At 34.6% G+C, this 288,358-nt stretch overlaps 1 protein-coding gene and 1 pseudogene across 1 annotated transcript; one reads left to right on the plus strand and one right to left on the minus strand.

The window, feature by feature from the left end:
• Positions 1-42,595: 42,595 nt before the first annotated feature.
• LOC127202392 (60S ribosomal protein L23-like) lies at positions 42,596-42,985 on the plus strand (annotated as a pseudogene).
• A 38,258-nt stretch (positions 42,986-81,243) lies between these two features.
• On the minus strand, positions 81,244-83,430 carry LOC127202305 (histamine N-methyltransferase-like). The gene is made up of 2 exons (XM_051161015.1): positions 82,943-83,430; positions 81,244-81,391 (listed from the first exon to the last, which is right to left on the minus strand). Exons 1-2 carry the CDS (start codon positions 83,428-83,430, stop codon positions 81,244-81,246), a joined length of 636 nt encoding a protein of 211 aa, XP_051016972.1.
• Between the last annotated feature and the right edge of the window lie 204,928 nt (positions 83,431-288,358).

Genomic DNA, 288,358 nt, shown 5'->3' on the forward strand with positions numbered 1-288,358 from the left:
TGAGCTAGACAGCTGAATTGAACCTACCAGTCAGATTTCAAAGAGAACTAGAAAGTGTGAGCTTATTCATCAGGAAGAATCTGAGACAACAGTTGCAGCAGGCAAATAAAAGTTACTTCCACATTTTTATTTAAGTTTTACAACTCAAAGCAAAAGATGAAAAATTCATAATTCCAACATTTCTAATGTTAACTGCTGTAACAGAGTGAAGATCAGACCCACTTCCTAAGTTTAGTTAACCTAAGGAAGTCATAGGGTTAATCTCCTCATCTTCAGTGGCTCCTAACATCATAGGTCTGTAGAAAACATGATGAGGAAGTAAATTCATCTCTTTGAGAGTATTTCTCAGGACTGATGTACATGAAGGAGCAAGTGTATCTGCTTTGATGGATGATTTGGACGTATGTGTGTGAAAGCAGAATGCTGGTCAATAAATAAAACTAATGATTTCCACATAGGCATCAGAAAATCAATACAAAAACCACAGAAATGAGATTTCGAGATGCTGAAATATTCAAGAAAAATTTGCATTCACTATAGCTGATTACATGAATTACTAAAAAGAAAGAAAGAAAGAAATATAGAGCTTAGTCAATAGGTTATAGGCTTCTTCCATGTTTTTTTTTTCTAAATTATCATTTCTTTTTATTTGCTGAAAGAAATGCTTAGTCAACAAATCCCCACATGAGTGCCCAATGTATCACAGTGGAAAAAATAAGGAAACCCACTGACATTTTTGATTAAGAAATCATCTTTTAAGGGTAAACCCAAAAAGAGTATTTTTCTGCCCCTTATAGCACCGTAACCTAATTCCTATTCTTAATCACAGAATCAAAGCTAAGTACTTGACCAATCTAACACTCATTTCAAGTCATCCTATTTTCTGACAAAAGGTCAGCTATTTTGACATCCATTGATTATTCATATCCAGACTTGCATGTTCTATATTTGCTTCTGGGCATTTCTTGTTCTTCATAGTTTATGCTATATGTTACACTAGACAGTATTAGTCCTTGAATATGCTATCAGGATCAAGTAATAAATTAAGACATATAAAATGGATGCTGCATTTTCCTTTAAGCATCAGCAATATGTGATTGCTTAAAGAGTTGCAAAATAAAATTTGTTTTGTATGACTATGTATTTTTGGGTTTAACTCCTATCTTCTTTAACTTTTTGATAACTAGAAGTACAATCACTGTAATTTTTTTGTCTCAGTAAGAAGCATTGCAATTGCAAATCTAATGATATATTAAATTAAACTTGAACAAGTTGAAGAACAAACTTTTGCTTGTCTTTGTACCAAGATGGAAATTCTTCTAGCTCTAAAGTATGTCTTCTGAATAACAGCACACACAGTTCTCATGGGAATGCAATTCTACCTCATAATAATTAATTTTCTTTCTGCCTTGAGGATTGCTCCTGGAAAATTGAGGGCAGAATGGGGCGAAGAAAGAAAAATGTTCTGCATTTTTTCACTATAAATTAAACTTCTGATTTTTGGCCAAAAGGGGGCAGGCATTTCCATGACAAAAGAGGAGATCTGCATGGGTTTAGGAATACAAATAGTTAAGAGATAAGAAAAGGCTATTACCTGCTGTAGGATACTATTTATATATAGAAAACTCCTGGGTTGTTCTGATAAGAAAGGTACAGGCACACTTCCTGGCCAGATCATGGACAGTCTATGTTTGTTCTGTGTTTTACTCTCATTCATTTGTAGGTGATAGCTAGCAGTGAGGCCACACTCAGTTACACACCATTGTTCTTCAGGCAAGGAGGAGGTTAAGTCCCTAATTGAACTTCTTTCTGAAATGAAAGAAATTTTTATACAGAAGTAGCAATTTGCCAAGTAAAAACTGATGTAGTAATCACTGTAGGATTCATCTCAGGGTTAAATGTATAAATCTTATGACTTTCTCCTTACAATACCCATGTGCTGCCTCTTTAAATAAGATCATGTGTGTTAAAGAAAAAACTTGTTTTTCTTTAGATAACACAGTTATTCCACTTTCAAAGCCACCTAAGGAAATACTAAGAATACACTTTAACTGTTACTTTCTCATTCTCTGTGCATATTTCAATAACCAAAATCGCTTACACATGCTTATGTTGTTCATAACAATACTGAGGCTCTGTCTCAAAGTACAGGCAACATGATCTGTTTTTCAGGAATGCTGTATACCTGCAGGTTTATTTCCTGGAGGCATCAAAGCATATTGCTTCTTCTGTCCACTTTGAAATCTTTCATAAAATTTGAAACTTCATATTTTGTACACGCTGTTTTAATCGTCCCCTTTGTTGATATAAATGATTGTACATTTTATTCCTTCATACAACATTTAGGTAGAAATTTTAGTTGTAAAGTGTAAGTAGAGGGCCAAGTTGTGTGTATGTATGTGTGTATTTGAAGATTCGTTTATCAATAAAAGAATTATGACTTCTCTGTTTGAAAACCATGTAAAGAAGCCTCTTATGAGCTTAAATTTGTTCATTATAGGTGAGTCATTTTTATTATTTTCATGTATTAGATAAACACTGTTTTATTTTAGACAGTATAAATTATATCACCATAGCAAACAAATGAGGATTTGTTTCTTCTGATTCTTTTCAAACATTTTATGTTTCAAACACAGTCATATAAAAGACACAGATACAAATTTTTAATACAATTTTTCTACAGGTCCTCTGATGGCATAGTGACACAAAGTAAATAAACGAACACATGCAAACAGTATTACCTTAATTTTACTTTTTTTTCTGAATAGAATATAGCAGAAATCATTTATGAATTGGTTTATCAGCCTATAAACTTTATAAAGGTTTAAAGAAAATTACTAGATAAATTTAGTACTAGATATTTTAAACTCATGTCTTTGCAGCCACAGAAAATGACATCTACCTTCTCAAGCTTTAGTGTGTATATGAGAAGCTGTCAATCATGTTGCAAGATGTTTCATATCTCAGTGTGTCTGTCAAGAAGTCTTATTCAAGATATATTGGAGTTATTCTTGGTAAATGACTGAACTGAATCCCTTTTGAAATCTCAGAAGTAATTACTAAGGCCAACAATGCATGTAGAAATTTGGAATGAAAAAGTAAATCTGGAAACACATTGTCAAGCCCCAAACCACTTAAAAGTAGAAAAATTACTTTTTCATAGTAATTTTAATATTTATCTTTAGGGAGAAAAGAAAATTGTTTCTTCTCTTATTCTTTAAAAGAAGCATTTCACTTAGATCATATATGAAAGACTGTTCCAAATGACTTTCTGACATTAACAAAAACATTCATCCTGTCTCCCATTCAAAAAGTTAAATTCTTAAAAAAAAAAAAAAAAACCCACCAAGTTCTCTCCTGAATGTTCCACAGTGACACTGACTACTTTTGAATTCTAAAGATGATAGCTAAATTAGAATTCTTCTTCATTCCTATCTTTCTTAATTGAGCCTCAGTATTTATGTTCACTTTTAAACATAGGAATAGACACTATTTAGGCATGGAAAAGTGTTTGTAAATAACAGAAACCACTACTTACCAATTAATTAAAGTGGTCTTGGGTTGCTTGTCTTTTTGTTTGGGAGACTGGTTTAACGATGCTTTGTCTCAAGAACAGAGTACAAAGTGTCTTGGAACACTGTCTCCAAAGTTCTGACATTACAGTCTTGACACGTACTAAACCTGATCTCTCAGTTTCCTTCAAATTTCTAAAATCTAATTTTCAAAATCACATTATGGTAGAAAATTTATTAGTTTCAGTATAGCTGAGGTATATATAAAATCATTATATAAAAATAAGTCTTTATAAACTTTTAAAATCTCAATTTTCCATTTCCTTTTTATTGATTTATAGAAAGCATACTTATGCAATGATTTTACCTCTCCCAATTCAGTATCTTATTTTAAACTTTATTCCATGTGTAAAGAACATGAAAAAATACTAGAAGATACAGCCCTATAGTGATGTTTTTAGGTTTTATTTCCACTTGATTTCCTCAGTTAATCAAAGGTATATTTATTTTCAAACAACTTTATCGAGATACATTATTAAAGCTAAGTTTAATATATGTGGAACAGTTAAAGTGGAAGATATTGATACATGTTAATATATAGATTTTGGTGAAGTTGCTTAAAATCTTTGATGAAAGCTGCAAAGATGGCTCATTGTGTAAAATGCCTGGTGACCTTAGTTTGATAGCTGAGAATGCACGGTAGAAGGAGAAAAGAGACTGCAAGTTTTCCTCTGCTGGTTATAGGTGCAATGTAGTTTGTAAACTCTCCAAATAGAAAGAGAAATACACAAATGTTTACAATTTTTAATTCTCTGATAGTACTTTTTCACTTCAAATACATTTTATAAATAATACCTCTCTTATAATGTTTAAAAGTGCTTGCCACTCCAGATGATCTGTAATTTTGTGTAGTTATCACAAGTTAATTCTATTCAGGCACATATCCATTTTAATATACACAGTACATTAAACACAGACCGGGTCTTAAAATCATTATCATTGTTGCCTTGCATCACAAGTCTCAGATTCTTCAAGGCGTTATCTACCAACTTCCGTTCATTCTGTATTAATCTCAGCCTAGAAGTTATTTGTATTATTTTATTATTGTAATACAACAAGTCACCTACAGTGTGGAAAATATTTGTTAATAGGTTTTTAAGTAAGAGTTTGGATATGACTCCAAAGAGCACTCAGCTTAGAAATTAACATGGTTGAAATTAAGGTGTCAGGCAGGCTACATTGTCATGGGTCATCTTGGATAAGAAGAGATCAGTTTGTTTGCTTGTTTGTTTTTCAGATAAGTAGTTTTTAGTTACTGAGGTCTAGGATTTCCCAGCTGGTAACAGCTGAGGGTCACTTTCAGCTCTGAAAGCAATCAACAGTACTCTCCATGTTACCTCTTCCAAAACTGCAGCTTAGAGCAACAAAGCTAGGGAAAATCTTGAAGAAAAGCTCAAACTCACTTACAAGATTTTGAGACTAGTTTGTGTCAACACACACAAAAAAATCCTTCCATCTCTATCTTGTAATGTTGTAGAACCAGAGCAGCAATTGTCCGTTATGGTCAAAGATAGGCCCATAGTAGGCATGAATATGCTGTACAGAACACAAGCAAACACCAGGGATATTGTGAAAATGTTTATAACTTTGCCGATCACAAAATGTGATGGTACTTTGATTACATTTTATGACATATAGACTATTAAGATGATAGTTAATACTAAGAAGATAAAATGAAGAATGAATTGATATGCTACCCACGGATAGGAGTTCTAAGTCTACAGATATTGAAATTTACAACCTTGATTTTTATGAAACCTACAAATCTTTTTTACCAGATTACAAGAAAATACTGATATATCAACTTATGTCGAATATCGATTGTATTGTTGTTAGTGCCTGATGCCACAAGGCAAGACAAATTATAATTTGAGATGTGAGTAATGAATGCATCACAATAGATATGACATAGAAAAGGAAACAAAGTCTCAGTACTTTGAGGTCCTAAATCAGAAACACATGCAGACAGACAAAGACAGACAAATATGCCAGCAGTTATGACACAGTCTTTGAAAGTTCATACTAAGAAGTGAAAATTCCACGTTGTATGCTTTTTTTCAGTCATTGCGTTTTTGAATCTTCAATCCTGATGGGTTTCTTCTTCTTGCTTCTATAGCTCAAGATGGAAAATGAGTGTCTGCAACTGTAATTTGCAAGAAATAGTCCATTCTCTGATGGACCCTTATTACTTATTAAATGTTTAATAGGCTGCAAGACTCACTCCAGGCTCTGTTTCATTCCCCTTGGTATGTATAGTATTACTTGTCAGGGGAAGAATATTAGCAGTTCTTGGAGAGTTTTATAAATAGGATTAGGAAAAACTTCAAGAGAGTTATTTTATTCCATTTAGCTTAATGCTGAGTTGAATTTCAAGCATAATAACCTCAATGGGGAATATTACTGAAGTTAAGTGGAAAATAGAAGGAGGAAAAATCCTTACCTGTATATAGAAAAAATAAAGCAGCCAAGGAAACCTTTCTCTCCAGTGATCTACACAAATCTTCAGTGTGTAAGAATAGAGAAAGGTCACTGGGCTCAACAAGCAACCCCCTGTCGTGTGCCTCATCAAGGTTTGCCTGTTGTGTCTCTACACACTCCTCTTTTCTCTTTGTCTAATACATATTGACTTCCTTATTTCATGTTTGCTGTGATATTTTGAAGCAGCAGTGGCAAACCTGAAGATTTTTCTTTCAGTGCAAAACAAAGAGTTATTTCTCTGAAGGTCTCTGACATGTCAATTCGCATTGTTATTTAGAAGAGGAGGTACTTCTGTAAGTTAAGGTGATCTAGTTCTGTGTGGAAATTCTTTCTTATAAAACCATTACACAGAACTTATACAGATTGAGACATGAGAAAGTTTTTTTTTGTTCTGAAATATTCAAATCAGTGGTGTGTGTGTGTGTGTGTGTGTGTGTGTGTGTGTGTGTGTGTGTGTAGATATGAACATGTGTATTCACAAAAACCTAATCCCAATTGCAGTGCAAAACTGCTCGGAGTGCATGGGAAGGGACCAAATCTATATTAGTCAGACTTCATTGTTGTTTTGACTAAATACCTGGAAAACAACTAAACATAAGAGGATTTATTGTAGCTTATTCTTTCAAATGTTTTCCTCCAGTGTGACAGAGAAACCAGCTCACCTTGAGGCAGCCAGGGACTATAGGAAACAATGGCAGGCAGTTACAGTGTAAGTGGTGAGACTGAAGACAAGCCCTCCCTGACCTACTTCCTGCAGCAGTACCATCATGCTATGAATTCAACCTGGGGCTAATTCATTCCTACGTCAGAATCCTCAGGATTCAAATAGTTCCTCAAGTGCAATGTCCTTACACTTGGGCCCTCAAGGAATGAGTCTATGACACATTTTATATTTAAACATTAGCAGCTATGTGTAATATCAGTAAGATTCATTTCTATCTGGAAAGTCTTCTCAGTCCTTTCCACACCCTTAAGAAATGCCCTGGGAGTTAATATTCTTGTTTTGTTTTTCTGGGAAACACAAGTATTATATTCATGTATTTAACATCACAGTTCTTAGCTCCCTGTGTTCCTCATTATTTCTTCAATTATGTATTGATTTAATAGTAGTTCACCTCTTTTTATAGAAAGTACTTTAAAAAATAATTGATCTAATAAGAATAGTATTTTGTCTTTAAGTATTGCTTCTAACACAAAAAGCTATTTGGAGAGAAATCTCACTTTCCATTATTGAGCCTAAAGTCAGAACATTAGTGCTTCTTTTGATTTTTACTAACTTTTGTCAAAACAAATCCTTTTGTGACTAACTTCTTAAAAAGCCCAGGCACTTAAAAGGATTTTTAAGTGACCCATCACAGAAATAGATATCCCCTCCTAGTACTTCCCCTGTCTGATTTTGCTGTAAAAATAGCTATATCTCCAGTTATGTTTGTGAACTCAGTGATATTTTTCTCCTCACTAGATTTCAAACTAAGAGTATGCATATGTATTCATTTAATCTTAGGACTGCAGGCTCAGATGACCAACAAATGAACAGCACATATCATTCAATTTTACTTTCTGAAGAAAAAAAGATAGATAAACATGAAGTAATCTGAAATAAGTACCTTCTATGCACTTTAGGGTTTAATCATTGCTGTTTAATTATCCTATTTTAATGAAGGACATTAGGAACTTGAGCTTCTTATTTGAATCAAATGTCTCCTTGCATATCTCAGCACAGCCTCTATACTGCCTGTGTGTGATTGACAGGCCACAGTGCAGAACAACGATGTGCACATGCTAGCATTGTATGTTAAAATGGGATAAGAATATATGCTGTGCTTATTAGTTTTTGTCAACCTCATATAAGCTAGAGTCAAATAAGAGGAGAGACCTCAATTGTGAAAATGCTTCCATTCTCTTAACTGTAAGCAGTTCTGTGGGTCATTTTCAAAATCTCTACTCTATACCAGAGGACCTAGCCCACAGGAGGCATTACAACCCATGGGCAGGTGGTCATGAGTGGTATGAGAAGGCAGGAAAGTTAGACAAACAAGGCATGATAAACAAGCCAGAAAAGAGCACTCCATCATGGTCTTTGTGTCAGTCCCTGTCTCCAGGTTCCTGTATGTCATAAATTCCTGCCAAGATTTCAGCAGGGGCTAAGTACATCCTCTCCCAAGGAGGCCAGGCAAGGCAGGCCTACTAAGGTAAAGGATTCCAAAGGCAGGTAACAGAGTCAGAGAATCCACATGATGACCCAGTCATATATCTACTACAACTCTATAGGGGGACTACGTCCAGGCCATGGACACTCTTCAGAAACGTAAGATGAAATAAAACTTTTGTTCTTTGGATCGCTTTTATTTAGATGTTTTTATCAGAGAAACTGAAGTCCTCTCTCTCTCTCTTTCTATATGTGTGTGTGTGTGTGTGTGTGTGTGTGTGTGTGTGTGTGTGTGTGCGTACGCATGTGTGTATTTATACATGCTTCCTTCAACAAAAATTTTCACATTAAAGGTGTCTGGCATATCATTTTTTATAATGTTAGATGAATTGTCTTTTGTTCTGCATATGATTATATATAGTTTTGGCTATGACCTATTTGATAAGGAGACATTAAAATTATGTATGAAATTAAATGTTGTCAGTGAAATGTGTGTGTGCACATGTATAATCATCATTCACTATCAGCTGTTTATCTAATAATAATACACAATGAAGTATTACATAAATACCATAAATTACCTTAGAAAGGTATATAATATGTAATGTTTTATTCACTTTCAATGATGTGTTACTACAATTAATGTGTAGTTCAAAATACATTTATAATATAAGGTTTATAAAAGTAATAACATGCAAAATTTAGAAAGTGAAAGCCTTACTTATATATCCTACTACTTGCTTGCTTTCACTTTTCTCAGAGGCAGTTGCTATTAAAAACTATTTTCTGAGCTGGAAAGATGGGTCAGTGGTTACTCCCAGTTCCTGCTCTTTCAGGGGTCCAGGGTTTCATTTCCTGCTCCAGTTTTAGGCAGTTCACAACTGCCTATAACTCTAATTCCGTGGGAATCAATCCTTTCTTATGGCCTCTGCAGACACTGCATACACATGATATGTGCTCACACAGACCAGACATATACACATGAAGGAAAATAAAAAGACCAAGTCTTTAACAAGCTACTGTCAAAAGCATCATCTTGGTTCATATGTGCATCAGTAAATAAAAGTTTGACAGAACTGAAGAAGGTCATAGGTTAAATGAAGAAGGTCATTTAAAAGTGGCAGGCTTAGTTTTTCTTCGCTTCCTACCCCTTATACCTATTGGTGGTGGTTTAAATAAGAACGTCTACCATAGGTCCTCAGGTTTGAATACTTGTTCACCAGGGATTCACTGTACTTGCAAAGATTAGGAAGTGTGGCCTTGTTAGAAGATGTTTTCCACTGGGGCTGGACTTTGAGGTTTATATAGCCCAAGCCAGGCCAAGTGGCTTTCTGTCTCTTCCTGCTGCCTGTGAATTCTGATGTAAAAAGGTTTTCCTACTCTCTGGCACCCTGTCTGCCTGTGTGTTGCCATGCTCACCACCATGATGACAATGGAGCTAGAAGTTTAAACCTGTAAGGAAGCCTTGAATAAATCCTTCCTTTTATAAATGTTGCCATGGTCATGTTGTCTCTTCACAAAAATAGGATACTGAATACTTTGAAATTCTAATTCTAAGGTTAGATATTCCAAATTGCTTCAAATATCTAAAATATTTTAATAAAATTTAATAAAACATAAAATATAAAGAAATCAAAGGCTAAGAGAAGATGTCTTTTCAGAAATACTTGAAGGAATTAATGTTTTGATTGAAAGAGGCTATTAAGTGTCAACTAGTTCAAAGGTGAGAGAAATCCCACAGCAATACATAATTCAGAGTCTCTGCTTTAGATAAAAGCCATTAAATCTTTCTTTAAAATACATTTGACTAAAAGATAACTGAAAATTCTGAAAGACAATTGAATCGTATTTATAGTCAAAGTTCTGAGTGATAATATTTTTACATCCAATATTCTCTACTCAAGTAAGTCAGCTAAGGAGAGTTGCTTATGAACAAAAGGAATCCAGGGTCTAAACTTTGCTAACCTGCACCGTGCTTCCCTCTTCTTATGTAGCAGACATTATTGGGAGCTAGTATGATCACTGCACCTTGCATTTCTGTTGGTTCCCATACTGTGGGCATAGGTGTGCCTTGTGGTCCTTTGTAGTCCTTCTTGTAGTATGTAAAGCAAGACAGTCTCGTGAAGATCTTTCCTATTGGTTAATGTCAACTTTCCTCTTTCTTGTGAAACACAGAATTTCTATTCATTCACTACTTAAAGTTTCAAAACATTGTCACATGTTGACCTAATCAGTTTCTTCTGCAGTTCAGTGTTATTCAGTGGGAGTAGAGATGCTGTACATCAGCTGCAGATTAATCTCGTTTGTGCTACCTGTGTATGAAATGAACTGTTCAAAACACACTTGAATGCATTGTTGTTTAACTGGAAAATGTATGAGGGTGACAAGACCTAGCAACCATACAGAGCGAGCCACCAAACTGCTTATTCAGTGGGCTGCTTTCCCACTGAAAAGTTGTAGATGTTTACATTCTCAATCCCATTTAAAGGGATCTATGCTATTTTTTTCTTCTTTTCAAATTTGGTCTTCAATCTCAAAATGAAACTTCCCTTCTTTAGTGATTTTTCCCAATTCCGTACGTGAAAATAACAGGGCTAGTGTGTGTACATTAATAGATTCTCTGCGTCCTTTGATTTATGTTTCTGCACAAAATAGAAGTTTTCTTTGATTCTTACATCACCTAGCAAAAACTTCACGCATGTTTACCGGATACAACTGTGTTTCTTAGCTGCCCATAGCTGTCAGGAAGTTGTGAATTGAGTATTGAAACTGAATTTAGCTCTCCCAGGGCTTTTGATTAGAGGCTGGCAAGGGAACCTGCGCTAGCTAAGGGTGTTAAGTAAACTAGTTGTACACCTTGTAACACTACCAAATTAAATCTAAGGACACAGGGAAAAGATAATTTCAAACACATAAACACATCAGGAAAAATTTAGGATCTTCAAAAAAAATCCACTATTAGATGAAGAAATTACTTAAAATGTGTTTGTACACAATTTCACAAAAATGTTAAAAATCATGAAACTATGAGATTAAAGAAAGAAGGAATAAAACAACAATAACAAATATTGTTTGGATGCAAAATGACCTTAATAAGGCCTTGTATGTGTTGTAGCCCCAGGTTCCTAAGTAGTGCTGCCGTGTCAGGACTTTATCCAATATTTAAGGAAAGGGCATAGCTGGATGGAACTTAGAATAGTGGGTCTTGAGAGGTTTACTGCTTGCCATCAGTTCATTATCTTTCTTACATTTATGTTCCAGTAAGATAAGAACAGGTAAGAAGGGCCTGCATCTCATTCTAATAGGCAAAGAGTTGACTGTGGGCATGCCTTGATAACCTACATAGGCTGTAATTCCTCTGAACTAAAATAAAGAGAAACTCTTCTTTAACTTGCATCTTGTCAGATATTGGTCACAATACTGAGAGAAATTAACAATGCATTAGTAATTGTTAAGAGTACTAAAAATTAATGCATCTTTATGAAGAATATTTGGTAAGGTGTATTCCATTATACTTCAAGGAAATCTATAATGTTATGCTGAATTGACTCTCATAGTATAAGTCAGATGAAAAAGAAATCTAAATGTGTCACAGTAAAAAAGCTATTTTAAAAAAGCAACTTAGCAATGTGAAAAATATAGTATAATTTTCAGTAATTCTGAGATACTTATATATTTTATTTTGTTTGCCTTTTGAGTTCAATGATAGAATTTTAACTTGACATTAAAAGATAGATAAGCACAATACTGTGTATATTTTGTACTCCTTTTTACTGGATTCTACCAGACTTAATTATAATTTAATAATTAAATAATATAAATTTGAAAATTATGAACAAAGAGATTACTTCACTTAAATTAGAAAAACAGTTGGAAGAATGAGTATATTTCAGTGCATACTGTTAATAATTAAATAATCATTGATACATGTATGGATGTGTATATATATATGATATATATATATATATATATATATATATATATATATATATATATATATATATATATGCCAAGATTAAAGCTTAAACTATTGAATACAAACAAAAATTAGATGTTTAATAAAATCAAAATTAAGTATGAGGGATTCTCTAAGCTCAAAGTAGGGGATGCACTGATGAGTCATTAATTAAGATTACTTGTTACACAATCATGAAGACCAGAATTCAGATACCAGTAACCATGTAACAAGCTGGGTGTCACACAAACACCCAATGTCCAGTTACAGGAGATCCAACATAATGTCCTCTTTTGGCCTTCGCACCAGTTCACACATACACATGTGCACTTGCCTCAGACACAGGTACACATGCATGCACATAAGCAAGTAAAAACAAATCATTAAAAAAGATGAATATGTTCTTAGTACTTAATATTTTATGGAAAATATAATATCATTTATCACCCAGCTTTTAGCATCATTGATCTAAAAATAAGCTAAACATTTTCCCTGATAATTTATTATTTTCTTTAGTTTTATAGCTTAGACTGCTTAGTTTATTAACTCTAAGATAGAAGCAAAAATGTAATTATTTTATAATAAAAATGCTGAAAATTGAGCTACAATTCATTTTATTACTATAAGTTAGAACTTTATTTTTGTATCTTTAAAGAAGTGTCAGATATGTGTGTGAGAGAAAAAGAGATTATTAAAGACCACAATAGAGACCTTAAAATAAGTGACCTACATTGTTTTAGGTTTTTCTTACATTTTCATATGCAAATTCTGAGTCAGTGTGCCTATCAATGTTTTAATGTCAGTACTTATTTTTCAAAAATTTTTTATTGAGCCAGAATGGTAATTAAACTTAATTTTTCAAATACTCCTTGGTAGCAATTCCTTCTAAAATCTAGCTGGTTCTATAGGCTCATAAGAGGCTTCATTTATAGAACGAGGATCTGCCTAAGGAGGGTATTTACAGAAGAGGCAGAACTTGTACTCCTTTCTCTGGTGGTTCTCAAATAGTTTGTAGATGAAATTGTTAACATAACACTAGCATTATTCTTCCACAAATCGTATGGCTCTTACGCACAAGCTATGCTGTATTTGTAATACTTAAGTGCTGTCATCTAGATGGAATTTCAGTATACTATCAATCACAGATGCATCTGGATTTCAAAAAGTGTTAAACTGTGAGAAACAAACATGTAACTTTTATGGATGAGATTTCATATTTGACCTATTGCAGAGCTTTTCTGCTGCTGAGTGGCATGGTCATCACTGACTGCTCAGGCAGCTAATGTTCACTAAATGCATTGTTTCTGACCCTTCCTGTCAACAAATAAATCAGCTGCAATGACTTTTCAATGAATATTAACTTGTTTTTACTCTGTCTCACAGAATGCATATAGTACAAATTATAATTTCCTGGTGCCCTTTATAGCCCTGATCATGAGCAAAGGAGAACATAAACAATGTGGTTATAGATGTATAAAAAGGTAGTGAATGGTGTTAGAAATTGGATAAAATTAATCCTAAAGCCTCAGGATAAAGGGTAGGCACAGCTGTTGCAGAACAAATTATGTTCTGGGCTACACACCACAATATTGTAAGGCTTATAAGTATCTACTTAGTATAAAACAAAAAACAAAATCAGATTTTAACCATTTACAGAAAGGCTAATGCTTTAGATGATTTCTGTTTAATAGAACTAAAAATATAAACAGCATGTATGTGTTTGTCTAATGAGAAGTAAAAAAAAAAACTGATTTTGATATTATATCTAAAACTCAATATTAAGAGTGTTTTAACCAAGAGTCAGCATTCTAAGTTATAAGACTAAAGTAAGCAGTCTAAGTTATAAGACTAAAGAAAATAATAAATTACCAGGGAAAATGTTTAGCTTATTTTTAGATCAATTATGCTAAAAGCTGGGTGATAAATGATGAAATAGTTTTTGTATTTTGAGACAGCATCTTCAAAGTCGAGTATATCCTAATTATAATAGCATAACTCAGTTTATACTGGAGCTCATTTGCCAAATATGGTTGGCAATTATGATGCTTATTAGGGGAACTCCTGGTAAAGTTATTTCCAAGGTGTTCTTGAGTGGTTTGGAGAAACTCTTTCTCTTTCAGTTTTGAAATAACAAAAAAAAAAAAAAATTGAAAGCATATTGGAGAATAGAGAAATAGAAGGAACCAGAGGATTGTGGAACCCTACAAGAAGCCCATCAAGGCTGTCAACTCTGGACCCAGGCATCCTGTATAAACTACTGTACCAAGCAATGACAATGCACACAGTAAACCTAGACCCCCTAATCAGATCTATCCAATGCACAGCACATTCTCCACAGTTGTGTGGAGAGTGGGGACTGACTCTGACATAAACTCTGGTGTCCCCTATTTGACCACTTCCCCTTTGTGGGTAGGACTGGTGACCCTCAGAGGGAGTGTAAGCAGGATACCGAGATGAGACCTGATAAGCTGTGATCATATCCTGGGAGAGGAGGTCCACTCCTGTCACAAGCCTAGGGAAGGAGAATAAGGTGAAAGAGAGAGTAAAGGGAGGGGGAAAGGGAAGATACAAGTGAGGGGATGACAATTGAGATGTAATCTGAAAAAATTATTTTTTAAAAAGATAGAAAGAATATTGTCCTGGTATTAGGTTTGCTAACTTTTCAAACACCAGGGTCCGCAACAGATGCTATATTCCTAAATGAATACTTAGCCTCAAGGGTGAGAAAATATGCAATCTTCTGTTTTTCAAGATAAAAGAAAATTATAAGATTCATTCACAATTACACTGGTAGGAAAGGCCTCTACTCTAGCAGGAATGTGCTATTTGCATCAAACAGTACCTTTCCTCCCCAGGCTCTATGTTCAGGTATGATTGTGAATGATCATAATCTCTCTCTCTGCCTCTCTCTCTCATCTGTCTCTGACTGTCTTTTGTATGTATGTATGTGTGTATGTATGTATGTATGTATATGTGTGTTATATGCTTGCCTTTTTCTCTACTATTTTCCCTCTTAAACTCTCTTTCCATGACCATCCACAATTTTTACATAATACTTGCTTACTTTCTTATATTATTTTATACCTTTTATTTGACTTCCCTCTTTGCTGTACCTAAGACTGTTGTGTTTCTCCTGTCCATCTTCATCCCTCATGATAAGAAGTGATGCTTTTCCCCCTGACAGGAATGGGTCCAGGCACACGCTCCTACAGCAACTGCACACTTGGTTTCTGCTGCCTTCCCCTGTGTGTATGCAGAGCACCAGCTACTTGCCATGGTTTTCATGGGTTTAATACTTGATTATAATTTATACTCTGCATAATTTCATAAATTTCATTTGACTATCTTTCACTAGAGTGCCTTTGACATTCTGAGAAATGCTCATCAAGCTTTTTTTTGTGGGGCATGACACTCACAAATCTTTATTATGGCTGTATGCTTGGAATGAAAGATGAAAGTGTTGTTGTCTAAAGAATTTTGATATTGTAGTTAGTGATAGATCATGGGTTCTATAAATTGGCATTTTTGAGATGTATAAAAAGAATCCAAACAATAAATTTATGCTGTTAATTCATAATCTATTACTTATACAAGTAAAATAGAATATAATATTTTGTTAGAAAGTACTGGTAAAGAACACATGGTAAGGAAAAAACATTGTCAAAAGGCCTTCATATTTTTTCCTATGGAAGGTATTTAAGAATATATTCTAAAAGAAAAAAAAAGGCTAACAGGTCTTAAGAGAAAAATATTATTATTCCATAACATATCACACACAAAATTCCATATGCTAAATTTAATGAATTTTAAAATGTTTCATTATATATATATGTATATATAATATGTGTGTGTAGGTACGTATGAGTGGTTTCTACAGGTAGGTATATGCACATATGTTTGAGCAATCACAAAATTTAGAGGAGAGGATGCCTAGGGCTGGATTTACAGGAAGTTGTAGGACATCTGAATTGTGTTCTGAGAACCAAACATGGGTTATCCACAAGATGAGTATGGTATGCGCTCCTAACCGACAAGCCTTCTCTTCAGTCACAATTTATTTAATTTTTAATGTTGAATACTAGTGTCATCAACAAACTAATTCAGTTTACTCCCTCTTCACAGAGAGAAAACAAGCAAGTAGCTGAGCCAGGGTTTAGTTTCTTCAGATTTATTAGGTGTGGGAAGCTGAAGATATCGCCCTCGCTAAGATGGCGCCTGGCAACCTGCCAGGCAGGATGACTTGCAATTCTGCTCCTGGTAAACAAGTCCTTATTTGGGTTGTGGGCCGTGCTTTGCTCTGACGTATGCATCCCGCCTTATCGGGAACCAATTGGAGCTACCGACGTAAGGGCTGCTGATTGGTTGAGGCAGAGGATATAAAGGGATGCGGAGGTGTTGGGGGAGGAGAAGCAAGCGAGCAGGAGAAGAAGAAGCTTGCTGAAAAGGTTCCTGAATAAACTGCCTGGAGAAGAACGTTCGGGTCGCGTCCTTATTTTCCGCTGGTCGGAAGGGACGCGACAAGTGGTGGCCCGTATGGGGACTGACTGCTTGTCATTTACGAGCGCTCAGAACTCCTGGTGGTCAGGGCAGTCGACTGGTAAGTTCCCTGTAAGGGAGGGACAAGATAAGTTCTCAGATACAGAAACTATAAGGTTCCCTGGTAAGCAAGGGACGAATAAAGTTCTTGGATGCAGAGACTATAAGGTTCTGGTTAGGACTATAAAGACTCGGTAAGAGCAATAAGGTTCCCGGTAGAGGACGAAGTGAAACAGAAAGTAAAATGGGAAATTTACCATTCAGCCCTATGTTTATCGCAAATAAGGACTTTTTTACCAGGAGCAGAATTGCAAGTCATCCTGCCTGGCAGGTTGCCAGGCGCCATCTTAGCGAGGGCGATAGCTTCAGCTTCCCACAATTAGGCTCATCAACAACAATAAAAAAAAAAAAACAAGGAGCTATGGCATCAATAATGTTTTCTCTATTAGCTATAAACTATTTTCATAAAAATTAGTTTCAAATTTACAGTAAAATTATATCCAAAGATTATTTTTTAGGCAAGGTCAAATTTGTCTGCAATGAAGACTAGGTTGACCAACCATCATTCTTGAACCAAGGTGAAGAACTTAATAAGTTTTACATTTATAATATATAATAAAACTCTTTAGGATTGTTTCATCAAGAAAAACAATATCAAGTTATATATGATCCTTCTTTACCCCTTTCATCACACCTCCCCTCTCCTAGGGTGAAGACTGTCCATGTGAGGAGTAGTTATATAACATCTGGAGTCATTTCATCTCTCGAGAAATAACAGACAACTGAAGGAAAGGCATTTCCATCACGGACAAATTTGCATCAAAGGCTCATATTGGTCTGCATCAACATTAGAGGTAAGTATGTGTTTTTCTTGTATATCAGTGATACTCTAGAAATTATCTGAAAAACTCAGTTCACATCCTAACCAGCATAATTGGACCGGATTTATTATGTAACTCTCTATCAGTTACCTGGTAACACACTTTCTTACATGTCCTCTGACTTATGTTTAGGTATTAGCAGAAGTATTTGCTGAAGAAAAGAGAAAGGAGAAGGTTGAATTGTATTTTCTCAAGAACCCTTTCCAAGAACTTAATCTCCTGGCCATAAGACTGCACACTGTTATTGCAGTGTACTTGAGTTTAACCCCCTGCACCTGTTAAGGAAATCACCACTGCTTGTCAGTCCAGGTCCAGGGTTTCTGACATCCTTTACTGCCCCAGGAGGACATCAAACTACACTCCCACACTCTCACACACATAAAATAAAACTAAAATGTCTTGGGTAAAGTTCTTCATTTCCAATGTCCTTTATTGGCTTATAAACCAAAGTGTGTATATATAATGTGCACACACCGACATAAGACAAACCAGGGCTAGAGGAAGCAATTTGTCACAAGTAGTATGTTGCTTATTCGAGATTTGTAGATGGCAATACTTGGAGGCCTAAAATTTTATTTTGAAAATCCCTTGTTGGAAAATATGCCTTAACATAATTTATCCCAATGGATTGAGATAATAACTGAGAGAAGTCTTAGTCTGCAGAAGTGTCTGAGGGAAATAATATAGTATGTTCTATTAAAACATAAAGGCTCTGGATTTTTACACCACTAAGCAGTACTAGAAATACAGTTAAATCAATGTTCCAGCTCACAGACTTTTCTCACTAGTCTCTGAAATATTGTGGGAGTGCGAAGAGAGTCTCATTATACTTAAAACTGTTTCCAGTTTTTACCCTAGACAAACTGTATGCATAGAGTCAAATGGTACTCAGTTTGAAATAAGTTGACACTGCATATATTAAGCTAAAGGAAAGGCACTGTGAGTATACCCAATCTGATTTAGCATGCAATATTTATCTGTGGGAGAGAGAAACACAATTCAATTCAGATTGATTCATGCCCCCAGTTTCTGTGCACAGAATCCCACAGGAGGTCATCTGCTATCATTTTATTCCTATTTGGTATGCTTGACAATATCAGGTAGTAATAGTGTAAAACCCATGATCCTGACCAACAGGCGCACCCGCTCCTTCCCGTGTAGCTGGTGTGCTCAGCTGAAGGCTATGCTTTTTCTCACATTTGACTTTGTGGCTGTGAAATTACTGTAATTGTTTCTTTTTCTTTTAAAGCTTTTTATATTTTCACTACCTAGGAAGCCATTTCACACTGCGTTTGTTTCTCTCTCAGAATGAGCATCATTTAGTGTGTGGGGCTTATGTTAGTTGTGTTCATTTACCCAGTTTTACTAGTTGCCTTGACTCAGCCCAGAGATAACGCAGGGCTGTTTTTGTCTTTCATTTCTTGTTTCTCTAGACCTTTTGTTCGATCAACCAAATATAATTTCTATATCTTCGCTCATACAATTTACTAAATGTCATAAAAAAATCATATTTACTTGAGAGTATCCTACAATATGAGCAGCAACTTGAGATAAGTTCTATCTTTGAATATACTTAACTAGAGTATTTCCTGAGGTATTATTCCCTTATAAAATTCTATGAATCTTCTCCTGTGACACACTGCCATTATTTTTGTTCACATATATTAGTCATACAATGCTGTTTCATTATTATGATATTTCCACATATGTGTCTAATATATTCTTATCATATTTATTCCTCCCAAGGACTTCTTTCCTTCTACAAGACATTTGCTTTTCTCTTTCTTTCTTTCGTTCTTTCTTTCTTTCTTTCATTCTTTCTTTTTTTTCTGTGTTAGTGACTCATTGACTCACCTATGTAATAGGACTGTTTGTAGTAGTGCTGGAGTGAGATCATTTATAGTGACGAGGGTATCTTACCACTGTTTACCCTGGTCTAGAAATTCATCTCAATCCCTCAGTAACCATTAACTGCTTATAGATCTTAAGGCAGTTTTGATCTCCCACTCTCCCTAGCTACCATTTTTAATAGTTATTCTCTGTCATTAAACATTTTATAGCTATGTTTTAATAATTTTAATTTTCATGTACATAAATTATGTATTGCAAAGGCTTAATTGTTATAAGTTTAGTCGATAGTTCTATATGGAAAAGACATTTTAACACCGTTATCTTGAAAACTTATAGCTATTCTAGTAACACGGCGTTACACAAGGGAGTGTGAATTCCTCATGGTTGCACAGCAAGTGTCCTTACGCAGTGCACCATCTCTCTAGCCCTAATTCTCTTCTTGATCTTTAAGTTCCCACACAGTCACAGAAATATGGACAGCATATTTATCCATATTTCTCTTTATTTACCTTACGTCCCTTTTTTGACTTGCATAGAGTCAATGAAAACAAAACAGTTGTTACTTTCGTAGGATCAGCCATCACCAATTGTGTTTATGCTTATGAAATTATCCACCACAAAGAACATTTGAAGTAAAGATGTATAGATGCATAGGTATACTGTGAGACACACAACAGCATCTAAGATGTGATTTTATTTTTATCCTTTTGTTTTTTCATTTTAGGTGGAAGTTACATGATCAGGGGACAAACACAAAAGGATGAGGGGATGAGTGGGATTAGGGTGCATGCTATGAAATTCACAAAGAATCAATAAAAAGTGTCAAAAATTAAAATCAAGTAAACAACAAATATAACAGCAGAAGTTAACAAGTGAAATAATCAACAACTCCCAAGTTGGGCATATAAATCCCAAGCAAATGAAGTGATAGATATTAAAACAACACTTGTAATAAATTCCAGATATATTATAACTATAAACATTCCAACACCATTTTTCAAGCCCCCTTTACCTGCCTTTATTTGAAACTGTATGTTAAATGAATAATTTCCTAGAAATATACAATATTGAAATGAATGAAAGCAAGAGATTATCAAGCTTCAGGTTAGCCCGTATATTCATAATAGGGACCTAAGCTAAAACAATGACTCAAGAGTACTATAAAATATTAATGAATGAAAATAAAATTCTACAGTTAAAAACAGAACGAGACATAAAATGAACCAATAAGCAAAAGAAGAAAAACTGTCCTTAAGACCTAATATATTTATAGTGCAATTTCTCTAAAGTGCGAAACATATGTTTGTAACGTTGTGTAATGCAATGATCTCAAAAGATATGGTTTCCAAATAGAATGTACTAGAAGTACTAAATTTAGTAAAAGAACAAAACAAAATTTAATTTTTATCAGAAGTTTTGTAAAAAAAATGCATAGATCAATAGTAGATTAAAAGAGCAAATAGTTATTCACTCACAGTGCATTTCATGGATTTTAATTTTTGGCATTGGGCTCCAGACTTCTTTGTCAAACCCAAGAAGAGGGTGTGTGTGTGTGTGTGTGTGTGTGTGTGTGTGTGTGTGTGTGTGTGTGCGCATGCATGTGCACACGTATGTGTGTATAATACAAATTAATATTTTAGTATTGTGTATAGAAAGTAACACTTCTATTACATTTTTAATAACAGTTAACTGACCACCTCTTGGTTTAATATTGACAGAATTCTGAAACCCTCATATTAGGTAAACAAAAATTTAATGTTTAACTATCAGGTGAGATGGAAGATTTTATATACCACACAGTCAAAAGTGCCCTTAAGGGGCTGGAGAGATGAGTGAGAGGTTAAGAGCACTGACTGCTCTTCCTGAGGTCCTGAGTTCAATTCTCACCAACCAGATGGTGGCTCTCAACCATCTATAGTAAGATCCGATGCCCTCTTCTGGTCTGCACGTTTACATACAGGCAGAGCACTGTATACCTAATAGTAAGTAAATAAATATTTGGGGCTGGAGAGATGGCTCAGAGGTTAAGAGCACTGGCTGCTCTGCCAAAGGTCCCTAGTTCAATACCCAGCAACCACATGGTGGCTCACAACCATCTCCAATGAGATGTGGTACCTTCTTATGGCGTGCAGGTGTACATGCACTTTATACATATTAAATATCTTTAAAAAAGAAAAAAAAAAGAAAATGCCTTTAGGGCTGAGAAATTGTTCTGGCAGATGGTTAGTGTATTTGTTCTGCAAGAATGATGGCCTGAATTGGAATGCCACCAGCCCTATGTAAAAATCTAAATGTGATTGCATATGTTGTATGCAACCTATCCTTAGGAGAGCAAGTTGTATGGATCCCAGAGCTCATTGGAGATCCAGTCTAACACAAACTTATACTTCCAATTTAGTGAGAAGTCTTATTTCAAGTTAATATGACATAGGGAAATGAGGGAAAGCTGCTGACATCCACTTGAGCCTCTTCATGTATGGGAAAAGATGCAGGTAACCACAACAGCCTTTACATTCCTACACCATACATGCCATTTACACTCTGAGCACACATACTAATTTTATTAACATTTAAAATTAATAATAATTATAAAATTTTATTAATAAGTAACGTAAGCTTCAGACCGGCTTCTTTATAGTAGAAAAATAGATTTCAGCAAATATGGGGAAGATTAAACAGCTATGTATTTTACAATGTGACGTCTAGGCCTTGTGGAGGCTGCTACAATTTCTGAGTCCATCCAAATGTGTGGTTATCTTGCTGTGTTGAGAAGCTTTTTTCTTTCTTGATGTGTTACTTAAGAGATGGCTTCCCAGTGCTGAAATGAGAAGTAGACATAACCACACACAGCACACACACATGCATACATACCCACATACATTCACACACACATACATACACACAAACACCACACACACACATGCATACACACATGCATACACATACACATGCGTACACACATCTACACACACAAACACACACATACACACAGGTCATACCTTATGGCTTCTGGTGTTTCTATGGGATTCTTTTGTGTGTGAGCACATGGCGCTCTGTCTATATGTGTTTCTTATGCTTTGGCTTTTTTATTCTGCTTGCTTTTTCCCTATTGTGATTTGTTTATTTTTTGTTTTATCTAATCTTATTTTATTAATATTCTTTAGATACCTGTTTGTTTGTTTTTTTTAAGAGAAACAGAAAGGGAGTGGATTGTGATGGCAAGTGAGGTGGGGAGGATATCAGAGGATTTAAAGTAGTGGAAACCATAGTCAAAATATATTATATGAAAAAAAATCTATTTTCAGTAAGAAAAAAATAGAAAAAAAAAACAATTTCATGGTGTGGGTTTTAGTAAAATCAAGGCTTTAGATTTAATTATTCTTCTGACATATTCTTATAAACAGTTTTACAATTTTGTGATGAAACATTTATTCTTATAATATATGAGAAATACATATAATATTCCAAATTAGAAATAATCTAAATTAATGCTAACAATCAATGAACAAGTGAGGAATACTAATAATTTGTTTAATAATTTGAAAGAAATTCTTACATGTATGCTATTTTAACAAGTTTACATATAGTAATAACACTAGAAAAATTGTGACCAATGCAAACTTGATTTTTAGAATTATTATTTCATAAAAATGTAATATAAATACATTTGTATTATGAATACTTGTGTGGATATCAATTTAGGCATTCTAATGAACATAGGTAAAATTATAATTCAAACAAAAATTGTTTTTAAAATAGATATTGGGAAAAATTCATTTCATATGATTTAAATGAGGATATAGCCACTCTCTTGTCAATTATTAATTTTTCTCCTGAAATATGTGATAAGTGTTAAATATTTCCTTTATAATGACTTAAACTGCTTTGGCTTAAATTTTGTAGTATAACAAATTGGCTTAATAGTCTTTTACAGAGTAGTTACTGGAATTGAATAAGGATATACCAAATATAGGCTCTATAACATTTTAAATGTTTCTTTCTTTTTTTTTTTTGAGTCTTTTTCTTAAAAAAAAAAAAGTCCTCCTCACAATAGTAATAGTATTTTCTTCACGCTATTTCTGTTGTTTTGGCCTTTGCCAACCTGGTTAGTTTAGCCAAATCAACCTGAAAAGTGCTACTCATAAAAAGTCTCACTTCTCAAGCTCTCAAACAGATTTAAATATGGAAATTCTGGTACTTAATGTTCTCCTGGTAAGGTTGCTTAGCTACCACTCCACCCTGCAGATCATACTATGGTTTAGGTGTGAAGTTAACTGTTGCAAGACTTTTCAGAACACAAGTCAACATTCAAAGGGATGAAATAAAACACACCTGCAAAAGCCATTTGGCAGCGTTTGGTCAGGTTACATGCAGTTAACTGCTTTAAGATACTGGTTTTCTTCCCTTCTTTATATGATGGTGTCTAAAACAATATTTATGCATATGTTTTGATCCAGTGACTGATTTATATATTTTTTGTTTGTTTGATTATAAAATTAATCCTCCCTGGCAAAAATCAGTGAACGTAGAAGAATTGGTTTCATTTAAAATAGCCTATATTAACTGACTTAAATATATAAATACGTTAAGGAGATTTTACAGCAGAATTGCTTGTGTTTAAAGAGCAGTGGTTTGGAAACACAGCACAGATGTGCTGTCTCTGCACGTGTACTTTCCGTTGCAGCACATAGTCTTTGTCTTGTTACATCTCAGGCTTCACCAATATTACTAACAAACGTTCTGATCAGAAAAGACAACGTCTCATCGGAAGTCCCCCTATAGCTCTAAATAATGTCCTGCATTATTGTTCTTCTTTTGTGCATTGTCTATAATTTTCAACTCGTCATAAAAATTTCCATCAGTCTTTTTCAAAAACTAAATGAGCCGTATCCTCATCTGCTTTCCACATGCCTGTAAAATAACGAGCCAGATACAGTATAGTATCAGTTTTGCCAGGCTTAAAATATGTTTTTTAATATTAATATACATTCCTATTAAGTGTTCCACTTATTTGCATTACTTGAAAGACAAATTATTGGAAAATTTATATAATCTCTGTATTCTAGTCCTTCTATATATAAAACTAATAAAATCTTATTCGAATTATAGATTTAAGCAATTATGCTTACTGATGTGTTCAGATTTGCCTGATGTCATAAAGAGAGCTTTGATTCATATTTCTTTATCAGGTAAGAAGAGTGGTATAATTGACACCTACTGAGAAGCATTAGTAATATTTTTGTAAAAAGTTATATTATTCATAGACTTTTATTTTATATAGTTACATAGATTCTGATGCTTTTTTTTTCTTTCCTCTGGAGGAGCTGTCTCCCTGGGTCACAGGGGAAGGAGATGCCCTCAGTCCTGATGTGACTTGATAAGGTGGAGTGGGTGAGTGGGTGGTCCCCCTTCTCTGGGGAATACGGGAGAGGGCATAGGGGAAACAGATGGGGGAGGATGGGACAGGGGAAAGAGAGAGGGAGCAATGGCCAGGATATAAAGTGAATAATTAATACAAAAAATGTAAAAGTAAAATAAATAAATAAATCCAAGTTTTAAACCATGGTTTTGTTTGTTTATTTGTTTAGTCATTTTGTTAGTGAATACTGCCCATTCCCAGGGAAAATATTTTCTCAGGTTGGCTGTAATCTGAGCATAATAACTGAAACTAGTCCAAAGTCTTGATGATATTGCTTTGTTACCTTAAAAATGAAGTGAAAATTATCACTGGTGGCACATCACAATATTCAGAACAGTCAAGCGGTCTCTAAGGAAAGAATAAAGCTGAATAACTTGATATGCTGAAAAGTAGAAATGAATGATGGGTGTAGAAACCAAGCGTTCTGATCCTGGAGTTCAAATAGAAACTGTTTTAAATACTCCCTTTAGTGCTCCTGAACATAAAAAACCCAAAACATCTAAGGTATTCATGGTGTGAAGAATACATTTTGAAATCATGAATGTGTTTTTCATAAAAATTATTTCTTTGAGAATTATCAGTTCAATGAAGAAGGCAGAAAGGTGATCACAGGATTTTGAAGTGCTGAAGGCTTCTCTGTAAATCCTCTTGTTGACCTCCGGTACTCTTGTTCTGCTGAGTGTGCTCAAGGCAGGTCTTTCTGTCACTGCCTGAAAGGAAGCATTGATTGTCTCCCAACCATTCAGTAAGGCACAACCTGGCAGATTAACAAGGATGTTGATGGCTGCATAGGGAGTTGAACAGAATGCTTCAGAGCCGCCTAAAACTCAGAAGTAAAGTTATCGCTGGCATTAAAGACACCTGTGGAAATAGAGAATAATTTATTGGTGAAAGCAAAAGTGGGTAGAAAAAACAAAGCTGCCAATGAGAAGAGATAAAGAAAAGAAAAATGACTGTTTCTTGAATAAACAACTAACATTTGGGTAAAGGGGGAGGTGGAAAGAACAAAAGTGTGATGACAGATGGAGCTGCCTAACAAAAGTGCAAGACTACATTACAGAACCACACTTAGAATTCAAAAAAGGGTTATAAGGGTCTATAGCACAGACTGGAATACCTTTCAAACTCTAGAAAGTGAAATATTGTGGGGAATAATTATTTCACTGGATCAGATAATTAGGCAATTAAGACAATTAAAATTTGAGATATATCAGAACTATAAAGTGTGTCTGCCAAATTTTAACTATCCAAGCTATTATTTGGCTATTAAAATATTATCATTGCTTTCAAAATTAACAATTTTTGTCTGCTGATTGAATCTGTGGCATTCTCTTACCAGGGAAAAGGAATATTTGGTGTTTATATAAGGTATAGTATAAAGTCAAAGAAAAATAACAGATTTATATAGGGCACATACAATGAAAATGAAGAGAGAACAATGCAAATAAAATTACATGAGTTAATGACAGTTAGTTTAGTAAATACAAATTCTTCCAGAGACATATATTCTAATATTTTCTTAAAAACATACAGAAACTTAAGCATTCATATATGGTGGTACACAATTTTGTAATTCTAAATGTCTCAGTGATTGTATTAACTACAACAATCTAAGGCTAAATGATTTCTAGAAATAAGAAAATAAAAATTTAATGTAAGATTGGTTATAAAATTTCTAAAAGTTAGGAATTATTTTACATTTTTAGATTCTCTGTAATTTAGAATCATTAAGGATTTTCCAATACTATATTTTTTGGACCATAAGACACACTTATTAGGGTGTGCCTTATGTTCTGATTGCTGTCCATCGGGCAGCAACAAAGAGGTCACTTACTGCTCTCTTCAGTGTGCCAGCCATGGAATGCCAAGCAGGGTGTGTCTGCAGAAACAGAAAGAAGCATGGGCCTTATTGTTGAAATCCCTTCTCAAACAGAGCTTGGTATCTGCACCCCTGCAGATTTAATGGGAGATCAATGGTGATTATGGGCTGGCAGACAAATCCATAGTAGAATATGTGGCACTAAATGGAAGGTTGACTATGGACTCAAGCAAAGAAAATTCCTAACAGAGTTTCTAAGGGGAACACAGAAACTAGGTTAAGTTGAGACAAAATCTGTTTTAAGAATTGTGTCTTCAACTTCATACACAATTCTGGCCAATATTTGAAAACCAGAGGTGGCTTGATCCAATAACTGAGGGTTTGTAGTTAACACTGAACTTGTAAGTTGATTTTGATACTTTTAGTGGTCATGTATACTTAAAGACTATTCAGAAAAATAATGATATAATTCTCTTATGAAGTAATCATAAAATGTTGCAAACATCCAGAAATTAAATTTAAACATTCAATATACATATAAAACTTAAAGAAATTGAGAGATTCCAAATAATCTTAATGTTATAATTTACAAAGAGATGAGATTTTCATGAATTAAGTTATACTACTTTTGTCACTATTGAACACATACAGAATAAATTGAACAACTTTGTATTTTGTCAAATATCATCATATTATTAATTCATACAACCTTATGTAACCTTGTGGTAAGTCCATATCTAAAGAGCATTCTGTTTTTCCCAAACAGTACAGTTCTCTTTCTTATCACCAGATTGGTCTTATAGTTTGTTATGGTTTAACTAAACGCCAAACCCAGTGTTTTGGCCTACAAGAAACAGAGCATCATATATATATATATATATATTTGCAGAATCTAAGTAGTCCTAGTTCAAGATGACGGCCAATGAAGTCCCATGATGCTATTGTTTTTCTTTCTTAGTGCTTACATGATTGATTTTAACATCTGGCCTTTGAAAGCATATAGATTTTGAACCACAGGAAAGGGAGTACATAAGACAATCTGAATTTTAGTAACTATAGGTTCTACTGCTCATAATGCTCCTTGTTTAATAAAACTGTAAGGAATTCTGTGATTGTGAAAAGGATTTAAAACTAATTTAGAGTTTCTGTTTAATTATCCTAGCTGATGGGGCTGGAGAGATGGCTGAGAGGGTAAGAGCACTGTCAGCTCTTCCAAAGGTCCTGAGTCAATTCCCAGCAACCACATGGTGGTTCACAGCCATCTATAATGAGTTCTGGCCTGCAGGTGTATATCATAAAAAAAAAAACATTGTATATATAATAAATAAATGAATCTTTAAAAAAAAATTATCCTAGCTGATGTCATTATTGCCATCATTTTGCTGGCTCCTTCTAAATAGAATATCATTATAAAAAATGTAAAAATTTCTTCATTTTCCTCTTTGATATTTTCCCATCACACTTTTGATATTATTGAATAAAGGAAGACAAAATTTGAATACATGTCATTATTAGTAATTTAGTGGTATACATAAAATCAGTGTCACTATAGAGGATGAAGAATATTTTGGTTTCTAGGACCCTCTGGATCTTCTACTTTGCCATTCTCCCATACTTCTCTCATCTAAGAAGAATATTATGATAGGCAGATTTGGGCCCAGGGGTCCCGCTCAAACTAAGGCACCAGCCAAGGACAATACAGGAGGTAAACTTTAAACCCCTTCCCAGATCTAGCCAATGGTCAGAATATTCTCCACAGTTGAGTGGAGAGTGTGATACGACTTTCTCACGTACTCTGGTGCCTCACATTTGACCATGTCCCCTGGAGGGGGAGACCTGGTGGCACTCAGAGGAAGGACAGCAAGTAGCCAAGAAGAGACTTGATACCCTATGAGAATATATAGGGGGACGTAATCCCCCTCAGGAACAGTCATAGGGGAGGGGAATAATGGGAAAATGGGGGGGGGGGAGGAATGGGAGGATACAAGGGATGGGATAAACATTGAGATGTAACAAGAATAAATTAATAAAAAAAATAAAAAATAAAAATAAAAATAATGAATTCATGAAATTTGTGGAAAAATTGGTTGAACTAGAAATGATCATAATGAGCGAGTTCACCCAGAAACAGAAAGAGTCAAATGGTATATACTCACTTATTTCTGGACACTAGTTCAAGGGGCATGTCCCGTGAAAGTCTTCACTTACCAGGAAAGTGGGACAGAGGGAAGGACATCCTATTGGGAGTTTAGGTGAGAGAAGCATGGGAGAATGCGGAAATAAAATGATCCAGAAGTCCTAGAAACCTACAAGAAGAACATTATGATGGGTGCATCTGTGCCCAGGGGTCCTGCTCAAACTATGACATCAGCCAAGGACAATATGTGCAGAAAACTTCAGACACTTACCCAGATCTAGCCAATGGACAGGACATTCTCCACAGTTGAGTGGAGTGTGCGGACTGATTTTCAAATGAACTCTGGTGCCCCATATTTGACCATGTTTCCTGCATGGGGAGACCTGATAGCACTCAGAGGAAGGATAGCAGGCTACCAAGAAGATACTTGATACACTATGAGCATATACAAGGAGAGGAGGTCCCCCTCAGTCATAATCATAGGGGAGGGGTGTAGGAGGAAAGTGGGAGGGAGGAAGGAATGGGAGGATACAAGGGATGGGATAACAATTGAGATGTAATATGGAGAAATTAATAAAATATTTTAAAAAACAAATAGATTTACTGAAAAATGTGACACAAATATTAAAGGAGATAATAGATGATGCTCACACAGGACAAATAATGTGATATTTGTATAAAACTCCTCCAGAAAATAGTGACAAGAACAACAGAAGGGAACTGGTAGGGTGCCCTGTCAGAGTAAGAACAGTGCTGAATGTTTTTTTTTAGGCTAGATATAATAAAATGGTTCACAGGCACTTGTTTTTGCTCTTCTTTCTTGATCCCTTTCATTTTACAATCTTATGGAGGCCTTACATGATGGTGTAACTAAATCAAAGTTGCATGAACATTTCACAGGTGAGAAACTGTTCTGATTGACCAACTCACCTCAACCTAGTTTCTTTCATAAGTCCTATAAAATTCTCAAACTAGCAGCTCAGAGGCAACTTTCCTTCAGAATCTACTTCATTATAAATGAACTCCACTTGTTTTCTTTCTCTTAAGTCAGCTCCTATAGTAGAACTCCTTTCTAAAAACCATCCTTTTGCTTCCCACAAATTCACCCTCAGAGTTTTTCAGATGCATTGGCCCTGGGTGGCTCTCCTGCTGGTTGATTATGATGGGCCGTCTCATCTCCCTTCATTGCTCACCTGAAATGAGAAAGCCTGTATTGATCTCAAGGGTCCCCAGCTTTTTCTCCACATCACTAAGTGAGAAGCATGAAACCGAGTCTCCCTTACAGATGTCTAAAGGAAGCAACTGTGCTAAAACTGTGATTCTGTGATTTTAGTTTCCAGACCTGTGAGTCATGACATTTCTGTTGCTTAAGACACTTAGTATGCTCTACTACACAACAGGGACATATGCTCAACCATGTTCATAGCTGCCTTATTCATAATAGCCAACACATGGAAACAGCCTAAGTGTCCCTCAGTAGAAGAATGGATAAAGAAACTGTGGTACATTTACACTATGGAATACTATTCAGCTATTAAAACAAGGACTTCTCGAAATTTGTGGACAAATGGATTGAACTAGAAATGATCATAATGAGTGAGTTCACCCAGAAGCAAAAAGATACAAATGGTATATATTCACTTATATCAAGACACTAGCCCAAGGAGCAGGTCCCATGAAAGACTTTACTTTCCAGGAAAGTGAGTCAGAGGGGAGGACATCCTATTGGGACTTTAGGTGAGAGAAGCATGGGAGAGTGGGGAAATAGAACGATCCAGAGGGTCCTGGAAACCTACAAGAAGAACATTATGACAGGCGGATCAGGGTCCTGGGATCCTGCTCAAACTATGGCACCAGCCAATGAAAATATAAGCAGTAAACTTTGAATTTCTACCCAGACCTAGCCGATGGACACGACATTCTCCAACATTGAGTGGAGAGTGTGGTCTGACTTTCGTACAAACACTGGTGCTCCATTTTTGACCATGTCCCCTTGATGAGGAGGCCGGGTGGCACTCAGAGGAAGGATAACAGGTCACCAAGAAGAGACTAGACACCCATGAGCATATACAGGGGGAGAAGGTCACCCTCAGTCACAGACATAGGGGAGGGGAGTAGAGGGTAGCGGGAGGGAGGGAGGAATGGGAGGATACAAGGGATGGGCTAACAATTGAGATGTAATATGAATAAATTAATAAAATTATTTTAAAAAGACACAGTATGTAGAAGTGCTTTAACTTCCCAGTAAAATAATAGTATATAGTATAATACAGACTAGAAACATTCTATTCCTTTAATAACAATAAAAAGTTGTACTAATCCATCTATTTATCTTTGTATAATATAGTGATAATAAAAAGATACATTTTAAAACAAAGATATGTAATAAAGTAATACGCAAATTTTTTTTAACCAAATAACTAAAATATATGTACTTCAGTTGCAATTATATTTGTCGCTGTAAGTACTGTACATTCAAATATAAAAACCTGAAAAATACAACAAAGTTTTGTCATTGACCTTTGATGTTATATAATCCAACCTTTGTCACAATACTGGAATGTTATACATAGGGTCAGTGAATGACAGCCAATTATCTCCTTTCATGTGACTAGAGGGAGGGCAATGGCTGACTGCCTGAAGGCACAAGGGAAGCTTTGAAAAAAGGAAGTGATAATTATACTGAGCTGAAACATAGATGAGGATGGCAGGTTTTCCCAAGGCTGGAATGTAATATTACAAAGAGAGAAAGTGAGAAGCTCAATAAAAAGCTTCCTTCTATGTCTTGTGAAGAGTCCCAGCTATTATACAGAACATCTTTGGGTACTAACTTACAGATCTACAAGATTAAGAAGATCATGAGTGTTGTTACACCGTATGATGACCTAGATAACACTAGCATACTTTAGTTTTACAGAGGTCATGACAAGATATTTGGAATGTATTATCTATAATATGTCAATATAAATTCCAAGAGATTTTATTCTTATTTAAAACATTATCCAGTGCACAGCTATACTCAAAAATTACACAGTACATGTAAACACAGAGCTACTTGTGTGCATTTGTGAAAGAATACAACAGAATACTGTTATCTTTTATATAAAACAATATATTTAAGTTTTGTGTATTTTTTAAAATTTGGGAAACATTTTAAACTGAAATAAAAACACACAGCAAGTGCATTTGTTATTAATAACTACGTAATTTAGGAAGTTCATATTTGTGAAAACATGGGTATATTTTGAAGAAAAATCAGAGTGTTGTCAATCAGATTTCTATCTTCTTGCTTAGTATAAAACAACTTCCTATTCCACATAATTCATTCAATTAGAAATATGTACTAATTATCATCATTCTACTGCATCTAATTTGAACATTCTCTGTGTAACTTTATACTTTCTTCATTCCTCTAGTCCTGATTTAAAGCAGTGTATAGCAGTTTCAGGTCATGTTTGTTGGCAAAGTATGAGGAGCCATTATGTATGTTTCAGAATAGAGCTTGGTGAAATCAGAAGATAAGAGCACACAAATGACAGAAACTTAGAAAATGATCCCCAAACTCATAAAGCATAAACAAACAAAACTGGTACTTTCAGTTTTCTGCTTAAAGTTTTTTGTTTTATGTAAGCCTATAAAGTATCATTTGAATTACAATAAGATATCCATTAAATAATGTTAAATAAAAACAAGAACAGAAACATTGCTTCCCAATTTTCATGTTCATTTAGGTTTGTTTTTTTTTTTTTTTTTTAAATCTCATTGTATTCCATTAAATGCCTACAAATACTGAGATTTGGATTAGATTTAGAAATCTCTGTCTGCATAAAGAAGCATTGTATATAACATTATTTAATGGACATCTCACTGTAATTCAAATGATATTTTAATTTAGAGTAAAATATATATACTTATATAAAACATAAAACTTTAAGTGTTATTTATTTTTCTACCATGAATATTATGCTAAATAATATTTTCCCAGTGAATTTTAGTATATCTCTTAGTGATACAGGCCTGCATTTTCCCTAAAGATAAGGTCTAAATAGTAATTTCATTTTATATGCATAATACAAACATATATGAAACATAAGTGTGCATATATAAGTACCTATATAGCCCAGCAGTGGTGGCGCATGCCTTTAATCCCAGCACCTGGGAGGCAGAGGGAGGTGGATTGCTGTGAGTTCGAGGCCAGCCTGGTCTACAAAGCGAATCCAGGACAGCCAAGGCTACACAGAGAAACCCTTTCTCGAAAAAAAAAAAAAACAAAAACAAAACAAACAAACAAACAAAATAAGTACCTATATAGTATGTGTGTTTTATTAATATAATTAAAATTTAGTGACTTCAACAGTGACCTATATTCATTTAACTCATAATGAAGCAATAATTATTGCAAAAAGGTTAATACTAAGTGCATTACTGAACTTTTTGTATTGTATTATTATGCTTCTAGCTAATACTAACTAAGAAAGTTAACTACTTGATGCACCATGACTAAATTTTCCTGAAAGGTACAGACAAGAAAATACTTCAGGATAGAATGGCTTGGTGAGATGTTGGATGAGTTAAGAGAACCCATTGTAATTATATGGAGCAGAGAGATGAAGGAAGTCTTGGGGGTTGCTCAGGCAGGAACTACGCAAAGAGATGAGAATGAAAACTCCGCAGACTGACTTTTCAAACCTGGACCAGACTTCAATGAGTCTAATGCCAGGTAGTTCATTGTTAGCATATTTAAAACAAAATACAATTTGGGAAAAAGTTTCCAGGCAACAACCTGTTCAATAGGTAAAATTTCAGGTGTACAATAAAGCTTAAGATGTGACTACACGAAACCTCTTTTACAAAGTACATATGACCGTGACCCCGAAAGTTAGTCCTATAAAACAACAAAAACAAAAAAACCTAGTCTGGTCTCCTGTGTGAATCTAGTGTGGTCTCTGACCAATAGCATAGAGGTCAGCAGGCCATAAAGTATATGTGACATCTCCCGTAAGGATAGCCACTACCAGATTTCTGGATGGAATGAAGTCTCTCCTACACTGAAGAGACAGACGTGTGTGGTTAATATTTCTGGTGCATATAGTGCTTTCTAGAGAGTCTTTGTTTGCCCAAAAAACATCTCCAAAGAGCAATCCTGGCAACACAGGTACTCCTACACATGTGAACACACATAAAACTCTCTATTTCTCTCTCTGTCTCTGTCTCTCTGTCTCTGTGTCTGTCTCTGTCTCTCTCTCTCTCTCTCTCTCTCTCTCTCTCTCTCTCTCTCTCTCTCTCTCTCTCTCTCTCTCTCTCTCTCTCTCTGTCTCTAAACAGTGAGAGAGAGAGAGCAGGAGAGGGGGAGGAAGAGAGGTATATAGAGAGAGATTGATTTTAAAAACGTAAGCTATATGGCAATGAAGAGAAAAAGAACATGGTATCAAGAGTGAAATTGCAAAACTATCACTACAATGAAAAAAAATAATACCAACTTACACAGTTAGTATGAAAAGTAACTGCAATAACATTCCTCAAAGATTATGAACCACTAAATAAATTTAACAGTAAGAGTATGAAGATGAAAGTATTGCCTTTGAATATAATCTATCTGACTTGAAGCTGAGGTGACTCTTTTTTTTTCCATTTTATTATTTTATTCATATTACATCTCGATTGTTAGCCCTTCCCATTTCCTCCCATTCTTCCCTCCCTCCCACTTCCCCCTTCTCCCCTCCCCTATGTCTGTGATTGAGGGAGACCTCCTCCCCCTATATATGCTCTTAGATTATCGAGGTCTTCTTGGTAACTAGCTATCCTTCCTCTGAGGAAGGCCTCCCCATCCAGGGGACGTGGTCAGAAAAGGGGCACCAGAGTTCGTGTGAGAGTCAGATCTCACTTTCCACTCAACGGTGGAGAATATCATGTTCATCGGCTAGGTCTTGGTAGGGGTTCGAAGCTTACTGCCTATATTCTCCTTGCCTGGTGCCTTAGTTTGAGGAGGACCCCAGGACCCAGATCTGCCTGTCATAAAATTCTTCCTGTAGGTTTCCAGGACCCTGCGGGTCCTACTATTTCCTTATTCTTCCATGCTACTCTCGCCTAAATTCTCAATAGGATGTCCTCTCCTCTGACCCACTTTTTTGTTAAGTAAAGTTTTTCATGTACGTATCCCTTGACTCTTACTAACTTTGGTTTAACTAGGATCATTTTCCAGCAGAGACAGAAATAACTTATATTCAAATAAGTATTTTATATAGCCCTATGGCATACATTCTTTTGTACATATACATGCATCTTAAATTTATATTATTTTATATGGAAGAAGTTGTATCATGTTTAAATACTGATTTTCTCCATCAATATATTAATGATTATCTACCACCTACCTGTCATCTCTCTAACTACTGATTTTTCTGTAGCAGAGTTATGCACTTGAGAAGTAATCTAGTACAACTCCACTACAAGGATTTGTTAGTAGAGGAATACTAACCATAATATTATCTATAGTGTTTTCAATTTAGTTGAGCAGGAATAAAAAAAAAATAAAGCATTTCTTAAAGTGAGACATTTTGCACATATTCCTATAAACTACTATTTAAAAATATTTTTAAACTATAGGTAATTTGGTATCGAAGAAGTCCTACAAAAACCTGTGTGAGCCAAATCAGATTTTAAACCTTCTCTTCAGTGTGAAGAATGTCAGTACTATCCCAACCACATGTTTTTCCAATCTCTTAAATTTGCAGAGTGCAGACTACAAAGAATTTTTTTAAGTCCTGAAGATTGCAAATTGCTCCTTAAGTCAATTTAGTCATCCTTCTCATTCAAGCGATCAAGAACTGTATTCTATGTTTTTATTACATTAATTTCCCACTTTCTCAGTCGTTTGATGATGTGATTTTTACTAAATTTTTGGTGTTTAGTTAAAGTTATGCACACATGGCACATGGGCTCCTTGAACACAGATTAGTATTTCTTTTTATGATGAAAATTGTTTATTAATAAAAGATCAATATTATCACAGGTTTTATAAAATGTACATATATGTTCTATAATAAGGATAACCCAGACAATCAGGACAGAAAGCTAAAGTTCCAGAATGCAATATTTATTTTTGTGTTTAGTGACTATAGTTAATTGCATCAGTCATGTATCTGAGCATGTGGGGTAAAGAGCTGAATTAAATTGAACACTCTGTTGCCACAATCCTAAAACACACTGAAATTGCTTGTTTGGATATTGGAAAAGACAATGGCCTACATATGATGCTTAACTACTGTTTTCACATATTACCAAAAGTAAAGAAGGAGGCCCATGAGCTTCCTAAATCTGAGTTAGTGCGGTGTTAGAAGCCAGGAAGTCATTATTGAAAAGTATGTTTGGCCAGTAGAGAAGGTAAAGATCCATAATCATGTCCCCTTGAGAGGCATGGCATCATGGCTGTTGAAATGACCAAGCATGCTTAGAAGACTACCTTAAGGACAGACAAATTTTACCACAAAGCTATCATTACTGTTCCTCTTAAAACAGAAGAGAGCTGAATATTTGTGTTCATTGTAAAGCTCAAGGCCAACAGGATCAGAACAAACAAGGTCCAAAGAAGCTGTGTGATATAAGGGGGGGGGGGGTGAGACAAAAGTCAATACCCTGATTAAACCTGAGGGACAAAAATCCTATTACTGATTGACTCATTATGGCAATGCATTGGATGTTACCATGAAACTATAACATACACTCAATGCAACTGGCATACACTAATTTACTAATAAACTAATGTGTGTGTGTGTGTGTGTTTAAGGATGTGTCATGTGCTCAAACATATGTCACGTGCACAGGGAGATCAGAGGATAGCTTATGGAGTGAAGACAATCCTACATTTCCTTGTGCTGCAGGGATTGAACTTGTGGTCTCCAGAAGCAGTAGGCAAGCACTCACTGAGTCTATTTTTTGACTCCTGTCTTATTATAAGCATTTCCCCATTAAAAAGTCAGCTGCTTGAGAAGAGCAGATGTACTGCTAACTATAAGACTGTTAAGTAGAAATGGTCACGAGACAGATCATACACATCATGTGGAACTCAGAAAACAAGTTAGATAATGTTTGCTCTCACAAAGTAAAATAAATCTACCAGAGGACTAAGTAAGGACACCCCAAACAAGATAAAATAGTATGGCAAAAAAAAAAAAAAAAAAAAATCGGTACTCTCTGAAATCCTTTTCTTTGATGGTGATCTGACTGCTTTGGATATGCATAGTCTTTATCCATTAAAAATGTATCTAATCTAAACTAATCTGTCTATCTATCTATCTATCTATCTATCTATCATCTACCAAGCTTTTTATTTATTTGTTCACTTTACTTCCTGATTGTAGGCCCATCTCTCTTAGCTTCCTGATACCAACCTCCCTGCCTCTTGTCCCTATCCTCCTACTCTTATTCCTCAGGAAAGGGTGCCCATACCACCCAGCCAGTCGCATCAGGCCTGAGGACATCCTCTGTGGCCAGGGGAGACCTCCCTGCAAGGGGGACAGTGATAAAAAACAAGCAACAGAGGCCATGTCAGTTACAGCTCCTACTCCTTACTAGAAGACAATATGAAGACCAAGCTGCCCATCAGAAGAAGGATGTTATTAATTTATATTTTCTGTATATTGATACTTTGCTGGCCTAGATGTGTGTACATGTAGTATCCATGGAGTCAGAAGAGGGCGAAATATCCTCAGGAACTGGATTTACAGAGCTGTGAGCTGACTTTGTCAGTGCTGGGAATGGGTTTAGTGTCCTCCATAAGAGCTAAAAGTGTTCTTAAACTTCTAGCCTGCACCCAACACACAGTCTCGTTAAAATTGTGTTTAGGAGGGGCATTAATGATGACTCATTGGTCAAGAGTGTATACTGATTCTGTATAGGATACAGGTTGGAATCATAGAAGCCATGCTAGGCATCTCACATGTGTCTATTAACAATAGCAACATGATGACCTAATGCTTCAGCCCTCTGTGAGTATGTTCACTTATGTATGTGTGTGCACACACACACACATAAACATACATATGCATGGAAACAAAATAATACAAACAAATATGTAATAAAAAATACAAATATGCTCAGAAAAATAATCTCGTTAAGTAGAAACTGCCAAATATCTGTGAAGCATTTGATTTGTATTTATTCTGCAGTTACAGATCATTATTCTTATTGACTACTTTTTCTATATTTCTGGACCACACTTAAAGTGTAACTTATTACACTATGTCCAATATATGCATCAAACTTAGTACTGAAGATTTTACATTAGATATCATCCTTTCACTTTGATTTAAGGTTATTGCTTGAAACTTATTTAACATTTGAAGTGTCTAACTAGTTAACTATCGGTGCATAAATGTTTAATTTTTAATTAAATAAGTAAAGGTAGAGAGAATATTTTATTGAAATGATAAATAATATTGAGGTTACATACAAGGACAAAGCCCAATAGAGAAAATCTATGTATGGTACATGCATCACATGGTATGAAAGAAGGTCTAATAGATATTCCTGTGTAATGTAGTTTTACTTAAATAGGAATTATTAAAACAAAAACATGCAACTCTAACAAGGAAATAATATTATAATGTATAACACAGGTGAATGATAATTGCAAACCCTTAACATATAGAATGATGTTTCAAATTGGAAATTATATTGTGGTGTTCTTTCTCAAAGAGGAAGCAATAGTATAGCTACCTTATAAATCTGTTCCTGTTTTCTATATTTATGGGATGTCTTTAGAGGTCCTTTTTTCATGGTAGGACCTGACATATTTTCACCACTAGTGTATGAAGTCTTTAATATGAGAATTCATTTGCTGAAATAATATGACAGTTTTAGATTTCAATGTACATCCATACAGGCAATAGTATTTATTACATTCAAAACCATGACTAACCTAATATTTCATGTTAAAAGACTTGAAAAAATGTACACAATGATTGTTGTTTCCACTGTTAGTATTAAGTAGAAACCAATAGAAAATATGTTTAACAGTAATGGCTGATCAAACCTTAAGGTAAGAAAATAAATTACTTTAAAACATCTACTATGATTGTACATAAATAAATGTGTATAAAAATAAAAGCATAACAGCACACTAAGATATACTAAATGAAAAATCTGAACTATGCAGAGAGTACATCTTGACTTTCAAATTATATGTAACAAAACATAATATTAAAAACAGCTAAATCCAAATCAGCAACACTCTCACACCTGGAAAAAATCTAAAATGCTATTTGCTTTTTGCAAAGTTTTATGCTTGCCTAATGAACACAGATGGAAATATTTGAGACAGATAGTACCGTTAAGAGGGAGAAAACATGGAGATCAAATGCTTTAACGATTATATGTTGTGTTCAAAGGTCGTGCATCATGTTCAAAGCTTAAAATAAAAATTCGCTTTAGCAATTGATTTTTTTTGCAACTGTTCATAGCCCATAACATTGACTGTAGTTATATGTGCTATTTGTAGTAATCAGCATGGAGAGTTGCTCTAAATTTTTTTGCTTAAACAGGACTATGGCTACATCCCATCAAATATAAAGGAACGATTAACTCTTAATTAAAGAAAATTTTTATATAACTTATTCTTCATAAATAGTGCATTCTCAGAAATACTGTCAAGGAACTGAAGTAATTTTATTCTGGTTTTACAAATGGAAACAATAATATGAATAAAGCATGAAGTGTATGCACAGCTATTAAGTAACAGACTCAAGGACAGAAAGGATTATATAGGAGGGCACCAATGGTCCGAAACAGGAAATGATGCTAAAGACTATTGTTTACAAATTGTGTCTGTGAGGTTCTGTAGTGTTTTGCTCTTGGGTAGATGTAGTTTTATAAAGAAAATAATGTACATTTCTATTTTGAAAAATACTAATTACCATATCTTAAGATTTTCCCCACTAACTTCCCCCCAAAGTTTCCCGTAGTTTTCTTCGACTTGATAACTGTGTCTTTTAAAATCAAAAGATCACACAGCTCACACCTTCACCTCAGCTTTACGGGCTCCTCACTTATTTCTCCTCCAACCACACTTCTTTCTTAAATAATATAGATGGATTTATAGGACACAGGGTAACACCCCTACAATAATAGAGTGTCGAACAAGAACCTTGTGCCATGCACGGAAATGTCCCATTTATCAGATGTCAGTTAGTAAGTGAATGCCCAAGAGATGTTCAAAATAATATAAACCATATCACTGCCTTTTGTAGCCTTCCAAAGGACAGATCCTACTGATGAGGACACCATACATTTCAGGTAGAGGATTTTAATAAGTTGAACAGAAGAAGCAACATGAAAATGTCTTTCCTGCTGCCTAGCTCTCATAGTTTCTGAAGGTGAAATACAAGGTAACAATGGATAAAATCAATCAAGAGTGCTCACCAGATAGAGAATTATGAGCCACAACAATGACCAACCCAGTATATCTCCAGTGGTGTTATAGTGACACTTTTATCTTGTGGGTAACCTACACCTGTCTTTTTGACCAAAAGACCTGATAGATAAGACAGACTTATAGCTCATACAGTAAACCTAACCAACCTGGGTTACAAAGAGCCTATTACTGTCACTTTCCTAAACAAGCATAATTTATAACTGCATTCTAATTATTCTTGTACTCAAAGAATAGTTTAACTCTCATCTATACATCTTCAAATGAATTATTAATGTCGCTTTTGGAGGCTACTACAGAGACTCACATCTGTTCAAAAATCCAGAGAATAGGAGAGGAAAAAATTCACAAGACTCTACTCCTAGACAAAGAGCTACAAACAGTGGCTTCTTAGCAAGAATGAATTCCCCTTTTTAGAGACTAGGCTCATACAAGTTGTCACCCCAAGTTCTCAGTCCTAACCTCATATATATATATATATATATATGGGGTCTGTAACATGTATATGTGTGTGTATGTAACATATACGTATGTGTGTCTGTGTGTAAACGGTAGTAACTAAAGAAGAAATTAACTACAAAAATAACAAACTCACAAACTTAAGAGTAAGTTCGTGAGCACAGGATATTTAGAAGAGGAAGAGGAGGGATGGAAAGTGAGTAAACAGAGTACTCAAGTATGGTATTCACAAAAAACAAGACATTTAAATACATTAAAAGTGTTTATTATTTGTCTGCATATGTACATGGGGACACATAAGAGGACAATTTGTGGAGTCTATTTTCTTCTTTCACCTTTATTTTGGTTCTGGACATCAGGGTCAGATTGTCAGGCTTTATGTATCAAGTATGTTTTATTTGCTCAGCAACCTTTCTAGTCCTCATTTCAATTTTTCAAAGATTTTCAATGCTTTATCTGTTTTCCATATCTCCAATAGTTATAATAGGCAAGAGGTTAATTTCAGTAAAATTTATTTTTTCTCTTTGTCCATTAATTATTTGTGGTTGGATAATGATTAGCTCCCCTAAAGTTGTTAATTTATTTTAAACAGTTTGCTTGTTGTGTGATAGATAAATGCATGTCTATTCTTAATGACTTTACTTGCTACTGAAGAAAAACAATGTGTGAATATATTTACCGATTTTTAAAAGTTTATTTAATCCACTTTGTTTAATTTTTTACATACTTCAGCAGTGTTAAGGTTAGGTTTAGGATTAGAGTTAGGAATGGGGTTAGGTTAGGGTTCTTTTCAATGTCTTACATCCCTGATATTTTCATAATTTTACTATAATCACTATTAAATGATACAGAAAACACCTAGCCCTTGTTATCTTAAGGATTATGCTGTTATAGTTCAATATGAAGATGTTTACATTTAAGAATATTGACTTTCAGCCAATGAATGTGGTTTATGTCTTTACTTACTTCTGATTTTTATGAATTCTTTTATCAATATTTTATAGATTCTAATATAGATGATTTGCCTGTCTGTTATTTTTGCTATTATGTTAAACATAAACTGTAAATGTGCTCTTAGTTCATTTTTATATGGCAAGGTTTTTAAAGCATGAAGGCATATTTCTTTTTTTTCTCCATTATCATGTGACAAAGAAATAATTATATTTATCTTTCTGTTAGTACAGCTAATTTTCTTTTTAATAATTTTTGTTTGTTCTTTGAAAGTTTTATACACTCACACAGCTATTTTGATCACATCCATTCGTCTTTGCCACTGTCTAATTCTCTTTAGTGATCTTACCTCCCCACACCCAGCCTGTCTGCTTCTCAAACTTATGTTTCTTTTTAAAATTGATACTTGTAATTCTGATATTCCAATTCGGGATCCACATAAATGCAAGGGTCTGTGGCCATTCTTTGAAGGATGAACAACCTATCAGCAGCTGGGTTTCCAGAAAAGAGTATCTTCTTCACCAGTCAAGAAATGCCAACATCTCCTCCTCTTGGGCTTGGGCAAGGAGCACCTTCCTTTTTAAGTGCTGGAATTTGAGAGGCTCAGTCTTGTGCAGGCCTTGTACAAGTACCCACAGCTGCCCTGAGTTCATGGTTAGAGCAGTCTTGTCTACTACTTGACTTTTTTTTCTTTTTATAAAATGCTGTAATATATAATAATTTCTATTATTTGATTTTATTTGCTTAAATTTTATGAAGTTTTACTAGGATTATGATGACTATTTATAGTGTGTGTGTGTGTGTTTGTGTGTGTGTGTGTATTTTGGTACTGTCTTCCTCATGTCTTGTTGAGACATATTTCCAATTGTTCTATGTTCTGGCACATTGAAGATTTTAATTTTGCTTCTTTTTCATTTCTGAATACCTGTCAATAAAATTATTTGTTCTTGGACCCTCAAGATGTCAAAGCCAGGATGCTGTAGATCCTCTAGAGCAAAATTCCGGATTTCCCTGCGTCTTCTACTAGGAGCTGTGATTAACTGTGGTGACAGTACAGGGAATCCAGGGAAGGCCAAACAGGCTTCCTGCAGCTGGTGTGGGCAACATGGTGATGGCCACAGTGAAGAAAAGGAAAGCAGAACCAGGAAAAAAGATCCACCCAGCAGTGGTAACTTGACAACGAAAGTCATGTTGAAGAAAAGATGGGTTGTTTATTTATTTTCAAGACAATGCAAGGGTCATCGTAAACAATAAAGCCGAGATGAAAGATTCTGCTCTCACAGGTCCATTTGCAAGGAGTATGCAGACTTGGGGCCCAGTTTTGCATCCAATGCTGGCAGCATTGCATAATTCTCCAATGTACTTGTAAAATATATTCATTAAAAAGTCTTTGCTCTAAAAATTTCATCTGTCTAGTGTGTTGTTGTTTTGCAATACTTAAATTTATTTCAAAATAAATACAAAATAAATATTTCCACTGTCCAATTTGCTTCATGTGTATTCTAAATCATTATAATTTGAGCTTGCTCTAACTAAACCAAATTTGGATGTGATGCAGATCCACATGTACCTTAAGTCTAGGAAACATTGCATTATGGTGCCAAACTCTTTGTTCATAGCCTAACCATTTTCTAGTCTTTGAAGTATTACCTAATGATGATTAACTCTGCTACGAATAAGTGAGGAAGGAGTAAGTGTTCCATTTGCAGTGGGCATAGCACTCTTCTTACTGATAAAGTATTATAAGTGAGTATATACTATATTACAGATATTCAGAAATAAAAGTATTTCTTCTTGTATGTAAAAATGCAGCTTTGGGAAGGAGTTAATTGAAAATAACTCCATTTCAAGTTGACAGTAATGCTTAAATTTTAAGAAGAAGTTGCTGAAATATGTGTCCTCTGAGAAAGTTTGTGTTACATAGAATGATATTTTATAGCAAATATGGGGTATGGATTGGCTTAATTCTTAGAAGTGTGGTAATTTATATTTTTATAATATACTGAGAGGGGTCTGCTCAAACTATGTACTAACCAAGGACAATAAATTTATAATAATATGTCCAATCAACATAAGAATTCCATAAAAGGAAAAAATAGTACTGAAAATCAATAAACACTATTTATAATTTTCCATATTAGAAAGTGAAAGAATATGTTAAAATTAAACAAATTGTTTTGTTTCCAAATGAGGTGGTAATGAATTATGATATGCTGGCAAGGATTGAAAACGTATCTTCAATATGGATTGAGTAATATCATGAGTAATGTCTGGAAAATTTCAAATCAGAAACTATCTTTTGTCAATGTGCTATATGTTAAAAATCACAAATGTTATTATATCCTTTCATTGTAAGAAAATATTTGACAAAATGTAATATAATTTATGAAAATATAAAATATTTTGTATTGAATTAATATTTATTAAGACCATACATAGCTTTCTAATCTAAATATAAATCTCACTTAAGCTTGCATTTTTGATTCATTGTTAATTAGGTCACATTGCTCATGGGAATGCAAACTTGTACAACCACTTTGGAAATCTATCTGGCACTTTCTCAGAAAACTGGGAATAGGGCTTCCTCAAAACCCAGCTATTCTACTCATTGGAAGATACCCAGAAAATGCTCCACCACACAACAAGGACATATGCTCAACCATGTCCATAGCAGCCTTATTCATAATAGCCAGAACCTGGAAACAGCTTAAATGCCCCTCAGTGAAGAATGGATAAAGAAACTGTGCTACATTTACACTTTGGAATACTACTCAACTATTAAAAACAAAGAATTCCTGAAAGTTGTGGACAAATGGATGGGACTAGAGATGGTCATACTGAGTGAGTTAACCCAGAAGCAGAAAAATTCACATAGTATATACTCACTTATAATTGGGCACTATCTCAAAAGGCATGTCCCACGAAAGTCTTTACTTACCAGGAGATTGAGATAGATGTGAGTATATCCTACTGAGACTCTGGGTAAGAGAAATATAGGAGATGGGGAAATAGAAGGACACAGAGGGTCCTAGAAACCTACTAGAAGAACATCGTGATGGTTGGCTCGGGGCCCAGGAGGGTCTACTCAAACTACTGCACTAACCAAGGACAATACAAGTACTAAACATTGAACCCCTACTCTGATCTTCCCAATGGATGGGACATTCTCCACAATTATGTGGAGAGCTGGGACTGACTTTGACATGAACTCTGGTGCTCCGTATTTGATCACCTCCACTTGGTGGAAAGGCCTGTTGGCACTCAAAGAAATAATAAACAAACTACCAAGATGAGACTTGATAGCTTATGATCATATAGTGGGGGAAGAGGTCCCCCTGAGTCATATAACTAGGGGAGGGGAATGGGTGAAAGGAGGAGAGAGGGAGGAATGGGAGGATACAAGTGATGGGATGGTAATTACATTGTAATCTGAATAAATTAATAAGATTATTTTTAAAAAGTTGAGTCTGTAGTCTGGAGTGTTTGGGCATAAGGTGGCCAGCAGATATGAGAGGGAGGTCTGAGATACACTTGAGGTTTTCTTCGTTAACCACTGATTTAAGAAGGCTCCTGAGAGATTATGGCTTCAAAGAGTATCCTTTTACTCTGGCTATTTTCAGCTATGATAGAATGATGAGGTGAAGTGGGTAGTAGCTGTTCCAGTGGAGTTTGCACAAGAATTCCACAAGTTTGATCTGAACAGCTCTTGGGCGACTTTTGCTGCCTAAAGTCATCCCCCTGGGAGTATCAAGCTTGAAGCTGGAGACAAGAAGCCTGAAGACAGGTGGCTTCAAAAGCATGTGGATCCTAGAGGAAAAATTATTTATCCATGGTTGTGTAAATAAACTTTTAGAGACATGCAAAAAAAATTTGCCAGAATATGCAACTTTTTGTACATTTTTAAAATTAACACATTTCCTTTAATGGTATAATAAAACTTGTTAGAAACGTTCCTTTCATCTTGAACTTGAAAAAAATAACTTTAAAAAATTTATTCTAATTTATTCAGATTACATCCCGATTGTTATCCCCTCACTTGTATCTTCCCGTTTCCACCTTCCTCTCTCTTCCACCATATTACCCTCCCCTAGACCTCTGACAGAAGTGGTCATATGGCAGAGGAGGACAAAAATCTTATTCCTGCATCAAATTCCCTATTCTGTGATGAATTAGTTAAGGAACATAATCTTAGAAAAACACTTTCATCCATTTTACCAAACTAAGTGTATGTCTCTGGGATCAAATTTATTTCCTTCTAAAGTTGGAGAAAGGCAGGCATTTAAATGTATAATATATCACATTCTATAACTTAGGATATTTGTTCAAGTTTACTGCTGTATGATTTTAGCGATCAAAATTATTTCCTTCTTAGCCTCATAATTTTCAATTGTTAACCTTTCATTGACAATTAATCTCTTTTTAATCAACCTGTTCTTTTATCATCTTTTCTTACTATATTTTGTGCTGTATTAGAATGTATGGATGATCTTCACTGTATGAAAACATGTATCAAATCCATTGTTTATGCTTCAAGATATTGAATAGAAAGGTCACTGTATGGTTTCCAAGAATGAATTCTTCACTTATTGGTTTGGATGAGGTTAGAGTTACTAGGATTTTGCCAAGGAACCAATATTGTTACAATTTTATTGCTTTGTTTCTCTCATTGTTTTTTTCAATAAGATACAAAAATTGAAGAGACAATGAAACAATAAGTCAAACATAAAGATGAGTTCTGAGATTTGTCTATTAAAATATTTTTGTTCAAAGTTTTTCTGTAAAAAAAGTGTGTTGTGAGTCATTATATTTGACTCATTTCCCTAAAAATCAAAGAAGAGAAAAACATATAATATTAAATTATTTGCTGAAATGAAAACAAAGATTTCTGAGGTTAATGTGTGCAATTGGATGACTTGCAATACCATTATTATTACAAACATTATCATTACATAATTAAAAAACGCAGAAAGCATTTTGTAAGAAAACTAGTAGTCATTTTAAGGAGAACTATAGAAAAATATCAGTTAATTGGTCTCAATACATAACCATGTGAGGGTAACTAACATATTGAACTAGCATTTTGTCACTTTTGGTGAAGTATGAGCATGAAACTGCCAGGATAATTACTTTTAATAAATTATTGACATCATTAAAGTGCAGCAAATGCACGGTTTTAAGCATGCCCTAGTTTATCTACCTTTATGTTACGGAAGCCATAATTTTCTCTTTTACTTCAGGATAGTTTCCTCTACTGAGAAACTCTAAATCTTTCCCAACCCATAAATACGTGAACATAAACCCCTGATTTATTGCAATTTAGCTTCTGTTTCTGTGGAGGAGGTTTACTGTGCTGAGAAAACTCATTAATCTCATTCACAACTCGTAGTATAAACATAACCTTTAGAATACATAACAGAACAAGATATGTTTTTCGGTGATTTACTGTTTCTGTTTTGGAAAAAGAACAAATTGTGGTGTTTTTCTATTCTTATCTTTAATATTCATTGATGCATTTGTAGTATTAATACTAACAAGTCTTGAAATATAATATTTTACTGTGACATCACTTTCATTTATTTTTATTATAGAAATATAGATTAAAGTGTATTTTACATAGAATAAGCTTCAATGCAAAATATTATTGCACTTTTGTGGTATGAATTGGTTTCTGATACTGAATGTTATTATAAACCCAATTTTACATGTAGCTATATCCTAAACAGCATTTAAATCATAATAAAGTCATTTAAAAGATATAGAATTAAAGCCAGTATGTCTTGCTAAATAACTTCTTTGTTGTCCTTTCTAAACAGTTTTGCTCTGCCATTCCAAATTTTTCTATGTTCTATTTCTTTTTCTAAAATATATTTTATTGATTTATTCATATTACATCTCAATTGTTATCCCATACCTTGTATCCTCCCATTCCTCCCTCCCTCCCATTTTCCTCTTACTCCTCTCCCCTATGACTGTGACTGAGGGGGACCTCCTCCTCTTGTATGTGCTCATAGGGTATCAAGTATTTTCTTGGTAGCCTGCTATCCTTTCGCTGAGTGTCACCGGGCCTCCCCAAACAGGGGATGTGGTCAAATATGGGGCATCAGAGTTCATGTGAAAGTCAGTCCCCAGTCTCCATTTAACTGTGGAGAATGTCCTGTCCATTGGCTAGATCTGGGTAGGGGTTTGATTTCTTAAGATTCCAAATGTGTATTTTTTTATATTATAAGTAAAATTTCAGTTGTAATTTGTGAACTTTGTTCAAATTAATTTTTTATTCAGTTTTTATCAAATACTTTGAAAGTTTTCTTTTGTGTAATGTTCATTGCTATAAAATATTGCATTAAAATACAATCTACAATGTATTACATTTAACTACTCCTACTTAAATATGAAATTATTCTAGAATCATTTAGTGATTTGTATAGTATAATGATGAGCATTAGTAGGCAGCACTATTCCGTTTAGAGTACTGAATCTTCAGTATGAACATCGTATTTTTTTGTAGTTAAGAATTTGAAGATATAACATGTTAACATCAGTTTTTAACACATCATCAATTTAAGTACTGTTTAAAGTGTTAAGCATTTTGGCTAACATTTTAATATGTGTCTTATTAAAATAATTTAAAACGCTCTTTGACTTGGTGTAAAATGCCTATTACTTAAAAGAAACTTAGTGAGGCATTTAACTAAAACTTCTAAACAAAAAATGTTCAGAAAAGGAAAGCTATGTTACCTTTGCTTGACCTCACTCAGAAGTAGTATATTAAAGTATTTCCTCGGGTGTCAACCAACCAGTTATCACCATGCTTTCTGGCATGGCAGAAGAGGGCACTATGAGCATGTCAGAGCAAAATATTGACAGCTCTGGGCATTATACTAGGACATTCAACACAGATAGAAGGGGGCTTATGTTTTGGTCTTGAATTAAATTTACTGATCCTTGAGTTGAGAATAATCTACCATAATCTGATGATACTTACCAAATGAATATAGGATATTCACTTGGCGCTAATCTCAGCTTCTTGTGTGTTTGTTGAAACTTCTTTGAACAAAAGGTGGACATTAGGTCAATGTACATCAACATATGGTTCAAGTTCTACTCTCAGAGGGCTTTACTCATAGTGTTCTGACAAACTGTGATTCCTCCCATCTGGCCATTTTTCTTATTTCTGATCCTAATATGGATAGAGCATATGGGATATCATAATAATTAATTTACCAAGGTTCTTATTCTTTCTGCCAGCAACAAATTACTTTTGGAGGATAAAAATCTCAAAATCCAACATACCACTATAATTATGCTGTTTCCAAAGTATCTCAATCTATTGCTACATATTGATGACAAGTTACATGTAGGATTTGAACTAACAAAGGTACCATGTAAAGTCTAAATTATAGCATCAATTGTTGAATGTTTAATTTCATAGTTGTTTTGTACATTACAATTCTAAGCCAAAATTCTAACCAATTTCCTAAGTTTATTATTCAACACCATTTCTAGGCTCTGTCCTTGGAGGAAATTTCTTCAAGATTATGGTACTAGTAGCTTACTATCCTATATTTAATTAACATGATGTCTTGAGCTGTCATTAGTTTTCTGTTGGCATTTGATAAAATGATGAAAAAAATAGAACCGATTTCTTATAGCTTTACTCTGCTCAGTATCTAAGTATATCATTACAGACTTTTGTTCTCAGTCATCTCTATGTAAGAATAATAGGGCACAATCTCTAAATTTTATACTTATTTACAGATCTGTTTGTAATCCCAGCTCTTGGCAAGTAGAAATGGAAGGATTCCTAAAAATTTAAAGTCATCCTGGTTTACATTACAAGGTCCCATATTAAAAATAAATTAATTAAATAAGTACAAAATAAAAAATTTAAAAGTATTTACAACATAATTGTTTTCTGAGAATTCCCATACTCAATGTGTCTGAGACAAAATATTCAAATTAAATCACTTTTTAAAACTTTAAGGTATTGTATACAATACATTAAAGTGGTAATAATTGATGATATAATAGAGTTGCAGACTATAGGCTAACTAAAAAGGAAGAACTGCAATACACTAAAATAATAAAACAATTTAAATGTCATATTCTATATATTTCTAAGGTTTTTGAAGACCTTATCTAATTATTTCACCTCATCCTTCTATATAATCATATCTATCTGTTACACCAAAGATGTATATTCTTGTGATAAAAATAGACTAGTCATTGATATGACCATGAGTTGATCAACTAACAATAACTTGTATAACTTACTTATGCTAAGCAGCCTGCAATCAACATACAGAATATGGCATTTTAAAATGTTTTTATCATTTTAAGGATTCACTGACAATGAGACAGGGTAACTCCTGGAAAAAAGCCATCCTACCTCAAAGAAGATGATGAGCATCAAAGAATCTCCTTTTGCAGATTGCTTTAAATGTGGCAAACTAACCACTGAGCAAAATGTCCTTGTTTCTGCCACAGATAGATTCTGCCTAAAAAAGGGCAAGCTTGAATGCAGGCAGAGTCGATAGCCAAACTCTGCCAAGAAAGGGTAAGCAAGTCCCAAATAGTTCCTGCCTCACAAATATGTCTGCCAGATATACTGGGCCAGAAGGCTGAAGAGAATGCTCCAACATTATAGAAAGTTTTTGGTGGCTGTCAGGTAGCAAACTGTCTCTGTCATCTTCTCATTTGAAAAGCTACTAACCTATGGCTTTCCATAAAACTCAAATCTAAGAGGATCAAAGGTTCCAACATAAAGGCAGGTACACTAAATCTGCTAGAAGAGAAAGTGGTAAAGAACTTTGAAATCATTGGCATAGGAGACAACAAATTCCTGAACACCAACAACTCAGGCTCTAAAATCAACAATTAACAAATGAGACCACATGAATGGAAGAGCTTCTGTAATTGACACTGTCAAATGGACAGAATGATACCATTTAGAATGGAAAAAATTTTCACCATCTTCACATTTAACAGAGAGCTGTCATCCAAAATGTATAATGAACTCAAGAAACTAGAGACCAACAAATCAATTAATCCAATTTTAAAAAACGAGGTACAGATCTAAACAAAGAGTTCTTGACCGTAGAGACTGGCCAGGAAGCACTTAAAGAAATGTACATATTTAGTCATCTGGAAAATGCAAATCAAACAACTTTGAGATTCCATTTTATATAAGTCAGAATGGCTAAGATAAAAATCACAAGTGACAGTTCATGCTGGCAAGGATGTGGAACAAGGGGACCACTCATCCATTGCTGGTGAGAGTGAAAACTTGTACAACCACTTTCGAATTCTATTTCACAGTTTCTCTGCTGTATACAGCACATAAAACCACAGCATATATTCTTATAGGGTATCAAGTCTCTTCTTGGCTACCTGCTGTCCTTCCTCTGAGTGTCACCAGGTCTCCCCCTCCAGGGGACATGGTCAAATGTGAGGCACCATAGTACGTGAGAAAGTCATATCACACTCTCCACTCAACTGTGGAGAATATTCTGACCATTGGCTAGATCTGGGAAGGCGTTTAAAGTTTACCTCCTGTATTGTCCTTGGCTGGTGCCTTAGTTTGAGCGGGACCCCTGGGCCCAAATCTGCCTATCATATTGTTCTACTTGTAGGTTTCTAGGACCCTCTGTATCCTTTTATTTTGCTATTCTCCCATGCGTCTCTCATTTAGAGTCCCAATAGGATGCCTTCCCCTCTGTCCCAGTTTCCTGGTAAGTGAAGGCTTTCGTGGGACATGCCCCTTGGGCTAGTATGCAGATATAAGTGACGTGATCCCCCTCAGAAACAGTCATAGGGGAGGGGAATAATGAGAAAATGGAGGGGGGGGGAGGAATGGGAGGATACAAGGGATGGGATAAACATGGAGATGTAACAAGAATAAATTAAAAAAAAATTATAAGGTCCATGTTTAGCAATTAAAAACAGGCTGTATAGGATATCAAATAAAGGTTTAAAAAAAAACACAACATAGACAAAGAATAAACATTTAAAACCATCTAAATTCTATTACATGTAAATATATATATAGCTAGGAAGCAAAGATGGATATCTTTAATGTACACTGTTGGTTACTTACAAAGGGAGGGAAGTGGTCATAGACAAGAAGTATCTGAGATATTAATGATATCCCTTTTCTTGACCTGTGTGGTAGTACATAAACATTTGTAATATAGGTTTTTTTTGTTTTTTTAAGACAGGGTTTCTCTGTGTAGCCTTGGCCATCCTGGACTCACTTTGTAGATCAGGCTGGCCTCAAACTCACAGCGATCCGCCTTCCTCTGCCTCCTGAGTTCTGGGATTAAAGGCGTGTGCCACCATGCCTGGCAATATAGTTATTTTAAAATGCATATATCTGTCTTATGTCCTTTTCTGTAACAATAATGTACTTCAAAACAAATTAGGAAGAAAATAAATTAATAGAAAAACAGATTTCTATAATAAAACTTCCATTGGCAAGATTAACACCAATAAAAAACAATTGTTATCCCCTAAAAAAAAAAAAAAAAAAAAGGAAAAGCTACTAACCTACACTCCTGGCATATGCAGGTAATCAAGTTTATTTCTAATCAAGTCTCCAATGGAGTTGAAAACTAGATAGTTATGTCTTACAATTAAGCTTAGTTGTTTAGAGATTAAGATGTTTTAAGGTCCAGACAGATGTTTTAAGTGATATTGATTTACATTCAGAAATTTAGATGCACCTAGATAGGAAAGATGTTTTATTCAAGACTGCAAAACACAAAAAGCCAAAACACTAAGAATGTAACATTTATATAAATCCTGATTGTGTCATGGTTCATCTTGCTATAAATAGTTAATTGTATATATGTGTAATAATATAAATGAATATGTAAGAATATTTAATAAAAACAAGTTGTAGAATTACATGTGCAGATGTACTCACAAATTACTTGGTTTTATATTTCAAATTATTGCCATCTTTGGAAAACACATTCAAATATAGAGTTCAAAGTTTTATACTGAACCTATTGTATTAATCATTCATATTCATAAATAAAGTTTTAACAGTAATGTGAAATCATTAAATCTGTAACAAGATATTATAAATTATATGTAGAGCAGTTACAGATCAGATTCCTAACAGGCATTCTTATTTATTCAGATTTAAAACATGATCCAAAACCATGAAGAATGTTCAAAGCTAGTTGATACAATCTAGTTATATTTGTATAATGAATATGTAAAATTTTATTCTAGGTTTTGTATAATGAATATGTAAAATTCTACGCTAGGTAAACATAAAGACTTTGTTCAAATATATAAGAAAAAATTCGAACGCTCTCTATATAAATAGCATTCTCATATTGAAAGTTGAACTCATTATTTGACCTGAAATCATGTGTTTAATAAGCAATAAACTGGAAAAAAATGTTCTTATGATATCATTGCTAATACAACTTTTACCACTTAAGCACACCTTAGCTGCTCCAGTCCTGTACTCTCTATACTTTAAGACATTGTCAGAATTTCTAATAGTGATAATAGCAAAGTGATTGGTTTGGTCCTGAGACTTCTTTTATAAAAATATGTAAAATGACCAGTGTATAGTCTGTGTTCTGTAAGTTACTAGCTGGAATGCATTTATGGTCCTGGGTCTTCCGTAGTAAAATAAATGTCTTACTTCCAAACAATTTCATGAGATCAGCAATTTTTACTGGCTATTTTTTTTGCAAGCAATACCTTTTTGAATGCAACATTAAATAAGCTTTAGTTTCTGTTAAAAACAAGGAAAATGAATACACACTATGTTAGGTACTTATCAGGCATCAGACACTGTAATGATGCTTTTCATGCATCATCTTGTCTAATCCCCAGGATGGCTGTATGCAGTGAGTCTTAACCTCATTTTATAACCAGGTAACTGAGACTCAGCGAACTTAAAACATTGCTGAGTGCAGAGTTGGTACTGAAACCTTAACCTGCAAGAATATTATCTTTGTTCAACCTTATCTGTGCAGATCTGGTGCACCACTGCAGATTTGCTTTTGATGCCCAGGCCATTGTTATATATGATTAAGAGACAGCTTTGTACCAAGTTATTCCACTTGAGCTCCATGCTTCACCACAGTCTGGAGGAAGCTATTACGAATAATGATGCTATTCATGCTTTTCTCTTGACCTCTCAATATTGGAACATTTCCCTAAATTTATTATGAACTAAGGGCACACTAAAAATGGGAATTAATGCTGCATTAAGACTGCAAGATCATTTGAAAGAGCAGCTGGAACCAGGCAAAAATTAGTTCTCATACAGAATTTGCCTGGACCTTAGCAGAGTCATTCCCAGTAACTATTCATGTCTTGTTGTGGTAGCTTTTTTGCAGACATATATTTTGTGTTAACCTTTTATCAGAAGAGATTTCATGTTGAACACCAGTATCAGATATTATTTTATTCCCACTGAGATACAGATTAAGCATTTAAATTTGCAAAATGTTTTTATTAAATATAAGGAAATGTTTTGTTCTTTTACCACTTCCCATAAACTGATAAACAATTACTAAAATTTGCTTGGTTACAGTGTTTATCTTTTGTTTTTGTCTTGTTGTTTGTGTTTGGCCACATATTTGTCTTTATTTTACTTTTTATTTAAGATATATATATATATATATATATATATATATATATATATAATGGTGTATAAACAATATAATGAATGCATAAATATGGACAAGTTTGCAGAACTGATACCTTATACCTTGTAAAACTTTAGAGACTCAATGCATTGTTAGTTCCCAAAACTTCAATTTTAGACTAAGCCATTATTACCAATCACCTACATTTTTATTGTGGCTTCCAACTTAATGTGTTTTGAGTAATACATGTTTTGCATGCATTATTATGTTTTCATACCACATCTTACGTGATTTTGTAAAGATTAATTTATCATTTTCCAGGTACTCAAAAGTTTACTTAACCTTGTAAGGAAGTTTAAGCAAAATTCCAAAAATGTGAAAATCATGAGATATTACTGAACAAGTCATCTCTCCCTATATTTCCAGCTTCTTCTAAAGCACTCAGTCAACTATATTCATGCTGAAAGACTGCTCAAACCTTATCTGTGCATATTCTTAGCCTGAAATGATCTTGTTCGATCTTTACCATCTGGAATAGCCTTCCAAGAAGTCTAGTCTCATCTACAATGATTCTTTGTGCGAACAGCAATGCAATACCATTCATTTTCAACTATATTCCTGAGAGCTATTCTCTTATAGAAACCCTCATTTTCGTTATAATCACCATTACAATTCTACAACATGACAGAGAACATCTCATAATTTTATCACTTTGAACCTAGCATTTTTATTCACTTTCTTTGTATTAGTAAAAGTACAACCTTTATTAATTTCCAGTAAATATTTCTAAAACACAAACAAAATATATTTTCTTGATACTATATTAGATCACAAATTTAAATTGTAAATTATGTTAAAGACTTAAAATTAAGTGTATGAGGATTAAGGGAGGTGTTTCTGTGGGAAAAGTGTTTGATGGGCCCAGCCATAAGGTCCTGAGTTTCAGATCTCCAGCAACATGTAAAAGCCAGATGTCCTCCTCAGTCACAGTCATAGGGGAGGGGAGTAAGTGAAAATGGGAGGGATGGAGGAATGGGAGGAAAGAAGGGATGGGATAACAATTTAGATGTAATATGAATAAATTTTATATATATATATATATATATATATATATATATATATATATATATATATATATCAGATGGGATGACGTACACTAGAAATCCAGAGCTAAGAGATATAGACAGGAAGACTCTAAAAACTCTGCCAGAGGTCAGTCTAAATCAGAGAGCTTCGGGGTCAGTGAGAAAATCTGACTCCCTCCCTCAAAAAAAAAAAAAAAAAAAAAAAAAAAGAAAAAGAAAAGAAAAGAAAGAAAGAAAGAAAGAAAAGTAAAACCTGGAAGAGTATAAAAGGAAACTCCATGTTGACTTCCTCCTTCACATTGAGCAAACAGTGTAATATATACCTGAACTGACGTACTGACATATGCCTTTATAGGTAAACACACACACACACACACACACACATGCATGCAATCATTCAAGCACAACTCATCATAAGTAGTGATAGTATTATTTGGTGGATTATGATTAAAACCTAATTTTTGTGTGAAGTTTGAATCCTTGTGAGAATTTCACAGAGTCAATAAAAGCAGAAAATACTTTCTTTAAAGTGCAGTTATTTGCTACCCGATGGCTTATTACAGTGTTTAGCAAAGGATTTTTATGCTGCGGCTATCTATGAAAAAGGATGCAAATTAGCGGTTATGATGGAATATATATGTTTATCACTGGAGTGAGGATATTTGGTTTCTCTTCCTTTTCTAAGGTTCTCAATATAGAGTTTTGGATATAAATTCATTCATCTTTACATACAATTATACACATTAACAGTAATAAAATTTAGCTAATTTTCACTACCTTTTACTTGTAATAGTGGATACATTTTCATTGAGCTACCTAACATTTTGTAATGTTGATTTCTTTCTAAGTACATTTAAATAAAGCCAGTAATGGTCCTTGTATGCATTTTCTAGTTATACACTTGTTGCTCATAACCCAGATACTTTTCATTATCACTGGTGAGGCTGCCATTTTTAGAGCATACCTGCTGAGAGGTTATCTTTTTTGGAAAGATCCAGTTGTCTTTAAAGCACAATGAAATGTAGGCACAGAGGCCCAATTATTATTAACAGTTAGCATAATTGTAATTATAAGTAAAACATTTCATGATGTCTGCTCAGCTTTTAACTGGATCTCTGTTCTCTGCAATATTAATAAGCAGCTAGGAACTGCTGACTTGGCAGCCTTCCGCATCATGTTTGTGATAACAAAGGAGGTTATGAAAATGAATTCACCATCGAGCCCTACTGAGTTAGTTACTATGATTCACAAGTTTATTATGGTAATAAAGCAACATGAGACAGTAATGCTAGACTCTCATATGTACAAGGAATGCTAAGTACCGCTCTCAGCACATTACCAAGAAGGGCTGTGCTGGGAGTTGTATTTAACTGAGTGTAGCAGCTGTCTTACTGCTGAAGAAAACCTGGAGTTCCTCCTCATTTTGCCCACATGTTCTTTTCCCCAAATGAGAATTTTCTATTGTTACAGTTACACATGCAGTGTGTTTCATTGTAGTTGCAAGGTTGAGGAATTACCTTTCTCTAAAAGAAAGAAAAAGAAACACTTGAACTCCATAAATCTGGATTATGTCCCTGACATATTTAAGTTAATCAGCATACACTTTGAGCTACAACATAAATAGCAAAAATTCCAGCCAAATCCCAAATATCTAGGTGCAACATGGTTTATAACATAGATTCCTAGTACCCAGGCAATCCCACCCTCACTGTTCTGGGGAAGTAGTTTCCCTTCCTGTTCAATGTTTTGATTTCTTTGTGCCTTCATTTTATTTTATATGAGTGATAATACATTTCCATCTTGAAATATAAGTCACACTTTAAAAGACTGCTTTCATCATAAGCCACCTTTATCAAACAGTATATTGTTTCCAGAAGTTTCTCAAAAGTTGAAAAGGCATATGTTCTATTTTAATGTTTGTTTATCATAAATATTGTATTTTGGTAAATGTTTTATTTCCAATATGGATAAAAGATACTTTTTAAATATTTGTAAAATATAATTCAGACTGCCAAGAATTATTACATAAAGATTGTAATCATTATATTTACTTATATTTTTGAACTATGTCATAGTTCCTTAGAAAATGAAATGTGAGTCAGATTTTATTAATTACTGTTCTTATTTGATAGTAATATTTTATTCATTCCTATATGTTGATTTCCACCTATGTGCGTGCACCATGCACAGCAATTACTTTGTTGTTGTAGTTCACTTCTAATTTCCTACATATACTAATGAAACTAAAAAAGAAAAACTAAAAAAATGATTATGGAGGTTCAAAATATATAAACATTGCTTCTTCTTTGAGAGATAAAATACACATTTTAATAGGTAACTCTAGTTTATATTTAAAAGCTTAAAAGCTGAAAAGAAAACAAAACAAGTAATTCAAGTTTAAGACAAAAATGAATAGAATATAAGTTAACAGTGAATACATGAAAATTTCCATTACCATCAGCACATACTGTGTAATACATTTAAATTTGTGATGATAACTTTAGAATTAAAAAAAAAACTTGTGACAATATTAATGAGATGTACATAGGAATAGAAAGAGATGGTCTCATTCACTGGGAAAATAGAACAAATGAGATTTTCATTAATAGGGCATGATGATTTGAATGAGAATACTTTCCCTCCCAAGTAGGAAAAACTGTTTCAGAAGAATTATTAGGTGTGTATCTGTCCAAGGAGCTGTTTCACTCATTGCCAGCTTTGATACTTCAAAAGACTCACCCATTCTCTCTGTCTCTGTCTCTCTCTGTGTCTGTCTGTCTGTCTCTCTCTGTGTGTGTCCCTCTTTCTGTCTCTCTCTCTGCCTCTGTCTGTCTGTCTTTCTCTCTCTCTCTGTCTCTGTCTCTCTCTGTCTCTGTCTCTCTCTGTCTCTGTCTCTCTGTCTCTCTCTCTCTCTCTCTCATTCTAGCTCTTTGATCATAATAGGAGCTCTCATATATTGCTCAAGACACTGCCACAACATCATCACTCCTCCCACATAAACCCCAACCCTCTGAAACTAAAAGACCAATTAATAATTTTTTTTTATAAGTTGTCCTGGTCACAGTGTTTTTTCACAGCAATAGAAAAGTAACTAAGATAAGTCTACATTTTAGAAAATATCTTAGAGAACTGTTTCACCAAACAAATGTAAGGTCTTTATTGAAGCTGGAGCACCAGAAAGTACCAGACATATAGAAGTTATAGTCTTTCTTCTCTCTCTCTCTCTCTCTCTCTCTCTCTCTCTCTCTCTCTCTCTCTCTCTCTCTCTCTCTCTCTCTCTCTGGAACCTTCTCCATAACCTTCTCAATGATGTTTTTAATACCTTAAAATGACTGCAAGAGCTACACATTCATTATGGTAGGTAATCTGTTTTGACAAAGGTAGGTATTTTAATATTAAATGACAGCAATGTCCAGAGAAGTGTTTACTGAAATACATCATGAGATAAGCAAGTCAACACATATATTTATTCGGTACAGAAAGACAGATACTATTTTGGTGAACTCAGGTACTCAATACTAATAAACTATTATTATCTGAATATATCTGTGGAATTCAATCAAAGAAAGAGAACATTGGCTTTCTATGATGTGTGTGTGTGTGTGTGTGTGTGTGTGTGTGTGTGTGTGTTGTGTGCTCATCTTTTCACATTGTGTGGAATCCTAAAAGTCCCTTTAACATTCATACATTGTGAAATTGAGTCAACATTTCCAATATGTAAAATTTTTTATTTAAATGAACAATAAATTGTGATATTAGTTACACGATAGACACAGAACTTTATATTATTAAATTTAGATGCATATTTAACTGATTTTCAGGAATAAACCTTGGTTTTTCATATCATCAAGTTGAAAAAATATAGACTCAATTATCTTGGAGAACAATGTACAGAAATGTGTTTTATGTATTTTCTAGATGTGATCGAAAATGGAAGATCTATCCCCATTGCAGTGAGAACTGCCATTTATTTTCCTCCGTTTCCTTGATATAAAGGCATTTTGACCAGTTGCCTCAAGCTTTTTCCACATACCTTAAGTGCCACAATAGCCTATACTGAAAACCATGTACATCCATATTGTTGTAACTTTGAGATACAGAAAATTACAAATACAAAAGATTAAGTAAAAAAGAATATTAAATTTAAGAGCATCTTATATACTTTGAAATTTAATGTATACCTCCATTTCTATCTGAATTGTGTGGGAAGCTTGGAAGAGTGAAGGGGAGAGAAATTGGGTTGGGGCTGGGTTACATAAGAGAAAAATCTATATTCAGTTAAAACAAACAAAAAAAATACACCAAGAAAACACATGTTTCTCTGCTATTTATATTTCTTTTTATATCTTTCCTTACTTCTATTCCCCAATACCCAGCTGAATGTTTGATTACTTGACAATAGTTATCACTTGTATATTTTATGAAACAATCTTGTGTGAAATTTAAAGCTCGTAAATATGTTTTCTCATTCTGTCTGCCATTGCTCCTAGCAAGTGATGGTGTCCATTGTTTTTACAGAAACTTCCGGTGTCATATAGTCACGATGTAGTCATTTTTGCCAAATTTTTAGATCTAATTTTATACCTGCTACATTGCTGAATGTATTTAGAGAATTTTATGTTAGATTCTTTAGGGCATTTGAAAATCAAAACAATATACACTTCAAACAAGAATGATTTCATTTTTTTCACAAAAATACCCCCTCTATAGTCCCTTATTCCTTGAGATGATATGGGAAGTAATCTATGGAAAGGGAGTAAAAAGAGTATACATCTTTATATTGTAGTAAGGTGGTTTGAGTTCTCCTTCACAGCATGATGTTGGAGGTAGGATTGTTGAGTATTGGCTTTATTAAGTTAAGACACAAGATAAGTACCACATATCCTTAGACACACTAACATGTTTATCTGGAAGGAATGTTGGATTTTCCAAAGACCAGTGCTTCACTTAATGAAATTCATATGTGTAGGCCTAAAGTGACTGTGTTATTAAAATACTGATTTTTGTAGCCCCTCCCTCCCATGTCAGGTTGCAATTCTTGTTCTAAGAACTGAGATTCTCCTGTCTCAGTGTTGTAGAAACACAGACTCCCAGGTGCCCTGGCTTTACTTCTGCCAGCCAGGGGAGGAAGAGTTAGAGGAAGAAGTAGGGGATTCAGATGCAGGAGAGGTCCAGGATACATCAGAATAGAGATCTGGAACAGGGAAGCTACAAAGTGTAAGTATCTCTGGGATGTAAGATGGGAGGAAGCTAAATTGTCTTAGAGGGTGAGAAATTTAGATTAGTAACTGTTCTGTTATTGTTTTGTCATACTTATTTTTAAACAAATATTAAAAAGATCTCAATTACTTGTGTGATAACTGGGTTAAGAAAGAGACTGAGAAACAAACATAAAAATATAAAATTAATCTTAATCCACATTTTTCTCCTCTTTAGACTATTTATGTGGCTTATTGAATGTGTTATTTTTACATATGTTTAACCAAAATCCTTCAGTTTTATTAAGATGACTGGCTCATAATGGATGATCTGTTGGACATGTTCTTGAACTTACCTTACAAGCACTTTATTGAGAACATCTCTGTTTATGTTCATCAAGAATAACTATTTATACTAATATATGTTAGCTAATATTCTGTCTCTGTTTCTTTCTTTGTCTCTGCCCCCTTTCTCTTTCTCTCCTCTTTGTTGGGTCTTTATTTCATTTTGGTATCAGTATAATACTGAATTCTTTTTCTTTTTAATTTTTTAAATTAATTTATTCTTGTTACATCTCAATGGTTATCCCATCCCTTGTGTCCTCCCATTCTTCCCTTCCTCCCATTTTTCCCTTACTCCCCTCCCCTATGACTGTGACTGAGGGGGACTTCCTCCCCCTGTATATGCTCATAGGGTATCAAGTCTCTTCTTGGTAACCTGCTGTCCTTCCTCTGAGTGCCTCATATTTGACCATTTTAATTTTTTAACTTCACCTACTCCTGATTTTAGTAGGTTAAATCTGTTTAAAAATTCTTTAATTTCAGATTTTCATATTTCTAGTTTTGCAGAATATATTTATTTATTTCACATTTTTATTAAAATATTGATGAGCAACTGTACATGACTAAATGTCTATTAGTGACTATGGTATATGAGTAATCCATTATTAGACAGAGAATGATAGGAGGTGAAACATCCCAGAGTAAAGCTATCCCAAAGAGGTAGGTTACCTTTTCAGCTTTTGCAGGGCATTGAGTTTGCTCTTCAGCAACAGTGGCGATATGTAGTACTGGTTACTACAGTCAGGAATGAAGCCTTTGATTCAAGCTTCCCTGTCAGTGATTTTAATTTCTCCTGGTGTCTGAGTTCTTCTGCTATGCTGACATATTAAGGACAAAAAGGCTTTGTTCTTCCAGGCATAAGCAGCAGGTGACAGGAAAGAAAGAGAAAACAAACCTTGAAAAGTGAGATTTTGAACAAATGTCATTTTCCTGCAATAGCCAGAACATGGAAACAGCCTAAGTGTCCCTCAGTAGAAGAGTGGATAAAGAAACTGTGGTACATATACACTATGGAATACTACTCAGCTATTAAAAACAAGGAATTCCCGAAATTTGTGGATAAATGGATTGAGCTAGAAATGATCATAATGAGTGAGTTAACCCAGAAGCAGAAAGAATCAAATGGTATATACTCACTTATATCTGCATACTAGCCCAAGGGGCATGTCCCACGAAAGCCTTCACTTACCAGGAAACTGGGACAGAGGGGAAGGCATCCTATTGGGACTCTAAATGAGAGACGCATGGGAGAACAGCAAAATAAAAGGATCCAGAGGGTCCTAGAAATCTACAAGTAGAACAATATGATAGGCAGATTTGGGCCCAGGGGTCCCGCTCAAACTAAGGCACCAGCCAAGGACAATACAGGAGGTAAACTTTAAACCCCTTCCCAGATCTAGCCAATGGTCAGAATATTCTCCACAGTTGAGTGGAGAGTGTGATACGACTTTCTCACATACTCTGGTGCCTCACATTTGACCATGTCCCCTGGAGGGGGAGACCTGGTGGCACTCAGAGGAAGGACAGCAAGTAGCCAAGAAGAGACTTGATACCCTATGAGAATATATAGGGGGACGTAATCCCCCTCAGGAACAGTCATAGGGGAGGGGAATAATGGGAAAATGGGGGGGGGAGGAATGGGAGGATACAAGGGATGGGATAAACATTGAGATGTAACAAGAATAAATTAATAAAAAAAAAAAAGAAAAAAAAAAAAAAAAAAAAAAAAAGAAAAGTGAGATTTTGCTGATTTGAAGTGGGGTGTATGGTGTAGTTCCCTAGTGTCAAAGAACATTTTTCTTTTTTATTTCTTCTGCTTACAACTCCTGCTGCCTATGATTCCATGCCTGTACTGTAGTGTCCCTTCCCTGAAGCAGCAGTGTAACTTTTCTTGCAAGCTTGTCTCTTGGGTAGTATTTTTGAAGCTGAACTTACCTTGGGGAAATCATATTGGCCATCCATAAAGTCATGAAGTTCTTTGAGGACACCTTACCTGAAAAGGGTTAAGGACCAGGCTCCACTGAAGTTGCCATAGGCTACATATCAGAATCATTGTGCTCCTGTGCAGCCTTCAGACATCTATGGATATCTAAGACCCTAACACGGTCATGCTATGTCAAAGGCACGATTATCAGATTTTAATGCATGCCCTTTGATTCTGTGAATTCCTTCAGGATCTGTTGTAGTGTCTTTATTTTCATCTCTAGTTTCATCAAATTAGACACTCTTTCTCACTCATTTTTTTTTGATTAATTTTGCTAAAGTTTTGTCTACTTTGTTCATCTTTTCAAAGAACTACTTCTTCCTTTCATTGATTCTAGGTATTGATTTCTCTTTCTTTTTTTCATCCTCTCTCCCCATTCTCCATCTTTCTTTTTATTGGTATTTCATTAATTCCATTCCTGATTTTGATTATCTCTTGGCAACAATTTTTGTGTGTTTGGGAGATGTTTGTTTTTGTTTTTCTACTTCCTTCAGTAGGATCATTAAGATGATAACTTGATATATATACAAATATTTGATCTAGAAACTTAGTCCTAACATTTATTTTAGTATTTCTTTCAATATATGTCATAAGTTTCATTTCATTTTTATTCATTGTTTGGAATTAAAAAAATTTTTCTTCTTGTATTGTTTTCTTGTCTTAATTATGGTTAGGTGATGTTTCAAGTTCTTTAAACTTTATTGCTGTTAATATTCAGTTTCATTTAATTGTGGTAAATTCATTTCATTAATATACAGTATATGCTTCTTTCATACAATATATCCTGACTGCAACCACCCCCTCCTTCATCCCTCCCATCCCATCTCCAACCTCCCATCTCACTCAGATCCGCTCTTTCTCAAGTTCACTTCAGATGAATGCAGGCCTCCCAGGAATGCCAACTGGACACTGCAGACATGATGCAATAAAACTAGACACAAATCCTAATATCAAGGCTGGACAACACAATGCAGTAAGAGGAAATGGGACTCAAGAGCAGGGAAAATATTGAGAGATACCCCCACTTCCCCTGTTAGGATTATAACAGAAACACTAATCCAAAAGCCCTCAATGCTTATGTTCAAGTACTAGGTTTCAGTAACCTCTCAAATGCCCACCCAATTCTAACCACTTCCCTCCATATTCGCTCTCTCGCTTTTTCTACCCTCAACTTCCCTACCTGATCCTTCCTATTTCCATTCCCATATGCCTTCAGACTACCCAAATAATCTATTCTATTTCCTCATTGATGGGAGATCCGCCAACCCCCTAAGAATCCTCCTTGTACCTTAGCCTCTCTGTGTCTGTGGACTGAAACATGTTTATCCTGTAATGAATAGTTAATATTCACTTAACAGTGAGTATATACTATAGCTGTCTTTGGGTGTGGGTTGTATCAATGAAGGTGATCTTTTCTAGTTTCATCTATTGCCTACAAATTTCATGATGTCATTGTTTTTATTACCTAAGTAAATCCCTATTGTGTAAATATACCACATTTTCTTTATCCATTTTTCTGTTAAGGGACACCTGGGCTTTTTCAAGTTTCTAGCTATTATGAATAAAGCTGCTTTAAACATAATTAAGCAAGAGTCCTTGTGGTAGGATGGAGCATCTTTTGGGCATATGCTGAAGAGTAATACAGTTGGACTTGAGATAACTAATTCCCAGTTTTCTGAGGAGGCCCCATATTGATTTCCATGGTTGTTGAACATTTTGCATGCCTATCATCATTGAAGGAGTGTTCCCCTTGATCTACATCCTCGGCAATATAAGCTGTCACTAGTGTTTTTGATCTTAACCAGTCTGACAGGTGTAAGTTGTAATCTTGAAGCCATTTTGATTTGCATTCCCCTGAGGGCTAAGGAAGCTGAGTATTTCTTTAGTGTTTTTCAGCAATGTGAGAGACCTTTGTTGAGAATTCTCAATTTAGATTCGTATTCCACTTTTTATTAATTAAACATTTGAAAACAATTTTAAATATACCTTTATATTATCCCACATAAATACAATAAACTACCTGTAACAAGAAGAACTATGACACAACTAGGAATTACATAAATGTTACATTCTTAGTGTTTTGGCTATTTGTGTTGACAGCACTGAAGAAAACATCTTTCTTATCTTGGTGCATCTAAAATTCTGAATGCAGGTCAATCTCCATCACATCTTGTCATTATTAACTTAAAACATCTATCTAGACCTAAAAACATCTTAACCTCCAAACAACTAAGCTTGATTATAAAGCTAAGCTACCTGGTTTTCAACTTCATAAGGGACTTCAGTATGAATAAACTTGATTACCTGAGTTTGCCAGGAGTGCAGGTTAGTAGCTTTTCAAATGAGATGACAGAGACAGTTTGTTACGTGAATAGTCACCCAAAACTCTCTATAAAGTTGGAGCATCTTCTTCAGCCTTCTGGTCCAGTATATCTGACAGACATATTTGTGAGGCAGGAAATATTGAGAACTTGTGTACACTGTCTTAGCAGAGTTTGGCCATCAAATCTGCTTGCATTCAAGTTTGCCCATTTTTAGCCAGAGTTCTGTTTTAATTGGGTTTTTTAAAACTTGGTTTTTTGATATCTAGTTTTGGAAATTATCCCTCTGTCAGATGTAAATTTGGTGAAAAGATTTTCTCATTCTGTTGGCTGCCAGTTTGTTCTTCTATTGATGGTCCTTCTCCTTGCAGAAGTGTTTTGCTTTCATTAGGTCCAATTTCTTAATTGTTTATATCAGTGCATGTGCTACTGGTGTTCTGTTCAGGAAGTTGTATCTTGGGCCAAGGAGGTCAAGGCTATTTACTATTTTTTCTATTACATTCAGTTTTTCAGATTCAAGGTTGAGGTCTTACATCTACATGGACTTGAGTCTTCTGCAGTATGATAAAGGTGGATCTATTTAGACTCTTCTACATTCAGAGATCCTGTTAGGCCAGCACCATTTCATTTGCTTGGTTAAGTGTACTCCAAGATATTATATATATTATATGTGGCTATTGTGAAGAATTTTTTTATTTGTTTTTCAGTTCCTTTGTTGGTTGCACATATAATTGTTACTGATTTTTTTCCGTTAATCTTGTATTCAGCCACTTCAATGAAGATATTTATCTGCTATGGGAGTTCCCTAGTGGAATTTTGGAGGTACTTATGTACATTTTTATATCATCATCAAATTAAACACTTTGACTTCTTCCTTTCCAATTTGTATCCCCTTGGTCTACTTCAGTAGGCTTATTGCTCTAGCTAATACTTCAAGTATTATATTGAGTAGATATGGAGAGAATAGGCAAATTGTCTTGCTCCTTATTTTAGTTCAAATGCTTCTAATTTATCTCCATTTAATGCAATATTAGATATGGCTACTCTGTATCTGTTCTTGCATTCTGTATCTCCAATGACTACAAGACTTTTATCATGAAGGGGAGTTGGATTTTTGGCATCTTATGAGATGATCATGTGGTTTTATTTTAAAGTTTGTATAGAGTGGATTACATTGATTGATATTTATGTGATGAACTATCATGCATCTCTGGGATGAATTATACTTGATCATAGTCAATGATCTTTCTGATGAGTTCGTGGATTTGGTTTGTAGGTATTTCCTTGAGTATTTTTGCATATATGCTCATAAGGGAAGGCATTCTGTCATACCCCCCCCCCTTTTTTTTTTTGCTAATTCTTCATGTGGTTTGGGTATCAGTGTGACTGTTGCCTCATATATTAAATTTCTCAGTGTTCATTTTGTTAAGTTTTGTGTAATAACTTGAGAAGTATTGTTTTAACTCTTCTTTGAAAGTCTAGTAGAATTCTAGGCTGTTTTCAGTTGATAGACTTTTAATAACTGCTTCTCTTTCTCTAGGAGTTACAGGTCTATTTACTTTGCTTATTTGATCTTGATTTAACTTGGTAAGTTGTATTTATCAACAACATATCCATTTTGTTTAGATTTTCCAATTTTGTGGACTATAGATTTTTAATTTTAATTTTAATTTGTAATTAATATATTTATTGTAGTGTGGTTATCCTGTATTATGTGGCTATATCAACTTATGAGTGAGCATATACCATGCATGTGTTTCTGGGTCTGGGTTATCTCATTCAGGATGATCTTTTCTAGTTCTGTCCATTTGCCTGTAAATGTCAAATTTTCCTTCTTTTAAATACCTGAGTAGTATTCTATTACGTAAATATTCCACAGTTTATTTATCCATACTTCAGTTCAAGGACAACTAGGTTGTTTTCACATTCTGGCTTTTACGAGTAAAGCTACTATGAACATAATTGAGCAAATGTCCTTGTATGGTGAAGCATCTTTCAGGTATATGCCCAGGAGTGGTAAAACTAGATCTTGAGGTAGCACTGTTCCCAGTTTTCTGAAATAGCACCAGATTGAGTTCAAAAGTGGTTGTACAAGTTTGTACTCATGCCAACAATGGAGGAGTATACTCCTTTCTCCACATCCTCGCTAGCATGTGCTGTCACTTAAAATTTTTTATGTTAGCCATCATAGTAAGCATAAAATGGAATCTTGGAATCATTTTGACTTGCATTTTCTGATAACTAAGGATGTTGGCTAGACTGGCACATAGAGGAAGGTGATGTAGGCTATCTGGATGTGCCTGATAGGCTATGGTCAGAGGACAGGGAGGAGTGGACCTCCGCCAGAGGTTAAAGGAGGGAAATAGGGCTGAAGAGGGAGAGAGGAATAGGAAGATACAAATGAGAGGATACCAATAAGGATGTAATATGAATAATTTATGGTAAATAAATAAAGAAAAAATATCAGCACTCAGAGTTGCATAGCAAGTGGATTGCTGGGAATTTGAGGCTAGCCTGGTCTACAAAGTCCAGAATAGCCAAGACTACACATAAAAACCATGTCAAAAGAAAGAAAGAAAGAAAGAAAGAAAGAAGAAAATTGTCTATGTAAATATAAAATAATATGCTTTCTTGAGACTTTAAAAATATTCTTAGTGGTAATCATTCCTCCACTTTTTCTGCGTTGCCTTCCATCCCTCCACTTTTTCTGCGTTGCCTTCCATCCCTCCACTTTTTCTGTGTTGCCTTCCATCCCTCCACTTTTTCTGCGTTGCCTTCCATCCCTCCACTTTTTCTGCGTAGCCTTCCATCCCTCCGTTTGAATTACAACTGCACTACCCATGTTTCTCGTTTTTCTGTTCATATCACTTACATCCGATTATTCTCTCTAAAGTTCCCTAACTCATGCCAAGGCGTCTGTAAAATTGTTCTGGTTTCAGAAATTATTACAGTTTATATATTCATATCTGGAGATTTGAATCTAAGATCCACAGATGATAGAAAACAGTAGCATTTGTCTTTCCAAGTCTGTACTACTGCACTCAGTATAATATTCTCCATTTCTATCCATTTGCCTGCACACTTTATAATCTCATTTTTATTGAAAGCTGAATAGTAATACGTTGAGTATATGTGCCACATTTATTACCTATCAGTTGAAGTACATTTTCATTGTTTCCATTTCTTAGCTATTGTGAATAAAACAGCAATAAATACAGCTGAGCAGGTATCTGTGAAGTAGAATTTTGAATATTTCAGGCATGTGCCAAGGGATGGTATAGCTGAGTCAAATAATAGATTTGCTTTTAGGCTTTTGTAATATTTCAGCACTGATTTCCGGCATGGCTATACCACTTTAAAATCCCATAAACACTGAATCACAGTTGCTCCTTCTCTACATCCTCTCCAACATGTGTTGACAGTTATTTTGTTAACTTTAGCCTTTTTTACTGGAATGAGATAATATGTCAGAGTTTGAATTTTCCTAATTACTAAGTAATAATAAACACCTTTCCAGGTATTTCTTATATATTTTTTTCATTTCTAGAGCTCACTCTTCAGATCAATGGTCTATAATTTAATAAATCTTTTGCTTTTTTATTATTATTAGTTACTTATGTATTCTGGATATAAAATGCCTTTTGTCAGATTTAAAGTGTACAACGATTTTCTCTCAGTTTGTGAGTTTTTACCTCATTTTCTCATTTGCCTGCTTCTTTTAGCATCTAACACAACATGCACACACACACACATGCACATCCCCCCTGCACACTTGAGCTAGTGAAGTTCTTCTCCCCAAGATTATCTAGTAAAACCTGAGCAACATAAATACAAAATTAAAAGAACCTATTCTCATTATGTTGGTCATGGGCATCAAGTAGATTACTAAAACCTTAGTAACATAAACTGTTTCTTTTGCCCTTGTCAGCCTCCCAGAGGTTCAGAGTACCTATTGTTGAAAATCCTATGTACTTGGACATAGGTACACATCAAAACATGACTTGGAAGATTAAACTGGATGCGACCAAAAATTATTCTCCCTGGGGCTTAATTTTTAGGATTCTACAAGGTGCTATATAATTATCCAAAGTTGAGCTGCTACCAATATTCTTATCCACTTTATTAAGCATGTGAGCCATATAGTGACCAACAGATAAGATATACCTAACGGCGCAATAGTGGTACTTATTTGCATAATTTGGTGGTACTAACCATTTTTTTTTACTTGAGGTCAACTTACCAGTAAAAAATATATTTGGTACTGAAAACCTAGTCAACTACCTGGTTCAAGCATCTTGGAGGATAACTTACCATCACTTAACTGCATTCTAAATACGTATCCTATACCTACGATAAGTGTAGCCCATAGATCTAATCAAAGATGCTTCTCTTTACAGTAGAGAGACTCATCACAGAAAATCAGACCTTGTAAAAATGTAGGAAGCCATTCATGAGTAGGCTAGCCCCACCGATAAATTTAAAGCACAACCGCTCCAGTTTAGTCTCAGGGACCATCATAGAAAAGGTGGTGGAAGAAGGAAAAATTCTAAGAGCAACAGGACAAGGAATTCTGTTGTCAAGTTGTCTTCTATAGTGACAGTAATGTTAATGTTACACCCATGATACAAATATATGGCTGCATAAACAAAACCAGAACAATGGCATCTCTAATAAACATAGTAATGTGAAAGAGAAATATCAAGCTTCCCCACTCATAGGCAAAATCTATATGATCCTTAGGTCAAGACTACTGGAAAGGGAAATTGGTTTTTTTCAGGGACAAGTCTTCAGATTGATTATCCAATACCAAGTGGTCACCTCTGACATCATTTGTATACAAGGAACACTAAAGAAACTCAGCAGGCCATATTGATATGTTTATACATTTATATATATGCAATAATGATAATAAATGAAAAATAGTCTAAGAATTTGAGAGAAGAAATAGGAGACAATAGAGTAGTTGGAGGATGATGGGAGAAGTGGTTGAGAGGAAAGGGAATGAGGATATGATTTAATCATATTTTAATGAAAATATAAGCTTGAAGAAAAAAGAACTAGGTATAAAAAATATAAGCATAGTAGTACAAATAAAAGAATGGAATGGTAACTATTATATTTTAATGGTACTTATATCTAAGAAGTCCCAATAAAGCAGTTTTGCTTGACTTATTATAAATTAGAAAATAATTGGAGTTTTTAAACATTTTTTTTATTAAGCATTTATTAAATGATACATTCTTAGTGTTTTGGCTATTTATCTTCGGAAGCCTTGAAAAAAATCTTTGCTATCTTGGTGCATCTAAAATTCTGAATGTAAATCAATATCTATCATATCTTGTCATTATCAGTTTAAAACATCTATCTACACCTATAAACATCTTAACCCATAAACAACTAAGCTTCATTGTAAAACTAAACTATTTGGTCTTCAACCCCATCAAACACATAAGAAGGAATAAAATGTATTACCTGAGTATACTGGGAGTACAGGTTAGTAGGTTTTCAAATGAGAAGAAGACAGAGACAGTTTGCTACCTGAGTAGTCACCCAAGAACTCTATATTATACTTTACTACACTATAAATCCCACTATCATATTTAATAAACTTGAATTGTCTTTTCCACCCTTCACAGTAATTATGAAATAAGCTAGACCATATGCTTACAGAAATATATTAATCTATTTTCAAAATCGTTATTTATCCATTGTGTATAATGAAAAGTGTATTAATTATATTTTACAAAGGGGAACTTTTATGCATTATTCTAAGTTAATACAAGAAAGTAATGAACATTTCTGTATTGTTTTTCATCAAGTCCTTTCTTTTCTCAGTTATACAGATATTCTAGACTTTCTACTTGTAATTAAATTAGGCTTTTCAAGTTTCAATGATAATATGTTCAACTAACATCATTAAGATAAACATGGTAAAAAAAAATGCCTTTACTATGTCACCTGTCTTCCAAGGCCATGATTCAAAAGATAGTTCCAAAGGTCTCACCGGTTCTGTTTGTGTACTTTAAGATAAATTTTACCTGTTTTTAATTAAATGATCAGCTTAGTCTACTTGTCTTATTGTTTTGACTGTCAGTGTTCCAGAAAAAAAAAAAAAAAAAAGGAAAAAGCATCTGTTGTGGGTTTTTTGTTCTCTGCTTGCATTGTCCTTGGTTGGTGTATCATTTCAAGATATCCTTGCAGGCAAACAGAGGAAGGGTATACAGGCTATCCTGATGAGGCCTAATATGCTGGGGCCATACAGTGGGGTAGGAGGGCCACCCCCATCAGAGGTCTAAGAGGGGGATTAGGGAAGAAGATGGAGCAAAGGTGAGAAGAGAAAGATAAAAGCAAGGGGATAACAAACAGGATGTAATTGAAAAAATTATAAGAAATAAAATATACATGAAAAAAGGCAAAAGAACATAACTGGTCATAAATGTGGTAGAGAAGAATGTTTACTGTATATAAAAGAGAGACATAACCAGAGGCAAGGACATCTGACAGAGGCCAGAGTGGGCACCTTGCCATGTTAAGAGAGGGGACTGGCTGCTAGTTCTGCTTTGATGCTAAATTGGTGCCTCCCCAGTATCCATTTTTCCCAGGGTTTGAGACATAACACAGATGACCCATTCTGTTGGTGAGGCTTTCCACTGAGGTTTTTATTTGGCTCTTTTTGTTTCTCATTGCCAGCATCATTTCAGGTTGGATTTTGTTTAGTAGTGTTTTTCTTTATTATATTCAGTTTTGGTGTCCTGGATCTACTAAATTGTTCTACTCTGCCTTTGCTTTTATATTATTTGACTTTTTGACATGTTTATAATTATTTTTGAATCTTTTGTTTAGAAAATCTAGATAATTCTCATTATGGTTCATTATGATGCATTAATAGTTTTTAGAGGCAGCAGTGTGTTATTTTGTTTTTTACACTAACTTTAGTTTTTGTACTGAAACATTTCGACTAAAGTAGTTTATATGTAATATGTCATATAAATATACATTAAATTTTAAAAATATGCTCATAGGAGTCACAGTCATAGGGAAGGGAGTAAGGGGAAAATGGGAGGGAGGAATGAATGGGAGGATACAAAGGATGGGATAACAACTGAGATGTAATATGAATAAATCAATAAAATATATTAAATTTTTAAAAAATATTTTGATAAAATTAAAATATACTAATTTATAATTTCCCCCTTTCCCTTTGTTCCTTCCATCCTCTTTGATGTACCTCATATTTCCTATTGATCACTAATTTATTATATCTTACCTAATTTTTCCTAATTCTTCTCATATATATATATGTATGTATGTAAACACATTACATTCCTAAGTGTTTATAATAATATGACCTGCACATACTTGTATGTACTTGTATGTATATAATGTTATGCCTGATCATATGATATTCCATAACCAAATGAGAGGTGGCTTCAAAGGAAAACTAATGATTCAGCTGTTATGTTTTTCTAGTTGTCTGTCCTCCTTTCTCTAGCGTTTGGGCCCCATGAGCTTTCTCCATTCCATGTTAGTTATGTCAGTTGCTGTCCTTGCTTAGGTCTTATTTCAGTCCTGTTTAAACAACAATTATGTTGACACATCTTGGGCATACAAGTATTCTTTGCAACATATATAGACCATAATAGGAAGCCACTACTGATAAAAATACAAACAAATAGAGTTCTTGTGGTGCCCAGACTCAGCTTAACCATATATAATGCAACGCCTGCAGCTAAAGCTGAGAGAACACTATGGTGTCATGGACTTTATGACAAAAATCTATAGGACCCAGAGGAACAGTTGGTCTGTTATAAGACTGCATCTCTGCTCAAAACACCTTTCCACCTCCAGTTAGGCTTCCTCAATTTGCATAAGACATCATGTTGTATGGTTTTGAGACTTTGTGCATTTCTATTTTGGCTTCTTTGGAGGGCTATAGGTTTCATGCCTTCTATATTGAAAGACCATTGCTGTCTTTATGAACAAATACTTAACAAAGTGTTAGCATGCCACAATGTTTTCATCATCTACCTTATGATATGGCTCGGCAAACCTAGTTTCTCTATCTCAAGTAAGCTCCTTTCAGCCAAAGGTTATGGATAGAAATCTTAGGAAGGTAGATATGTATTTGGAGGTTGTGGATGGTATATGGCTCGGCAGAGTCTTCAAGTGGTAAGATTGGTTTTGGCAAAGCGAACAATGCCACCTGTGTGAGGGGTATGGACATGTGTTTCCTCAGATGATTGGCTACTAGGCAAACCTTGAAGATGGTGATTTTGTGCTATGGTTTTATTAACAGTTCTTTTAACATAATAAAGTCTGAAATTGCTAGATACTTATTTTATCAATTTGCTTCTAGCAGGTAGCTGACTAGAACCTTATGAATTCATTGACACAGACACAGAACCACTCAAAAAGGTCGGAAGGTAACTATAACTCCTATAAATAGTAAAACACATTTCTTTGACAGGCACTGTAATAAATTAAAGAGACACATAATTTATGAAGTTGTAGGTAAAATTGTATTACAGAGAAAAAGTGAAAAACTTTATACTTGAAAATGAACCCTAAACCTATTAGTTTGTTAATGGCTCCCAAAGCCAGCAATATTTGTATGAAATCCCATGTCTTTGTATACCTTTAGAGCTTGAGCTGGTAAACCATATCCCTCTTGTCTGGCTCTGTTAATTATTTGTAAGTGTATATTTGCTTAATATACACTTTTTCCTCTCTTCTCTTTAACAACTGTTTTTCTATCCAACTTTTTGTTCTAGAGTACAAGCACATGAAAATATTTGAGAGAGCAGATTGAGCCTTAATAGTAACCAATAAGATAGCATTGATAATATATAGGCAAAACACCATCAATACACTTTGGAGAAATTATTAGGAAACTTTTTATAGCATTAAACATAATTACCATATGAGTCAGACACCCTGTTAAAGGTAGTTGTGCAAGATAAGTGAGAACAAATCTTGTCACAAAACTCTGCAGTAATATATTAGAATGTACTTATTATAATAATCTAGAAATAGAATAATATAAAGTGTTTACTATATAGTGAATTAAAATACTGTGGAATGCTTTTAGAAAAATGATAGCAGAATTATTGACTCATTAACAAAATCATTGATATACTTCTAAAATCTTATACTGAAAATTAGACAGTATATACAAATTAAGTTTATATTATGTCTGAAATTCTATGGTACTCAAATATTATAGAATATAAGTTTAGAAGAATTGTGTTCTTTGAATTCTAAAATATGATTTCATAAATATATTCCTCCCTGAGGTTTGTGGGGAGAAGTGTTATCACACCCTCACTTGAAATTCCAGTATCAATTGTTGTGGTTTGGATGACAATGGACCATATAGGCTCATAATTTTGAATCTCATTGGTGGAACAATTTGGGAAAGATTTCCAGATGTATCTGCCTGAAGGAGATATTTCCCAGAGAGAGGGCTTTGGGTTTCAAAAAATGCACATCATTCCTTGTCAGCTCGCTACTTCATGTTTGTTGGTTGTAGGTCTAAGCTCTTTGCTATGGCTTCAATACCATGCCTCCCTGATGTTTGCCTGACAAGCTTCCTGACAGATGACCATATACTCTAACCCTCTAGAATTGTAAGTCCAAAACTTAGAGGCATTCTTTTCATTAAATTAATTATGTACTTTGCATCCAGGTCACAGTTTCTCCTCCCTCCTCTCCTCCCAGTCCATCCCTCTCGCACTTCCTTTCCCCCTACTCCTAATCTTTTTTTCTTCTCCGAGAAGAGGAGGCATTGCATGTTTTTCAAACAAACTTGGCATATCAAGATAAAGTAGCACTAGATGTATCTACTCCTCCTGAGACTAGGCAGAATGGCCCAGTTAGGAGAAAGGGGTCCAATAGCAGGCAACAGAATCAGACACAGCCCTTACTCCAGTTGTCGGGGCACCCACATGAAAAGCAAACTACACATCTGTTACATACATGTTCTGGGCCTATGCTTGTCCCATGCAGGCTCCCTGGTTATTGGGACAGTGTCTGCGAGTCCCTATGAGCTCAGCACAGTTGATTCTGTAGATAATTTTGTAATGTCTTTGATTTCCTCTGGCTCCTTCAATTTTTCCACAAGATGCCCTGAGCTCCATCTAATGTTTGGCTGTGGGTTTCTGTATCTGCTTCCATCAGTTGCTGGGTGAATCTTCTCAGGTGACAATTATGCTAGGATCCTGTCTGCAATTATAGCAAAATATGATTAATAGTGTCAGGGGTTGGCTTTCTCTCATAGGACGGGTCTCAGGTAGTGTCAGTCATTAGTGGGCCATTCCCTCAATTTCTGCTACACCTTTAGCCCTGCATTTATGTGTTTTCTTTTATAATCTACCTTGGGCAAGGCATAATGTCATGGCAATAAAAATTTAAGTAAGACAGAAGTTAGTATCTAGGAATAGCTTTTGGTAAGGCAGGACACATCGAGTATATTTTGGAGGAACTGAATCTGCTACCAATGCTTCCAAGAAATCATTTGTTCACTGTAAATTTACTCTAAGTTTAGGTGTATATGGTAAGAATTTTCAGCACACAGATTACTGGGTTAATACTGTAAAGCAAGTAAAGTTCATGTACTTTCATTTATACAAATTAAAATTATTTTTAAATAATGAGGCCAGTACCAGGAATGAATAATATTTGCAGGCAGAATAGTAATAGGAGTTAGAACACCAAAACTTAACCAAAAAGGAAGAAAGATTTATGAATAGTGGAAAAGTTTCAGAATATGCCAAATTAATTCTCCTTGTCACAAGTGGAAATAGCTCTAAAAATATCAAATATTAAAATAAAAATTTGATGTGTGCACCATGATTATAAGAACAAAAAGTCCTAATATGCATCGCCACTGATTTTATTATTTCTTAAATACACAGACATGAATTTCTATGGAATTGTTCTTTTTCCCTTGCAACTAGTTGCATGAGATAATTTTGTATCACAGGCAGATATCTTTTATAATTTACCTGCACTCTTTTATCAAATGTGTCAGGAAAATAAATGTAACTATATATCTTAGTTGCAACTTCACAGGAACTTTTGCTTCATATTAAAATATTTTAAGACTGAGGAAGAGGAGGATCAGTTAAAATCATATGGGCTAATATCAGTGAATATATAATAAAAATTCAATAAAAATTAAGATGATACAAACATACTTTATAATATATATAATTTTGCCTTTTAATTTCTATATTTATTTTTAATTTTGAGAGTGAAACCTATTTTTAAAATAAAAACACTCAATTGCTTAATCAAGCACACATAATACCATTCAAATGTAGTTTAATTTTTTGAAGGATATTAAATTTTGTCAATTTTGTGTTTTGTTAAATTTTACTTATATTATTTATAGTCATCGTTTGAAAAAATTAACTTTAGAAGTCATCTTCAATGCAGATCAGTGCTTCTCAATCAATGTTCACATATCAGATATCCTGGACATTGGATATTTGTGTTATGATTCATAACAGTTGAAAAATTATGATTGTAAAGTATCACCAAAATAAATTTTTGGTTGGGGGCTCACCACTGTATAACAAATTATGTTAAAGGGTGTTGTTTATTAAAATGAACACATGTTTTTAACTGGTTCAAACCATATTTTAAAACATTTAATTCTTACTTTGCAAGATTTAGGGGACTTTCCTTTCAGTGTTGTTTTCTGATAAGAAGTTTTACTTTAAATTAATACTTTGAGGTTCAAATTTGATGAACACAGTCATTTTAAAAATAGAAATCTCTGCTTGTTTTATTGAAATTCATCCCTACGCATATATTCTTGTTCAATATGACTATGACCTAAACTTTGAAAATTACAGACTAAGTTGAAAGATTATGTATAATATTAACAATTATCTATTGCCAGCAATCAATTTCTGCCAAGAATAATTTGAGGCATTCATACTTCCCAAGAACAGTATTTAAATGTCTTTTCTGATGACTCCATTCTACTGTATTTCCAGCTGTGTTTAGCCACATTCACATTCATTTTAATTTGTTATTTTAATCAATAATATTGAAATCAAAGAAAGAAAAACAGCTAGCTTCATAATGACCCTAGGCTGTTGATTTCAACTAATTGTACCAATTTCATGCATACATAAATCACCAGGTTGCATGGAAGCTTGATCCCTTGTGTACATACAGTAAGTATCTAAACAGTGACATCTCATGGCTGAAACAGCTTTTTCTAACTCTAACTGATTGGATTTTGTGTGTTCCTCTGGCTTACATGCCTTTTTTTTCTTTTGTCTTCTTTCTGTAACTTTTAAATCTTAAATTGGATGTTTTCCCAGAAAAAAAAATGATGTTTTCCTGTGCTTGCTCATTTCTTCTCTCTCCGTCTGTTTCAAGGAATGCTTATATTCTAAAGGTGAAGTAACTGGAAAGATCTGGAAAACTTAAAATGTAATAAAACTGAATCATCAGTGGCTTTTCAAAGGTGAACATATTTCAGACATATAATATTTCATAATTTAAAATAAAGAGAGTGCTAACACGTAAAACCATTAAACATAACAATTATAAGCAGCCATTATGGGTCCTGGGTCTCTGATGTGTCTAAATAATTTTATCTATTAATTAATGCCATCCTTCTTCACAAACACATATAACCGTGTGGAGCCTTCTCATATAAAGTACATAATAATGAATGTAGTTTATTTTAATTTATAAAGCACTAAAAGAAAATAAAACCACAAAACTCAATATACCTTTCATAGTTTTATCTTATAATTGAAACTTCATCTTAAAATTTTAAAATAAATTACTGAAATCTTGATTTGTTGCAGTTCATCTGATGTCATAAGTTTGTTTTCCTTAAACCAAATTTCTCCTCTTAACTAGAGCAAAGTGGTAACATATAAAAATAAAGGGAGCATATTTACCTTTAGATCACTTTTAAGTTTGCCATAAAATTGAGAAGGTATGTACATGGTCACTTTATCTATATCTGTCCAGCAAAGTCCCACAATGGATGATAGATGGCTGCTTATAATTGAGCGTCTTCCATGGATCACATGCAATGAACACTGTATCTGATAACTTATCAGCTACTTGGTAAGAAATATGTACAATAAATATTGTCTCTATATAAATAAATTAATAATACCATTTCCTTAAATTATAGTAATATTTCTAATAAATATTATAGGAATATTATTCAACATTGCTGGTTAAGTGCTGTATAAAAAATAATTTAAGTTTGGGATATACATACTACTTAGAATCTGAGGGAAGAAAGACAATTCAGCTATGACTTTAAAAATAGCATGGAAAAAGAAAAAAGCATCACTTAATTCATAATGCTTGAAGGGAGCTGATATTTAGTAAACTCTGTAAGGTGCTTAATTAAATTAATCAAGTTGATTTTAACTCCAATTCAATATACTTATAAAGACTACTTTATAGATAAGAGAAGTAAGTCACAGATTTATCATGTTATTTGGAATTCAAGTAGATAGTATTTCTAATAAAGTCTATACTCTGAAATGACAACCTTGTTCAGGACTTTAAAAGAAAGATTGACTGGCTATAAATTTATTTTTGTCTCAAACCCTTGCCACCAATAAAGATAGTAAAAAATTACTACTTTCTAATATGTATAAGGTCAAAGGTTACAAATTTAAAATTAGATTAGAGTAATTGTATTGGAACTATGGACTGTCATTTGTTACATAATAAATAGAACACAGGAGTGGTTCTGCCAAAGAGAATGACCTTTATTTTATTAATCAGTTTAGGTGCAATCAGGTGATGATTTAAGGCTGTAATATTCAATGAGATAGGGTATTACAGGGTAATCGTGATTCTAGTGTGGTCTGGTAATTTACCAGTTTATCAAACTATTTGGGAAATACTATCAGTACTTATGTCTTTCTTACTATTTAATTACTGTGAAGAGATATTGTGACTAAGGAAACACTTATAAAAGAAAGCAATTAATTGAGGGCTTGTGTACAAATTCAGAAGCCTGATCAATTATCATCATGGAATAGAGTGTAGTAGCACACTAGTAGAATTTGTGCTGTAGATTTGCTGAGAGTTTTATATTCCATTCACAAGCCACAGGATAATAGAGTGAGGCTGGCATAGGCTTTTGAAACTTCAAAGCCCACTCCTAATGATACAATTTCTCCAACAAGGCCACACCTTCTAATCCCTTAAAAGAGCTCCACTCCTTGCTAACTAGTATTCAGACATATGAGCCTATATGGAGGGGGCACAGTAACGCAAACAACCCATTGAACTCCCTGGCCATCAGAGACATGAAGCCAGTTCATAATGTAAAATTGCACTTAGTATAATTTAAAGTCTCCATAGTCTATTGCAGTCTTAACAGTGATAATAAGGGCGAATAATGTCTTCTCAGACTCATGGCCACTTCCTAAACTTAATTCTCTGCAAAATCAAAATAAAAAAGCAGGTAACATAGTTCCAAAAAAACAATTGCACAGAACAGTCGTTATCATTTCAAAAGAGATGAAATGGGGTGTAGTGAGGAAATACCAGTCTACAACAAGACTGAAAACCAGCAGTGCAAACATTACATTCTGCATATCCATATATCTGATTTCAAAGTCGTCTCCAGATCTACAAATCCTTTCAGCTTTGTTGACTGGATCCCTTCTGATGTGTCAAAATCTTTATGAAAATGAATATAAAATATAGGATAAAATGCAAAATCTACTATTATTTTCTTAGATGAATTGAAATGTTTGGCTTGGCTTTGTTCCTTTGGTGTTAATAAATGATAAGATAATTACTGTAGGTCATGATTCATATATCAATTACATTCTCAAATGGTTGAATAATTTATCAAAATTACATACTAGCATTTAATTCTTTTGCATAATTCATTAAAATGTTTCTTGTATTTGATAAATTAAATAAAGTATATTAAACTGAGACATTTCCATTTGATATTAATTAAGAATGATTTTCCTTTAAACCTGTCTTTATTTAAAAAAAAAGCCATATCATTTTAGAAAAAGAATAGAAAGAGAAAGTAAAAGACTTGTATGAATAGAATAACTAAAACAAAAACACAAATAAAATGCGAGATACCAAAATCTCAAGTTATTTAATTTAGTTTATGCCTTAGTTAGTCAAGCATACAAATATTATTTCTAAAGTTTTGTTTCTATCATGTGTGGTCACTATAATCATGAAAACTAGAAAGCACTAAGAAGCAAGCAAGGTCGGTCTTTGTTTTGGAATTCTATGCCAGAGAATGAAACTTAAGAGCTATGTATATTTTGTCAAATGTTTAGTATATTATAATCATGCTTGCTCTAAAAAGAGAGAGAGAAGGGGGCCATAAGTGAGGTGGTTAGGGCTAGGGAGAAGCTGGAAGGACTTAGGGCAGGAAATAATTCGTGATCAGAATATCTAGTATTGAAATGTATTTTCAGTAAATATATATTTACTAAAAATGGAAAAAGAAATGGGACAAAGACCTCAGCATAAAATGGATACATCAAATTTGATAAAAGAGAAAGTAGGGAACAGCCTTGTATCGAAAAGGAAAACTAGGGGAGTTCGAAGATGGCATTGCCTATCATGCACTGTATCTGATCTACTGCACGGAGACTAGGGACCTCAATGGAGCCACAAACTGCTAGATATATAGAACTTTAGGTGAGTGGCGTCCCGCACAGCGCAGACCACCAGCGGGCCTGGCCCGTGGTCAAGCTACAGTCCACAGCAGTCCTGAACCCACTCTCCAGATGCTCGAACTGAACCTACCTGCGGGCTGCAGCAGTGTGTGGGACAATGATACATCAGAGCCCCTGGCCTGGGGAAGTCTCAGCGAAGCGGGTGAATCTGCTCTTGGACCCCTTCACCTACCCTATGCCAAAGAGCTGCGTTGAAGCATAGGCTGCTTGGATCACCTAGCATAGCTAGAACACATGCACCCCACGGGGTGCAATGGCCCAAATTGGAGCCGGACTCAGCATACCAAGCCGCAGACCTGGGCAGTTAGAACCCAGCTTGGATAGTTCTCACAGCCCCAGCAGGATCTCCTATCCTCTCGGGAGAAGCTGAACACCCATGAGGGCACAGCTCAGTGGGTCTGATCCAGGAGGCAGTGTCTTTAGTACAGGGTCATGGGAAATGCAGGCAGCTTGGAGCAAGTTGCCCAGCCGTAGAGCTCTGCCCAATACAGCTGGTCTGAATCACAGCAGTAACGTAAAAGGGACCAGGCAACCAGGCAGAAGCCTACCTATGCTGACCCAGTCCTGAGCCTAAGGTGTAGAGCAAAGACTCCAGGAGTGAAAACCAGGTCACCCGCCAGTTCCTGGGAAGAATTCCCTGATACCCACAGGCAAGGACATGTGATATATAATCACTCACCAACTATCCACTCACAACAACCAGTGAAGAACACCACAAGCTACCTCCCAAAATAAAAGACAGCTAAATGACTAAAGGACAGTGTAAGAATGCAAACAACAAAACCCAAAATAGTTTGGCATCTCCAGATCCCAGCTATCCCAAAGAAAGCAATCCTGAGCAAACACAATCGAAAGACAAGAAAATGATCTCAAGTCCTTAGTAAGGAAGATGATAATGGAAGAAATGAATAAAAATCTGCATACAAACTCAGGAGGATGCAGCCAAACAGGTTGAAGACAGATGTACTCTGGTGCCTCACATTTGACCGTGTCCCCTGGAGGGGGAGACCTGGTGGCACTCAGAGGAAGGACAGCAGGTTACCAAGAAGAGCATATACAGGGGGAGGTAATCCCCCTCAGGAACAGTCATAGGGAGGGGAATAAGGAGAAAATGCGAGGGAGGAAAGAATGGGAGGATACAAGGGATGGGATAACCATTGAGATGTAACAAGAATAAATTAATAAAAAAAAAAGTAAAGAAAAAGAAAGAGACATATAGTGAGGCATTGGAAGAATTTCAGGAAAATGCAAAGAAGCAGAGGAAAGAAATCAATGAAACACTTCAAGATCAGTAGATGAAAATGGAATCTATGATAAAGGAATACACAGAAGAAATATGTGATTGAGTGGCCTTAGGTAAGAAACCAAGCAACACAGAGTTGACCTTCTCTAACAGAACCCAAGAAATGGAGGAACAAATCTCAGGACCTGAAGATACAATCATAGAACTCAAAACAACCATCAAAGAAAATGCTAAATCTGAGAAGTTCCTGACACAGAACAGCCAAGAAATCAAAGGCACCATGAAAATATGAAACCTGAGAATAACAGGCAATGAGCAAAGAGAAGACTCACAGCCCAGAACATAACTTCAACAAAATCATAGAAGATAATTTCCCTAATCTGAAGAAGGAGATGCCAGTCTCCAAGGCCCAGAAAATATTCTCAACAAAATTATAGAAGAAAAGTTCCCCAACTAAAGAAAGAGATGCCTTTAAACATACAAGAGGCCTACAGAACACCAAATAGAATAGACCAGAAAAGAAAATCTTCCTGCCACATAATAATAAAAACACAAAATATACAGAACAAAGTAAAAATATTAGAAGTGGCAAGAGAAAAAGGCAAAGTAGCATATGATGGTAAACCTATCAGAATTACACCAACTCCTCAGCAAAGACCATAAAGCCAGAAGGTCCTAGGCAGAGTTCCTGCAAACCCTAAGATACCACAGATGCCAGGCAGACTACTATATCCAGTAAAACTATCAATAACCATTGATGGAGAAAACAAAATATTCCATGACAGAAATAAATTCAAACAGTACTTATCTAAGAGACCATGTAAGAATCTCAGGGTAGCTGGGACATACTTTACGTAATACAGCATCCGGATCGTGTCAAGGTAGTCCCACTTTTGAGGCTGTTCTTCCAGCACACGTTTTTGATATTCAGATGATGTCTCCTTGTGCCAAGCAAATTTCATATTCTCCATGTTTGTTTTCTTGGCTAAAAGCTCTTTGTCCTTGACAATTTGTTCAGCACTTGGCTCAACAACTTCATTTTTTATGCAGATTCCTGGGTATTGAGCCTGGACTTTGGAAAGAATCTGAAGGTCCATTTCACCTGCACCTCTGCCTATGCTCAGAATCTTAATTTCTACTTTTCTTTCTCCAATCCTTGCTATTATGTCTGGCAGCTTCTTGTCCATGAATTTCTGCATGCACTGGCGTTCCGTGGAATTATTTAGAAACCTCTGAAAAGATTCAACGTATCTGCTGTGGTCAGAAAACAAGCTCCTCATACAAGATGCCATACTGAGTTCCCTAATAAAGACTGGGAGGGGGGCTACGTTTAACTCCCTCTCTTCTTAGTTCTTTCTCTTCCCTCTGTAACTACCTTTCAGCATAAAATGATAGGTATTTTATTAAATAATACAAAATTTTATTATTACACAGAACAACTTTAGTGTTCTATAATTACAAATGATCCCCTTAGTAATACATGTTATGCATATATGTGTGTGTGTGTGTGTGTGTGTGTGTGTGTGTGTGTGTGTAAGTGAATGTTTGTATATATATGTATATATGTGTAATGACATAAAACTAGACATATAATTATCTATATATTAGTTTGGGTTAGGACCCTAACTATTAAGTGGTGCCTATATTTTGACCAGTCATGCATTTCATTAATGGTCTCTGGATGTGTCGAAAAAAAACTTCTTTGGTATAAAGACTATATGTTTTTTCAGTGTAAAGACTATACTTACACATACACACACATAAATATATATGCATGCAATATTGAGGAAATAATGCAAATGAGGGCCAGAAAGATATTTAAGGGCCAAAGTACCTGGATACTTGAAGAGAAATACTCTCTTGTGTGTATAACAAGGAGGCTGCACCCATGAAATCTCAAAAACATGGGTGCCTAAGTAATACTTGAAAAGTTACTACACCATTTTGTATTCCAGTACGGATGGGGGAAATATACAAGGCCCCACCATAATATAAAGAGTTAGAAGCAATGAATGCCTGCCGAAATAGGGGACTTGGTGTTTTCTAGAGAAAACTACAATAATTACTCAATCCCAAGAGCAGGTTCAGTGTGTGTGTGTGTGTGTGTGTGTGTGTGTGTGTGTGTGTGTGTGTTTGTAAAACAATAATTAAAGCATAAGTCATTAATTATCAAGAGAGAGGGAGGACAGGACAGGGGTGTGGGTGCTAAAATGATATACATATAGTACTCCTGTGTAGTAGATGTAAACACGGTTTTGTTTTGATCCCAAGTTTGGGATGTGGAACAGGCTTGTGTAAGGGTGTGCACTGTTTTTCTGCTGAAAACAGACTTGTGAGAGAACAGGCGATGATCTCCCAACTGACCAACGTTCTAACATGGACTCTGAGAGGCGATCTCTATGTGAGCCCAGAACAAAAGGTGGAGCTTCTTGTTCTTTGCTCTCATCTCTCCACTTCGAGAGAATCCTAGAGCAAAACGTTTCAGCAAACACTTCCAGGTTATGGGTTCTGGCTGCTGCTCCAGGCCCTGATGACAGTGGTTGCAATCACCTTCACTGAATTGCTGGTTTGCTGTTTGAGGGGTCTGCAGAAATCCTGTTGACTTATGCCAGTGGAATCACTCAAAGGAACTGAGCCTTTAACCTCTTTCTCACCTGTCTAGGGAAGGTAGGTTGGAAAGGAAGTGAAAGCATTAATACTCAAATGAAGTAGGTTTGAAAAAGTTCAAAGCCTACAATCATGTACCAATTTCTCAAAAGAAAACTAATCAAATTAGAAAGAAATAGCAGGCACCTCACCATTGCAGATGAAGAAAAAAAATTATTATGTTAAAATGACAGCATAGGTGACACAGTGATATTTTGTTTCAAAAATAAAACCTATGCTAAAACATTGGTAATATTTTAATTAAAAATATGGTGCTACTATGTGTATGCACAATGTGAGAGTAGGTAGAGTCACTGTCCTGTGGCATAGGTTTGGAGGTCAGAGAACAATTTTATGTAATTTATTGTCTCCTTACACCTTTAAGACCCTCCAGGAATTGAATTTCAATTGACAGGCTTAAGAGATAAGAATCATTATCAGATGAGCTATGTACATGGAAACAGCCTACATGTCCCTCAGTAGAAGAATGGATAAAGAAACTGTGGTACATTTACACTATGGAATACTACTCAGCTATTAAAAACAAAGAATTTCTGAAATTTGTGGACAAATGGATTGAACTATAAATTATCATAATGAGTGAGTTCACCCAGAAGCAAAAAGAGTTAAATGGTATATACTCACTTATATCAAGACACTAGTCCAAGGGGTACGTCCCCATGAAAAACTTTACCTACCAGGAAAGTGGGTCAGAGTGGAGGACATCCTATTGAGACTTTAGGTGTGAGAAGCCTGGGAGAATGAGGAAATAGAAGGATCCAGAAGGTCCTGGAAAACTACAGGCAGGTCTGGGCCCTGGGGTCTTCCTCAAACTATGGCACCAGCCAAGGAAAATATAGGCAGTAAACTTCGAACCCCTACCCAGACTAGCCAATGGACAGGACATTCTCCACCGTTAAGTGGAGAAGGAGTTCTGACCTTCACACAAACTCTGGTGCCCCATATTTGACCATGTCCCTTGGATGGAGATGCCTCGTGGCACTCAGAAGAAGGATAATAGGTCATCAAGAAGAGACTCGATACCCTATGAGCATATACAGGGGAAGAGGTCCCCCTCAGTCACAGACATAGGGGAGGGGAATAGGGGGGGGAAGCGGGAGGGAGGGAGGTATGGGAGGATACAAGGGATGGACTAACAACTGAGATGTAATTTGAATAAATTAATAATAGAAACGGAAAAAATTAAAAAAATAAAAATAAAAAAAGAAAGTCCTGAAATGTGTATTTTTTAAAGACAAAAGTGTAATGCAACAAGAATATGTTGAAATTGTATTTGCTTCATTTTTTAAAATTATATAGTGTTCATACTTGCTTTATACTAATAAGAGAAAGGCATAGTGTCTGGATACAGGATGGCTGTTTATCTTAAAAATAACCTAAAGTACCGAAGCTGAGAAGTCATTCCAACAAGAATGCCAGGGACTTCTTTGAATTTCTCAAAGAATTATTTCATCAGTGGTTTTTTTTTTCTGTCTTTACCCTTTATATTTGGTGCCTCAAATGAAAAGATAACTTAAGCATCTTCAATTCCAAAGAACAAACAGGTAATTACAAGTGTCCTCTTCAAAACAGTTTCTTACACAAGATAAACTCAGGATACATAATATAAACAGAGAATAAAACACAGGAATAGAGTTTTAAATAAGAAAGTAAAGGGAAACAGCAAAGCACACTTATGTGATAGGGGGATTGAGGGTTTGTTGTAATACCTGAGATGGAAAGATGAGGGTTTCAGAAAAACGGTTTATAGACAGTTCCTAAAGATGTAGCACTTGAGTCTAAACTTCAACATTTGTAGTCTAAATTCAGACATAGAGCAGTGACTGCAATCAAGGTATCTTCAGACACAGTTTCCATGGGACTTTGAAAGAAGAATGAGCATTATTATTATTATTATTATTATTATTATTATTATTATTATTATTAATCTTTCCTTCCTGCACAACTTCAGCTTTCTCTCTGTTCTCCTCCCAGTGTACCCTCACACAGCCTCCCTCATTCTCCCATGCCCTTATCCTCAGAGATGGGGCAGTTTCTCTACCCTGGTACATCATGTTTCAGCAGGACTAGGCACATCCTTTCCCTTTTAATCCCTGCATTCAGGAGGCAGAGGCAGAGGGATATCTCATGTTGAGGTCAGCCTAGTTTACCAAGAAAGCTCTAGGAGAGCCATGGCTACATAGAGAAACCCTATCTTGAAAAACAACAACAAAAACTAACAAACCAAAATGCTGAAGAGAGGCTAAGCAATTATTAACTTTCTTTTTTTGAGATCAATACAATGAATGAAGGCCCATGTGCATCACGTAAGTGCATTGCACAGAAATGCATGCCTTCAGAGACAACCAACTCATTATTTGAGAAACACAGTTCACATTTTATATTTATCAGCAAGAATTTTCAGTCTACAGGTCTCTCATATGTTAGTGGACCATTTGAGATAACCCAAAGAAAATGACAAAGGAATAAATATTTATATTGATACTAGCTGATCTCTGTGTCATAGAAATTTATTTATCAGTTTGTAAGGAAACAAGTCATGTTTTAACACAATAACCAGCTAAATCAATCTTATTGTCTGATTTGGGATTCATGTGTTTTAATAGATAAGTATTAAATTGATATCATATGAGCAAACATAAAAAGTTTCAAACTCAAATGATTTTTCTAACTTATTAAATTGTCATTTTGATTTATAAATTCTTATGCTTATTAAAATAAAATTGAGCTATGACCATGGATATAAAGTCCAAAATGTCCTTTGTTTATTGAGAATGCACATGCACACATCATTCATGTTACATGCTTCTGAGATCATTAATATGACATAAAGTTTTAGTTGAATTAATACGTTGATAAGGGTTTGTCAACAGTGTAAATCCTCTTAGTACTTGCATACACAGGCAAGGAGATGGGAGCAGAAAAGAAAGAAGGGGAGATTTAGGAACATAGAGGGAGGATAGAACGAAAGCTAGATGATTGAATCTTCTCCTTAACTCAAAGCCTTAATGCTACTTATAGTGAAGGTTACGTCTAAGCCACTGCTATAGGAATTAAGATATTGATACAAAACATGGGCATGTCAAATAACTGGAAGATTTTAACACAAGAATATATATCCTAAGTCTAACAGATAGATATGACTCTATCGATATATGAGGTAAAATAGTTGAATAAAGTCTTCAAAAGCCTCAGAGGCACAAAGAATATGGCATTTAAAGTTGTCTCACAATCTTAAATTTCTTTGACAACAAAACAAGTTAACTCCTGACAACACCCAGCCAACATCAAAGAAGATAATGAGCATCAAAGAGCCTCCTTATGGACATGGCTTCAAAGGTGGCAAAATAACCACTGGGCAAAATGTCATCGTTTTGCCAATAACAGAATCTGCCTAATAATGGGCAACTTAGATTCAGGCAGAGTCAACGGCTGCACTCTGCGAAGTCAGGGTAAGCAAGTCCTCAATAGTTCCTGCTCTACCCATCCAAGGACAATACAGGCGGTGAACTTTAAGCCCCTACCCAGATCTAGCCAACGGTCAGAACATTCTCCACAGTTGAGTGGAGAGTGGGATATGACTTTCTCACGTACTCTGGTGCCTCACATTTGACCATGTCTCCTGGAGGGGGAGACCTGGTGGCACTCAGAGGAAGGACAGCAGGTTGCCAAGAAGAAATTTGATACCCTATGAGCATATATAGGGGGAGGTAATTCCCCTCAGGAACAGTCATAGGGGAGGGGAATAATGGGAAAATGGGGGGGAGGGAAGAATGGGAGGATACAAGGGATGGAATAAACATTGAGATGTAAAAAGAATAAATTAATAAAAAAATTTTAAAAAGAAAAAAAAAAGATTAATTTATACACTTCAGGGTCCTAGAAATTAACTTGAATCAGATGTGTGAAGAATGTTCAGTATGTTCCACTATCTCCAGATTTTTATTTTCTTAGAAAATAGTTTTCATATTTAAACCATGCTATATTATAAAAAAAAAGTATGACTTACAAGACAATATTTACTTTGAAGAATCTGCCCAGAGAAGACGCTAGATATTATTGAATCAATGCATTGCACTGGGAATATTAGACGAATGACTGGTTGAAGTTTGAGTGCTTACTGTCTATTTTTAAATCTGAGTTATTATTGAATACACATTCTCAGATTTATTCAACAGGATATTTATGGCCAGACTGTCAGTATGGTGTCATTTTGTAGGAATGAACAAATTCAACACTGCATGTGCTCTAATTTAGAGGCATTTTATGATGTGTTTAAATGACAGGAAAATATGGTTTATTCTGTTAGTTACATCAAAGAAAAAACAAACAAACAGCAAAATCAATCAAAGAAGTTTTTGACATTTTCCAAATGCAATTATTTTTGATAATCAGAAAACTTCATTTTTAACAAAATGTCTAGGTATCAGATAGACATTTCATAGAACTATTTTTATTCCATTCTTAATTTATAACTTCTCACCTGATAGCTTTCTTTTGTACATTTTATTTTTAACATTTAGTAATCCTGATAACCACATAATATTTGTTGATGGAAACTATGACGTGTTCTTTGCTTATTTGAGATCGGTTATTAAATTTTAGCCCAAGCTTGCCTTAAATTAGCTATGTAGTCCTATCTGGTCTCATATTTCTGGTAATCTTTCTGTCTCAGCCTCTGTAGTACTAGGATTATCAGTGAGAGCTGACATACCCTGCTTTATTTACAAATGTGATTGCTTGTGGCAAGGGGGAAAGTCCCTGACAACGAGGTAGTGAATAAGTTGGTGAGGGCTGATACTTTATATTAATGGTTTAGTATAGTGCATATGTGTTACTTATGAAATAACCAAGTTATTGCTATCATTAGTTATATTCTCACACATTTATTTTGTAGTCATTTACTTATAAGTCTCCAAAATTAGATGAATGGGGGATTTTGATCTTAAACTGTGTGTGCTTGACAGCCCATATAAACTCGAACAACACTGGCTTACTTTAGAAACAGTTTAATGACTGTTAAAATATTTAAACTTATCTCAAAATATAAGTAAACTAGAAGTCTAATGTTTTAAATAAAGGGCACAAAATATGTGTTATTATACTCATTCCAAAACTAAAATGCTCAGTATTAATCTCCTAATAATATCACATGTATGTTTTCATCCTTTGTTTTACACCATTGGGTTCCAGTTACCCAAACAACAACCCCTAGAAGAGGAACCAACTATTGCAGCTTCCCCAAAGCAATACAATTTCTAACCATACTATGCCATCCTTATGCCAATACAGATGGTCAGTTCTAATCCTTTACCAAAGGAGCTTCCTTTTAAAGCAGAATAAGAGCTTTATAAAGGGACACAACAGGTTAAAGTGCAGAGAACACCTGGCAGTGGGGTTGCAGTTTAACCTGATAGACGGAAAGCCAAACCCCTACATTTAATGCTTGAGAAACACCATGCTAGATGAAGACGAAAGATTTTCAGAGCCAAAGGACAAGTGTGGTACATTTGCTGTGAGACTCTCCCTTCTATATAGTACAGAAAAGCTGAACTCATGAAATTGTAACAATATGGTTACCTAAACAAGAGCTGAGAAAGATAAATCCTCCAAGAATAGATACAGGCAATCGAATAATGATGGGAAATGAAGAATCAGGATTTTTCTAGATGCAGGCACCCTGATAGATTGGTCAAGAGGTCAGCCCTCAAAGTGTATGAATAACACTAACTTATTTCCTATGCTGTTTTTGTAAATGCACACACACACACGTGCACACACACACAGACGTGCACACACAGACAGAAACAGAGAGACGGAGACAGAGACACAGAGACAGAGACACAGAGACAGAGAGAGGCAATACACACAATTGAAGTTGTATCACTTGAGGTATAAATAGTACTCCAAGAACCAGAGATAATAAAATTACTAGTGTAGTATATGTGTAACAATTACAAGTAAAGAATGAAAATATAACAATGTATGACTTTGAGAAAAAATGGAGGGAATATATCTGAGGAATGTGAGGAGAATGAGGTAAATATCCTACCAACATGTGAAATTCTCAAAGGAAAAAGAAAACCACAAAAGAGTTATACTCAATGACTCAGATATCCTAATTACCAGGTAAAACATTTTTGTAATCAAAATAAAGTTACTTGTTTTCTTATCTTTTTCCATCTCAGTATATGCTATTATAAGTCACACATGTACTGATGTTAGTATCAATCATTTAAAAACTCTTAAAATCTAATATTCTATTCCTTTATATGTATCTCACTTATGTGACACATTCAACAGGGCCTTTTAACATGATATATACATTTGAAAAATGTCAGACCCAAAGAAACACCTAAAGTTTTTTTCATATCCATCTGTCATGTGCAGGCACCATGCCTTTGTGTTATACCTTGTTCTGTTGCATTGGAAAAGCAAATGGTACAGGGAACCCAAACTCCCATTATTAGAAAGCAATTTCTTCCTAGCTTTGTCACTTGAAAAATAGACAAAAGTACCAAGATAGGTTACAATGTATGGATGTAGAATTATGTGTTTAAAAATCTCACATATAAACATATTTAAATACTCTGAGATGATTTATGGAAGCTAGTACCAGGTTGAAGAAAATTAATGATTCATAGTGTATTTGACATCTGTATTCTAGCAAAGACATCAGTGTTAAGATGATACTGAATTCTATACCCAGGTCTCAGTAGTGGATTAGAGCCAGTTAACCAGTGAGCAAAGGGCAATTTGGATAATTAATATAACTGGTAATGCAGTCTGGTCACCTGGGAGCAAACCTGAGAATCATGTAGTTATTGTCAGTGACCAGGTCCAGGTCTTCGCTTTTCTATGGAAGGAAACAATAACTAATGTTTGTAAACAGAGACTAGTGACAGAAATAACTAACATGTATCAGATTACTTCTGGCTATGACATTCATAAAAGTCTACTGCATTGGCACCATAGTGTATTTTACTTTATTTATATTCCTACAGAACTGACCTCATTAAATTTGTCAATCTTCAAATAAAAATAGTAGCTTTTAGAATTCTTTCTGCAAATACTTCAATATGGTAGGCAATTCTAGTATATATAGTAAATTATAAGTAGTAACTCAATCATAATTTGATACAGAAAACAAAGAAAAAGAAAGCATTTGTTCAACCATAGTTAATATCAATTTTATTTCACGAAAAAGAAACTGATATGAGCCTAACCTGCATGCCACCTTCTGTGTGTTCTCAGAGCAGAAAAAGCAATTTTCCAGGACCATCCTGAAGAGTCCCCATTGAAGAGTTTCCCTAGTTTTCTTTGATAATTTCCTCTGTCCCTTAGCCATGTGGTACCTCAGCTAAGGAACTGCTATTGAATATTTTGGATTTTCTTAAATGTGTCAGAATAATTTCTTTGCTCTAATTATATAAGTATTAAAGAAAACGGAGGGTGTGGGCATATTAATAAGATTTTAACACAAATACTCTGAGATTTATCACTTTAGTAGTTTCATTATTGATGAGTAAGATTTCATTAATCAAAAATCAGATTTACATGTATTTTCTGAGTGCAATTATGCTCAGTCAATTTATCTTGTAATTAAAAATAAACAAATTATCTTATGCTTTATTGAAGGCCTTATGGGGAAACTATTAGAAACATAATTCAACATGGCTTTTTGAGGATGGAGAGCTTTTTGTCTTTGGTCATATTAAAAAAGTTTCAAGCAAACATAAAATAGATGTCTGACTTAAATGGAGTAAAAGATAATGTGTTCTGGAACTAAATGTGAGGGCCCATGGTTCCGTCCAATACCATGTCCCAGTGTTAATTGATTTACAATGTATTCCTCATCACAGAAACAAACAAAATCATAAATACAGACATTTCTCAGATATCTGGTGGAAACCTCCGGTAGGGTAAGTGCAGCAAAATATGAGAATCTTTGATAAAACTTTACATTGCCATAGAAATCTTTGATAAGCCATGTAAACATTATCTAATGGTATTCATAGATGGTTGGTCAAAACTAACATTCTGTTGATATATAGCAAATTAGTTTACCAAATAATTGCAGGGCAACATTTCAAAATAAGAGGTAAGCAACAAAACAGTATTAAAGAGGCTAAGGCAACCTAACATATTTTGCTTCTGGATTTGCCATATTCCTGAAATATACAATCAGAAGCTTTCATCAGTCTCGCCCTCTCTCTCTCTCTCTCTCTCCTTCTCCTCACCCCCTTTCTCTGTGTATGTGTGCGTGTTTGTGTGAATGCTGTTGTGTGAATGTTGGTGCACATTTGCTTCAGACTGATTATGGAGTTAGAGGTCAAGCCAGTCCCGTCCTTTCACCTTGCTTGAGGAGTTTCTGCTTGTTTTTCTGTTGTATATATTATACAAGCTGCCTCATGAGCTTCTGGGGATTTTCCTGTCTCAGCATTCTATGCCTAATATCCTGTAGGGGTACTGGCATTGTGAATACTCACACTGTGCCCTTGGCTTTTACATGAATTATGAATAGAAATACTTAAACACTTATACTTGTTTATCAAGGGCTTCTTGCTGTGGGGATATCTCACCAGATCATGGTTAATATCTTTAACACACGTGCAGCATTGTTCTTGGAACTTCAGTTCACACACCAAAAAAATGTTCCACTTTTAATTTGAAATGATTGTTAGAAATTTATGTACACTAATCATCTCAAATATTTTAAATATCTTCAAAAACTTACTAATAATAATTTAATATTCACAGTTACTGAATACTTGCTCATCTTTATATTTTATCATTTATTGTACTACTCATTAAATCATTTAATAAGTTATATATTAATTTTATAACATAAAACTATTAATTTAGCATTAATTGTCACTTCGTATCAACTTACTTAAAACATGTATTTATTTAATTAATTGACTATTATTAAGAGAAAAGATTTGCATATGTACATTATTTTTCTAATAAAGACATTTTATTGAGACTTTATATAACTCAAACATTCCATATAAATATATCTTTCTTAAAACAGATGTAATAACTATAATTAAGGAAGCACTTAATTGATGCAAGATATTGCAAATATATTAGTTTATGAGAAAGTACCCTGGCTTAGAAACCAGGTTTTGAATGTTTTATATCTAAAGGAACTCAGGAATCAGAGAAAGGGAGGGAAATATGAAGCAATCTCTCTCTCTCTCTCTCTCTCTCTCTCTCTCTCTCTCTCTCTCTCTCTCTCTCTCTTAAAACGCTGGCAGTACAAACCATGAACACCTGAGGATGAGAGAAAACCATGCCCATCCATTTCTAAGCATTGAACTCATTTTACAAACTACTTCTTCTCCATGTGGATGTTTCAGATTCCAAGAATTTATGTGTGCACAAAAGTATAGAGGACAGAGGCTGTTGTCAAACATCATCTATCCATGCTAACTTCTTTCTAAAATGTAAGCTTTTAAATAAAAGAATCTTTTATTTGAGCACGTATGTCCATTTGATTTCATATTCTCCAAACAGAACTCAGACATTTTTTTTAAAAAATGACAAGTTCTGTTTCCAAGATTTGTATCCTCGCTTGTTTTATACTTGTGCCAACACGTTTATTTAATGCCTGGAGTATTTGGGCTATTGCCAATAACTAAATAAGTAAACAAAAATATTTTAAAGATACCTATTTCTAAATATAGCCCATAGCACAGATTTCTTCCCAAGATCTTTTATTTTGTAAATCTTTTTCAATGTCCCATTTCTCTAAGAAGAACAGACTAAGTTTGTGTGCAAATTGTGTTCCCAGAGCATATGCATGTTGTGCCACCTATTCTATTTATCCAGTGCTTTTAGGCTAAAAGGTTTGTGTACTTATTTCTTATTAAAAGGAACAATATGTAACAGATCATTATTTTTATGACTTATTTATGTTTTCCTTGGAATATCTCATTGCTAAAAACACAGAACAAAACTGCTTTCTTAGTCTTTTTTCTATGGCTTTAAAATGTTTTCATTTAAATTTGTGATGATATTTAACTTGCATTATGAGATATTAAGAGGGAAGAAATTAATTTGCTTTTGGTATTTAGAGTCAAGGGTGCTAAAAATCGATTATGATTAATGTCGTTAAGGTATATTCTCTATGTTTGGATGATGATAGTTTTACAGCAGCGTGAGAGAGACCAGAAAACACACATAAACATAGCACATATGTCCACATCCTCCTATATATCTTACTGGTGATGACCTGGTGTATTGAGAATCTACACTTAAATATTTTGGTGAACTGGAGAAATGACTCACTAGCTAATTGCACTTGTTCTTGCAGAGAAAGCAAATTGATTCCCAGCACTTACATGGTGGTTCACAAATGACCATAACTCCAGTAGATACATGAAAACCAAACACTAATAAAAGTAATGTAAAGGACATACGTCTAAACATGTTTCCTTTATGATGTCCTCTTATATTATATATATTACTGGAACAACAGGAAAAAACAAGATTATATACTACTCCCTTTTTAGAAAAATACTGTAAAACTTTGAACATAGCCAAGAGTCATTCACTTTATACAATTAGACACACCAATGCCATTTACGCATTTGTGGTAACTACATTCGATATATAACCAAATAATAAGGATAAAATGGAATATTTTTACTTAATAGTGTTCTTGATGACAGTTTTCTGAAGATTTAAGTGCTGTTATTTGAAGATTTGAAACTTGCAATTATTGTCAACTGAAAATAAACATTGTAGACACTCCCTTGATCATTGTGTGCTTTGATTGAATATATAATATGGACTTGAGATGAATTTCAGATGGAATAGGAAGCAGTAAGTTTTTTTTTTTTTTTTTAGCAAATTCATGAAAGTTAGTTTGGATAAGAGTAAAACGAATAATTTTCCAATTTCTTAACTAAGCGTATGCAAATATTTTACAAATTTACAATTTAAAATATAAATATGATATAATTTACAATCCAATGATCATGAAACATGACTTTCTATTGGCTAACCTTTTGTAGAGACTTTTAAATATTAATATATACAAATATTTCCTAAAGAAAGTTCAACTAACTTATGGAATAAAAATGAAGTCATTCATAATCAATGAGCTTAATATCAACAATGTGACATTTTCTTCTTTCTCTAAGGGATAATTATGACTAACAGTTATGCCATTTTTCTGCTTTCTAGAAAATCATACATCAATTCACTTCTGTTTGTTGCCCTTCCTTTTTGGAGGCTTGAAATTTAGTATGAAAATTTCAAGTACCATTTTCACAAAACACAATAGCTTTTGTTGGTGACCACTCAACCACTATGTATGAGTAGTTGGAAAAGTACTATTGATCATGTGTACTTTGTGAACTACTTCACTCACACAGAGAGTGCTTGATGTAAATGCAAACATAAATAAGTTATTCAACACCTTGCAGTTATGTGTTACTTATACATGTTGGTTATGTTTACCTTAACTGTGAACCTATTCATATTCTGTCTGGAAATGCCATCTTAACTTTCTTTCTTTTCAATATTCCAGGAAGACTAAAATAAAAAAAAATAATAAAGAAAATCTGTGGTAGTTCACAATTAGTGCAATGTGAAAAGAAATCCATATTGTATATTTAAATATTTTGTTGATTAGAAGTCTTGTTTGTGACTTTAATGCTCTTTCAAGAAAGGTGAAGAAATAAAACAATAAGATGTTATTAAACATACATAAACATGGAATCTGTATAGACTTGATGATTTGTGTTAATAAATGAAGTTGGTGCATTCTCCCAAAGAACATTCTTTTTACTATAAAATGAAAGGGTAAGGTGTTTATATTAGACATGGTGTGTTCATAATATATTCAGCTCTGAAGTATTCATAGCTTTTGAACTCATTGTCTCTGCAAAATTTTATCATTTATGATGCCATCTCAGTGCTGAAAATGATTTTAGTAGTCTTTAAATCCTGTTACTGCTCACAAGGAACAAAATAAATCTTGAAAAAAACTCTGAACATTCTGATTCTTTTCAACTCATCCTTCAATGCAAAAAAGAACAAACACACAAACAAAAACTGTGTTATACTCAGAATCTTACTAGAATAGAGTTGGGTAATTTTCTTCAGCATTCTCCACTAAAGAAATCACATTCAAGTTAAATCTTAAATGGCTTCTGTGAGAATACAAGCTATTAGAACTTTACACTGTCTTGCCCTGTCACAGTTACATAATATCTTTTATTATGAAACTATATCTCAATAATAATGAAACACAATTAAGTCTCAATACATAATGATAAATTATAAATTAACTATATTATAATTCAATTAAAACTATAAACCTTAGAGAAATTTTATCCAGCAACATGGCTGCTTGGGCAAGGGATCATATTTGTAGACCTTGTAGGTATATGTGATCCAGCTGGAATATAGACACAACCTTAGTACATTCCTTTAATTGCACACAGTGAAGGTAAAGTTAGTTTGTAGAAGGAAGCACCCACATGTAAAAATGGTGTCTAGTTGATGGGCAGATAAACTGAGAAATCAGGGAAAGACGCGGCAGAATAGGGTATGCCCAAATATTATCAGAGCAGAGAGGAATGGGGAAGTCTACTAAAGAGCAGTCCATGGTGAGAGAATCAGTTCAGTCAGTTCCAGCAGTTCAGTTGAGCTCAGTCAACAGGGAGACAGTTGGGAGATAGTGAGTGAGTGTAGGTGTTATATTTGTTAGTTTGGGTGTTCTTGCATTTCAGTGCAGGTCAGCACAGGCAGTTGAATTCAGAAATTAAGATTAGAAGAAATTACCAGAATTAGTTTGAGCCCAAGAAGAACAATGTAGTGAGAAGCTGAGTGAAGGCAAATTGAAGCAGTCAGCTTGGAGAGGAGTTTTCAGCCAGAAAAGCAGAGTTGAACCTGCCAGTCAGAGTTCAGGGAGAAGTAGAAAGGTGAGTGTATTCAGCAGCAAGCCTCTAGACTATAATTGCAGCTAGTAAATATAGACTACTTTTATGATAAAATATTAAATTATTAGTCATTTTTGAGAAATGAAACCTTGATATGATACCCAAATACCATAGAATCATAGGTTGGGTTCAAACTCATTTTTCTCCAGTCATCAGAATATTGGGATAAAAGATGTGGACCACTTTACTGGTGTGAACCAAACTGAAAAGAAGCTGCATCTTAATGTGAAGGAAAATTCGTGAAAGTATTCTGTGTCTGCAGAAACTGACTGGCTGATTAGCCCTTTAGACTATGGAGAGGTTGGAATGTTGCACGTCCAGAGGATAATTAGCTACATTCTGGCTCTCCAGAACAGCCATCCAGTGCTTGACTTGGTGTCAACACTAACATCTTACACTAGATAAAAAAATCTTTTTTGTAATCTATTAAAGAGGCAGAACACTAATTTCTGCCAACTCACAAGCTAAAAATGCCATAAACGTCTTAAGCCTGTAGAAAACCTCCTTTAATCTTGCTGTACTTATCTCATTTAAAATGGCTCCAGAATAAACTATATTTTATGGAGATCATGAGAGTTTTTGTTCATCCCATGATTAAGCAATTCATGAATTAATTAAGAAATTCATAGTTTAGTGGCATCTACTTTATTACGAAAAAGATCTCTTATTGTGTCTTCTTTTTTTATTCTTTCCTTCTGCATGACTTAAGTACTTTTTCTGAAGCCAAATAATTCCACCATAATTTTCTGGATCACTATTGTCAAAGTGAATTGTGGACTGAACCCTCAAAACTATGTGATCCCATTACAGAGACTGAATGTTCAACCAAAGAGCTTACATAGACAACTTAGATCCCCTATACATATTTAGTGAGTGGGTCCTGAACAACAGGAGTAGGGGCTTTCCCTGAACATGCTACCTACCTATGGGTCAGTTTCTCCTCCCTGACCTGCCTTGTCACTCCCAGGTGGAAGAGGTTTTTCTTGGTCCTGCAGTTACTTGAGATACCAGGGATGATTGGTACCAATTGTGGGCCTCCCATTCTCTGGGAGGAAGGAGAGGGGAGAATGGGAGGAGGGATTGGGGCTAGGACTGGGAGTAGAAGGGGAGCCTTGGATCTGAATGTAAAGTGATTAAATAAATAAATAGATCGATAAATGGAAAATATGTGAGCCAAATAATTCCCTTGTCCTGATACACTGATTTAACTCTAAGGTCTTGTAACCGTGAAGAAAAGGCAAAGTATTTAGCTATTATAAATATCTTCAAATAATGTAAGGACTCCATCTATTAACCATTGTCTCTTTCTATGTGTGTATAATGTACTGATTAGTTGGCTGTCTGGATTAAACTATTAATGATGATAACTGTACAGCTCAGAGAAGTCTATAAACCTTAAATAATGTAACATATATAAAAGAAGTTCTAAAAATCTTTGGAATATGATAATTTAAAATGAAAATATAAGTTGTTATCATTTTCATGGCCTTTTAATATTTACCAACATTTTACATGTACAATGTCCACTACTATTTTTTAAAATAATTGCACATTACACTTCTGACAACACTGATAATGAGGAACAATGTTCTCAAACTTGTTCTAAACATTTATAAATGAAGGAAGGAAAAAGAGTGCTACTATGCATCCCTGGCTGCCATGGAACTCCCTACATAGATCAGAATGGCTTGGAACCCATAGAGATTCACCAGTCTCCAGAATGCTGGGATTATGGGTGAGTAAACCCACACCTAGTCCTTGTCCTAAACACTATAGATAGATTCCATCTTTCAATTAATTTCACATTATATTAATGTTAATTTTAATCCAATTTTCATAAACAAAATTTGATTCTATCCCTTATCCTCTGAGGAAAAAATGTATGTTGACAAATGTTGTTTGATCTATTTTAATATTGTATATTAATCAGCATATTTATGAAATAGTTAAGTTAATTATATTTATTCTACATTGTTTCCATTGAGGCTAAGGTAGTTTTTAGTCACAGAAAATGTTGATGACAATATTTTATATATAATAGATGTTTAAATACAGCATTTTAATACATAGCAAGTGAAATTTTATTTTGATGTACTATAGGTGTTTAATTCTTCTGCTTTATTTTGATGAAGATGAATGTTTATTGGATAAATAAAATTGATGTGGTTTACTTGGTAGGGTGATTTAAAACTTACATAAAATCTTGGCCATGGTCCTCAGTTTCATATAATCTGAGCTTGGTGACACATGAACGTAATACTAGCACTGTACAAATAGAGGAAGAAATATCACAAGACAAGATTATTTCCTGCATTTTGAGTTAGAACCCTGCCTGGAATACATGAGATTCTATCTCAAAGAAAATTAACTAAATTAAAGATTTCTGGATGAGTTTTGGTTGAACATAAAGTAATAATGATATTTTATTAAGAAACATATCCTACAGTGTAGAGAAATTTAATATGTGAATATAATTTTAATAGATTTGCAGAGATACTTATGTATAGAAGAAAAGATTGTCAAGTCTCTTATTTATACCTAGGATACAGAAAGCGATGAACATAATTACACACTAGGAAGCAGCTTTTGAAGATTTGCACTGTGAGTGAGATGGGAATGCTGACCACTTGAAAAATAATGAGAAGTTGAAAAACTTTGAAAATTACACTTTTCATAAAACAATACACTCTAGTTTAAAAATGATTATTCCTTCTTTGCATATTAATTTTAAGGTATTATTATGAGTGAGTCCATAAACAATCATCCAAGCTTCATGCCTGGGTACAGTGAGGTTATGGAAGAATTCATTTGTCAAGATGACATCGATTAAATTGTCAGAATTGAAATTAAGACTCTAGACTTTCAAGATGAAAAGAATTTTTCTTCTATCACAAGATGCTTCTTTCCTAAATAGGTAAGTCTCTGTTCTTTCTGTTCAAATTGGAGGATTAGTGGTTGGCCTGGACTCCAAGACATTTTGTAATCAACAGCATGTAGACTAAGTCAGGGGTTGACATAAAAACAGTCAAAAAAAATAAATGGCCAATTTTCTCAGTTTGGCATACTGTAAACAATTTCTTAAAGTAGATTAATGTTGGTAATTTATACCTTTGCTGACAATTTTAAGAAAGAAAGAAAATGGCAATCTTTGGAGCCTTAGCAATTTTTATTCCTTTCAACTTCTCTTCTTCATATGTCACCTTGGCTTGGAAATCAATAAAAAAGATTCTCTTTTAAACCCATTTATGTTCAGATTCAACTCTGAATTCAACAAGTGCTTCAAAAAGACAAACTAACCTAGTTTTCTAGACCCCATGAATTTGCTCTGCTGGATAGAGATGCCATTTTAGATTCTTCTATGTCCCAAAGCTTATTTCTGAACACAGTTTCTCTTTTTAATACAATCTCCATCTTTCTTCTCTTATCCTTGCTGACATTTCATTTCAATCAGGGTTGAGACCTTGCCTTCAATCTTTTGGAATCAACTTTTGATGGATATGTGTCGTTTGTTAACAGCGGTGGTACCTGTTAGAGCAGTGGTGTCTGTCATTCTTTGATTTTTTCCCCCCACAGGTCACTGTTTATCTTATTTCTGTCTATTTCTGAAACTTCAGTGAATATAAGAAATGTATTAAAAGCTAATTTACCATTTTAAAAAGTCACCTCTTTCTATTTTTCTTGTTTTTGTTATACACAAGGATATAGGGTTACAATTTGGTAGCTTACTTGCTTTATTATCCAGAAGATCATCAGAGAAATGAAGAATGTTCACAGCAAGGAATCTACACCCAGGAAGTATGCTATTGCTTTTCAGAATTGGCATTGCTTAATATGCTTTAAGCACAATAATGAAGATTCTGAGAAATGGCTGTTTCTTATGTTTTGTGAAAAGAACTATTTTAAACAACAAGTTTCAATTTATTGTATTGTCTCTGATATTATCAAAAATAGACTGCTAGAGGCTACCAAGAAGGGACTTGATACCCTATGATCATAGTCAGGGGTAGGAAGGGAGGGGAATAGGGTTAAAGGGGGAAGGGAGGAAGGAATGGGAGGATACAAGGGATGGGATAACAATTGAGATGTAATATGAATGAATTAATAAAAAACATTTTTAACATAAAAAATACACTGCAAAATAATAGACTTTTGCAATAAAGAAAGACAAATTTAGGACGTTATTTAAAAGTAATTTTTGTATTTATGAAAAAGGATACCCCACATTTTAAAAAAGTCAAGAGAATGTTGCTAGATTATTTTCCTATAAGAAATTAGTGGTCAAAAAGATAAAATGTTGTGATTAAACTTTGAAATTTTACACGAATAAAACCTAATTTGAAAGGCTCCTAAGTTTGGGATTGTAAATTTTATGAATCAAAACAAGAAAAAGACTAAAATGACATAAGTCTAGAGTGATATTGTAACTAGCAGTGGGAGCACGGCTGTGCAATGCATGGTACAATGACTGACTGACTAGAGATGAAATTATACGGTATGTCCAGAACTATATGAAACTTTTACCACTGTGACATGTATGTGAAATATAACAACTTAGTGTACAAAGAAATATTTAGGACGGAGGTTTCCAAGATTTCATTCAGTATTTGCTGTTATTATGAGGCTGCAGAGATTTAGAACACCACATTCAAAGGACTGTGTAGCACAGAGTGCTGGTCATCTCCTGGCACATGGGAGCAGAAAAACAAAGGGACTGAGGACAAGATATATACTTCAAAGCAAACACTCTTTGCCTGCTTCCTCCCATCCATGCCTACCTCCACAGATTCTACTACATACCAGTAGCCCACTAAATTATGAGTCATGAATGATTCAATATAATAAGCAAGAACTCTCATCGCTCAACTGTGTTCAGAATCTCTGGACATAGTTTGGGAGATAAAAATCTTGATACTCTAAATCATATGGATATTTACAGCCAAGTATCAAAGCTAACAACTTGAAAAATACATGAAAAGGCAGGGGAAATCAAATGATCTTGATAGCCCCAGTCCAGTTTTCGTTTCATTAGCAAAAAATATATATATTTATATAAATAATTTTGATAACAGTTTAATATAATTAGGACAACTGTAGCATTCTGAATATAGAACCATGAAAGACAGAGATGAAAGAGAATAATAAAACCATAATATTTTACAACACTCTTTCCTACTTACTTTCAGCATATAGTGTCACTAGATGAGAAAAGAACCTAACTACTAAAATATAACAAGGTTAAAGTATTAATCTGAAAGGTACAGCAATAATGAAATTATACATACTGTAAAATTTGTATCTAAAAACACTTCATTTCAAATGCTTAAAATATAATTTAAATATATGGGTTGAATCTAGTTATGCTATTGTGTATAATTAAAAATTAAGCTACTATTACTTAGCTATATAACTTTTGTAAGTATCCCTTACTTTGTTATGAGCTAAAAAAAATGAAATTATGCAGAAATACTTCTTAAAAATACAAATTGAATTTCAGAATACACAAAGAAAAGTACATGGATATGAACATTAGAAAATATTCGTCTACAATCATAAAAAGGAAATCATTAATGTGAAACTATCAGAGCTCAGAATGTATACATATATTTCTCTGTGAAATTTTTCATGATAGTTGCATACATAAATTATTAAAACTTACAAATCTGGAAAATATTTTATATTATTTTCCCTAGTGCAAATGACGGCCATGGTGGCATATAATTGTAATTCCAGCCCAAGGTAAATCCTTCTATTTTCTGGCAACTGCCGAGAGATCTTTGTTTAAAAACAGGCTAATGCTTTAGAAACATACATGGAATTGTCTTCTGGCCACTATACCATGTGAATGAACACCAGGTCACATACAGTCACATATAATCTCATAAAAATAAATAAAAATAATGTACAAAGATCTCTCTTAATTTATAGATTCATTATAAAAACAAATAAATCAGATAATTTAAGATCTAACCTGTAAAACTGAACCATGACTTATCAACTAAAGTGGCGATATTGATGTTTTGGGCTGTGGTGATGTCCCTAAAAAAAAAAATCTTCCTCCAAACTGTATCACTATTATTTGATTATTTTTAGTGCTATAATTATAGAACTTTGAGCACTGAACATAAGCACTCATGAAATAGTAAGAAAACACTAGGAAAAAGCAAATTTGTAATAAATAGAGTTCTTGTAAAACATAGTTTATGAATATCCGAATGAACTTCTTTTGTAAGCCACCAGAGTATAGCAACGATCTCATTTTCTTCACTTTTGCTGTGATAAACACTGACCTCAAGCAATTTGACAGAGTAAAGGGTCTATTTGCCTTAAGGGTACAACTGACACTCCAGAGAAGCCAAGATAGAATTTCAAGGCAGGAACCTGGAAGTACAACTTAAGGAGAGTCTGAGGATAGGTGTTTACTGGCTTACTTCTTCTGGCTCTATCTGCAACCTTTCTTATACATCCCAGACCTAGCTTCCTAGAAATGGTCACCTGGGCTCTTCTATATCAATGAGAAATCAAGATAATACCCTCATAAATATTCCACAGGCAATTTGATGGAGGGATATTCTCAACTGATATTTCCTATTCCCAAGCATGTCTAAGTTTGTGCCAAGCTGATAATAATTGTGGCATACATAATAATGATGAACAAAATATTAGAAAAACAATTTTCAAAATCATAAATTAGTCTACAGAAACATAGCAATCATTTAACATTAGCATTATCAGTCAATAGGCAAATTAATCATGATAGTAGATTGTTAACAAGTTCAGTGCTACTAGGTATGTAATAGTGTTATTATAGATTGCCAAAGGGATACTCCAAAATTTCTTAACATACAAATCCATGGGTATTTTTTCTATTTCTCATATTAATACAAAACAATAAGGAGGTAAACATGTCTATAAAAATGAATTATGATTTTACTTGTAACTTTAAAAATTATATATCATGCTGAATATTTCAAAACAAAACAAGCATATATAAAGAGGAAACATGTTAAAGTAAAAGACAAAAACATGCAAACCAACCCCCCCAAAAGAGAAAAAAGTAGACTGTAGCAGAGTTTAAGAAGGAGAATGTTGAGCATAGTGGCTCGTGCCAGAAGAACTGATATGAACCCAAGGCTAGTGTAGGCTACAGCATTAGCTGCAGACCAGCCTGCAAGATTTTATCTTAAAACCCAAAAAGTAAAAGTAAAGAATTAACTACAATCAAACAAAAAAGAAAATTAAAAAGCAAAACTGGAGTTAGACCTAGTGATAAAAGCCTATAATTTTGGCTATATAGACTGTAGCAGAAAAGATATGAAATCAAGGTCAGCCTTGGTGATAGGATAATCCTCAGAAACTGTAAACCTGGGAATGAAACAAAGTGGCATATTGCTTATTTACCACATGTAAAAATATCAGGCTTAGACAGTTATTTACCTATTCTAAGACCTCACAAATATATTACAATTAATATGAAAACAAATTAGGCTGTAACTTGATATAGATAGATTCTCAACAAACTGTATAAAAGAGGAGAAAATGAACACATAACTATAAGTGCTATTTCTCTTTGGTGATAGGAGTAGATGTTACAGATAAAAAAGTTGTAAATGTCATTATTGGTTTAAATGTTAAAGTATTATTACTGAACTTTTTAACCAGAAACATGCTTTTAATTTATACAAATAAATTACATAGTTTTGAATCATAAACCAGTATTTGTTTCATATACCCTAGATGATTAACACTAGCCTCTCTCAAATAATTTACATCATATTATGAAACAGATCACTTAAACTAGTATATTAAGTATATTCTGGCTTTTATACAATTCATTTTATTTTATTTCCCAAATCTTAATTTTGTATATTTGTACTGTTGTTACAGAGAGAACAATACAATGTAACGTGATAAATTACTTAGATAACAATAAAGAAGAACTGAGATATAAAATAAAATATTATATGTTACTACACGTTATCCAATGATTTTTGGAAGTGTTTATAAGTTAGTTAATTGAGTTGACTTCAGTTTTATTGATAACAGTATCCAGGAAAATCCCTCACATTTCTTACTAAGACTGTAGGAAATAAGAAAAAACCCCACAGCTGAGCACTTTGTAGCAATGGACTTACTTGATATCTCCTACTCTCTGCAATGAGATGGTGTTTTAATTAGACTAATGCTATAAGAATTGCTGTGAAAACAGAAGTAGATTGAACACCACAGTTTCTAATCACATTTCATTCTAGAAGTAAATTATGCTTTCCTTTTTTTTTTTTTTTTTTTTTTTTTCAGATAATCAACCTCATCCACTACCTTTTGCTGCTTTCCATGCAGCAGGTGTGCAGATGGGTACCTGGGATGATTTGATAGACCTGTACTTTAGGAACTGGAGGCAGCTGCTCTGAGCCACTCTCACATCAGGTAAAAAGTTACAAGGAGATAACAATGCCTGTAGGGGTACTTTCCATGCCCTCCCACCCAGAAAACTTGTTATTGCCAGGAAGCACACAATTTCATTATACTGGCTAATGATTCCTCAGTGAGGACGTATATGTGGACTTTATCCAAGTGATTCCAAGAGTCTTTGAAGCTACTCAATGGACATAATTTTTTTCAGAAGATTTTGCATCTAACAGGACCACCCTGAGTGCCCAGTTATGTTTCATGAGACAGCTGCTATAATTCAAGGTTACAGATGATTAAATAAAGGTGCTTCGATGAAAGTTCTACTGTAAGTCATACCCCACTCTCCACTCAACTGTGGAGAATGTTCTGCCCTTTGGCTAGATCTGGGTAGGGGTTTAAAGTTTACTGCCTGTATTGTCCTTGGCTGGTGCCTTAGTTTGAGTGGGACCCCTGGGCCCAAATCTGCCTATCATAATGTTCTATTTGTAGGTTCTAGGACCCTCTATATCCTTCTACTTTCCCCTGAAGGGGGAGACCTGGTGGCACTCAGAGGAAGGATAGCAGGTTACCAAGAAGAGACTTGATACCCTATGAGCATATACAGGGGAGGTAATCCCCCTCAGGAACAGTCATAGGGGAGGGGAATAAGGAGAAAATAGGAGGGAGGGAAAAATGGGAGGATACAAGGGATGGTAACCAGTGAGATGTAACAAGAATAAATTAATAAAAATTCAAAAAAGAAAATTCTACTGTAGTCACATTTAACTCTGTTTATGGTATTGACTTTCAGTACATGATAATCAAGGTAAAGTTACTACTGGTTTTTTTTTTTTTTTTCTGAATCATTTCTACATTATACTGTAGACAAGTCCAGGTTAGGTATAGTTTTTAAAAATATATATATAAAGAACATATTTTTCAGAAATAAAAAGACAGTAAAAAAGGTATAATAAAATCTTCTTATGCTGAAGGATCTCAAAAGTCAGTGATTTATTTTACAGACACAGAATTTTAAAGAACAATCCAATAATAAAAAAACAATTGACTCATGAGTAAAGCTTGTAGAATTTAGATTTCCTTTGGAAATTTAAATGAGAAAAATGTAATATACAATGAAAACATACAAAACTTTAAAATAAAATTCTTAATATCAACAGACCTTTGAAAAAGACTTTTCAAATATGGAAGACTTGAACATGCAAGTTTGAAGAAGTGCACTGAAGAGTTGCTCTAGGCATTCTTCTCCTTAATCACCACTGTTCTACAACATCTGAGACAATTTGAAGGAGGTACAAAGACATCTTGGATAATGGTTTCAGAAGTCTTAGTCTATGGTTGGCTGCTTACAATTTTGGTCAGGGATGAAGGGAAAATGCTTGGTAAATAAGGGCATGGTGGATCAAAGGTACTTACCTTGTCACAACACCAGAAGCCACAGTAAAAGACCAGGTAAACGCATACATTTCAGAGAAATGTACTTCTCCTCTTCATCTTTTTCATCATTGAACTCTGAAGCGAGTGCTCTCATGATCTTACATCTCAAAGCACTACTAGCTGGGGAATAAAGGATTCATGCTCAACCCTTTTGGTGGTCTTAATATGCAAAGCTTAACAGAAAAAAAAAAAACACAAAAAAGGCAAATATATAGAAAACTATGTCCCTGACCAACATGGCCAATATGATGAAAACCAAAAGTATAGAAACATATTTAAAAGAACTTCAGAAATAAAATAACTGAGTTCATATAGATATGTGAAGTTACTCTGGGTTCTTCATTAGAAAATAGAAATGAGTAGAAAGTTGAGTTTAAGCTTCTGAGAGAAAGAAGACAATGAGTTAAATTTCTATATTGTCTAGGCCTTTATCATTTGTTCATAATTTGTTTTGTATTGCAAGTTTTTGTTTTTATATTTTTCAGAGAGAGAAATAGAAAACATGGAGTCAGTTGGGTAGGTAGGTGTGGATGATCTGGGGAAAGAATATGATCTAATATGTTGTGTAAAATTTGAATAAGCAAAAATTAAATATTTAAGTATTAATAAAATGAGTAAATATTTTGACAGCTTTAAAACAAAATGAAGTGAAAATCTCACAAAATAAAATTCATTTTATGACATCTGATGTAAAATAAATAGCTAAAGAAAAGTCTTAAAATTGAGGAAAATTGTATCAGGAAGAAACTTTATTTTTCAATTTGAAAGAAAAAAGTAATACCTGTAATTTTTCTCAATATATTAATAAATGGACTCAATATATTAATAAATTGAGGAAATGTTCAGTGGGTAAATGCACTTCTTTTGGAAAATTTCAATCTAGCAGTATATCTGTTATGTCAAGGAATCACATCCAAAGGCCTCCTAGGTCTATGTGATCCAGATGGAATACAAACACGCTCTGTGTTAGAATACGATCTGGCTGGATTACAGACATGCCCTAAGTACACACCTTTAATCCCAAATATGAAGGCCAGGTTTATTAATAGAAGGAGACAGCCATATTTGGAAGTGTCATCTAATTGAGGGGCAGACAAACTGATGAATCAGAGAAAGATTTGACAAAATGAGTCAAAGATAGGATATTCTCAATTGTCATGAGTACAGCACAGGAAAAGAAGCTACTTAAAAGAAATACAGTAAGAGAAAAGATCTTTTTTAACTGGGACAGTTTTACAGAGACAGTTTATGGAGAGAACAAGCTAGACAAGAGTGGAAACAGAATGAGCCAGGGAACGCAAAGGAGCCAGAATGTTAAATCATATTGCCAGAATTGAGGGCAGGAAGATCAATTCATATAGAAACCAGTTTGAATCAGTCAGCTTTGGGAGAAGTTTGGGCCAGAAAAGCTCATTTGAACTAGCCAAGAAGAGTTCAGAAAGGCTCATGAACTCTCCTTTGAAGAAATAAAACAACATCTACACACTTTTGGAAAATATTGGACCTGAGTTCAAATCCTTACGAAGAACAAAAAAACTTAACTAATATTGAGAAAAAGAAACAAACAAATCCTGGAAACTTATAGTTCAGTGTCCAATGAGAAATTCTATCTGAAGTGAATAAGGCAGGAAGTGATAAAGGAAGAGAAAAAATGGATGTCCTGCCTTGACCTCAGTATATGTAATGTTGGTTATATGCACTTTCCAAGTCTTCTTCACACACATGCGCGCACACACACACACAGACACACACAGACACATACACACACACACACACACCATGCACACATGCACACACAAAAAGATAAACACATACTATACATGTTCAAAATACATACATACTAAGCACACACTACAAATACACACATGCCTACCGCATGCATATATATATACAAAATGATCATTTTCAATTATTTATTGAAATGAGAATGTATTTTAATTTTTATATGTTTTATTAATTCATTCATATTACATCTCAATAGTCATCCCATCCATTGTATCCTCCCATTCCTAGCTCCCTCCTATTTTGCCCCACTCTCCTCCCCTATGACTGTTCCTGAGGGGGACTTCCTCCCTCTGTATATGCTCATAGGGTATCAAGTCTCTTCTTGGTAGCCTGCTATCCTTTCTCTGACTGGCACCAGGCCCCCCTCAAGGGGACATGGTCAAATATGGGGCACCAGCATTTGTGTGAAAGGGAATTCCCACTCTCCACTCTACTGTGGAGAATGTCCTGTATATTGGCTAGTTTGAGCAGGACCCCAGGACCCAGATCGGCCTGTCATAATGTTCTTCTTGTAGGTTTCTAGGACCATCTGGATCCTTCTATTTCCCCATTCTCCTATGCTTCTCTCGCCTAAAGTCCTGGTAGGATGTCTTCCCCTCTGTCTCACTTTCCTAATGAGTGAAGACTTTCATGGGACATGCCCCTTGGGCTAGTGTCCAGATATAAATGATTATTTACCATGTGACTCTTTTTGCTTCTGGGTTAACTCACTCATGATAATTTCTAGTCCCATCTAATTGTTCACAAATTTTGGGAATTCCTTTGTTATAATAGCTGAGTAGTATTCCATAGTGTAAATGTACCATAGTTTCTTTATTCAATCTTCTTAGGGACACTTAGGCTGTTTCCATGTTCTGGCTATTATGAATAAGGTCACTATGAACATGGTTAAGCATATGTCCCTGTTGTGTGTTGGCACTTCTTCTGGGTGTATTCCAAGGAGTGAAATAGCTGGGTCTTGAGGAAGTCCTACTTCCAGTTTTCTGAGATAGAGAATGTATTTTTTAGCCAAGTAATGTGACGTTTCATACAGGAAAATTTTAAATGTTTTACAAACACACAGTTCAACCAAGCTAATAAGTGAATTTAATAATACTATAAACATCAGTGGAATGAAATTATATTCTTGGCTTGTTCTTTGGACATAGCTTATTTGAATTTTGCTACGACCCATTTATAGGAACAATGAAATATGTCAAATGTGTAGGTATAAATGCAAAAATAGAAGAGATTTATTGATGACAGAAAAAGTAAAGCTATAGCAATAATTCTAATGTGGGACCTGTTTGTCTATCAAAAATTTAGCTATTGTAAAAATATCAATTTTGCCACATGTAACTTTAGATTTGAGGACCCAGATTCTTATTAGAGTATGTTGCTTAAAGTAAGCAGTTGGCAAGTTGTTTTTGAAATTCTTAAGTCTATTCCAGAGAACAGGTAAAATAAAGCTGGAGTACATATCCTTCCAAAAGTGAAGACTTACAAGGCAAGTATTACCAATTTGGTATACACTGCCAAACCAGAGCCTAGTCTTAGAGATAGAGAGTCCTAAGAAGCCAGTACATTTGTGTTCACTTATCAGCAAATGCTACCAGAGAACATAAGAAGCATAACCTCTCATTGAAAAAACAGACATTTACCACATACGTGTGTGTTATATACTTATGTATAGATAACATATATACATACATGTAGATACACATATATAGATATACATCTTTGTTTTTATGTACTTTCTTGACTTACAGCAATCTTCTAATATACCATTATTAGAACTAGAAAATAACATTCTTATCATCACAGAAGATGTATAAGAAATCTCCTCATCCTGAAATTCACTCAAATTGAATGAGATGAGGCAATGTACTCATACCCATCAAATTCATTGTGAGATTTCATACTACTTGTTATTATCCACTGGCCAGTAACAATATCAGGGATATAACCAGCCCCATCCTGCTGCTGTTTGGGGGACACAGCACACTTAACTCTGATTTCCAAAGCAGCTACATATTCTGTAACAGTGATATTTACTTTTTCACCCACTGTAGGCTTAGATTTTCTACACCCACTTTATTTTGGGTTCTTAAAACACTGCAAAGTCACTTCTAACTCCTTTACCAAAGAGAGGAGAGAGTGTTAATAGGAAAAGGGGGTTGTGGACCTGCTTAGATGTAGTTGCTTAGATCAATACCACTATGCATTGTCAACATACCAACATCCAGTGCAGTAACCAACACCAAACAGTCACAGGAATCTGTAGAGGTGGCACAAACCTCAAGGTTCTGCTGAATCAGCAGGAGTCAGTGGAAGTGGCTGGAGTCATCCTGAGTACCACAAGAAGTTCTCTGGAGAGTTTCTTAATGCAAAGCAAAGACCAGTGAAGACAAGCAAAGCATTGCAGGGCAGGGTAGCAATGCTAAAGCCTTCTCCCACTGTCCATGGGGTTCTATTTATACCCTTCCAAACATCACCTGCTCTTTTGTGTGTCTGCTCCCAGCAAAATATCACATGCCTTCTCACAAGATCTCTTCCAGAAAATATCACGTGACACAACTGAGTCTTCAAAGAAACCAGAAACTTCCACTTTATCCCAGAGCCAAAATAAATATGTGTAGTGGCAAAAATATGGAAATTGGAGTTACTTTACATTTACTATTTATAAAAATTCACTACAAACTGTTTGCTTCCCTTCTTCTCCGAAATCCATTGATGATTCAAACTATAGCATATAAATTCTAAAAAGATGTATAATGGTTTTCTATGAACAAATGACTTCCATTATTCTCTTCACACATAAAGAGGAATGTCATGACCAGCTTTCACAGTGAGAACTGCAACAGATATGTCCTTTCCTTTCTCTATTTTTACACACACACACACACACACACACACACACACACACACACATGCACGCACACACACACACACAGAGAGAGAGAGAGAGAGAGAGAGAGAGAGAGACAGACAGACAGACAGACAGACACAGACACACACATACATTTTCACTCATTAAATTATCAATGTTTTTCATTTCATTTTCCTGTGACTTAACATGAGATGTGTTAATAATTGATAACCAGTCATTGCTGTATTTAAATAGAAAAACATCCTGTGGAGATTGTAATAAAAGCAAAATACTGTAGAAGAATCTTAAGTGACAAATATCATGACCCAAATGATAGTGGCTTTTATAAAATGTTCTTTCGAGGAAGCTAAAAATGTACTTTATTTTATTTTATTAGTTTATTATATTTTTTGTTATAGTTTCATCTTATCAAGAGGAAATATTGCCAACATGGTATAATTTTATTTAATCAGCATTTAATAATCCTAAAAGGCTGTATACATACTTATCTGGCAAGGATTTAAGCTGAGCTGAATTTTCTTCAGGAAATTTCTCTCATTAAAACCTCCCAAAGTCAGCTGCACTAGAGGAGACCCTGCAAGTGATGCTTACCAGAATTCCTTTTCTAGGACACACTTTGCTGTAAAGAGATACTTGAGGAAAATAGTGACAATGAAATACAATTTTCTTCTAGTGTCAGTAACAGAAAAATGCATGGACAGATGTTCTATTCATTATGGATCTGTAGCAAGTTCCTAAGAATCATTTACTTCTCTAATTAAAATAAAACAGATGATGAGAATTTCTGAGACCTACTTTTCCTGCAGAGTTGTATAAAGCATACAGCAATAATGTGAGCTCTTTGTGTATACTTTGTGTACACTTCTCTGATCTCTGTGGTTTTGTATGTGTTTGGGTTTCTCTAGACTAGGTCATTGCCTACTTAGGATAATCTTTGACTACTGTAAATCCTTCCCATTAGTTAATAATGTATGTAATGACATATTCAATTGTATATTAACTAACAAGATTATGTAGTTGTGGATTTTATAAAATTTTTTTGGCTTACTTGGTTTTTCTTCCTTTCTTTTCATTTTCTTTTTTCTTTTCTTTCTTTTCTTTTTTTTTGTTTTGTTTTTTTGTTTTTTGTTTGTTTGTTTTGTTTCACCTTTAAATTCTGTAGCAGAGGATGCCACTCTGGTCCATTAAAACAAAGTCAATCAATTATTTTCAAGGTGATGAATGAGTATAGATCCCCTTTAGTTCAGGCTGTAAATTTGAAAGCATTCAAGGTGACTGTTGAAGGTAATTTTTAAAACAAATAAACAGACTTTCTATTCCAGCTGGCACAGCACCTGCAATGTTCTCAGAGAGTTTATTTCCAGAAATTATATTTGGAAATTAATAGTGTTTGTGTTTACCCCCAAATGATTCATCTGTTCAGATGGGACAGAGTAAAAAATGCATGATTGTTGTTGAAGAGTCTCATGATTTTTAAGTGTCAAGATGCATGCTCATAGCTTTAAGAACAGTAATTTTGAAGATTAGAAAAGAAAAATAAATGAAAGAATAGGAAAATATCTTGAAAGTCTTTGCTTCACATAATACATTTATGAGATCAAGGTTTAAAAAAATTGCATTTTGGAAATTATGTGGTAAAGTATTTTGTAGGAAGATAACGTGCTCTTTGTTAATATGCAAAAAATTGACCTTGTACCAAGCAGTGGCTGGGAAGAGCTGAAATTCATGAGTCCCAGTAATTGTGGAAAATACAGTACTGAGATCTTTGCAGGAGCAATTTCTTGTATTTGTGTTGGCATTACTTACTTCAGAGGGATGTGCATTTCTCCAAATTGAGTTATTTTCATTGAATTATTGAAATACAGATTCCTTTCAGCCCTCTGATCTTTTGCATCACTGCTGGCTGCTGCTCCTGAGCCAAAGAAAATTTCCTGGAATACTGAAATGTTGATTGTTTTCCCCAGCAATTGATTTCTATCTCACTTGAACTAAGTAGTTTTAATTGGTTGGGAGAAATGCAAGGAAATAAATTATTTGCTTCTAGGAATAACCAGAAAATGTCAAAATAATATTAAGGTAAAATCTACGGCATTTTTGTTAGAACAGCGTTACTTGCTTCTGGTATAACAATAATTAAGGAAGGGGTTGCCACACATTTACTTGTTTATTTGAACCTTATGGGAACATGCAACATCTACTTCATTTAGAAATATAAATTGCCACTGCATTAACAAAAATTACATTTCTGTATTTTTTATTACCAGTGCTGTCTTTATAAAAAGAGACTCACAAGTTTGTTCTAAAAATCACAGAGACTACACAGGGAACTGTGATTGCTGAAATGTGTTTTGTTTAATTGAAAAGTCCTTGAAGCCTTGTCTGCTATTTAAATAAAATTTATGGCATGCCCTTTTTCCTCCCCAATTTTTCAATTACTATAATGAGGTCAAATAAGCTCATACGTATAAACATAATGAAATGTGGTTGGGCATAAGCATTATTGGTAGCAATTTAAACCAGATCAAACAGTATTTCTAACCTTGAAAATATATTATACATGTCAAAATAGTACTTTCCAAAAATCTATTACCATTATCATTTTCATATATTTCTTCCACATTCAATCAGCTGTTATCCTATTATATTATTCTGTTGATTATCTCTTTGCTCTTTGTCCTTCAAACTAAATTTGTGTTTTCAGTATGTCACTTCTTTCTTTTTTGTTGTTTTTGTTTTTAGTTTGGTTCGTTGGTTTTGTTGTTGTTGTTGTTGTTGTTTTGTTTTGTTTTGTTTTGTTTTTCAAGACAGGGCTTCTCTGTGTAGTCTTGGCTTTTCCTGGACTCACTTTGTAGACCAGAATGGCCTCGAACTCACAGAGATCTGCTTGCCTCTGCCTCTCAAGTCCTGGGATTAAAATGTGCACCACCACCACCTGGCTAGCAAGTCACTTCTTAAAATTTTAGATATTTTCTAGTTTGTGTTCTTCATCTAAACTAGTTTTTAAAATATATTTGTACTAACAAAATTAATTTTCCTAAAAAATGATATTCTTTTCATACTACCACTAGAAATGTTTAAGTAGTTTCTTTGTATTTCTTCTTAGCTATATTGATTTCACATAAATTTTGCTGTGCTCTGCATTCCTTTTGGTTTAGCCTGCATCAGGTGGTAGGATTAGGCAAATGTTAAAACTAAACTGAGATCTGACAGGTTCTCTATTTCCATAAATTTTAGTACTGTTCTTCTGGCTTTCTATACAATTTCATTCTTTGTGTTGAGGTATTTTTGTTATATTTTTAGTTTTCAGATAATATTATTACATTTTTATCACTTTTTTTCCTAATAGAAACCCTTCTGTTTCCTTGTTATTGTTCTCATTCAAATACATGTTCTCTTTTTTATTAATTGCTGTTAAAAACATCTATGTCTATGTGTGTTCATATATCCTGAAATGCATAAAGGTTGACCATTTGGTTTGCGTAACCAATATGTGTGCTCTTCCCCAGAGAGGGCTCCTCCTTCTCTGACATTCATAAGTACTTCTTTGTGTAAGGTTGAAACCTCTTTGGTTTCTTAAGGCGTTTTAGCAAATCTTCTGTTGTGTTTCTTATTGAAGCTTCCAAAGCAGGTATGTAATCAACCATCCTAACCAACTATACTGCATATAAATCACAAGAATTCCCAAAGCAGCACAATAGTGGCATCTATAACTTTGTTATATGCAACAGCTCTCTAAGTGGACTTGATACCCACTCGACAAGTGTGAAATCATTCCTGGTGCTGGAAACTTAGCCAACTATTCAGGCTTAGAGCAGTCATGGTTCTTAGAGGAGGACCAACAATTAACACTTTACTAAAAACAAAAACCAAAACCAAACAAAATACCTAGCTATAATCCAATTTATTTATCTGTTTTACAGATAGGAAGTTAAAGTTATATATATATATATATATATATATATACACATATATATGTATATATATATATATACACATATATATGTATATATATATATATATAATATATGTTTCTGGCTCAGAGTCTGACAAATAAGCATGAAATATTTAAGGTTTCCCTAAAATAGAATACAAATATTAATGATACAGAGTAATGCAGCATGTAAACACACTATGAGTGACAGTTGATATGTGTTTAAACTGCTTTCCCCAAGTCTCCATCTTTGTTGTTCTATTGAATATTTCCTGTCCATGACTCTTATGCTGGGGAAATCCATTGCTTCTATTATCAAACCTAACACCCTGTATGCTACAAAGTAGTAAGTAATTAACTCTATCATTGAGCTCCACTTAGGATTTTCATTCCTTGCTTTTGCATTGCAAGATGATTTTAATCATTGGGTGCTGAGCTTGAAAAATACAATGTATAAACTGACAAATAGTGAACCCCATCTTTTTAATTTAATATTATATTTTCTAATTCTAAAGACTTTTATTTGTGTATTTTCATCTCTACAGAATTATAGTCAATATTTTTATACATTTTTTAAACATTTAAACATCATCTATATCATAGGATATAATATTATATCTTAGTACGTCTAATATTTTTATGTATCAAATGTGTAAGTCACTCATAAACAGGCATTTAATCTCAAATTTATAAATTTTATTTTTAAGAATTTAATTAACTAACATAATTTTTATAATTAATATTGGGGTTCAATGTGAAAACAAAAACACTGAAATCCATATCAATCATTTAAAGCTACTGGAATATTTGTCATCAAAATATGCCTTGTATTATTTTCCATGCAGGTAAATGCTATGGTTTGGATAAGTATTCCTAAATGTTCTTATAATAAAATCTATGTCTAGGGATGTATCACTGTGGCAGGCAGTAGAACCTTTGAGAGGCGGAGATGATTGTGAATTCCTTAGGTTATGGAAGTCTGACTTTAGTAAGGATTTTGAGATTCCAGGCAATCACCTACTCCTTCTTGTTTTCTGTCTCATACGTAAGTTATTTTGTTATGACATTAGCTACTCCTTTTACAATTAGTCATCCCCATTGAGCATATAGTGGCATTCAATCATGAACAGAACCTCCAACAATGAGAGGCAGGTAATCATTGTCTTTTGACACTGAAGAGATGCCTCAGTTGTTAAAGATATGACTGCAAAGGCATGAAGGCTTGAGTTATGAAATCAATCCTCTTGTAAAAACTTCACAAGGAAGGAAGTGTATATAAGTAAGCTCATGCTAGGAGGAAAGATCAGAGACAGGTGGATCGTTAAGCTTACTGGCGAGCCAGTCTAACTTAACAGGTAAACTTCGGTCTCAGAGAGACATTCTGTCACAAAAAATAAGACAGTAAGTGACTGAGAAAGACACCTGGCGCTGATCTCTTGTATACACACACACACACACACACACACACACACACACACACACACACACACACACCAAAAACACTCATCATTGGTACTTTCTGATTATACCAGGAGGCTAAAAATACATTTTCATAAGAGCTGGGAAGGTGTCGCTTTCCACGTATAACTTTTATCATCCAAAGATAGATAGAGTACACCAAGGGCAATATGTCTAACAAGATTAAACCATTTTGATGAGTGATAGGCTTAATTGAGAGATCAGGACTTAATGAAAAATAGTGATAAAGAATGATTGCCAACATCAACCTCAGGCCTCCACCTGAGCCTATACTACATCCACATATATGTGGACATTAAAATAAAATAAATCTATTTTATTGACATCTTATGGAGTATATTATAAAATCTGTCTCAGTGGTTGAATGAAATGAGCAGTTACTCATAATTCAAAGTGCTCACCAGATATCATTTAAATAATTTCGGACATGCTGTCTTTTCTAATACCATAAACATTACCTTAGAGTGCAATATTAAAACTGATGTTAAACTTTAACTTTAAAAACTGTGTGTATAAAATTATATTTCTATGAGGACTTAAAAATTAACAGTTCTTTTCTCAGAAATAATTTTATATGGTAGACATGGAATTTTGATATAAATTTTGATATATAGTTTTTGTGTATCTGTATATTACTTTTATAAATATACTTAAAAGTTTATTTTTCCAAATTTATTCTCATAATTTTAACATTATCTTTTTTATCCTATTCGTGTGTGTGTGTGTGTGTGTGTGTGTGTGTGTGTTTCTTTGTGTATATGTCTTTACTTTCTTGTATGTGTGGTCACACATATATTAGTTGGTGCATGCACACATGTGCCTGTGTAAAGGCTTTAATTGACATCATGAATCTTCCATGGGAGATTATAGTATTTTAAAAATATTTGTTTTAATTAACATTTTAGGTTTCATTACATCATTTAAAAAGGGTGAAATTTTGTGGATTCTCTACTGTCTGAATACTACTAAATATGTGGATCTCAAAAGTGTTGGTTGAAGTAGAATCCGAAATGTACTGTGTCTTTTTTGAGAAGTCTAGTCTTGTAGCAATGCCCTTTCTATTACCAGTTTATACTAATACATAGACTTAGAGGGCTATCTTAGATTTGTATTCAGTTCACTAAACGAGGTACAGCTTCCAGTCTGTGATGCAAATGGCCACATTTGCGCAGACAAAGTAAAAACAGCAAGTTCACCAGAGCTGAGTAGGACTACATTAATTCATAAGTAATAGTGCTTTTGGCAGCAGTAACAGTTACTTTACTTCCTGGAAAATTTTTTGCTCATGTAATTTTTCTTGGAACATGTTAAAATTATGTGAAATTACTGATATGGTATAATAGTTATAAATCTTGGCATACAGTTTGAAATTAGAGACATAAAGTTAAAGTTTTGTATAGTATAGTTTGATACACAAGAGAAAAATAAACCCATGAGAGCATTGAGAATGTTTCACTAATTGTGGACACTGTGTCGGCTGGCTTCAGATTAAAAAAAAAAACAAAAACAAAAACAACGGAGCACTAGTAAGATTTCAGAGACCACTTGGAGCTCCCCCCTTGCTATTTGAAGAAATCACACAGTTTTTAAATTCTTATGTGTACTGAAACCACATTTTTAAAAAAGCGTTATAAGGTATTAGTGAGGATATTTGTATTACTATGGATGATATCTTTCACTCAACATTATGTACCTGAAAAAATTTCCAAGTAATTAAGTAATCATTGAATAATTCATCATCATTAGTGTACATAATAAATATGTGTAATATAAATAAATACTATGTTCCAGAATCTTCTCTGTATGCAGATTAGGGACATTTGGTATAATATTACTAGAATATTTAATAATCAGTATTTTGGTTGTGGGAGTATAATATAAATAAACTTCTCTTAGAAATATATTTTAAAGTAGAAAATGTTTTAAAGCAGAGAATAGGCTCATATTGAAGTTATCTTTTCCTTTAGAAAACATAGACTTACTGCAAGGCCTGTTGGTGCTACCCTTTTCACTGGTAATCTCAGCACTTGGGAGGCAGAGGCAGGCAGAGCTCTGTGAGTTCCAGGCCAGTCTCCTCTACAAATCAAGTTCAGGCCGGGCAAATCTACACAGAAAATTCTGTCTTGAAAAACAAACAAGAAATAAAGGAAGAAAGAAAGAAAGAAAGAGAGCATAGATTGAGATTTAAGTTAAATTAAATAAGTACAATTGATTTCTGATGGGCTATTTCTGCTGAAGAAATAAACCAATCCAAACAAGATTAAAAGCATAAAAGTGCCAGCTTAATTGGTAGTTCAGCAGCCTCATAAGGAAGTCCCATCCTCATTATGATAGGAGGGGATTTTAAAGATCTTAGGTGAAGGAAGATGACCTGTGTCTGCCCCCTGCTGGATTTCGGGAGCTGATGGCTCCAGGTAAGGGAGTTGAGGCAGTCCTAGGGAATGCCAGAAATGTGTAGACTTTCCTCTGAGGGGGCAGGGTTGGAGAGAGGGTGCGGAATTTATGGGACCATGTGGGGAAGAGAGAGGGCAAATACAGAAGCCAACTGACAATATCATGTGTAATATAATGTAAAATTTAAAAGAAAAGTTCTCATTTATATTTGGAGTATAATTTTTGTTCCATATAGTTTACTTGTAGTAAAGATTTCACTAGTATTAGAAAAACATTTGAAAATTACATTAATAGCCATGTATTGCTTTATTTGGATCCAATAATAAGTAACTCTCAGAATAACTCAAATGAAAAGATGAAAAGTAAGAAAAGTTTAAGGCCAGATAAAGTATGCAGTAAGAAAAGAGACTAACCTTAAACATAACCATAGATTCTTAGGAAAAAATATTCTGATAGATTATCTATTTTCACCATATATATCCAAGACCACATATTACATTTTATTTTAGAATAAAAGAAATAACTCAAAAACGCTCAGCTGGCAAACCATATGGAGGTGATATCTTGAATACAAGCAAGCCTTGACGTATGATATAAAAGAGATATAATATTCTTAAATCTGATTACATGCAATGAGCTCAGAAGTAATGTAGAAAAGCTCAGGCTCAGGAACAGCACCACTCCCAGTGAGTAAATGTGCTTATATGTATTTTGTGAAAAAATTTTTTAATGTCTGATGGAGATCTTGTCTATCATAATTGATATTGAAAAGCTATAGGAACAGAATTCATACCATTCACAGGAGATTAATTCTATATCTAAATTTTGGAATAAGGAGCTTGCTGTCTTAGAATTTAATTACAAATGGAGTCTCAAAAATGTGCCCTCTGTTACAGAAGGCAAAACTACTATTTAGTAAATAAGACTCTTCTCTGACACAGGTTTAGAGAAGCACAAATCTATAATTATAAATAGATATTTCAAAGGCAGTTTGACTACATGAACATTTAGCAAAATATCAAAATTTTTTCCACTTCCTATGGCTTTTTAGACATGAGATATGACCATATTCACAGTTACAATCCATGAACTCCTTCCTGTGTATCAGGCCTCAAATGCAATGCAGAGAGCAGTTGGTTATTCCATAAACTGTCTTGTCACTATTGCATCACAATAGAATTACTGAATGTAGAGTCTAAAATTAGTACACAGGAACATGGCACTATAAAAAAGAGTTAGCAAGTAAGGAGTATTCTGGTTATTAAAAGTTGATTTTGGTTTTTTTAAAATACATGTACATGAAGTCATTATAGAACACTTATTTTCAACATAAATTGATTAGAGGCTGAGCAGGAAGACGGTGATAAGGAAGCAGCAGGAGTTCTATGGTGTGGTAATGAGGTAAGAAAATGATTTTTATGATTACCAATTATTACATTAATGAGAAAATTAATCAAATAGGAGAAGCATAATTGGAAAACTGATGAGTGAATATGATTTACTGTATCACAGGAAGGCTCAGTTAGGCACAGAGGAGTCTTTCACATGCTTAATCCTAAAGTTTTACTTTGCATATCAATCTTCAGGAGAGTAAATGGGAAAATGACATTTTCCAAACAGTGGAGGTTGATTTTCTGGAATTTCAGAGTTTATACTAGAGTCTTAAAATAAGCTTATGAATGTCATTTTCTTCATGCTACATACAATTTTTGACTTTTAACAATGTATTTTAACTATATCAGAGCATACATTTTCTGAAGGAATTAATGGTTAACTACTTTGTCCAGAGTGTACTATAATATTCACTACCAACATAATTGTCTTGCAAGAAACACAAGCTTACTAAAACTGATTTACATACAAATTGACCATAAAGATATGAGGGTCTCACAAAGAAATCTAAGGGGACAGGAATAATTAGAGAAACACAGCAACAATTGTGTTATTTTGTATTTTTGAAATACACTAGGACCAGGGCCAAGTTAACATTTTAGTGTTTTCTCCATCTGCTAAACCTGTGCATACACTGAATTATTTTGCTTTATGTAAAATAGCCCTTTTCCTTTCTGTGGTCCATGTTATCGAACAGCAAATGGCGCCTTAGCACACATGATGAAGAAACATTTATCCAAGGAGACACCAAGTATGTTACAATATCAATATTAACTCAAAGGAATGGAAAATTAAATGAAGAGCTAGCTTCATATGGGTGCTAACATCTGGACCAATTGACAGCATCAGGGATTGCAACACCAGATGGCTTTTCTGGAGAGCCTGCCTGGGAACCAGGAAGTGGAAAGCACAAGATGACTGTTCAGAGATTCCTGCCATGATCTCTTATTCTCACTATAGACATATTGAATGAATAAGAGAAAAACTGTGTTTAACTCTCCTATAGTGGCTCATTTTCCCTCCTGTTCAGAATACTGTATTTTTTTTACTTACCACTTATTTTTAATATACCAATATATAGAAATAAAAAAGGGCAAAATGTTTTTAGAAAGGTATTATACTTTCCTACTTCTAAATGATACCATTTGTTCTTATAAACTTAGATGATTATGACCTACAATACCATCTCTTGTTACTTTCCCAGGCTTTATCTATGATATCTCTTTTAATAAAATGAATGTTTCTCATCTAATAAATGGGATAATAACTAACATTAAAAAAATATTTTGGCAGTGTTTAGAAGAAATACAATATTCCATGATAGTTTTCTAAAATTTCCTTTGCAAACAACAATACTACTACTAGTACTGTTTTTTCTTATTAACATAATAGATTAATTAGACAATTGTAGCAATTTTCTACTCACATTTTAGGAAATAACAGGGTGTTGAAACACCCTGTAAATATTTGTTTTCTGGAGGTTAGAACACTAAAACAGGCTTCAGTCAACCAGAATTAAATTGAAGCCAGGGTTGCACTGCTTTGAGGGTTAAAGAACAATCAAATTCTGAGTGTAGTTGGGCACAGAGGAGCATGCCTGTAATTCCAGCATTCAAGAGGCAGAGGAAGGAAAGTTCTCTGTGAGTTCAAGTCCAGCCTGTTCTACAAAGCCAGTCCAAGTCTCCCAAGGCTACACAGAGAAACCCTGTCTTAAAAAAGGAAAAACAAACAAAACATGCAAACAAAATATTTGTGTATTTTATTAACTAGTAGCCAGGTATTCTCTAGTTCATGGCTTATTCCTCTACCAAAAAAGACATCAGGTTATCACGTTCAAATGCATGTCTTTAATTAACAACTATGCTGTTCTCTTATTTGCATTAAATTGGGTCTACCTAGAAAACGCACAATAATTTCTCTTTTAAAAACTCTTATTTGACTTTATTCTATAAAGAAGTACATGGGATATAAAGTGAATAAATTAAAAATAAAAAATAAAAAGAGTACATGCAAAGGACTTAAAGAAAAGAATATCTTCTTTAGGGACCCCTTACACAGGGGATAGCAAAATAATATGTCTTGGTTTTATAGTAAGTTTCTGCTTCATTAAATCTATTATATAAAGGTGTATTTTAGTTTTAAAACAGTTATGGAAATATTCTCAAGTATTATGTCATAAGCATCTTGGTTTTATTTTTCAAATGTCTTAGTGTGGTGTGCTGGTACATACACACACACATGTGTCTTGTGTGTGTGTGTATGTGTGTGTGTGTCTGTGTGTGTCTGTGTGTGCGTGTCTGTGTGTATGTGTGTGTGTGAAGGGCAAATAACAACATTGGGTTTTGTGCCTCAGAAACTATTCATCTTGTTTTTTTATATAGAGACTCTTTATGATCTGAAGCTTAAAATGAAGTGTTGGCTGACCAGCCAGTGAACTCCAGGGATCGTTTTATCTCCATCTTTTCATATTTGGGATTATAAATTCATTACACCACACATATTTTGGCTTTGTTTTGCTTTTTTGCAAGAGGAAATTTTTGTTTTACGACTAAAATCAGGTCTGCGCTATCTTTCTCTGGCTGCATGAATATCTTTTAGTCTTATAGTAATAAATGCATAATAAATTATAGATTGTTAGATTAAGTTTTCAAAATACTACTGGAAACAGTGTTTCTAAATTACACTTCCATTATAAGCTATTTGCATCAAGTGTAGAATCAAGTTACCAGTGACATTTATAATGCATAAAGAAGATCAAATTATTTAACTATTCATAAAAAAATCAATAACATTCTGGTATATTAACAACCAATACATTATAATTGTACATAATTTTGTGAATAAAGCATGTGCTTTTGTCCAAAGAAGGGCTATTACGTGTTACTTATTATAACCTTCCATAAATATTTTATCTGTTTTGATTTTACAGTGTTGTTCTTGAGTAAGGAATGTAGAGACTCTGTGTTAGGTCCTATATAACTGAGAAAATTTTTTCCTGCCAGGTGTGAAGTAAAATTACAGAGAGAGATTCTTATTCAAATTGATAAGTTAAAAATATTTAGAGTCTATGTTGTTCCATTACCATTGTTTATTTAGCCTGTTGCTCTTGGTGTTCAGTCTGCGTGAGCCTGTTCTGTTCTTAGTGTTTGTTCAGACTTCAGATAAGTCCCTAATCATTACCCCAAGGATGTTCCCATTGCTAACTCAAGTATCTGGAGTCTTCAGGCTTCTTAAACAAGTACCCTCCTGCCTTGCTTTAGACGTTAAGCTGAAAACAATTTAATTTGATTTAATCTTGTATTATTTGAAAGATCATTGATTTTCCTGTCTGTTTGACTTTTGTTTTGTTTTCCATTTTGACAGTGCTTTGAGTTGACTTTGCCATGAAAAGGACTTCATAAACTAAAGTTGTGACAAAAAAAAAAAAAAAAAAAAAACTTCTGTAAAGTTACCTAGTGATATACCTACATGACATTTCCTTCAACAGAACTCAGTGGGAAATAAACAGTTTTTCCACTAGGAATACCCTGCTACAGGAGATAAGCAAAAAGGATAATGAATGTCATAAGCTGCCAAATTACTGCTGCATCTAGGATAGTTTATGTCAGATCAAGGGAGAGTAGATTTAAGAAAACTGCTCATTTATGTGCACAAAGATGCCAAATTAACATTTCACCCCATGTTTTTGTAGTAATACTTGATTAAGATGGAAGTTGGCCTGCAGAAACTGGGAAGTTTACAGAGAAGTTTAGAGAGACAAATAATCAATGGCAAAAGGATTGTTTCATGAACTAAACAGCATCAATGAATGAATACACAATATTACATCATACACCTACACACACACCCACACATACACATATTCACAAGAGAAGACCCATTGTGTTATGGTGCCAAAAGTATTTAAGAGTTTTATTTCCATAGTATGACATTTAATCACTTATTTAGCAAAAAGCTTATAAATTACACTTTAATAATTCAGTGCTAATCACTGATTGTTTGCTTTTCCAGACGTAGAGCATATCCTGGAAATTAACTAGTAGAATGGTTCCTTCTATGTCTACATACACTTTACTGGAGAATATTAACAATAAATAACTTAAAAAGTAATTCATGCCAAAAAAGCAGTATTCATGCTGGTAGAAATATCACACAAAACTATCCAACCTATTGGGTTTTGTGCATCACCCTGTGAATAACATTATCATCACCCATGACAGAGGTGGATAGGCCAACTCAACCCTTGCTGCTTGACCCTCCAAGAATTGCTTTTCTGTCTTCTCTCATTCCTTTTTTTCCCTCCTCTTTTGTCTTTATTGTATTCCATAAATTTTTAAAGTACATATTTATCTCCAGTAAAAAAATGGAGCACTTAGAAACCATATCCAGACTTATGTGTCTTAAAATAAATAAAGTTTGTGGAATAACTTTTTGACTGACTAATTATTTAGTTGCTCCTAAAATTTTCTTGGGGAGTGATATGCAAATTATTATGAGAATGAAATGAATTAGCCTGGGATTGATGTTAAGTAATTGTTTGGAGGGCTGGAGACAGAGCTCAGAGATTAAGAGCACTGACTGCTCTTCCAGAGGTCATGAGTTCAATTCCCAGCAACCACATGGTGGCTCACAACCATCTATCATGTGATCTGATGCTTTCTTCTGGCCTACAGTTGTACATACAGACAGCACTGTATACGTAATAATAAATAAACCTTAAAAAAAAAAAACAAGCAGGGAATGGTGGCGGACACCTTTTAATCCCAGTGCTAAGGAGGCAGAGGCAGGCGGATCTCTGTGAGTTCAAGGCCAGCCTAGTCTACAAAGTGAGGGCAGGACGTCCCAGGCTAACACAGAGAGAACCTGTCTCAAAAAACCAAAGAGAAAAGAAAAAAAAAAAAAAGAGAGAGAAAGTGAGAGAGAGAGAGAGAGAAAGAAAAGAAAAAAGCCAAAGTAGTCTTATTAAATAATTGAAACAATAATTTAAAAGGTAGATAGACTGGTGATATTATCTGGATACCAAAATCTGAGGAGTATTACAAATTAAAAATATCTGTCCTAAATTAAACTAAGAGTTTGAGTCAATTAAAAAAGATATTTCAGAGAGACATATTAATTAATAAATGAGATACTATCCAATGGAGACAATTTGTGTGGCACTTTATTACGTGGTGAAAATTGATATGATGAGGTGAGGCCAAGTATTTGGTAACAGAGAAGATGGTAAAATATTTAGACTAGCTTGCCTGCTACTTCTCTCCCATGGTGAGGCAACAATGCACAGAAGATCATGGCTGTTTTCCAAAGATAAATCTTTTTAGGTACTAATAACGTGTATTGCAAGTAAGTGGTTCCAGGTCTCTTATTAAATTGTTGACTTCAATTAATATGTAAAAACATGATGGCAGTAATATCCACGTAAAGTCAAGACAAGCACATAAATGATGTTCAAGGAAAGAAACACCAATAATGAGTGGGTTAAAAGAATAAATTTTAATTTGTCTTGAAGTCAAACTACCTATGAGTTTCATGGCATAGTTGAAACACCTTTGTACCCATTAACGATTTAGCATTTAAAAGTAGTAAGAATCAAATAACGCTTCGGGAATTTTAATTGACTTAAACACAGTACACAACAGTAGTTTGTGTATAAATACACACATATTATTTAGAAATGTTTCTGGTGTGTAAAATAAGAGGCGTGGTTCTATATATCCACATCCTTTTCTAATCTTAATCGTCTTTGTTATTCACTAGTTTTTATAGGTAGTTTTAATTTATCATGACAGAGAGTTGAAGATTATCGTCTTGGTAGAAAAGGATCAACCTTTGGTGATGCTTGAGTGAAAGACACAGAAATTTAGGAACATAATTTATTACAGCATAATATCTGGGTTTATGTCTGTCACCTAACTTAAAATGACAATGCACCAATCCACTGCAAGTGAGTGTTCCATTAATATTTCTTAGTTCTTAAAATAATCTCTCATGTTTCTTCTTCTGCCTTCCTGACTAGTACCTCTCAGCTCTTTGGTTAGCATCTATTCTTTAAATTAAAATTTAGCATTTTACCTTTACCTAACTTACTTCTTATTATCTAAATTCTCATTCTCTTCTCAGAAAATTTAACTCAAATTATATATACATTAATTTATATCTGTTCAGACTCAACATCTTTACACATATCCATACATTTATTATAATCTCATTGTCTTAAGTTTTAGTTGTATATCTGTTTTCACATTGTCAAGATAGTTTCGGATACTTGTAATCCAAACCTTACCTTGTTTTTTCCTGAATTTTATTGTGTTTGGTTTTCTCCCCACTATTTATTATACCGCTGGATTTAACAATAGAAACAGCATTCAGATATATATACTAAACATCACATACACAGCCATGTTCATTCAGATTATTGAAACTGCATTGTTCTGATAGGCATGAATATAATTACTGTGTCACATCAACTATAAGTAATAACATAAAGTTCAATTCTTCCTGGTAGCTATTTAAATCATCAATTGTTACATAAATAGCATGTGCCTATCATATTCAGTGAAATATAAAGAAACATCTTTTCAGATCTTTCAACAAGCAGTGACTGCCTGTTTTTTTTTTTTTTTTCCCCCTTAATTTATCTTCAGGCTTCAAAACATTGAGTCCATAGATTTTTAGATACAATACTATGAGGCATTAGGTAATGGAAAGACAGAAATGCCAAAAACAGTGAAAAAGCAAAGAAATGAAAAAATAGTAGAAGTAAAAGTAAAACACAGACATAATATAATAAATTATGAACAGACAGCTGAGCAGAGGAATACTGACTTTGCACTGACTAAGATTTTGAAAATGGATCAAGATGAACTCAGTATAGGCGAACTATCAACATGAAAGGTGGATAATAGTAAGGATGAAATAGTGAAGATATCCGAGAAGTGATGATGAGAGAGGAGAAGAAAATGTCCATGATAGGACCTATTAGAGGACACTCATGACAAGGAAAGCATATGGATAAAATGTGAGTAAAGTTAAATGAGACGCACATTTAACAGACGCACAAAAGATATACTTTAATATCAAAAGTTATTTTATGAGAAAATAAGCCTCAATTTAACTACCATCAGATTTTCACAGAAAGTAAAGATTTTCAACTTTTCTAATATTTGAAATGACAAAATGCATATAAAAATGTACGTGTTAATATTGTTTTTTCATTTTTGTGTTTTCTAACTGATAATGTTAGCCTTTTTGCTTTGATTATCATTTTAAACGTGTTTCAAAATTAAGGGATTTTCAGACTGCTTTCAAAGTCAATGCAGAATTTCAGATGTGTCCTCGATATGAAAACAAAAATAAAATCATGACTAGAATTTCCTTCATTTAGAAAGTCAGCAGTGAATTGGTCTCACAACACGTAAGTTACCTATTTCCCTGGCATTCCCCCAAAAAATCTTACTCTTTTGTTCACCTATGATAGTAAACTGAAAATGATGTCTAATGCCTATTGGGAAGAAAGTAAGATCTTACTGCTGAATCCATACATTTTGGTAGCAGAACATCGAGATATCCAGCTGGAACAGGCATGGAAGGTAGTGTCACAGGTTTAATGTGCCTTCTGAGGAAGAATTTTACCCATACAGTTGTTTTCTTGGCTGTGGACCCTGTAAGATATAGAAAATCGAGGAAATAAATAATGGCCAGTAGTAACATGCTGAATAGTCAGTAGTGAGCATAACCAACTGCTTGCTGTTAAAGATTCAGGCACATAGACCTTCTCAAAAGCTCAGAGATGGGGAAGTCACAGGCTTGACTTGGGAAGCTACTGCTTTTGCTTTTCTAAAAGGGGGTGTTATATTTAAATAGGCAATAATGACCCATGTATGGAAGACTATTTCCTTCTGGCATCCCAGGCCTCAGTGAAAACATAAAAATTCCAGTAGGGCTGGTCATGAGGATAGAGACCCATAGGGAAACTGGTTCATCTTAAGGTAAAGACTTATGTGGGATAATTAGTACATTAGTGAGATAATATGCTCTTCCTTCCCACTCCACCTACAGACTTTTACAGAGGGTAGTCATGCTACAGTATATGTCTGCCTAGTTTTCTGACTTTTTAAGAAAAGATAATGTATCTTTTTCATTTTCATATCTTTTTTCCTAAGTATGTTTTCCCCAGTTTTTTTTTTTTTTTTTTTGTCCTTTGTTTTTTCTTTAAAATCACCTTCTCTGCCTTGTGGCTGTTCTCAGCTGTGGGACTAACTTCTATGCCAGCTTAGCTCAAATGACATGACATTTTCTCTTCTCTACACCATTTTCTTCCAGCGGGTAGCTGGCAAGATTTATAGCCTGCTTCTCTGAGATTTTGCTTTCAAACTAAAATGTGTTCCTTCAGGATCTTTCATTTGCGCCCATTCTTTAGCTATTATATTAATAAAACTAAAAAACCAAAAGGAAACTGCATTTCTCCAGTATGGTAGGATAAACCAGATACAGTTCTCCAAATTTTCTAGTAATAGTATGTCTATTAAGTTGATATCTAAAATTTATGTGTATGCAATAGATGAGTGTTTCTTTCAGCATTTGTTGGAAGTCCTGATTTGTATCTCCAATGATTCATGACTGGTGCGAAAGGTAATGATAAGGACAGTTGAATGATTAGCCATAAATGGGACTTTTATGTCTCACCTTCCACAGCTCATGGAATAACATGGAATATAGGATAAAGCACTAAGGCATAGAAAGGAGTGGAGTGAGGTAGAGAGCAGTATTCAAAATATGTCACCCTATTTCTACTCTTATTTTCAAAGCAGTTGTGATTAAAGACAAAAGATCTATGCAAGACTGGGCTTTTCAGCAGCTGGTCATAAATCAGAGAAAGGCCCATTAGCTCCCAACTCTGATGACATGTATGTCAGGAAGTGAGAATTAGTGAGGTAAATATCATGAAGAGGGTTCATGAGAGCCCAAATACTTCCTGTTTATCTACAACCAGTCAATGACATTGTAAAGAAAAAAATTTTGTTCAGTGGCATGGCCACTAGAATTTGGTCCATGCTAATATAAGTGATATTTTTCCTAGAATCTAGTAAGCAGCCATAATAAAGTTTACTGTATTATTAAATAAATATAAATAAAATATAAATAAATTTAGACGGACAAGATAGAGAGATGGTAGTTAGTTAAAGTAGGAAGACAAAGGAGTATAATAGATGCCAATTACAAAATTATTAACAACTTCTATGGACAGTTAAAAGGTGAAATGATTTTATGTATTGCATACATAATAACATAGTTTCTTTAATATATGAAATTGCATAATTATATTTCTATATGGTATGTATATACATGCCAGCCATATTAAAATGTACATATTACCTCTTTGTGTGTATGATGTTTTGAGAAAAAAGTGTGTATGTGTGTATATGTCGGTATAAGACAAATGTCAGACAACTATCATCTCTTATTAACATACTTAATGTCTTAAATAAGTATATCTACCTATTATATATAATGTTACATATAAAATACAGTCACACATACACATATATATTAAATACCAAAGATTCATTTGAATACCTGGATAAATTAGGAGTTAACCATTTTCTTTCTGAAGCAAAAATCACAGTGTTTACTTACACTGAACATTTAACAGGATAATCATCATTAACTACCTATTTTCTTATGGGCAGAGATAGAAGGCATGGGAACCTGGGCTCAAAGATAAGCACTTGGTAAACCAGGAAAGGAAGGTAATCATGTTGGATTCTGTCTTCAAAGGAAAACATGTATAACCTATTTTCTGCCAGAAGGCTGGGAGAAGATGTGATGAATAACCTGTTGCCCTCTTTCTATATGTTTGACCAGGCCACACCTGGCTTCCGAAGTTTCATGCATTTATCTCAAGCATCCCTAGGTCCCAGACTTTTATTCTGAGCATTGATTTCAGTCAATATAGAATCCGTCCTTGTAGGAAATGTTACATGTACTTCACAAATGGAGATGGCTGTGGTTACTATTCTGGTTACCTTTGCTGAATTGGAATGACCAAGATCATGTCAGATCCTCCCCAGACACTTATGATGTTACAGAGTCATCATATAGAACCTTACTTTATGGATGCAGTCAAATGTCTTTACAACGAATTTTGATGTCCCCATGCCTTAATCTTTATTGGATGTGTGTAATTGTATTATCTGCCATCAGGAAATTTTACTTTTCAACTTGTGCTATACCCAAATATGTTTAAAATAAATAGCTCAGTGTCAAATTCACAAAACTGAAAACAGCACCTACTGCTGCTGAGTCATGCTGACCAAGACTTCCATCTTACCTCTAGCTGAATGACACTCTGCTAGCTGTAGTAATCAAAGAGTCAGCACAGATAAAGAAGCATTGAAATCAGCTACTAAAAAATCCTCAGTGATATTAACAGCTAAAAGAACAACAGTTTTGTTCTAGGTATATTGCATGTGAAATGGGAAAAATAACTTTAGATATGTTAACATTTCTTCAAATGAACTTAGTAAACATAGTTGGTTTATAAATCTGGCTAATTTTTTATTACTTTGATTTTCTTTATTGATGCTCATAACATTTTTCCTATTACAACATTAATTTGTGATATGTAATAAAAGTAAGGTCTTATTTATTATAGTTATTTCTATCACATTTTGAATTGTCACATTTCAACAGTAACAAAAAAGCATTCCCTGTAAACAGAAAAGATTATAAACTGAAAATTCTTAATATCTAAAATAAAACACAATTTATTTTAATAAGTTGAAGCACAGCAGTGGGCAAAAAGACAAGCCACATTGTGTGCAGCTGTGGATGGAAAGGTCATCGCTAAACATGACTCTCATTTACCCTTTTAGTCCTAGTGTCACACTCTTGCTCTGGCAACACAAGCTCCTGATAATGTTCCAGGCAGCCTTTTGTGTTGAGCTACCTTGCTAATTTAAAAGCCTTAGCGATTATGCTCTGTTATGATATTAATGGAAAGGTCAATGAATTCATAAAAATACTTTTTTCCACTTATGTGACATGCTGAACCTTTTCTTCTTTTACAATTTTCAACACAAAACTGATCATCTGGGTCATTTTGCATTATAGATGAACATAAGTTGTCAGTTTTTGTGATAATATCACTTTTCCTTGTAATGCACTCCAAGTAAAGTGAGGCTGTCTGGGCTGGCTGGTGCAGTAGGTGCTCATAGTTTAAATAACAACAAGAGCAGTAATGGAGAAAGAAAAGGGAAGAAAGCCATTCTAATAAGACAAGCTACAACTTAGAGGATAAAAAGGTTAAAAATTACTCTCAAACTCTCACATTATGTGCTGATATAGTGACGACTAATGTTTGTCCATATTTCTTTTAAAACCTCCTTTATATTGGAATTATTTGCATGTGTATCCAAAGGATGGCAGGCAGCAAAAACATGGAAAATTGAGATAAAGGAGTAAAGGAATAAAAGCAGTATATGAGGTAAAAATGAGTCATAATCATATGAGATTTTATTTCTGGAATACATCTAATTCTCTAAGACATAATAATGCTCTTTCTTTTCCAGATTCCACATTCATATTAGAATAAAAAATTCACTATTTTCTTAGTTCTTTGATAGGAGAAGTATGTGCAAGTTTAAGGTAGGTCAACATTTCCCAGAGAGAGCAAATAAAATAAATGGAACCCATCCCTTGTTTGTTCAATATGAGAATAAAGATATTGGTGTAAACATATTATATGTTAAGGATCCTTATTGCTAAAAGCAATTAGGAAATTTTGATTATAGGGTTTGGATTCACACTACACAAACCCAAGTGTTAATTAGTTTTTATCTGGTAAAGTTCAAAAACATCTGAGTGTGAGCCTTGGCAAAGCACTTTGATAGCCCCAGACCCATAGACATATTTTCATCATTCATTCAGCAAATAAGGGTATTATATAGCTTACTAAATTTAAAATTATGGAACTTCACAGGTTTGAACACATACTGTCATAAGGTTTTTATAAACTAAATTTATACAACAATTTGAATGCCCCGGAACCACTCAAACAGGTGGTATTGCCCTCAAGTGCCCAAAAGAGTCAAATGAAAACTGTCTTACCTAGACAAGTAGGAGTAAGGCATTTTCAGTAAGTTGTATATGCATATCCACAAACACAGTAAATATAACTACCACATATTATACACACATCACAAATATACATCATACATATAAACATCATATACTATATAACATGCCTTATATGAAACATGTAGTCTCTATACACATGATATATACTACACATAATTCATAAATAGCCCCACATTATACTTATGGATTACACACACACACACACACACACACACACACACACACACACACACCCTCACACAAATAAAAAACATACATTATATACATGTGCACACACACCTGGAAAGCAAAGCACCCAGAAAGAGCCTATAGTATCAAGACATATGCAGACTTCTTAGACAGGACTTATAAATAGCTAAATTAAAAATGATCTGATCAAAATTATTTATAATATTGTAGAAAATTAGAGAACTCACTAATTCCTATAATGTAGAGGAATTTAGCTTTAATCCAGAAATCATCTTGCAAAGGATCTCATCCAAAGACTTAGGTCTGTGTGATAATGTTAGACTATAGATATGCCACATACTTTAATCCCTCTAGATGAAATATAGACAAACCCTTACCACACCCTTAATCCTAAACAATGAAGGTAAAGGTTGTTTATACAAGGATTCACCCATGCTTGAAAGTGACATCTAATTGAGGGGCAGACAAGTGATACACTAGAGAAAGACTTGACAGAATGAGTCAAAGATAGGATATGCCCAACTCTCATGAGAATAGACAAGAAAGAGAAGCTACTTAAGAACAGTACAGGAGAGTTAAGACAGTAATGTAGGGTAAGGGGGAGACAGAGAGAGAGAGAGAGAGAGAGAGAGAGAGAGAGAGAGAGAGAGAGAGAGAGAGAATACAATCCAGGAGGGTAGGGTACAGTAGAGAAGACATTAGAGTAAAATACTGTAGAGAGTTCAGTAGAGAAGACAATGTAGGTGAGTTCAGTTGAGTTTGCACCATGAAGGCAGTGCAATGTAGTTGAACTTGCTCCATGAGTTCATGCAGAGGCAGTTAAAACCAGAGAATAAGAAGGAATTGGCTGTCAGTTTTGTTCAAGAGTTGATGTCAGAGAGTTCAGACAGAGCTGTGAGTCAGTTGAGAGGCAGTGCTTTGGAGTTGAGTTTGTGATAGTTGAGTTGGTCACACTTGAACTGGTGGTAGCTCAGTAGTGGAGGTCAGAGGCACATTTTATTGGTACAATTTTACAGAGACAGGTTGCACAAGCTAGACAAAGGTGAAGAAAGATAAGCCAGAGAGTGAGAAGGAGTCAGAAGATTAGAAAAGATGGCCAGAGTTAGTTTGAGGCCAAATAGAACAATTTAGTCACAAGCTGAAAGTAGTCTTTTTTTTTTTTTTTTTTTTTTTTTTTTTTTTTGCTTTAAGTGATTTTTTTTCTTTTTTTTTTTTTTTTTTATTAATTTATTCTTGTTACATCTCAGTGTTTATCCCATCCCTTGTATCCTCCCATTTCTCCCCCCCCCCATTTTCCCATTATTCCCCTCCCCTATGACTGTTCCTGAGGGGGATTACCTCCCCCTATATATTCTCATAGGGTATCAAGTCTCTTCTTGGCTACCTGCTGTCCTTCCTCTGAGTGCCACCAGGTCTCCCCCTCCAGGGGACATAGTCAAATGTGAGGCACCATAGTACGTGAGAAAGTCATATCACACTCGCCACTCAACTGTGGAGAATATTCTGACCATTGGCTAGATCTGGGAAGGAGTTTAAAGTTTACCTCCTGTATTGTCCTTGGCTGGTGCCTTAGTTTGAGCAGGACCCCTGGGCCCAAATCTGCCTTGATTTCTGAAATTCAATGAAAATGAAGAAAGTAGTCATTTTGAATTTGTAAGTTTGAAGATAGTTTGAGCCAGAACAGCTGAGTTTAACCAGCCAGTCAGAGTTTAAAAAGAGCTAGAAAAGGTAAGCTTATTCAGCAGTAAGTGCTGGAGGCTGAAACATTCAAGTCTTAAATTATCAAAACGAGGCTAAAAGCTTCCAAACCTAGGCTAGGCATAATTAGAACAGAATGGAAACACTCTGGGTTCAGCCCAAGCCATGTATTAGTAAAACGTGGGGTGTATCAGGGGGAAAAATAAATTGATCCAAGGCTACCAAAATCGTTAGCACTCTATTTATATTATTTATATGTGTTGCTTATTAATGAACATAAAATTCAAAATACTTCATGGATTTGGTTTGATTATAATGATATCTATGTTTTTATGCCAGGGAACATGCATATATTTAATCCACTTGTTTAAAAACCACCCCTAAAAATAACTTTAGTGAATGCTGGATAATATGTAAAATTTCTTTATGTTGAAAACATGCTTTGATAAAGTATAATCTATACATTAAAACATATCTTCTTTTTACATTCAAAAAAGAGATTCAATTCAAGGTTTTTAAGTATGAAGTTTTAAATACATTAAACAAATATAGAAGGAAGTCAAGAGACATTGCGTTCATCATCTGCCCGTTTTAAGTTACTTCATTTCTAAACAAGTTCCATATTTTGAATCACATTGGAATGTTGTGATAAAAAAATTACTCTGTTTTTTATTGTTTAAAAAGTCCTGTGTGATTTTTCTACATAACTTCTACATGTAAGTGAATCACTACTTTTAAAATATGAAAGCAGACAGTATTATTCAGAATATAATTGATACCTTATAGGTAGAACTATATTTTATCAGAAGAAGTAGATAATGAAGAACATGAACATAATTGTTCTATAGTAAATAAAACTTTCAAAGTTACCCTGGTCATAATTTGTCTTTCAGAAATTATGAAAATACTAAATTTTATAACATATATACCATCCATTCTTTTTATTACATCTTCCACATATTTAAATATGAAAATCAGCTTGAATTACAATCTGCTACTTATGCAAAAATTTATAGCAAATAAATATAGAATATTAGTACTGGCAGTTTATCTAATGAGATACTGCTTCAAATGTGCAAGCTTGGCAAATGACAAGCAGAGTGTCACTAAAAATTAAAAGTAGCAACATTTCATGAGTAGCTGCAGTGACCAGAGACTGAAAATGGCTTACTCAATTCAAATTCCTAAAGGTTTGCCCACTTGACAGGAAAATGTAAGCATATAGCCCCCAAATAGGCAAGAATTATATTGTAGCATCTTATATTTTTTCATAAGAAAATTTAGATAAAGTCAAAACCAAATGTTTCGTGTATGATTCTGTCTTTCCTATATAATTTCTTAAAATGAAAAGCTAATATATACATTATGTTTGCTTTTCTGAGTCTACATGAGCAATGAAACAATTGGCGACTTACCTTAACAATCGGAAGATTATGTGTTAAAGGTATTTACATCTACTCTGTAATGTAAATTAGCATGTATAATTGCAAGTCAGACTTACATCCTTTTTTTAAAATTTAATTTTAATTTTATTAATTTTCAGATTACAGCTCAATTGTTATCCCATCACTTGTATCCTCCCATTCCTCCCTCCCTCCCACTTTCACACTATTCCCCTCTCTTAGGTCTAAGACCAAGGGGGAACTTCTCCTCCACTATATGGTCATAGGCTATCAAATCTCATATTGGTAGCCTGCTAATTCTTTCTTTGAGTGCCATCAGGCCTCCCCAAATATGGAGCACAAGAGTTCATGTCAGAGTCAGTCCCTGCTTTCCACATAACTGTGGAGAATGTCCTGTCCATTGGATAGATCAGAGTAGGGGTTCGATGTATTGTCCTTGGTTAATGCAATAGTTTTAGCAGACACTCTGAGCACTGATCCACCCATCAGGATGTTCTTCTTGTAGGTTTCTAGGACACCCTGGGTCCTTCTATTTTCCCATCTCCTATGGAACATACTCAGAAAAGGCTCAACCACACAATAAAGACATATGCTCAACTATGTTCATAGCAGCCTTATTCATAATAGCCAGAACATCGAAGCAGCCTAAATTTCCCTCAGCTGAAGAATGGATAAAGAAATTGTGGTACATTTACACTATGGAATACTACTCAGCTATTAAAAAACAAAGGAATCCCCAAATTTGTGGACAAATGGATTGAATTAGAAATGATCATAATGAGTGAGTTAACCCAGAAGCAGAAAGACTCACATGGTATATACTCACTTATAATTGGGCACTAGCACAAAAGTTCCCACAAAAGTCTTCACTTACCAGGAGATTGGGATAGATGTGAGGACATCCTACTGAGATTCTAGGTAAGATAAACACCTTTTTTAAAAAAGTTATCCTCATCAGGTTATATTTCTTCAGATGTTTGGAAGAAGTTTGCAAAGTCTATGTTAATAATAAAACACTGATATTATCTGAGGAACCTCAGTGAAGAAATAATTTCATTCATATAACAGTGGAAAGAGAATAGTTATCAATATCTTAATGGTTAAAAGGGCTGAGAGCAAATAATTATTGTTATACCCGCATCTCTAAGCTTTTGGTCATATGGAGTGTCACCTCATTCTATTTTAATAGCTGTCTGGTGACAGCAAATTAAGAAGCTAACTAAGTGACTCTGACAAAGAATGACAACTGAAATGATCTTATAATAAGAAATCGCGGAGGATCCAAGATGGCGGCGAGCAGTGTGGACCGCGTTTGGAGGCTCCAGTGAACAATTCAGGGAATTGCACAGATTTCTGAGCCAGGAACACCGAGGTCCGAACATCACGGCAGCGGGAGTGCTCCACGGTTCGGAGGGACCAGGGTGCGGAGGACCTGCGTGCCCCTGCACACGGGAGGAGTGTGGTTTTTCTCTGATCGGAGCGGCAGCGGCAGAGGCGGCAGCACCAGCGGCACCAGCAGCGGCGGCTGAGGTTTGCAGCTCATAGCCTTCCGGTGGAGGCGATTGGTGTGGTGGCTGGTGGGAATTGCTGCGGGAGAGGGGACTCGGGGCAGGATTTGGGTCGCGTGGAGCCTTTGGACCCAGATTGGACTCGGCGGACAGTTCGGCCCCAGAGTCCCGGGTATTGGCCCGGCCCAGCAAACAATTCTGCCTGAGGCACTAACTCAGCGTGGCCATAGCTCCCCTGCTGTGGCGCAGGCGTAGTTGAGCACGCTGCTCCACACTAGGCACTACCTCAGCTCAGCGGCAGCTCCCCTGCGGGGACACAGTCCGGGCGGAGCACTTGGTTTCACCACAGGCACTAACTCAGAGCAGCCGCAGTTCTCCTGCTGTGGCGCAGGCTTGGTGACGTGCTCGGTTCCATCCTAGGCACCACCTCAGCTCAGCGGCAGCTCCCCTGCGGGGACACAGTCTGGGCGGAGCACTTGTCCCACCACTGGCGCTAACTCAGAGCAGCCGCAGTTCTCCTGCTGTGGCGCAGGCTTGGTGATGTGCTCGGTTCCATCCTAGGCACCACCTCAGCTCAGCGGCAGCTCCCCTGCGGGGACACAATCCGGGCGGAGCACTTGTTCCACCACTGGCGCTAACTCAGAGCAGCCGCAGTTCTCCTGCTGTGGCGCAGGCTTGGTGACGTGCTCGGTTCCATCCTAGGCACCACCTCAGCTCAGCGGCAGCTCCCCTGCGGGGACACAGTCCGGGCGGAGCACTTCTTCCAGCACTGGCGCTAACTCAGAGCAGCCACAGTTCTCCTGCTGTGGCGCAGGCTTGGTGACGTGCTCGGTTCCATCCTAGGCACCACCTCAGCTCAGCGGCAGCTCCCCTGCGGGGACACAGTCTGGGCGGAGCACTTGTCCCACCACTGGCGCTAACTCAGAGCAGCCGCAGTTCTCCTGCTGTGGCGCAGGCTTGGTGACGTGCTCGGTTCCATCCTAGGCACCACCTCAGCTCAGCGGCAGCTCCCCTGCGGTGACACAGTCCGGGTGGAGCACTTGTTCCACTACTGGCGCTAACTCAGAGCAGCCGCAGTTCTCCTGCTGTGGCACAGGCTGGACAGAGCTCTCGGTTCCACCAGCTCTAAGACTCTGGTTGGACACAGTGTACAGTTTGAATCCAGAATTCCTGGCTGAGATTGGTGGTCAGTTCGGGCCCTGAGTCAATAACTGACCACAGCACGCACTTTGGGCCAAAAGGCCCTAGTGGAGCTTGGTGCGTAGTCCCAGCCCAAAAATTCTGGCTGGGCCCTGTGTGCATTTTGGGCCCAAAATCCCTAGCTGAGCTTGGCAGACGGTTCTGGCCCTGAGAATCTAGCTGAGTTCTGCCCGTGGTTCGGTCCCAGTGCTCCTGGCTGGACTTGGCAGGGAACACAGAAGGCTGTGGATACCTTGGCCTGACCCAACGCTCATTCAGAGACCCAGAACAATTGCAGGATCCACAGCAGAGAGGGACTGAGGATCACTGGCTGTGAGAGACCAGAACAACAGGGCTAACCTCCTAACATCCACACCAGTGAAGCTTTGAGCTCGCAGCCTAGGGAAATCGTAAGAAAACAAGTGAATCTATCATCAGACACCCTCCATTCAACTCTGGAAGCTACCCAACAAAAACAAAGACGGCAAGATGTCTAAAGGACAACGAAAAAGCATACGCAAAAAACCCCAAAACAACATGGCGTCTCCAGTTTCCAGCTATCCCAAAGAAAACCACCCAGAGAACTCAAATACAACGGAAATACAAGAAAATGACCTCAAATCCTTAGTAATGAGGATGATAATGGAGGAAACAAATAAAATTCGTAATCAAATGCAGGAAGACGCAGACAAACAGGTGAGAGACATAAAAGAAGCACATAGAGTGGAACTGGAAAAATTGTAGGAAATGCAAACAACCAGATGAAAGAAATAGCTAAAACGGTTCAAGCTCTGAAGACCTATAAAGAGGCAATGGAAGAAACTCAGGAATATACAAAAAATCAGATGAAAGAAATCAAAAATCAGTTCAAGATCTGAAAATGAAAATGGATTCAATGATAAACACACAGACAGAAGAAAAAACGAGAACGTGAGACCTCAGAGAAGAAGGCGAGCAACACAGAGGTGAGCTTTTCTAACAGAATCCAAGAGATGGAAGAACGAATCTCAGGGCTAGAAGATACAATCACAGATATTGAATCAACCATTAAAGAAAATGCCAAATCTGGAAAACTCCTGACACAAAACATCCAAGAAATTAAGGACACCATGAAAAGAAGAAATTTGCGGATAATAGGCATTGAAGAAAGAGAAGACATCAGACTCCAGGGCCCGGAAACTATTCTCAACAAAATCATAGAAGAAAATTTCCCCAATCTAAAGAAAGAGATGCCTATAAACATACAAGAGGCCTACAGAACACCAAATAGAATTGACCAGAAAAGAAAAACTGCCCGCCACATAATAATCAAAACACAAAACATGCAGAACAAAGAAAAAATATTAAAAGCTGCAAGGGAAAAGGGCCAAATAACATTTAATGGTAAACCTATCAGAATTACACCTGACTTCTCAGCAGAGACCATAAAAGCCAGAAGGTCCTGGACAGAGATCCTGCAAACCCTAAGAGAACACAGATGCCAGGCCAGACTACTTTACCCAGCAAAATTATCAATAACCATTGATGGAGAAAACAAAATATTCCATGACAAAACAAATTCAAACAGTACCTATCCACAAACCCAGCTTTACAGAAGGTACTAGAAGGAAAACTCCATCCCAAAGGGTCAAGCTACAACCAAAACTACCCAGGAAATAGATAACTATCCCATGGCAAAAACACAACTACACAAACGCTCGACTGGAAACAACATCAAAATTAAGACTCTTAACAGTCACTGGTCATTAATATCTCTCAACATCAATGGCCTCAATTCTCCAATAAAAAGACACAGACTAACCGAATGGGTACATAAACAAGACCCAACATTCTTCTGCATCCAAGAAACACATCTCACCCATAATGAAAGGCATTACCTCAGGGTAAAAGGTTGGAAAAAAATATTCCAAGCAAATGGTCACAAGAAGCAAGCAGGTGTAGCCATTTTAGTATCGAACAAAATAGACTTTCAACCAAAATTAATCAAAAGGGATGAGGAAGGACACTTCATACTTATCAAAGGTAAAGTCAACCAAGATGACATCACAATTCTGAACATCTATGCTCCCAATACAAGGGCACCCACATATGTAAAAGATCTCCTAAAAAAGCTTAAACCACACATCGATCCCCACACAATAATAGTGGGAGACTTCAACACCCCACTCTCACTGAAGGATAAGTCATTGAAACAGAAACTAAGCCGAGAAATAACATCATTAACCAATGCCATGGGTCAAATGGATCTAACAGATATCTATAGAACCTTTCACCCAAACAAGAAAGAATACACCTTCTTCTCTGCACCCCATGGAACCTTTTCCAAAATTGATCACATCGTAGGTCACAAAGCAAGCCTCAACAGATACAAGAGGATTGAAATAATACCTTGTATCCTATCAGATCACCATGCTCTTAGGCTGCAATTCAACAACAACAGAAATAACAAAAAGCCTACACGTTTGTGGAAACTAAACAACTCTCTGCTAAATGACACCTGGGTCAGGGAAGAAATAAAGAAAGAAATCAAGGAGTTTCTGAAATTCAATGAAAATGAAGAAACAACATACCCAAATTTGTGGGATACATTGAAAGCAGTGCTAAGAGGAAAATTCATAGCACTAAGTGCCTTTAAAAAGAAATTGGAAACATCGCACATAAGCATCTTAACAACACAACTGGAAGCCCTAGAAAAAAAAGAAGCAGAAACACCCAAGAGGAGTAGACGCCTGGAAATTATCAAACTCAGGGCTGAAATTAACAAATTAGAAACTAAGAAAACAGTCCAAAGAATCAACAAAACCAAGAGCTGGTTCTTTGAGAAAATCAACAAGATAGACAGACCATTAGCCAAACTAACTAAAAGGCAGAGAGACAGTATTGAAATCAACAAAATCAGAAATGAAAAGGGAGACATAACAACAGACACTGAAGAAATTCAAAGAATCATAAGATCCTACTTTGAAGGCATATACGCCACAAAATTTGAAAATCTAAGGGAAATGGACGATTTTCTTGATCAAGTTCACTTGCCAAAGTTGAGTGAAGAACAGATAAACAAGTTAAATAGTCCCATTTCCCCGACAGAAATAGAAGCAATCATCGATGGTCTCCCAACCAAAAAAAGCCCAGGGCCAGATGGTTTCAGTGCAGAATTCTACCAGACCTTTAAGGGCGAGCTAATACCGATACTCTTCAAGCTACTCCAAAAGATAGAAATGGATGGAAAATTACCAAATTCATTCTATGAGGCCATAGTCTCATTGATACCTAAACCTCACAAAGACTCAACAAAGAAAGAGAATTTCAGACCAATTTCTCTTATGAACATAGATGCAAAAATACTAAATAAAATACTTGCAAAACGAATACAGGAGCACATCAAAGATATCATTCATCATGACCAAGTAGGCTTCATTCCAGGCATGCAGGGATGGTTTAATATACGGAAATCCATCAATGTAATCCATCATATAAACAAACTGAAAATAAAAAACCACATGATTATCTCCTTGGATGCAGAGAAAGCATTTGATAAAATTCAACACCCATTCATGTTTAAAGTTTTAGAGAGATCGGGGATACAAGGCACTTTCCTCAACATAATAAAGGCTATATACAGCAAGCCAATAGCCAAAATCAAAGTAAATGGTGAGATACTCAAGGAAATTCCTCTCAAATCGGGAACAAGGCAAGGCTGCCCACTCTCTCCATATCTCTTCAATATAGTACTCGAAGTTCTAGCCAGAGCAATAAGACAACAAAAGGAGATCAAGGGGATCCAAATGGGAAAGGAGGAAGTCAAATTATCCCTCTTTGCAGATGATATGATAGTGTACATAAGTGACCCTCAAAACTCCACCAGAGAACTCCTAAAGCTGATAAACACCTTCAGCAAATTGGCTGGATACAAAATTAACTCAAAAAAGTCTGTAGCCTTCCTATACACAAATGACAAGCTTGCAGAGAAGAAATTAGGAAAACCACACCCTTCACATTAGCCACAAGCAATATAAAATATCTAGGAGTTACCCTAACTAAGCAAGTGAAGGACTTGTATGAAAAAAATTTCAAAACTCTGAAGAAAGAGATTGAAGATGACCTGAGAAGATGGCGTGATCTTCCTTGCTCATGGATCGGGAGAATTAACATAGTAAAAATGGCCATCCTACCAAAAGCAATCTATAGATTCAATGCAATCCCTATCAAAATAACTACACAATTTTTTAAAGACATTGAAAGTTCAATTCTGAACTTCATATGGAAAAACAAAAAACCCAGAATAGCTAAAACAATCTTGTACAATAAAAGATGCTCCGGAGGAATCTCCATACCTGATCTCAAACTGTACTATAAAGCAATAGTACTTAAAACAGCATGGTACTGGCACAGCAACAGGCTGGTTGATCAGTGGAATCGAATCGAAGACCCAGATATGAATCCACACACATATGGTCACTTGATTTTTGACAAAGAAGCCAAATCCATTCAATGGAAAAAGGATAGCATCTTCAACAAATGGTGCTGGTCTAACTGGAGGTCTATGTGTAAAAAAATGAAACTGGACCCATATGTGTCACCTTGCACAAAACTCAAATCCAAGTGGATTAAAGACCTCAACATAAAACCAGAGACACTAACTCACTTAGAAGAAAAAGTGGGAAAGAGCCTGGAACATATTGGCACAGGAGACAACTTCCTGAACAGAACACCAACGGCCCAGGCCTTAATGTCAACCATTAATAAATGGGACCTCATGAGGCTGAGAAGCTTCTGTAAGGCAGGAGACACTGTCAAGAGAACAAAGCGACAGCCTACAGACTGGGAAAAAATCTTCACCAACCCTACATCTGACAAAGGTCTAATATCCAAAATATATAAAGAACTCAAGAAATTAAACACCACCAAACCGAATAACCCAATTGAGAAATGGGGCTTGGAACTAAACAGAGAATTCTCAACAGAGGAGTATCAAATGGCTGAGAAACACTTAAAGAAATGCTCAACCTCCTTAGTCATCAGGGAAATGCAAATCAAAACAACTCTGAGATTCCATCTTACACCCATCAGAATGGCTAAGATCAAAAATTCAAGCGACACCACATGCTGGCGAGGATGTGGGGAGAGAGGAACACTCCTTCATTGCTGGTGGGAATGCAAACTAGTACAGCCACTTTGGAAATCTATCTGGTGCTATCTCAGAAAAATGGGAATAGGGCTTCCTCAAGACCCAGCTATTCCACTCCTTGGAATATACCCAGAAGATGCTCCAGCACACAACAAGAAAATTTGCTCAACCATGTTCATAGCAGCCTTATTCATAATAGCCAGAACATGGAAACAGCCTAAGTGTCCCTCAGTAGAAGAGTGGATAAAGAAACTGTGGTACATATACACTATGGAATACTACTCAGCTATTAAAAACAAGGAATTCCCGAAATTTGTGGATAAATGGATTGAGCTAGAAATGATCATAATGAGTGAGTTAACCCAGAAGCAGAAAGAATCAAATGGTATATACTCACTTATATCTGCATACTAGCCCAAGGGGCATGTCCCACGAAAGCCTTCACTTACCAGGAAACTGGGACAGAGGGAAGGCATCCTATTAGGACTCTAAATGAGAGACGCATGGGAGAACAGCAAAATAAAAGGATCCAGAGGGTCCTAGAAATCTACAAGTAGAACAATATGATAGGCAGATTTGGGCCCAGGGGTCCCGCTCAAACTAAGGCACCAGCCAAGGACAATACAGGAGGTAAACTTTAAACCCCTTCCCAGATCTAGCCAATGGTCAGAATATTCTCCACAGTTGAGTGGAGAGTGTGATACGACTTTCTCACATACTCTGGTGCCTCACATTTGACCATGTCCCCTGGAGGGGGAGACCTGGTGGCACTCAGAGGAAGGACAGCAAGTAGCCAAGAAGAGACTTGATACCCTATGAGAATATATAGGGGGACGTAATCCCCCTCAGGAACAGTCATAGGGGAGGGGAATAATGGGAAAATGGGGGGGAAGGAATGGGAGGATACAAGGGATGGGATAAACATTGAGATGTAACAAGAATAAATTAATAAAAAAAATAAATAAATAAATAAATAAATAAATAAATAAATAAATAAATAAAAAAAAAAAAAAAAAAAAAAAAGAAATCGCATGACGTTCTGCTCTGGCTAAATGAGTGAAAACAGTTTTATTAATATAAAGCAGTAATTAAATTTTGGGGAGTTTTTAAAAGTGAGTGATAGGAAAATGTGAATGTACTGCTTTAGGTATGGATACAAATCAAAGAATAATTCAATTTAAAAATCTATGTAAAAAGAGAGTGTAGAAATTTAAATCACAGACATTATCCATTCATACAGGCTGAATTGCTGGCCTGCTGAAATCTTACCCAGTACACAAGAGGAATTGCTCCCAGAAACGAAGTCCAAAAAGGTCTACTTCTCCTGTTCCTGTTAGCCTCTTTTCTCTCCTTTCTAGGGTATGTTGGTTGTAAGGGAGGTATAAGCATTAAATAACCTCAAATAAAGTAGGTTTGTAAAATGTCAAAGCCTATAGTTGGGCCTCAGTGGAAGAGAATGTGCTTAGTCCTGATGCAACTTGATATGCTGAGGCAGGTTGGTTGTGGGGAGGGGAGGTTTTTCTTTTTCTGAGGAGAATGTGAGGGGGAGCGGGCAAAGAAGTTGAAATGAGGGATCAGGAGGAGAAGGGGCAGGACACTGTGGTAGGGATATAAAGTGATTTAAAATATCATAACATAAATGTGTTTCTAACTGAATATTGTACTCACATTATCATGACATTTCTAATATGAATTTCAATTATGGAACTTGGTGTTCATTATTCTCCAAATGTTAACCTACTTTTTTTCTACTTTCTTCCTTTATAATTGATAAACTAAATAATGCAAAATATTAATGAAAAAAATTTACTATACTTTATATTTTTATTTCCTTTAGAAAATATTGCACACAATTATTCATAAGTATATATCTCCATTGTATATAAAACATTAAAATATGTGATAGCTGGGCATGGTGGCACACGCCTTTAATCCCAGCACTTGGGAGGCAGAGGCAGGCAGATCTCTGTGAATCGAGACCAGCCTGGTCTGTGAAGCGAGGCCAGGACAGCCAGGAAGACAAGAGAAACCCTGTCTTGAAAAAAAATATATACATGGGAGAGCGGGCCCTGCCCTGAGGACATGGGAGCAGGAGAGCTGGCCCTGCCATGATGAAAAGGGAGGGAGAAACCTGGCCCTGCCCAGAGGAAAAAGGAGTGGGCCCTGTTTCAGAGCTCTGAGTGGTCCCCATGCCAAAATCTACCTCATGTATAACTTGCTGGAACACATGAAGGGGCCGGACCTGCATATTCAAAGATTAAGTATCTCCTTGACAAATGGCCAAGAATAGGGTATCTGACAGCAGTCCCAGTGAGGATCTGGTAATGGTAGTGTAGGCCTCAAACCAGACCCATGACTCGTAGCAATGAACACTTGAAAGTAAACATATGTACACAAAAGGCTATACTGCATGATACACTACAGCTTCTGTGACAAGATTTTTTTTTGTCATTTTTATTTTACTAGGGGGGAGGAGAGGAATTTTAGTGCATGATGTATAAATCATAGACATTCAATAAAAGTATAAAAAGTTAAAATATGGGAGCTGGAGAGATGACTTTGTGTTTATGAGTACTTACAACTCATTTATAAGGATCAGATCTCATTTAAAATTTCCTGTAACTCCAGCTTCAAGAAGTCTGTCACCTTTATTAAGCCTCTGATAATCTGCATATTCATGCATATTATAGACATATGTACACGCACACATACACACTGGATAAACATAGTAATCTATTTCTTTCTTTTTTTTTTAAAGTAATCCATTTCTAAGGACACAAATATGTCAGATTTTCATACATTTTGACTTTTACAATATGAAGATCATATAAAATTATACTAAATTTTGAAACTTAATGTTTCTCATTTTAAAGGAAGGTAGGTATCAAGCCTTGAAGTTCACTTGATAAAGTGCATGCCTAACAAACATGAAGCCCTATGTTTGATCCTCATAAACTAAATTTGAAGGTTCATGTCTATAATCTCCAAACTAGAGAGCTGTCAGAAGACCAAGATCATTGACAGCTACATAAAACTGTATAGGTCTTGCTAGGATACCAGACACCCTGCCTCAAAATTGACTAATTAAATAATGAATTTAATTAACTAGTTAATTAAAACAGTGTAAAAAACCTTTAGAAAGTCTCTCCCTCATTTATACCTTAGCTCTTCCAAAATATTTGAACAGTAAGATACATCTGAACAAAAATTGATTCAAAATAAAATACATAAAAATATGAGATATTTCTCAAAGCACTTATGCATTTCACATTGTGGAATCTGTTTGAAACTTTGGTTCTCAGAAAATGATGTGGCCACATTTCATTTTGGATGCTGTTACATCACATAAAACCAATGAATAATGACGGAAACATCTCCAGTTAGATTCATGACCTATGTATGTAATGGGAGACACTTCACACACATATTATATATTTTACATTATATATATACAGTTTAATTACAGCTATCAGAGATCTTAATATGAAAGATGTCATTCCTCAGCATATAAGTATGAAATTACACTATCACTATATTTGATTGTGTTATAACATTTCATTTTAAAAATTAGTGTTTGAGCTGCTGAATTAAGTTTCATAGAAATGGTTAGATAAGGTTTGAGTTGCAATTGGATAAAAATCTCAATAGCTTATGAAATATCCCTAAATATACATTTGCTGTTTTGCATAACTTGAGTTTTCAAGTACCATTCTCAGCACTGATGATTATAAAACCAAAATATTTTGAGCAACACTGAGAATTTTTGAAGACACAGCTTTTTGTAGAACGAAATACTCAACAGGGTATTAAACTTTTATATAATAACAAACAATATCATTTCTCATCAGTATGCAGATTTGCCTTCACCTAGAATATATGCTATAATTCTATGTATATTAATTTATTGTCATATCTTATGTACTTTATTTACCTGATTATAGTCAATAAGTAGACAATCTACAGCTAAGCCTTTAGTTCAGCATTACGTTCTATAGTTTATTTTTTTTCTTTTTTATTATTTCCTTTCTTCATTGTTTTTCTTTTTTACATATACATTTATATTATTATACACATATACTATAAACTACATACAGCAAGAAGAAAAATGAAACAATTGGGAATTATATAAGTGTTCCATTCACAGTTTTTTTTTTTTTTATATATTTCTATTTGACAACCTTGAAGAAAACATCTTTCCTGTATTGGTAAGTCTAAAATTCTGAATATAAATCAATATTTATCATATCTCATCTCTATCAACTTAAAACATAAATCTTAACCCTAAATAAGTAAGCTTAATTGTAAAACTAAACTAGGTGGTCCTCAACACATCAGAGGCTTGAGAAGAAATAAAGTTAATTACCTGAGTAAACAGGAAGTGCAGGTTAGCAGCATCCAAAATGAAAAAGTGACAGAGACAGTGTGCTGCCTGAACAGTTACCCAAAATTCTCTATAATGTTGGAGCTTCATCTTCAACGTTATGGCCCAATAGCTCTGACAGACACATCTTTGAGGCAGGATCTATTGAAGACTTTCTTACCCTGTCTTGATAGAGTTTGGCCATCAACTCTGCCTGCATCCAAGCTTCTCCAATTTTAGGCAGAATTTTATATGTGTCAGGAATGACATTTTGACCAGCAGCTGGTATGCCACTTTTGAAGCCATTTCCATAAGGAGGTTCTTTGATGCTCATCATCTTCTTTGAGGTTGATTGGGTGTTGACAGGAGTCAACCTGTCTTTTTGTCAAAGAATCTTTAAAATAATAAAACATCTTTAAATGCCATATTCTATAGGTCTCTGAGGTTTTTGAACATCTTGTATAACTATTTTTTCTTATCTTTCTGTAAAATCATCTATCTGTTAAACCTAGGATGCATATTTTTGTGATAAAAATAGACTAATAATTGATGTGACTATGAGTTGATAAACTAACAATTTACTTACTTATACTAAACAGCCTGCAATAGCATCGAAGTATAGGAATTAAACCTTGTATTATAATTCAGTTGTATGGGTACAATGTTCTGCAGTTTTAAACATGTGCATCATAAATTCAGCACACAATTTTGGCCATCAATTCTATGTGTAGCCCAAATCTTTGCCCTAGGAATACGAAGATTCCGTGATTACATTGCGAGACTGGCATACATGATTCTTTAAGGTACCATTTTTCAGACATCAGTGGCTTTCAGATACGCATACCTTTGATGGACAAGGGAGTTTCAAGAGTGTTCCTAAAGTGAACACAAATATTTGAACCTATTGAGTAACTTGACTTTGTAGGATTTTCTGGGTACGGAGAGTAGTGAACTGTCTTCCCAGGGCGCCTCATGTTCAGCATGTTCTTGGTGGAGCTCTGGGGAAAAAAGGGATAGATTTTAAGCTATTCTTTTATTATTTTACTTTTTCTTAAGCAAAGTCACTGGCAGAAATAGAAACATAGCCGAGTAGAAAATGCCTAGACGCAACCCAGTCTTTGTCTAAGAAGTATAACCAACCCTCAAAAGTGTACTTCCCGGCCTCCAGTTTTCTTACTGATCTAAGATGGAAGATCCTTTTTGTGTCTCCACTTTCTGTTCACTATATGTTAAAAACATATTTCTTGTCCTTTGGTATCTGTATACTATTTATAACCATATCTTTAATTTTATGTTGGGACAGGATAGATTCCAGAACCCACAGGAAACAATATTCATCCTGTAGTTATACTTCAGGCTCCCAGAACAAAACATCATTTTCAGAGGATCTCTGTGGATAATTCTGGTTTCAAATGCAATATAAAAACATGAGGCCCACTTACACTATGGAATACTACTCAGCTATTAAAAACAAGGAATTCCCAAAATTTGTGGACAAATGGATTGAACTAGAAATGATCATAATGAGTGAGTTAACCCAGAAGCAGAAAGACTCAAATGGTATATACTCACTTATATCTGGACACTAGCCCAAGGGGCATGTCCTATGAAAGTATTCACTTACCAAGAAAGTGGGTCAGAGGGGAGGGCATCCTGTTGGGTCTCTAGGTGAGAGAAGCATGGGAGAATGGGGAAATAGAAGGATCCAGAGGTCCTAGGAACCTATAAGAAGAATATTAAGTCCTGCTTCCTGTTTTGGGCTTTTATATATATAATCTCTAAAAAAAAAATGAATATTAAGATGGGCAGATCTGGGCCCAGGTGTCCAGCACAAACTATGGCAACAGCCAAGGACAATACGTGCAGTAAACTTGAACCCCTACCCAGATTTAGTCAATGGATAGGATGCTCTTCACCATTAAGTGGAGAGTGCCGTCTGACTTTCACACGAACTCTGTTGCCCCATATTTGACCACATATCCTGGATGGGGAGGTCTGGTGGCACTCAGAAGAAGGATTTCAGGCTACCAAGAAGAGACTTGATACCCTATGAGCATATACAGGGGGAGGATGTCCCCCTCAATCACAGTCTTAGGGGAGGGGAGTAAGGGGAAAATGGGAAGGAGAGAGGAATGAGAGGATACAAGGGATGGGATAACAATTGAGATGTAATATGAATAAATTAATAAAATATATTTAAAAAACATGAGGCCCAAAAATAATTGAAAATGTTAGTGGATATAGCTCAAAATATTTCTCACATCTACTGATTTTCTTTCATATTTTATTCATAGTCTTGTTCTTAAAAACTTCATATGTTCACTGAAATGTAATTTAATTGTTTTTGCTATTAAGATAGTGGTATAGAATACCTTTCAGACTTTATTGTCAACAATATATATATTTGAATTCATTAGAAAACCCACCACAACCATAATCAGTTTTGTTAGAACCATTTTGCAGTAAGGTAAATTAAGGGCTTAGATTATCAGTTCTGTAAGTACTGAGCAAAGATTTTAGCCAATAGATTAAAATCCACATTTAATATTACTTTTAAACATATATACATATATATATATATATATATACACACACAATATGTATAGTATGTGAATATGTTTGTATATTCATTCCATGTTTGGTGTAGATATATGTTATGTTCTCAACAAATCGAAGGTTGGTATGTATGTGTGAAATACTTGTGTACAGAACATTTCTGTGTGCATTTATCATTACATGGATGCCAAGAGTGCTTCTTTTACAGTATCCAACTTTTCTTTTGAGTCACAATTTTCACTAGATGACCAGCAAGCTCACAAGATGCTCCTATATCTACCCCCAGTATGGAGGTTACAAGCATATATCATGAAAATCATATATCATATGCATGTTGGAGCTCTCGAGCTTCTAGTCATTTTTTTTTATACTGATGGCACTCACTCACTGAACAACCATTCTGATCTCTAATGCACTTTCAGAAAATGATAACTAGAGTAACCAATAACAGGCTTTACATATTAAAAATATTACTAGTCTTAATGTCCCTGAAACCAAACCAACAATAGACTAAAGATAATAAAAAGCAAAGCAAAACCTACTAATGAGTGAAAACACAATATGTTTTTCAATATTCAGTTGTGCCTATATCTTAAGATTTTTTTCAGTCCCTGTATATCATATATTCTAAGGCTTAAACTATGTTACGAAATAATAATAAGAGTAATGGTCTTGCATAAGTATTTAACACCAGTTAAGCCATAATTTCTTTTCTCAGTTACCTATGATAAAATTGATTTGGTTTGCAGGAAGTGCATTATTAATTGCAAATACCTGGCTAAATTTTAAAAACTCTTATTTTTGAGAGTTAAAATTGAAGTATTACTAGATTATTTGATCCTCAGTAACTTCTACAAGGCTTGATCTGTAGCTAATGACCTTCCATCGCTATAAATAATGCCAATATACAGTAGTTACATTAATCAAAAACAAAATCTTGACCACATATTTTAGAAATGTCAAATGGCAAGTGTCATGCAGTTTTGATGATGAATGGAATAATTTCTCCATGACTACAAATTGAAGAGAAAGCTGACAGAATAGTAAAGCATTAGACATTAAATATGTTCACAAGATCCATTTACAGATAATAAAAGTTGAAATTAAAATAATTTAAGCGGTACCTGTTAAATCACGCAGATGGTGAATATCAAAGTATTACAATGCTAGCCTTAGTGTTAGGAGGAAAGACAGACAATCATGTTAACACACGACAGGTTAAGGGTTAGGATTTTTGCACAGTGTTGGGAGTATAAAATAATAAGGGAACACATCTCTCTTCAGATGTAGCTCTGAATAAAAAGAGTTTCACTTGATTTCATAATTTTTTGAGAAAACTGTTGCAGAACGAGTATTTGAAGCTTAATAGAACACTTTACCAGTGCAGAGGCCAAATTCTCTATTCTCATTCTCTCTCTGTCTCTCTGTCTTACTGTGTCTCTCTGTGTGTCTCTTTCTTTGTATCTGTCTTTCTGTATCTGCTTCTCTGTCTCAGTGTCTCTCACTGTCTTTGTCTGTCTGTCTGTCTCTCTCTCTCTCTCTCTCTCTCTCTCTCTCTCTCTCTCTCTCTCTCTCTCTCCTCTTTCCTCTCTCCTCTCACATGTTAAGGCAACTTGAGCCATTACTGATTTGTTCTGATGGATCAGTTATATCTCTTAAAGGGTGACACATTAAGGAGCTAAGATAAAACATGAAACTCTGTTCCTTATCATTCTGAAATCTGTAGTTTTGCAACGCAGACAAGTTTATACAGGTCTTGATATTTTTTATTATCTGTGTTTATGAATATGTATATACCCAATGCTCATTTTTAAAGGCTTGAAAATCTGAAATTTCAGTGAACCTAAGGACACTGCATATAATGGAACATACATGATTTTTTTCACAAACATTATTTAGGAAACAACTTATTATTAAATAAAAAAATCAATTAGTGTTGATTATCTTTACCTAATTATGCAAAAGGTCTACAAAATATTCACCTTCAGACTATTTCTCTCTATTTACAATTGGAATCACAAGATAAATGTTAAGAAATTTCATTTCTGATTTTTTTTAGCTTGAAAGACAGGGCTGGCATAAAATAAAGTGATATTAGGTGACCACGATATATAGTAATAAAAAGTAAGTGAGTCAAGTACACCTTTGTACCAAATTCTCCCTATATATGACTAAGTGAATTTGGGAAAATGACCATTCTCTCAGTATCACAATGTTCTCACTACTAGAAAAATAGAAGTATTTAAATAAATTATCTTCCTTTTATTTAATCATTTATTTCAATATGCCATCTTACAAAATAGCAACCATTCTCCTTTGGTACAATACTAATTTATCACATGTACTTAAATCCCAAGCTATGCAGCTGCAATTTCTCCAAAATTAACAGGAAAATTGATTTTGTATGCCTACCAAAGGGAGGAGCAGAAGGTCTACACTTCTTGTTAGTTGTAGCAGAACTATAAATAAGCAACCATTTGGTGTACAACTGCAAGTTGGATTTAACTTTCTTGACATGAGCAAGTTGCCAATAAGCCAGCACTAGGGTGACTTGCTGGGTTCCAGGGCTCAAAATGTTCCCATAGGGTGCCCATCTGTTGCTTAATTTTAATGATGCTTATGTATTAAAATAGACAATAATAAATGCTTATAGTGAAAGTGACAGCAAGTCTTGAACTTTTAATTTTTCCAAAGTGAGTTGAAGGTTAGCAGAATACGGACTATGAGCAAAACAATGTATGTTGATATTTATTTGTCCTCAGTCATTCATTGTCCTTAACATCTTTTATCAAAGTAAACCAAAACATTAAAATAACAATTTACGTCTATTTTAAGATCTGAAGTTAAGTAACAATTTAAATTCCAAGAGTTATGTTTTAAAATTTTGGGTAAAAAGCAATGTTCCATCTGTGCATTCCAGAGTTCATACATTTACAAAATTTGCACACCTAAACAGTGAACTGCAGCAGCTATACACACATGAAACTGATTTCTAAAAGACAAAATGTCAATTAGTTTGAAAGAAATGAATAACTGGTGTAGATTCTCTTATACAAATTTAGATTTCTACTAGTTCTTACTTTTTATGACAGACAGATTTGTTGGCCATAGACTGAGACCAAAGGAAGTCAGTTAGATAGAAGTTGTGGTACTCCATCTGGTGTATTCCATCTGAAGAATCACAAACTGCAGTTTGTCTGCTAACTCAGCTGGCAGCTCATCTTGCCTTGCTATGGATATATTCATGGATGTGCTTGAAATTTCCAAAACTTTTAATGAAAAAGCAAAACCAAAATCATGGTAGTTATTAGGCCAGTAATGTATTGGTTAAATGAGAAATGTCCTTCATAGGCTCAGATATTTGAATATTTGTTCCAGTGTTAATGGTACTAGTTGAGGTGGCTTAGGTTATAGGAAGAGGTATGTGACTGGGGATAAGGCTTGAAAGCCTAAACCCCTCCTCCATCCTGATCCACTTTCTGATTCGTGCACTTGTCCTTGAATATGTGAGTGCTCATGCATGCTGTGTCTTGTTGTATCTGCCAGTTATGGTGAAGTCTAATTCCTAAACAAAATTATATGACAGCTTCTAAATAACTTCCTAAGAGCGAACTTGAAAGAAAGCTATTAAAATTGTTAATTTCAGATAATACAGAGTAAGAATCAGCCACACAAACGTAGAATGAAGGCATGGGATGGCTAATTCCCCAGGAAAGCAGCACACCAAACATTTATATACCTCACTGCAGAGTTAAATAGATAAGGCAAAAACTGAGAATGAGACACAATTCTACTGAAAGTAATGATTTCAAGATTCTTTTCTTAGTATTCATCAATACATATAGAAACAATATGACAATGAGGATCATCCTTACAGTACTTTGATCAACTTAATCTAATAACTCAGAGAACATCACAAATAGTTCTTCACAGCTTAAATGAACCATTTCCCTCAAAGCTCGATTGTGTGAGAAAATTGTAAATAAATGGAATCACACCACAAATTGTAAGAATGCAGTATAATCAGATTACAAATTGATAAAATAAATAATTTGTAAGTCCTACTGCAGACTTCCAAAAACTACCTAGTCCAGATAAAAGAGGTTCATGAGAATTAGGGAAAATTGTAATAAGTGATACTGAAAGAAATCTTTATATAATCAAATAGATGCAATAAAAACATTATAAAGGATGACTAGGTATTGAATCGATAGTTTCAGAAAGGTCCCAGATTCAATAACATAGATATCTACTTAAGGAAACTTCAAATGAGAAATTTAGAACAAAAGCAAATACAGAAGTAAATTAATTATAAAAATATAAATCAGCAAATTTAAGAGTTATAGAAATCTAAATTTGGTTCTCTCATTTTAAATGTTTGATTTCTTTAAGAGTTTAAATTTGGTTCTTTCTTTTGGAATGTTTGAGTTCTTTTAGAGTTTAGTTCTTTTAAAAATATTGGGGAAATATAAAACGCACTCCTTTCTTTTTTTTTTTTTTTTTTTTTTTTTTGGTGAACCAATGAGTTTATTGGGTTACTGACAGTAGTACGGATGAAGCATACCAGGAGCAGGAATGCCTCACATCCACCTGCATCACCAAGAAACCCCAGAATGGGTGACACCTCTTGAGAGCTGGGAATCTACAGTTCACAATACAATTCCCAGGCATCTCCACAAATTAGAGACTGTCTCTTACAGGTAGCACAGTTGATCTGAACCTCTTCCAAGCAGCTCAGCTGGTCTCCCCTTTTTTCTGGTGGCCATTCTATCTCTGTCTCCTCTAGGCAGATCAGCTTGTGACGCACTCCTTTCTTACAAGGAAAGAAAATAAAGAAGTGTCTACTATCAGAAACAAATTAAAGACAACACATTACCTGCAGACTCCAAGGTCATTTACATACAAATAAATGAAATTTGTGAAAAATTCTATAGTTACAAATTTTACACTTCCTTCAAAATGAATCTAGAAAAATCTCTCATGTATCTATCTATCTATCTATCTATCTATCTATCTATCTATCTATCTATCTATCTATCTAAATATCTTCCAAAAAGAACTGGGTCTAGAGCTTTTTATTTGTTTTTTCACAAGTATTTTCACAAGTACAAGCATTAATTTTCTAGTCTTGTCCTGAAAAACCACTGTGATCATTCTATATATCATTCTATGCTGTCAGAGAACTCTAAACCAAGTTGTAAATAATTACAAGAAAAGACATCCATAGACACTTCTATTTTATTAATTCATTTATTTATTCACTTTACATCCTGGTTGTAGCCTCATCCCTTCTGTCCTCCCATCCCCACCCTCCCTCCGCTCTGTCCACTCCCCTATTCTACAGAAATTGGGAGCCCCCTACCCACCCATCCCATCTCATCAAGTTGCATAAGGACTGAGTTCATCCTATTCTGCCATGGCCTGACAATGCAGTTTTTTCAGGGAGATGTGACCAAAAATCAAACAACAAAGCCACTGCTCCTCTTTACTAGTGGTCCCACATGAAGCCTGAGCTGCCCATCAGCTTCAAGTATGTAGAGGACCGAGGTGCAGTCCATGCATGGTTCTTTGTTGGTGTTGCAGATTTCAGGCTTGTCTGGGCACTGGTAGTTGGCTATGCTGGTCTTCTTGTCACTTCTAGGTCCTTTTACCTTTTCTTTCACTTTCCCACTAGACTCCTTATAGCTCAACCAAAGTTTGGCTGTCAGTTTCAGCATCTGTTTTGAACTGCATAGGCTCCTGTTTGCAGGCATAGCAGAGTATCTTTAATAGTGTCAAGGGTTGACTCTCTTCCATGGAGTAGGCCTTGGGTTAAGGCAGGCATGTGTTGGACATTCCCTTAATCTCCTTTCTATGTGTCCTATATGTATCCCTGCACATCATGTAGGCAGGATAAACTTTGGATCAAAGTTTTTGTGAGTGTGTTGGTGTTCTTCCCCCTCTACTAGGAGTCTTGTCTAGTTAGAGGTTGTCCTCTACAGGCTTGCTGGCTCATGCTACTAGAAGGCTCAGCTAGAGTCCCCCTCATATCCTCCCATTGGCCTATTCTGACTCAGATTTTCAGCTTCTTACAGAGATGACCTCAGCCATATTTTCTCTTTTCTCTGCATGCTTTTGGTCCTCCTGCCTCTATTGTCCACAGGTCTGTTCTCCATCCTTCTTCAAACTCTACCTCTATCTATTCTATCTGTCTTTCTATGTGAGAAATAAATATCCTTGCTTGGGTCATCATTGTTACTTATATCCTTTTCTCTATGCATTGAAGTATGTTTATCCTGGACAATATGGCTAACATCCACTTCTAAGTGAATACATACCATGTTTGTATTTCTATCTCTCTGTTACCTCCTTCAGGATGATCTTTTCTGGTTCCATCCATTTGAAACCTGCAAGTTTCATTATTTCTTTGTTTTTGATAGCTTAGTAATGGTCCATTGTGTAACTATACCACAGTTTCTTTATCCATTATTCAGTTGATGGACATCTAGGTTTTTTCCAGATTCTGGCTATTATGAGTAAAGCTGCTATGATCATAGTTGAACAAATGCCCTTGTTGTATGGTGGAGAATCTTTTGGATGTATGTCCAGAATTTGAGTAGCTGAGTTTTGAGGTAAACTTAGTCCCAGTTTTTTACAAACATGCAGAATGATTTCCAAAGCGGTTGTACATGTTTGCATTCCCACCAGAAAGTAGGAATGTTCCCTTTCTCCACATACTCACCAGCATGTGCTCTCACTTGAGGTTTCTGTTTCAATGACCTATCCACTGGTGAGAGTAGGGTATTGAAGAGTTTCACAATTAATGTGTAGAAATCGATGTGTGACTTAAGCTTCAATAATGTTTCTTTTACAAATGTGGCTGTCCTTGTATTTGGTGCATAGATGTTCAGAATTGAGATGTCTTCTTGGTGGATTTTTCCTTTCATGAGCATTAAGTGTCCTTCTCCATTTGTCAAAACTATTTTATTAGATATTAGGATGGCTACTACAGCTTGCTTCTTAGGTCTATTTGCTTGGACACCCATTTCCAGCCATTTCCTCTCAATTAATTTCTAAATTTGTTTCTGAGGTACATCCCTTGTATGCAGCAAAAGTTGGATCCTGTTTATACATCCATTCTGTTAGCCTGTGTCTTTTCATTGGAAATTGACTACATTGATATTGATAGATATATTAACAAATAATAGTTAGTTCTTTTTATTATGATGTTGGTGCTGATAGTGGTGAATGTGTGTGTGTGTGTGTGTGTGTGTGTGTGTGTGTGTGTGTGTGTGTGTGTGTGTCTTCTTTTGGTTTTGCTCTTCTAAAGTTATACATATCCTGTGTTTTTTCTTGGGTATAGTTGACCTCATTGGGTTGTAGTTTTCCTTCTTTTGTAGGGCTGAGTTGGTATACAAATTTTTATAAATTTGATTTTGTCATGCAATATCTTATTTTGTATTTCTATGGTGATTGAAAGGTTTACTGGGTATCAGAGTCTGGCTGGCATCTGGGCATCTCTTAGTTTCTCCATGATATCTGCCCAGGCTTTTTTTGGCTTTTGTAGTCTCTACTGAGAGGTCAGGTGTGATTCTGATAGGTGTGCCTTTTTACATTACTTGTCCTTTTTCTTTTGACACTTTTCATATTTTTTATCTATTTATTGGTCAAGGGACATTTAGGTTATTTCTAGGTTCTGGCTATTATGAATAAAGCTGCTATGAACATAGTTAAGCAAATGTTTTTGTATTATGGTGGAGCATCTTTCAGGTATGTGCCAAGGAGCGGTATAGCTGGGTCTTGAGGTACAACTATCCTGAATTTTCTGAGAAAACACCAGAATAATTTCCAGAGTGGTTGTGCAAGTTTTCACTCCCACCAGCCATGGAGGAGGGTTCGCCTCTCTCTACATCCTTGCCAGCATGTGCTGTCACTTGAGTTTTTCATCTAAGACATTATGAAAGGTGTAAGGTGGAATTTCAGAGTTGTTTTGATTTTCATTTCCCTAATGACCACGGACATTGAGCATTTCTTTAAGTGTTTCTTGGCCATTAGACATTCCTTTGTTGAGAATTCTCTGTTTAATACTGTACCCCATTTTTAATTGGATCACTTTGTTAGGTTGTGCTTCATTTCATGAATTCATTCTATATTTTAGATATTAGCCTCCTGTCAGGTGTAGCATTAGTGATCTTTTCTGTCTTTAGGCTGTTGTTTTGCTCTGTTGACAGTGTCCTTTGACTTACAGATAATTTTCAGTTTCTTGAGTTCCCATTTATAAATTTTTGATCTTAGAGTTTGAGCTTTTGGCATTCTATTCAGGACATTGTCTCCTGTGCCAAGGAGCTCATGGCTCTTTCCCAAATTTCTTCTAACACATTTAATGTGTCTAATTTTTTGTTAAGGCCTTTAATCTATTTGAACTTTATTTTGTACAGGGTGATAATTTAGGGCCTATTTCCATTTTTCTACACATAGATGACATGCAGTTAGTCCTGAACCATTTATTAAAGATGCTATCTTGTTTCAATTGCATGGTTTTAGCTTCATTGTCAAAAATTAAGTGTCCATAGGTGTGTGGGGTTATTTCTGCATGTTCTATTTGATTCCACCTATCCATCACTCTGTTTCTATGCCAGTTACATGCAGTTTTTAAAATAATGTTGCTCTATAGTACAGTTTAAGATCAGGGATGGAGATACCACTAGAAGAGTTTTTTATTCTTCCATATTGGTTTATTAGTATAAAAATGTTTCCAAGAGAACATACAAAATCCATTTCCATGGTTTTTTGGCTCAGATTTATCACTTGGTTTTAATTATTTCTCCTCCCACAAATCTCTCCTTGAAGCAGTTAGATACTGCATTATCCATTTAGTTGAATAAGAAATATTAATGACACTACATGGGAAATAGCAATAACAAATGTATTTTTCTATGACAAATATGTGTTCACTCTGGTGTAATTAGGAACCTCCATTCAAATAGCATATGCTCAGTTGATATGCAAACCTTTTCTCCACATAACCACTTCTATTGTGTGGGATTTTGTATGTTATTTATTGTTTTTGTTTTGTTTTGTTTTTCTGTATGAAAATGAGAATTTTTCTCTTGAGTTCTGTAAAGAATTGTGTTGGTATTTTGATGGGGATTGCATTGAATTTGTAGATAGCTTTTGGTAAAAGGCCCAGTTTTTTTTTCCTTTTTTTATTATTAATTTATTCAAATTACATCTCAGTTGTTAGCCCATCCCTTGTATTCTCCCATTTCTCCCTCCCTCCTGCTTCCCCCCCCATTCCCTTCTCCTATGTCTGTGACTTAGGGAGACCTCCTCCCCCTGTATATGCTCATAGGGTATCGAGTCTCTTCTTGATGACATATTATCCTTCCTCTGAGTGCCACCAGGCGTCCCCATCCAAGGGACATGGTCAAATATGGGGCACCAGAGTTTGTGTGAAAGTCAGATCTCCAACTCTACTTAATGGTGGAGAATGTCCTGTCCATCGGCTAGTCTGGGTAGGGGTTCGAAGTTTACTGCCTATATTTTCCTTGACTGGTGTCATAGTTTGAGGAGGACCCTAGGGCCCAGACCCGCCTATAGTTTTCCAGGACCCTCTGCATCCTTCTATTTCCTCATTCTCCCAGGCTTCTCACACCTAAAGTCTCAATAGGATGTCCTCCCCTCTGACCCACTTTCCTGGTAGGTAAAGTTTTCCATAGGGATGTACCTCTTGGACTAGTGCCTTGATGTAAATGAGTATATACCATTTAACTCTTTTTGCTTCTGGGTGAGCTCACTCATTATGATAATTTCTAGTTCAATCCATTTGTCCACAAATTTCGAGAATTACTTGTTTTTAATAGCTGAGTAGTATTCCATAGTGTAAATGTACCACAGTTTCTTTATCCATTCTTCTACTGAGGGACACTTAGGCTGTTTCCATGTTCTGGCTATTATGAATAAGGCAGCTATGAACATGGTTGAGCATATGTCCCTGTTGTGTGGTAGTGCATCTTCTGGGTATATTCCAAGGAATGGAATAGCTGGGTCTTGAGGAAGCCCTATTCCCATTTTTCTGAGAAAGCGCCAGATAGATTTCCAAAGTGGTTGTACTAGTTTGCATTCCCACCAGCAGTGAAAGAGTGTTCCTCTTTCTCCACATCCTCGCCAGCATGTGGTGTCAGTCGAGTTATTGATCTTTGCCATTCTGATGGGTGTAAGATGGAATCTCAGTGTCGTTTTGATTTGCATTTCTCTGATGACTAAGGAGGTCGAGCATTTCTTTAAGTGTTTCTCAGTCATTTGATATTCCTCTGTTGAGAATTCTCTGTTTAGTTCCAAGCCCCATTTCTTAATTGGGTTATTTGGTTTGGTGGTGTTTAATTTCTTGAATTCTTTATATATTTTGGATATTAGACCTTTGTCGGATGAAGGGTTGGTGAAGATCTTTTCCCAGTCTGTAGGCTGTTGCTTTATCCTCTTGACAGTGTCTCCTGCCTTACAGAAGCTTCTCAGCCTCATGAGGTCCCATTTTTTAATTGTTGACCTTTAAGGCCTGGGCTGTTGGTATTCTGTTCAGGAAGTTGTCTCCTGTGCCTATGTGTTCCAGAGTCTTCCCCACTTTTTCCTCTAACTGGATTAATGTCTCTGTTTTTAGGTTGAGGCCTTTAATCCACTTGGACTTGAGTTTTGTGCATGGTGACAAATAGGGGTCTAATTGCATTTTTCTACATGTAGACATCCAGTTAGATCAGCACCATTTGTTGAAGATGCTGTCGTTTTTACATTGAATGGATTTGGCTTCTTTGTCAAAAATCAAGTGACCAAATGTGTGTGGATTCATCTCTGGATCTTCAGTTCGATTCCATTGATCCACTAGCCTATTGTTTTGCCAGTACCATGCTGTTTTAATTACTGTTGCTCTATAGTACAGCTTGAGATCAGGTATGGAGATTCCTTCCGAGGATCTTTTATTGTATAGAATCGTTTTTGCTATTCTGGGCTTTTTCTTTCTCGATATGAAGTTGAGAATTATTCTTTCAATATCTTCAAAATATTTTGTAGGTATTCTGATAGGGATTGCATTGAATCTGTAAATTGCTTTTGGTAAGATGGCCATTTTTACTATGTTAATTCTCCCGATCCACGAACAAGGTAGATCCCACCATCTTCTGATGTCATTTTCAATCTCTTTCTTCAGAGATTTAAAGTTTTTTTTCAAGTAGGTCTTTCACTTGCTTGGTTATGGTTATTCCTAGATATTTTATATTGCTTGTGGCTATCGTGAAGGGAGTAATTTTCCTAATTTCTTCCTCTGCCTGTTTGTCATTTCTATATAGGAAACTACTGACTTTTTTGAGTTTATTTTGTATCCTGCCAATTTGCTGAAGGTGTTTATCAGCTGTAGGAGTTCTTTGGTAAAATTGTTGTGGTAACTTATATATGCTATCATATCATATGATATGATATGCTATCATATCATATCCCTTTGATCTCCTTTCATTGTCTTATTGCTCTAGCTAGGACTTTAAGTATTATATTTAAGGGATATGGAAAGAATGGACAGCCTTTTTCCTTGCCCTGGTGTCAGTGGAATTGATTTAAGTTTCTCTCCATTTAGTTTGATGTTGTCTATAGGCTTGCTCTATATTGCCTTTACTATGTTTAGGTACATGCGTTATATCTGTATCTGATATATGTTGTTGTTAATTTACCAGTATGACTTAATAGTGTTTACTATCAGGCCTACCATTATTATTACACAGAATTTTCTAACCCACTAGCAATCAGTCAAGATATAGATACCTGCTATATTTTAAAATAGCCTTATTTAACCTAGGGCAGGGCAGATATTAATCCTCTAAATTACTTCCCATAGTCAGGCATGAATCTCATACCTGCCCTAATTTTATATTATTTGTTTCTAATAATTTATGTCAAGATACCTACCATCAATAATCCCATACATTTGTTAATGTTCTTCATCTGGGTCAAATCCTCTATCCACACTGGCCATGTGCTGAATACATGTTGGATTGTGTAAAATGCTTTTTCAGCATCTAAGAAGATGTCCTGTGTGTGTGTGTGTGTGTGTGTGTGTGTGTGTGTGTGTGTGTGTGTGTTTTCAGTTTATTTATATGATGGATTATATTGATGGATATCTATATATTGAACCAGCCCTGCATGCCTGGAATGAACCCTACTTGGTCATGATGAATGATATTTTTGATGTGTTTTTGAATTCTGTTTGCAAGTATTCTATTGAATATTTTTGCATCAATGTTCATATGGGAAATTGGTCTGAAATTCTCTTTCTTTGTTTCATTCAGGTATCAAGTTGACTGTGGCCTTGTAGAAAAAGTTTGGCCTCATAGAATAAGTTTGGTAATGTTCTTTATGTTTTTATTTTGTGGAGTTGTTTGAAGAAGATTGGTATTAGCTATGCTTTGAAGGTGTGGTAGAATTCTTCACCAATCCATCCAGCCCTGGGCTTTTTTTTTTTTTTTTTTTTTAGACTTTTAATGACTGCTTCTATTTCCTTAGTAGATATGGCATGTTTAGTTTGTTTACTTGATCTTGATTCAATTTTGATAATTGGTAGCTATCAAGAAAATTGTCCATTTTACTTAGATTTTCAAATTTTGTAGAATATAGTCTTTTGAAGTAAGATATAATGATTCTTTGGAGTTCCTCATTGTCTCTCATTAGGTCTCCGTTTTATTTCTGACTTTGTTGATTTGAATACTTTCCTTCTTCCTTTTAATTAGCTTGGCTAAGGGTTTGCCTATCTTGTTAATTTTCTTAAAGAAACAACTCCTTGCTTGATTGACTCTTTGAGTTGTTCTCTTTGTTTATAATTTATTAATATCAATCCTGAGTAGACACCTAATAGTCTTGGTATGTCTGGTTTTTTTTTTTTTTTTTTTTTTTGGTTCTAGAGCTTTCCAGTATGCTGTTAAGTTAAATTTTTCTATGAATACACTTAGTGCTATGTAATTTTTTCTTAGCACTTATTTCATTGTGTCCCATATGTTTGGTATGTTTTGACTTAATTTTCATTGAGTTCTAGGACATATTATATTTAATTTATTATTTTGTCCTGAACCAAAGGTCATTGAGTAGGGATTTGTTCAGTTTCCTTGAGTCCTTAGACTTTATATTGTTTTTGTTGTTGTTGATTTCCAGTGTTAATCCATGGTGGTCCAATAAGATGAAAAGGGTTATATCAATCTTCTTGTGTCTGTTAAGGTTTGCTTTGTAACAAAGCATATGGTCTACTTTGAAGAATGTTCCATGAGGTGCTGAGAAGAAGATATATTCTTTTGTGTTTGGGTGAAATCTTTTGTTGGTATCTGTTAGGTCCATTTGATTCATGATATCTATTAGTTTCATTATTTCTCCATTTAGTTTTAGTCTATATGATCTGTCTATTGGTGAGAGTAGAGTGTTGAAGTCTCTCATTTTTCATGTGTGGGGTTTGATGTGTGATTTAACCTTTGGTATTATTTCTTTTACAAATGTGTGTGCCGATGAATTGGGGCATAGATATTCAGAATTGAGATGCGATCATTTTGTATTTTTTTCTTTGATGAGTATGAAACGTCCTTTTCCATCTCTTTTGATAAGTTTTGTTTGAAACTTTATTTTATTAGATACTACAATGGCTACTCCAGATTGCTTCTTAGGTCTGTTTACTTGGAATACCTTTTCTAGTCCTTTACTCTGAAGTGATGTGTATCTTTATTGCTATGCGGTGTCTCCTGTATGCAACAGAATGTTGCATCCTGATTTTGCAACCATTCCTTTAGCCTGTTTCTTTTGATTGGGGAGTTGAGGCCATTGGTGACCAATGGTTATTAATGACCAATTGTTGGTAGTTCCTGCTTCATGGTGTTGGTGGTTGTAGTGTGTGTGTGTTTGTGTGTGTGTGTGTGTGTGTTTCTTTTCTTTTTGGTTTTAAGGATATGGGGTTATTTATCTCCTGTGTTATCCTGGGATTAGTTAGCCTCCTAGGGTTGGAGTTTTCCTTCTAGTATCATCTGTTTGACTGGATTTTTGGCTAGATATTGTTTAAACATCATTCTGCAGTGAATTATCTTGTGTTCTCTATCTATGGTTATTGAAAATTTTGCCTGGGTTGCACTCTGTGGTCTCTTAGTGTGTACATGACATCTGTCCAGGCCATTCTGACTTTCATAGTGTCTGTTAGAGTAGTTGGGTGTAACTTGGTCATATTTGCTTGTCTGTGGAGCTTGGAGTCTTTTCCTTCATCTATTCTTATTATTCTTAGATTCAGTCTTTTTATAGTGTCTCCGATTTCCTGGATGTTTTATGCCAAGAACTTTTCAATTTTAACATTTTCTTTGTGTAATGTGTTGATAACTTCAGCATACCATCTACACTTGAGATTCTCTGTTATATTTCTTGTAGTTTGTGGATGTTGTTGGTGCCTGCAATTCTGGTTCTATTCCCTAGGTTTTTCCAATGCCAGCATTGCCTTAGATTGTGTTTTCTTTGTTGCATCTAATTCCTACTTTAGGTCTTGAATAGATTTATTTGTTTCTCTGATTTCTTTTCCTGCATTTGATTTTATTTTCCTATACGTCTTTAGAATATTTATTCAATTCTTTCATCTGCTTGAATGCATTTTTCTGTATTTCTTTGAGACAATTTTTTCCTCCTTCAAGGTTTCTATAATTATCATCACCTCAGATTTAAATCTTCTTCTTTATGTTTCTGTGGTGTTAGTATCTCTATGGCTTGCTTGCTAAGACCACTGCTTTCTTGTTAGGAGCCATAGGACCCTGCCTGACCTGCCCCAGCTGGCTGAGAGGCCCTGCTGGCTGAAAGCCACAGCTGTCTGCATACTTGAGATAATTATTCTGCCTGGCAACCACAGAAGATCCAGCCTGACCTTGAGAAAGAGAACATTCGGTGTATCGCGACTTCTGAGTAACCGCCCCTTCCCCATCTGCTGCCCTTGGGGCCTGGCCCAAAGGATTCCGTAACTTTCCACTGCATTCCCTCCTGCCCCCGCCCTTCCTGAAGCTTACTTTAAATTTGAATACCCCCTTACAATAAACGGCTCTTGACAAGCAATGTTTCCTTGAGCCCTGTCGTCTCTCTCGCCCATTCTTTATCCACAGGCTGCGACCCTCCTCACTCGCCCTCCAAATAACTGGACCCGCGGGTCGGGAAACTTTCTGGTTGTGTGATATGGCTCTGAATTTTGCAGCTTGTGTTCTTGATATAACCTTTAGTCATCTGGTTGTCTCTGGTGTTGGCAGGCCTGGAGATTCCTCCAATGATGTTGTTGTCTATGTCCCACATATATTATGCAGGTTAGAAACATGAAAGAGAGCTGCAAGCTGAAGCCTGCTTGCTAGGGGTTCAAGAGGCCTACTCAGGATGGTGGACAATGGGTGCTGGAGCCTGTCCTCTGCTCCCCTCTGCTAGGTTTACTCTCTGTGTCCCAGTTTGGTTATTCAGCAAAGAAGCCGGCTGATAATGCTCCAAGTTGAAAGCTGCTAAGGTACCCTTAGTAGCTTCTTAGAATTGTGGGCAATATTGGTTGTGGTCAGTGTCTGACTCTACTCTGCTTGGTTTCTGTTGTGACCAAGATGGGCCAGGCCAGTGAAGAGTGTGAGGAGTGAGATACAAGCCCAAAGCTGCTTGGGTCTCCCATAGTCATTCTTGGGATGGCAGCTAATGTGGGTTATAGATGGTGCCTAAGTCACCCATGCTGGTTTGCTCTAGGTGTCCCAGATAGGCCAGGCATGAGAGGAGCAGGAAGAGATATCCAAGCCCAAAGCTTCTCCGCTGTCACACAATCCTTCTTGGGATGGCAACTAATGAATGATGTGATTCCCATCCAACTCCCCACTGTTGGTTCACTCTCTGTGTCGCAGATGGGCCAGGCCAGAAAGGAGTGTGTGTGGAGGGATCCAAGCCCAAAACTACTAAGGGTTTTTCTAAAGGTAAGAGCAGGAGCAGTGACAATCTGCAGCTAATACAATTTTGATGGCAAGGATTGTTTATTATAACTTAAGATCACAGAAAGCAGCAACTATATTCTCAACTTGTATATGTATGTGATATTGTGTTAGAAACCCTAACTAGTGAAATAAATCCCCTAAATGCTTAAAAAGTTGAAATAAAGAAACAAAATATATTGTTTATTGTTAATAATATGAATATCTTTGTTGAAATATCTGAAGGATTCTCCTGGTAATTCTTGAAATGGAAAATTAAGTGTAGCAATAGTGTATAAATCAGTATCAGTATAATAGCATCACATGCTTTCTGTTTTTCTTGTTTGTATGTTTTCTGTTTTGTTTTGTTTTTACTAGAAATGAACACTGCATATGAAATTTGAAAAACAAAAGAATATAAAGTATCTATTTTTATATAACTTTACACATTACCATGAAATGTTGATAAAAGAAATAAAGGTTTGAATTAATGGAGAAAATCAATATTCATAAAGTTGAAAATAAGTAAGGTTAAGGTATAACATTTTTGCAAATTGATACATTGTTTCAACACCAACCCTGAAAAAATATTAGCATTATAATTTGCAATATTGATAAATTCATCTAAACTTATTAATAGAAAATGAAATAAACCTGTAAAACCCACCATAATATTAAAGGACAAGCATATGACTCCCTTGATCACATATTAACTTGTTGTAAAACCAATGTAATCAGAATAACACGATGTTGACAAAATAATAAAATGATCAGTGACTCAAAAGAGGAATTTAAAATCAATTACACTTCAATTGAAAAAATGACAAGTTATAAAAATCACAGTAGAAAAAGTGGATTAAAATCTAAGTGACTTTGCTGTTGTAAATGTATTTTCTTTACAAATATTATATTAACCATTGAGAATTTTATAGAATTGATTTTAATTATATTGACCTTTCTCAACCACTCCAAAATCCATGCTTTCCACCCAAGCTCATAAAATTCCTTGAGATTTCTGGTATGTCCTCATTCTTCTCTTCCTCCTCTTCCTCCTCTTTTCTCTTCCTTCTGCTTCTCTTACTTCTTCTTTCCTCTTAAATATTTTTCCAAGGATTCTAACATGAGTTGCCCAGCTAGTATTGAGATTGGGACCTGACTTGCTATATGCTCAACTCTCTCACCAGGTCCAGGCTAAGTAGTGTGCTAAGATGTCTTCAAACCTAATATCATGCACATTAATTTATTAAAACTACTCTGTAAAAGCCACTATTGTGATATGGTTCTTTCCCTTGATTCTTTCTTTTTCTTTAAAATCTTTTCTCTGGCCAGAAGCCAGAGGACAGAACCTTAAAAGTCAAGAGGTGTCATAGTGATACCTGAAATAGCAAGGAGGTTTTCCAGTTTCTTCATGCAAATTGTGATTCAGTATTCTTTTCCAAAAGAAACCTCAGCAGATAAACTGGACTGTCCTTACAAAAGAAAATTCAGAAAGGACAATCAGAAGAAATTCAAAAGAAACATACCTGCCTTGTTGCCAGTGTCCAGTGGGCCATTACTACTGCAGCTCCTGCTGGTTTAATGGCCAAGAAGAATCAGAGACAGAAATTATGGAGGCTCTGTGAGAGCAAGCTATGAAGTATCTCAAGAAAGCAAAGAGGCTAAGCATAGGTCAAAGAAAACAGCAACACTGTAGGCAAGGCCCCCACAAATGTAGCACATAAACAAAAAAGTGCAAAGCCCATGATAATCTCTGTTCCAAATTCTGTTGAAAGCAATAGTTAAGTAGATCAGAGATTTAAACAAAGATTTATCTCAAACTCAAACTAACTAGCATAGTAAGAAGCAATGTTTACAAATTAAGACTTTTATTCAAGAAATAATAATAATGCATAAAACACAGGGACATATTACCCTAACAAACTCAAAGACCTTACTAAAGAATGTATACAAATGAAGTAATTTGGGAAATTACTTATATATTTCATTGTTAGAAATTGTGTGCTCAACATTAGTCAGGTAAGGTTACCTTTTGAAATAGGTCAACATGCAAAGTCAGATGTTACCAAGATCTATTGAAGGTGAAGAACAATGAGAAACATTCTTCATAATTAATGATATAAATATTTAGTCATATTGAAATAGACTTAGCTATTTTAAAGTTAGTAATCTATACAGTTCAACAATAGTACCATTTCACTTGCATGCATGTGTGCACCCATATCCAAAAACACAAACCTACACAAATACATTGACACATTTGTCAGCTTTTATTCATAATTTCATAAAATGCATACAAAATATCTTCAGTATATTAATATTAAACTAGTATTTCTGTACATGGGAATATTATAAAATATAGTCAATCTAGTATTAAATTGCCAAAGAGAGTAAGTAGTAATTTATTTATAATCAGTCCTGATAAGGACATAAATACACTATAAATGTATACTGATAAGTATAAGAGGTTGTGTGAAAAAGTAATTGTCACTAACATATCATTTCATGAGAGTCTACAGACCACACAGAGTCAAGATTTTAAATATCAGCTTATTGGGGCTTGTGTGGCAATGAGCCTGCATGATTGAAGGTGAGCATGGATACAAGGATTCCTCCTCCTCTTCCTCTTCTTCCTCTTCCCCCTCTTCCTCTTCCTTTTCCTCTTCTTTTTATTTATTTATTTATTTATTTTTATCTTTTATTTATTTTTTTATTTTATTTTTTTATTCATTTATTCTTGTTACATCTCAATGTTTATCCCATCCCTTGTATCCTCCCATTCCTCCCCCCCCCATTTTCCCATTATTCCCCTCCCCTATGACTGTTCCTGAGGGGGATTACCTCCCCCTATATATCAGATGAAAATGGATTCCTCTTCTTTTTAAGAGTACTGAAGTGTTATGATGTTTTGTGATAGTAGATGGAAACCCCTGAGTTTCTCTTACAAACTACAAACTTTTCAGAACTTAGAATAACCTATGATATAGAATGTTTCAAAATTTATTTTGTGGTTTATAGAATTCTGCTAAGGAACAGAAAATAAGAAACCAACATGCATTTCAAATTATTTAACTATAATTGTGCTTTATGATGATGAGTGAAGCATTCCTGAGTTAATTTTTTAATTGCTAAATGTCTGTTTTCTAGATGTATCATCTAATTATACCCAAGCTAACATATATGTATACTGGGAAAAAAGCGAAGCAATATATGTGGGTTATTGCATATTTCTCATTGCCAAAGTGACTTATGAAAAAAAATCAAGGCTACAGGGTTCCAGTTGCAGTGAAGTAGAGTTGGACTCATTTTCAGCTGAAAATAGGTTTGAGTAGTATTTATAGAAATATGTGTAGATTTCATATGTGTAATGCTTTGCATATACATCTACATATTCTCTTCTTTTATCAGCTAAGAGGAACAATGGCCTTATGAAAGCAAAATAAAAATGCAATTGTGACTTACAATAATATTAATTTTATTTATTTCGCTGTTTGTATAGATGCACATATTTCTCATAGACTTTTTTTCAGTTTATCTTACCAGTCTTTCTTTTTACATTTAGGTCAAGATACATCCTCATACTTTTATCAAGTTAATAACTTTATTTATTAGTTATAATAAGCTTTATATTTGCAATCCTGTTGTCTCCTTTTCTAATATCCTTGAATTTCTCCATAATTTAGTCTCATAGTAAACCCAAATATCAATAAGTTGCCACATACACCAAAGATGATATAATGAATGAATAAATACATGAAGAGAGTTGACTAAAAATGACGAACTCCCAAAAGATAACATGTAAGTATGTCTCCTGGAACAACAGGTAATTTTAAAACAATATTGTTTGCAAAGATCAATGACAACAGTTAATAATCTTAAGTTTTAAATTTGTCCTTTAAAATTGATTTAACTCTTCTTTCCTCCGCCATCTTGTGTTGTGCATCAGACTCGGCTTCTCGTCATGTCTTCTCATCAAGCGATACCTGGCCAAGAAATATGAGCAAATCCACCTTATTTCTCAATGGATTTGGATAAAAACTGGTAACAAAATCAGGTACGACTCCAAGAGAAGACACTGGAGAAGAATAGATGCTGGAACTGTTAGTATTCCCACAATGGCAAGACTGAGGCTTTATACTGAATCAGGGTCATTGATCCATCCTACCACACGGCGTTCAGGACTTTTAACCTGGAGACTTGGTTATGTCTAAATTGGGGGTGTGGTTTGTCTAGTAATAAAATGTAGAACATTTCAAAAAATATATTTAAAAAACACATTAAAGTTAAAATACGGAACTTTTATTTCGCAAGATATAAAGCTTTCTATTATTACTTAACAAAACACTCTAGATATGATTTGAAAAGAAAAAAAGCTTCAATACATCCTGGCATTATACTTTAAAATCTAGGAGTGAAACAAAAATTGACTTCAGAGAAATTCTCATCTATTCACATCAAAGAGAGTGTAGGAGAAGTACAGGCCTCTGAGAGATACATTATGGTTCATTATGCAAAGACGGGAGATGAAAATTAATCTGAGACCAATTAATACGTGGTTAGTATTCTACAATAAAGTGTTAACACTGCTTTGTGTGAAGCGTTTAACTGAAGGGGCATTAAAATGCCAGTGTGTTTCACATGTCAGTAGCTATTTTACTACTGTAGCATTACATGATTCAATTTTCTATCAGTTATCACTTAAACTATACCAGGCATAGTTCTATCCATTTTTCTAGTATTTTAGTGCTTTAAAGGTAATAAAATTTAAATGAGTATAAGAAGAGTGAATGGTGTGGCAGTGATATAAGGTTTAAATTTCAGAATCTTAGGAGCTCCAAAATCAAAAGAGCTTCAAGAGTATCTTTCTTCCAAATCTTAGTTACTCAGACATTTGTAGTAGCATAATTATCAAATAATAGCCATACCATCTACTCCAGTTATCAAACCAAGGCAATCACATTTACAATGAGATAAAAAAAAAAATAACTATGTCTCTCTTTGGGCCCTCTTTCCAGTTATAGAGTATTTTTAATAAAAATGGACAATTATTGTTTTGGCTATTTTAATAATCTGAAATTAGATGTGGCTCAAGGAAGAGTGAAGTAAAATAAATCTAATTTTTCTTGTACATGGTAGATGCATTTATACTAACGTGAACATGCTCAGACAAACTGCTACAAAAGCCTTTCCAGGATAAAGACACATGTTTCTTCTTAGAATTTTTCAAAACATATGGTCTGTAAAATGTCTGGGTTGGATTAACTTATCTTTGTGTGGGTATTCCTGTTAGTTGTCACTGTTCAAGATCATCCAAGTGTCTGTTCTAAGCTGTAAGTAGCAGCCACTTAGGTTCCTTGATCAGGATGTTATATTACTGCAGATGTAATATTTGTCTTTAATTTGTCACATGTAATATTTAGTGAGTACCTTTTACTGTACAAAATGCTGCCTTAAATCTTTCAAAGGAAATAGGGGAGTTGACATAAAAACAAAGATGCTTTCAGCTTTCATTACCTGTCTTCGAGAAGTCTCTTATATCATGATTGACATTTTGCCATTAGACTGAACTTCAAATAAATAATTGTAAACTGTGAATCTTATTCTGTATTAATCAGTTCCTTACAGATTTCACACTATGTTTGGGCATGCTCATTGACATGATAATTTAAAGCTATGGGATCATTTTCACAAATATTTTCTATCTTTGAGACATCACTGTGTGGCCTTATTACATATGGATCATAACATTTAGTAACATTTTATTTTACTGAAATAATAATTAAGATTAAATTTTTGGTAAAGATGTTAAGTAGAAGCTAGGCATATACAAAGCCTAAAGATATATTCCCTGAGATGAATGCATCTTATTTTTGTTTTTGTTTTTGAGACAGGCTTTCTTTGTGTAGCCTTGGCTGTCCTGGAGTTGCTTTGTAGACCAAGCTGAAGTTGGTCTCTGAAACTGTGCCTCCCTGAGTCTAGGATTACAGGCATGCATCACCATGCCCAACTAGATTAAGGTGTTTTAACAAGAAATTTATATCCTCTAGGTATAGTGTCCATATGCTATAAGACTGAAATATATACATTGCTTTATTTTTGACATATTTTAGGTTCCTGTAATTTGATCTACTAAACTAAATATCTCCTAATATTTCTAGGTTATTGGACTAGATGAGTATGACAAAACCTGAGAGTTCAGATGATTTATTAGAGCTAGTGTCTGTATATGATTTTTGTAGAGATACTAGTTAGGTAACCATTTAATAATTATAAATAAAACTTAGTAACATACATCATCACATAAAGAAAAACATGTTGATCCCCAATGATTATTTGATATTAATAGGATATTGATATTTCTTCTGTTTCATGATACAGGTTAGAATTTTGTGAGTCCTTAAGAAATATTATATCTTGTGCTTCCTCAGATGTCTAGAAGCTGATTTAAAGTTTTTTTTTTTTTTACTTTTAATTTAACTAAAGTCCCTTATATGTAAGATATTATATCAAGTATGTATTCCAATACTTCATTAGCTAGAAACTTAAATTTGAACTAAGGACAAGACTAGGATATATTTTCTTTTTTTTTTTTTTTAATTTTTTTTAGGATATATTTTCTCATGTGTCCTGGTTATCTTTTGTATTTATTTCCCAGTCACATTGGACTTGGATTTCATTGCTGAGAGAAAATGGCAGAGAGAAGAGTCTCAATGGTGGCACTCAGAGAAAGAATAGCAGGCTACCAAGAAGAGACTTGATACTCTATGAGCATATACAGGGGGAGGAAGTCCCCCTCAGGCACAGTCATAGGGGAGAGAGTAGGGGAAAATGGAAGGGAGGGAGAAATGGGAGCATACAAGGGATGGCATAACAATTGAGATGTAATATGAATAAATTAATAAAATATTTTTAAAAAATAAGGCATTCATGTTCTGAAGAATGTTTATGGGAAAAAAGTTATCTCTTGTTCTTTTGTTTGCACTGAATTACTCTTAATGTTTCTCTGTGTCTTAGTCATCTGTTTTTTTTTTTTTTTTTACAACAAAAAACTGGACAAAACAGCTGAACATTGTAAATTATTCTGTCTCTGTTCTATAGTCATTGTGCCATACTACCAGTACAGACATGGTGGTACAGCTCCACCATATCAAAGTAGTCCCCCTCTGTCACAGTCATAGGGGAGGGGAGTTAGGAGAAAATGGGAGGGAGGGAGAAATGGGAGGATACAAGGGATGGGATAACCATGGAGATGTAATATGAATAAATTAATAAAAAATTCAAAAAAAGAAAAAATAATAAAACAAAACAAGTAGAAGATGCTAGCACACGGATAGTTTTCTTATTTTCCTCTTTTCATTGTTTCGAATGCTACTGTGAGATTCTGCCACATTTGTTCAGGATAGGTCTTTATTTAGGATTGCTAATCCTTTTTAGGTGTACCCTGAGGAGTGCCTCAATCTTTTAGGTGGCTCTATATTCAGCTAGGATTATACATGCCTTCCAGACTCTTATTCTCAAATTCAATATGGTTGGACTATTGGGTGTGGACTATTTATACACCAAGTAGAATGCATGTATGGGGTGTTATTTCTTTAGTTCAGGCGAGAACATCACATTTCTCTCTCACTACTACATTCCTATAAAGTCTATCAACCCCAGAAACTTATCAAGAATAAATGTGTGCTATATGCCCTGTCACCTTACCTGCTTATGCTAGAACTCATCTAAAAGAAGTTTCCCCATCAGAACACACCATTCATTCCCTCTTTTTTTGTCTAAGATCTGGCTGTCTATCTTAGACATTCACTTAGCCTTTCTGTACATCAATTTGAGATTCTTGTAGGGTTCAGAGACTGGAAAGTCTATATTTTATGTTTTAATTTAGCATCTTCCAAGCTCTGAGTTTGTTTTAACTTGATAAAAGTTAAAAGTACATATATTATTAATTTTTTTTAAAGTTTCCAAATAACAGTTTTGTTTATAATACATAGAAAAAGTTAAAAATGACTGTGCTTCATCTATGCCTCCCTTTAAAATCTAGATTTACTACTTAGTAAGGAAGAATTGTTTTATAAAAGAATTCTCAATATCCAAAACAATCTAAAAAATTTTGTGTCATGAGAGGTCACATACCAAAGACCTCACTGTGGAATACTGCAGAGTACCACATCAAGAATTTTCAAGCCTACTTAGATCAAATAAAAGATTCTATATTATGGAGATTAAAATTAAAAATAAATACTGCATATTATCAATTTTATAGGGTTTCCTACAAGGTATACCATACAAGTAATGTGAATGTTAAAAAAATATTACCCATCATTCAATGTGAATGTAGTAGTAACAGAAATCTTTACCTAGGAGATTGCTATACAGCAATATGAAAGAGAAGGTAATGAAATTATATTCATAGGTGCTCACTATAAATATAATCTCTAATGTTTTAATAAAATCATATTATTTACCTTGGAAACAACCCTTTGAGGTAGATGTAATTATCTCCATTTACAGAGACAGAAATGAAGGATCAGAGGAGTCAAGTTTCTTGCTGAGTATCATGTAGAAGTTAAAAAGAGGAGTCAGAATTTAATCAGAGTTCTATTCATGCCTTCCATAAAATATTATCTTTTTACTCTAACATCCTGTCTTTCTATGTTTCCATAATACATATCACCACAATAACAACTCACACAATGAGAAGGCTTACGCTTTAAAAGGGCACAGGTGAAAGAAGGAAACTCAAATTTTAGGAAATGGATAATCATAACATTACATAGTGATTATAGTAATATAAAGACAGTCTTATACAGAGAAAAACAATTATTGTTATACTTCATAATTTTAAATGTAAATAAGTAAATGTTAAAGAGAAATAGCTTGCATGTTAAGGCCATATACCTCACTTGCAGAAGAATAGAGTTGGGTTTCCAGTACCCACAAGGCAGCAGAAATCCACCTCTAATCACCAGCTCCTGGAGGCACACTTTCTTGTAAATAAAATCTAACAGTACTGTTTCTGAACCTAAGAATCAGAAATCATTATAGAAGAGAGGTAGAATTTTATAACATATATAACCAAGGAGTTTGCTGTGAGATTTGTCTCCTGGGAATGCCAGAAGCTTCACCTGTGAAGTCTCACCATCACAAACATGAATCAACAAGAACAACAGTACACGTTATAACATGGACAGGGGAAAGCCCATGAAACCTCAACCCTAAACACAGAACAATGAGTGAGTAAGAAATGCTGAGACCAGGGAACATAATACCAGTAGTGATTGAATACCAAGTGATGAGCCCTAAGAGCAGTCGTATAAGTAGTCTTATATGTAATAAGCAGGGTATATTTATGTATTTGCATATATGTGTGTGTGTTTGTGCAAGTGTGTATAATCCTATAACTAATAACATACATATGAATATGTATGAACAAGTACGTATATCATGTAAAAATTAATAAGGGACAATGAGTTTTAATGAAATACTATTGGATACATATATGTTGGGTGAAAAGGGAAGGAACACACAATATAATTAATAATTTAAATAAATAAATAATGCACAACATAAGTATATTTAAATATTTGTGAGCTTTAAGACATTCTTCTTGAAAGTAGTTAAATATATAATATATAATTTCACTCAAAATTATTTTATTTGTTTTTAAGGCTACATAATAACATATTTCATATGATGACATGATTAGAATTATTCTTGATAATTTAGGTAAAGCATTAAAACTGATGTTAACTATTGAACTCACAGAAAACACAGTAAAGTTCCTTCTAATAGATAGAGTAACAGAAACTACTGAAGAAAAAAAGGAGTCATAGATACTTAAAATATAATACAATTTGACAACATGAAAAGGACATTTAGAATATTTGTATGAGGAAAATAATTTTGCATAATGATTAATTTAACATTTTTAATAGAAAACATTGCTTTTTTGTTAAAATACTAGTAATCAGTGCACATTGATAAACAATCTTATACAATTATACGTTCTTTTTGACACATATGTCCAAGTTAGACATATATAAACTTTAAGTACTTCAGTCAGGTTCCCATCATCTATAGGTTATGAATATTCATGTGGAGCTTTTACGTTCAAAGAACTCAGTTCTGAAAATACATTTTTAATCTATGTAGTTGTAACTATGAATAAAGAAAAAAATCTTAAAATCTTCAATTTTTTTATATAATGATGTCTCTGAAAAACTCTAACCAAAATCATTTATTTACTTAATTGTTATTAAATATTTTTAGAAATGTATTCAAATGTGTATATTCTAAAAATGAGAAAATGTTGATATTGTGTTGGAGTACAGGAAATGGAAATATGAATGCTCATATGATATGGTACAAAATATTATTTAATAATTTTTTCCTGGCTAGTAATTGGGCATAATCAAAATTATAGTTCCTGCAGTCTGTTTTCAAGGCAAGAAAAGAGTTATGCTATTACTTTTTCATTCAATTCTTAAACATGGTAAAATAACACAATTCTTGAAGATTTAAACCTCTATACATAGTGTATATGTACCACAGTTTCTTTATCCACTCCTCTATTGAGGGACACTTAGGCTGTTTCTACTCAGCTATTAAAAACAAGGAATTCCCGAAATTTGTGGATAAATGGATTGAGCTAGAAATGATCATAATGAGTGAGTTAACCCAGAAGCAGAAAGACTCAAATGGTATATACTCACTTATATCTGCATACTAGCCCAAGGGGCATGTCCCACCAAAGCCTTCACTTACCAGGAAACTGGGACAGAGGGGAAGGCATCCTATTGGGACTCTAAATGAGAGACGCATGGGAGAATAGCAAAATAAAAGGATCCAGAGGGTCCTAGAAATCTACAAGTAGAACAATATGATAGGCAGATTTGGGCCCAGGGGTCCCGCTCAAACTAAGGCACCAGCCAAGGACAATACAGGAGGTAAACTTTAAACCCCTTCCCAGATCTAGCCAATGGTCAGAATATTCTCCACAGTTGAGTGGAGAGTGTGATATGACTTTCTCACGTACTCTGGTGCCTCACATTTGACCATGTCCCCTGGAGGGGGAGACCTGGTGGCACTCAGAGGAAGGACAGCAGGTAGCCAAGAAGAGACTTGATACCCTATGAGAATATACAAGGGGAGGTAATCCCCCCAGGAATAGTCATAGGGGAGGGGAATAATGGGAAAATGGGGGGGGGGGAAGGAATGGGCGGATAAAAGGGATGGGATAAACATTGAGATGTAACAAGAATAAATTAATAAAAAAAACATTAAAAAAACACAAAAAAAATAAATAAAACTCTATACATTTCTTTCCTCTTAAATCTTCTTTTAGTAATATTCTCATTTTGTTTTTGTGCTCTTTATTGATTTAATAGGAGGTGTCACTGCCCATTCTTTGCTAAAACTTAGGCTCTTTCACCCCCAGCCTCCTGAGTATGTGTGACAAAAGGCAAGTATTACAAACTCTTATTGTGTCATAATTAAATGTAATCAATCAATACAATTCAACGTATCACTAACTAGGCCATCATCAAGTTAGTGACGTCTCAAGCTTCCTTCTACTTTCTGTTCATCACAACTATGTATATCCCTGGGGATCCAATTAAAACTTATTTTTATTAGATCTTAGAAATGATAGTATCTAAAAGTCAATGTAGAGCAGCTTTTACTCCGCGGTCCATTGTTATAGTACATAATAATTTAGTGGTGTAATGTCAAATCATTGTATGTCTAAATAATATTCACTTGCAGAAAGCTGTTTAACATCACATCAAATCATAAATACTTCGGTAGCATGTAATAAATCAAACTTACATTATATTATGTCTGGTTAAACTCTCTTGAAAATGTATTATTTTCACTTCTTTATCCTAGTCAGATTTTGTCATACACAGTTTAGTAAAGTAAAAAGCTATCCATTGAATTTAATCTCTGTCATGGGAACCAACATTTCAATTATAAAAGGACGTTTCTTTCTCTGATATACAATTTTATTCTTCTAACAAAACATTTGTATACATGTCAGTGTCTCTTTTCAAATAATTTTGAGGAGTATTAATGTAATGAATGATTCAGACTGTCTTGAAAGACAAAGTCAAAGAAATGGTATTTGGTTATGATACCCAGCTTGACACTCTAGGGAAATTCACTTTAATTCTTTAAGTGATAGGGCAATATAGTAAAAGACTAAAAGAAGCTGTTTCACACCATAAAGGTGTAATTTTATTTCACCCTAGCGGTAACTACTCCCATGTAATTTCTTTGTTACATAATATTGATAGTACTTTATGAATTGTACTTATTAACACTTTGTCTGACTTTTATTAAATGAAGACTTTCCTTACTCTCTTGTTTCATTGGCTGTGTAAACACTTTCAAGTTCACTGCAATTTCATTTGTCATTTGGAATTATTTTGTAATTTATTAAAATATATTTCAAGGTTCTTCCTTATGCTAACATTTTGAAGTGATTTTTATCTTTTTTACTTTAAGAGTTTCAAAATTTCAGGACTTAAGATATTTTATCGTGTCTTAATTTTTTTTAAAGATGTAAGAAATGTATCTATTGTCACTTTTCTGCTTGCAGACATGAAATTTTAACATGATTGTTTAAGAGTCTGTCTTTGGTTCATGTATTCTTTGACAACGTGTTTGTTATAAATTAGTTTACTAAAGCTGGATGTGTTTCCCTCTGTTATTACATTCTCTATTATATTTCATTTGTCTACATGTATGATTTTTAGGTCAGTACCATGATTCCTCTATAACTGTACTTTATAGTATGGTTTGAGTTAGGATACAATGAATCTTTGAACATTATTTTTTTCTGCATAGGTTGTTTTGACTATTGGAGAATTTTTTTCCATTAAAATGTTACAATAATTTCATTTATTTTTGTAAAGAATGTTGTTGTTATATGAATGGGAATTACATTAAGTATTCTGCTATTGTCTATATAGCCATTTTGACAATATCAGTTCTACTCATTGGGATGTACCATAAAGTGGTAGAGTTGGGAAATATGGTGGGTTTATTGTAAGGTTTTTTTGAGATTTCTCCACACTAATTGTCAGTATGGCCATACTAGTTCCCAGTCTGAACAACGATGAATGAGTGTTCCCTTCCCTGCATACTCTTTCTGGAATTTGTTATATATTATTTTGTTGACCTTGATCCTTCTGACTGAAACAAGATAGAATCTCAAATTTGTTTTGATTTGCATTTCTTTAGTCTCCAAGGATGATGAAAAATTTTTGAGACACTTCCTGGAAATTCTTGTTTCTTTTTAAAAGAAATCTATGTTTAGAACCTAAACCCATTTTTGGAATATGTCATTAAAATTTCAAAAATGAAAATATTATATGAAGAAAAACTAAAAGTATCATCAGCTTAGTCTTCATTTCTTCCTAATTGGTAGAGCATGATTATACCTTCCTTTCAAATAATCATTTTGGCAGTTTCTGCTAGTGAGAGGAAAGCCTATGGTTGAACAAAAAGAGTCAGTATGTTCTTCTTTTGATAAACGATTGTAAGAACTTCACTGTCTGCTAGAATATTCCACCCTGAGCACCCTGTATTACATTTACAACTTCATCTTTTGTGTTTTGTGAATCATTCTTTTTACATGTAATTCTTTCTTTTACTGAGGTCCTAAGGTAGCACAGAAGATTTGGATAAATGTATTTATTGTCATTTGTAGGACTCTTACTGATCACACTCATCAGGAGACTATTCTAACTTTAGCATCATTCGTAATATCTCCATCTTTATTTTTCCATGGCCTGTCAGGTACTAGTGACTTCTTTCACTGTAACCTTTGAAGTATCCATGCAGCTTTCTCAGGTATAGACTCCCATAACACACAACTCTTTCATCTCCACAGCCAGCTCTGTTGTAATCTTACTTCTATGGTGGGTCTTTTTAAATTCCTTGTGACATCTCAAATTCCAGACATGTTTTCTAAGTTCCAAAAGCAGGTTCTTCTCTACCCTTATGTCCATGGCCAGTGTTTCCAGGCCCTGGTTGCAATCTGTCTTCCAGCTAGTCTCTCATGAGCATTCTATTCTCATGGTGTATATGCCCTTAAGAAAGAAGCAACTCCCTAGCTATCATGGACTCCAGCCAGCTTCAGAAGCTGATCTTTAATCCTTCCTTGAGGAAAAAAGTCTGCTTAAATTATTTCTTTATTATTTGGATTTTAATCTAATAAAAGAAGACCGTAGATATTCTTTTCATCTGACTATTGCATTTTTCCAGCATGCAAATATGGCCTCTAATTGTAATGTTACCTAAAATTCATAAATTTTATAATTATTGACGTGTCAACTTTCTCATGTATAATTAGTGAAAATAAAAATCTGCCCATAGCACTTTCTCAGAAAATTGGGAATAATTCTACCTCATGACCCACCTATACCACTCCTGGGCATATATCTGAAAGACAATCCAACATAAAACAAGGACATTTGATCAACTATGTTCATAGCAGCCTTATTCATAATAGCCAGAACCTAGAAACAGCCTAGATGTCTTTCAACCAAAGAAGGGATAAAGAAACTGTGGTACATTTATACAATGCAATACTGCTCGGCTATTAAAAACAAGAAAATCTTGAAATTTGCAGGCAAATGGATGCAACTAGAAATGATCATCCTAAGTGAGATAACCTAGACCCAAAAAGACATGCATGGTATATACTTACTTATAAGTGGGTTTTAGCCCAACATAGATGTCCTAAGAGAGACTCCACCCAGCAGGGAGTAGGGACAGTTACCAAGACTCAAAATGGACACTGGGCAAAGTGCTAAGAGTGTAGGTTAAAGTGCAGGGATGGAAGGTAAGGGACGGAGCAGGAGTTCCACAGAGAGACCACCAAGGCCTGTAGTTTGAGTGAGGCACAGGGTTGTCCCCACAGACTGATGATCTATTAAGGAAAACACATTCAAGGAACCATGATGCCTTTTTCAAATGTAGCCAAGAAACTGTGAATTCTCCACATGGGAGGAAGGGAGTGACTGCTGCTGAACCTTGGCAATGCACTTGTGGGACCACATCTTGGCCCCTGCCCCTTGGCAAGATGGCCTAGAGGGCACACATTGGGAAGGGATGCAGGGTACCCTAATGATAGATTGTTGCCAGAGGTCTAGAGGAGGGGAATAAACAGAAAAGGGAGGGAGGGTAGCAATGGGAAGATGAGAGGAAGGCGATATCAAGCTGGAGGCAAAGTGAATAAATTATAATAAATAAATTATACACTTAAAAATCTGAATGGAAGAGAGGCTGGCTGCAGACACAGGGACAATGCAAGTCAAGGATCTAGACACTCAGCTCAATTGTCGTACATATGCAGTAGGGTCTCCTTGTGGGTCCCTCAATATGGGGAATAGGGTCTACCTCTGACATGGACTTGGGCCTCATAATGCTGTTCACTTCCTCCCTGGCAGGGTGGCCTTGCCAGGCCCCAGAGGAAGAGGTTATATGTAGTATAGGAGATGCTGGAAAAGCTGAGTTCAGATGTTAGGGGAGGAGGACTCCCCTTTCTAAGGCCTAGGGGAGGGATGGAAAGGGGATGAGGAAGGGAAAGGGACCAGGAGGTGATGCTGGAGGGGGTGGGATTAGGAGGTATTGAGGGTGAGGGCTGAAATCGGGATGTAAAGAATACAAACTACAGAACAAGCAGGTAACTTATATTGCTAATCCCACTACATGGGAATAGTTCTAAGACTGACTGAGATATGAATGTATAAGCACAGACAAAGCTTCATGTTGGTCACAGATTCTATGTGACTTACTACTAGAGGTCACTCTTGGTATTGCATGAAGGAAGATTTCTGCTCATACAACGAACAGCCTTAATCAGTCTTAATTGCTCTGTACATCCTGCACACCTAATACAATTACCATGTTAAAACTATATAATGCTTGTAAGAAATTATGTTTTCAAAACAAAAGAACCAGACACTGACGCTGGATCAGACCGTACAGGAACCATTCCTCTCAGCATTCTGCATGCTGACATCCTCTTTGTTCCAGCCCCAGGTGCCTCAGTTGCTGTTACATATCAGTAGTGGACAGCTTCCAGGACAGCTTGTACAAAGCTCCTGATCCTAATTGGTCTAGCATTTCAGTCTGTCCCACACAGGACTGCTATTAAGCCTTGAATCACTCAACATTTAGAAACTAGACCACATAGGCAATCCCTGGCTTGCTTAACCATTGTCCCCAATTTTTGGTGGCCCCCTCAAAGGTATTATTCATCCCAAATCAGCCTGAAAGAACCATAAGAGAATGACGCCTCATTTCCTCTAAGGGGGGTTGGGTAGGTTTCTATTTAGTCCCTTGGTCTACAGATGCTTATTTTTATGAGGACATGGTTACAAGTCAGTATTGGTCTTATATATAGAGAAAACTAGGTTGGACTGGGGACGTCTCTTTTTCCTTTATCTTTCTTTACTAGGTAAGGAGATAGGATCTGAAAAGAAAGAAAGAAGGATATAGAAATATAGAAGGAGGATAGAACAGAAGGGTAGATGATTGAATCTAATCCTTAACTCAAAGCATTGTTACTCACAAAGAAGGTTATTTTTAATTCATTGGTAAAGAATTTTGTATATTGATGCAATTCATGGTGATGTTAAATACTAGTCTAATTTTATCACAAGAATATATATCCTAGGTATGGGACAGATATGATTCTATAAATATATAAGGGAAAATAGTCAAATAAGGTCTTCAAAAGCCTCAGACACATACAGAATATGGCATTTAAAGGTCTTATTATTATTCTAAAGATTCTTTGACAACAAAACAAGTTAACTCCTGGCTACACCCAGCCAACCTCACAGAAGATAATCAATGTTAAAGAACCTCCTTTTGGAGTTGGCTTCAAATGTGGCACACCAGGCACTAGCCAAAATGTCCTTGTTTCTGCCACAGACATAATTCTGCCTAAAAACGGGCAAGCTTGGATACAGGCGAGTCAATGGCCAAACTCTGCCAAGGTCAGTAAGCAAGTCGTCAATACTTCGTGCCTCTCAATTATGTCTGACAGAGATATTGCGCTAGAAGGCCGGCAATGATCTCCAACATTAAGAGAGTGTTGGATGACTATTCAGGTAGTAAACTCAGTCGTTTTTTCATTTTAGAAGCTGCGACCCTGCATTTTCAGTTAACTTAGGTATTTAAGTTTTATTCCTTCTCAAGTCTCTGATGGGGGTTGAAGACCACTTAGTTTAGTCCTACAGTCAAGTTTAGTTGGTTAAAAAATAAGATCCTTGTAGATCAAGATAGATGATTTAAGTTAATAGAGATGAGATATAGTAGCTATTGATTGTTGTTCAGAAATTTAGACCCAACATGATTGGAAAGATTTTTGCTTCAAGTGACCAATACAAAAAGCCTAACCGTTATGAATGTAACATCTATATAACTCATGATTAACTCATAGCTCTTCCTGCACTATGTAGTTTATTTTATTCATGTATAATAATATAAATTTATATGTTAAAAGAAGTATGTTTTAACTTTAAAAAGATGATTTTAAACAAATCTGACTTGATTATTGAACATGTCCTACTCCTTTTGCAGCAGCACTAATATCAGGCACCAAGCCAACAGGAACCATGATTATTTACCATAAATAGAGCACTAAGGGAACATCAATGCATTAAGATGGTCAAAATATAAGAAAGTTAACATTTATTTCAAGACAAATTATAAAACACTTCTTGGTGAACAATGGTAAAATGATTAACAGCACCGCATTTCCTCTTAATATTAAAACAAATACTACATATTGTAAAAAATAAAATAATTGAATATAATTATTTAAAATTATATTTTAATATATTATATTTAAATATAATATAAAAGCTTCTACTTATTATGTGAATATGTCTGTGAACTTTAAAAACTCAATCAAGAGGTTAGAACATTTTAATGTTCTAGAATGAAATTTTAAAATATGTGTGAAAATAGGTTATGCTACAGATGGAAGAAAGTAAAGTTTCCACATTGTGTTACAGTCATGCTGACATTAATAACAAGAGAAAGTTTCAATGACTTATAAAGTCAACATAAAGTTATAGTACATTTCTCTCAGTTTACAGGGACAATTATTAAAAATTATGTCTTGTGAAACCATGAAGCTTGATTGTTTTATTCTAACAAAATACAAGAAAATGATTATTTTGCATCATTATAGTTATTTAGTCACAAATGATTTGATATTCATGTAGAAAAACTAGAAATGCTGTAGAAACACATAAATTACCGAACTTGACAATCTTGAAAATAAATTAATAAACCAACTTCAATTTTCAATTAATTTTAATTCCTTAGTCAATTATGTGTGAAGGAAATATATAAAAAATTTCAGCTTTTATCAATAAGAATTATAATTTCAATTCTTTAAGAATATTGTGTTTTGTAACACCTCTCATATACTTTTTTAAAAGACTATTTTATTGATATATTCATATACATCTCAGTTGTTATCCCAACCTTTGTATCCTCCCATTCCTCCCTCCCTCCCATTTTACCCCTTACTCCCTTCCCCTATGACTGTGACTGAGGGGGAGCTCTTCACCCTGTATATGCTCATAGAGAATTTCAGACCAATTTCTCTTATGAACATTCACGCAAAAAATACTCAATAAATTACTTGCAAAATGAATACAAGAACACATCAAAGATATCATTCACCATGACCAGGTAGGCTTAATTCCAGGCATGCAAGGATGGTTTAACATATGGAAATCCATCAATGTAATCCACCATATAAACAAGCTGAAAATAAAAAAAAACACATGATCATCTCCTTAGATGCAGAGAAAGCATTTGATAAAATCTCATATACTTTTTATTCTTTTGGCTGTCAGACAATTTAAAGTAGAGATACATATGTATATGTGTATATACACATATATACTTATTATAATTATTTAAAAAGCTTCAAAATTCAGGCATAACCTCTGATTATTTCTCTCAGGAGACTAAATTATTTGAGTATTTATAATATTCACTTTTCATAACTTGTTTGATAGTATATTTTAATATTTAATATAATTTGCATAAAATTATTCTATGCTTCTTTCTCAATTACAAAAACACCAATAATAACATTAATATCAGTATCCTTTAGAACTTAATAATTATTTTAATTTATTAAAATTATAGAAAATGTATTCTATATGTATAACACATGTTTAGATTATTAATAATAAGGTATATTATACACGATAAAATATTTATGGTGTGAAGGGATATTTTGATCCGAATATGCGTAGTAAATATTCATAAGTTTTCTGAGAATTTTTTCTTTGCACATAATGGATATATGCTCTTCCTTTGTGTAAATATTCTGTATAGCCAGAAACAGAGAGACAGAGAGAGAGAGCAAGAGAGAGAGAGACATAGACAGAGAGACAGAGACAGTGAGACAGAGAGAGAGAGAAAACAAATAAAATTACTAATCACATGTGTTCCCTCAGAATTTATAGTTAGATTTAAAGTTTTCTGGCATAAGTAAAATTTGGCATTCTGAAACAATCACATATGGAAGAAAATGATATATTATCAGTTACTTGTAGTGAGATGGCAATATTCAAGATTCTTTTTTGTTTGTCTTTTCATTTTTAGAGTGTTCACTTTAAGTCAAGATTTTTAAAGAACTAAACAAGGGAGGTCAAGAGCTTCAGTTTTTGAAACTATGAAGACTGATTCTGATCCATTTCATATCCATTTTATGATTTAATTTTCAAACATCGAGAAAATAGTAAATGGTCCTTTGTATACAAGTTTATTTTCCCTGTAGATTCTACTTTTAAATATGGTAGTCAAGATGTATATAGGTTAACATAAAGTCTTTCAAAGTTTTTATTGTTGTTTGAATCTAATATGTCTACACACAGGCTAATGTATTGAACATGTGTTCTCAAATTACAATTCCCTTAGAAGATGGAGCCTAACTTGTCAAACTACATTAAACTTTGTTTTGTTTTTGTTTTTGTTTTTGTTTTTTGTTGTTGTTGTTGTTGTTTTTTCTAGTTTGGAAGAACTTTCATGACTATTTGGTCCACTCCTATATGAGATGCCTCAGACACATCTAGCTACTGTTATGAATGCTATACTGCTTTTCCCAACACGATGGCCTCTGAGTAGTATTTTAAAATCATGAGCCCAGGCAAACATTTCTTATGTTGAGTTTTTTTCTATGAGGTATTTCATCCCAGTTATGCAAAAGCTATAAAAATAGGCCTCACTTTCTGTCTTTGTAGACAGAATTTCATTATGTGACCAAATCTCATCTAGAACTTCCAATGTAATATAGGCAGACATCAAAGGATCACTCTTCCTGCGTCCGTTTTCCAAGTTCTGGCTCGATAATTATACACTACTATGCCTACAGTCAGTGGCCTCTCAACATTTGTAATAAGTGTTTTTAGTAAGTTTAGAGTTCTAAAAATATCAAAAGAGATAAAGCATTCCTCTCTCATTAATAAGTGTGGTCTTTCTGATAATTAAAAAATATCAATTATTCAACTTTACCAATAAAGAATCAGGAGCCAAATATTGGGGTGAAAACCTACTAGGTTATAGAGGTAGAGAAAGCACCCCACTCATCTCCCTCTTCAGCTGACATCCCTGAAGGAAAAAAGCCCTTCCTACTCTGCTCTTTTGCTAGAAGGAAAAAGTCAAAAGCCCTTTCTTCTTCTCCTTGCCTACCTAGTCTTGGCAATGTTCAGCAACCGAATTTTCTGCATCCAGTTTGTCCTTTATTCTTTTTTCCATTTATTACTATTTTTTCATAATTGCCTTTAACAATCTGTGATAGTAGCTTTCAAAAGGACTGTAACTTGGTATTGCATTTTAAAGAACTACATAGGTTGCTGGGCATGGTGGCACACGCCTTTAATCCCAGCACTCGGGAGGCAGAGGCAGGCGGATCGTTGTGAGTTCAAGGCCAGTCTGGACTACAAAGCGAGTCTAGGACAGCCATGGCTACACAGAGAAACCCTGTCTCAAAAAACCAAACCAAATAAACAAACAAACAAAAAACTACATATGTATAATACCTTAAAAAGAATTGATACACAATAGGTTGTAGCCAAAATATAACCTTAATGTTGTTTCAACCTATAAGCATCCATATCAAGGTAACCAATTATAACTTTTATTTTGTATCTATATACAAATATCTATAAAAGTATATTTAATAATCTACCTCTTTTTTTTCTATTATTCCTGTGTTATTTCTATACTTGCCCTTTTGTCGTTTTATACCTTCTTCACACTTTTCCCCTAATACTAGATAGGAGAGAAAAAAGAAAAGAGGAAAGAAAAAAGAAAAACAGAAACCCCTGAATCTAACCTCTTATACTTTATTTCCTCCCTGACCAAGACAATTAACAACTTGCAGACAACTGTCCTCCTAAAGAGAGGCCACAAATATCCATCATCCAGAGAATGACCACCAACCACCCACCTCACCTTTTGAGAACAGGGCATCCATCACTCTCTTACAACTGCTTCCTGCTGACTAGGAATGTAGTTTCCTTTTGGGTGCTCAATTGTTAGGAAAATGGTCAAGTCTTAAGAAAACTAGCTGTAACCTTTGTTGTCATTTCCTATGTGCTGTGGAAAAGCATTATTAGATGAAAACCCAACTGGGACAGTCCATGAGTCTGGCCCTTCTTATCCAGCCATTTTGAAGTTGTTATGGATGCAGAGTTGTGAAGAAACAGGTATTGAGGTGGTCTGTGAGGCTGTGTCACCCGGAATATACGTTTTGTCTTCTTTGGTGTGTGGTCCATTTTCTTTAGATGTTTCAGTTGTCCAGTGTCCTCAGGATTTGATAGGTGGAGGATTTCTTGTGTTGGAAAGACAGAACCAAAACCCTGCCCTACCTTGATTCTATGGGGTTCCCTTCTTGGTGGGTTATATCTATCCTAGGGGAAAATAGTTTTTTGGCAATAGAAGAACAGATCTTTTTAAACTGAAGTTTAAAAAAAATCTTTTGAAAATTTGAAACTTATTATACCTTTAAGTGTACTTACTTTTAGATCACAAAGGACATTCACACTGAACTGTAGCTTGCTTTTTGAAAAGGAGACTTTAAATTTAAATCACTATAATTCCTATATGCCTACCTCTGCCTCCCAAAAGTTGGGATTAAGTATGTGCACCACCATCGCACTGTTCAGTGTAATTCTAGAATTTAGAAATAGATACCCCAGAAAGATCTGCCTCAGTCTGCTGATATTAAAGGCATGGGCTACCACTGCCATGCTCAAATATTTTATCTTAGCTCCAAATTACTCCAAGTTTGGAGATTGAGAAAATAAGTTTGAACTGTAGTTACCTTTTGAATTTACTTAAAAAATTTTAAATTTCTTAGTTGTGTCTTAATTTCAAACAACAAAATTATCCTTTTTATTTAAGAAGAAAGCTTTAGTTTTTATAAGTTAGTTTGTACAGAATGACCAAAATATCTGAATAACTATCACCTTTCTTGTTTGAAACTATGATATCTATACCTTTTCTTCTCCTGTGGAAAAAAAGGCAAAATCTCTTCCCTAACATAACATATATCCTGGTCTTCATTTTGAGATCAGCATATCTTTAAAATATAAAGGTTGATATAATTGAGCAGTTTTTTTTTTAATTTTACTATCCAATGTCTCTTCTCAGAAGTTGTGTCCTGTTTATGGGCAAGCTAGATAGTCTGTGACTGTTCTCGGTAATGATTTTAATATTTTTCTCAGAGGGATTCTTCTTCTTCTTTTTTTTTTTTTTTTTCTCTTTTTCTTTTTCTTTTTTTTTGTTGTTGTTTTTTGTTTGTTTGTTTGTTTGTTTGCTTTTTGCTTTTTGCTTTTTGATACAGGATTTTTCTGTGTTGCCTTAGCTGTCCATATATCGCTTTGTAGGCCAGGCTGGCTTGAACTCACAGGGATCCACCTGCCTCTGCCTCCTGAATGCTGGTATTAAAGGTGTGCACCACCACAGCCCAGCCCTCAGAAGTATTCTTGATTTTATGGTTCGTTTCTGAGATTGGAGAAATTTTAATCTGTGTTTTTCATTGCTGCAAGAAATCACACCCCTATAAATTCACAGCTATATTAGCCACATATAATTTTATTTTAATGTTTTAAAATATATTTTATTAATTTATTCATATTACATCTCAATTGTTAGTCCATCCCTTGTATCCTCCCATTCCTCCCTCCCTCCCACTTTCCCCTACTCCCCTCCCCTATGTCTGCGACTAAGGGGGACCTCCTCTCCCTGTATACGTTCATAGGGTATCAAGTCTCTTCTTGGTAACCTACTATCCTTCCTCTGAGTGCCACCAGGCCTCCCCATCAAGGGGACATGGTAAAAAGGGGGCACCAGAGTTTATATGAAAGTCAGACCTCACTCTCCACTCAATGTTGAAGAATGTCATGTCCATCAGCTAGGTCTGGGTAGGGGTTCGAAGTTTACTGCCTATATTGTCCTTGCCTGGGACCCCTGGACCCAGATCCGCCTACCATAATGTTCTTCCTGTAGGTTTCTAGGACCCTATGGATCCTTCTATATCCCTATTCTCCCATGCTTCTCTCATTCAAAGTCCCAATACGATATCCTTCCCTCTGACCCACTTTCCTGGTAAGTAAAGACTGTCATGGGACATGCCCCTTGTGCTAGTGTCTCGATATAAATGAGTACATACCATTTGACTCTTTTTCTTCTGGGTGAACTCACTCATCTAGAAATTATCATAATGAGTGAGTTCACCCAGAACCACATATTATTTTAATTTTTTTATTTGTTCTTCTGGTCTCATACACTTGTTTTTGGTATTGTCCTATGGCTCTGAATTTTGTTGCCTGTGTTCTTTCACTAGCCTCTAGCCATCTGGTTGTTTCTGGTATTAGCAGGACTGGGGGTTCCTCCAATTAGGTAGATGTCTGTGTCCCACATGGTCCAGGGAGGTCAGGAGCAGGGAAAGAGAGCTCCAAGCTAAAGACTGTTTGCTAGGGCTCCCTAGAAGTTCCTCAGAATGGTAGACAATGGGTGCTGGACCCTCCACTCAGCTCAGCTGTGATGAGTTTCATGTCTCTGTCCCAGTTGGGTCAGACAGGAGAGGAGCAGGCTGATAAAGCTCCAATTTGAAAGCTGCACAGGTGTCCCTCGTGCCTCTTTGTTATGGTGGATAATGTGTGTTGTGGCCTAAGCCTGACTCACCTCTGTTGGTTCACTTGCTGTGACCCAACTGGGCCAGGCTAGTGAGCAGTGGACAGAGAGAGATCCAAGCTACTCTGATGTCCCACTGGCCTCTTCAGGTAATATGGTTTGTGGCCTGCAAGTGACTCACCTTTGCTTCTTAGTTCTCTGTGTCCCACATAGGCCAGGCTCCTAAGCAGCTCGCAGGTAGAGAGAGATCCAAGCCGAAAACTGATTTGGTGACCCACAGTCTTTCTCCATATGGCAATTAAGGTGGGTCGGGGCCCTTGCCCAACTCAGCTCTGACTGCTTGCTCTGTTTCCCAGATAACTAAATCTGCTATTCACTTTTCTACAGCTGGGGTGATCTCTCTGTGGGATTTTGCCCAAAGCTTGCAGTGCCAAGATGTTGCCATTAATATCAGTATCCCAATCATTCAATTTTACCACTGGAGACTCAGGAGCAAGATCCTGGGGTGAAAATGTACTAGCTAAGAGAGACAGAGAAATCTCTCAGTTTATCTTCCTACTGAACTGATGTCCCAGAAAGAAAAAGCCCAAAGCTATTTCTTCTTCTCCACACTGTCTTAACTACCATGCTTTAATGTCCCTATTTTCTCTTTAAACCCTGTCAGCTGGTTTCTTGTTCTACATCTTGACCTAGGGTTGACTTTAATAAGCTCTTGGATTAAAGGTGGTATGTTAGATGCGAGCCACACCACAAGGATTTATTTACAGTTAACAGGAAGCTTCTGGGTTAAAGATGTGTGTTATGGCTGAGCCACACCAAAGAAGAAAGAGATTTTTACAATTCACAAGCTCAGGGTCCACAACAGGATGAAATATTCTGCAACATCTTTAATGTAACCTATTATAAGTTGACATTTGGACTAATAATGGACTAACAAGTATGAACTTGTTACTAGTGTTTTAATATCAGGTAAACTTTTCTTAGATATAACCTATTTTTCATCACCGGCCTAAATGGCCATAATACATTTAAATTTTTTCTTTCTTTCTTTTTCTTTCTTTCTTTCTTCCTTTCTTACTTTCTTTCTCTTTGTTTTTTGTGGTTTTGCTTCTTGCCCAGCATGGGTATTAATTTTTTACTCATTTATTGTGATTTTAAAATATTTCAAGAACACTAGTTAGATATTTTGCAATGCCCCAGACTTTATTTTGTATTTTTAAAAATATTTTGTGATTCTTGTCATTAACCATAAACTTAATCACTTGAGTAAAAAATTAGTACTTGTCAACTTTCTACATTGTAGTTACTGTTCTTTCTAATTATATTTTTCATTATATAGAATGAACTCTTTAAAACCACTTTATTATAATACATTCACAAATACAACCATTAAACTAGACTGAGATAGCCACTCACACAAAGGCATGTCCTATTTTAAGCTGCATGCACCTTGATGAGCTTCCAGGGAATTGCAATGACCATTTTGAAGCCATGTAAATTGGCTTCAGTGGACTTATCTAACACATAAAAATATCAAAGTAAACTATCATAACAATTACCTTCATATCTGCTTTGACAAACCATCATTAATTGGTCTGTATCTTGTCCTTCTTTGTCACCTAATATTAACATTACATGATTTCCATTTCCAATGTTTAAAGCAATTTTTAAATACAGTTTATATCTCTTGGATTCTGTTAGAAAAGCTCACCTCTGTGTTAGAACAATATGATAGGCAGATTTGGGCCCAGGGGTCCCGCTCAAACTAAGGCACCAGCCAAGGACAATACAGGAGGTAAACTTTAAACCCCTTCCCAGATCTAGCCAATGGTCAGAATATTCTCCACAGTTGAGTGGAGAGTGTGATACGACTTTCTCACATACTCTGGTGCCTCACATTTGACCATGTCCCCTGGAGGGGGAGACCTGGTGGCACTCAGAGGAAGGACAGCAAGTAGCCAAGAAGAGACTTGATACCCTATGAGAATATATAGGGGGACGTAATCCCCCTCAGGAACAGTCATAGGGGAGGGGAATAATGGGAAAATGGGGGGGGGAGGAATGGGAGGATACAAGGGATGGGGTAAACATTGAGATGTAACAAGAATAAATTAATAAAAAAAAAAAATAAAATAAATAAATAAATACAGTTTATACTCAAAGTTCAGATAAACACAGTTTATCTTATATATGGAAAATCCTTATATACACTATTTGAATTTATTTTGCCAGAGAATAATTCCTTTTCTGTAATTCTGCTTATTTATGTAGTGATTGCTGTCATCATTAACTTAATATAGATATTTTACATTCTGGGTTATATTCCAATGTTATTATTTAGGTGGTTGATCAATCATGTACCCTTTGTTTCATAGAAAACCTTTTCAATGGTGGCAAGTTTGCTTAATACGTTTACAATATGTTTCTGGGTGTTGTTCATAGAATGACCTGCTTTCCCCAGAATGTCAATTATGTTGTAAACTTCCTGTTAACTTGCCCCATCATTTTCTTTATATCCTTGAAATAGATTCTGCATTTTATTTTCTGAATTTAGAGTGCTGACCCTGGCATTTACTACCAAAGATAAAGTACCAAATATAAGCTATCAATTTAGGGCATACAGGACATCACACAATGACATCTAATCAATCTGCTGGCCATGTCTGTAAAGAGATGCAAATCAAATACAGAATAATTATCCAGTGTACTTATACAGCTGTCATTAAAAGGCCCTCTAAATTTAATTGTCTTTAAACTTCAAAATTGGACCACTGTGTAGGTTCACCATGTAGTAACTTGCAGGAAGAATGTGTGTAAGATAAGAAACTTGTGCACACAAGAACAAATCAATACCTACAGGTCAGATGTAAACCATGTCCCTTTTATAAATGTTGATGGACTGTTATAGTATTTAATTTGAATATAATAATGATCATTAAAATGTGCTAGTTTTGTGACTTGTAATTCAATGACCAACTATACATATCTATACATTCATTTTTTAATATTCCAGGTCAATATTGAGAGTAGCTAATTTTTCCTTATATAAACTTGAACTTGAATAAAAATGTCTGGCTTCTATTCTGTAAATCTTTTATTTGATGTTGTACAATAGCTATGTAATGTGCCACAGTTTGTCCTTTGTATGATTTTCCCATGTCATTAGGGTGTAATGTCAAAGACTTTTACTGTAAAGTTGAATGGTTAAAATCACCCTTGCTTCTCTCCTCTCTCTCTCTCTCTCTCTCTCTCTCTCTCTCTCTCTCTCTCTCTCTCTCTCTCTCTTTCTCTATCTCTCTCTGTATGTCTAGATACCTGTCTTTCTTTGATGTGTAGCAACTGCTTCTGAGATTATGAAACTTTGTATAGACACTTATTAAGATGCTGGATTGTAGGATTGCAGGAGTTTCTAAATAAAGGTGGAATTTTCCATCCTTCATGGATGCGCTCATCAAGTTCAGGATTTAAGCAACCAAAAGTTTCAGTGAGTCCCCAGAGCTATACAGATGCACTAACCTCATCCTGTCCTAGTCTTATATAATAATTGAGTATGAGTGAGATATCATCTCAGATAAGACAAGCCGTTTCGATGAGTCTATCAATCTGACCAGTCTACAAAGGGCTCAGAGAAGCTTAGGAGACTGAAAAGGATGGAGTCCATATACAAGGAGGATCTTCAGACCAGCCAGACAGGCTCATAAAAGTACATACTACCATAAATAAGCCAGAAAAAAATCACTGTTTCACCCATTTGATTATCCTTAAACCAAAGTTACATACATAGTTTTGATTAACATTGGTTCCCCATCTGATTGAATAGATATTTTCCTCCTGTTTCCCTAAGAATAGTGTTCATAGGGGGTGGGGGGAGGAATGGGAGGATACAAGGGATGGGATAAACATTGAGATGTAACAAGAATAAATTAATAAAAAAAAAAAGAGTTCCATGTTGGATTGAATTTGATGATGAGAGGTTTTCAATATTTAAAAAATATAGTTTTCAACAAAAAGTATTTTATTGTACCATTTCAAAGTCTTCAACATTGATCCCCTACCTTGTAGGAATCAATAGGCAAAGATTTATACTCTTTGCCATTCCACATTCATAGCAGTAACTAAATTGTACCTTATATATTAAGTGATATTTTTACTTACATGTTGAAATAGAGTTTAGAGGTGTAGTTGCTTTGTATATAGCAATATATCATATTTTCTTTGTACTTAAGCTAAGAATCACATTTGTATCAATGTCTTTGTTTATACTTTATGAATCTTCAACTGTTTTGCCAAATGTTGTGGAGATACAATTGGAGAAGGAATAGTTAACTATGCTTTTGCTTTTCATTTCTCTTCTGACTAACCCTACCTTCCATATATACTCAAGAAAGGCGATGAGAGGATAATATTTATGATGATCTCAAGGATTTGGCTGAGATGGAATGATCCATGTCTCTCCATATGTCATTTTATGCAATAAAATATTGTATAGGCTAAGAAATCATAGTTAGAAGTAGGTTCATTTTGGATATAAATCACACACACAAACACACACTCACACACACACACACACAAACATGACATTCTTTTTTTTTTATTAATTTATTCTTGTTATATATCAATGGTTATCCCATCCCTTGTATCCTCCCATTCTTCCCTCCCTCCCATTTTCCCCTTACTCCCCTCCCCTATGACTGTGCCTGAGGGGGAATTCCTCCCCGTTATATGCTCATAGGGTATCAAGTCTCATTTTGGTAGCCTGCTATCCTTCCTCTGAGTACCACCAGGTCTCCCCCTCCAGGGGCATGGTCAAACATGAGACACCAGAGTACATGTGAAAGTCAGACCTCACTCTCCACTCAACTGTGGAGAATGTCCTGTTCATTGGCTAAATCTGGGTAGGGGTTTGAAGTATACGGCCTGTATTGACCTTGGCTGGTGCCATATTTTGAGCGGGACCCCTGGGCCCAAATCTGCCTATCATAATGTTCTTCTTGTAGGTTTCTAGGACCCTCTGGATCTTTCTACTTTGCTAGTCTCCCATGCTTCTCTCATCTGGAGTCCCAATAGGATGTCCTGCCCTCGGTCCCAGTTTCCTGGTAAGTGAAGACTTTCATGGGACATGCCACTTGGGCTAGTATGCAGATATAAGTGAGTATATACCATTTGAGTCTTTCTGCTTCGAGGTTAACTCACTCATTATGATCATTTCTGGCTCAATCCATTTGTCCACAAATTCTGGCTATTCCACTCCTTGGAATATACCCAGAAGATGCTCCAGCACGCAACAAGAAACTTTGCTCAACCATGTTCATAGCAGCCTTATTTATAATAGCCAGAACATGGAAACAGCCTAAGTGTCCCTCAGTTGACGAATGGATAAAGAAACTGTGGTACATATACACTATGGAATACTACTCAGCTATTAAAAACAAGGAATTCCCGAAACTTGACGTTCTTCACCTGGCCACTTGTGTAAGCACACACAGTTTGCTTAACAAATTAAGAAAAACATACTTCTTTGAAAAATCAAGGGCCATCAAAACTGTGTGTAAAATATGCCCTTTGGAGAACATGTGAGCCAGAGAAAAGTAGTTTTTTTGAATGTGACCTTTTTTTTTTTTAAAAAAATCCTGGGTATGAATTTTATTTTATTTTATTTTTATAGGTTTTTTTTTATTAATTTATTCTTGTTACATCTCAATGGTTATCCCATCCCTTGTATCCTCCCATTCTTCCCTCCCTCTCATTTTCCCCTTATTTCCCTCCCCTATGACTGTTCCTGAGGGGTATTACCTCCCCCTGTATATGCTCATAGAGTATCAGGTCTTTTCTTGGTAACCTGCTGTCCTTCCTCTGAGTGCCACCAGGTCCCCCCTCCAGGGGACATGGTCAAATGTGAGACACCAGAATATATGAGAAACTCATATCTCACTCTCCACTCAATTGTGGAGAACGTTCTGACCATTGGCTAGATCTGGATAGGCGTTTAAAGTTTACCGCTTGTATTGTCCTTTGCTGTTGCCTTAGTTTGAGTGGGACCCCTGGGCCCAATCTGCCTATCATAATGTTCTACTTGCATGTTCATAGCACCTTATTCATAATAGCCAGAACATGGAAACAGCCTAAGTGTCCATCAGTAGAAGAATAGATAAAGAAACTGTGGTATACATACACGTGGAATACTACTCAGCTATTAAAAACAAGGAATTCCCGAAATTTGTGGATAAATGGATTGAGCTAGAAATGATCATAATGAGTGAGTTAACCCAGAAGTAGAAAGACTCAAATGGTATATACTCACTTATATCTGCATACTAGCCCAAGGGGCATGTCCCACGAAAGCCTTCACTTACCATGAAACTGGGACCGAGGGGAGGACATCCTATTGGGACTCTAGATGAGAGAAGCATGGAAGAATAGCAAAGTAGAAGGATCCAGAGGGTCCTAGAAACCTACAAGTAGAACATTATGAATGTGACCCTTTGTTCTCCCTTAAATATGTCACTTTGCCTAGAGGACCATATAGGAGGAAAATTCCAGTTCAATGAAAAAGAATTGAGTATTGGACCAATTTATGTTTTAATGTCTCTAAGCATAGGAGAATATATGGCATAATATCAGAAATTAAGATGAGAAAGTTATAGATCCAACAAACCAGTATCCATTCTCATTTTCTTGCTGATAAATGACAAGACCACTTCCCATACTTTTACAGAATAATGTGATCCATTTGAAAAGGCAAAATGTAAGCAAATGCATCAGAAAGTGTACTTTATTAAATGTTTTATTTGCTGAAATGATTCTTGCCAGTGTCATCTCCAGGATGCCACAGTGTGTCGTCCTCCAGGGGGAACTTAGGATGATGCTTCTTTACTTAAGATAAACTTCTAAGAATTGTACAATGTTTTTGTTATTTTTAGTAGTTTAGAAAAACAGAAGCAGAGATCAGACTGTTTTCTTGTTTTTCTCATCTCTTTTATGGATCTCAAGCAGCCGGCTCTTTTGTTGGCTAATAACATCTTATTTTAGCACCCTTGAGTCAAATAGTAAAAGGGGATAATCTTCTATCAGAAGGCATTGGAGTGACTGTGAGGTTAAAAGAAACAGTGAGGAAGAAAACTTTAAGATAAAACCTTGAAGGGTTGGCAGAAAAATCATTGGGATATTTTAGAGAGACTCTCTGAAGCAATCTAGCTTGAGTCACATTCTATGTATCTATAATTACAGTGAGCCATGTCTGCACAAGCACAAATGGCTGTCCAGTGTGGGAGCTTTTCTATTAACCTTATTATAACCCCCCCCCCCCGATGAAAAAGTTGAGAGACTGGATTCTGTTGTCAGGCATGTATCCTGACTAAATTTGAAAGAATTAAAACAGAAACACTATGGATGGAATACCAATTTTCATTCTTCCTTTTTTATTTCTAGGTATACACGCATGGCTAATACAGAAGAAAATACAGAACGTCACTAAGTTCTAGTTCCTAAAGCAGTATATATTTAATACATTTTTCATTTTTACTATCATCTATCATTTGTGCAAAACAGTACTTTTATTTTGATACCTTCTTATGTGTAATTAAGAGATTTTGATAGATTGATCCCAAATTGCCTCTTATTCCCTTCCCTTCTATTACCATATCCTATTAGAAGTGCTACTGCTATTGTATTTTTGCACTAAGTGATTTTTCATTCCACATGTGAAAGAAAATGGTGCTTTTGCCTTTTCATGTTATTTTGGTTAGCATAACTATGTACATTTTTTTGTACATGACATGATTTTGTTCTTCACGGTTGAATAATGTTACAGTGTGTGTGTTTGTGTGAGTATGTGTGTGTGTGTGTGTATGTTGTGTATATGATAGCTTCCCTATGCAATTATGTATTTATCAAGCTGTAGAATGACTTTGTAATGTCTCTATTTTAGGTCATGCTTCAGTAGTGTGCTTAGGCAAGCAAAATAGTATTAAACGCTGCTTTGGTCCCTGTAGATAGCTCCTCAGGTGTGATGCAGCTGGATCACATAATAATAAATATGTTTTAATTCTTCTCTTAATCAGAAGAATATAATTTTCTAGAGATACACATTTTAAGATAAACAACATCGCATTAATAATAATTTAAATTCATACCTTTTAATTTTGTTAATTTATTCAATAATTGTTTTTATCATTCATTTTATATGCAGATGAATTATTTCATGATTTCTTGGTCCCAGCCTCAGAGTTTGAATAACTAAGTCTTGGAGAAGGATTGGAAATTAGTGTGTAACTTTAAAAATAAATCTTAAGAATACCTTGTTTCCATTTGCCTCCCCTGCTCCTCTGTGATTCACCATTAAAGAATATCTTAGGTAGCTATTGATCCAAGAATGCAAGATTCATGAGCCAGGCCTGACCTGCGCTCTGGAGCCTACACAGGGCTCTGCTGGCTGATGTTCAGTGCAAAGAAAATATATGTGTGTATTTCCCATGAAACTGAGAGGTTGATTAGCATTAAAAGTACAAATATCTGACAAATCGATACATTGAAAAGATTTGTGAGGAAAAAATTAAAGCAAAATATTTTAATTTTGTCATCAGGAAAACATTTTCAACTATTTAAAAATATATTCCATTCAATTCTCTGTTTCCTACATAGGATATATGCATTAGGGAGTTGTTGATGTTAAGAGTTTTTGTCATCATTCATGGATTTTTCATAATATTAGCCTTTCTGCATGGTAGCCAAAGAGCTAATAGCTTCCTTGGATATTAAAACTAATTATTTTCCTTGGAATAGATGGACAGTGTAGTTGGCATTCTATCCAATATGGGAGTATTGTCCATTATTTGTTCAGTGATTATTTTATTCACTCATTTGTTATTCAAATTCCAGGGTTAAATTGCAAAAATTATTGCACAAGAAAAACATTAAACAAATTTTTAAAAATAATGAGGTGGATTATGTGACAATTAAACAGTTTATTTATCCCTTTTACTTATGGAGAAAGGGATCAGACCAATAATTCTATTTTACACAGCAGAAATGAAAAGTTGTCACCTTGAACTCTTTTGGGTGAAACAGAAAATAAAGCTCATACAGTTCACACAGTCACATTCCCTTTCCTTTCATTTATCTGCATATATCAGTGTTAAGAAATTTAAAAATAAATTATATTTTGAAATATACTGATAATTTATACTACAAGAACATTTCAATAACAATTATTATGAGAAGCATCTTAATACAAACTTGTGGCACTTTGGACTTTTTAAAAAAACAGTGAGGATGAATACCAAAGTACAAAAATTTTCTGTCTTTATTAAAACCATCCAGGTGAAATACTTTCTCTGACAAACTTTGCTTCTCATAAGTAGTGGAGATAATTTTAAGAAACAGAATCTACTTATTGAGGATCTTGGTCTTAACTTGAAATTCAGTTGTGCTTGATGAAATACAAAGGACTGACTAAGTGCCTTTATCAGTTTAGCTAGCTCACGAATTCTATTTATTATTCCAAAAATACTTGTTCTTATTTTGCATAGTAGTATATACTTTCATAGTATTTGTGATATGTAGATATAATTTTCTTTAAGAGAAACCAATTTACACTTGTGTAAATCCAATCACACAAATGCACTAATAATGCCAATCAAGCTTCTTTAGTTATGTTATTCTTAATTATCATGTTTCATTTCTAACCCACCAATTATAAGCCACTTGAAGACAGAATTGAGAAAATTTAATTGTCCTGTCTAGTTAAATGCCCATGAATCTTCTTTATTAAAACAGTGCCTTGAGGACAGTTTATTTCATTTGAAATATAGCTTCTTGATCTCTTATGTCAGAATTTGAAAAATTAGTGCCTATATTAGCCTCCTCTTTCTCAATGAAAACTTTTTTATACTATACCCACACCTATAAATTTACTTATTTACTTTCTTTTGTATTTTTAAGTAAAGAGTTGTGTGGTAGATGGCAATTTAACTGAGAGTCTCATAATCACTGTGTTTGAAACATTTCCATAAAACCCCCAAAAGGAAAAAAAGAAAGAGGATTTCTGCTTTTTCTAATCAAGTCCTTCCTATATTTCTGTAACTATAGTATTATTCTGTTCTTTTTTTAATGGGATAATTTTCGGAATTAAAAAATTGACTTCTGTGGGGAAAATATTTTTCTCTCTTACTTTTAATGACAGATGATGGTGGTATGTCCAGAAGAAGATATTATAAATAGGAAACAGTAAAAATTTCTGTACACACAGAGATAAATTTTGTATAATTCTGGAGATGTGAAGGCCAAAATGGGTCTCACATGGCTAAGTTCAGAGCCAAAGGACTGTACCTCTCTCTTGGTACTTCAAAATCCATTTACCTTTTCTCATTTGAAGAAGTTAAGGTTAAGGCCCATTTCTACCAATGTCAAAAGTAATGCCTTTGTTTATATGACACTAATTGAATCAAATAGGACACTCAAGCATAAAGCTATTCTCAGTAATATGGGATCAAAACACTAGAGAAGTTCCTTTCTTTATCTTCAAATGAGAATTATGGAGTGTCTGAAAATCCTTCAAATATCACATTTCTCTATGATAAACCATGAAAAGTCCACATTTAGGGCTCATGATAGTAAATAGTTTTCACTTAGCTCATACAAAAGTCTCCTCAACCCAATCGTCGTGATATAATAACACCTGAAAAATATCTAAAAGAAAAAAATCATTGGAAAATTGAAGCATACTTATGATTAATAATTATTGTTTGTGTTTTTTGTTTACTCAGGACAGAGTTTCTCTGTGTAGCCTAGCCTAGACTGGCCTCAAACTCGGAGATCCACTTGCCTCTGCCTCCTCAATTGCTGGGATTACAAACATGCACAACTGTGCCCAACTTCAATAATATATTTTCCATGAGAAAACTTGATTCATTGTGTTGCATTTTATTAAGCATGGAAACTATTAGTCATTTAAATAAAGGTGTATTCATTAGTGTGTAGGTTTATGTAGTCTTTAAATTTTTCATATATGTATATATCTATGTGTGTTATTTCAGCAATCCCTCCCCAAAATATTATCTCTTTTTCTCCTGCAAACTCATCAAAACACTTCTTTACAAATGACCTTTCTACTTTCATGACTCTACAGAAAGCCTTATTTACATGCAGTGGGTTTATCTTATGTTCAACGCTCCAATGACTTTCTTCAAGTGTGCTCTGTATTTGAAAGGAATATATTCTTTAATACCGGGACATAATTTTCTCAAATTGTCAAAGCTGGATTCCACATGCATTAAGTTTGTGTTCATCCTGTAAGCATGTATATTGTATTATATCTTGGAATTGAGGCAAATTCTGGGGGTTGAAGCTGCACTGCTGAGGAACTACAACTCATTCCCTACAAAGTGCTATATCACTCTTGCTAAAATCTATTAAAATTGATAGATTGCTCTATTTTCTAAATTATAATCTTTTATCAAATATTTTATTCCATAATATGGGTTTTTTGAATTCTGAAGTAACATTGTAACTACGTATCTATGTACTTATTAAAATGACTGAATAGACAGTATATAAAGAAAGAATTAGGTTATATTTCAATGTACCATTAGACACAAAGCAAGTAGTAATCCAGATTTTTCTATTATAGCTTGCCAGTCCTTACAGTTGGCCAATATTCTCTGTCAACATATCACCTACATTTAATTATATAGTCATGTATTTTTGGTATATGGTTTTAAAATAATGATAAAATCCTCACAGAGAACTGAAAAAAAAAATAACATCAATTTGTAAAGTTATTTTAAATTAATATTTACTAGACTAATAGGAAGAATAGATTAGTATAATTTTAGATTTATAATAGCATATATATTTCTTGTGGAAAAAATAACATCAGTGGCTAACCAGTGTGTTGGTATTCTGCCACTTTAATACTAAGTATAATCATATGTAAATATATAATATGTATAAACTAAAAAATTATGTAAGATTTTCTTTCATAAACCATCCCACATACTTCTCCCAGTTTAAGTGGTTTTGACTTGAAGTATTTTGGTGGATTGTTTAACATGTTTCTTCAGCAGAAATAATTAGTGTAGCTTCATTGTTACTAATCAGAAACTTCCTAGCTTAGTTCTCTCAGACTTTTCCTTCCGTCAGGTGTGAAAGCATGTGATGCTTTTGAGTAGCCATTCTTTTATTTTTATTGTCTTATAAATGTGTAACCAATGCTTTTCAGGATTGCATCATAGTTTTAGTAGCCATTCTTCTATTTGTATTGTCTCGTAAATGCAAAACAAAAGCATTTCAAGATTGCGTCATCATAGTAAGTTAATCTGTCCTTGACATTTAACCTTACATTAGACTGACTTTGCATCCATACACACTTTTAACATCACAATATTTCATAACAGAAAATTTTTCCTCATTATAATACAATTGTTGAATGACTTCGTAATTATAGGATCAAAAGTGAATGCACCAAATAGAGAACAGTGAATAAACTGTTAAATTAATGTCACTGAAATGGAATTTAAAGACTTGGTTATGTCTCTATGATATCCACATAGGTAAGATTACATGTTTAAAAGAATTTGTATTTTGAGTTTAAATATTTTAGGAGCATAAAATTTGATGCAATCATTCAAAATGAAGAGTTGACAAACGAGTTGTTAAATTTTATTCCTTTTGAAAGCTACTATTATGAACGGTTTAGGATAAGTAAGAAATGCATATTAGAAGTTAGACAATCAAAGTCTTTCCCTTGTCAGATACTGGTTTAATTAATTACAAAAAATATGCTTCCTAGATTGAAAAGACAATTAAATAGCTAAAAATAATCAATTCAAATAGGACAGATGGATGGTCTTCAAAAACCTCAGAGATCTACATAATATAGTATTTAAATATTTTATTAAGTTAAGGCTTTTTTGACAATGGCACAGTTCTGCTCCTGATAGTGCCTCTTATTCTACTTCAAAGAGTATCAAAGGTTTCATATGTGGCAAGTTAGCCACTGGATGAGGAAAAGCACCTGTGTCAATTATAGACACAATACTGTACAAAAAGGACATACTGGATCCAGTAGATTCAATTGTCAAGCTTTGGAAGGACAAGATAGGTAAGTCTTTTATAGGTCCCGCGTCACAATATAGTCTGTCAAATAATCTGAGCCAGAAGGCTGAAGATTATTCTCCAATATTATGGAAAAATTTGGGTGCATGGTCCAGACAGTGAAATATCTCTTATTTCTATATATTGGAAGCTGCTTGTCTGTCATTCCTATATATTAAGGTAATATTTTTTTTCTTAAGGCTCTGATAGAATTAAAGACCAGAAAGTTATATTCTCTCTGTAAAACTTAAATTGTTTAGCATGATAGAAAGTGATAGTGAAATACTTTATTCAATGATGCCAAATATACGAATGTAAATCTTACCTAATAATTTTAATTTTCTTATATTTGTTATATTTTGTTATCGTAGGAGAAAAAGCTTTTATTAGACTAAAGGAAGGAAATGTAGTCATAAAGGTATAATATTCTTCAAATGATTTCTGTACCCCTCCCCTATATCTGATTGGAACCCTGTTCTAAGAATCTCCTGTTTCAATTCTGTTGTGTAAACACTGTTACCCAATTGTCCTTCCGACATTTCAGTAAATTAGCTTTCAGCCAATCACTCAGCAAGGGAAAGAATACAGCTGGACTTCCTGCCAATCAGGGGAGGAGGAGTTAGAAGAGGAACTAAGGCATTCAGAGAATTCAGCCGCAGGTACAGGTGCAGAAGAGATGAAGTATATTCAGCTGAAGCAAAGAAAAAACTAAAAGCCAAATAATTTGGAGATTTTGGTAAAGACAGAGTCAGGATAGTATAGATGGTTAAGAACATATTTAAATTGCTCAAGATTGTGTTGTAAAGCCTTATATACAAATACAAAAGTGTCTTAATTATTTGTATGATAGCCATGTTAAGATAAACACAGTTATATAAAAATAACTCTAACAGTTCAGACCAACAATATTCAGATGTGATAGTCTATCCCAACACTGAGAATATTATTCAGCAATCTATAGCACCCAAGAATAGCTCAACAGAAGCACTTACTCTTAAATAGTTTACTGTTATTTTTACTGTCTTTCCAGTTGCTTTTCCAAATACATAAGAATTTGAAAGGTAGGTAATACACAATGACATTTTAAAAAGACGATCTTGAAATTATGACTCAATCCAATCTCTTCTAAGCAAGTGTCAGATGTTTATAGGAACCAGCAGTTAGCATGATAGTAAAACAGAAGTTAAAATATTCAAATATACCAAAAAGGAGTCTATCTTTTTTTTTTTTTTAACAACCACAGCATTGCATATATGCACCTGGATAGAAGATACAACCTTATTTAGCCCTCTAGGAAGCTATCATGTACCTCCTCTTTCCTTGTTAACTAAATTGGGCTTCCTTAAACCGTTGGGGGTTTGATTTGGAGCAAGTGGAATGTATTCTTACCAATAATATCTTCTACTCGTATATGCTTCCTGAGTCACAAAGACTCCTGACTAATGTAACAGATTTTGTGTCTCCATCAGTGAGTTTGACAAACCCCCAACATAGTGTATTTTACATAAGAAATAGCCATAGCACACTCAGTCTAGGAAGATAACTGTGTGCCCTTTGGGAAGGCTCCATGAGTTTTATTTCTAATTTATTTCTTTTCGTCCCTACTTCACAACTTTTCTGGGAAAAATTATTGAGGATGCTACTGATTTCAAAGTTCTGTTGTAATGTAACAGCTTAGTGCTCAGCACAAACAAGAAAATTATCACTCATCTTAAGTATCACATTCAAAAACAGTCATTGATGATACAACTGATTTCTGAGCTTTGTTGTTACAATGTAACAGCTTAGTGCTCAGCACAAACAAGAATATTATCACCCATGTTACCTCTCACATTCCCCAGGTTTTAAACTCTTCTAGAGGCCTATGCAAATTGAATTTGGATTTCTGTTTTTTCTCCCACATCTTAGCAAGTCTGACTCCACAGAAATATTGCTATTCTTGATTTTTGGGTGTGATAGCAATCCACTTTATGTTTCTCTTCCAATTGGTTTGCAAAATATAATGTAAAAAATTAAAAGAGGAAAGGCTTATTTTTGCTTACAGTTTAAAAGGATACAATATATCGTGATGGGGGGACATAGTGACACTATTGAGTCACTGATAGAATAATTTGAACCATAACCCCAAAAGTAATAAATAAATAAATAAAGCATAGGAATGAACTGTCTCTATCTCACTTTTTATACAATTATAATAGCTATTACTGTAGTTTCAGTGCATTATTTACTTTCCTTATTTATAATATACATTTACAGATTTCTTTTAAACAAAAGCATAGTAAATATTACTATGGTTAATGGACTTGTATACCACCAAAGTAAACATGCTGAATTCATATGAATCATCATAGGATGATTTATATAAAATCATCCTAGAATAGTAACTTTAGAGAGTAATTAAAATTAAATGAGATGAGGGAGTAGCACCCTTATGCAGGAAGGTGATTGACTTCTAAGAGGTGCCACTCAGAGGAAGGACAGCAGGTTACCAAGAAGAGACTTGATACCCTATGAGCATATACAGGTGGAGGTAATCCCCCTCAGGAACAGTCATAGGGGAGGGGAATAATGGGAAAATGGGAGGAAGGGAAGAATGTGAGGATACAAGGGATAGGATAACCATTGAGAAGTAACAAGAATAAATTAATAAAAAAATAAAAAATAAAAGAAAAGGAGAGGCTATTGTCTATCTTTGTATACCTTCAGAACCTATGAGAGAACAGTGAAAGAAGCAATCTGAAAGACAGGAAAAGAATCTTCACAAGAATTCAAATCTTTCTTGAACCTTCATTTCATACTTACCATACATTAAGTCTATGAGAAAATAAATATATTGTATTTAAGCAAATAGGTCTATCGCATTTCATTAAAAATATGGAAAATATGAGACTCTGATAGCTTTTCCAAGTGTAAATGTTCAGTTTTAAATACTTTTACATATGAGCAATACTTCTCTTTTATGTTATACATTTTTCATATACATTAATTCATTCATCCTGAAGTCTACTGCTTTTATTACATACTATATGTAATGCCATTTACCACTAGAGATCCTGGGTCATTGGGCTGAGTTTATTTTAATTTGGATTTTTGCTTATGATTTCATCCTTACATGGAATAATAATTAAATATATGTTAGTTTTTGACGGCTTACATTTCTTTTAAAACCAGAGAAGACAAGAGACATTATAAATTTGACATCTCAAAATATTAGTTGAACTGTTACATATTGTGGCTTCTACTACATAAATAAGTTTTAAGTCATAGTACTGAGACAGAATTTTCTCATACATAGAAATTGATTTTATTTCAGTTTTGTCACACTAAGCTGGGAATAAATGTTATGAGACACTCTTTCTGTTGATGGAACACCCTCTTACTAGGCTGACAGAGACCCTTCTGGTGTGGCAGGGATATATATGTTCAGGGTATAAAAACAGCAACAAGGATCGAAGAGTGACTCTGCTCTAGCAGCCACAGGAAAATGGGTGTCTTGTTTCTACAGACAGCCACAGGATTTTTGTAGATAACTAAGCTACAAAGAGGGCCTCGTGTTTCTAGGTAAGCACACAGCTTTACCAACTCGTTGTTCCTATTGTTGTTTAACACAGTGTTTTTTCTGTGTCAGCCTAGCTGCTGTGTAGTTCACTTTATATACAAGGCTAGCATGAAAACAAGAGATCTACTTGCATCTGGATTGTTATTATTTTCTTTTTTTGTGTCACAATGCCTGACTTCGACTAACTCTACTATATTTTCACTATGATAGGACTAGGAACACAGTGATAAAAATAGCTCTATGAATACTTTGACTTATGGAAAATGATATGGGAAATTTGTCTAATGCAGCAAATGAACACGAGGCCAATTGTTAAATAATAATTTAAACTGATTCAATGTGTATAAATTTTTTAAATTGTGATATTATAATTTATTTACATTTCTACTTTTCCTTCCCTGACCACAACACCCCTCATATATTCCTCACTTTCACTACTAGAAATTAATGTCCTCTTTTTTTCTTTACAATAATTGCATACACATACTTACACACACATACATGTATGCACACATATAATATGTATATATCTAAATATAACCTGCTCGGTCCAAATGATTTTTCATATGTATGTTTCAAACATGGCAATTTTACAATGAACAACCATCTGGTATGCTTTTCCCTCGGAAATGTTACCTCTTCCATTCACAGCTCTCCTCAGTTGCTGAAAGTTCTTTAAGACTTATGCCATAATCAGGAGACACAGGCTTAGAGAAAAATTTCTGATCATCTGGCTCTGACAGTCTTTCCTATCTTTTCAACATTGTTCCATGAAATGTAGTGTAGGAGGAGTGCTTTGTTAAACCATTGGAAATGAAAAGTCCTTTTTCTCAATGACAATGATTTTCCCATCTTTTTGTGTATATATTTTAAACAAATAGAATTTTATTTACTGAAATGAAGAAACAAACAGACTTATACCAATTCCACCTTTACAAAATACATTAAAAGTTACCTACATGTTTTTTACTTACTCTGTTAATAAGTTACATGTTTGAGCATATAATGTTTATCTGAAAATGCTTGCTCTCCACTTAACAGACAATCCACTTGACAACAATCTCTGAAGCAGTGCCTGAAACAATGATAATTTTGATATTAACTCTAGAAGCTATGTTAATTGTCTCTCCCCTGTTGTATTATATTGTTACTGAGATTACCATTATCATTTTTAGATATTTATTGAATATTCAAATTAAAGAAAACACAAATAATTCAAATACATAATGTTCACAACTAAAAGCAGGTTGGAAGTTGGATTGGTACTTTTTTATTGTCATTTGCTTATTTTTAAGTACCAAATAATATGTCGTAGTCAACCCCTAATCTGTCCCATACTTTTACTGCCACATCTATTTTTTACTGATATTCAACACTATCATCGTAGTACACATAGGTTTGCCTTGCCCTGAAACTTCCATCTGTGTATAAATTTAAAAATATTATGTGATCCTTAAGATGAAGCAGACAGAACAAAAAGTAGATATAGAATAGACATATTTCATTTTTAACACTTTTAAAGGTTTTAATGAATTTTATATGTATGTGTATTTTTATGTGTGCCACATACATACAGAGGCTGTGGTGTGTCAGAAAAGGACACAGGATTAAGTCAAGTTGCAATTACAGGTGGCTAGCTGTGAGTTGCTCCATTGACGTTGGGAAAAAATTTTAAAATTACAATAATTGTAAAGTCCCATAACTATAGCTACTCTCTGAACCCCAAATAATGACCTCTGGGAGGAGATAATCTGACAAAATTTTTTAAAGATTTATTTATTTCATTTTATGTATATGCTTGTTTTGCCTGCATGTAAGTGTCCAGTATGCAAGCAGTGACCACAGAGGCCAGGCAACAGAGAAACACACTCCGGGAATGAGTGTAGCACATACTTGTGAGTTGCTTGGTTGGTTCTGAGTGTCAATCCCAAGTCTTTCCTCCAGCTCTGATGTTATTCTTTTGATAGATGTTACATAAACAAAAGTACGTTTATACAAAATATAAAATAGTCTATTTAAAATATAGAATCATCTGACAGAGGAGCCATGAGGAGTTGTAGAGAATTTTCAATCACATGGAGACATAGTGTTAATGACGAATATCTGAACATCCAGGAAAATCAACACAGGAATCCTTTTCTGAGAGAAAGTCCTTCCACATTTGTCCACTTTAAAGGCAGACCTATTACTTCTTGAAAAAAAAATGTTTATATTAAAAGTTAGCCTTTACACTTTAGAGCTAGTGATATTAATATAATTTATGTTTTTTTCTCCCTTCTATCTTGAGAGTTTTCTCACATTTACATTAGTGCCTATCTAATAACTACATTTGTTTTTCTTTAATTAATGCACTATTGTTTTGTTTTCTATTGCTTGCCATAGGCCTTGATAGCTTATTAAAACAATGGTATTAGTTCATTAACAGGTTAAAAAAAGAATTTTGCCTTTCCTTAACAACAGAAGTATATTATGTGTAAAGGCTTTTTAGAGGTGAGAAGAAAATGTGAAAATAGTATTGTAGTTCATATTTTCTTTAGGAAATCTGAGTATTCATAACTAATTACACTAACAGCAACTAAAAGTAGAGTGAAAACATAAATTTAAATTAATATATATACTATTTCAAAGATACTTTCAGTAAGAAATGAGTAAATCTATATAAATCTATTACATATGAGTAAGGGGCTTAGGTCCAGCCCATCAATGCTCTTTGGTTGGTGATTCAGTCTCTGTGTCCCTATGGATACAGATTTGTTGACTTTGTAGGTCTTCTTGAGAAGTTCTTGACCACTGCAGCTCTCACAATCTTTCCCTCAACTCCTTAATGAACTTACTTGCCATAGTCACAAGTTTGTGTTAGATCTTCTGATTCTAACATTTCCTAACTTTATTTTTATTATCCTTGTTTCTCCTTCTTTAGAACTGTCATTGTAGAATCACCTTCTATTCCAGGTCATTTAAAAGTTAAAAAAATTAAAATTCAGAATGACATAGACACTTCTTCCTGTACTCATTTCCTGCTCTCGGGGATATGGTGCCTATTCTAGCTTGATTATCATATATGAAGTATAATTTTTTATGTTAAATTATCAGCATTAACTAGACTATTTAGTTCTCCCAACAGTGCTGAAATGTAGAAAGCCTTTCTTGTGTTTTGAGGAAATTATATTATTTTAATTGTTCATTCTTCAAATTGATGAGAAATCTTGTGTTTCTCTCATAGTTAATGAAATCTCAGGTAGTTGCTTTGAGAATTTCTATACTGGACCTGTAAAATGACTTGTGATTATTTATCAGTTCAGTCTTATTTCTTCAGAATATAGAAAGCTAGTGTAGGGGGAATTTTAGAAAGGTCTTTGTCTTGGTTCCTTTGTACTTTAAGTCACACTCACATATCTGTTTTAAATGGGCAACTTAGTTAACGGTTGAACAAAGTCCTTCCATCTGCTTTCTTTCTGAGAGTGGATGTTCTGCCTTATATAATGGGGCTCAAGTGTCTCTGATAAATCTATTATGCAATGCTGCTGACTCATTGGACCATTTAGATATAAATCAGTACTAAGATATCAGGCTTTCCCCTTTAGTATAGATTACTAATGGAAAATGTCTTTATGAAATACATATGTGATATGATGTGCAATTACACATCATTCCTGTAACCAGTACTCAGGATATGGACTCAATATCCCCAGCATCTTAGACTCTCCTTCATGCAGTTACAATAAAGGCCTAAACAATTTTCCAAAGTAGTAAAAAGATTTACTTAAAAGACAAACAGTAGTGTAGATCAGAAAGAAGTAGAGTTAAGCACAACAATGAGCCATATAGCTGAGGGTACTTAAATGGCTCTTTTCTGTGTTGAAAAGGAGGAATCTTTTGTTGAGGTGCTTAGCTCCTTGTGGTTACCTGCTTTGATAAACAAGTTTATATTATAAAAGCCCTTTGCAACTATCTGATAAACTTCTAGGATGAAGTTAAACTGACCACTAGATAACCATTCTCTGTACATTTTATTGTCATATAGTTTTTTTTCCCAGAAGGTCCAGGGGTATAAGGTGCCTAACTTTGATGAAACGGAAAGACTTTGAGTCATATGTTCCTTCAAAATTGTGCTTAGAGATGAGACTATAATGAGATTAGTTCCATAATATTTGGTCTCATTTAGGGCTAGATGAGATTGTTACAATTAAAGAAGTAGTTGAGGTGATTTCATTCTAATTTGGAATACACTTCAATTGCATTAGAAAAACACAAAAATACAAGTCACGAAAATAGAGCTTTTAGTGAAAAAATGTTGGCTATTGAAGGTTTCTAAAACTATCTAATTTTCTTGTAACTCTGGATTCGTGTATATAATACCTAACTTTATACTTTATTAAACTCCTTGGGATAATTATTTATCCTTTAATGATCTAAACTTCTGAGTTCAAAATCAGTTCATGAAATAAAATTTTAAGGAGACTAGAAGGAATAAGACTTAGAAAACATAAGTTTATCATCCAAAAGTCAATTTGCACAAATGTTATTCACTTTCTTCACTGTTCTCAATTTATTGAAAATGTGTTCTTAAGTGCTATAGCCAAACACTTTTACTTTCATTTTTAAGCAACATAACTTCTGGATAATAATATTCAGCATTTTTTTCTTTAAAACACATTAACACTCATCTGTCATTTCATAACTTTACTAATATGTTTACAAAAAAATTCTGAGACAGCAATTTCTGAGCATACAATCTGATTGCTAATATTACAAAACAACTGCAAAAACAAGCCCCAAATAAACAATTTAGGTGTTGTTAAAAGGATCTTAATATTATTCAAATTCTAAATTATATATAGTCAATTTTCTAGTGAAATCAATGAAACCCAGTATTAACTGTTAATTCACTGGCCTTAAACAACTGAACCAAGCTCTATATTGCATTGAAGGAGTGTGATTTACCTATGATCTGCCTCCAAAAGCTGGTATTCCAAAACAGGTAGCCTTTGGTTGCAGATTCCAAAGAAGGATTAGTAAATTCATTCTGTTCAGCCACAATCTATTTAGTGACAGCAAATTTCTTAATCTCATATCAGGTAATTTTAGCTGGAGGTTAAGAGAAAAATAATCGGAATGCTAAGTTGATTTCTGAGATCTGCATGGCAATAAGCTGCTAGAAAATAAGAGCAGTGGGTGGTCTTCATTTGGTTTGTGGCAATCAGAGATAGGATTGGGATTCTGAGAACCAGGAAAACAGCCAAAGGCACAAGCGTCCTTATGATTACTGCTCAGTTGGAGCGTACATGGGAACAGCAAACATCATTATGGCAGCTGGCTTTATACAAGGGCTGCATATCTCTGTTATTCATAGTTTTAGCATATTATGTAAATGTATTTCATTTCATGTTTCTGTTATAAGTCGTTTTAGAAATGTTTTGAACAAAATTTAATGGAGCCTGGTTTCTACGGAAGTTGACAGATTTTATCTGGGCAGGTTTCCTGTTGGCCTTAATATATTTTACCATGATTTGTATAGTTTGCTCTTTGTTACACTCTGTCTTGAAAAAAATATTTTCAAAATAGTTAAGTAATGTATTAATGTGTATGGAACTAGCTGGCATGGCATGCAGTGTCATGGTATTGACATCAAGTATGCAGCCTTTGCTATGTGCAGAGCCATGTGCTTTATCCTGGATGAAAGAATCAAATAAACAGATTCAGACCTTCTGTTTGGCAGAATATACAGGTTGTTCCATTTTTCCTTTATTTTAAACTTCTTTATTTATTTTACATTACTTTTAAGAATTTTATACAATGTATTTTGATCGCATCACCCTCTCCCAGAACTCTTCCTGTATGCACACTCTCCCTATGTACCCAACTTTGTATCCTTAATTTTATTAAAGAGTATCAACTTTAATTACTTTTGCCCACAGACATTTTGATTTGTGTCCTACTATTGGAGTTTTGAACTTCTGGGGATACACTCTTAAAAACTATGCACTCCATTTCTTTCAGAAGCTGTGAATACCAGTAGCTCCTTAGCTTCAGTGGAAATAGCCTGGGCATCACAGGTCTTGCACATGCTGTCACAATCACTATGAGTTTATCCAGAAAGAATTCTTTCCGTGTAGTCATCAACTGCCTGTACTCATAAAATCATTTTTCCTTTTTTTTTTTTTTGTATTATTTTTTTATCTAGTCAATCCATTTCCATTCATTGGTTCTTAACATTCTTTGCAACTTAAGAGTGAGTGAAGAATTCGGAGAGTTGTTAAAAGATATCACATTTAGAGCCGATAAATCAGTCAGTTGTCTCAGCTTTCTAACCAGTTTTGTGTCTCTGTATCAACTGCTCCCCACTGAAAGAAGAAGCTTCTCTGACCATGTTTGAGAACAAACAATGTCTATGCATACAAAGATAAATCATTATAAAGCAATCTGACAATTTGAATATTTAACGAAATAATAATAGCAGGTTCTAAAGCCGTGAACTTTGGACCATGGTTATAATATCAAGAATGACGTTACCTCCTGTGGTGCAAGCCTCAAATGCAATAAGAAAATGATTAGTTGTCGTGTTAATGTCCTGCCAGTTGTATCAGTGGGCACTTTTTGTTTAGCAAGTTATTTTGTAGGGTGCAGCATCCAGTGATAGATAAAATCTCTACATGTAATTTCTCCATCACCAACTTTCATAGGACTTTCCGGCATTATGAAAATTGTCCTAAGCCTTTCTCTTAAATTGATATTGATATCCTTTCAGCAATCAAAATAGGTCTATTCTCTCTTTATAAAAAGCCAGAAATAGCCTTCATAATTTGCATTCGTCTACTAAAGTAACATAGCATCTTTTTTTCTTCAGATCTCAGAAAAGTAAAACTCACAATATAGGTTGCCTCAAAGTTTCCTTGTGATGACGTCTTTCTGATATGAACATGGTCACCATTAAACAAGTGTCCTCTGATGTGTCTCTATTTCTGCCCATGTATGTGTTTCATTTTTTCATTTCTATTTCTATTGGATTAATATCTAATTCTAATAGACTCTTTTCAATGTAATCCTGTCTTTTAAGGTTATATGTCAAAATTCGGGTATGTTGGACTGTACCATCAGAGAGATATATTCATTTTGTAAGAGTTATATTTTCAGAAATATACATCATCTTACCTGAAGCTTTGAGTATGCAGTGCTAATTTTATTTAAAAGGTAATAGGTTTCACACTTAGATAATTCTATAATTGTGTTAATAGGATTGTTTATGTAATGGACTATTATTTATATATTTGCTTAAATTATTATAATTAAAACACAATTCTGTAGACTTTTTGAACACTATTAGTTATCTGTGTTAAAATCATATAGATGCAGTATTCACATTATATATATTGCCCACACATATAGCTGATCCATGAACCTAATTCCTTATATATGAAGGAAATTTTTTATACTTTAGTATTGAAAGCACCACATATTGCTATGAATGAAGTCAGTTTTTAGAGCAAGAATTTAGACAGTTTTTATACTTCCACGTATCGAGTGGTCATGAGTTGAATTGTAGGTCATCAATTATGGCAAAAATATCATGTGGATATTTCTTCCTAAGAAAAAGGTTTCCATGTATAACTTTGGTCATTTATCACAGAGTATAGCACAAAATAAATTTTGCAAGTGTGTTTATTACCTGAATGAACAAATTAAAGCCAATAGTTGAAGACAATGGGACATACTTGTAAAAGACAAAAATGTACTTATAATGTGTGGAAAATTAAATAAATGTTATTATTCAGTAATGTACGGTAGACATAGAGATAAAAGTAAAGTACATAAAACAAGGCTTGGGAGGTCGGTGGGAAATGCATGTGGTAACATCAGAAAACACTGAAGTGAAAGTGTCAGACTAACTTACTAGAACAGAAAGGTGTGACATGCACTGCAGATGCCCTTCTGTCCTTTTCTATGAGGCACACACTGTCAGTTATTTTCAACTCTGTTGCCAGGTTGTGAACTGCTGGAACTACTTATGATGCCTAGATCAGGGGACTCTAGTTGGATTCACTCTACTTTTTATATACATTTCATTAACGTGACGGAGATACTTGTCAGGTGGGCTGGGCTCACAGCACAGACTCTAAACAAGGAACAACACTCCTCTCTTTATATTACTGTTAAAGTACTATGGTTGTTGATATGAACAAATACTCATTGTTCTTACAGAGAAGGAAGGTACTTTAGTGGTTAGGAATTATAAATCAGCAAGGAAAGAAATAAAACAACATTTGCATCATTTGATGACTAAAGGAAAGGAAATTACATAAAAATGATGATTGGTTTCATGTAAATAAGAGTGCATTCCTGAAAAAGAAAAATATTTGATACTGATACCTAGTACAGAATTGCTTTGTAAAGGAGAGGTAGCCACACCATGTTTTCATAGTTAAAAGTCATACTAACAAATCCAAGTAACAAACATTAGAAGACATTATTTCAACATAAGATCAATATTTGTCTCTAGTCAGAAATAAGTGACTCTGAATCTCAAATTGAGAAGTAAATGAGTCTGACCTTCTCAGTAGATTAGTAATAGGATATAAAAATGTTAACTTCTAACATACAGAGGCATTAAATTCAAGTGAACCCACTGATGACTGCACATTACAGTATCCAATAGCTCTCTCAATAGCCTAAGTGAAATTACTTCATATTCCCAGCTCAATTTTCAAACATAGATGACACATAAATAGAAAACATGAGTCAATTAGCCAGTCTGTCTTCAGCTGTGTCAACACATTAAAGGAACATTTTTTGCTCATCCTAAAAGAGACAAGAGACATATAATGCAGTTGGGAAGCATTTCTTTGTCATTCAGAAAGAGTTATCAAAGAAAAGACTTTTAAATTAGAAAACTTGTTAGCAGTTAAAAATGTGAGCACTGTTTCTAAATCCATATTTGTCTTATTTGGTTTTGAACACTCTGATAACTCCTTTGCTAAATCTTTCATAAGAAAGTGTGAAATTCTTCGCTTAGTAATTTGTTCTGTTACCTGGTAAATGAATAATAAAGTTCAAAGCAAAACCTTACCATTACAAAGTAACTTCAATTTATTCCAAACAGGATAGCATTGAACTGAAGAATTATTTCTTGCACACTGAGAAATGACTGAAACTTTTCCATGTCCTTTCAGTATTCAGTATCCTTTTCAGAATTCAGTCCACTATGCACACCTAGTAGATCTCTTTTAATATATACTTACTTACTTATTTCCGTATTTGTATCTAGCATGATTCAGTAATCCTTATGTTAAAAGGAGGCACTTGCTTTATATTAAATCACTCCAAAATATCTATACCTTAAAAATAATTATGTTAGTCTTTGAACAAGTTGTTCTAACTTTGTTTATGCATAACTTATTGAGAGACACATCTCCCTAGCACATGCATTGGTTTAGACAACACAATTGCCCAGAATGATATTATAAAATACTTTTCTCAACACATTTGGAAATTTTTTCCCACAGATAATTTCCTCTCTTTTGTTATAAAACTAGAATTCTTAAGGAAGGAGTGTTACCCTGGCTAGTGAAACTCCAATCTATCTGTCTCTCTGTTTGTCTGTTATCTATCTATCTATCTATCTATGTATCTATCTATCTATCATCCCTTTATCTAATACCCTTTTAAAAGGCTAATACAATAATATGTTTCCCTGTACTTAAAAAATATCACAAGTGTTATATAACTCCTCTTCAACCTCCTTCTTCTGTTTGCAATCATCTCTTGATGCTTATTTACATACTTTATTTTACCCCTTAAATAGATGATTATAGGCGGTGGCTTGGAAGGGATGGCGGAATTAGCATTCATAGACAACACTACACACCACCACTAGGGCAGCAAAAGTGATGGAAAACCTGCTATCCTTGCTCTGAGTGCCACCAGGTCCCCACCCTATGAGCATATACAGGGGGAGGAAATCCCCCTCAGGAACAGTCACAGGGGAGGGGAATAAGGGGAAAATGGGAGGGAGGGAAGAATGGGAGGATACAAGGGATGGGATAACCATTGAGGTATAACAAGAATAAATTAATAAAAAATTTAAAAAAAAAAAGTGATGGGAAAAAGCCAGAAGGCCCCCTCTTCAAAAAGCAAGACTTTAATTAAAGTTACATATAAGCAATTGTCTTATTGTGTTGTTTTCAAAATAATGGCAAGAAAAAGGTCTATAAATTTTACTACAGCTGCACATTTAAAAAAAAAAAAAAACATACTTGACTTTTATGAAGACAGATCCATGTGAAACGTCCATGGTTCTCATCAGATATTTCAGGCATTTCCACAAAATCCATCGAGGCTTTAATTTTACTTTATGTGTTGTTTTCCCTATTCATGCTTTCACTTTTTCTAAAAAAAAAAAAGACAGAAAAGAGAAATATATGAGGAGGTCAAAGTGAGATGGTGCTTCTATCCTTATCACTGCAAAGATGTACGTTTTAGTCTTCTTCATCTAGATTTGATGGAGTCAAAGTTGAAGAAACCTGAGGGAGATTACCTCCCCCTGGAACAGTCATAGGGGAGGGGAATAAGGGGAAAATGGGAATGAGGGTAGAATGGGAGGATACAAGGGATGGGATAACCATTGAGATGTAACAAGAATAAATTAATTTAAAAAATGTCAAAAAAATTAGCTAATAAAAAAAAAACCACAAAGTTGAAGAAACCGTAGTAACAAAGTTCTAATTAAATATGTATGCATTATAGGCTTAATTGAGAGGTTCTCTTCCTTTTTTCTTGAACAGTATTTATTTAACTCAATATGGTATTATTGTTTTAAATCCCTAAATCCCTCATTAGAACATTTTATTTTGAACAATCACTCAGAGTCTATCGTATGAATATACTGTGGTGGAAAAACACATTGTTTGGGTGAAAATAGACTTCATTTGTTTAATTCTTTTTTTATCTTCAACATTGGTGATTATAATAACTCATTTTATTTTGCTCAAGATTACAATGATATTTTACTTCTTTTTCGTATAGGATTCAATCAGAGACAGATTTCTATTCTTTTCAATACAACTCCCTTTCAGGTGTGATGAACATGTGAATTTAGCTAGAAGGATAGGAAGTAAGATTAACATTGCGAATGCAAACACATGAGCTGTTCAAGGAAACCAAATAACTGGGACCACAGCCTTACCCTGGAGCATTCTCCATTCCATTTGTGAAACATTGCATTTCTTAAAATATATCAAATTTTTCTTACATTGAACATATGCTCACTGGTAAAGGTCAAATGCCTACAAAGCTTCAGTTTACCCACAGAGAAAGAGTTCCTTTCACTAACCATAGATGGAAATGAGAAAAAAAATTTATCTACAACTCTGCTTCATATGGATGTCCATGTTCTGAACTAATCACTATGAACAGATTCAATTTTTTTATATACCAAAGGGCCACTCATTTTATTACCCTGTGTGGCGGCTTTGGGTGCTGTTTGCTTATATCAGGACTTAATCACTGGGATGCTTTCAGACTATGGTTTTATGCATAAACATCCTCACCATGTATGTGGGCCACTGTGTTCTCTACAATAAAGCTGCTGAGAACAGGTGTACATTAGGAGACTAGAAAGTACTTACTATTTGATCCTTAGCAGTGGTCCTTACTCATTATATTTCTGTAAATGTTGCTATAAATCAGTGACTTGAAGCTAAGCATATTTATTACTGAAATTGTAGGGCAAAAGTGTGATTCCCCCCACACACACACATAAAGGAAAATCAACTTGAAAAGCAGGTCCAGTTCTTCCTGCCACTTCAGAGAATGCATTTTCTCATTTCTTTATACTTCTTGCCACATTAGCTTGTGATTGCTTCAATCTCATACATATTTCTATCACTAGACCTTTCTCCTTAGCTTTGAGTGGTGTTGTTTTTCTTATACAGGGATAGTCCATGACCACATGATAATGTGTCACCTTAAGATGTACAGCTTCCTATATCTAACAAGTTAACAGATTAACATCATGGAAGTTAAGAATTTTCACACACAAAAACAACATAATAGCTAATAATTTTAATATATAATCTGTTTACATTTATTATTTTACCTTGATTACAGCCATGAATATCACAAACCCTGGTTCTTCTTAAATATTTCACCTCTTGAAGACAGATTTCTTCTGCATGCTATTAAAAGATATGAATGCTATATTGCTGTGGATGTTATAAATTTGGAAAAATTGGTTCATAGTCTCTAGCCACTACTTTGAAATAAAAAAAAAAAAAACACCTCATGTTTTGCTAATACCACTTTGTTCAGTTAGTATAATATAGGTTAGAATGCTCACTTTGCTCTACTGACAAAAGTCAGATAAATTATACATCAAATGTGTTCAAGACAAGTATAACTCCAGTAATTTCTATGTTTTACTCACCAAAATATTTCTATAATTATTGACATTGTTTTTCTGAAGTCACACACTGAAAAATTTCAGACTATGAAGTTTTCTATTTTGATTTTCATACCGAAGGCATAATGGGACAGCATTTTGGTTGCACATTTAGCACCTGAGCTCCTATGGAGATATTTAATTTTCTGCTAAAAAATAAAATAAATACCTTATTTCTTTTCTTTTTTTAAGATTTATTTATTTATTATTATGTATACAGTGCTCTGCTGGCATGTACTCCTGCAAGCCGGGAGAGGGCACCATATCACATTACAGATGGTTCTGAGGCACCATGCGGTTGCTGGGAATTGAACTCGGGACCTTTGGAAGAGCAGGTGGTGCTCTTAACCACTGAGCCGTCTCTCCAGCCCCCCCCCCCTTATTTCTTTTTCAAGCTTCAATTTATTTCTTATCTGAGAGTAAAATTCTCCACATATTTGCATGCCTTTAATTATAACTCACTAAGGCTGCCCATTAAAAAATGAGTATGCTATCTTTGTAACATAGACACACTCCTTATTTCTCTATTAAACACCTACAATGAATTATCTTTTAAATAATGATGTTTCTGGACTATTTATAAATATTATTTCTGTATAATATAGGTAAATATTTTTGTCATTTTATGACAGTAAGTCTTTAATAAGTAGGCAATATTTTTGACTTTCAATACATTATGATCTTGTTTTAAAGATCTATTCCTATGACTAACTTTGGAGTAGGTGGAATTTGAGTATTTACACATGCATTTACCTAGTAAAAACTCAAACTAACTAAAACTTTTACACAAAGCAAAATCCTCTTCTCTGTTTTCCTGTTGTGGGAATTTTGTTGGGGTTACTTCTAGGAACAGAACCTCCTCAAACACAGCTTTCGGAAGAAAAGTCCACACCAGCCTGTGTAACAGGTAACAAAAGCTGTGTGTGTTTATCTGCTGTGTTACACGTTCTCTCTTTCTCTGCCTCTCTCTGTCTCTCCCCTCTCTCTGTGTGTCTCTCTGTGTCTCCCTCTCTGTCTCTCTCTTACCCTCTCTTTGTCTCTGTCTCTGTCTGTCTCTGTCCCTCTCTGTCTCTTTGTCTCTGTCTCTGTTTCTGTCTCTGTCTCTCAGTCTCTGTCTCTCTGAGCAGTGTGTGTGTGTGTGTGTGTGTGTGTGTGTGTGTGTGTGTGTGTGTAATTCAGTGGCCAAAAGAAAGCCTCTTATTTCCATGGATTGATCAGGAATTACAGACATTTAAGAGCCAAATAGAAACCAATCAACTATCCTCTTCAAGAGCAGCAGGCAATTTTAACCACTGAGGTCTAATGAGACCCTTCCTTTTATTTCTGTGTTGAAGTTTATCAAGGTCAATACAGAATTAGCTCACAATTCTAATCATGAATTGTGTTTGGCAACAAAATGAAATGCATTTTAATTATTGTTGCATACTAATTTCCTCCAAGAGAGACTACTCCACTGAACTTTTAATGTTTTAATATTTATTAAAATACAATTGCATCATGTTCCTCTTGTCCTTAACATCACTAAATTTCTCCTCCCTCCAACTACTTCCATTACTCACTTAAATTTATGACCACTTTAATTTTTAAATACTAATGCTCTATACAAACTCACATGTGTAGACAGAGAAAGAGAGAGAGAGAGACAGACAGAGAGAGGGAGAGAGAGAGAGAGAGAGAGAGAGAGAGAGAGAGAGAGAGAGAGAGAGAGAGAGAGAGATGGAGATTTAGAGATTATTGAAAGATTATTTCAGGGCAACATAATTTAGGCTCTTGATATTGCTGTTGTTTGGTTGTTTGTTTCTCAGAGATTAAAAGTAAGTACCTATTTCTAAAGATATTATATATAGTGTTTTGTAAGGAGGTTTAACTTCTCACTAAATAATTGATACATGGATTTGATTGAAGTTACTTCTCACAGCATGAATAATTCATAGCCGCTCTACTTATTTGGTGTGAAAAGAGCTGCTACATTTATCTGATGGATACTGAGCTGTGATATCGTAAGGACCATGCACTAACAGACTGTGCCACAGAAACTTTGAATGAAACTCCTAAGAACACTTCACATTATGTAATATTATTGTTTGAAATTTTCACATTTGTCTTTCTACATAATTGCATAGAATATGTTTTTAATATCTCTTTTCTTCTAGAAATTCTGTACATCATTATTTCTTAGATATATAGTGTAATAAAAAATGTTCTTTTCTTGCCAGGTTGTGGTAATGCACACATTTAATCCCAGTACTCAAGAGACAGAGGTAGGTGGATATCTGTGAGTCTACAGAGCAAGTGCCAGGACAGCATAGCTATACCAAGAAACACCATCTTGAAAAATAAACAAAAAAGTTCTCTTCTTGAAAATAGTTCATTATTATTAAACTGTTTATGTAACTACCATCACTCTGTTACTTATACATACCTCATACTAATCTGGGACTCATTATATGTATTATTTTTGCCTAACTTTGTGCTTCCTTTTACAAATGAAATCATTTCTCTCCTTAATTTTAAAACTTCCTTTCCTTAAAATGCAAAGGAAGTTAATTTTCCCCACTGTCTATTGTATACTGCACACTTTTCCCATGTATGATATATTTTGTTAGATATAGTCATTGATCAGTATAGATTATCATTTTTCTCTCCATTGTTTACTTTGTGTGCTAATCATGTTACCGCTAGGAGACATATTTACTCTCCAAATAACTCCCCTGGCTCAGTATTATTCTTTAAATCATTGATGTATTACTTATAACACTAAATAACATGTTAATGCTTTATGTTTCCTATACTATAGTATTTAAGAAACGATGACAAGAAAAAAAAACTCATGCGAGTTTAGTTAAGGTAAATTTTTCTAGATATTTTTAAACTTCTAATTGGATTGAACCAGGAATAATACAAACATGCATCTATGAACGACAACTTGTGATGAGTCCTATGTGTGTATGCTTGTGTGTATGGATGTGTGTCCAATCATCAGGTAAATGATTTTGCCAACGAAGATCATCCTGATTGTAATATATTGTAATGTTAATGATAGAAAGTTGGATTGTGAAGAATTATGAAAATATTACTTATAACACCACTAAAAACAAGATTTTAATGGATATACATATGCACATACATATATATAAATATATGTACACGCACATATATATATATATTAACGTGTGCAATCCGTAAGTTTTTCATATTCTCAATGGCATGTATACTTCTGTATATTTATGTAAACAATTCTAATTTCTAAGTTAGAAAGCTTAATAGCCACAAATTTACAGTATAAAATAAAGTCATATGGTAGAAATTCTTTTCATGGTTTCAGATCAATAATTTAGCTATAGAAATAGCTTAAACATTTGCAGTAAAGTTGCTTCACTGTTGTATTTCCGAGATTCTGCTTCATTGCTCATTTGTAAAAACAAACATTTGCCATGAAGACATAACTGCCAATTCGGTCTAAATAAGACAAATGAGATAATGAGACCAGTGGCACATTCGAGTTGACAAATTCTGCAGAATGTTCAGCTCTAAGTAAAAAGCCTTCTTTTCCTGCCAAAAGGTCTATATGCTAATACTAACTAATTTGCCAACCTTGGCCCTACATTGTTTGACAATAGCTGAGCATCCCAATTTGTTAAAGTTCTGACAGTAATTTGTATGTAAAGTGAGGCTGAATCTAGTAATCTGGGAAACCTCTTAACCCAGCCACCAATCAAAGAGACATTTTTGTTGTTGTTCTGAAGAGGCTGAAAAAGCATATGTGTATGTATAATGTTTCAAGGATATATACATTTAAGGACATAGTAATATTAAGAAGGTAGTAGAATAGCTATCATAAGTATGATCTACAACTGCACAAAACCCTGATATAAAAAATAAAGAGTTGAAACAAAGCATGCTATAAAAAAAGATGAGTTGAAATAAAGCATGCTATTGATTTTGACATCATGGACTTTGTCAGAATCAATCTTTACTTGCATATAAGCCACTGTCTTTAAAACATCAATTTAGTTTTTATATTTCTAAACTATTCTGAGGTATTTAATTATGTTATCCAATAATATATTTTAAATGTTTATAAGTGAAAATATTCATGTAATTATTGACACATGAATACAAATAAAATATGTCACTTCATGGTTATAAAATTGTTTTAGGCATTACAGTATAAAAATCGATGAAAGAGAACTGTTTGAAGAAGATGCATTTGAAATAAACCATCAAGTATATTTGTGTAAATTCTTTGTCAATTCATGACATGACAAAAAATTTATATTTATTTACAGTAATCTATACATTAAATTGAAAACAATTGTATAGAAGATATAGGATTAATCTACTTCAAACTATAAAAATACAAAGAAATTTGGCAAAGAATATTGAATTTTTATCTGCTGCCTCTATTAATTCAGGGTAAAATTAACCTATTTTTTTATTATTATTTCTTGTACTGCTGAGGAACAACTCAGTATTTCTTATCTCTAAATCTGGTGTTGCCCCCAACCATCACTCAGGTGTCCTTTTGCAAGATTCAGATAGGAAACACAGCTGTATGGGATGATCTTGAAGCACTGCAATTCTGGGTAAGGGACAAACAAATATGCACTAGGCTAAGCTGTCCAAAGGCTTACAGCACACCACCTTCATCAGAGAACCTTCCATCTGCAACACATGGGAACCAATTCTGAGACTTACTCCAGGACAGTATGTGGAGAGTAAGAGATTTTGGAATAGTCTCTCCTAAAGGAGGTATCTTCATCAAAGCTCTCCCCCTACAATGCTAAGGGAAGTATGTGTAAGAGAATAGGAAAAGAGCCAGGATGGATGATTCCAAGATAAGAGTGTCTTCTAGATACAGTAGAATTAACACTGCATATAGGAAATCATAGAGACTAGCATAGCATACACAAATCCTGCACTAGTTCAAGTCAGTTTGGGTCCCAGGAGTGATAGGTATACACAGTTAAAAGCTATGTCAAATTGACATTCTTCTACAAAGGAAACAATATCTTTCTAATAGAGTTGCATTGGGCATTTTAACTATACTTAAGGGTGAGTCCCATGCCCAGAGGTTAACAACCTACACAATAAATTCAATAGTATTTTTTTTTTGTCTTTGTCATGTTATTTGGGCATTTTTTATGTCAGTGTCATTTTGCTTGTAAGCTATGGTTTCTGGATTTGTATTTATGTGGCTGATTTTATGTGTGTCTATATTTTTCTTGTATTTTCTCTCTTTTTCAAAGTTATTATAGTTTGGTTTTGTGAAAGTAATCGCATGATGTTTGTTAGAAAAGGAAGTGAGAAGAAGCCAAAAGGAGCAAGGAGAGGGCAAAATGTAATCAGACTATTCTGTATAAAACATTTTTTCAACAAAAACCAAAAGATGATTCCATAAACTCCTTTTGTAGCTGGAATATTTACGGTTCTATGGGCTCCAATGTGACAACTTCTTGCTCTGGTCTTTTGCTGTCAACTTCTGGCTCCTGAAAATCTTTGTATTGCTGGGCTCTTGGTAACTGTGAGTGGCAGCAACAAATAGTAACAACATCTAGATTCACTGCTGTGGCTTCAGGCTCAGGGATGCTGACATCAGGAAATGCTGGAGATCTAAAACCTATGTCATTGGAGCCCTTAACCTTTGAAAACAGGTTCTGTCTACAGCTCTCCACCTTAGGTGTCTAGCATTCTTGACTCTTCATGATTGACCTCTCTCTGATGTTCTTTCAGGCAGTAGGACCCACAGTTTCTCTTGCTCAACTCTACAGGATGTCACCTCTTCTCTGCACTATGGCTGACTTTGCCATTCTCTGGAACTCCTCAGCTTTTCTTTTGCCATTCCTTCAGCTGTCCCTACTGTTGCCACCTCTGAGTGGCATTGACCCCTTCCTTACCTTTCTTGTACCAATTTAGTCCTTTCAAATGATGATGAAGTGCATACTCAGGGAGGAAAACATTACTACATCCGAATCCTTCTGGTGGGGAGAATATGCCACTCTGAAGCCATAACAATGGAGTATGTTGCCTCGCTGCCACGCAAGTGATTGAATCGCTTGCTTATCTTGTCAAAAGGAGATATGAAATGGTTCTTGTATAAATCATGAGAGCTCTTTCTACAAATAAAAGACAACTGTTTCACGAATCTTGGCACAAGAATTTATGCAATTGAGCAATTGTACATCCAGCTACCACAGTAGTCCCTAAGAGAACCAAAGAACATTTTATCAGTCACAGAACTTCTGTGGGTGTCTTAGCCAGTTTTCTATTGCTGTAAAGAGACAACATGACCAAGGCAACTTTTATAAAAGAAAGAGAAAGCATTTTCATCAGGCTTGCTTACAATTTCAGCGATTTAATCCTAATCTTAATGGAAACACTCGGGCAGACATGGTACTGAAGAAGTAGTAGTTGAGAGCTCTACATCCTGATCTGTGGGCAGACCAAGTAGCTACACCTCTTGGTGAAACGGTATTCAAATATATGAGCCTATTGGGGCAATAGATATTGAAACAACCACTGTGTGGCAGTTAGGGGAAGTAGGAAGATGAATACTCAAATGTAGTTAAGTCAATAATAGCCCGAATCTGGAAGCAACCTGATTGTTCTTCAACTGAAGAATAGATAAAGAAACTGTGCTACATTTACACAATGGAACACTATTCAGCTATTAAAAACAAGGAAATCTGGAAATTTGCATGCCAGTGGATGGAACTAGAAAAGAACATGCTGAGTAACCCAGACCCAGAATGACACACATGATATGTACTCACTCATAAGCAGATATTAGCCATATAATATAAGATAACTACACTACAGTCCAGAGACTGATACATCAACCAAGGATCATGCATGATGTGAACCTAGATCCTCTGCTCAGATGTAGTAGCACATTTTCTTTGTGGGTCCCACAATGTGGAGAGTTGGGACTACTTCGGATAAAGAGTCTGATCACCGAACTTTGATCCCTTCCCCTGGTAGGGCGGCCTTGCCAGGCTACAGAGGAAGAGGTTACAGGTAGTACACATGAGACTTGATAGGCTGAGATCAGATGTTAGGGGAGGAGGGTTCCCCTTTCTGAGGACTAGAGAAAGGAGGGAGATGAGATGAGGGAGGGAGGGGGATCAGGAGAGAATGAGGTAAGGGGATATAATAAGGATGTGAAGAATTTAAACCGCAAAACAAGCAGGTAATTTATATTCCTAAATCCACTGTATGGGAATAGCTCTGAAACTGGCTAAGACATGAATGGATAGGCATAGGCAATGCTTCTTGTTGTTATTAGATGCCATTCTTTATATGGCATGAATGAAGATTTACAGATATCTTTTTTCTGCATAGACAAAAAACAGAGAACCAGACTTAATTGTTCTGTGCATTATACACTTGTTATATATTCATAATTTAAGACTGTATGATGCTTGTGAGAAATTATATGTTTTCAGAACAACAGAATCAGATACTGACATTGGATCAGACCTGACAGGATGCATTCCTCTCAGCATGCTGGACACTGACATCCTATACCTTCATCTATCAGCATCAAGTGCTTCAGTTGCTGTTCCTCATCAGAACATACAGTTCTAACGACAGCTTCGAAGAAAGCTTACAATCCCAATTGGCCTAGCAAGTCTGACTCTCCCACACAGGACACTAAATTAAGCCTGGAATTTCTCAGGATTTAGAAACTGAACCACAAATATTATTCCTAGATTGTTTAACCATTTCCCCAATTATATTTGGGCCCCTACAAACGTATTATTCATCCCAAATCATTCATAAGAAACCTTAAGAGAACCATGCCCATTTTCTTTAAGGGGGGTTGGGTAGGTTTTTTGGTTGTATTCTTAAGCTACAGAGGGTTATTTTCAATGGGAGTTGGTTATAAGTTATTACTGGTCCTATTTAGAGAGAAAACAAGGTTGGACTCAGGGAAGTCTTTCTATCCCTTTATCGGGCAGAAGAGATAGAAGGGGAATATAGAAATATATAAGGAAGATAGAAAAAAAGCAGATTAGTCAAGCTACTTCTTAACTTAACACCCAAATTGTCACTCACATGGTTATTTTTAATTAAGTGGTATAGAATTCTGTACATAGGTGCAAAATTAGCTTAATTTTAGATACAGTGTCATACAATGTACATTTAAGGTTATTCTTTACACACATTATATATATTTCTACTCTAATATGAGATATTGTACCCCTATAACCCAATTATAATACAAGGTTTACATCCAGTACTTTGAAAGTGCTATTTCTTACAGGTTGTTTAGGGTAACTAAGTTATATAAGTTAGTTGTTAGTTGATCAAATCATGGTCATATAAGCTATTAGTCTATTTTTATCACAAGAATATATATCTTAGGTGCAACAGAAAAGTGTTTCTGAGAATAAAACCTTCAGAAGCCAGAATCCTCTTCCGTAGTAAATTACTATGCTTCCAGCATCTTTTTCTTCTCCACTATACTTGTGTACTGACATGACTATCTGGTGCTGGCCTGAGTGCAGTCCTCCTGGGTGTTTGGCTGGGATTCATAATGTCTGTAGGATCCAAAAGGTATTAGAAAATTTCAAGTGGGAAATGTACATTTTCTTATGCTAAACAGCTTATTTAAATGGAAACTAAAAATCAAAACGTGAATTGCAGTAAAGGAAAAGGATTATCACTACTGTTATCAATATGTGTAACATATAAGAATAATGTGAGGCCAAGAAAAAGCTGCATGAGTCTATTCTACTGTTGAATATTGACTATAGCCTGTGTTATGCCCTGAAATAAAAGTACCCAGCTAACACATGATGACTTTGTTTGCTCCTGGGAGCAATAAGTGACAATACATGTTTCTTTTTAAGGAGGTTCAATATTAGTCCTCAATTTTATATCTTACACGACTTTTTAAATATTAAAATGCTCTTTTAAAAAGGTCTATAGAGTTAGCTCCAGAGAGACAGAGCTGCACAGAGAAACAAAACAAAACAACAAGAAAAGACTATGTTTGCCCCACCTTCAGAAACAGATTCTCTGGTAAAGTTAGCCATTGTCTTCCACCAATCTTAGCAATGTGTTGTGGGAGCTGGGATGAAACTTGGGCTCTCCAAAAGAATAGCAAGTGCCTCTAATAACTGTACTCTCTCTGGAGATAAGCATTTTTCTTCAGTCAGTTCACTTGCTCTTGATGTCATCCGCTCCTTTTCTGTCATAGTAACATCAGTAGTGCAAATGATCAGGAAGTGCAATCTCTCAAGCCATGAACCAAGAGAAACTTTTCTTTTCCTAGGATAATTTGTGGGATGTTCACTATACCCGTGGAGATAACTGAAAAAAGTGTAGAAAGTCATCCTCTAAGGAATTCATTAGTGCTGCTTTTGTCATCTACCCATGATATTTTTAAACTTAGTTCACCCAGGTTAAATATTGCTATCTTTAACTGAAAGTACAAACGTAAAAACATGATTCTGAGAGATTAGTTTGAGTGCATATTAGTTACTTTGATATTAATTTTCCTTTCTCACAGATGTTAATCTACTTAAAACCATAATTAATTACAAATTGAGAGTAAATATTCCCAGATAGATTCCCATACTGTGGCTTTTCATTGGAACATGTCTTTTCTTTTTTATGTTCTAGGCATGTACCACAGAATGTATAATGAATGTACTTTATACTAAATATAAATTTACAAAGAACCCTAGTTAATATATTTCAACTTTACTGAGATTTAATTTATTTTTATTTTATGTGTAAGGGTGTTTTACCTACATGTGTTTATATGTACTATGTGCATGCCATGCCCAGGGAGGCCAGAAAGAAGCCCAGATTCCAAGGATCTAGAAAGAAGATAGTTCCAAGTTTTCATGTTAGTGCTGGGTTTTGTACTTGGGGACCTATGGTAGAGCAGCAAATGTTCTTAACAACTGAGAAATCTCCCTACCTCCCAAATTTCATATTTTAATAAAACAAATAACTACTAAATCCTCTGAGCACTATGTTAGGATACAATAAACCTGTGATTCAAGCTACACAGAGTCAAGTTTGACAATCGTTTGAATTTAAATGCTACTCTATCCCATCCCCATCTACTGGCTTTGGACTTTCATGGTGAACATTAGGTTTTTCCCTTCCACACCAGTTGCTCACCATGAAGACTTCCTTACGTGGCGATTCACTGAGACCAATCCACTTTGGAGTGTTCTTGTCATTCCGTTCATGAGGTACTCTTGCATTCACGTCTCCTTTCTTGCTATTTTCACACACTCTGGATTCCTTGCTCTTTGGTACGTACCCCTTCCAGTGTAGCATTCAGGAACATTTTCTTGATGTTTTACAGGTGTATATATGTGTGTGTGTGTGTGTGTGTGTGTGTGTGTGTGTGTGTGTGTGTGTGTGTGAATGTGTGTATGTGTGAATGTGTGTGTCTCCCTCTCTCTCCCCACTTCTCTCTCTCTCCCCCTCCCCACCCCACCCCTCTCTCTCAGATTCTATGAGAGATAATTTTCCACCTGAAATGGCGCTATCAACTGAATTCTGTGTTCTACAACTGCCGGATGTATCATGTATTGTCATTTGTGTGTTAGCACAGCCAAATCTTATTTTATGTTTTCTCTTTTAGTGGTAAATTCAGTCTCATTGTCATATAGTAAACTTGTTGTTCTCCTATAATAATTTTAACCATTTCAACTGAAAGTGTGAATTTTTATACATTGACTATTTTGAAAGTTAGTATGAAAACTATTTAAACACTTCTCTGCTTTTAGCTTGTGAAATGGGCCCCTTGATCTGTGGACATATCTAGATGTTCTGCATTGGAGTGATGAACAGTGCTCAACATTCTGTGGACATACCTAGATATTCTGCAATGAAATAACGAACAGTGTTCAACATTCTGAAACAATTACTTCCACTATGATGTTTATTTTAAAAGTAAGGATCTTCAAATAAACTGTGTACCCCTGGAACTTTTCTGTAGGGTATAGATAATGATCCCTATGTTCACATGATAATTGTGAGATACAATCTATAGAACTTAATACATTTTCCTACTGAAAGTTTTTTTCTTTTTGTCATTATGGAGCCTTGGGTGAGATCTGGAACAACAAAGAACAAAAACTATATACATCTTCATTTAGCCCAACGGCAGAGCCTGATAGCTTCAGTGACAACTCATTTATTATACTTAGACACTGCTTCAAATATTATTTTAAGTATCACATTTCAAGGCCTTATTTCATTATCTGGGCTCACAAAATTCTTTCCAAAACCAGTGATCTTCAGATGCAGGTATTTTAATTTCGGACCTTTTTATTACAGACCTAAGGAATAATAGTGGCATAATGTTATTACTGTCTAAAAAGGTTCACAAACATACACACATCTGTTTTGAATAGTCTCTAAATGATCTGGGAAAGCTACATGTACTATAAAATTACTTTGCTTAATGTGAAGGCTTACTACTTAACACTTTTGTGACATGATTTTATACTTTCCTCTTCCATTTGAATATTTGAGAGCTTTTTAGTATTGTGCTTCCAATATATTATCTAGAAGAGAGCCCTGTAATCAGTTTATACAAGTATATTTTGTTAGAAATCATTTGATTAACATTATATCATCTTCATTATGTACTGAGAACACTATTTTATTTTTTTCCATGTTAGAGTTTGAGAAAATATGATTAGGAAGGAAATTTCATTGCTGTGTCTCATGTGCTACCATGATAGGAATTTTCTCTACTGGATTACAACACTAAGTCTATGCTATTCTGGTTTTTTTTTTTTTTTTTCTGAAATCAATAGCATAATTGATTATAAATTTTAGGTACTCAAAAGCTCCCAATGATGGATCAGAGAGCTAGGATACAAGTTCTTTCACAAAGTGGAATTTAGCCTCCTATGGAAATTGCAGTCTCAGGCTCTGGACAGTTTCGTGCCTATGGACAACACTGTGGAACAATTTACACCTCTCTTTGAATTGTGTTCCTTCTAGTTGCTAGTTCTTATTCTTTACTTATTTAAAGTGATCATCAAGATTACAAAAAATTAGTACAGTATGTCATGCAGAACAAAATAAATTAAACTATTTCTTCGGAAACAGAGATTTGTATCTGATTTTGAAAAAAATCACTTAGGCAAATGTTTTCTAAGAATGATTTAAATATTCATTATGTGGGATCTTAACTACACACTCTGTAGGGGTGTGATGACTTTGTTCTGGCAAGTTTTCTTTTAGCTCTTGGACTCAACCTGTTATTGTTTATATTAACTGATAAAATTTAGACTATGACCTATTAATTAAGACCAGGTATTTTCTTATAAACTCATGCCAATGTCTAGCGAAATGTTATAATATAACTACCGTGTTTTCCCTCTCTTGAGAACAAACTTCGTTTTACCAACTTTTGCTGTAGTTTTGAAAACCACATATTGGAGTAACCATTCACACAATGTTCTCTTATGTAGTTGTACGATTGCATGGCTTAGAGGGTTACACACTGTTGAGTGCAATACCGTCACCATTTCCCAGTACTTTCGCATATATCTGTGTTTTTAAACCATTCTTATTAATAAAAAGTGTGCATTTATTGTAAAATTGTTAAATAGATATTATTATTCCTATCCATAACTTTGCATGAATGTATGTATATTCAAGTGTGCCTGCGTGTGAAGGCACATATCAGGTTAGAGATCAACATATGATACTGTTTTCAGGTTCTGAATCTTATTTTTATGTATTTTTATTTGTTTTGAGGCATGACATTTCATTGATCCCAGAGCTTACCAAATGGCTAGGCAGGAAGAGGTCCTCTCCTTTATGCTATTTTTTTCAAGCCTGGATTAAAAGGCACACTGCTTCACTAGGAAGACTCAGCTCTTCACTAATGAGTAGCAAGTATTTTACTTATAGAGTCACCTTCCCAGACTGTAATGCCCCTACATTGTTAAGGTCAAATTTAACATTTTGTGATTTGCATTCACTGCAAATGCTCTGGTATCATATTCCTTTGCATATTTAAGTTGTTCTTGAGGTAGGAAGAATTGAATAAAAATTGATGGGAAGGAAATCACAGCATGCATTGTCACTTATGGCATATTCTACGAAAACATTGATTTAGATAAATTCTTTGTACTTCTAATGTTTTGATCCTTAATTTCTTTTAAAGGAATGTTTTCTAAGAATGTAGCTTTCCCTAACTACCTGCTTCCATGGAAATCCTAGTGGCATATCCTCAGTCTCTTGGCCTCATTGTTAATGTGGCATGTAAGCAAAATGCCAAAGAATAATTTCTCCATTCCCTGCATATTTACCATAAAAGCTGGGCACAACCTGTGACCTGAAACTGGATTAAGTCATAAACATCTTTAATATAGATGAAGAAATTCCTCAGCATGTTTCAGTCCTGTTAAGTGCATTTTTTTCCTTTGAACATTTAAACCATTTCAGTGTGTAGAGTGTAAACACAAAATTATAAAAGACACCCCCTTAGCCAGCATGTGTTAAACAATTTTATACCCGTTTAGGACATAGATCAAGCTACAAAAATTTGCAAGTAAATCTGTGTTGGGCAACGATGTGATTTCTCTACCTTAACCACTCTACCTTCTGAAACTCCACAGAACCAGCTTGCTTCAGTTGCTGTTTTTACTTTAATATCATTCCAAATGCCTGTATTTTATACTTCTCTTTTTGTTTCTTTTTTATGAAAATCTCTCGTTCTTTTGAAATTTGTAAGCTGTAGGAAAGAAAATTGAAATGATTTCACCATTGTGTTGTAACATTCATTTAGGATCGAATGGAAAGGTGGGGAGTTTCCCTAGATTATTGTATCCACTGTTACTTGAAGATTCATAAACATGAGTAGCAGCTTGAAAGTAAAAGGCCCCCAGTGTTGACACCCATCAGTTCTAGTGCTCAACAGACAGGTATCACTGTCCATGCCAGCTCTGGATGAAGATTGGCTTTCCTAAAACTGGATCGCAGTTAAATTTGAAGTGACATTTCTCATTTTTGGTAGCACTCACCTTACTGTGTAGAGAGAGTGATCTACTCAGCTTCTATCGTTTACAGGTTTACAGATAAATCCACAGTGATTTGTGGTAGACATCTACTCCTAAGGGGTTTCTTTGTTTTGTAATACTTAAACATCAAAATTTTAAAAATAATCTCTAACTTCTTAGTCTTCTGGCATGTTGAATATCAATATGAATATTTTGTTGTAGCATAATTGGCAAATAAGAATTACATATATTTAATATGTATGTGCCTTTTTATAAAGGTTTGAGTTACATATTGATTGTGACAATCATGCCCAGTGTATGTGTATAACATTAAATGTTGGCTCGAGATGCAGCATTTATTTTTTAGATGCTAATCTTAAATCATGTGCTCGATTTGTCTCTTTATGATGATTTTAGTTTGGCTGTCATATTTTCACTATTTGATTTTTTATTCAATTATAGTTAAATTTACATAATACAAATTCCATAAAAAGGTAAACCTTTGAGCATATTTTAAAAATTTTTGACCATCTTATATTACAGGTGTCTCCTTCCTCTTTATAGAGTCTCTCAACACAAAATCTGGCATTATGATCTTTTGTGTAAGTTTCAGTATTGATCCTAATCTGCACACCATTTCAACAGTAATTCAGAATCAAATAGTATTAGGCTTGAAATCCAAGAAAACCATACCAAGGAACGGTGCATACGACATCATTTTATATCCATTAAATTATTCAATACAGGTAATAAATAACATTGACCTTTGGGAGGTGAAACTCCAAGGATAATTTGCAAAACTCTTTTTTAGAGGGTTACTACACTGACAAAGGCAGTTTAGAAGGCCATCCTCATTTTAGTTAACTAAAACTATCCTTGTCATGTCTTCACTAGAGTTCAAATTTCTGTTCCTTCAGGACATCAAGATTGATTTGTGAAAATATATGCATCCCATTGCAGCTGCTCAGAGTTTCATAATGAGTAAATACTGATAAGTGTGTGTTATTTCTTATTTCAAGAACCTCAAAATGAGGTATCATTCTGCATTTATATCTGGATGCAATATTCCTGGATCATATTTCCAGGAGATTCTAGAATATCACCATGGAGCAGCTGTTATTTTTTTAATCTGCATATGGTAACTGAATACACCATCATTATGGGTATCAATCTGTAGACATATTTTGTTAAAGATATTTTGAAATTGTGGAGTTCAAAAATAGATTTAATACGTAAGATGTATGAGACTAGAAAAATCACAGAAATATTGTTAACCTCTTTTTTGGGGACAATTTTTTGCATAGCAAGCACCAGCACCAACAACACGGATGTGTTTTCTATCTCTACTTGGTGAGGGTGTTACTTATTCTTATCACAAATATGGAGTAATTATGCAAACAGTTTAAGGAAAGAGAGCTTTACTTTGGATCAAAGTTCAAAACCACTTTCTAAGGTTTCGAGAGAGGCACAGTGACTCATGGGAACTTGTGGTGATACCTATTAACCTGCAGAGAACAAAGAAATAGCTGTGGCCAGAAAAAAGCCAGGCTATAGCTCTCCAGGCCCATCAGCAAGTGATACATCCTATTTAACTATTCATTAACTCGTTAGTGGTCTACAACCTCCCCAAACAGCACTAAGTCACTGTGTGTTCAAACTTAGGTGTCCGTGTGGTAGCATTTAACATTTAAACATGACATTTGGAGAACTGGACTCAAGCAAATAATTATTTTGCTAGCCTAGCCTATGGTAACTTGTGTGGCTCCAATTATCTGGGACTGAATGATGCCACTTGATCTTACTTATGTTTTAGCTTTGGTTAACATGGGTGGATATCTGTATCTGTGTCATGTCACTCTCCATTCTCTGTATTATTTTCAAGGAGGCTAAACCACTCGTTTGCAGAATTAAAGCATGCTTCATTGCTTTTCACAAACTACAGGCCTACCAAAGATGTGAAAGGGATTAGATTAAAATTCTTCTAGAAAGAAAATGAACAAACAAGCAAAATCACCTCAACTACATTACTTGGTTAACATTTATGACATGAAGACATTCACACCAGAAAATTAATAATTAATGGCATAGAAATGGTGAAACATTCTCATAATAACTACACTTTTTAAACTGTGGTTTAACTCTTGGATTTTTAATCTTAATATTTACTAATCCTGTTCTCATGTCTTAAACTGTCAATGTCTTAATTTTTTCACAAGAAAAATATTTACATCATATTTTTTCTATGGTTGATTTTAGAATTTAATTACCAATTATATAATATATGACATTTTTGGTAATGTACTTGTATCATGTTACAAACTAATACACATTGTGTTCATATTGGCATATAACTTAAATAAATCATTGCTCATTGTTTCCTAATTTCCTTCCAAGATATTGTGTGAAGATGACATTTGTAAATAACTCCGACTCAAATTTTGTCAAGATAGCTCTATTTATTGCACAGATTATACTAAAAGTAATGTATAAGCCATAAATTAAAAAAATTAATATTCAGTATACTTCCTTGATGAATTATCAGATTTATATTCATATTTTTATTTAAATTTATTTTTAATTTATTTAATTCACTTTATATCTTGATGGTCATATTTAAACTCAGAAGTATATTCTATATTTTATATTGCTAAGTTATTAAAAACTACTCCAAAATATTGGTTATAATTAGTACAGAGCCATACTCAAACTTTTTTTGTAATGTTCCATATATTTTACCTAACTCTTAATAAAGCAAGAAACCATGGGATGTATTCTCTTTTTTCTTTTAAATTAAAATTTTATGTTTATTCTCTCAACATTTTCCCTCTGAGGCTTCTAACATCATCAATACTTAAATCGATTGATGATTTATTTGGAAAAAAGAAAAGGTTGGGCCTGGTTACAGTAAGGCCACTGGCCAATGACATTGAACATTTAGTCCTCTTCTTCCTTCTGTGTTTCTTGGCTACCACCAGGCTTCTCTCTGGCATGCATTTCTGCTATTGTGGTTTTGCTTTTCATAGGCCTAACAGCAGTGGAGCCAAGTGATCATGGATAAAAGCTCTAATATTATGAGCCAACATAAATCTTTTTTAATATGTTATTTTCTCAAAAATTTTGTCTTAGGAATAGCAAAGTGATTGATACACTAAGATTTCTATTCCTCCCTCATTTTTTTTTAAGTTTTTAAAAAATGTATTCAGATTTCTTTTTTAATATATTAATTCATTCATATTGCATCTCAATTGTTATCCCATCCCTTGTATCCTCCCATTCCTCCCTCCTTCCTGCATTCACCCTATTCCCCTCCCCTAGGTCTATGACCAAGGGGGACCTCCTCCCCCTCTATATGGTCATAGGCTATCAAGTCTCATCTTGGTAGCCTGCTTATTCTTTCTTTGAGTGCCATCAGGCCTCCTCACCCAGAGGAGGTGGTCAGATATGGAGCACCAGAGTTCATGTCAGAGTCAGCCCCCACTTTCCACATAACTGTGGAGAATGTCCTGACCTTTTGGGAAGATCAGACTAGGGTTTCAATGTTTACTACTTGTATTGTTTTTGGTTAGTGCAATAATTTGAGCAGAACCCCCCTTGTAGAGCCCTTTTAAATACCAAATACATCCATATTGAAACATCTTCATATAACATATATTTATTATTGCTATTATATATTCATTTATTGTTGCCTTAGATATTGTACACATATTTTAATGTTGTCCTAGAATTCATTTTTCCTATGAGTTCTCTTTAATTTGTCTTCTTCCCAAACACATTTCATTGTTTCATAACTCTAACTGCGTCACAGGGTTGAAAGCCATAGACAATACTGCTTATACCTATCTACACAAAAGTTTAGTGTAGATTAGGCATCCAGTAATAAAGTTAGTAATTTTTCTTACTTTAGTAAAGGCAAATACTAAAAAATATGCTCCAAAGGAGAGAATATTCGGATTTACATGCATATGTTTTAATGTGAGACTAAATGCAGCATTACGTCCAGACTTCAGTTAAGTTGTTTTTGCCTCTAGACATCACCTGTATGATGGGAGAGTTTCATTCTGTTTCATTATTCAGGTAAAACTTTCAATCCTGTTATCTTTCATAGGTGGTATCCGATTAGGGGGAACTCAGTTTAAGTGAGTGCACACTCAGAGAGAAGTTTCTTCTCTGTCCTGGGAAATCAATATTTGTTGACTAGGCTGTAGTGACATGAAAAGCAATGGACTAAAGGTTCTAGAGGCCTGATTTGTAAGGGTCTCAATACTTCTTTCTGGAAAAGACCTGACCTATAGGCTAATTTTTACGTTCACTCATTACCTTTTCATGACCTAAATTAACACTGCTAGTAGGCTGGTTCTTTCTCTATTTGAGATCTTTGTATACCAGTGACTTGTTCTTGTGAGTCACAAATTGCTTAACATTTAGTTTCTCTAGCCATTGCACTCTTATACCATGTGATGAATTTTATTTTGTATCAAAGTGAGAAAGATGGATTGCATTTCTTGAAGTTATTGTGTACAACAACAGAAAAAAAACTTCAACAGTCATTTTTAAAGTATTTTATTTAATTTTAATTTATGTTCATTGGTGTGATGGTGTCAGACCTGGGAGTTACACAGACAGTTGTGAGCTGCCATGTAGGTGCTCTTACAAAGCACCTGGGTTCAATTCCCAGCACTCAATAGTCAGTTTTTATTTGAAACCCAACCAAAACCAGCACTAGAAATGGATAGCATGTTTGTCATGATGCACATAGGACAGGTATGTCACTCCAAAGGCATCTACTTTTAAGAAAACATCTTCAAAGTTAATCGTTAAGTCACATGATCAAAAACATTTATAATTTCTTTCAGATTAGTATATGAACACATGTATTTCTTTTGACTCTTGATAAAATGTATAAATGCAACTTTTAAAACTGTACTTTTAGAAAAAAAGTTCTCTCTTAGATTAAAAGGTGCATTTTACTGGTAACAAGATAGTTTTTTTTTTTTTTAAAGGTGATTTCTCAGGTGGTTGGCTATTGTTAGTAATATTTAATTGGTTTATTCTTTCTAACTTAAATATGTTGGTTGTACACTTTAACCAGTGTATGTAACTAGTAACACATGTCTGTATACATGGACAAACATCATTTAATAACTTCGTAAATGATTCTGCTTTTTGATTGAAGCAATAACCACCAATAAATTCAATCCCTTTATTTTATTTATCATATTACTTATAAATGTTAATTACATTTAAAAATATTTTAGAAAACACATAACAGTTTAAAAAGTATATCTTTAGTAGTATAGGACTGGGATTCTCAAGATATCTTAAAATATCATAAGAATTTAAACAAAATAGCAGATAACTGTATTGTACTTTTCTTTTGTCCTCTACTGTCGTGTTATTGCAAATGATATTGGTTGAATAGCAAAGATGATTATAAGTGTTTATTGCTGATTTCTTGTTAAAATGAACAATGGCCAGGTTAAAGACTCTGCATAGTATCTAACATTTCTTATATGTAACAAAATAAAACTAAACAAGAAAATAGCATAAAATATACTTCCAAGCACATTTCATTAAACTCTACAGTTGTTTATATAGCTATTGCAATCATTATGTTTCAAAAATGGGCGATGAAGTATAGTAAATAAGTATATTTCATTATTTTCTCTGAAGCATAAATGAGTAAGTGCCAGATCTTCTTTGAAACGGAAAGATTTCTGTGAACTCAGATAAGCTCATAATTTTCTCTAATTCTCATATTTCGCTCCCAACAAACATCACATGTGTTATTAATTTTAACACATGCTTATAGTTCTATGTGCTTAGAAAAACTATTGAGGTTTGTTTGTTTTTACAGCAAGGGTTGCTTTTACTTTTACTTTCAATATTGAATTTTTTCTGTTCATGGAATTCTTAGGCTTTTTTCATTTGTAATTTGTAATTGCTGTTCTTGTCTTTAGATATTTTGTCCCAAGTTCCTAAGTACCATAAGCTAAATGTATGGGAACAACTGCATTGCCATTTATGAAAATAATTTGTGTGTGAGGAGGGAAATCGTATTCTTTATGCACATGTTTGTACATATGCATATGGAGGATAAATGTCCATGTTAAATATATTCCTCTCCTGCTATATATTTTATCTGTCTGTATGTATGTATGTCAGTCTATTAATTAATTAATTAATTAATTAATTTATTTATTTATTTATTTATTTGAAACAGGGTCCTTCACTTATCCTCAATCAAAATAATAGGTAGGGTTCTTGGCAAATGAACTCCCAGTGAGGTCTGTGTTTCTATCACACAACATGATAGGAACACAGATATACTCTAGGACCTTGAAAGCACTGCCCTTAGCTACCTATCATACCTATATGAATGTATTTAAATCAAATTATGGTGTGTGTGTGTGTGTGTGTGTGTGTGTGTGTGTAAGTCAGAAGAGCAGCTAGAAGGAATTGATTATCTCAATATACTGAGCATTTCTCACATATCAAACAAGTTATTAGGCAAGATAACAAGCACCATTGCTCGTTGAGCCATCTTATTGTTCTCCAATGAAATATTTTTGAATAAAGGTTTTGCACAGTGAAGTTATTACATCCTAGGCACTCTCATAGGTTAGTTAATTTAAAATGTCTTTTGTTTTAAAAGGATTAAGTCAGAATTCCTAAGCTATTGTGTCATTCGTCCTTTTAGAAATTATAACTTTCCAGTCTGCATTGAAGACCTTTTGCTTTTGCCACTTTTCCCCTCTCCTTTGTATGCCATGATGTTGGTACAGGGATTGGTGTATGCATGAGTCATTAAGTCAGTTGTGTTGTTATTTTCCAACACCCCTTAGGGTATTGTATACAATTAATATTTGGATGGAGTGATAACTGAGAGATTAAGAGCGTTTGTTGCTTTTTCTGAGGACTGTTACTCAGTTTTCAGTACCCAGATAATATTCACAGCTACCGGTAATTCCATGATTTCTGTCATCTGTGAACACCAGGCAAGAACTCAAGAAAAACACTCACACATATAAAATAAAATAAAATAGGCCACATAAATAAAAAAGGAAACTATAAAAGGAACTAATAGAAAAACTTAAATAACATTTGATTGAAGAACTCAATAAGTATGTACAGCAGATTTTGATAATTATTGAGTAGATATTATTTTCTAATGCAAAAGTGATCAAACATACTGACACACATCAGAAAGCATTACAAGTCTTGAAAAGTCATATCAGCCACAGTGTCTCCAGCAACACATTTGGGGTACACAAGGCCTCCCAATTCAAGGTACACATAAGATTCCTTAGTCTGACATTACTGCCTTCTCCTCCTTGATTTTTCTTGGTTCAGTCATGTATTTAATACAATTATAACCCAATCCTTTCCTCCATGAAATGTTAAAAGAAATGTGTTTACTACTCCCACAGGATAAAATCTATAAAATATATTCATCATGAATATTCTGGAAAATTTTGATTGATAAAAGAGGAAATGAAAAGATTTGGGTGTGCTATTGTAAAACTTTCCTATAGTTTGTTTTCTGATTCAGGTATTTATAGTGTATTATATTTCTGCATTTGAAAATCAAAACAGTATTTTTCTTATTAAACGTTTAATCTGCCATTAAGAAGGAACTTCTGTTTTTATCAGGCAGGAATTCAATAGTACTTCTACATCCTAGGAGCAGTTTCCAATATTATCAGAAAACCAGTTAATCATTAACAAGATGCTTTCTCTATGTGAGAGATTTGGAAATACTCATTTTTGAAGTGTTGTAGAGACACAGAAACTTTATGTCACAATTGTATAATCATACATTCTGAATCTTTCCATACTCTCAATGTTTCTTTTTGTGTTTTGTCTAAACTACTTATAAATATTTGTGACAATGACCAGATTGAATTGACACTTTTTAAAACTGTATGCACTGTGTGAAAAAGCAGAGTTTTCTATTCAAGCATGGTAGAACAACAGACATTCAATACCAGAATCATTCACTGGAGAAAGAAAGACTCTCCTGTGAGTTACAGTACAGCCAGATAGACATAGTGAGGTCCAGAAAACTAAGAGATACAGCGTAAATTACAAGTCAGTCAGAGAGTGAATGAGAGAGAGAGAGAGAGAGAGAGAGAGAGAGAGAGAGAGAGAGAGAGAGAGAGAGAGAGTTTGTGTAATAAAGGACAAGAAAAAACATCTAATTTTATATCATAAGTATCTCTCATATTTAAACATATGAGAAGAATCCCTGCATTTTGTTCACCCATAAGTAAATAGAAGCTATGTAGGCTAATTTCCGAGTTGCATTTCTATATGAACAGAAATGTTTTGCAAATATAAAAAAAAAACCTTAAATTTTGCAGGTGATATTTATACTGCTTCTTTATAGTTGTAATCATCTGTAAACACATGAATAAAAGATCAACATGTAATTGAAAAGGCTCTACAATTGTCAAATGCTTGTCAAATATACAGGAACAGACAGAAGAACACTGCCAAGTTCTAGGCTGGGATATCTAAATGCAATTCCATTAAAACTTCCTCAGTCATCATTCTCTCAAGCCAGGTTCAAAAGGGCAAAGTCTATTTTTTAAAGGAATTTTTTAATTATTGCATATGCCCTTTCAAGCCAGTGAAAGCAATCACCTTTTCCACTCATCGGGTAATTGTGTTCAGTGTCTACAGAGGACATTAAGCTTCAGTGGTTCCAACTGATACACAGACAAGTTTTTCTGCTGTTGAATAATGTTCTTATTTTGGATGTGTCAAGGCCAAAATAGCATGCTTAATTTAAACATATAGCAAGGCAACAGTTTGTTTTCATTTTAAATGAGAGTTACCAAATTGAAGACCTTCTCTATAATAAAACTGTTAAAACAAATTGACAGTCAATATTACTAAACTTTAACTTGATTAAGTCTGCTCTTAGCAATTGCACCACTGCATTATGTATGACTGTTGGTTACCCAACAAAATAAAAAGACTGGACTGGAGTGTGCACTTGGGTAAAATTCAGTTTCATATCGACTGCCAGAACATATCATGTTACTTACAGACCTATATATTTTGTTTACATTGTGTATCACTGCATTTATTTTAAGAAAACCAGAATAAATATAAAAATACTGGTATTAATTTAAATAGTTACTGAGTTAATAGGGATTAAAGATCTTTCATATTATGAATAGATAGGGATATTAATCAATTTGCATATTGGTATATAATTTTTGTTTTTAACAAGTGGATTAATCATTTTGATTTCTTTGTTCTCCTTGTTTAATTTATAATTTTATTTTTTTTCAAGAAAAGTTCTTAATACTTAGCTATTACTTGCCTAGTAGTAACTATGAATCTCTGAGCACTCGAAATAATGAAAATTCCCGAGAGCCAACCCTAGTTGCTAGAATTACATATATGTCTCACTCTGAAGCACACTAAGAATACCTTTTAAAAATTCAAATAAGCAGTGTTTTTATTTCCTGTTTCATTTGGATAACATTAAATTTTAAAGTGACTAGTCTATAATCCTAGTATTATAGTATATTAGTATTAACATAATATGAATAAAAATATACTCATAGTATTTCTATATTCAAAAACAACCTGACTGATGAAAGAGAAAATTAAGTGTTTTGGGTATGCAATAGTAAACTTTTCTTACAGTTTATTTTCTGAATCCAGGATTTAGAGTGAATTATATTTGTGCATTTGAAAACCAAAACAACCACAATGAAGTGTGACGTGACAATAACTTTCTACCTGAGAACCACTTTATTATGTACAGTGTGCTAACCAGGCAACCCTTTAAAACATTCAATTATTGATCTGGTTTTCAATGCATGACAATTTATATTTTAACAAGTATAGTATTCATCCAAATTAATAAATTTATCTGTACTCAGAAGAACTAGATTTTAATTTGGAATGACCCTTTGCACTGATGCAGTTATATTCTCTTTGAGGTATAATTCTGACAGATATAAGACATCAATGTGTAAGCTATAGTGATTATGAATATAAAATCTCATCTTCTTAGATTTAATAATTAAAGAAAACTAGAAGCATAAAGATGTATGCTTCTTAAAATATGTTGAAACAAGTTCCTTTTAATTTTTCCACATATTTAGCTAAAGGAAACAAAAGCTTTTCTAACATGCAAATCCATGTGAGATTATCATCTGATTTATACTTCATTTTGCTCCAAATTGTTGATTCATGGAGATTGGAATATATACAATAGTTGACTTTTATGCCTTTTGATATTCTTTATCTAACTGCAAATTTTATTGGCCTGAGAAATTTTTCTTTACATATCTAGCTAGTATTAAATTAATAGGCGTAATTTTAAGACATAAAAGTAAAAGAGCCAATGCTTGAGTGGAATATTGGCACTGTCTGTTTCTGTTATTCCTTGTTTTTTAGGTAACTTGTGTTTTTCCTAATACAACAAGATAATGCAATTACTTATGAAAATTGTGCTATAAGTCAGGTGGTTTGGTTTAGATGTATTTTCTAACTGCCTACCAGGATGCTCAAGAAAAACAAGGGTTCTTACAAATGTATATTTAAAAACATATTGTATACTAAATCTGAGAGTGATACAGTACACAGAGAGAATAGAGGTTTATAGTCGGATAGATCAGATTACGTGTAACATGTTCTGTAGGATAGGTACCTATATTCTTAATAAAGGACATGTTAAATCTAGAGAACTGAAGTTAAAAGAAAGTGGTAGGAACTGTTCCAAAGCGCATCACGGTATAAACCTAAGCTTCACAGTCTATGTAGTGGGGCTGACCATAGCAAGGGCATCCTGCTGCATTAGCTTTTTAAATTCTAAGATATGAGGGACTCACATGTTCTTTACTTTTGAGTATATGCGCAAGAGGAATGCGTATGTCCTAACTGAAGTGCTTTGCCTTGAGGAATACACTGTAGGGATAGTGACACTGAAAAATCACAGTTGTGTGACAGTGCTTTATTCTGTGAGCTTCTATCTCATGAAAAAAAAAAACATAAAATGTTTGTAAATTTTCTTAAATATCTATTCTAGTTTTGTTTCTTTTCTTAGAAGCTCCACATTACCAAAGGATAGACTTCTTCATGAGTGCATAAACAAATTCTGGCCAATATTTAGTTGACGGTATATTTGCAACCAAGTGCATAAAACTATATGTGTTATGGCCTTTTTGTCTTATTTTATGTTTTTCAGTCTGTTTTTTATATGTACAACCCTTAGGCATAAGTTGCATAGAAATAATGGAGTGCCCACAAAGATAAATAAACTGTGGTTTTGCTGAGTCTATTACAGTAGCTTTATAATGAATACCATTGAACACTTTTATTCTACTTCTTAGTTCAGAGACGCTTGGCCTTGTATATGTGTAATTTTGTCAGCATTCTCATCACACATGTAGATAAATTGATATCTCACTTAGAAAAGACTGAATTGAGTGCCAGCTGTTAAGATGAAGGTCCACATCAAGGACAAAGTTTATAGAGTGTGAGTTGGATTTTCATTGTAGCAGCTAAATTGAGAATGATTCCTAGTGGTCCCACAGGATAGGGTTTTTCTCTCTAAAATCATGTTCCAAATTTTTATAGGCTTTGTCCACAAAAGTGTTTTGAATGACATGTTTTTCTTTTTTTAATGACATTGATATGGATATAAGTCAAACTAAAAGTACGTGTAACATTCACCAAACTTCAGTGAAATGATATTTTTACCATCAAACAATGATACAGGACATTTAGATATAGCATGCCATAAAGTTATTATATGAATTTGATCAATATTCTCTAAAGCCTTATTTATTTAACTAATGTTTTTGCATACTCTCTATAAATAAATCTCTCAAATTTTAGAATATTATATAGTTTAAATATTTTCATAGGCAAACAATGTGATAAAATATATACTAGCAATCTTTATTTAACAGATACTGTTTTAGAAGTAAATTTTGTTCAAATTTTTAAAATAAATATTTCTTGATAAAAGGTATCCTTTTTGGGGCTATTTTAATTTGAATGCACATTTATGTTATATATATATAAATGCATATGTATATTTTCATAATCAGTTAATATAGTGAGTGTGTATCAATTATTTGTTGATAACTAGCTAAGTAAATAACAACAAAAATATAATTCAAGTATGGCCCTGTTCTTACTTCTCAAAAAATTACTCTTTAGTCTCTTGAATAAATAACATTTACTGAGTGAGTTATATGGAGCTACTATTACCATTTCATAGTGTTCTTTTTTCCAGGCACTTCCTCTATATACAAAACAAAATTAACACAACACATTGTCACAGAAGGACAAATGTGCCTAATGAGACCATTGTTCACTTTTTGAAAAACAGCTTTGCTTGTTAAAGTGCAAGGTACTGCACATTATTTGGATGTAATTAATAAATTGTACATTCATGTACCTTACACTTCTCTGGAAAACTCTATTCATTTTATTTTTTAATTACTGTATCAATTTGATATTTTATTCCTGTCCTTCATATTCAAATCATAGCACTGCCTTTTGCTTTTACAGTTAACATATGAGACAGTAGCTGTTTGCATACATCTGTGACAGTATGTATATGTTGATGTGTGTACGTGTGTACTTATAGGCATAATTTGACACATAGGCATATAGAGGCCAGAGATTCACAATTTACATTTATCATTGTTTTCATTATGCTTTGAGATGAAAATCTCTCATTAGAACCGAGCTGATATTTTGTAGTAGGCCCTGAGGCTCAAGGAACTCTTATAATCATCCTGTCTAGACTACCCATGAAATAGCATGCTACATGCTTGGTTTTACATGATATCTGGGAAATTGAACTCAGGCCCTCAAGCTTGCATGGCAGGCACTTTAACCACTGAACCATCTTTTGGGCCTAGAAAAAATTTAATTTTCTTTACATTCATTCATTCATTTATTCATTCATGTAGTAGTGGCGGGGCAGCCACTACTGGCGGCAGTGGTGGTGGTGGTGGTGCTGTGTGTGTGTGTATGTGTGTGTGTGTGTGTGTGTGTGTGCATGTAATGAATGTTCATGTGTGAGTGTGTAAGAGTGCATGTTCATGGCAGAGCCAGCATACACAGCTCTGAAGACAACACAAAGTCATTTTTCTCTTTTTACCATGTGTGTTCAGGAACTGGTCTCAGGTATTCAGTCTTGGAGGCACAAACATTAATCCAATAATCTTTCTGAAGCCCCCTAAAAATTATCCACAGCTAAGACTGAAAAAGCATGTTACTAAGGGAGAAGCAGGATGGTAAGGGAGAAAAGTGGGTCATTTTGTGTGTTCACAGATTCATTTTGTTACTTATGTTCAGGAATAAAATCAGAAAAATAAACATAAAGTGAAATGCAAATAGTTGAATCTTAAGCAAATTTTTTTAAAAAATGACTAGCTGAATTAAAGATGATGTCCTAAATAGGGCAAAGAATGTGTGGGTTTTTTTTTCCCTTTTGGCCAGGTGAGTACTGAACTTTAAGAAGGAGAAGAAACAAGAGTTTAGAGAGCATCAGAAACACTGAAGGGAATTCAAGGAAGTGAAAGAGAGAAAGCTAAGGTGGGAGGTGTTGAGGATGGAATACTGGGATTCTCCAAGAGTAATCATATCAAACAGAAGCACTCCTGCTGGCCTATTGCTACAAATCCCAGCAGGTGCATTAATGCAGGAAGAAGGTTGAGACCACATTATTAATAAGCTTAAAAACAGATTTAAATTGATCTCCTTTAGGTTATCTGGCTGTTTTATATTCTGTTCTCTCCCCTGGGTTTAGTTTCACTGGGTTTTAATCAGATAACTGTAAAATGCTCTGAACTCAGGTTAGAATTTAACACAAAAACGCCAGAAGAGGAGACTTTTCTAAGTAGAGTAAGTCAAATAACTCACCACAGCTAAGAAGGGGAGGCCTCCTGAAGGACAGAGAGAGGAGAGAGAAATCCATGCACTTGATACAAGATATGCTGAGTGTCCAAAGAGGTATTCAGAGAAAAGGTGCGGGGCGGGAGGAGGGTGGGGGATAAAAGACTGGTGAGGACTCCCTTAGGAATTGCACTCTGAAATTTCAGGGTTCAATACAAGCTTCTTTCATTAGTGTAAGTGTTTCTGCACAAATAACTTGTCGCTAAGATTTGCTTTAATCTTAGAAATTGGAGGGCAAAGACTGGTTAGGTCACAGTGCTTGTCACCCCAGTGCAGAGGGGAAACAATATTGCTCACATAGAAGATTGCATACAATAGTTTAGAAGTGGAGAATACTGAGCTATTTCTCCTGTAAGGAGCTTAGGCACTACAATGACTACTGGACTTTTTTAATCCATGTGGCCATGGAGGCTGATGCAGAGCAAATGCTTGAGTGCTTTAGGATAAGATAAAGGTGTAGACGGGATCGTGGTGTAGAGTCATAGAGAAGAGATCAGCACTTGGTTTTTGATAATGGTCTTTAATCCGTCCTTTTCAGAGGTGTAATTAAATATAGCAGTAGGATGCTATCTCAAATCATTGCCATGGATCACAATGAATGAATACAAATTATTAACCTTTAAACTATACGTTGAAGTACTTTAAAAATGCATACTGTTCAAAAAATTGCATGTTATAATATTCTTTAATATAAAGAAAAAAATGGAATAAGCTATAGAAAAGCATTTCTGATTGATAGGCAAACTCTTTGATCTTGCCCTAGGGTAGCTTTTGTTTATTGCATTACAAAGAGAAAGTAAGAGTGAGACTGTTAAATCATTAACAACACGCTACGTATCTTCCACAGTGCATAAATATTATAGCTGAGCAAAGATGTGGATTATCTAAAGATGATTTCTAGGCTTTGAACTGTAAAAGAATATGTTATTAATCTGCTGAAATAAACTTGTAAAATCTCTTTTCTTTTTCTAATTTCATATCACATTGATTTCAGGTACATATTCATTTACCTGGCAGTGATAATATGCCAGAAGAGCATCACTTTTGATCACTCATATTTGGCAGGCAGGGTTTTTTTCCCTTTGTATTTCTCCAGGCTAGTACTGTGTCTAGTGGGGTTTCCCCTACTGGTGATGTCAGTCAGCAGGCACTCCTGCAAGCACTGGAGATCAAAGGAAACAAGAGACTTGCATAAGACGGGGCTTAAGTGAACAATCAATTCAGAGTGCATGTTACTGGGACTTGGAAGCATCCCATCCAGCTGTAAGATTCCTGGTTTCATGCACATAAGTGGAATGTATGCACGGCGACTTAACTATAAAATCTGATGTAATGATTTAGGATTTATATACTATGTTTTATCATGCTGGATAAACTGTCATGGTATTTCTGAAAACTAAGTTTTGCAAGATGTAAAGGCAGTCTCCATATTTGTTCACATGGTCTGTCAAAGGAAAAAAGCACACAGGTTTTATTTGCAAATTCAGGAAGTATGCAATTTGGCCACTGTGGTTTTAAATACAAATGCATTAAAAAAAAAAACCACAAAAGCGTTAGCATTTCAGATTCCTGAAAACTGAATAATATGAATCTAGAAGGCACAATTACCTTGAAAACAATCAGGAGAGAACTGCTCCAACACCCATGTTGCTTCTTTATTAAATTGGAGTAAATACAGAAAATTTCCATTTTACGGAATTGATAGTACTTGCTAAGATCAGGGAAATGATTCTTCAAACTGACAAATAGATCTTTTTGACAGTGTTGAGAATAAATTTAAGTTGAAGTGATCAAGATCAGAACACCCCAGCTTCAGTCTCATTATCAAAGAACAAAAATAAGCTGTGCTCAAATTTTTAATCTTCTCATCATCACAAAGATAAAGCTCTTCATATTAATTATTCCACATGTACTGAAATTTCTGCAATGTACAGCATAATATGCATATTTAACCTTATTTTGGAGTTTTAAAATTTTTAGTTGGCTCTATTTGAAAGTTGGGGCCTTAGATTTCATCTCTACTTCCCTGCTAAGATTTGCAAGCACAAGGATTTTTACAATTATTTACTGGTAGCAGGAGCTGGTTGCATGGAGTGAGTGGCATCTCATCCACCAATGTCTAGCTGCATACCTTTGTCTTTTTTTGTCTTAGGAATTGACATGTAATGGAAGTCCCAAAGATGAAGCATAGCCTTTTTGTCTTTATTTTAGTGTCTGTAACCTTCTAAAAGGATGTGAGTGTGGGATCTGATACAACTTCACACGCTTTGTATTAGAAACATTCTTCTCTGTATTTGGTCAGTAACTAAATTTGATAAAAATTGCTACGCTTATCAAAATTTATCACAAATACGGTATAATATATCCTATGCTAAAGATACATATCTGAAAGACAGACATATATCATTTTATCTGCCAAGTAGGAGTGAGAAGCAACAGGATGAGGAAGCTTGGTTCTCCCTGCACAAATAGGAAAACAGATACCCAACTAATCTACTTTTTTGGAGAACTTACCTTAGGTTGGAGGGTCCAAACTACTTGAATTACATAACTTCTTTTGATAACCATGAATGTATTTCTTTCATCTAGGGTGTCACTAAAATTATCCAGAAATGCATATGCTCCAGAACTGAAAATCTGCACCACCTAAAACCAAAGAAGTTATCATCTTTGTCTCTCTATTTCTTTTCTTTTTTTTTTCATCTCTGCAATGCTTTATTAAAAATACTGCTATACACATAGAGACTGAAAACAGGGTTAAGAATGAGCAACAGATACTGGGGTTGTGACGTTAGAACTTGAACATCCTGGTGCTTTTGAGGAGCGATATTGATAGTCAAATGACAGAACCAAGGTCAATGCAAGATTCAAGGGCACCCTCAAAGGAATCTGCAATGAGGTGAGCACGCTACCAGGCCTGAGAGTGGCACAGACAGTTAAAGTGAGCGGCCGACATGATTCAAGGGTGTCCTTTCCGAGCTTTGTCTTTCATGAAAGGAGGTCACTGGGAGTTTTCAGTCTTAATTCTATACCTCAAATTTGTTTCCCAACTTCTGTGGGAGGCCAACAGCCTATGTTCAGTGGTAATTGTTTTTGGGTTTTCAAATTCCTTACTGTAATAATGACATGATGAATTTTGTTTTCCTCTGGATTTTCCTCAGTAAATAGATACACACACATATAAAGTTATATATAATATACAAGATTAGGTGAATTTGTGTATATGTATATGTGTGTGTGTGTATACATACACATTTATTGGAATACATTTATTCTTGATTGTATACAAAAGCTAGGATTACTTTCTGCCTATGCAGACCCTTTGCAATTGGTCTACAATGTGTATCACATGATAGCTTCATGAATAGTGATTAACTATATATGCCTACTTTGTGTTTCACCTTAGTTTAAAGTTTCTGTTGGGAACAGATTGTAGTTTTAATTGTATTTTCGAGGCTATTTTAAACAGTATATTTAGATTTAATTCTGTAGTTTAGACTTTAGAAGTAGTGAGCATACACACAACATTGAATTAAATTGAGTACTTATATCACTAATATTATTTAATCTTTTGTTTGTCTTGCTATTCATCATTTGAACAAGCAACTGGCTTTAGGAAAACTGAGTTTATCAAGAGACAGTTGAACAACTCAAAACATTCTCCATGCCTCTTTTCTCAACTTACTGAGGTGCCTTTTAGCATAAGTAAATTAAATTTAACCTAAAGACTGTTTTCTGACCAAAATTGGTATTCTTTATATAGAAGGGGTCACCCATAGAGCCTAGAAACCCAAATGCCCTAGAAATTCTTTAACAAAACAACAGTTGAAGGCATTCTATTCTAATCATATACCTATTGTCTTAGTATGACAATTATGTGTACAGGAAAAACAGTTACTTGAGTTTTTAAGTCTGAAGTACACACTTCATAAAGCATAAAATGAGTCATTATTACAATGGAATGAGTAAAGGGACATAAGAAGAGAAAAAGAGGGAGGGGTAATAACTAGAAGATGAATGAGGCTGAACAAATGTATTTTGCAGAAAGTAAACTCAGAAATTCCATGATGAAACAGTTGGAAGACTGAGAATGAAGAAAGGCTGAATCTTTGGCATCAGGAGAGGTCTTCTTTCACCAAGAAGTTTTACACTATCTGATTCACAACTAAGTCAACATATGTATATCCTGGTGGGATTTCTTTTTCATATTCTTATAAAAATTATAATGCCACTATAGGCATGCTGGGGGGAAACTAAATTAGGTTTCCCAGTTCTGATCAAACTTGCAAGCAAATCCACCTCCCTTCATTGATGCTTGACTGTTAGCTTTCTTTTACTTTTATTTTTTTGTTTGTTGCTTTTATGTTACATATTCCAGATTAAAAGTTAGGATATCTTTGAATCATATTTCCTCCTTCAGTTTTTTTGGTCTTTTCTAAGTTTATATTATTTTGTACATCACTATAATTATTCTGTTTAATTATATTCTGTTTCAAGCTTACATGAATGATTGGAATGTTGATGAATCAATTGAATATGCCTGCTTAAACTCATAATCTATATCTTGGATAGACAGTGATTTGGAAATCACTGAGAAAGATGACAGACATGAATGATTTTGCTTATGAATTAATATTTCCTTGGAATAGAAAATAACTAAAAGCAACAAATTCCAAGGGAGAAGGTCGGTGAATCTTTACTAATGAAAAATCAGACATTGGTTTTCAAACAGACATGCATTTAGTTCAGATAATTTTTATAAATTGACAAAAAAATATCCACAACTGACAATTTGGGGAGTAGGATGATATAAGCAATAAAGCTCAGGGCTTTGATTCTGTGGCACTACAGTGATAATAAAATCATTTGAAATACATTACTTCAAAGTTTTCTCTACCTTAAAATGATTCCTACTTAAATTGTCATTCATATTTTCTAGGCTATAATTAATCTTTCCCTTGGGGTAAGTTCTTTTGGAATCATTTTTCTCTTCTCATAGATAAAGTAGTTAAACATCTCATTAACTCCCATATTAAAATATTATGGGTTTTGTGTCAAGGAGTATATACACTTGTTAACTTGGACAGATCTAATGTGACAACTGAAAAATCATGGAAGAACATTTGTTTAATGAAAATCAATATAATTTAGGAAGTGTTAAATGGAATCTTAAAAATCTTGAATGCCAGTGCCCATGGAGATGACTCCATGGGTTAAAAGTTTATTGAATAAGTATACTAGCCTGTACTAGAACACAGCCCTGAGGCGGTGAACAAAGGTAGATTCTGGATAGCAATTCATCAGCCATTTTATTAAAATAAGCACTCGTCTCAAAAAAGTAAAATTCAATAGAGGAAGACATAGACATTGACCCGTGACTTGCCCATGTACACATTTGAGAGAGTGTACTTGTATAAACATTTGCACAGATTTTACATTCTATGTAAACGCATGCATTCACATAGTCTTAAGTATTATAGTCAAGACTTGCATATAAATAACACTAATTCTCATTTGGGATGAACCCATTTCCCACATGCCGATATAAAACACATACATGAATATACATTTTACAGCTCTATGAATTATTATTTCACTCTTGTTTTTATAAGAAAATAAATCTGTGCAATTCCCTGAATTGTTCACTGGAGCCTCCAAACACGGTCCACACTGCTCGCCGCCATCTTGGATCTTCGAATTCAAGTATTACATAGTCTTTTTTTTTTTTTTTAAAGTCTGAAAACTATTAAAAGTAAAACCAGGTATTAAATCAAGGTCGTCAGGCTTCAGAGCCTTAGTGATTAACTACAATGTAATTTTTCATCAAATGAAAACTTCCTTGTCATGTAGTCTCTACTCAGGGGACACATTCTCTAACACCTCTTTGTACTTTGATACACACATGAATTTTCTTTCCTCTCACTTGCCGGACAGTTCTGAGAAGTTTATTTGAGGTGTATACTGACAGTCAGCTCCTCTCCCGCCTTACTGTATACTGTGAATCCACAAAAGAGTTAAGAATCACTGCAAATGGTTTCAGCATCTACTAGATGCAAAAAACAAGTAAGTAAGTAAGTAAGTAAGTAAGTAAGTAAGTAAGTAAGTAAGTAAAGCATTAAATAACAGTGTACAAACAAACCTAAGAGAAATATTTTGGATAATGAATACATGACAGAATCTATTGCAAACAAACTATATTCTTATAATCTAGTAGGTCAAAATGATAATAAAATAATACAAAATATATTAGGATAGGTAGTCCAGTTTTTGATATTATTGAGTTACTCTTACTTCGGTTTGAAAATAATTATCAACATTTACTCCATGAATGTGCATTTGAAAAGCAAGAAGTTAGTTCTGTTTCTTACCCAAGAAAGGTAAAACTATTTTCTATTTGGTTTTCTAGATACAAACTCAAAATTTTATATAAATATATAAACAAAGTAACAAACACTAATTTAGCAGCTGTATTTATATGACAAGAACATTTCTCAGAGTGTTCAGTATATTAATTTATGTAATTTACTAGAAGACAAGTGAGAACATAATTTAAACATTGAAATGGGCAAAAGATGCCTGGATTACTTTGAATGTGATAGCTGAGTAAACTTTTTGCTTATTAGAATATTTTATGTTTTAAAGACAGAGTTTCTCTAAAACATTTTGTCCTAAGTAGAAGCTCAGGAATTATATATTATTTTCCTTTCAACCATGCTTTGAAGTTATATCCACATCTGGAATGTTACACTTTTAAAAGCATTGTGAATTTTTAAAATATTGTTGAAAGAGGGATAATATTCATTCACTAATTAGTGAAAAATGTAAACATTTTGACATATGTTGAGTTCTATTAGTAGGAAATGTTTGTGTGTTTGCATGAATATGTATATGTACAAATATTTGGCTATATATTCATACATATGCATTCAAGGCTCATGTTTTATAATTAGAGACATCTTTTAAGAAAATGGGTAATTTGGACTCCGAGAGGACACTAGGATAAACTATACTGTCCAGCATTGTGGGTACTGGTAGACTGTATTGCACAAGTTAACATCATGGCTTATAAATTTTCATTAATGTTATCAGGAAGAAGAAATTATGATTTTACAGCAAAAGAGTTTGCAGAACAACCAGCAAAAGAGCACGATTATTTGGAAGGATTCCTCAGGTTTGTAGAACATTCATACAATATGTAGATGGGCCCAGGTGGATTCTACACATCAGATGTCTATGCCTGAGAAATATTTGTAGTTTTACAGACCTCCTCTCCTTTGCTATGACCCCTTGGTTCCATAAAGGAGAACATTGTCTTCAATATCCTGCAGAGAAACCAGTCTGTTTTTTGATTAGAGGGGGAAACTAACCATTCTTCAAATCTCCTGAATTCATTAGGAGCAGAAACAACTACTTTGATGAACAGTATTGAGACACTCATAAAACTTAATATCCAACATGGAGTTCATGAATTTTAGCTTAGCCTGGTTTTAAATTCAAATAGTTAAATGACATGAACTTGCCTCCTCATTTATTACCACATGTATTTATCCTTTTACTCTCTTGCCTCCTATCTTATTTATTTATTTGTTTAGATTAATTTATCTTTTGGTTATCCACCAGAGCTACATGGTGTGACCCTGTTCTTAAAGACATGCCACATTAGGACCAGAAATCTGGAAAAAGCAAGTTGATACTCACCTTGAGTAATTTCTTTTATATTTATTATTATTATTATTATTATTATTATTATTATTATTACTTATTCATATCACATCCAAATTGTTACCTCCTCTCTTGTATCCTCCCACTCCCACATTTCAATCCTTCCTTTCCCCCACTCCCTCCCCTAATTCTCTGACAAGGGGGAGCTCCTCAGCACCATCTTACCACATCCTATCGGGTCTTGTTAAGATAGACTGCTTCCTCGTTCTCTGTGGCCCTGAAAGGCAGCTGTACCAAAAGAAAATGTAAATCATAGGCACCAGACTCCATGTCCAAGGTATTCTACACTCCCCTTACTGGAGGATCCACAAGGAGAATGAGATATCCATGGTCTAGTTCTGAACAAGGAATCTAAGTTCTTTGCATGTGTTGTCCTTGATTGGTGCATCAGGTGGTACATGCATCCCTGGATCCAGATTTGGTAGTTTTGATGGTCTCCTTATGAAGCTCCTGTCACCTCTAAGTCTTCTATATCCCCACTCTTCCATAGGACTCTCAGTGCTCTGCTCAGAGTTTGGCATCGGTTTTGATCCTCTGCTGGGTGGAGTCTTTGATCAAACATCTATTTTGACCTTCCTCTATTGCTTTGGGAGCGCAAACTTATACAACCACTTTGAAAATCAATCTGGTGATTTCTCAGAACACTGAGAATAACTATACCTCAAGACTCAGCTATGGCACTCCTGGGCATATACTCAAATGGTGCTCTACCATATTCAAAAAGAATATTTTCTCATAGAATCTTTATGTATAATAACCAGAACCTGGAAACAACCTAAATGTCCCTCTACCAAAAAATGGGTACAGAAATTGTAGTACATTTATACAATGGAATACTACTCAGCTATAAAAAACTAGGAAATAATGAAATTAAGCAAATGAATGGAACTAGAAAGGATCATTCTGAGTGAATAATTTCTTAGAGAGACTGAATAATGAGGGCTGAAGATAGCTAAGTAGTTGAAATCTCTTTATACGAAGCCTGATAACCAGTTTATTCCATATGATTTACACAGTGGAGGAAGGAAACAAGGGAACCAAATTTTTCTCTAAGGGTCACACATAAAACATAGTATGCAGATACACAATGTACATGCACACACACACACATACACATCTTAATCTTGAAAATGTAAAAAAGAATGAATAATGAAACATCCATTATAGGCTTGGGTTTATATGTTTCTACTTCTTTAAATTTTACATTTTTGTCCTTAAGTCATGTTTCCTAACATATTGTCTTTTACTGTACCTAAGAAGGTGTAATTGATGTATGTGGCTAAAGAAAGTAATGTTAAGTATATTTTTTAATCTCATAATCTGCTAAAATATTTGTTTCTGATACAATTAATAGTTTTTCCTCCTTTTCTATATGAAAGAAAAGTTAGTGTATTGATTCAATGTTATTTACATTAGTGATCTGTTAGTGATATAGAAAAAGATCCACCTATACAGAGTGATGGAGATAATATTACATTTTTAAGGACAGAATGCAGAACATTTCACAAGAACTAATTTATTCCCTCTCAGAACATATAAATACAATGAAAGATAAGACCAGAGAAATAGAGCAGATTCTGAAAGGCACTTAGTAGTAGATTTTTTTCTTAATTATTAAAATTCATATTGTTTCACTCAAAAGGCTGAGAAACACTCGAAGAAATGTTCAAGATCCTTAGCCATCAGGGAAAAAAAATCAAAACTTCTGTAATAGTTCATTTGGTACCCAACAGAGTACATAAAATCAATTGAAAAAATTTTTTTAATGCTGGCTGGGATATAGAGAAGGAGAACACTCATACATTGTTGGTGGGAGTCAAATTTATATAGCCACTATGGAAATCAGTGTGGTGGTTCCTCTGGAAGACAGACATCAATTTACCTCAGAATCCAACTATCTCATTCTTGGGACTATACCCAACACATTCTTCATTCAACTGTTGAGACGCTTGCTTAAGCACGTTCATTGCTATTCTACTCATAATATCCAGAAATTGGAGACAACCTACATACAGAAGAATGTGTAAAAAGAATGTGATACATTTACACAATACTCAATACTCAATTTCTTAACCACTAAAGATTAAATCATGAAATTTTAATGTAAATTGAGGGAATTTGAAATACTTTGGAGTGAAGAAGTCATACTGAGAAAGACATATATGATACATGTTTGCTAATATGTAGTTATTAGCTGTTAAGTCAATGATAACCATGCAACAACCCATAGAAGCACAGAGGCTAGGTATAGAGTAAGGGAATATGAGGGACAGATAGATCTTCATAGAAAAAGGAAATATAGTAACTAGCTATTGACTGATGGGAGATGGGGAATAGAATCAGAGGATTAAGAAGAGAGGAAAGAGGTTGGGGATGATAGAGAGAATGAAAGACAACTAAAATTAAGTTCCATTTGAGGTATCATATGGAAATCTAATAAAGTACAAGCTTTGAAATAAAGACATACATGAAGGTAATCTACATGATATCACCAGACAAAGACTCCCAACTGGACATCTCCTGTCACCAAATAAATGTTCTTGTACTAATAATAGGTTTCATGTAGTTGAGTTGTTGGCCAAAGCGTTCCATGGTAAACTCTAAACAACCCAAGCTGTTGTCACAACTGTAGGTTGATCTCCACAAACTGACTTCATGGACATATTAGGGAAAACAACACTTATATAACTCATTGGACTTGGAGAAATCTAGCTTGGTCCTACATAAAGTCTTCGTCCCTACATTTGGGTATCTTAGGTACACAAAGATACACCACATGCTACCAAAAGAGAATTGTAAGCATCAATCCAGCCACAAACTCTTAAATATACAGTGGTGTTCAGCCTGCAAGAATATGATAGAGCAACAATGGCATAAATCTTGTGGGAGTAACCAATCAATATCTGATTTGACTTAAGGTCCATTCCAGAAAATTGAACTTATACATGACACTGCTTAAGTGGCTACAAACTTGAATTTGTGGCCAACCCAGAGTTCTAGAATAAAATCAAATACTATTGTGTTAAAAAATCATTTGCAATAAAATGACTCATAATGATGTATTGTTATATTCCTAGATCAGTGTCACATTCAGCCATCATCAGAGAAGCTTCCTGATAATATAGAGACCTACAGTAAGAGATTATGCAGAAATCTGAGAACTTTGAAACCTATATTGGCTATCTCCATTAAATCCATCCCCTCAGGGGTTAGGGAACCACGTGAAAGAGTAAGCAGAAAGTGTAAGTGCCAGAGGGGATGGAGGATACCAAATAGACAAGACCCTCTAAATCATTATGATCAAAGCTTGTATGCATTCACAGAAAATGAACCAGCACAGAGACAAGGCCTGAAAGAATCTTCACCAGATTTTCTCGGTATAGATTATGGCTTCCTGGTTAGTGTTTTTATGTAAATCATTAGTGTGCAAAAGAGTAGGACTCTGTTTCTTGTGCCTTTTCTTGGGGTCTTTACTTTGTACTTGCTTGTTTTGTTCAATTATATGTGTTAGTTTTATCATGTTAAATTAATTATAATATTTATATTAAATTTATTATATTTTGTATCATATTATTATATATTGGGACACTTTGTTTTCTAATGAGGGACAAAATGAAAGTAGATCCAGATGGAAGGAGAGTTGGGGAGGAACTAGAAGGAATAGAGGGAGGGAAAACTTGCCTCTTTTTGTGCTATATTGGGATATATTATGTGAGGAAAATAAATCTATTTTCAATAAGAGGGAAAAAAGAACAAAAGAAAATACTTCAAATTGTTTCTTGTTTCTTCAACAGTACATTTACGTAAACTTTTGGATGTATAGTATTTGAAAATTGTTGTCCTAAATTTGTTTGAATACTATGTCCAAACGATATTTCACTGAGCGGGAATAAAAGTGTTACTCGGTCAATATGACTTCTCTAGGATCTAGGAAATAAATACATTAAGTTGTTATTTCTCTGGATTTTAAGGCTGATTTCTGTTACTAGACTGATATGCTCCTTGTGGTAAGTGTTTATTTCACAGTCACAGTGGATGCCATATCTCTTGCATTGGACTTGTATTTGATTTGGATATAGTTTCCTTATTGCACTGAGATATTACTTCCTATTTGATTAACACTTGGCCCTCAGCTAGTGGTTACATGTTAGAAAGTTGTGCAAACATTAGAGTTTGCAGACTCGAGGAAATGTGTCACTTGGGTCTTGAAGCATAATAAGCCAGCACTACTTCTTATTTCTCTTAACAGATCATGAAGTCATTTTGATAATGACCTCATGCTCCTATGGCCATACCTTACTCACTGTAGGAACTTTATCCATTAAAACTATAAGCCAGCATAAACTTAAAAATGAGAAAATAATAGCACCCTATACTATAAATATGTCACAACGTCGTCAACAAAAGGGACAGCATCCCAAAACTGACGTATCTTGTCTGTACTTCAGGACGAGGGTTAAAACCTAGTCTTTGAACATGGCCAGTGAGAATTATTTGGTGTAATTTTAAAGGCTTGTAGTATGGTCGATTTTTCTATCGCTAACACTAAGTTGTATGTGTATTTTTATAGACAGAGTCTATCTTTCATCTCTACAAGTTTAATAAGGTCATTATAATGTGTTCTGTCATTCTTAATGTGGCCATGCTTTCTAATAATATATGTACAGAACACATCGTTCATAGTGGATATAATGCACTTGTCTAGGGGATTATTTCCGAGCATATTTCTTTGGCTAATGTTTTCCTCATTTTCACATTTTGGACATCATCCTATAATTTGACAAAAACTAATATTGTACATTGTGAACCTTGTTGTCGATATTTTGCTGTTGTGGTTGCATACGCTAAAATACAAAACTTTTCTCTGACATATGCAGTTTCTTGGTACAATCTTTAATCTTTTATTTTTTTATATTTTCATTTTTAATATATCCCATCTGCAATTTCTCTTTCCTCCCCTACTCCTCACTGGATCCAATGACAAATAATTATCACTATGATTCTCATGAACCGATGCAACATGAGAAGAAGTGAGCCTTAAATTAGACCAGTCATTGTTGGGAACCCCGAAAAGTTCTGCACCTCTGTTGCCCCAGCACATCTTGAAGGCAAGATAGATTGTAGATGAAAGGTTTTGTGGCTGAGTTGGTTTCTCAGTCCCACCAAGGAAGTCTTGCCAGGATACAGAAGACCATCAGTTCAGGCTTTATAATCTCCGTTTCTAGGAATCCTTGATAGGGTCACCTTCATAGACACCTGGGAGGTTCTACTTCACTACGTTTTCATATTGCCACCAAAATGTCCTCCAATTCCAACCTCTTCTCCCATTACTATCTCCCTTTATCCCCTCCCACCCTGCTATTTCCATCCTTGCCTTTGCCCAGCCCATCTGGTAAAAACTCTACTACATCTCCCATTCACATGGAGACCGTACTTGTTACTTAGCCTTTCTGGGCCATCATTATTGACTTAAAGGTAACATACAATTATAAGTGAATAATCACTATGTTTGTCTTTCAGGGTCTGGGTTACCTCACTCTGGATGACTTTTTCCATTTCCATCTATTTGCCTGCCAATTTCATGGTGCCATTTTTTAAACAGATGAGTAATACTACATTGTGTAAATGTTCCACATTTTTTATACGTTCTTTGGCAGAGAGACATCTCGCTTGTTTTCAGATTCTGAGTATTATGATACTCCATACACCATAACACCGCTATGAAAATAGGTGAGTAAGGTAGTCTTTGTGGTAGGACAGAGCACATTTTATGTATATATACAAATAAGGTATAACTGGAACTTGCAGTACACCAATTCTAAGTTTTCTGAAAAAAAAACTACATTTTTATTTCCATAGTGGTTGCAAAACCACTATGTTGCACTCCCACCACGAATGAAGGAATGTTTTTCTTCCTCCACATCCTTGCTAGCATGAATATTCACTTGTGTTATTGATCTAAATCAAAGCAAGACTTTAAGATTTTAAAGGTTGAAGTAATAGCATCTTTGAACTGTTGATTAATTGTTGTTCCTGGTGAATATTCTTTGCAAAGCTGTATATAGCATGAGATGTCCCAAACTAGGTTTAACTAAAATGATCCTTCCTTTCCATGCATGAGCTTTAAAAATATTCTCTCTGCTCTTTTGGCGTTTTTGCACAAACTCACAAGCTGTTGAAAATTATCTGAAAGACTCAGATACGTTCAGACAGCTGAAAAGCCCTGTGATGCTCTTGTCTCTAATTTATCTTATGAAACACTCTGCCTTCAAACAATGAACTTCTATGTCTCTTTCTTCAAAGCAAAGAAATCATCTAAGTTCAGCTGTATCTCCCTGCCTGTGTCCAATTCCTCAAAGACAATAAATTGAAATGCCAAACACACATAATTAATATTTCTTTTTCAAAAATCAATTATGTCTTTACAATCTCTAATATTGAGATTTTTATTATTTTCCTTAATTAATAAATATCTCTTTCATTCATTTTAGTATAAGAGTGCTGGTAGCTACACTGGATAAACTAAATAAAGGTCATCATAGATACATTTTACTATTTGATTATTTTCTACATAAAACTAGAAAGATATAAAATGACTTTCTTTGGACTCAACCTTGAGTGTAATGTAGATTTCTGTGAGGAAATATTTTGGTTGTGGGTGATCCCCAGTCTTTATTCAACTCAAGTCATTGGTAGATATGCATACGGTCCTTCAGCTCTTTTTTCCTATTTACTGGATTTCCTTATGTCTCCAAAGCTGCAATAATATTCCTGTATAAAAGGAGTTTTCTATAATTAGTAATTTGGAAAAAATCATTCTTTCTCCAACCCAGTGCAATGAAATAATAGACCCAGCAGTGTGGAACCATGTCCAAGAGATACTTTCTTTGTTATTGAAACTAGAGATCCAATATCTTTATTTTAAAATCTGTGTGAAACTTTTATGGTAATTAAGTAATCCCTATTTTAGTGCATCTTTTCCTAACAGTTCTCTATTTAAAGGGGTAAAAGCAAAGTTCAGAGCACAAAAGTCCTTCAGCATCTTCACAGGCCGCATCATTCTTTCCTTTTTCTGAGGAAGAGTCAGAGTACTTATTTATTACAGATTATTGCTACAGAGTGTTTATTGATCCTTTGAAAAACATGCATTCTCTACATAATTATATTTCCTCCATTTCTACTTCCAAATAAATGTCATTAAGTGAGAGACTCAAACATTCTTCTTGAAGGAGCCTTGGGTAGATGATTTGCAATATTACCTGATGATAAAGGACTCTAGGCAAATGCTTTCTAATATTAATAATTAAGATTTTGAAGGAGTAAGGCATTTTTAAAAAGAAGAGAAAAGGTACTCTAGAGAATGTCATAGCTATGATCTTTGATGATGAGAAAAGTAGGAGATATATGATGAGGGATAAATGCTAACCTAGAAGAAGTGGAACGCACATCGAGAAGGAGAACACAACTCAGGTTTTGCCAGATCATAGGCTGATCTTAGGGACCTGGAAATTTTTTCACCTATCAAACTGCCTTGAACTATAGAGGCTGTAAAATAAAGCACCATCTGCAGACTCAAGGGGAAAACCCATAGAAAACCAGAAAGCTTTCCTGAGACTTGAAAACTGTTGGTAACTGTGACAGCCTTGGTATGTTGACCAAATTGAGATGGGTTAGAGTAGGTGGGCTGAATTCTCTGGGAGGAGAAGGAAGTTGGGGAATCCAGGTAGAAAATGAGAAGGAGCAATAAGGGTGACACTAGGGAAGAAGAATGAGGTGGCGGAGGTCTACCAGAAGAGAGGTGGGATCCCCCAGGGAGACAACAGGACAAACGAATTATCACTACATGGAACCCAGAAAGAAAATGAAGCTATGACTGCAGGAACAAAAGAAAAGAGCTGTCTTTTCTGTCACAATGTTCTTAACACCAGTTTATTCAAAAAAAAATTTGAAGAATTTCTTTCTACACTTTCAGTTTTTATATAAGAAAATAAATCCAAGAACTGTTTCTTTTTTTTTTTTTTTTTTTTTTTTTTTAGTTATAATCCCTCTCCAGAAGTCTTTGTCATACTGACTGAAATTATTATTTTATAATGTGGACCAAATCATTTTATATTAATATATCACTCTCACCGTAAACTCCAAATCAATACAGTGATCTCTATGCACAATCTTCTCACCGACACAATAACAAATTATTTACAGAGTGATACAGACATATCCTTCATTTTATTGTGATAAAAAGGGGACAAATGAATACCCAAGGCTAGACATGAAATGTGAAGTTTAAGAATAATCCCATTGATAGCTTGCTATCCTTCCTCTGAGTGCCAACAGGCTTCCCCATCCGAGGGGCATGGTCAAATATGGGACACCAGAGTTCGTGTGAAAGTCATACCCCGCTCTCCACTCAACTGTGAAGAATGGTCTGTCCATTGGCTAGATCTGGGTAGGCTTCAAGGTTTACTACATGTATTGTCCTTGGCTGGTGCCGTAGTTTGAGCGGGACCCCAGGGCCCAGATCTGCCTGTCATAATGTTCTTCTTCTAGAGCATATATAGGGGGAGGAGGTCTCCCTCATTTACAATCATCGGGGAGGGAGTAAGGAGAAAATGGGAGGGAGGGAGGAATGGGAGGATACAAGGATGGGATAACAATTGAGATGAAATATGAATAAACTAATAAAATATATTTAAAAAAGAATAATCTCATTGAGTCACATATAATAAACTTTGACAAAGAAATAAGAATTTAACTTAATGTTTGAAGCCAAATTTTACAATGACTTCTCTGGAAACTGACTTTGTTACTTGAATTACAGAGTTTTAGCTATGCAGTGGTCAGGAAATTAACTATTCAGAAACTTAAAAAAGGAAGAAAAACCTGGAGGATCTCATTCCTCTGAAATTTATCTAAAAATAACAGCTGGAATTTGATGAAAAATGAGTCTCAGACTTAACTTCCCAGGTGTCAAAACAGAAAGACATAGAGTTGTGGGGAAACAATCTGTGATTTCCCTTTAGATTTTGGAAACAAATATCAATTATTTGACACTGTCGGTTGCCAAAACTTCTTGAATCTAATTTACATAACAAACAACAGAAGGCATGTTGAGTTGACTAACAGGATTGCTTTATGGACTTGGACTAAACCTAAAAGGCTAGGATTTTGTATGTGTTATCAAGAATAATTGTGTACAAAAGAGAAAGCTGTCAAAGTATAAAATGTTCATAACTTGGATGCAAGTAGACTAATTTGTTGAGAATTCTCACAGTGTAGTGCTGTACCTATTGACAGGATTTTATCCTTGTAGAGAATGGCTTAGTTATAGAATGTCACTCAACTGAGCTGTTACCTTGTATTCTGCCAAAAGAATTGATAATACCAAGTAATATGGCTTAACACCATATTGGAAATTATCCAGTTTGACGTTTAACCTAGTAACTTTTCAAATGTAATGTTTATTGGTTTCTATTTCTTTATGTATTCTCAAAAACTGCTAAAAATTGAACCCATTCCTGTTTTTAGCACTAAATAATGACTCAAATGTCAACTGTGACAAGTGTTCATTTAATATTTGCATGAACATTTTGTATCTAACCTTTTGAAAATCACACTTAGATAGACTCTGTTTGAAAGTGTCTCCCATTGAACAGGTTTTAAGAAGTATTATATTGGTATAGTATTATAAACTGTGGCCAACTCTATGCCCCATATTTCAGATCAGCAGTATCCTACTAAAACACAATTCTCTGAGATATTTTTTACTTTGCATTCTGTGAGAACAATCAACCCCAAACATAAAATATCATCTAAAAGTTGGGTATCAAAAAGTTATGTTTGTCAAATACTCTCCGAAGGATTATAAGATACTACATTCTCAAAAGAACATTTTTGAGATTAGCAGTTGATGTGACTCTAAAGTAAAGTCCTTTTTTTTTTTTTTTAAGAAAGCACTGCTGTCATCTAATGAGAATGTGATACTTATTTTTTCACAATGTTTTTATACATTATAACTTTGCAGAATTGTTCAAATAAAGCATATAGTCTGTAGTAAGCACATTTAAAATAGTTATAAATTGACTTGTACATGTAACTTTCTGTTATATCTTAATGAGTTTCACCAATTTTGCTAGGGTTTTGTGACATAAATATGAACACAATACAAATTATAGAAAATGTAAATACATAATTTGCATAAGTATGAATGAGAAATCATGATCATAATTGCATAGGGTATACTCTGGTGTAAAATGATTGTGATGATTTACAGCACTTATAAGCATGTTGTATTTAAAAGTAGTTCCTCTACCTCTTTCTCTCTTCCTCTGCTTTTGTGTCTGTTTGTCTCTCTCCTCTCTCTCTGTCTCTCTGTCTCTGTGTTGCTCTGTCTCTCTGTCTCTAGACATTTTTTCCACCAGCAACCTGCATTAATTAATAATACTATCTTTAGTAAACCAACAATACTCTTAAAACTTTTTTTATGTTTTATTTTCACTTAAACATGCTACATGACATGGAACCTAAAAGTATATGAAAATAAATTTATGCATACAATTATATAGATGAGGCTAAAGCATAAGTATTCAAATTTATAACTGTAAGTGAAATAAGTTTTCTCTTAAAATGTTGAATTAACTTTGAAAGATTACATCTACAATTTCCACTGCAAAAAAAGAAAAAGTAAAAAGAAAATGGATGCCTCGGCCAACAGTGGCACAAAGCTTGTGATACTCATCAAAATCTGGTTTCACTTAAGTCTCTCTCCACAAAACTCACACCCAACACTGTTTAATTGACAAAAACTCAAGAGTAGATAACCCAGGGACCTAAGGCAAAAGGCAGTAATACTGGTCTGAAAAATGCAGTGATAAGTCAACTCATATGTCCATAGATCACTGGCCTGTTTAACCATCATCAGAGAAGCTTCCTTCTGAAAAGAATATGAAAAAATACAGAGATCATAGCCAGATACTATGGAGAGAGGAAGAGACACATAGCTCTAAGTGGTAATGTTTACATCAAATCCTGCCCTCAGAGCTCAAGGAACCCTGTGGAAAAGTAAATGCAAAGTGTAAGACTCAGAAGGAAGGCTAGAGGAGACCAAGAAAATAAGTCCCTTTACAGGAACATGATCAAAGCTCCTAGACACTCATAGGGACTGAGGCTACATGCACAGGACCTGTACAGCTCTGCACCAGGTCCTCTGCTTATATAATATGGATTCCAATAGTGTTTTTATTGGATTCCTGATTGTACTAATGAGCGGGTTACTGAATCTCCTACATTCCCTTGGGGTCTTTTCCTTCTATTTGCTTGGTTTTACAATTCTGATGTGTTCATTCTTGTTCATTGTCTTATTTTTTATCTTATTATGATCCCTTATGTGCAAGGTTGTTTTCTAATGATAGAAAGAAAAGAAGTAGTGGATCTGGATGTGGGGGCTAGGGGGGGCAGGGAGAAGTAGAGGGAGGGGAAGCTAATCAGAATATATGTGAGAAAAAAAATCTATTTTCTGTAAATGGTTAAAAGTGCATGAATATTATACAGGCTTGCTGAATGTACTCTGAAGTAACAGTTACTGTGGAAGAGTCTCTGCAGTATATTTTCTTATTTGAAGCGAATAGGATATAGACTGTTCTTGTGCTACATCACAAGAATTAGTTTCTTGGGATTAGCATAACGCAATTCTCTGAATCCTCTTTCCCACTTTACTGTTTCTATGTGCCTGTTTGTTTGTAAGACAGCACTATCATTCACTTCGGTTCATTAAAGAAGTGCCTAAGCAGCATAGTTCTGAATAATTTTGAGCATCATTTTAAAAACTGTGCATGAGAAACCAGATCTGTGCAATTTTTTATTCCACTTTAACACTTTCCGTTGAGACATATACTGGATTTACTTCAGTGCTGATTATGCCAAAATATGATCAAAGCGCTATAAAAGTGTATAAAAGCAGCTACACTTTTCATTAAGTAGGTTCATTTTGATATGAATATTGTTTGTTATGGGCTAACAGGGAAGATGTTTTGCTATTTCTATTATGGGAAAATTATATCCAACTGCTATCTAGCATTTCATTGCAATATATAGCTCAAGGAGGGAGTGCATTACCAAATAAAATGCAAAGTGTTCTTGAATATTTTGGGCAGTTGTGAACAGCAAGGGGTCAAAGTACAACGTATTGGAACAATACCTGGGATCAATCTATCATCTTGCTCAATGTTTTCTATTTAACATAAGACTCTATCTTTGAACACATACTTGCTGTTCAATTATCTCCACTTTCTCTCACATTATCCATACCAAATCTAATCTTACATAAAGTTATCTAAATCACATATTTATATAACCGTCACAAATATTTGTCCATTTTGTGCCTGAGTTCACATACATTTAGTATTATGTGCTCCCTTTCTGTTTCCCTTCCAGCTGATAAACAATATCACATGGGGCAGTAGATTCATATTCGAGTATGTCCTTTTAAATATTGTTGCCATTCAGCTAATGTAAAATTGAGTTCCTAATACGATTAATGATATGTGAAGAAAGATTAGTAATATTAGTAAGTCCTCTCTTATTCTAGGAATAGCACAACACTAAGAGCATTCTCTGGGTTGAAATTCATTCCCCATCAATTGCACTTTTCTTCCCCAATATTGTAACAAAACTTTCAAGAAAATTTTACAGTTTTAGGTCTCGGCTTATTTTCTCCTTGACAACATGTTCACACAGGAATTCTGATTTAGGAAGATAATTATAAATTCTGTTTCTACTTTTTGGCTATTTATTAAGCATCCATTTGTGTCCAAACATTAATTTCCACTCAGATACGTTCTACTTGAAGCTTTTTGGTAGAAGTAGGAACAATATCTGACAACTCACTGCACTATGTTTCCAAAATTGTCCTAAATCTGCTTTTTAAAGCTTATAGGACAGAAAAAATATTTAAAAGTTGATTGGACAAAATGACTTAAAGCTCACATTTACTTTCTTAAGTAAAATAAATTAAATAAATCTTTTTAAATAATAGAGAAAATGCATTAAGACTCTATGTAATAATCATCTTCCTTATGATGTTAAAATACAAGAAAAAATCGCTTAAAGAAGTATAGAATGCACAATTAAGCAGGTGAAGGTAATGAATCACACTGTTCAACAACTGAAAATATAAATAGAAGCAATAGAGGAAACACAAACGCCAAAATTTGAATTAAAGTATCTGCAAATACTCTCACTTCTCCTAAGTAGAAAATTGTAATTGAATAGAGATGTATTGATATAAGTCAGTAGCCAAAATTATTGTAGGATCTTAATCACTTTAATAAACATTTAATTTCAATCTTTTGTGAACTGAAGTTTCTGGGTAAGTATACTTTTGTAAACAATCTACAGAATTTATAAAGCACTAAAATATTTTATATGTAGTCATGGATTATTTTAGCCCTTACTATCTCTCCTCTAAATGAGGCTTAACAGCCTATCATTTCATTTCCTTTGCAATAAGCAATAAAAAATAAGATTGTATATGCTGCCCCTAAGGAGAGGAGTGTCCTTTCTTCATATCTTATCGAGTACCTTCCTAAACTATGAGCCTTATTACATGTAGCAGCCCCTAGGTAGGATGGGGCAATAGAATTAGCTTTTAGAGTTATGACCTTGCGTCCTGTCTAGTAACTTCACTAATCTACTAAACACAGCTTCTCCTCCACTCTGCTCCAAGCTCTTTTACCTCTAAAGTCTATAAACTGAAGAAATTGCCTTTGAACTCCAGATGCCTTTGGATCTCCTAAATCCAATACTTCTGCTGAAAGCGATGAGCATTACTAAATGATATTTCTCCAGTAATCAGTCACAGTGCATCTCTCTGTGAACCTGGAAAGAATTATCAGATATGATCTGAAGCTTTTAAAAGATATCTCCTGCTTTGTGTAACCCCCTACCTACTTACTTTTTTCACTAGCACTCTGAAAAAAATGTCTCTATTCCTAACTCTTCTGTTACTTTAGAAACTTCATGAAACTGTCAACAAGTTGGAACATGGTAATTTGGATAAAAATAATTAATGTGTTCCTATGCTATTGTCGCTTATGCTGGGTTGCAGAATAAACTACCTTTTACTCACTTTTATGTAAGAGTTGTAGCACCTATGCACATGCTCTGTCATTCAATATCTGTCATAGAATCTGGCATCATATTCAACATCTGACCTAATATCCAGAAACAATTAAGTGACATCCCTCAGAATCCATAAAGCCTAGATATATGACCTCCACAAAACCTAGACAAAAACTGTAATGAAGCAGCATTTTAAAAGCATGAGGAATGCTGCGTTACATCACTACATCTCATCCACCAAATAATCCATCAATTTATTTTATGAAATATAATAGCGTGTGGCATTCTGTGTTGCTTTGGTAACAAAGTTCATGTACATTTTTATCGTAACAGTTGTCATTCTGAGGAACCTGTGTTCATATTCCTGGAGCGCTGTCACTCGCGTTTGGCTCATAATAAAGTTTCTTCTTCTTTGTCCTCCTGTTCGTCTTCCTCCTCCACCGCCTCCTCCTTGCCGTACGTCACTCTCTGTATCTTTGTCTTACTTCTGCTGTAGCTTTCTTTAAGCACCAACTCTAGCATCGTCCTCAAGATACTCAAGTGCTGTTTATTTATGACAAAAGAAAGTAGAGGGCCTTTTCTGCTTGTTATTTTTTACAATCAGGTCACTTAACTCCTTGATTAAAATGTATTCCAAAGTATTTTAATAATTTTGTTAGCATTGTAAATCAGAATCCTTTCATGAATCATTTCTTGGCATTCTCATTGTTATGTAAAATACTACTGATTTATTAGGTTGAGTTTGTTTGCTGCAACTTTATTGAATTTATTTACATGTCCCAAAAGATTTTTATTGAGGTCTTTTGGTTTTTCTACTTGGAGGGTTAAGCCAATGGTGGACAAGAGTCTCTTAATATTATGGAGTGATTCTCATCACAAGTAGTCTTAATTGAGAGGCAAAAAGGCTAATTGTTCTTTGCAAGATTGTGTCCTGAATAAGTGTTCTAGGTATTTTTCCCCATGAATATTAAAAATTAATTTCACAGACAATGAATCCTGAGTTTTGTTTGTTCGTTTGTTTGTTTGTTTGTTTTAATCAGGGGGTTTTATTATAGAAAGAAAGTAAGATGAGCTCTTTTATATCAGGAAAGCTTCAAAAAGAAGGTTTATAGAAAGATTAAGGTTCAACAGGTTAAGAAGAAATAATTTACTAGAGGGGCTAGAAGAATACAGGAGGCTTAAAAAAAGAAGGAAATTACCTTTGGCTAAAGTTTAAAGCAGAGAAAGGAGGCCTGGAGGTAAGGGAGACTAAGGAGTGGATTCACCAAAACTAAGGGTATATAAAATTATTCAAATTCATTAGTTTGTATATAAGCTATTATCTATCATATCTATCTATCTATCTAATCTACTTACTTATTAGGTAAGTTTAATCTGAAGTACCCTCCATGGGTTGACAATATGCTACCAAAAGCAGTGAGTTATTAAAAAAAAAAAATAGTGCTAAGCGCAGGATGCCTCCTTATAAATTACTGAACTAGAGAACCTATGAAGCCTTCCAAATAACAGATATTATTTCATTGCTCTTGATTGTCTACCATGACTACATGGTAAAATCCCATCGCTGGAGATAATATTTATTTAGATAGGATATAGAAAAATAACTTTCAACTTATCAGAAAATTTTCTCCCTGCTGAATAGCTATTATCATACCAGAAAAAGAATGCTGGCTTTTGGGGTATATGGGCTTATCAAGCACTGCATTCTATGGGCTAAAATACTACTGACTCGTCAAATAGTAACATTGTAATTCTAGGGATAATCAAGATTTTTCTTTAATTTTATACAAGGGTGATAATTTCATGCCTAGTAGTGTAACTTATTCAATATTCCATGTCTAGAGTTATCATATGCTCTAAGGAGAAACTACTATTGTTGTTTTGCTAAATAATCATGTTGTCAAACTGTATTCCAAACACTTGCACTAATACTCATAAATTGCTGCTTCTTGGAAATTTCATCAGAGAAGCTTCTTTTTGTAGTTTGAAGAGGTGAATGTGAAAATTCTTAACTGGTCAAAATGACAACTGTAAATAAACCCCATTGTTAAATTATGGATGCTTCATCTATATCACCTTCCTAAATTCATGGTTCAAGGAAACTCTTGGAAAAGGGAGTAGGATGAAGACACAATCTAACAGATGAGGATAAAAACTATGAAATGCTGACTTCTGATTATGATATTGATCTTAAAAGCATCACTTCATAGTAGGTATAATTGCTGTCATAGGTCTGCACAAATCAAGCTAGTCAAAATCTCAGCATTGATGGAGGAAGAGTCCTCAATGTCTCATGCATATTAGGAAAACTATTAGCAGTTGAAGGACTTTGGGTGTGGGAAAATCACTCTCTTTTGAGAGAGTGACCACTGATGTGTTTCTCACACCCCAGTGGATGGCTACACATACATGTGAATATGTGCAGTACTAATTAGACTCACTGGTTTATTAATAATCATTTTTAAAAAATGAGAACATGCAGTAGCAATATAAATGGCATGGGGGCCACTAGAAGTTGAAGGAGAGAATAGTCACCTGATATATTCAATATACATTGACTAAATGTATATTAACTGTAAAGAATAAATAACATTATTTAAATAAAGATTCTTAGGTGTATCGGGAGATGCAGATTGTCTTTTATCTTTGTTTAAATAGATATGATACTAACTAAAATGGTTTCTGAAGAGGTAGACTGATGAGTCTAACTAACTCAACCATAGATTCCTCATGAGTTGGTGGTGAGTCTTCCTATCACAGTGATGGACTGCGGTGCTAGAGCACCTGGAACACATCTTGAAGGATTTTTACAATGTCTGATCATGCAAAGATTCTAGGAAACTGATCATTAGGATGGTTTGGGAAGAAGACAGATTTCAAAAATGAAAAACAGGAGAGTAAACAGTAGCAATGACTGAATCATTTCTTCAATTTCTCGCATCCCCATAACTGTCAACAGAACCAAGGGCATTCCTGGCTTTTGGCCAAGAGAGAAGTGCTTATTTTGAACATCTCCAGATTTATGACATGTTTCTCTTATTCTCATCAGAATAAGCTTATATTTATAAGAGTAAGAGGTAATTATTATATCATAGGCATGTAAGATAATAAAATTAAATTTATAGGAATAAACTACAGATTTTAAATATTTTATATTCAGGAATTGTCATTGGTAACTTAAAATATCATTCCTGTTATTGTTGGACTTTTGTCCAGTATTATGTCTGTAGACAATTTCAAGAAATGAATTTCAAATGGTTTATGCCATGGAGGAGCTGATGCAATTAATAATAGCCCAAAAATTGAACAATGCACAGCATCCCTCAAAACAGATAAAACAATGAAAAAATAATGTTCTATACAAAATATCTACATAAACAAACAAACAAACAAAAACTAGACAAAAAGTAAGAAAGAAAGAAAGAAAGAAAGCACAGCACCAACTGAATGGTGCTAGAGCAATGGCTTTATAGTTAGGAGCACTTACTGCTCATGCTGACATCCTGTGTCGGCTTCCCATCATTCACACGGCAGCATACAGTGATTTCTAGTTCCAGTTCGAGTGGATGCAGCATGAATGTGGGCAAAACACTCATACACATAAAATGCTTAAAAACTGAAATTAAAAAAAAGACCCTCTTTGTTCCTCCCTATAAGGTTCATTAAATTGTATAAAGGAAACAAAATAATGGTATTAATAATGTTAGAAATTCTTTCTTTCACATTATTTCATAAGATAAATTAAATTTCTATACTTTAAGGACCATAGTAGATCCTTTGAATAAGGACAAAGAATATAAAAATTAGACAAGAAAGTTCAAATTTATTATTTATTTACTAAGGAAGACTTTTATTAAGTATTTTTATTTTTTACATATTCATTTATATTATCACACATATATACAATAAAGTACATATATCAAAAAGAATCATGACACAATCAGGAATTATATAAATATTACTTTCTTAGTGTTTTGGCTCTATGTTTTTGGCAGCCTTGAAGAAAGCATCTTTCCTATCTTGGTACATCTATAATTCTGACTGCAAATCAATATCTATTATCTCTCATCATTATCAACTTAAAACATCTATCCAGACTTGAAAACATCTTAACCCGTAAACGACTATGCTTTATTGTAAAACTAAAGTATTTTGTCTTCAACACCATCAGAGACTTGAGAAGGAATAAAATTGATTACCTGAATATACCTGGATTGCAGGTTAGCAGCTTCCCACATGAGAAGATGACAGGGACAGTTTGCTACCTGAATACTCACCCAAAACTCTCTGTAATCTTCAGCCTTCTGGCGCAATATCTGACAGACATATTTGTGAGGCAGAAACTTGTTTGCAGACTTGTTTACCCTGTCTTGGCACAGTTTGGCCATAGTCTCTGCCTGTATTCAAGTTTTTCCTTTTTAAGGCAGAGATATGTCTGGGTCAGAAAAAAGAACATTTTGCCCTGTGGCTTGTTTGCCACATTTGAAGCCATCTCCATAAGGAGGTTCTTTGATGTTCATCAGCCTCTTTGAGGTAGGCTGGATGTTATCCAGAGTTAAACTGCCAATGTTAGTAAATCTTTGAAATAATAAAAGCATTTTAAATGCCATATTCTGCATGTCTGTGAGGTTGTTGAAGACCTTGTCTAACTACCATACCATATGTTTCTATAGAATCATATCTATCTGCTTGATTATTTTTCTTTTGTGGTAAAATGATAAAAATGAAGATTTCTGTTTGTGTTTTTTTTTCTCTTCTACCTTAAGTGGACATTTTCCCACCTTTCTTATGCAATTGTTGTCTCATTAAAAAATAATTAGTTATCGTATGTCTGGAATATATAAAATTGTTGTAATGATGATAGACTCTACAAGATAAACTCTCTTTTAAAACATGACAAATGGAGCAAGGAAATGCTTCTTTTTGTAGTTTAACCCTGATTTGTTTACATATTCTTTGAGAGAATTGTTCAACAAAAATGCATACTGCCAATTGAGTTTCTTATCTTACCTTGTTTCTTATAAAGAAATCTTAAAATGACTACTAGCCTGAAACAACTCTTTATTGTTAACAATAAATTTTTAACATAGAAACTATAAATATTGCAATATCCAATTTTCAGAATAAGAAAAAGTGATTGAACACACAAAGGGAACTGAGTAGAAAAATACACTAAACTGATACTTGGAGAAAACATGGTGCCTAAATTATACTTATTGTGAAATGTGAATAACATTTTGATGGACTTTTTTTTCCATTTCAAAGAGATTGATTTTAATAGAGTGTCTTATATCATAAAATAAGCTTTGGAATGACTTCTCACATCATTTTGCAGGGCCTTAAGTATATTGTCTACCAAATCCACATTTACTAGATACTGCCATACACTATTTACCCAGTAAAGGCTTCCGTCTCCTTTAGAAATAACATACTTTTATTAGTCACAATTTCAAGCCACTTATTATGCTTAGCTGTGAGCCATAGGTGTGGTGTATGCAAACATAAGAAGCATAGAGCAAAAAGAGGCCCACTGTGTGCTGTTCCCAGGCTGAGACAAACGTGAAATGATTCCAAGATTCAGTGATTAAGCCAAGATAGCAAGCATCAGATTTGTCACTAAATTATCTCTTACAAGCTATATTCTTCATTATGATGAACTTATTTGTTAATTATCATTTGTTGACTTTCAAGAAAATCCAGATGTTTCAGGGGTTGATAATGAGAGTAATGTTGAGTTGGTTTTTATCATCATGCATAGGTTAGGAATAGAAATAATAGACCAGGATATTATTTACATGGCTAAGACTGTCATGTTCTTGAAAGACAAACATTAAAAACCTCACATCAGATCTTCAAATAAATTAGCGAGTATATCTCATATAGCAGTGATTCCAGCACTATCGAGTCAGGCAATAAGAGGAACCGAGAGCAGGGAGTGAGGGGGCATGCTTCGTAGTCAGTCCAGGCCAATCAGAAAGCTGTAGGTTCAGTGACAGGCTGGAATTAGGTTGTGATCAGAAGATGAAAACACCTTATGTTAAGTTTGGATCTCTATACACATTCACATACTCATGTGCATGCAACTTCAAATACATTGGATACACATATGAATTGGCATGCACGTATGCCACACATAAAATTACACATATTTACATATATAATCACACATAGATAGAAACACATAGACACATGCATATAGACCAACACACCCACATATAACGACATGACGCATAGATACAAAGACACACACAGAGACACACAAACACAAAGATACACCACACACACACGTATACACACACACACACACACATAACTACACATAAATACTCAGATGCATAAAAACACCCACAAAGACACTGGGACTGGCATAGAAATAGGCTGGTTAACCAATGGAATAAGATCAAAGACCCAAAAATAAACCCACACACCTTCAGACACTTGATTTTTGACAAAGAATCCAAAACCATATAATGAAAAAAGATACTATCTTCAACTGATGGTCCTGGTATAACTGGACTTTTACAGGTGGTAAAATGCAAATAAACCTTTATTTATCATCCTGCACAAGACTAAAGTCCAAATGGATTACCATAAAACCAGACAAACTAAATCTGTTAGAAGAAAAAGTAAGAAAGAGTCTTGAACTCACTGGCACAGAAGACAATTTCCTGAACAAAATACCAGTAGCTTAAGTCTAAAAGATCAACAATTAATAAATAAGATATCATGAAACTGAAAAGCTTCTGTAAGGCAAAGAACACTTCCAACAGAACAAAACAACAGTCTAGAGACTGGGAAAAGATCTCCAATCCTACATCTGACAAATGGCTTATATCTGTAATATATAAAGAACTCAAGAAATTAAGCACCACCAAAATAAATAATTCAATTAAAAATGAAACTGGGACAGAGGGGAAGGCATCCTATTGGGACTCTAAATGAGAGACGCATGGGAGAATAGCAAAATAAAAGGATACAGAGGGTCCTAGAAATCTACAAGTAGAACAATATGATAGGCAGATTTGGGCCCAGGGGTCCCGCTCAAACTAAGGCACCAGCCAAGGACAATACAGGAGGTAAACTTTAAACCCCTTCCCAGATCTAGCCAATGGTCAGAATATTCTCCACAGTTGAGTGGAGAGTGTGATATGACTTTCTCACGTACTCTGGTGCCTCACATTTGACCATGTCCCCTGGAGGGGGAGACCTGGTGGCACTCAGAGGAAGGACAGCAAGTAGCCAAGAAGAGACTTGATACCCTATGAGAATATATAGGGGGACGTAATCCCCCTCAGGAACAGTCATAGGGGAGGGGAATAATGGGAAAATGGTGGGGGGGGGAGGAATGGGAGGATACAAGGGATGGGATAAACATTGAGATGTAACAAGAATAAATTAATAAAAAAAAAAATAAATAAAAAATTAGAGCACTAATCTGTTTATTTAAAAAAAATTTAAGAACATAAAAAATAATATTTAAGGAACATGAAACTCTTAGAACAATGGTAGTATAGTCTACTTTCAAATATTTTTTGATAACAATTTGGTTTCTTTTAGGATGAATGAAATTGAATTCTACACACAATTTAGCTGCAGAATTTTACTAATGGCAACATAAATCCTACAAAATAATGCATAGGAAGCTGAGCAGAGCTAATCAATTATTATACATAAAATGCTTGATCATGTTTGTTATATTTACATCAGTAATTTAAATCATTATACTTAACAAGTTATGAATATTAAAATGAATATTTATTAAGGTTACTTGTGAAGGCCCAGGAGCACATTGTAGGCAAAATATTTTTTCTTTTTCAGAGTATGTATTACTTATGATTTGGGGCTTTCTTCTCTTTGTTTTGTATCATGTGACACAATTCATGTCTTGCCTGTTACTTTTTATTAAGCACCTGTTGTATTAAGGATGTGTGTCCTAAGTGAGATGTGAAGACATTAATATCAAACCTGCTACATACTTCAGATATAAAGTAACTCTTCATGAGAAATTCTTCTTTTGTTTATAACTATCTTATACTTTTTTCTTTGTTTGTTTTTGAGCCAGGGTTTCTCTGTGTAGCCTTGGCTGTCCTAGAACTCACTCTGTAGATTAAGCTAGCCTTGAAGTCATAGAAATTCATGTTTAAACATTTTCATGTTTAAACAGTTTCATTGAAAGAAAATGATACGAATTTCAAGAGATATGCAGAATCCGATTTAAATATTACAAATTGTATGCATGTGCTAAAGCTATCACATAGTTTCTATGAATTGGGTATAGATTTTATGTTTTGCAAATAAATTAAAAATTAATTTCATAAAATAACATTAATCTATAATTTACTTATGTGACTTTTTAATATGGAACTGAATTAAAATTACTATGCCATAATGCATATTCATTAACCTATACCAGTACTCAAGCTTGATTAACATGATATTGGCAAGACTCATAGAAATAGAATATACCAGAGCTCATTGAATGAGTGAAGAATAATTTAAAAAGTACAGTATACTACCAGAAAAACTTGTTAGGAGCTTTGTACGATCATGTCTGTGTCTTCAGTAGAAAGCCATATTTTATGCATGCATCTGATTTTGCATTATATATGTATACATTTATATGAGACACATAGTTCATTCATACATACACATTTATACTACTCATCAGAATATAACATATTTGATCATTTTATGGTTTGCTAATTTTTCTGTACATTCCATTAAGCTGATTAAAGATGTTATTCAGGGATGGTGAAAATCTTTTAATGCTTCTCACATTGTTGGATAAAGATTCTCAGAATTAGCTACTTTCCATAGCCTTGCTGATAATAATTGAGTAGAAGATATCACAGAGCAGTGTGGTTCCATTAAACTTATTTCAGGAGTGTGATAGCATTTTGCAGCTAGATGAGAATTGAAGGTCAGTTGTTTGAAAGGCCTTCTTCATTTTTCAGTTGTGGATAACACTTTTGAGGAAAAGTGTTTTATAGAAATCCTACAGTAATGATTTCACTTGCTTACAGTGTTAGTAAATTGTGTAAACATTTCTATGTTTTATAAGCCTCTATTTATTTCAATAAATTCTATACATTTCACGCGTTTATTCATAGAAATTGCACCTCTGTTTCTTGACTTTAAACAGGGCATGTGTAATTCTCACTTATATTCAAAATACAATTGCATCCACTAAAGAGTTCTTATATTCTCAGTCCAGAAATTCCTTGGTTGACATGATTGTGAAGGATATGAATTATACACATCAACTTTTAGTTTTAGTTAATAAACTTTCACTCCTATAGTAACCAAAATTTCAGTTATTATTTTAATGGTTAGTATTGCATGAAATACAAAATCACTTCATATGCTTTTTTAAGACTCAGTGATTTTTGTCATTGTATATGGGTATTTACTACATTCATAGAGAACAAAATGTGTCCTCGTGTGTTCTTATATCTTAATAATGCATGTATATGGTGATTTGATAAGCAAATGATTATAAAAGAGGGATCCAGCTTGTCAATGAAGGGTCCCAACCCTAAAATTGAAATTGAAATAAAATACAAGGAAACACTAAGATAAATTGATTCCCATACAAATTTTGACATTGTGATTCTGTCACACATGATTTTCAGTTAGAAAATATGAGTAATGAGAAGATTATGAACAATTTTTTTCTATATAATTGTAATGAAAAGATGAATTTGTTCTAGGATAGTGGACACTGTCGATCCTAGATGTCCTAGGATGTCACATTTTAGAGTTCCTGGAAACAACTGACAGCACTAAAAATATAACATGAATGATTTATAAAACCTTCCTGAGGACTGCTCATGTTTCCCTCAATGTGGTATATGGCAATGGTTGTGAAATTCTACATGTGATCAGAACTCTCTTCATGGTGAGCTTTCTCTACCAACATCCTACTTCCCCCCGCCCCCACAGTCAAGAATGAAGCTCATTTCCATTTTCTTTTTCTTCTTTATTTTGTTTTCTTTTTTACTTTGGCACCTGGAAGAAAAAATATTTCCCCAATGCTATTGCTTTTTACAAAAGAGAAGAGAGGGTGAAAAAAGGTGGTATCATTGTATGGAGATTTCTCTTAATGTATTAAGAAATGCTGGTCTCTGAATAGCCATCTGTGGTACAGTAGAAGGTAAGAGACCTATGGTTTTATTTATCCTTGGCCTCCTTTCTTTATGTTTCTTCTTTCCATTATGTCTCTCCTTCACTTATAGCATATATACCCATGTATTTTTCTGTGTGTATAGATTCTTATTTTGATTCTTTGAGACTTAACATCACTCTGAATTGTTGAACTCACTATCAAAATTGTGGATTTCCTACATCAGCTTACTAACATCTGGAATAAAGCCACAATGTTATTATTATTATTGTTATTATTATTATTATTATTATTATTATTATTATTATTATTATTGTTGTTGTTGTTATTGTTGTTGTTATTCTTGTTGTCATTGTTGTTGTTATTAGATTATTACAGAAATAATACTCAAATGTGGAAAAATCCAAAACCCAAGGAGAAAAGCTATTTAACATAGCTTTTATTAGAAGTAGGGCTTAAAGACTCAACAGATACAAGAAGATTGAAATAATCGATTGTATTCTATCGGATAAGCATGGTCTAAGGCTGGACTTCAACAACAACAGAAATAACAAAAATCCTATACACACAAGGAAACTAAACAACTCTCTACTTAATGATACCTGGGTCAGGGAAGAAATAAAGAAAGAAACTGAGGACTTTCTGAAATTCAATGACAATGAAGGACAACATACCCAAATTTGTGGGACACATTGAAATCAGTGTTAAGAGGAAACTTAATAGCATTAAGTGCATTTATAAAGAAATTGGAAACATCCCATATAAGCAACCTAACGACACATCTGGAAGCCCTAGAAAAAAAAGAAGCAGAAACACACAAGAGGAGTAGACGTCTGGAATTAATCAAATTCAGGACTGAAATCAATAAATTAGAAACAAAGAGAACAATATAAAAAATCAACAAAACTAGGAGTTGGTTCTTTGAGAAAAATCAACAAAGCAGGCAAACCATTAGCCAAACTAATGAAAAGCCAGAGAGATGCTATACAATCAACAAAATAAGAAATGAAAAGGAAGACATAACAACAGAAACTGAAGAAATATAAAGAATCATAAGATACTACTTCAAAGGCATATATGCCACAAAACTGGAAAATCTAAAGGAAATGAACAATTTTCTTGATCAATTCCACATGACTAAATTGAATCAAAAAAGATACACAGACTAAATGGTCCCAATTTCCCTACAGAAATAGAAACAATCATTGATAGTCTCCCAACCAAAAAAAAAATCCCAGGGCCAGATGGTTTCAGTGCAGAATTCTACCAGACTTTCAAAGAAGAGCTAACTCTTCAAGTTGCTCCAAAATATAGAAATGGATGGAACTTTACCAAATTCATTCTATGAGGCCACAGTCACTTTGATGCCTAAACCTTCAAAGACCCACCAAAGAAAGGGAATTTCAGACTGATTTCTATTATGAACATTGATGCAAAAATACTCAATAAAATACTCGCAAAATGAATACAAGAACACATCAAGGTAGGTTTCATTCTAGGCATGCAGGGATGGTTTAATATATGGAATCCATCAATTTAATCTGCCATATAAACAAACTGAAAGAGAAAAACCACATGATCATCTCCTTAGATGCTGAAAAAGCATTTGATAAAATCCAACACCCATTTATGTGTAAAGTTTTGGAGAGATCAGAGATAAAAGGCACATACTTCAACATAATAAAGGCTACATAAAGCAAGCCAATAGCCAAAATCAAATTAAATGGAGAGATACTAAAGGAAATTCCTCTAAAATCGAGGACCAGGAAAAGCTGCCCACCCTCTCCATATCTCTTTAATATAGTTCTTGAAGTTCTAGGTAGAGCATAAGACAACAAAATGAGATAAAGGGGATCAAAACAGTAAAGAAGAGAGTCAAATTATCCCTACTTGGAGATATTATGATTGTGTGCATAAGTGAGCCCCAAAATCCCACCAGATAACTCCTACAGTTCATAAATACCTTCAGTAAAATGGTTGGATACACAATTAACTCAAAAAATAAGTAGCCTTCCTATATACAAATGACAATCACACAGATGATGAAATTAGGGAAACTGCACCCTTCACGACAGACACAAGCAATATAAAATATCTAAGAGTAAATCTAACCAAGCAAGTAAAGGACCTGTTTTAAAAAATCTTCAAATCTATTAAGAAAGGGATTGAAGATCACATCAGAAGATAGAAAGATATCCCATGTTTGTGGATTGGGAGAATAAACATAATAAAAATGAACATCTTATCAAAAGCAATTTACAGATTCAATGCCATCTCTATTAAAATACCTACACATTTTTAAAGACATTAGAAGATCAATTCTCAACTTCATATGGAAAACCAACAAACCCAGAACAGATAAAACAAATGTGTACAATAAAAGATACTCTGGAAGAATCACTATACTTGATGTCAAGTTGTACTATAGAGCAACAGTAGTTAAAAGTGCATCTTACTAGCGTAGCAATAGGCTGGTTGATCAACGGAAACAAACTGAAGATCCAGAAATTAATGCACACACATGGTCACTTGATTTTTGACAAAGAAGCCAAATATATTCAATGGAAAAAGGATAGGATCTTCAACAAATGATCCTGATAAAACTGGATGTCTACATGTAGAAAAATCCAATTAGATCCATATTTATCACCATGAACAAAACTCAAGTCCAAGTGGATGCAAGACCTTAATAAAAAACCAGAGACACTAAATCAGTTAGAAGAGAAAGTGGGGAAGATCCTGAAACCCATTGGCACAGGAGACAACTTCCTGAAAAGAACACCTACAGCTCAGGCCTTAACGTCAACGATCAATAAATGGGACCTCATGAGGATGAGACGCTTCTGTAAGGCAGGAGACACTGTCAACAGAACAAAGCAACAGCCCTCAGACTGGACAAAGGTCTTCTCCAAGTCTACCTCTGACAAAGGTCTAATATCCAAAATATATAAAGAACTCAAGAACTTAACACCACCAAACCCAATAACCCAATGAAGAAATGGGGCTCACAACTAAAACAAAGAAATCTCCACAGAGGAATACTGAATGGCTGAAAACACTTAAACAAATGTTCAAAATCTTTAGGGAAATGCAAATCAAAACAACTCAGATTCCATTTTATACCCATCAGAATAGCTAAGATAAAAAACTCAAGTGACACCACATGCGGGCGAGGATGTGGAGGAAGAGGAACACTCCTTCATTGCTGGTGGGAATGCAAACTACTACAACTACTTTGGAAATCTATTTGGCACTATCTCCAAAAACTGGGAAAATAGGGCTTACTCAAGGCCCAGCTATTCCACTCCCTGGAATATCCCCAGAAGATGCTCCACCATACAACAAGGACATATGCTCAACCATGTTCATAGTGGCCTAATTCATAATAGCCAGAACATGAAAACAGCCCAAAATGTCCCTCAGTCAGAGAGTGGATAGGGAAACTGTGGCACATTTATACCGTGGAGTACTACTCTGCTATTGAAACCAAGGAATTCCCGAGATTTGTGGACAAATGCATTGAACTAGAAATGATCATACTTAGTGAGTTAAACCAGAAGCAAAAAGTCTCACATGGTATATACTCACTTATAATTGGACACTAACCCAAAACACATGCCCCACGAAAATCTTCACCTACCAGGAAGGTGGGATAGATGTGAGAACATCCGAATGGGACTCTAGGTTAGAGAAGTATGGGAGGATGGGGAAAGAGAAGGATCCAGAGGGTCCTAGAACCTACAAGAAGAACATCAGGATGGGAGGATCTGGGCCCAGGGTTCTAGCTCAACTTACTGCACCAACCAAGAACAATACATTCAGTAATAATCAAACCTCTACTCAGATCTAGCCAATGGACAGCACATTCTCCATAGTTGAGTGTAGAGTAGGGACTGACTCTGACATGAACTCTGGTGCCCCATATTTGAGCACCCCCTTAGTGGGGAGGGCTGGTGGCATTCAGAGAAAGAATAAGTAGGCTATCAAGGTGAGACTTGATAGCCTATGGTCATATAGTAGAGGAGGAAGTGCCCCTGGGTCACAGACATAGGGAAGGGGAATAGGGTGAAAATGGGAAGGAGGGAGGAATGGGAGGATACAAGGGATGGGATAACAATTGAGATGTAATCTGATTAAGTTAATTAAGTAAAGTAAAAAAAATAAAGATATACAGTGTGGCTAGGAGATGTCTCAGCAGGTGAGAGTGCATTCAAGAAACCCTGATGACTTTAATTCCATCCTTCATACCCACATAATTGAAGAAAAGAAATGAGTGCAGAAAGTTTTCATCTGATGTCCACAGGTGCATGCATACATATATAATAAAAGGTTATAAAATTTTTTTTAAAAGTAGTGCTTAATGTTATCATTTATATCTTTGCCTAGAAACAAAAGAGTCTCAAATACTTGTAGTTAGTTTTTCCTAAGTGGTTACTATATCCAGCACTTTGCATGTATTATCAAATCCCTGTAACAAACATGGAACTGAATAATGTCTTTCATTCTATACCTCAGCTCTCATGTTAAAAATAGAACTTTACTTTATAAACCAAACATATATGATATTTTTCACATGATGGTAGGAGTTATCTTTATTTTAATGTAAAATATATGGATGAAAGAGATGAAATGTACAAAGACAATGATTGCTTAAAAAAATGATGTCCGATTGTCATAAATGACTCAAGTTGTAATATAAATTGTAAATATAGATATATATTACCATTCTTTTAGAATATGAAAATTGAATTGTAGGGCTAGATTTTTATGACTAAGAGAGGATAAGTCTTCAAATTTTGATGTGGTAGGTGATATAGAGAAAATGCAGCATAATGATATAATGGAAAAGGCTGAAAAAATAGTTAATTGTGGTGATTTGTATATGATAACCCAAAGTTTCATGTAGTTGACTAGTTCATCCCCAGTTGATGGTGCTATTTGCATAGATTAAAGGTGTACTGTTTTTCTGGGGTAACTGTGTCAGTATGGGTGGTCTTTGAGAGCATAAAGTCTCACCAGATGCTGTAAATTCTTTCTGAGCTGTGTTTGAAGATCAAGGCATATTAGCTGCCGATGTGCTTCTTCTGATGTCATATATTCATTTCTTCCATCATGAGCACTTCCTTTTGAAACTGTAAGACAATAAAGATTTTCTTCTGTATGGGGCTTTTGTCACTATGTTTTATAACTGCAATAGTAAAAATAAATAATACAGTTATTTAATTTGAATAGTATAGTCAATAAGGAACTTGTTAAGATAGAATTGGAGTGAATATTTCAATATCATATGTACATGAGCTTAGAAGTTAAAGTCACTGTAAAGTCTCTTGCAATTAAATTCTGAGTAAATGTAAGGGCAAGATGTAACTTAGATTAGAAAAAGACTTGTATACATTTTTAAGGAAAAGTGCATAACTAATGCCAGTGAAGAATAATAGAAATGAAATATAATAGAAGATGACATCTGAGATGAAAAGCAAACTCATAGTCCTGTCCTTAAAAAATCATATTTATGATTTTTATTATACTAGCAAAAAGAAAAAACAACCCCCTCCAGGAATTATAACTACCAATGACTTTCTCAACTCCAGCCAGTAATTATTATGACAGATTCTTCTATAAGAAATAGCATGGGCATAGATAGAGTAGTGGTATTTATATAATATAATTACACTTCAATAATTTTACTAGTAACTGGGAACCATGAAGTGGAGAAATTATATGGTATCTGGGCCTGATAAACAAAAAATGTAGGTAAAAACATGAAATTGGTTGAGATTAAGCCAGTGAATAAATATAAATGCACTAAGGACTAAGAATAAATTTCTTGGGGGTACAATTCTAGAATTATCAAGAAAAATGAAAAAGTTAATAAGCAAGGTAATGGGGGAGAAATGTCTGAAGCACATTTAGATGAAGAAAATATGGGAAAAATAAATATCAAGAGAAATAGAAAAAGTAGCAATAACTAAAAAAATGTCAAATTAAAATTTAAATATTATTTGTCAAAGTTTTCTATATACAAAGGTAAGGAGTCAACATTTGTACTTTAGTAGTGGATGACACTATGAATAAGCCATTCTTTATTACCAGCAATACTTAGCCTTCATCGGACCTCAGATTATCCTTTGTACATTTATGAAATTAAGAATACTCAGAAATTTTGGGTATATGTTCATAAAACAATTTTTTACCTTTTAAGCAATATTATAGTAAATAAATAGCCCCAAGTTAAATATATGTTTAGAAATAAATTTGTTAAAAGAATGAAATGATCTAATAAGAATTTCTGTTGCTTCCAGGCTTCAAATTTGATGTGAAAAAATATTTTTGTAGCTAACATAGGAAGTATTTAAAATGTCATAATGGGGATTTTAAAATAATGATGCAATATTCTGGAGTGATCTCGTGAGTGAAGCACTGTGGAAACAGCAACATGGAAAGAGTAATGTTTTGGAGTTCTGTGCTTTGAGCTATTTAAAGGATCAGCAAGATCTCTTCCATAAACTTTCCATATCATCCTTCCAAACAAGACTGCATCATACTTGGTCCTCTGCCACAGACTTAAAACATATGGTAACTCTCATGATTTACATAACCAAATAACAGTTTTTTCCCTTTTTAAAAATTTTTTATTAATTTATTCTTGTTACATCTCAATGGTTATCCCATCCCTTGTATCCTCCCATTCTTCTCTCCCTCCCATTTTCCCATTATTTCCCTCCCCTATGACTGTTCTTGAGGGGGATTACCTCCCCCTGTCTATGCTCATAGGGTATCAAGTCAGTTTTTATTCTATGTATTTCAAGCAGAAAATTATTTTCTGCAGGGAGGCTGTCCAGGATGTCTTTTTATTTAAAAGGACAAACTATTTTTATTAAAATGAGAGTTTTTTTTATCCCTGTGTGAACACAATAGGAAACCGATATGCCCAGTAAAGAGTAGAAATTTGTCTACAATGTTTTTTAATATATTTTATTTTTTACATACACATTTATATTATTACACATATATAGAATAAACTATTTGTAACAAGAAGAACCATGACACAATCAGGAATTATAGAAATGTTACATTCTTAGTGTTTTGGCTATTTGAACTTGGCAGCCTTGAAGACAACATCTTTCCTATCTTGGTGGGCCTAAAATTCTGAATCTAAATCAATACCTATCATACCACATCATTATCCACTTAAAACATCTATCTACACCCAAAAACAAAGATTTACAGATGTCTTTCCTTCTGCCCATACAAAAAGAGGAAAACCAGCCTTAATTGTTCTTTGCATCACACACACCTTATACATGCATAATTTTAGGACTGTGCACTGTTAATGTAAGAAACAAAGCCTGAATTTCATCCTACTGCTCTGTAGCCTGCTCTTGTCATTATCACTGGGGACATCATCCTGAAATATATACTTACAGTCTGATAGCAATTCCATTAAAGAGTATAAATGCTGAGGTAACAGCATCTGGGATTCAAAAATGAACACTGAGGTTAGTGGAACTTTGGTACACATTAGACATCATGGGATACCTATCATAACTCCTAACTTCTACTAACGATGTCACTAAGTATGGTGAACCCAGATTCTGATGAGCCAAGAGTTTCCTCTCAGACCTTCAAAAATGCG

Source organism: Acomys russatus, chromosome 18, assembly GCF_903995435.1.
Source record: "Acomys russatus chromosome 18, mAcoRus1.1, whole genome shotgun sequence".
Classification (NCBI taxonomy): Eukaryota; Metazoa; Chordata; class Mammalia; order Rodentia; family Muridae; genus Acomys; species Acomys russatus.

Coding starts and splice junctions, on each gene's coding strand:
- LOC127202305 (XM_051161015.1), bottom strand. CDS start 83,430: ATGGCATCTTGTATGAGGAGCTTGTTTTCTGACCACAGCAGATACGTT. Junction 81,392..82,942: donor TTACATGGTCTCTTAGATAA/GTACTGTTTGAA, acceptor GCTGTGATTCAG/ACCAGCTGTATTGGGCAGAG.